Genomic DNA, 237,433 nt, shown 5'->3' on the forward strand with positions numbered 1-237,433 from the left:
ACACTTCAGTGTCTTCCACATGCACCAAACTTAGCAGTTTTATTCAAATCTACATGCTGAAGGTTATTAAAGAGGGATTTGTTCATATATTACTACAAACATGAAAAAATGTTATTTTGTTTAATGTTGTTGACAGTATCCGAAATCTGTAAAAACATTTGGCTCTAATCCGTCCAAAAAAGAAACAATCATTGAGAGAAGCTTCATACAATTTCCAGCTTGTTCTCTATGTAAATTATTGCATTTACAGCAGATAATGCCTCATTTACAAATTTAAAAGAAAATTATGAAATCTTGTAAAAGAAAAATTAACGTCTTTATGTCAACTGAAGGTATTTCATTGTGGTTAAACATTTTCGCATTCTACAGAAAGTAGCATTTCGCCCAAAGATAAGTAACTGATTGCTGTAATGATTGATTGATTCATGAATTTATTCCTAAAAAGGTCCTAGTAGATTTGTGCAAACGGCACAAGACGGATGATTTAAAGTTTTAGTTTTGACACCTGATGGCATGACTATACTCAGGTATATCAAAACAGCAGCTTCTGCATCATCCTCCTCCGGAGCTGCACTGAGCATGGTTGTGTTTGGGGTTAGAACAACAGAAATCCCTCCCAGTGAGTAAAGGTGAGGCCTCTAGGACAGACCGTGGACTTCCCTCACAAACACTCAGCCTCTGAGGATGTCCGTTTGTCCACCCTGTTTTTCCATGAAAAGATCTGACAGCACAGTCACTAACTGTCATCCCGACTCTCTTCTTTCTGTTGCCTCCCATCTATTTTTAGCCTCTTGTTTTTGTCAAGTTATTGTGGGACTTGCAGCGACTCTATGAGAACACATACTGACGCTCTACTGGGTCTCATCTACAGTGTTTGAATCTGCTGCTCATTTTGATTAAAATAATATAATTGAATAACACAAAAATTCAAATAGTAAATTAAAAGCGGCTGAATATCATATCGGCCATGCAAACAACTCTGAGAGGCAGCAATGATATAGTCTATGACAGTGGAAACTACTTAGTGGTGCAACGTAACTACGTACATTTCATTTAAGTTCTGTACTTATGTACAATATTGAGAATGACTTTTAATCAAGTCATTCTATTTACTTTATATCTCTTCTCTATCTTTTTACCTCACTAGATATATTTGAAAGCTTCAGTCACTTTAACACAACTAAATTTCAGATTTTAAATACAGGTAATACATTTTCATGTATTGTTTTAGATTCAAACAACCAGCAGTAGTTAAAAAAAATATGAGATTCAAATCTTTAAGTGATACAAACATGTGCATCAATAATTATTGTCAAGTAATAATGTACATTAATATATTAAATATTATCTAAACATATATTCTAGCGAAAGGAGCCATTCTGAATAATGAGTACCTTTACTTTTGGTTAAACTTTATTTTGTGATCATAACCTGTACTTTTCTTATTGAATGCAAGACTTAGTAAAGGAGCCTTCTGCTCCCGCTCTGTAAACTGTGTGTATTTCCTGAGGATCTTCTCTTTCTGAGGAAACGTGCACTGAAGTTTGCGTCTGTTTTGGACACAAAATTATATTATAATCATAGTTTTCAATTTAATTCACCAAAAAGTATCCACTTGCTGTTGATACTAAATTTAACAGTGTCAGTTCTGTCAGGCTTCATGTCAGAGGATCAGCAGAGTCAGCAGCCTTCATCTACACAGACTGATTACATGACTGTGCACATACCATTGATTGACCAAGACTGACCATCACAGCCCTCAACATGACGTGTGCATGGCTAATGAGGCAAACTGATGGTTTTCTAAGAGCATCACGGTCTGGAGGTTTTCCATCTTGTTTACTGCTGTATCACTGTTCGATTGTCACTGACGCTGAGTGTCCTGCAGTAATAAGGCCAGGTCTGAAAGGCCAGGGGATGTCCTCACATAAATACAGACATTCAGGAGCAACAAAGTCACCCCCTCTGTTTTTCTCACTATTATATGGATGTCAAAATAGTATAAACAAAGGAAAATAAATAACTCTGCAGGTTGGGATGTTTACAGGGTAAGTGGCATCAGGCCAGCACAGATCTGAGCAAAAATATTTATATCAATGCATCCACCCACAACTGTTATCACAAATCAAATACAGCAGAATTTAAAGGAATATAACCTGACGCGTGTGCATGTTTTGTTGGCCCATTTTAAGACAGAGAAATGATTCAAGATATTGTCAAAGTTTATTTTAGATTGCAGTCCCCTGTTTAAACAAAGGTGAACTTCCCCTGCTCCGTCTGTGGCCAAGGCCTGAGAACGCTGATTTAATGTCACGGCTGATAACAAACAGGGTGGCGTGTCTGCTCCATCTGACCCGGAGTGTGAGCGGGCACCAGCAGGCAGGGCCGTGCACCTCCTCATCGCTAAATAAAGATGCACTCGATGGATATGCTGGGATAACATAAATCAGGATATCCCATCAGGAGTGACAAAGAGCGCCATTGTTTTGGTTCAAGTGGGCAGCCATCCTGACAGACAGCGTACACTGGACATGGGAGAGGACAGGAGGTTCTCCCTGTTCACTCTTGCCCTGATCAGTCATGTCAGAACAGGCTGTTTATGTGTGGCTACGCAATGTGTTGCTTGTCAGGACCACACCTCAACTAAACCCGGACAAAGTGTGAGAGGCCAAGCTGCCACCTCTCCGACCGACACACAGTTTGACAAAGTGATGTTTACCACTGAATCAAGGTTAGGCTTCTAATGACATTTTCCACCATGACTGTACATGATCCAGTAAGTAGGCTATATCACCTTAGATGTCCCCTCAACTCAGACTGATGTTGTCAGAACAGGATGCACCTTTTAAATAGAATGAGCTGCAAACCTTCCCCTTTGCTAGAGCCATTTATAAAATAGTTGTAAATGTATTTTTTGACATGTTTGATGTGCTAAACATAAATAGCTCCATAACTAAATTGCAGCTTATGGCTTTTTTTGGACCAATTAGCACTGCATTCAATGCTGGCTTCTGATTGGTTGAATGCTATATAATATGATGCTTTTACTTTTTAGTAGATAATTTAGTTGTAGCTACAGAGCTTGATACCCTTACTGTACATACTATGCTTGTGTATTTTGAAAAGTAAGTACCTGGACTACAACGTTTTCTTGGAAGCACACGTCAGCGATATTACGATGCATTTAGATTAAATGCATCTTAATATCGCTGACTAGTGTACATTCTTAAGAAATAGACAGAGCCAAACTAACACCCTTGATGATTTAAAATGTTCCTGTCATCCGAAGTTTTTTTTCATCTTTTTTTTACTGTTGTGATTTAGTCCTTCTTGTGTTGCATGTATTTGCTGATTGTGAACGTCTCCTGTTCTCAGGTCTATCTTCTTAAATTAAAATCAAACTGCCCGATTAAATGATGATTCAATAAATGTGATAGAAGAAGCTGAGGATGAAAGTCTGACCAGAGTCTCTGTTGCATAATTTGAGCACATTTGGATAATTTATTTCTGTTTTATGTATAAATCGTGTTCATTGTAACTGTGTGAAGGAGAATGACTGTAAAAAATAATGAATAAAAGTATATTGAGTAATCCTTTAAAAGTGTATTTTGACAGTTTGGAGTTCGCTTCTTGACTAGACTTATGTGAGAGGATTAATGCCAGCGTCAAAACTTTGATTTGAATATTTGTTTAATTTGTACAAGATGACATTTGTGGTTTGACGTGGGAGTTACCTGTGTAGGAAAATCTTTTTTTCCCCACACACTTCCTGACAAACACACAGTGAAGGCAAAATTCTTCAGGAAGTCGCTGGGCTAGACCAAGAAATATTTTCAGCACATACCTCCCTCTTAGACAAGAGGTTTTCATTGTTGCGTGACTTTTTGTTTACACATTAAATAGTTAGGCCGTAATAAGGTAATAAGGTTCTATTAGGAAGAGGAATTTCTCACCTTTGACCTGAGTCGGGATGTCTCCTCCTAACTTCACAGGTAAAGAAATGACCAATGCCCTCTCGTGATCTCAAATACATGACAGCAAATAAGTGCCAAGTGTTTGCTACTTATTACCAGTTTCACATCTTTCCATGTATTTCAGTTCAGAGCCACTTGCGCCAAAGCTGCACCTTGTAGATGCTAAAGCCTCTCCACCTCTTTGTGAGTGGTTTATGAGAATGTGTTACATTTTCAGTGGAAGTTGTGTCCGTACTACTGCCATGCAATAATTGGGGGTAAAGAGCAAGAGCCATTTTGAAAACTCAACTGAAAAAAAAAAATGAATTAATGAGCGGTAGGAGATTTTAAGTCAGTCAAACACAGCAGACAAGCAAAAATGAAAGAGTATCTTGTCTATTGAATATTCTACGTTCCGAATATTTGTCCGGAAAAAAAGAGATACTTGGAGCATGCACAGGGGTAGTCGTTTAAAGCCGTGTAAACCATTGTAGCCCAGGTTTTATTGATTGTTATGTATTGCCATTAATGCGTCCACCTTTGCTTTAAAGCTGGTGGAGCAGACCAGCCGAGACTAAAACCAAGCGCTTAAACCTGGTGTGTAAGGTATGCCCCTCTTAGCTACCACACAATGTCTTAATTGAGTACTTTTAAATATTCAACCTTCTGTATGACGAGCAAACACCCCAAAGAGAGAGCAAACATGAAAAGTACATGACAGTGTGAACAAAGACAGGGCTCGGCTTGCTTCCGAAAACAAACAGCGAATACAACCAGCTGGATTTTCCATTGCAGAGCTGTGTTAATGAGAGGAAGCAGGGGAGTGCTTCCCAGGGATTGCATTGTGATACTGTGGACGTTCCACCTTCAGCAGCTTGATCGAGGGAAACCTCCAGGAGTTTGGCCCTGGTTCCTACTTGCACTCCTCGGTCAGAGATGGTAATCCCCGCCTGGGAATACCTGGAAAACAGCCATGCATCAGCCGCCTCCAGCCTGCTATATGAGAGGATGTCTGATAATCCTCTCCATCTACATATGACTCAGAAGCCACGCTGCCAAACTTAACATTTACTCAATGCCAACTACACTTATTGGTCTTCCTGTTCTGTCCCACGAATTCGTGGAACTTATTGTTTTAAAAATAAAAACAAGAGCGCTATGCACTCCCAGGTCAAAGTTATCTAAGGGCTATTGTTGGTACCAGGTAAACAGATGAAGAAATACTGAAGAGGGTTTCTTTTATTTTTTACACATATATGTTTCCTTCCCTTGTTGTGTCAAGAGTGCATACTGATTGTTTTAGCCATAAATCAGTCACGTCAAAAACAGGAAAGCTCTGCCGGACAGAAAATGACAGACGGTCAGAAATGGTTGACTTATAAGTGCAGCAAAGCAATGGTTAGCACTAATGCACAACTCTTCCATCATGACTTTCAAGTAATCTGGAGAAAAAATGGGACAGAAATAGTCCACATACACACATCTGCATAGAATCTCTATTATGCACAATTTACTCTCAGTACAAAAATAAGCATGACTACCCATGCAAATATTTATCAAAATCTACAGTATCTACTAAAGCTGGCAAGAAGAGAAAACCACAGTTAAAGTGGTCATATAACTAAGATTTTGATAGAATAGAAAATAATAGAATAGAATATCATAGAAGATCATATCATAAAAATGTTCAGATCCTTAATAATGTTACACTGTCTATTCTATTTTCATTATAATGCATATGGGAGCACAGTGGTGCATGGACGGAGGGATGGATGATAGGATGGATAAATTGAATGGACGGATGGATGGATGAATGTCCGAATTGTACATTTTCATCAACAATTGGAAAAAAATGAAAATGAAAGTATAAATATGAGAGAAATAAAAACACATTAGTTGTTCCCCTCCACTCCAAACTGTCTTACTGTGACTTAAAGGGGGCATATTATGAAAATTCCACTTTTGTAGTGCTTCTACACGTTAATTTGGGTATCTGGCATGTCATGACAATCTGAGGAGGGCTGTTTTAGACAGGCTAAACAGGGTGCTGTTTTAAATTATCCTTGTGGTATTTTGACCAAAATATGTTACAGACATTCCATTAAGACCCCAAGGAACCATATCAATTGTGGTAAAATGGGCATACGATGGGTTCCTTAATGTCATGTATGTGCACAAATGAACACGAGTGTAGTGACATAATGACAGAAAGGCAGGATTTATGAGTTTGGTCGCCTTCATTGATCAAGATAGAAACTTGTGCAAGTTTGAGTTTCACCTAGTAGGGGAGAGCGGGGTAATGTGAGATTTTTTTTTTACATTTGCTCCCCTCTAGGCGAGCCAAAATGATATATCAGTAAAATTTACACATTTCCCATTAATTCAGGATGTTTCATAGCAATGGAAATGATCAGAATGTCTTCAGGACAAGGGCAGTGAAAATATGATTGTTTTTTAAAAAGTGGTCTTGTGTCTCACTTTACACCAGCTACGGGGTAAAGTGGTCCACTTACTATTTTCACTTTAAAACTACCATAACAACACATGTTGTAATAGTTAAAATCCTGACAGCTAGATTGACAACCACACATTCCAAAACTAATATCGGACTATTAACAGAATCATGGGGATTGGTCAATTAAGCACATTTATGATTATTATGATTCATGTGATCTCTTGCTTACCCTAGCTTACCTGCAAATTGTTTCTCTTTCCAATTGCCAGGGACAGGGATATTGTTTTTCTCTGCGTATTCAAATGCCAGTTCACAGCACTTAACTGGAACAAGGCCATGGAACTGGTCAGCTAGTTGTTTCAAGTGTTTGGCAAGCTCCTCCTCCATCTCATCTGTGAATATTCTCTTTGCCTCAGCTACTGCACCCCAGGCTACTGATTTTACTTTCCCTTACTCTTTTTTCTTTATGAATCTTTTGAGGGTTGTCTTATCAATATTTCTATCCCTTCCAGCTTTTCTTAAGGACTTCTTTCCTTGCATGACCTCAGCGGCTGCACTCTCCATCTCTGCGAGGGGTGTTTGGCCCTAGGTTGTCTTCCTGGTGTATAGTTTCTTGGCATGATGGCTTTTCTACAATGTTTATGACATTCAAAATAAAATATATATAATGTAATATTATATTACACTAAAATATGTTTAAGACTAAACTTAACTTGTGCTTCATGGTTGGGTAAAGTGAGACAATGTTCCACTTTACCCCACAGCCAACATTTTAGAAAAAACACCATCTCTTAGCAATTCAGGCTAATCTTCAGCTAGCATCAATCACATGGTTTTATATGTTCACCAACATGTATGATATAAGTTTTCTACCTGAATCAATTTGTTTTGACACAACATTTGATTAAGTTCAAAGCAAGAAAATTTACTTTTACATGCAAAAAACACATTTTTGTGAAAAAACATACTTTCCACAGCACCAGCACCAACTTCTCCTTCATGGCAAGGGGGGAATGGGAGGGGCTTGAAAACACAATGGTCACATGACCACAAATGTGTACCATTGCCTCGATGCAGGGGGTCTCACATTACTCAATGTCTCACATCACCCCGCTCTCCCCTACAGACTTTTGTGTTCAGTAGTTATAATCCTGAAAATAATCAATATTTGCCCAGGAGATAGAACGAGGGCAGATGAGTCTTTCACCAATGTGCTGAAGTGTCCTAGGGCAAAAAACGGAACCCCAAATGGTCCCCGATTGTTTTGCTGGCAGTGAGTGAGTGATATGTGATAGAGAAAGTGCTGCAAGTAGATGTCTTGTATGATTGTAATCGTGATTGGCAAAAAAAGCCTGTACTGTAGAACACTTTGAGTGGCCATCCGGACCAGAAAACAACCATATAATTACAAACCATTTACCATTCATAGATTCTGGATTTATAAATAAAGAAGAAAAAGAAATTATAACTGTAAAGACATTGTGTTACCATGTGCATATGGTGATTTTTTTTGTGACACAAGAAATATCAGGAGTGAAATCAACACTCAACTCCATGGCTGGTCCAACCCCCTGCGGTAAATTCCCAGTAGGTGACAACGAACCTCTTGAGTTATTATGACATTTCAAAGCGACCAGCAGGTGATTTAGTTTCCGATATAGACCCACATACTCAGTGTGCACAGTGGCCCCAGCTGAGGCTGGCGGAGTTTGTTTTGAGAAGCCCACGAGCAGCTCGGACTTGAAAAAGCTTCGTGGCTGCTGCACCTTCGCTCTGAGCAGCAAAAGGGAAGTCCCCTCCTAGTGCATAACGTAAACTTGGCTCCAATAAAAGCATCCGTTGGCACCTCAGTGGACAACAGGAAATCTTTGTTTATCGAAAAACATCCCGTTGTTGACCTCAGGGTGCGTGACCCCTCTGGTTTGACGGCAGAGTGCCATGTAGTAGCCATGGTGGAGCCTGATATTTCAGGATCTCAAGTTTACTGAACAAAGCTTCCGTATCCTTAAGATAAACAACAAAGGCATAAAGTATGTGTGTGTATATATACTGACAGCATCAGTCCTACGTCAGACCCTCTGGCCCATATCTGTTTGGTATGTATTGTTTAACATAGCTCCAGACTTATTGTCTGACATGCCCACGTTCAAGGACAAAACACCTAAAGTTAGAACTAAAATAAAACAAATCCATTCTGAGACTTGACAGAGCTGTGACAAGATGCCGACAAACACGTTTCCATTTTTTTTTTCAGCTGAAACTCAGTATACAGTATTAACAGAGTATTAAAAGTCCCAATAATAGAGCTGCTGAGTCTGTTTAATCCACCCAGTCAATGGGTTTTATTATGGTTCCAGGAACAGATCCATATCATTCACAGTGACAGTTCGACACATATACATTTCCATACACTATTTCCTCACATACATATGTACTATATACCAGAGAATGGGTATATATGTTTGAGTAAATACATGTTAAATAGCAAACATCCTACATCATATTGCATTGCATCTGCTAGCAGTTGTTTCTGCAGTTGTTTGCAGGAATGAAAGGCGAAGTGGAGAGGTTACATTTTGAGGTTATTTTATGTCACTTATTTTATTTCTGTATTTGTCTGGATCAAAATGAAACAACTGCAAATGATAATGAGCTATAACGTTTCACTATTCCACTAAAAATGCACAAGTGTCAGTAAGTAAGTGAGCGTGTACAGTACAGGCAGTACCTGAGGTCAAGTTTCTTAAATGGCTGTTAACAATATTTGGTACAGTTTTTGGTCAAGGTGCATGCACATCTCATCATCTCATCAGAATCGTCACAGCCCATCTGTGACTGCTATCCTAACACAACACACCAACAGCTAGTCTTCTCTGTGAAGCTTATTTGTGTCTTCCACATTCTCCGAGGGTTGAGGTGCTGCGTTCCTCACACTTATCCTGCGGTTTCGCCTCAGACGGTGCTCAGAGAACCAGTTGGAGACGGTCATGGCGAGCCGGAGGAGGCCCAAGCTGATGCAGTGCACCTCTGAGGTGATGGGGATGTCAGAGAAGAGGGCGTGGTCACGGCACATGAGGGCGCTCGTGCACTCAAAGTCTTTGACGATGTTGAGGATCTCCTGGCGTTCCGCCTGCCGCATCATCCCCCGTACGTTCAGCAGGGTGGAGACGTGCTTCTTCCTGTGCAGAGGAAGGATATGAGGAGGATGAGGAGGGGAAGGGAGGTAGACGGGTGTTAATGAAATCTCAGCCTGTTAGCTGTCATCAAATGATTATGAGAAACAGTCACATCTGTATGAGTCACAGCATTTGTTCCTGGAACAGAATATTTGGTGTCACTTTCCAAATAAGAACCATTTCATAAGAAGTTGTAGCTACATTCAAGGTCCAGTGTTTCGGGATATCTGTCAGCAGAACTGGATCATAACATTGATAGTAATTTTTTCAATTGTTTCATGTATTGAAACTAAGAATCGTTGTGCTACAATCTACAGGGGAAGAATATCATAGAAAGAAAAAAAATCTCAGTCAGCTCTTATTTGTGTTTTTTTGTGATTTTTGAGGCATAAATTGAGAAGTCTGTCTGTCTGTCTGTCTGTCTGCCTGTCTGCCTGTCTGCCTGTCTGCCTGTCTGGCTGCGGATTTGTCTGGCTGGCTGCCGGTTTGCCTGTCTGCCTGTCTGCATGTTTGTGTGCCTGTTTGCCTGTCTGACTGTCTGTCAGTCTGTCGGGCTGCCGGTTTGTCTGTCTGTCTGTCTGTCTGTCTGTCTGTCTGTCTGTCTGTCTGTCTGTCTGTCTATCTGTCTGTCTGCCTGTCTGTCTGTCTGCCTGTCTGTCTGTCTGCCTGTCTGTCTGTCTGCCTGTCTGTCTGGCTGCCTGTCTGTCTGGCTGCGGGTTTGTCTGCCTGTCTGCCTGTTTGCCTGTTTGCCTGTTTGCCTGTCTGACTGTCTGCCTGCCTGTCTGTCTGTCTGTCTGTCAGTCTGTCTGGCTGCCGGTTTGCCTACCTGTCTGTCTGTCTGTCTGTCTGTCTGTCTGGCTGGCTGGCTGGCTGCGGGTTTGTCTGCCTGTCTGCCTGTTTGCCTGTCTGACTGTCTGTCTGCCTGTCTGTCTGTCTGTCTGTCTGTCTGTCTGTCTGTCTGTCAGTCTGTCTGGCTGCCGGTTTGCCTGTCTGTCTGTCTGTCTGTCTGTCTGTCTGTCTGTCTGTCTGTCTGTCTGTCTGTCTGCATGTTTGCCTGTTTGCCTGTCTGACTGTCTGCCTGTGTGCCTGCCGGTTTGCCTGTCTGCCTGTTTGTCAGTCTGTATTTCTTGACAGCAGCTCATAATTGATTTGCTTTCTGAAGTGTTTCTCTAGAAAACTGACAGACTGACAGACATAGATTCCTCCCTTTATTTCACAATGTAAACTGCACTTCCTGTTATCATTGTAACGGTATTTGAGACGCAACCCCAAAGGTCACACTCCAGCTTGACGGACACGGCCCTCTGTGAGATGACTAAATACGGAGGAAAGAGTGGAAGGAGGTTGGAAGGACTGACATGTATTCCCAGGTGTAGTCACAGTCTATGAATGGACTGTGCTGGAGTTAAATGAAGCACCCAGAAATCTCAAGGAAGAGCGGCAGCCTCTGATCTCCCAAAATACCAGCAGGGGATGCCATAAAGTAAACAAAAGGGATGAGTCAAGCGGTGAGTTAGCATGTCTCCATGTCTGCACTGCTGTGTTTTGTTCTTCTCTTCCACACCTCTCTCTCTTTGATTCACGAGTTTTCACAAGTGTGGCACCAGTCTGTCTCCTGCAGGGTGGCAGGAACAGGAAGTACTCGGCAGCAGCTTCCTGTCTGTTCCGCAGAGGGCTATGCGTCACACACGGCCGTAGGTTGCCAACCGTCACCTGAGTCTTAATCTGTGCACAAACAGCCCCCCGCTCCCCCATCCTCCCCGAGGCCTCTCAGCCTCATCCATTCTCAAAACAGCCCCTCGCTCCTCTCCGAAAATAGCAAAGTTAATGTAGATATGTTTCCGTGCTCCTTTTCCTTGTTTTGATCCATTGTGACACACACACACAAAAACATCCATCGTTTTACAGTTTCTCTGGTTTGGCTACGAGCCAACAACAGCAATCTGAATGTGAAGCCGTAAGCATAAAAGAGTATATGACCTTTTGGGGTTCAGAGACACTTCCTGGTTGCAACAGAAACATTCCAACACTGCTAATTTATTTAAGAGCCTCACCGTATATCTGGGAACTCTTTCACCAGGACAGCCACCTCCATCTGGATGGAGGGAGTGTCCTCCAGGAGAATGATGTCAGCTAGGTGGCAGATGATGCTGTCCAACCAAGATGAGCTTGAATCCTGAAGCAGAGAGAAGACACATTAAGTTCGATTAAAAACATGTGACAGAGTTTATTACCATTTTTTTAAATGATGGAATTTATATTCTCATTTGACTTCCTTTTGGAAATTTGCCTGACTAAATGTGAAGTTCACTGCACTTTTTATTTGGTATCCCTGTTTATCCAGATGGCTTCTTCTGCCAATTATAAATGTGTTTTGAAGAGGACGAAACAAAGATTAATACCTCCGAAGGTGAGAGGCCAAACATTTAGGTGATATCCTGAGAGAATAACAAAACTCCACCTCTGTTTTTCCAGGTCCTTTTTTCCGTCAAACACTCAGGAAAAAGAAAGCAGAATTCTTTGACTTGGCATTCACTAAAAATAATGTCTGTTTCGGATGGCCATTAAAAACGATCTACCCCCAATGCCAAGTTCCCAGTTTCCACAGATACTTCATCTCACTCCTCCGCAAAAAAGGCCATCAAGGCCATCCCTGAGCCACATCAAAGCTGGCCAGCTGACAGGAACAGGAAGTTCCTCCTGAGCACAGCGGCTTCCTGTTGTCAGCCGAGGTGATGGACACTTGTTTGAACTCACACACACAAAGGGGGCAAATGCCACAATGACAGGCCAAGTTGTTTTATACTCCCCCCGCCCCCCAGGCAAGTGCTAACGTAAGCCTGGTTCATCCATCTCCATCTCAATGACGGCAGCCATTTTTTAGAGCTCACTCCTGTATCAACACTGTCTGAGTTATTCCTGACCTAGGAAGTTTGAGGGTCAGGCTCCATTCAGAGCCACCACACTCTGCATTCGCCTTCGCCAGCTCTGTTCACTGTTTTGAACAATAAGCATTTTGGAATCACTTATCATAGGTGGGGTCAGAATCAGGTTTATGGCCTCACCTGATTCAGTTTAATAAAGATAATGTTTGTGAATCGTGTGAGGACCAGACTCACCAGATCTTTAAAAAGTCCTTTCAGCTGTTTGGCCTCATCTTGCAGACGGAATGCCATCCTCTTCCTCATCTTGGAAGATGTGCAGATTACCCGTCCACGCATGATGGCTCTGACATACTCTACCATGACCCGCCTGTGCACCTCACCCACCAGCGTCTGTCAGTCAATCATAACATTAGTCCCTCACTGGCGACATATGACCTTCAAGCAAATACTGCATTTACGTCTACATGTTAAACTTCATGTGATCTCACAGGTGTTACCTGATATGGTGGACAGTCCATTCGTCTGAATTTCTTAAAGTGTTGTTTAATGCTGGCTTCAATGGCTTCAAATGCCTCTGTGTTATTCAGCCATTTTCTCTTCATCAGTTTGTCAAAGAAAGGCTGCAACGACAGACCAAGATCTGATTAGTTAGATTAAAGTACATATAAGGAAGTGCTCTACTTGAGTACAATTTTGAGGTACTTGTGCTTACATGTATTGTTCCAGCACTATATACTTGTGCACCATTACATTTTTAGAGGAAGATATTTTACTTTTTACTGCAGTACATTTACTGCATACACTAGTTATTTGTCAAACTTAAGTTTTGCATGCAAAACATATGACTTTCTTGACAATTTGGTGACATTTTCCGATAAATATTATGTTAGCAGTTTTAAGCTGCAATTTAGTTTTTAATGGTTCAATTATATAATTAAATATCAAATATTCATCAATAAAACATGAACATCATCCATCTGTACAATTTCTCTATATTACTCTATGCTCTTTTTTGTATCACTTGTAATGGAGTATATTTACCTAAACACTGCAGAATTTCTACTTTTACTTGAGTAAAAGATTCGTAGATTTGTTCACTTGCCCTGATATAGAGTAACAAAGGCTGAAATACTCATTTATGAATATGAAAATATATCTTACTAGGCAAATACACAACGTAATAACATGTTAGGGGACCACTGAGCAGTCTGCTGCCTGCTAGTCTAACACGCATCTGTACAGGAAAAGGTGACAATAGAAATTATCTGCACAGTCATCGGGGTCTAGTTAAAGGGAAACAAGCTTTACAGACTGAGATGAGACGTGATCATGTCTTACTCACCCTGATGTGCTCAAACAGTCGATCAGTCAGCATCCTGACTGACTGGTTGATGATCTTGTCCAGAGACGAGTTGGCTCTCTGCGCTGACTCCTCGCCGCCCTGTGGGTCACACTGCCTGCAGCGCTCCACAAATGATCTGGAGAACATAAAGGAGGTGTGAAGCAGTGGGTTCAGCTACTGTGGTGCTCCCCACACCAAAGAATAAAATTACATCTATTGAATGGTGATTTTTTTATAATTGTTACCTCAGAGGAGGGCAGCAGTTGACTAGAGCTATGGTCCTGGAAACATATCCGTCCCCTCGGTCTCCAAATTCCGCCTGAGTGTTATGAAACATCTCCACCTTCCTGTTGAAACTAACACAAACAAGTTGTATGAAAATGTTAATACAAAACAATAATCATCCTGTCTTTTTAATAGACTGTGGCATTCAAGATATCCTCAGGCTATATACAAAAATTAAAGCTCAATCAATTCAATTACCTTGCATTTCTATAGCGCCACAAATCAAGGCCCTTTACATAATTAAGTCTGATAATATTGCAGAAAGGAAGCATATATAAAGTTTAAAGCAATGGCCCCAATACATAACCTTGTGGAACTCCATGACTAACTTTTGTATGTCATAGACATGAACAAATTGTAATCCTCCAGTATGACTTAAACCAGCCTAGTGCTGGTTTTGTGATCCCTGCATGTTGTTCTAGTCTCTGTTCTAGTGATCTTTAGCATCAACAAAATGAAGCTCTGTGTTGACGAAATAGAGAATACTATTCCAATATCATTATTACTCTACTATATACCTGCTGAAGTTTATTTAGTTTTTGCCATCTGAAATGTTGCAAGTTAAATCATGTTTGCTACTTTCACAAAGTTGAGTAATAACTTAACTCTCAGTCTTTGATTGAATGTTTCTCTGATTTGATACTTTTTTGTTCGCATGTACTCACTTGTAGAGGAAGTCAGCCAATCCAGTTAGACTACAGCGAGCCACTCTTGCCCCAAGAAACTGGTTCACTGATGTGGATCTGTCCAAATCCACTTTTAGCCTCTGGAATTCAGTGATAAGAAAGCAGTGTCTTAGAAAAATGGTTTAAATCATTCCAAGGTTTCTTTCACAGCAAAAATAGCATATGACGATGTACCTGGATGACAGAGCGTGCAAGGTGTGACTGATACTCCTCTATGTGCAGCGTCTGGGCCCATCGCCGCTCCTCTTCATCCAGAACCTGAATAAGCTCTGTTGTCACCTTGTCCTGAAAATCAGACCAAGAAAATTAAAATCTCTCAGTTGTTCAGATTTTCTAAGAAACAGAGAAGCAAAAACAAGATGTCATACCCTGACAATACTGATACAGTCCTGCTCCAGTCTGTCCACTGTGTCTTGGGGCAGAATTGTTTCCAGAGGGCTGTAGTTGATAGGTGTGGTTGTGCCAATGGTTCCTAAGACGTCCCTGGTGGAATGCAGTGAAATATTACTTAGTACTTCAGCTTTCTGAGCACCCAGGTTCGGTAACTAATTAGGTACCCTACCTGTTGTAGATGTTGTAGAACCAGTCCAGCAGGGAATAGACATCTGATATCTGCAGCGGCCCACTGGTGATAGTGCGAAGACGTTTGGCCACAGCTCGATGGTAGCTCTCCAAGTACACCTGGAATGCAGAAAACTCCTCTGGGTAGATGGACACTGCATTCCTCCTCGCTGCATCAAGGTCATCCACCATTCTGCTCCTCAGACGCTCCAGGTACGAGGACAGTTGTCCTGCCTGTGTATCCACCTGATGTGGCAGGCTCCAGTCTGCAGCCTCCGCCACAGCCTGTCTCCACTTCATCTTCAATCGCCGGGGACGCTGGCTGGTGTTGATTTGAGGGGTGTCTTCCTCAGGCTTTGTCTCCCCTCTCAGAGCCCACGTAGCATCCGCATGCTCCTCCTGTTGAATCACTAGCACCACAAGCCCAAGGTTTGGACCAGCGCTGGGCTGGCGGAGGGACTCCCTCACTACGTCCCACATTTCCCTCTGCAGGGCCTCATACAAGAGCTCCACGTCTTTCACCTTCCGCCGGCCCGAGTCCAGCGTTGCGTTGGAGCTGAGGGAGTCATCGAGGGATGAGGATGAGAAGGGGATCATGCTGAGGGGAGTGCTGGGACATAGCGTGGGAGTAGATGGGGTCGCCAGATGAGACAGCAGCTCACACTCTCGCTCCAACTCCTGCATGTGTGTGTCGGCCAGTAGAAGGTCCCTGTGGTTGACCAACTGCAGGATCTCCAACACTTTGGAGACCAAGAAGAGGAAAATAGATCTGTTTATTTGCAACCTTCAGAAAATGGAGGATTAACCAAACATCCCGACTCTGTTCATTCATCATTATTAAGCAGCTGCGCGTGTGCCTGACTGACAAATTGGGTTATTTGTTGCTCATTCTGCACACTGTTCTATTCAGAGTGGGGTTCCCTGTGGAGTCTGTGAACAGTAGCCTGGTTGAACATATATCTAGAGGAACCTGGAATAGGAGGAAGTGTGCTCATTTCCTGATTTCACAGTCTGCTGGTGATTGAACCCAGTGACTCTGGGATCTGGGGACCTCTCAAACTCATCAGAGAGTTTACTCAGATTGTCAAGTACAACTTAGACTAAACCAGGGACAGAAAAGTTCTCAAATATGAGGGACGCTACTCTTAAAAAATTATTCTTTGAGGTCTTAATATGTAAGTAGGCGAATGTGATCAGGGTTTTATTACCTGAGAGGGGCTCTCTGGTTTTAACCACCGGCTCCTCCTCCATCGTTTCCTCCTCGTCCTCTTGGGAGGCCTTGTCGGACATGGATTCCCTCTTCAGCTTGCCCAAATTGACCATCCTGAGGAAGGAGGGCCGCCTGGAAGCCTCCGCCTCGATGTCTGTGCTCAGGTCCCCACAGGGCAGGCTCTCTCTTCGCTCCTCCTTACGTCGATCTCTGAAGCTGCACAACATCCACAGCAGCAGCAAAGAACGTGAATGACTGTGGCTGCAAGGGCTTGAATATGACTCACATTGATTGTATGCAGTACAGTACACAGTATGAATGGTAATAAGGAGACTTGAGGTTTGTATTGTAGTGTGCGTGCCAAGTAGCAGCTACAATCACACATCAACCCTGACTGCCTCTGTTAAAAATAGCTCAATTCAGTAAGCAAGTACACATGTCACTGGAAAACAAAGGAGGTTCCGTCGATAGGTTGTTATGGCACATTGCATAACTCCACATAAAGTAAACACACTATATGTTCGGCTATTACTGACAAGCAAAGGTAACATGATTTGCCATTTTTCTGTGTCATCTCTGGGACTCAGAGACTAATACATCACACTCTGAGAACTCAGCTGCTCAAAAGGCCTTGACTCTGATTTGTCTCCGTTTTTTTTCTAGGGAATCCTTTGAATTAATTTGACCCCTGTTAATGTTATGGGATGTTATTTGCTTTTAATACCTGAAAATGTGTTCAATAAAGAAGATAAACGTGTTATCTTTAATACAAAATCAATCAAAATTTTGTTTTACTTAATTTATGCAGGGATTGGTGCATCCATCAAATGGTGCCACTCTCCTTTTAATAAAAACACACTTAATCCTTTCTATTTTTAAATAAAAAAAATCATGTGGTTCATGGGTTTACACATCATGTGCTGTAGATTTGTACAGCAGGGGTAAATATTATACATTGCATAAGCTAAGATATCATACTTAAAATAACTCTACAATACCTAAAACATTTCAACAAAACCTTTTTACTCTTCATATTAGAAATCCAAATAGAGATTAAATTAGATTAATTTAGTCTCCTTCCTCCACACGCTCCTCACCCGAGTAGGCTCATAATTCCCTCTGAGCCTCTGCGCAGCCCTTTCTTTTTCTCCCTCTCTGGCGGGAGTGTATTTGAGTCTCCAGGGCTGTAGTGGGGGTAGTTGTTCCCCCACACGTTGCGTCCCGATATGCGGAGCCCCTTCCCCAATTTGCCAAGGGTTTTGAGGGGTGAAACTCCACAGATCCGCTCCAGGGTCCCCCTGAGAGGTTTCCCTTTAGGGTTCCCTGTCCCGTGCCTCTCTGAGTTCAACTCATTCTCCTCCTCTTCTCCATCACGGGAGGTCCTGAGCTGGTGGTTACCCCTGACCTTCCCCATGATAAGCCCCATGTCACCTCCATTCCTCGCATCCTCATCCAGGTCCACATCCTCAAAGGGGTTCAGGTTTTTGTTCAGATCCTTCAGGTCATTCAGATCTTTCAGATCATTGAGTTCCCTGAGGTCTAGGTCCAGCCGAGGCAGAATCAGTTCACCGTTCACTCTGGGGAACTCGTGGCAGCTCTTTGAGCTTCCCGGGAGCGTCTTCAGAATGGGCATGGTTGCAAATTAGATTCTTGAAAAACTGAAAGACAGGAACAATGTGTGAGTCTCAGAATGGCAGAAAGGATTATGCTTTATGTAGCGCAATCATTTATTATGAATGAGTCTCCCAGAACAGATCAGACAAGTGAAATGTGATTGTCACATTAACTTTAATATGATTTAGTGTATTTGACACTATCTGACACTACATATTTGATACTATCTGGTGCTTCATTTCTATTTGGGATAAACATGACTTGTAGCAGTCTACTTATATTCTATTGTCTTAGAGAAAACAACAAGTTGTGTGACTGAAAGATCAAATCATGAGACGTGGGAAACTGTGTGTCGGTCACCAGACAGTTTATATAAGCAGAATCAAAAACATTCTTCCACATGCTGGTTATGTGATGCTCTTCAATAAGCAAATAGGAAATATGTATTCATAATATTGCTGCATTTACGTGTGCTGCACTGCGGCCTTACATAAATATAACAGCATTCATCAACAAGCACTCATGTGGACCTGGTCAGGAAAGGTCGACCTGCAGCTTGTTGAGACTAACCAACATATGATTGACAGGAGTGGTGTATACAGTATAGGATTCACTGTGGTAGGACTATTTTAGACAGTTTTCAGATCTCTTTTATTTATCAGTCATTACTTAAATGTAATAAAGATCTGGTCCCTTGATTGAAATGTATTGATTTTATTTTCTGCTGTGAGTTTAGTGAATCAGTCTAACATAAAACTAAATCATGTTATTTCTGTCATATTGAGTTTCTGTTTTTGTCAGAACACTGTACTGATTTCTGTTTTTAGTCACAAAGGATAATTGATCATGTTGTGATTAATTGGAAGACACAATGTAAAAGAGGTTGGTATGTTGGTTTATTTACCGGAGGCTGTCAAACCAGCCTGTTGTTTTTAGTGTACAGTAATGAAATAAAACTGAATTACATCAAAATGATATTGTTATTGACCTGTAACATTGGGTTTACACTCTCATTTCAGGTGGGGCTGATACAGGAGGCGGAGCCCTTGTTCTGTGTAATTCTTAAAGTTAAGGCTTCAGCAAAGCTACGCAAATTAATTAGATATTTCCAAAAGTGAGTCATATTATAAAATTCCATCTTTGTGTCACTATCCTTCCTATTCAGCTTAGCAAGGAAACTCTATCTGCGGAAACATAATTAATTAAGGATTTTTTTTATTAAAAACACTGTAACCTTAGAATATTTGGATATCTCAGGGGCTGAAGCCTCATAAGCTTTAACTCTACCTTTGACTGTTTCTTTTTCTCTCTTGTATCCAATGACATCTAATTAGGAAGAAATCTTTTTACACTGTCTCAGTGAACAGAAGGGTGATGTTAGTATTGTTTTAACAAACTCTAACATAGCTGTTTGACACTTTTTTACCTCAAAGCAGAAGCATTAAAATAAGCCATCACTATATGGTTTCTATTTATATAGCTTTTCTAGTTTTGATGACAACTCAAAGCACTATACAGTACAGTTGTATAATTCACCCAAACACACATTAATACAGTTCATCTATATGCAGCTCTTTTTCACACATCTTTTTCACACATCTCTCACACACATATGCCTCACGCAAAGTTGCGTGAGGCATATTTGGGGCTCAGTGTCTTGCCCAAGGACACTTTGGCACTCGTCATGGAGGAGCCAGTGATCAAACCAGCGACATTCTGATTAGTGGAGGCTCTATCTCCTGAACCACAAGGTATTCACCCCTCAGCACTTCAATAATACACTTACACCTGGAAACTCTATTATGAAACCAACATCCTCTGCAGACATTTTTTCTTGTGAACATAAAGTTACAATTATCGGATCTCAAGCTGACTTCTATGCTGAAATCATGGTTGTAATTCATGTATTTGGGTCATCTACATCCATTTTGTCAGCTTTTGTTGAATTTGCTCTGGTATCATGCATTTCATTTTATTTTTTAATGTCTGAACATAGTCTTCAAACATTATATGTGATGCTGAAACAATTTGATAACCTTTGATTATCTATTCCTATACTTATGTATTGTTTATTGGCCTGTCCCAGAGGTGGGGGCCAGGCAAACACTTGTAAAGAGGTTTAAAGCCTCTAAAGGAAAACTGTCTTGTGAAAACAAAAGGTGAAATAAAAACCTCCGACATTAATAAAGGATTTTGATGGATATGCAATAGTTGTATCTGCTGTGCTGTGAACTTAAGTCTAGATTAGAACCTCCGTCACTACAATATCACAAAAAGCAGAGAGGGTCAGCACACAAGACAATCAGGTTTTTTATACTTTCCATACCAGAGTAAGTGACAGTTTCAAACCTTCAGTATGTCAACAACACAAAAGGATGAGCAGCTATCATAGATTAGGCAACAACTAGTAAAACCTCAACAGAGAAACACAACAATATGGACACTGATAGGAATCAGGTCTGTGAGTACAGAGGATGAGGACCTACCTGATATGATGGCTTTGCAGTGTTTTAGTACAATCTCATCCTGGAGTGTGTGGCTGTGCGTGCTGCCAGGCTGTGAAGTGTGTGGATGTGTGTGTGCGACTGACAAGTGTGAGAGCGTGTCTGAAAGTACTCGGTGGCTCAAGAGAGCAATGTGGCTGCCTGTGGTTTCCTGACGGGCCCTATTGTGGTGGAAGGTGATATGTTTTCCTGAGGAAAGGCCCGTCCCGTCCTTTCGCCCCCCTCCTAAGCCAAAGACCCTCTGTCCCCACCCCTACACCCGCACCCCAGGGACCTTTCTAATTACAGTAATTACATTAACTGTACAGCGAAGGAAAATAGAGTTGGACAGAGGATTCCTCTGCAGTGCTTTATGATTTTCAGCTTGTGTGTTTGAGTGCATGTGATCTTATACGTGTGTGTGCGTGCCCTGACTGATTTCTAGTTTACTAAAGCACAGAATGAGGATGATTAAGCGTCAACGGCCTTGAGTCCAAATTCCATTCATACACCATCTGCTGAGTATTCATCCTCAGAGGAAGACCTTAAGTGGACAGATCTGAACTGAAGTGAGAATCAACATTCTACCGCTGCCACATTGTCTTTGGTCAAATGCAGCCTCAAGGTCACTGCAGCCACGGCACGGCTCTAATGTCACACACAGACCAGAGCTGTAAGATGAAACAGTTGAAGGATATATGCTATTTGTGTGTGTCTGTGTGTGTGTGTGTGTGTGTGTGTATGTGTGTGTGCGTGTGTGTATGTGTGTGTGCTTTTGCGTGTGTGTGCGTGTGTGTGTGCACGTGTGTGTGCGTGTGTGCATGTGTGTGTGTGTGTGTGTTTATGTGTGTGTGTTGCACTTAAAAAAGTAACCAAGCAAAGCAACATGTTAACAAGGTGGGACGCCTCTAATGTTCTGTGCTCATTGTGGCTCCCTACTGCCACACAGTGTACACTTTGGTGTAGGACAGGATATAAAGTCTAGTACAGACATGACCTCATTGGACATTTACCAATGAATGAATCGGATAACTTATTAAATATCTATGCATCATGTGCTGTGTATACCATTCAGTCATCAAGCTTCTGTAAACTCACCAGCCCTCAGTTCCACACCTTGAATATCACGTCCTATTTCTCTATGCTTCTTAACCTGCACTTTTATACATGTGTGCTGAGAACAATGTTGGACTTAAATGTGTTACACAATAAAATAAGTTCAATTTATCACTTTTTTCTATCTTTAGATTTAGCTGCAGATGGTTTTAAGGGTAAGAAAAATAGAAATATGTATGTTATTAAATGGTCTATATTTCTATGGTGCTTATAGTCTTATAGATCGCTCTTTACACCACAAGTCACATTCACCAATACAGCGCTACTATATGCTGCGACTTTCTATCACACACCATTCATTCAGGAGCTATTTCAGGTTCGGTAACTTGCCCAAGGACACTTCAGAAAGCAGACTGGAGCAGCCAGGGATCAAACCGCCAACCTTCTGCTTAGTGGACAACCCACTCTATCTCCTGAGTCACAGCAGCCCTTATATTAATTCACATATTAAGATTTCATGGGAGCTCCACTGATGAGTATCCCTTTAAATATTTACCATTTACTGTATAAGTATAATATACGAACAATGTCACATATATCTGTGCCGTCAACAAGAATGTAAATGCAAATATATAGATATATATATATACGTATATGTCTTCGAGTATGCTTGAGTATAGAGAGTAATAATGTGCGAAACAAATGTATGTATGTCATTAGTCTTGAGGAGGAATTATACAGCTGTACTTACTAAACTGGTATTTCTGGTATATAGTCTGCCAAACTGTGACAGCGCTCAAATATTGTACAAAAAAAAAAACACCCATAGTGAAAGAAATGGTTTAATTAGAAACTCAAAGCTCTTTACAGAATCAAAGTTAAGTGAAAAACTGAAAATGAAGTAATAACTCAGTAGCAGTAAAGTGTCATTAAAAACTACAGTGTAAACAGGATTACTGCCAGTGTAACATTTTACTGTACATGTAGATATATAAGTAGACATGACAATAAATAACTTTTATAATTTAACATAAGTTATATATGCATCTAATTGAGCTGTGTTAAAGTTGTGTAACGTGTGTTGAGTGAAAGGTGAAACATACTGTAAGTGTGCCACAGTGCAGCTCAGTGTAACATTGTTACATACATTGATATAAAATGATGCGTGATATTAGATATGTATAAGGATGTTATGTGAAAAAGAAGAACTGTACATTCTCTTTTTCCATCCCTTCATCTACTCTCAGTCAAGTGAACATGTGAGTCGCATGTTTCAGTGCTGGAAATAAATCCTGGTCTTCAGGGAAATAATGTCAGAAAAGAGATGCATGATGTGATCACTGACTTATTATCGACACATGGTAATGTGCAATCTTTTTTTTAAATAAATGCTTAAAGGAATTGTTAAATCCGCTTTCTTACCAAGACTTTAATGAAAAGCTTGATACTCCTTGAATATCTGTTCATTAAATATAGGCTGCAATAAGCTTAGCATTAAGGACTGACAAACAGGGTGAAGCAGCCTGTCTGGAGAGAGGAAAGAAAACTGTTCAAACAGCTCCTCTGAGTTCACTAATTGTTCAATCCTCACAAAAATGAAGAGTAAGAACTGCAACCTGTGGGTGTACTGGCGATATTGGCCAAACTATTGCTCGGCTGATAGCAGGGACTTCATGGAGTCCTGTTATCAATGTGAGGATGCTAGAAGACCAGTGAGTACATTACTTGCATGCAAAATAACAAAACGGGGATCTACACGTCAACACAACGGGACATAGTGCTGCTAAACTCCTCAGGTGATCTTTATTGGTGGTATAGATCTTCTCATCTGTGGGTGTTTTGGTCGGGGTCTTGTCAGAGGGTTTGGTTTTGGCCTCGAGTTTGGTGGTATTGCTGCTGTGAGTTGTTGAAGTGGTAGGGCTCGTGGCGGTAGTGGCTGTGACAGATGACCGGATGCTCGATGCCTTCGCTCTGCAGCTCGTCCTGCTTCTGAACGCCCCCCAGCTTTCCCACCATCTCCTGGATGAAAGTCTGCAGAAGATCAAAAGCGTCACAGGGAGCAGAGGCAACAGCTTTCTAATAAGCCTATTTGGCAGATACTCTGTGTATAATTATGACTCATGTTGAGTAAATAAGATCAACACTGAGGGTGTCCTACAATTGTGATATAGTCTTTTATAACCATGAACGTGCACACTAGTTTATTTTGAGTCAATGTCCGTCTTGCTGAAACTCGCTAAAAATAGTTCACACTCCAGCATGGGCAATTGTTAGCTAAAATCCTACTGTATTACTAAAGCCCACATTTACAAATCAAAGTTTGGGTCATAGGGCTTAAAAATCTGTGAGTGAGTAAAAACTGCCAAAAAATAATAAACACAGAAACCTCAGGACAGACCGATGCCTCGTGTAGCAGGGCACATCAACAAAAAAAACGATAAATACAACAATCATGAGAAGAAACTGTGTCTAACATAAATGTTGTATTGAGTTGTATCAATGTTTAATAGATCTATACAGAATAAAATGTCTGAAAGAGATGAAGGGAGAGGCAGAGTCTGGCATATTTAGGAGATTATTTTTAACAGTTTTGGCCAATGAAGCCTTTTTTCTCTCTTTCTTCTCTTTCACCACCAGTCTCAATTCAACACAGCAATTGAGTTTAGCTTCAATTAAAATATATTCTCTAACTTCAACCAAGACAGTTCCGTTTGTACTTACTAAAAGTAACTGAGTAAACAACTGGAAAAGGCGTTCATAAACATGATAATGTAGATTGACAGTTTCTGCAATATGCATGTTAGATGTTGACATGCTCCAATGCATCTATGACTTTTATAATATATGTATGAATAGATAATTCTGACCATTAAACACATGGTAAATTTACAATATATAATATACAGAAATGAAGCTGCGTTTTCTTTTTTTAAAGAATGTTGTTGTTGCAGAGGAGGCACATGGACATTTTCCGAGGAAGTATTTCAGTTTTGTGCTCATACTTTATATGGAAACATCTGGAAGCATCTGGATCACTGGCCACTGACTGTAAGCCCTGTGTCACTCTTGCCTGTTGGCACTACTAATTAAACCACAAACCACAAAAACACAAATGTGTAAAGCAACATTCATAGAGCCGTTATCAGAGCAGTTACAATGTGGAAGTTATTTTCAACCCTGTTGTTTTGAAGGACTTTGAGTGATATTATGTCCATAGATGGAAGAAGGCTGAGGAGAGCAGCTGGCTCCCAGGAGGAAGCCTTCAGGCCAAGTAGAGGAAGTTCCTATTTTATGTTGTGATCTAATTGTTGTAAATGCTCATAATTCCTCATGAACACAATCAAATAAAGTCACAGTGTATTAGTTTCTATGTACACACCACACAACACTTTATAAACATCCCCTTTGGTTCACATCTATTAGTGCTGTCTGTGTTTCGTGGGGAGATTTTTCCGCCTGATAAAAAATGCAGCATGCAGATGAGCAGTGTTATGTCAACAGTACGAGAAGCAATGGCCAAAACAATCAGCCAAATACTGACAAGTATTTGTTCCGCCCTGGAATCGCTTGGTTCTGTTTTCCTTCGAGAAACATTCATCTGGGGTAATAAAGTTAAGCGTTGTCTTGGCTGCGGCCGTTCATGTTGACACTAATTTAATGTCTGTACATGTCTTTAGGAGCGAACTTTAGTCACATGATGTCGATTTCTCTCAAAGGACAAGCTCAGAGTTGATCAATTCTGTTTGAGAAAAATTCTCTTATTCCCATATGAACAGTGAAACAAGTTCTATTGTCTGTAATCCCTTGTCGTCGCTGGATATTAATATATCCCTTTTCTAATGTCTTTCCAATGTAAGTAAAGGGAGACATTTGCCTTCAGCCAGAGAGACTTTACACTATTTTCGATTTTAAGCCAAACCAAGATATTTCCCTAAACCAAACCAAGTAGTAGTTTTGTTGCCCTAAAGTGTGACGGAAAACTGTCGCCAGAAATTCCTGAAGTCAAACTTCTTTCATTGCAAAAATACAATCCAAGGGTTATCTGAAGTGTAAATAAGGCTACAGTTATTTGACGCTCAGCACAGAAACTGTTAAGATGCAAACATAGTTTGACTAACTCTGTTTCCTGAGGCCTCATTAACTTCTGATAAACTCTGGAATAAACGTTTAACCAGAACAAACTGTTTCAGTGTTTATATAGACTGGGTCCGGCCACATTACTTTGGAATCCAGGAAGCTAATGAAAACAACTTATATGGCAGTTAAAACTATTAAAACTGCACTTCTTGTTCTGCACGTGTCTGTAGCTGAAGTGATCTGTTCTTTTCCCCTGCCACAAGATGGAGCACTTGACAACAAAGCTCTTGTTACATGCACATTTCTCATTAATAAACATCAGTAGTTCTCATGAAAAAATGTATTTGCCATAAAGCTAACCAACATATGATACATTAATAAGCCTTGACAAATTAAATTGATCTGGGCTGATTGTAGTAAATTATTATTTAAATTATTATGTAATCATGATGTAATCTATTGCTACCCAAACCTGCATATATATGTGTGAGTGCTGCTTAACAACAGACTTCAGAATGTGCAACCATACTTTAATGATGCACCTTATCATAGTGTCTGAGATAGCAGCATCTTCCCTGGGCCTCCCTGCTAACCTAACCCTAACCCTCCTGTGTGATGAGGAGTAAGGTGCTGCAGCTTCATCTTCCCGCTCTGTGTGTGTATACTATACATGCAGATTATCATTTGTGTCTTGGCTTGGAAACGTACCTCCGTGTTGTTACTGCACTTTTGAAGAACCTCCTGTTCAAAAAAAAAGGACACGTAAGAAATCAGCAACACAAATACATATTTATTTATCAATATTCTCCAATAAAACACATATTGTCACTTCAGCAGTCAGTGCTGTATAAAATATCAGTTTCAAACATGATTGAGTGACTCTCTGAATAAAATTGGTGCTGAAACCTGAAGAAACCCAATGTTAGATCTGTGTGGCTGAAGACTTAACATTTAACAATGTTGGATCATTAAGAATATCTTCTATCACACAATCAGCACCGTCTCATACTTTTTGAATGACCTCGTTCGTTTTACCTGTAACTTTTTCACTCTGTCCTCGAGGTTCGGCAGATCGATCAACTCGTCAATGTTTACCTCCTCTGGTATATCACCCTCCTGAATTAAACACAAGATCAACACACACGTCACCATAGAAGAAGAATGTTCTGAACCAACATTTCCCCACTGCCACTTGAGTCTGTAAACATTCTTCATGCAGTTTCCTCATTTATTCCCACGTATTCAAAACGTGACGAATGCTTGGGGCATGTTATACTTTTACTAACTGAAATGTTTAAACCCACAGGAGCTGCATCAACACATGAAATGGAAAACTATAGATGTTAAATGTATCATAAAGCTTTCAAGTATATTTCAGTATATTTCAATATTATTTAAAGCAAATATTCAAGTTAGAGTTGTGGGTAATGAAAGTAACAGGTCCTGTAACAATAGAATTGTTGTTACTAGTTCATGCCATAAGTCTTACGATACAAATTGTTATTTGTCAATATGGGCTATACAAATGAAATGTGATTGATTGATTGATGTTGGGGGACCGTCTTGTGTGGTACAAAGACCAAGAGTGATGAGTACTTAGAGCTGAATTTACTGTGAAGACTGACAGAGTTAAATAAGGTCACAAGTAAAGTGAAACAAGACAAGTGATTACATCGCCCATTCTGTATGATTAGTGGGAACGGAACAGAATGAAACAGGTCTTGACAGGGAGGAATGTGTGATATGCATAAAAAGAATATAATTGGTTGTGCTGCCCTCATGTGTCTGACACTCTGAGCAGCTTTATAGGTCATTCAGTTGCCTAGAAATCACTAAGTCTCACAAATCCTGTGAATATCAGGAATACGAGATGCTTGAGAAGATGAATAAATAGAAAGATAAAAGCACAAAGAGAACCTATGCATGTGTTTCATGCTGAACCTGTGTAACCAGGTTAGAAAAATGTTAGAACTTCCTCAAAAATTTAGCAAACATGATGTCCTCTTCGGTTCAGCCTACACCCTCTTCATGTCAATCATTTGTGTTGTTAGGCTCTGGAGGCTGAATAGCAACAATGTTGACGCAGTACAGTAACAGGGGCCTGCTATGTGTGAACAAACAGCCTTTGTACCAGCTGAGTGAAGGGACAGTCTCACCCAGTCTTCCACACCACTGCACTGTTCTGCCTGTGGAATCAGGCATTAGCCCATAAGATTGTAACTGAAAAAATGATCATTCATCAATGAAATTTTGTATCATACACACCCTTCTACCAGGGGAACAACGCAGAGAGCTCAGAGGACGGAGAGAAAATGTCTTACAGAGATGAGGGGGGTCATGTAAGACAGAGCAGTAATGGGAGGGACTTTTCAGTTTCATAACATGACTGTGGCATGCAGTAGAGTCCCTGAAGGCTTAACAGTCCCCTTACGACACCACATTCAAATTCACCACATCCTGATTTTTATTTAGATCAGCAACAAATTGCACACACTCATAACTATCCACGCCTGATTAGTTTAATGGAATATTCTCTGTTTGAAAAAACGTTGTAGCTTGCAATGATAAACATAGGAATTAAAAACATTCCTGGATCTGCCCCCTGATGAGGATTCACACTGAAAGTTGAATGGGTTCATGTTAGGCCCACAACCAATCCATCCACTATTCTTGGAAATCTGTCCATTTGATTTTGTGTAATCTTGCTTAAAAACAAGCATAACCAACAAACAGACAGGGGTAAAAACTTAACCTCCTTCACAGAGGTAATAATTATGCAAGTCTGACTCATTATTTTATGTACTAAGGCTGTTTTACAACTAAAAAGACAGATTAAAAAACAATGAGGAATATATTCTAAAAAGACCATTAGCGAATTCAAATAAAATAAGTGTTTTGAGTAAGAGGACGATGTGAATAAATCACTGGTTTATAAGAGGAAATTTGTTTAGTCCTTATTTCTCACAGTGCTTCCTTATTGTGATCATCTGATGTCTTGTTTAATACTAAAATCAACATTAACACAATCCTGCTTTAACGTCCAAAAAGGAACTCTTCTCCCCCATGACTGCCCCCTGAAAGATCCCACTCCCCCAGCAGCTGCCTCAGCAGCCACATGCACAGTGTCCACCTACTCCTGGGACATATACATACTGCTCTCATCCGCCATAACCTTCTCCTTGTCCCTTTTCTTCATCATTCACACTCATCTCAGCTCCACACTGTCCATGTAAGGCCTGCAGAAACCCCCAAAGACAGACACATGGACCCAGAGAAGAAGGGGACAGCTTTGGAGTGCGCATCTGCACCAGCCCAGGCCTTGTAAGGAGAACCACCCTCTGCTCTGAGGTAAACACTTCATATATCACAGTAGGCCTCAGCCTCAACACTGTCAGCTCACTGTGGCACAAACAATTTCAATTCACTGTCTTTTCTCATGAATTTTGTAAATGTTATTTTCTTGATGTGCTCTGCTCAATGCACGCTCTGTCCGTCCTGGGAGAGGGATCCCTCACATGTAGCTCTCTGCGTTGTTCCCCTGGTAGAAGGTGTTTTGTAGTTGTTTCCTCTCTCTAGTGGGTTACGGGCTGAGGATTTTGCACCTTGTTAAGCCCTATGAGGCAAATTGTGGTTTATGAATATGGGCTACACAAACATTATTTGATTGAATGAATGATTCTTTTTTCAGTTACAGTCTTGTGGGCCACCTCATGCCTGACTCCTTGAACCTATTCTGATGAATGTTATTTGCTGATTAGATGATACTACAGCAGCAGCCTAAGCAGCTCTCCCCCCCTGCCCGCGGACACGCACCTGACCCACGTACAGCCGGTCCAGGCTCTCGTCGATCCACTTCTCCAGGTCCAGCCGCCTCTGTAGCTCCTTCCTGTTGTACTTCACCGTGACCCGTGCGTGTCTCTTCGGGATACTACACCCCTGGTCCTGGTGCGACTCCGGGTCCGATGGCGATACTTCGTCACCCGCCAAAGGCGTCGTGGTGGTCCGGTCCTCTGCCATGTCTTCTGGGGACTGGTCTGACTGGTTCCTCGTGTCTTTCTTTGAGGAGGGGAGAGAACTGGGAGGCGGCGACAGCTCAGACAGGCTGACTGACTACTGCTGCTGCTGTTTGTTCACAGAGCATCATCACAATTACTGAGGGCCTATTTATACATCAGATCACATTATCTCCATAAATCATGTAACAAATTGTAATATATTATTATCATTAGTAGTATTAGTAGTAATATGTTATGATTATTATCATTAGTAGTATTAGTAGTAATAAGTTATGATTATGATTTTGATTATGATTGTTGCTTTATTATTCTATAATCAACTGTTGTTGCTATCTTACAAATTACATCTACAAATATTTCTCTCTTATTCGTTATAATAAGTCTGACAGCTGCAATATAATGGTAACACGACTGTTTTCACCCCTTATTTCTAACTTATCTGTAAACCTAAAATGTATTCAACCACAACAGTTATTATTATTATCATTATTATTATTATTATTATTATTATTATTATTATTATTATTGTTGTTGTTATAATTATTATTGCTGTTTCTAGTATTATGTGCTGCTGTCATTGATATCATCATTATATTTAAAGGCTTAATATCACCTATTATTTTAATTGTAACAACTATTCTGACAGAAGTGTTACACAACTATTCTTGGTCTTCCCTTCTCTCTCTCCACTCTTTTCCATCCACCCCTCCTCTCTTCCCCATTTTTCCCAGCTCACCCCACCGGTGGAGGCAGATGGCCGCCAACAATGAGTCTGGTGTCTGGAGGTTTCTTTCTGTTAAAAACATTCCTCTCCGCAGTCACCAAAGAGGGAACTTTTGTGTTTCTCTATAATATTCTAAAGTACCTTGAGATACACAAATAAAATTGATTTGAACTGAAATGTTGTCTCTGGTGCTCTTTTGTGAGACTATCTATTCTCTATCATTTTGTCAGCTCTCAACCTAACTATGTAAAGTGCCTTGAGATAATGTATATTGTTATTTGGCGCTATACTAAAAAATTCCAATGCCATGTACATTATGTAATCCTATATCTGACACAACAACTTCCCATCTTCATGTGAGCACTTACAGACTCGGACAACTTTTAAATAATAAGCTTCCCTATTTCTAACTCATCTGTAAACCCGAGGAAAGAAAGAAAAAAGGGCAGGAAATCCCAGCAGATTATGTGGGTGTGTCAGCTCAGTGCTCAGCTGCATCAGATCAGTTGATAATGTGACAGAACCTAAACTGTTTGTTAGACAGAACATCAACACATGCCAACAGCACCCAGTGACCTCAGCACCAAGTACACAACTTGACTTCTTTAGAAGCTTTTAAGTCACAGTTGGAAGAGGGTTTCTATCTCCTCCGAGAAATACTTTTAGTAGAACAACTAGGAAATACAACTTTTTAATTCGGTCAGTTATTATTGTCGGCAGATAAATGTTTTTTTGTTATTTCCAGCTTTACTCCAGATTTCAAATTAATCTCAACAGGAAGTTTCCTGAGATCACTAAGATTAGGGATTCTCAAAGTGGGGACCGATGACCACCGAGGAGCCCTGAGGGGTTCCAGGGGTCCCCTGGCTCAAAAGGAAATTAGTTATTTTCACTATAATTTTATCCATTAGTCCACAAGACTGTTGTGGTCCTGCATTCCATACACTATCTGAAATTTAAAAAAAAAAACATCTTGCTGATCCGGGGTTTGTGATCTAGTCTGTTTAAGTATGAGGGGTCAGTAAAGAACGAAAGTTTGAGAACCCCTGACTTAAATATTTATACTTATATATGTTGATAATGATGATAAATGTTTATGCACAGAGCTGTTCATGCCCCTTGAGTGTTCGGTTTGATTTATATATCCTAGTGCTTTTCTAGTCTTGATGACCACTCAAAGTACATCACAGTACAGTTTTGCCATATTCACTCATCACACTGCAGTTCCTTAGATGTTGTTCTTGGGTCTTTTATGACCTCCTGGAGGAGTCGTCGATGCACTCTTGGAGTAATTTTGGTAGGCCGGCCACTCCTGGGAAGGTTCACCATTGTTCCAAGTCTTCTCCATTTGTGGATAATGGCTCTCACCGTGGTTCACTGAAGTCCCTAAGCCTTAGAAATGGCTTTGAAACCCTTTCCAGACTGACACATGTCAATTACCTTGTTTTCCATCTGTTTTGGAATTTCTTTTAGATCGCTTTAGATGTGTTGCTTTTTGAGATCTTTAAGCCTACTTCACTTTGTCAGACAGGTTATATTTAAGTGATTTCTTTATTCAACAGGTCTGGCAGTAATCAGGCCTGGGTGTGGCTAGTGAAATTGAATTCAGCTTTCCAAAAAATTTTGTTAATCACCATTCATTCATGATTTGTCATGGGGGGGCGACTATTTTTTCACACAGGGCCAAGTAGGTTGGGATAGCTTTTTTCCCTTAATAAATGAAATCATCATTTAAAAACTGCATTTTATATTTACTTGGGTTTTTCTTTGTCTAATATAAAAATTGGTTTAATGATCTGAAACATGAAAGTGTGACAAATATGCAAAAACATAAGAAACAAGGAAGGGGGGAAATACTTTTTCACAGCACTGTACGTTGGAAATGTGCCGCACTGTCTCTATGACATATTGTCACACACTTCAGATTTGGATTCGGGATTCAATATCTTCGCAAAGACACTTTGGCACATGGAATGAGATAGACTGGGATCGAGCAGCCAACTTCTGGTTAGAGGACAACCCGCTTTACTTCCTGAACCACAGCTGCCCCAAACAAATAAATTCAGTATTGACTCCCAAGATAAAAGGATGAGTTCATGGTGAAGACATTTTCTTTTCGTTTTCTTCCATTATGTGAAACAGAAACTTAAATCCAGGATCACTTCAAAGCGAATCTTTTATTCCAGATCACAACCACCACACAATGAAATTAAATAATGTGAATGAAAACATGGAACATAACACAAACTTTGGCATGAAATCAAAATGGCACATGAAAGAGCAATGTGATCAGTAGTATATATAAGCTATATATATTTAAATTAAAGTAATGGCTGTCTCTTGTGTGGTAAATCACATTCTCCTTTATATCCCTGCTCTGAATATCTTTGGGATATTTCACACCAGCCTGCACAGCTCATAGAACAGTTGACATACAACAACATCAAGCATCGGTATTCATTCAGCATCATATAAATATATATCTCTACATCTGTGACAATCAAAGTGAAGTAATAAACGCAAGGTTTCAAATAAATAAATAATATAAAAGTTAAAAAATGATGGTACGCACAATAAGGAAAAAATGGGGGATTGAAAGGAAGATTGAAAAGTGAAACAAAACATTCTCTTTTTAAAAAACAACAACAATTATACAAAGTGAACATATTAAAGACAATAACCCATTAAAACATTCTTTTTGGGCAGATTTTCCAAAGGTGTGACTTCCTGTATTTGGTTTGTGTTGTAGGTCCTATGAAAAGTGGGATGTGTTATTTGTCTCTTTGGGTCTTAAACATGGAAGAGCTTTGCCCTGTATAATTTTATAATCTTTGTAAAACAAACATATCAGAATAGTTCATTCGTCAATATTTTGCCTCTTCTTACATTTTTAAGGTATATTATCTCCGGCACGACCAGAGCAGTATTCAGATAATGAATCACGCTCACGTCATGTGCTCATGGTGCACAAAGAGAGAGGCGTAACAAGTGCTAATCTTCTCCTTCCCCTGTTTCCATGTCCATGTTTACTCTCTGCTTTATCTCAGTCCTGCTCCAGAGCCCAGGCCGGCCTCGTCCCTCCACATGAAGTCCGGACGCTCACCTCTGGCCATGCTGCTCTCCACGGGGCTGGGCCTGTACCCAGGTCTGCCGTCTGGGCAGAGTGAGAGGCTGAGGCGAGCTGTGCTGTTACTTATCTTAAACATGCCGTTTGGTCCCAGGAAGGCCTCTCTCTCGCTTCCTGCCACATTGTTGACCGTCTCCAGATCATTGTAAACTGCACTGTCGTTCAGCTGCTTCCTCCCTTGCAGTCTCCTCCTCCTCCTCAAGAAGATAATGCCTGCCACCAGAACCAGCACCAGAACAGCCAGAATGCAGGAGATGGTGAGGGTGGCGGAGGATGGCTGGGAGGCTTGGCGCAAAGCTGGCTTGAAACTGGGCTGAAGCGTGAACTCACAACTTGGACCCATGAAGCCCTTAGGACACTGACATACTGGTCCCGTGAAATGGGTAAAGCAAGTGCCACCATTCTGGCACGGACGGGCGCCACAGGCGTCTGAGCGTACACTGCAGTTCTTGCCAGTGTACCCCAGGGTGCAGGAGCAGGTGTAGTCGTTCACACCATCTTGGCAAGTTCCAGCATTCTGACAGGGGCTTGAGGCGCAATCGTCGATGTTGATCTGGCAGTTGGCGCCGGTGAAGGCTGCCTGACAGCGGCACAAGATGCTCTGACCAAGATCCAGACAATCGCCTCCTGCAGAACAGAGAAATACTGACGTCAGCATCCAAGCGGTCAAAGACAACCATTCAGTTTACCTCAGAAGGTGTTTTAACAAAATACCATTTAATACTGTCTTTGTAGTTTTGATATTGGCACATATTCACTAAAACAATTTCATATAAACCGGACTCAGAAGGCTTGCATGCTTCCACAGTTACTGCACTACAGCAGAGGCACACTCAACATTTCATCTATATATTATAGTATTTGTATATTTATATCTTACCTTTGTAATATTTCGCATTTTGTAATATTATTGTGTGCTATTTTTATATTGTGTCTTTTATTTTACTATCTTAAAGCTGGATGCGGGCACAATAACAAATTTCACTACACATTGTACCATGTATAATTGTGTACGTATTATCTTATCTTAAACAGTTATGTGCAATCTATTCACTGTACATATTATGACACTTAATATATTTTGTTACACTGTATATACCAGTTTAGTTACATTTAAATTTGTTCTATATATTCCTGTATATTTCTATTTCTTTATATTCTTTCACCCAAGTACTGCATGCTGCTTATGTTATGCAAATTTCCCCATGAAGGACTAATAAAGGACTTCTTAATCTTAATCTTATTTTATATTGAGCCAAAAGAAAACGACTGTTTTGCTGTTAGGCCACAAGGGGTCGCCAGAGAGGGCCACTCACCATTCAGACAGGGCCTGTTGCTGCAGCGGTCCAGCTTCTTCTCACAGTTGGAGCCGGTGTAACTGGGGGGGCAGCGGCAGGTGTAGCCTCCGGTCATCGTCTCCACACAGGTGCCACCGTTGAAGCAGGGACCATCTGCACACGTCATGGCGATGATCTCACAGTTCTTTCCATAGAAGCCCTGAGGGCAGGTGCATGAGTAGTCATTCTCCAGGTCCTGAGGGGGGATGGAAGAAAAACCTACATGTTAATGAGAAGTATATAAAGTTTTAACTGTTTTACGTTTTTTAGACTGTGAGGTTAGATAGCAACTGCTCCGTTTGTGTTGAGTTGTGAGAGAAAAGAGAAAGTTTTGCTCTGTGTTGCCCAGCTGAGGCCTACCATAACTACTGGGATGTAAGTCAGTCACACTGCCTGCTGTAACCCTTAACATTGTTGTTTGGGCATGAATTACTTTTGAGGTTTATCTCTCTTTGTATCTGTTCTTGTGCTTCTGAATGGGATCGGATAACTTGATCTTATCTTGTCCTAAGGGACTCCTCTCATTCTTTTTTTGTACAATGGAACCTTATCTTAAACTTACATTGCAGCTGCCTCCGTTCTTGCAGGGGTTGCTGTCACACTCATTGGTTTCCAGCTCACAGTTGGTGCCTCCGAAGCCAGGCCTGCAGGTGCAGGTGTAGCTGCCCTGTCCTGTGTTGGTGCAGGTGGCACCATTGGCGCAGGGCTTGTGGTTGGTGCAGTAGTTGAGGTCCTGGTCACAGAAGAGGCCCCCCCAGCCCTCCTGACAGTTGCACTGCCACGGCTGGTTGCACGTCCCGTGGAGGCAGCCTGGATAGCGGACGCATTCGGTGCAGGAGGGGCCCTGCCAGCCCATGCGACACGTACAGCCCCCTGGGGCCTCGCAGTAGCCGTGCTTCTCATTGCAGTCAGCCGAGCAGATGGCTGTGGAGAAGAGGGAGGGTGTGTGATTACAATGGGCACGCCTTCTCTTACAAACACACTACTGGCCCCCCTGTCTGACCCCACTCCTGTTCCAGACTTCACTGTTGGTTAAGTATTAAGCCAAGCAGCTGGTAGGCACACTGCCGGAGAGAAATGCTTTCTTTTATCTCCTTCCCGTTACACACACACGCACACACAAAGACACCCAGATCACCTTGGAAAATGAATGTGTATATCTGATGGGGCCACAGCTCTTTCTCTCATTGTAATAGAGAACAAAAGGCAGATGGGACACTGAAGAGTCTCTTTTTTAAGAATAAAACACAACACTACAGGATATTACTCAGGGAAAGGAATGACTCTATATACTCTGAAAACATCCCAGCTCTAAGTGTCAGTGTAGCACCTCAAATATAGTATCTGAGCAGTAAGATAAACACACACACACTTTGTATCTGATTATGCTTTGATAAATCCTTAGTTGGATTTTTGAATTTATGGGACGAGGAAACATTGGGATTTTCCATTTGTGTTAATATTTTGTGATCTGACTTGTTGGCTTCATTATTTTAAGGCTCTCAATTCCTTTATGTGGAAGTATATGTCATTTTAAGAAAATATTTTAGCTACACTGTTTTTATACTCAATATAGAGAGCTGTCACAGTTCTTAGAAGGATACCTGTTATTTTACTCTATTCATCCTTTTTAGTGTTGCTTATCATATTCTTTCATATTCACACTGTGTATATTTATTTACCTGATTATGTCTAACTGTAGTGCTGAGTTGTTGTTTTTTCCCAATAGTAACGCTGTTTTAAAGGGTGTGATCTGAACAGAGATAATTATTGTATTTATGAAAGTATCAATAACACAGGTTTACTAAATCTATGCAATTTACAGTTTGTGAAGATTAAAAATAAAGTTAAATTATAAAAAATATTTTTAAAGGATTAAGAGGTAAGCTTTTAAATTATATAGTGGATGTTTAAATTATATTGTAGATGTCCAAATCTACTTGTATGTGTGTGGATGAATCTAGTGTTTTATTTCTAACTTGCTCCCTCCACAGGTCAGGCCAGTCAGTGGACCACTGGTACAGCATCTGAGTGCCTTGCTCGAGGGAACTCCAAAAACACTTACGCTCAGAGCAGTAGTTTCCCTTCCAGCCCTCCAGGCAGATGCGGTTGCCCTCCTCGTCGCAGGTGTAGTGACCCAGCGTGTCGTCCCTCGGTCTGCAGTATTCTGCGCAGCCGTCTCCGAAGTAGTACTCATCGCAGAAGACGTGGTAAGAGTAGCGCAACTCGCTCTGCTCGCCAAAGTGCACGTCCTGGGACCAGTCCTCCCCGATGGCCAGTCTCCTCTTGGTCGCCAGGCGGCTCACGAGATTGTTTTGGTTGTCTGTGGGGAAAAGCTAGTTTTTAGAACAGTTGCATCTTGCAAATAAGCCCGTGCGTAATAGGGTAACTATATTAAATACGGTCCAACTACTAAGAGTAGGGACAACAGCACCACCTACCTGTGTATTCAGTGGGGGATTCTGCGTTCCAAGCTTCAATGATCAACGAAAATGTTCCCTGGAACCGAAAGAAATAATCATTTATCCAACATGAATCGATTCAACAGGAGACTAACCCTGGTTTGTATAGACGGTCTTTAAAAACAACAATAAGCCATTTTAAATAAAAACACTTTTAGACATGCGTAACAAAGATGTTCCATTTACCGGCCACTTGAAGTGGAAAGGCACGCGGATGGGTGCGCTGCTGGAGATGGAGGTGTGGTCGGCCCTGATAACGTTGGTGTGTCCGGTGCCAAAGGTGCAAGGAGGCTCTGCGGAGATCACATCCTCCGGGTGTTTTAGGCAAATCCTGAAAAATATATGGCAGTCCCTGTGTCTCCTGCAGATGCGCTGCGCCGTGTTGAATGAATGGATCTTCAACTCAAACACACCAGAGGAACATACCTGCAGTGACAAAGAGCTGATGTCAGACACGTGTACTGACAGACATCGTGAGGTTAATTTAGGAGAAACAGAAAACAACTTACTGTGTGCACTAAGGCCAGAGCCAGGAGGTATCTGATGTGTAGATTTGCCATTTCTGTTTAAGTGAATGTCCACATTCGTTGTTTGCAACGGTATTCCCAAAAGTTACAGAGGAAAAAATTCACAGTAGAGGACAAATCCCCACAAAAAGAAAAAAGTTTAAACAATGGGCTATATGATCCTCTTGATATCCCTTAAATCCTCCTTCTTCTTCAGTTCCTCCGTCCTATTGCTGGCCCTACACTTGTTTTGGTCCTGGTGCGTAAAGGCGCACTGTGGATTTATACCCAGCGATGCTGCGCGTCACGGACAAAGAGGTGGAGCCGGGGCAGACCTCAGGGGAGCAGCCTGGCACAGGAGGCCTGTCGGGGGATTTAGGCAACCTACAGTACATCTGGACACAGTTAGGAATATGCATTAGAAGCTGGCGTAGGGCAAATATGTGGAGAATTAGATGAATTTTAATTAACTATGGGCCTGGTGTGGGGGATGGACCAGCTTGAAGAGTCATATTGAAGAACGTGTTTAATAGTAGCCCGATCTTGTGGTTGGAGTGAGATTCTACCAAAATAAAGATGAAAACGTTTCATCAAAGAGACAACAACATTAGTCAAACATCGGGGTGAACTTAATGAGCATGCCACAATGTTTATGAAGCCCTCCTGCATCCCGCAGCTATTTAGATCATTGTTTACAAAAGTGTTTTTCACTTTGGGTCTTGCCTACACTCTAAAGAAAGATCAGAAGGAAGCAGGGAAGAATGGCACATCGCCTTCCTTTCTTTACATCCAACATTATAATTGCTCTGACGCGTGTGCGATGGTGGAGAATTGGAAGGTCCACATTGTGCGTCTATAGCGAATACTGATAGAAGGGCCTCTTCTGTTGTCCTCTTGAGTCTGAAGAAGGGGGGGGGGGCAAGAAAGTGTGTGTGTCTGTGTGTGAGTGTGTATGTGTGTGTGGGGGGGAGGGTAGAGGGGGTTGCGGGGTTTGGACTATCATGTTGCTTTTGTCTGGACCTCATAGGAACAGCTGTATGGTAATCAACGGCACATGGTCGCCCCTGTGGGGCTCCAACCCCAGCTATTGTCTCCGCAAAGCGTCTAAACCCCCCCCCCCCCCCCCCCCCCCCCCCCCCCCCCCCCCCCACATAAGCACGCGCGCACACAAACTCCACCATAACTCCTTATTGATTTAGGAAGAAGTGCGGTCGGCTGTCGGTTCCAGCACCTGTCGCCTGCAGCAGGGGTGATTTGGTTCAGAGTAAACACACCTAAACTGTTATTTAAACAGAAGAGCTGATCCAAACCACCACGACTCATATCTGGACTAATATAAGACTATGTGTCCTATAACTGAACAGAACAATAAGCCACTTCACAATTCATGTTGTATGAGTTTTTAAGAGTCCTATAATACAGAATTGATTACATTGGTTTGTATGTATATGATGACGGCCACCTAAAGGTTTAGTTTAACCACTTTTACAACCCAACACATGCTGCCTGTTGACATGGTTGTGAGTTTGATCCAGATTTTCTGAATCCAGAGGACTCCTCGAGTGAACAAAAAAATGGGACACATCAGACATGTCAAGATCGCACCAGTTTATTTATAGCAACTACTATTTATTCATCTCACACACAACAGGCATGTGTGATGTGTGATTATGTGCATATATATGGATGTGATGGCAGCAGGGTGGAGGATGGGAGGTGGGGCCTATTGATATTAAAATGAGTTAGAGGGACGCGTGCCTGCAGTGGCCCCCCGTATATCCTGACACGCTTCCCTGCACGGCAACGTGGACAAAGGAGGGAGGAAACACACAGTTGTATGTAAACTAAGCAAAGTGTTGTCAGAGAAGACTCACAGCTCTGTCGGTTATTAATGGTCAATAATCGTGTATGTCAAACCTTACAAGTCCTGAGCAGTTTCTACAAGTGGAACCAAATACTTCCAATGAGGAAGTCCAGACAAAATGAGAATACTTGTTTTTTAGTTTGCCCATATAATCGGCTTGCAATTCCTCCTAATCAACCACACAAGAATGAAATATGTGATCCATGATCTATTTACTCATTGATTATTGTATGATTATCAGTTTACAGTAAACTAATATCCAACCTAATGTTGATTTGTGGTTTTATGGCATGGAAACTACTCTGCTATTGTTTCTTAGAGTCAAATCAAACATTCTTTAATATTCCCTTGACTTTGACTTATTTTTTATATCCTCCTCTTAATATAACAAAATAATATATAGACAGGACACATGACACAATGGTGAAAATAGGCCTCTGGATAAGTGGGTACAAGCACCAGCTATATGACTGCAAATAATCCTCCATCTTCCCAAATTATAAACTATAATATTTTATATTATAAAATTTCAGAAATCCTCAGCAGAATTTTACTCACCAAGGTTTTTTTTAATTATCTATTTATTTATTAGAACCTATATCAGAATTTGAATATTGTATATGAGGAAAGTGTTGTGATTAGAGTGGACAGATTATATCATTGGGTTGAGAATGATTTGAATGAACTATCAACTGAGCCTGATCCTCATATCTGGTTTGTCTTTGAATGTGTGGGGGATCAAAACTAAGCAGAAATTAAATTTCCGGTCTTTGTTCGCACATCAAATCATGTCTACATGCTGAAAGAGCATTTTAAAACTTGTCAATATATGAATTGTAGTTCCGTGTGTTTGTGTGTAAATCTTTCTATACATCTCCTGTCACACACATAACCCATCATCCCCCTCTATTCCATTCTGAGAGGTGCACCCAAATGTGAGTCCTGCCTCCATCTACACCTGCTACCTGCTGCATCTCTCTGTGAAGGAGGGTGTGTATGTGTGTGCCTTTGTGTCAGGGGAGCAGATGGACAGTGCACCCTCACTGGTCATCATCTGTATTAACTTGCAGGAGTGTGACATGAGCGTGCCACGGGGCATGGGAACCGAAAAGGAGTCATGTCATCCCCCTCGGACCTCCCATTAGCCTGAGTGGCCGGCATCTGCCTCATCTCCAGCCCACAGCAGCTTGAGGATCCGTCTTCTCCCCAAGGACATTTGGAAACAGAGAGGTGGTGGGGGTGCAAATCTGACCCAAGCAGGCCCTCGAGGGAGATGTTTGGGCTGTTGTGGCAGCTTCTGAAGCCCAGCCTCCTGTCTGAATGTGGGACAATGGAAGGTGTGGAATGGATGTGTGGTGGGTTCTGTTTGTCTGTGTGTGTGTGTGTGTGTGTGTGTGTGTGTGTGTGTGTGTGTGTGTATATGCAGCCTCAAATGTATGCATGTCATTTGCTTGATTAGTTGATCTCATTAATATGCTGGATGCAGAAACACTGTCGGGTACCAAACAATGCACCGGCCTGGCACCTCCCCACTGAGCAGATTTACAGAAGTGAAAGGAGGCCCAAGGAGTCTAGAGTCGCATTCAAGCAAATCACTGGCTAATTATAATACAGACAGAAATACTGTGTCTTATGACTTTACTGTCCCTGCTCACAGGTCACAAAATCAGTGTTTTGAAACCTTTTAGGCCGTTGACCTCTCGTTTCCTCTGGCCATCTGTGCTGACTTCGGCAATTTACTGTTCCTTTATCCTTCCTCCAGACTTTAGAGACAGTCGGCTTATACAGGAAGATATATTGTACTTTCCTTTGACGACCCATATGTCCCAGTATTTTAACCATTTAAGGCCTGTTAATCTTTTTTCACTCAATATGTGCCCATACACAATGAAATATTTATGGTTCATATTCATCAAATTCATATCCTACCAAACACTGAAGTCTCCTTCATTCCCCATTGCCACAACCCAAATAGACCATTTAGCCGACTACTTACAAATAGACATTTAGAGATTGACCGAGCTGTCAATTTATTTGACAAATGACCAAGATGCTTTTCAGGGAAGAAAATATATAATTAGATTAGAACAAGTAGATACATAAATAGTGGGGTGAGTGTTTGTGGTAGAGGCAACATACTAAACATAAAAAAATGTGATCAAAGATCTTTGACTGACACTGACTAGCAGCTTTCATTCACTGTGACATCAGGCTCATCAGAACAAGATAATGCAATAATTGCAAAGTTGTGGAAGTTGTTTTTTAGTTGACAACCATTTAAAAATATGATTTCTCCAATAAGATTGTTTTCTTACAGTTTTATCCTTTTAGCTTTGAAGAAATCAATTAATTCACAACAAAATTGTTCTTCTATTAACTTGTTTTTATTTTGATCTTCAGTTATGTACTAAACTCAAGTCAATCAATGAAGTTCAATCAAATTATATTTGTATAGCCCATATTCACAAATCACAATTTGTCTCAAAGGGCTTTAACAAGGTGTAAATGTAAAAGTCAACTCAACATATCAAAATAGTGTTTTGAGATTTGGAAGTTTGGCTCTGGTGTCAGTCCAATGAGCTCAAGGAACAGTTTCTGAGACACAAAGTATATAGATTAAGTTCCTCTGGTTCCCTCAACCACGATGGTTGCTGTCTTGTGGGGAGATCCAGGGCTTAACTGCTGATCATCGATGATGGCATATTTCATCACATGCCTACCAAGGCTTGCCTCAAACTCTTCCGTGTACTGGAAAGCAAATGAAAACATACGTTAGCATGTTCAAGATAATGAGCTGGATGATTACTGCAGACTTTTTACACTGTCACGCTTAGTGATTTCAGTTGATCAATAGATACATTATTTATTCTATTTGTACCCTTTTACAAACACACATAAAAAAATATTCTATCACTGAAAAATAACAGATGCTTCTTTTTTGTTGTTTTATCACCAAATTTAAGCGGCATGTTATATGACCAAATTGGCCCACTAAAACTTCACCGAAAAATGTTACTTCACTCATTATCTCCTCAGCACTATGCCGATGGAGGGCTGGCGAAGTGTTGGAGTCCACAAAACACTTTTGGAGTCTCAGGGGTAAACAGTGTTGCAGCCAAATCCGATACAATTGAAGTGTAGAAAATTTCAAACGTAATTTAACAGAAAAAAACATAACATGCCTCCATACTGCTCGTGTGGTGTCATCAAGGTTCCAAGCCCCGACATTCATATTCAACTCGAATCGGCATTATGTACACTATGTTTTAGACTAAAAGTTCCCAACCGGAAGACGCGATGCTAGCAGGTATAGCGATCCTAACGTACACCCTGTGTGTGCCCTTGGACGAGAGCTTGTCTGCAGTGTGTGTGCGTGTGAACGTTAATGCGGCTCCAGAGAAAGATATGGTATGGTAAAACATGGTGTAAATGATGCCGACATAAATAAAATGTAGTAAAACGGCTAACAAACAACAAATATCACTGTTTTAAATTAAAAATACATAGACTTATATTACAAACAAACTAACCTGAGTTATATCAACTAATGCAGGGCATCACTCAATAAAGTCTTTGATTGCATGAGCCTCATATATGATTTCTTGCCTACAAAGAGAGAACGTTGTGGCCATTTCTTGGCAACCATTTGGGATTTTCCCCTTTTTGTCTCTTCACAAGAGGTTCGCTCTCTTTTTGTCCAACGTTATCAATCCAATACAATTAATATAAATGCCTAAATACATCAGTTTTTTTTTGTATTTTCTTGTAAATGTAATGAAACTTGCCTTGAATGTCCTCATCCGGTTTTTTAGCTTTGAGTGCTAAGTTGATCTGCCACGATGCTATTAGCTTTGTCCTTCAAAGCGCTTGAGATTTCTAGTTATTCTGTGGGTGAATTTCAATAGTTTAGAGTGTCTTCTCTAGTCCATTGCAAACCAGAAGTCCCTACCCAGGCACGTTTAGGGGACTTAAAATCCTAAACTAAGTTGAGGAAAAATTAAGTTGTCTGGCCAGTTTTATGAAGTTACTACAATTTAAAGTTAATTTCAAATCAATAAATGCAGAAATTTGATCTCAAATTACAAACAATATTAAGTTGATTTAATTATCAACAACATATTATTTCATCATAACTCAACAAAATGATGCTTATTTAAATCAATACATTTGAATATTGAATTTTGCAGTCATGCATTTAATTTAGTGGTTCTAACAGGTCCCCTGAATCACGTTTTAGACAGTGCACCTGTGTGCAGCACTTTTTCTACAATCACCGGCGAGCACAGCTGTCAGGTGCAATTTGGTGTTCCGCTTTTTCTCCTGAACTACAGCGACCTGCTACAGTGATAACGTTGACGTTTTTGTCTCTCCACTAACTCTATCATTAAGTAGCAATATTACATCTATACAATATGCCTACTCACATATTCTGCCACAAATAAAGCTTCGATTACAAATGTCATTGCTTCTCCCTTCATCTAACCCTAACCCTAACCCTAACCGACATTTTTTCTTAAATACTTTAAACATTGACACACTTTTCCATTATCTTAAAAACTGTTTCTTCCAATCAATGTTGTAAATATTGTAATGTTGTTGATGTGTTCAGTTACACGTGGAATCTATTGCACGTCTGGGCGTCCTGGGAGTGGGACCCTTCACACGTGGCTCTCTTTGAGGCTTCTATCATTTTTTTCCCTGTTTAAGTTTTTCTAGGGGTAGTTTTTCTTACACTTGTTGAGGGTTAAGAGCAGAAGATGCACCATTTTAAGCCCCATTAGATAAATTATTTGCGATTATGGACTTTACAAATTGGACTGTATAAAATTGGATTGACTGGTTGATTGATTTGATATACACATTAGCCCATTTGTGCCACATATTACTTAATATATATTAACTAGGGTTATCAACTCTTAACCCCATGATCAATATTCAATTTGAGAACATGACATCTACTACTGTAGAAGGGCACTCAGTAGAACTCATACCTCCGCCATGGCCCAACAGTCCCCTTAAATTCAATCAAGATATCAGTTCTCTAAATATGCCAGATTGAAAGTCATCAGGATCCATAAATAATTCCCTAGGAAAAAGGTAAAATGTTGAATGATGGCCTTGCAATGTTTAGGAAAACAAAGTCCTGGATCTGCCCCAGATCTGGATCCACACCCTGATTTACTGGGTTTTACCCTGATCCTTACCGCATCCCTCCACCAAGATTCATGCTCTGCGGTGTCTTTTTGTGCAATGATGCTTAGAAGCCAACAATAGGGGTGAAAACCTGACCTTGGTTGAGATAATAACGTCATAATTGGTAAATGGTCTGTATTTATTTAGAGTGTGACCGCTCAAAGTGCTTTACAGTACGGTTGTTTTTTCCATTCACACACACATTCATACTGTGCATCTGCTGGCAGCACATTTTCTATGTGAATGGCACAGCTGTCAGGGCCAATTTGGGGTTCAGTATCTTGCCCATGGACACTTCGGTATGTTGAATGGGGAAGACTGGCAGTAAACTTCCTACCTTCTGGTTAGAGGGTGACCCGCTTTACTTCCTGAGCCGCAATAGGCAATGTGAGGTATGTGGCATATTTGATTTCTTAACCAAGTCTGTACCTATAAAAGCCCTGCTTCTAATAAACAATGTTAAACTTCCTAGGAACAGTGACAAATTGTGTGACAGGGGATAGGGTTACAGTAACCAAAACAATCCTTTAGAAGAGCACGAGTCTCTGGTTGTAACAACCAACTGAAGTGTTTTCTACCTTTAGCTATAAAATACACAATGCAAATGCAGTTTAATGTGTGATGATGTGTTTTCTTGGTTTCTTTGTGTATCTCCACAGAACCAGTCAATAAGGTACCATACATACACAAGGATCACAAACACTCTCTGCAATGGTGGTTGTTTAGGGGCTGGTGGATTAATACAAATTTCATAAGGATAAAAAAAAAAACATATCTTAACATATAGAACAAATAAAATCATATGACGTTAATCGAACTGTTTGGATTAGCAGCAGATGTGTAATTACTCTTTTTGTTGGGGCACAAATGTGGCCATGACAATAATTTAATCTCATCCAAGCAGCGAGACAGATCTGCCGTCCTTCAGTGCAACCTTTCCTCCGCAAGCCCCGACTCCTGCAGCAGCTTCAGTGGCAGATGGGAGATGAAAGAGGGAGCTGGGAGGAACAAGGGAATGAGAACAGGTGGGGGTTAAAACTGAAGAAAAGGAAAGGGCACAGGGGTCAACTGGGGCAATAGAAAGGGGGAGGAGCCCCACATTTAGATTTGCACTGGGACAGATCGATGGATAGATTTTTTCAACGTTTTATTGTCGTTTTCAATCCGTCTCATTTTGCCAGATGTCAACTTACTACTGTGACAAGTGGACATTTTCTATAGGTTGAGTTTTGGAGAAAGATGAAAAATCTAGAAACAATTCTAGAAATACAATTAGAAATATTTTGTTAAATCAAAACTGTTAACTGTAACAGTATCTAGTCAAACATGTAACTCATTTTATTGTAGTGTATATTGAATCCTAAACATTTGCTATTTTTGTGGATTCAAACAAGCGTGGAATAGTACCATCAAATTTCTGTTAAGGCATTTATTCAGTGAATTAAATCAGTTACACTTTTAGCGTAAATATTCCCTTTCTAAGTACAATAGACAAAGTCGTATTTTATTCCAAAGAGATGGAAGAGAGTAAGAAGTGAGTAGAATACAGTTTTATAGGCATTCAAAGTGAATAATGCTCTTTCAGAAAGGCTTAAGTCTCAGGTTTAAGGGCTCCATAAAGAACCAAAGGTAAAAAGACTGGCACACAATGTGAATACAGCTGCCTATTCAGGACCCCAGCCCCCCCAGCCAGACACTAATGCTGCCCCCTGCCTTCCAGCTATGGAGGAAGCCCCAGAAGACTGTTGAACTCCTGCTGCATCCCGCCCCTGCACCCCTCCCTGCTGCAGCAGGCCAGACCTGCCCCAGCAGCTGTTTAACCAACTGAGGCTGCAGAGCAGAGGGTGCTGCGGCAGAACAATGCAGTTTGAGTTAACTCTCCCTCTCTCTGTGTTTGTGTGTATGTGTGTGTGTGTATGTGTGTACTTGCACCAGTATATAATTAAGAATGCAGTCTACAGATCAGTAACCCCACATCCTTAGATGCATTGTTACATTAAAAGATGGAGCGGGATGTTTTAAAATTTCGACGATTTGTGATAAATATCCAAATGAATACTGTACCTACTGTAATAGCACATTTAACTGCTGAATTCACACAAAATCTGGGAAAATGTGAAATTTGAATAAATATGTTCTGCCTTTTTAATGTTCTAAAGTTTGAATGAGCAGTAGCCCTGGATGCATGCATTACTAATAAACTGTTATTTCATACAGTTGGGAAAAGTGTTTTTTTCCAAGCCGAGGGTCAGGTGCAGGTAAAATGTTAGCAATGATCTTGCAGTTTAAAAACCTGAAATATAAGAATGAAAGTTACACCCCACGATCATGTGGGGCTATGAGCCGAATAACATGTAAGATCACTGTCACAAATCAACACCAAGCCTTTAAAAACAGCCCAAACCGTGGGATTTATTACCATCAAACAACAGAATAAACTCAACGTTTAAAATCCCAAGCTGAGGCCCAGAAGCACCAGCAGTCCCCACACTGCAAGCTTCTCTTCTGATCTTGGCACATTAGTAGCCATACAAGTGGATTCCACTACCACTTGACACAAAATGGCTACCACCATGAGGTTAACTAATATTACTTCATATACATTAAACGATATTTACACAGGTGACTAATACAAAAGTGGAGTGCAACAGCCACAAACAAAAAGGGGCACAACTAGGCCACCTAGAAAGTTGCTGCCATTCACAAACAGAACAGAGACCCAACAAGGGTGAGCTGTCACTTCCACAAGCCAAAATGGACACCCAGTGGCCCTCAACCACATCCACACTCACTCAGCTACAAATCATTTGAATGTCTGGTTCTTAGTCTTCCACGCCAATCCAGGAAACACCAACAGCCAATCATATTTGCTGTAGTTTACCGTGCTCCCAGAGTTTTTATCAAACTTAGTCCTAAAGACCGATAAAATTATTATTGTTGGTGACTTTAATATACATGTTGACAATAAGAAAGATTGCCGTAGCGTAGCATTTAGTTCAATACTAGATTCATTTGGTTTCAGTCAGTGTGTACACCAACCTACTCATTGTTGTAACCACACACTTGACCTTATATTATCGTACGGTGTCGGAATTCAACATTTAACAGTACTTCCGCGCAATCCAGCTCTATCAGACCATAATTTAATAACTTTCTATTTTTCAATAACTGAATATACCACTAATAAAAAACTAATTTTCTAGATGTCTACCTGATAGTGCTGTAGCTAAATTTAAGGAAATAATTCCAATTACATTTAAACCCGTATTATCCGTAGATATAAAGAACAAATTCTTTAAAAACCCGAGCTCCATTGAGATCGACCACCTCGTCGTTAGCTCTGCAGACTCATTACGATTAACATTAGATTCAATAGCCCCTCTAAAAAAGAAAAATGTCAAACATAGTAAATTAGCTCCGTGGTATAATTCCCAGACAAATGAATTAAAACAATTATCAAGAAAACTAGAAAGGAAGTGGCGCTTGTCAGGCGTGTTGGTTTACCCTAAATATGAGAAGAGTCGGACTGGTCCAATTTAAGTATTTATTGAGATGCAATGAAATGAACAACATAGCTATGGACAATTATCACAGCCTAGGCTAAATCCGTTAGCAATAGGTAGTTAATAATGGCCCCAAACAAAAGGGGTTTGATATAATTATAACAGTAGATTTAATGTGATTGGTTATGAAAGATTGAAGGGGAGTCACCGCAAATCAATTTGGTTCTCCCTTATTGGTACACAGCTGTAGTCCCCCGCCTCTTGTCAAGGAATCCAGGAAGTGACAAGAAGCCACTCTCCGTGACGCTACTACTACTCTGATAGTTGCTAAGCAAAATGTTCTCTTCATGAAAGGCCTTGACACAGCTGATGCCATGTGGGCCATTGGAGAAAGGAATATAATGTTCCTGCTATATCCAAACAATGTCCTGTTGATGTAAACATTAGGATCCTCGAAACCAAAACAACTAAACAAAACAATGTCAACAAAGTCACTCTGTCCGACCTCCAGAATTTATCAGACAGCTGCATGAAATATATGTGATCTGAATTGATCTAAGGGAATAATGGTTTAATACCAAAAGTTAGAATTCAGAACAATTATAAGATTCATTATTAACACTATGCAGCAAGGGTTATTTATAAATCATTTGTATAAAGGCCTTATATCTGGCCCAACCTGCTCAAGGCCCCCCCTCCTGCCTTTATTGAAAATAGTACAGTCAGACCCACACAACAGCTAAAATATTGAATTCTCACACGCTCCAGCAACCATGTTGAAAACCTCATAGACTAGAAGAATAGTGTTAAAGAATATAAAAAGGCTCTCCACAAAGCAAGAGCCGCCTACTATTCAAAACTAATAGGAGAGAATAGAAACAACCCCAGGTTTCTCTTCAGCACTGTAGCCAGGCTGACAGAGAGTCACACCTCCACCGAACCCAGTATTCCTCGATCCCTAAATAGCTACATCTTTATCACCTTTTTTAATGATAAAATTCTATCTATTAGAAATAAAATCAACCAAATCAACATCAATTGGCACTAATACCCTCCCAACAACAGAGATCTCAGAAACGGCTGAGAATCCTACCCATTACTTAGACAGCTTCTCTCTGATCACCTGTGATCAGCTTACCAAAATAATCTCGGGTTCTAAACCAACCATTCCTACAAAATTACTTAAAGAAATTCTGCCCCTAATTGATAGTTCGTTACTTAATACAATTAATCTGTCATTATCATCAGGTTATGTACCACAGTCTTTTAAAATAGCAGTAATCAAACCCCTTCTCAAAAAAAACACTCTGGACCCAGAGGTTTTAGCCAATTACAGACCAATATCTAATCTCCCCTTCATATCTAAAATCTTAGAAAAAGTGGTAGCCAATCAGCTGTGTGAGTTTCTCCAGGAAAATAATATATATGAAAACTTTCAGTCGGGGTTTAGAGCCAATCACAGTACAGAGACAGCCTTGGCAAAGTCACTAATGACCTTTTAATAGCCTCAGATCAGGTACTTGTGTCTGTCCTCGTTCTGTTAGATCTCAGTGCAGCATTCGACACAATTGACCATCAAATTCTATTACAAAGACTCAAACAGTTAATTAACATTAATGGAACCGCCCTTAACTGGTTTAAATCGTACTTTTCTGATCGCTCCCAATTCGTGCAAATTAATGATGAGTCATCTGTGCGCACCAAAGTTAACCATGGTGTTCCACAGGGCTCTGTGATCGGCCCAATTTTATTCTCATTATATATGCTTCCACTAGGAAACATTATCAGGACACACTCTGTAAATTTCCACTGCTATGCGGATGACACCCAGTTATACTTATCAATAAAACCTGAACAAAGTAATCAATTAACTAAACTTCAAGCATGTCTCAAGGACATAAAAACCTGGATGACCCGCAATTTTCTCTTATTAAACTCAGACAAAACAGAGGTTATAATACTTGGCCCCAAACACCTTAGAGATACATTATCTAATGATATAGCTGCGCTAGATGACATTGCCCATGCTTCCAACAAAACAGTCAGGAACTTGGGAGTGATCTTCGATCCTGATTTATCCTTTAATTCTCACTTAAAACAAATTTCTAGAACCGCCTTTTTCCACTTGCGTAATATCTCAAAAATCAGACATGTCCTTTCGCAAAAAGATGCAGAAAAACTAGTCCACGCCTTTGTTACATCGAGACTGGACTATTGTAATTCATTACTATCAGGCTCCAGAAGTAAGTCGTTAAAGACTCTACAGCTTGTCCAAAATGCTGCAGCACGTGTCCTGATGAGAACAAAGAGAAGAGAGCACATTTCTCCAGTATTAGCATCGCTACACTGGCTTCCAGTTAAATCTAGAATAGAATTTAAAATTCTCCTCCTCACCTTCAAGGCCCTTAATAATATAGCGCCTTTTTACCTTAAAGAGCTGTTAGTACCTTATAAACCCACTAGAGCACTCCGCTCCCAGAATTTAGGCCTACTTGTCGTCCCTAAAGTCTCTAAAAGTAGAGTAGGAGCCAGAGCTTTTAGCCATCATGCTCCTCTGCTGTGGAATAAACTACCACTTTCAGTTCGGGAGGTAGACACCATCTGTTTGTTTAAGAGTAGGCTCAAAACCTTCCTTTTTGATAAAGCTTATAGTAAGAGCTAATTAGTGCGGCAGAACGTTACTTGTTCTATTTTATGACACACGGAGCTTTTTTTTTTTTCCAGCTTCTCCTTCCTCTTCTCCATCCCTATCCCCCTTCCCCGGAATCCCTTTGCTTTATCACCCGCAGATCCAGGGCCTCTGTGGCCGCACCATGTATTGCGGTTTGTTGATCGCGCACCGGGGGTCGTGGTGGTGGACCCAGTGTGGCGGATTCTGTGTCGTGTGGGCTGATCGTGGTGGTGGACCCTGTGTCGCGTTGGCATCGGATACGGGCATTGGACAAGGACCGCGGCGGCGGCTCGTGGTGGGTGGCGGTGGACGTTGACTGAGGACTGGAGTGGCGTTCTGGTCTGGATGGTGGATCGTAGTCCTGCTGGTTGCTGACCATGGACTGTGATTGCAGCGGAACTGCTTGGCATGTCATGTTGGGGTTGTCCTTCGGGATGATTACCCTCATCAAATGCTGCTAGAGACTTTAATCTTTAATCTTGAAGACTTTAATCGTGATGATGTTTTCCTGCACCAGGCATCTATTGCACTTCTGTCCGTCCTGGGAGAGGGATCCCTCACATCTGGCTCTCTCTGAGGTTTCTACGTATTTTTACCCTGTTAAAAGGGTTTTTAGTAGTTTTTCCTTACTCTTGCTGAGGGTTAAGGACAGAGGATGTCACACCCTGTTAAAGCTCTATGAGACGAATTGTAATTTGTGAATATGGGCTATACAAATAAAATTTGATTGATTGATTGATATGAAGTAAACCGGCAACATACAGACTTCACAAACTTGGAGGTCACACCCACCACACTAAGATCTGTGGAGTGATGACACCCAGTCGAACGGGTCAGACCAATGGCTGCACTTCAACATATGCAGAGAGCAGTTACTACAACACAAACGGTCACATATGCAAGATACTGGAATCAGAGACATTGTTCACAGCTCCACAAGAGTGACCACGCAAAATGGAGTCATTGCACAAGAGATCACAACCCAGGTGCTCTGCTGCGGGGTCTCAAACCCCATCTGCCTAATGAGATGGCTAACTAGCCTAGCTAGTCTTCAGTGGATCCCCAGGGGCCAGTTTTTCAAAAGTTTTAATCTGGATCAAACTGATCCAGATTTGGAAATCTCTTTTTCTGCTATCCAGGATCACGTAATCCATTTTATTTTTATGCTGGTTTTTCAAAGCAATGTGGGATTGGATTACTCTGATCCGGATTCAAACTTTTCAGGATTACCAAATCTGGATTACCTGTGGTCTAAATGGGACTTTCACAATGTAGCTATGTAAAGAACAACAGGTAGAATAGTGTGGGGTCACTCGAATATGCTTTATTTGAACAGAAAATAGGACTGAACGGAACAGCAAACAAACAATATAAACATCCCCCTCCATTGTCCATTTCTTGGAAACAGGCAGTCCACTCATCTGAGACCTACAACAAATAAATAAAAAAATACATACTTTACTCACAAATACATTATGGATGTTTCGAACAGGTTTCAAAGAAAGATTTATTGAATTGAACTGGATAAAAAAAGGCTTAAATGTCCAATACTTAACAAAATAAATTACTTCTTAGTTCTTGTTATGAGTAGTTCTTCTTATGAGTTCTCCTTCTTCTTCATCATCATCTTCTGCTTCGTCTGCTGTGGAGAGACCAGCTTGTCCAAGCTTGGCCTTTAGGAGGCGGATCTCAAGTCTGGCCTTGGTTTGCTGCAGTCGGGCAAGAATAAGCTGTTCCTCTGCTAGATGGATCTGTACTTCTGCCCTTTCAGTCTCTTTTTGCAGAAGTACCTTATAGGCGTCATCTTTCTTTGGGTGCTTTGAGCCTCTCTCTGGGGGTCCTGTGGGAACTAGGCCTTCTGGCTCCACCTGTGATTGACCTTCTCCCTCGATTACAGGGCTGAGATTAAGAATAAATGTTTCTGAAGAAGGCTCACTTTCTGCTGTCATCACAGGCTCACCATCCTCTGCAACATCTTGGATCCCATGCAGAGCTTCCGACTTTTCACCTCCAATAATATCAAGGACTATGTCTGTGTATTCACCCTCTTATATGTGTTGTTGCCTGTTTGGCTGTTCTTGGCTTCAGCGTGGTCTTTTGTTGCCCTGGCCTTAAGATTCTTCCACCGAAATCTTAGTTGCTCTGTTGTCCTCTTCTGGCCAAACCCCATGGCATTCACATGTTGTGTGATTTCAGCCCAAATTTCCTTCTTCATTTTACTGCTCACTTCACCACCCTTGGCAGAACTAAAAGATCCTACCAATGACCTATAATGGCACCTAACACCCTCCAGTAGGGCGTGGGTTTCAGCAGCAGAGAAATTCGGGCTTTTTGAGTCCATGGTTCCACCGCTTTGATGTAGCAAGCATCATTTTACAGGCCTTGGGTATGATTCCATTAATTGAACACAAGCCAAAGCAATTAAGCTAACAGGTGTGTTTGGGAAGACCAATTTACACAGCCATATGTATATTCAGCCTTTCTCAGAGGACTTAGAGAGAAGGTCACAGAGAGGCAGTGACATGGCAGGTGTTGTCCATCGCCACCACAGGAGAAGATACCGTCAAAGGGGGTATGTTGAGCGTATAGATCCACTGCAGAAATATACTAATGAGGAGCTGTATGCTCGGTTTCGCTTCGGAAGAGCTGATATTTAGTATATTGTGGACCTGCTCAGGCCCAACCTCCAACGCAGAACCCAAAGGAGTCATGGTCTGTCTGTGGAGGAACAGGTCCTCATTGCTCTTCGCTTCTATGCGTGTGGGACTTTCTACCAAGTTGTGGGTGACTACATGGGTGTGAAAAAATCAACTGTTTGTGATGTTCTGAAAAGTGTGTCAACTGCATTGGCCAGCCTGATTAATGAATTTGTTTCATTTTCGAAGGATGACCAGATCATCCAGGCCAAGCAGAATTTTTTTCTTTTGGGGAATATGCCCAATACTATTGGAGCAATCGACTGCACCCATGTGCACATACAAGCACCTCGTGGGAATGAGTGGGAGTTTGTAAACCGAAAGGGGAGACACAGCATCAACGTTCAACTTGTGGGCAACGCTGAGCTCCTCATCACAAACTGCGTTGTGAAGTGGCCTGGGTCTGTCCATGATGCGCGCATCCTGAGGGAGAGCGCTCTATATAGAGAGCTCCAAACCAACCGACCAAATGGTATCATATTAGGAGACAGTGCCTACCCTCTTCTACCATGGCTGATGCCCCCTTTTCTGGCTGCAAACACGCCTGAGCAGGCATGCTTCAACACTGCTCATTGCAAAACAAGATGCACCATTGAGCGCTTAAATGGAGTTCTGAAGAGGCGCTTTGCATGCCTTAACTACTTGAGAGTGGAACCACAGAAAGCATGCAACATAATACTTGCTTGCATTGTCCTACACAACAGCGCGACCAAGTGCAAAGTCCCTCTCTGTGATGACGTCCCGATTGCACCTGAGCCCATTGGAGACACTGACCAACCTCCAGCATTCTGTCAGAATGAGGGCCCGACTGGACGACCAATAAGAGATGCAATTGTTAGATACTATTTTTGATAAGTCCATGACTGATGATTGTGTCAGTGTGATTAATGTTTAATGAACAAGGACAGAATTTATTATTTGAGTTCAATATTGACAGCTGTTTGGGGGATTATTTTATGGGGCCGAAATATTTATAATTTATAATTTGCTGTACTGAAAGGTTGCTAGCCTACATAGCCTACCTACTTTATGTACTTCCTGTTGAACAATTCAAGTGAAATTGATGAATAAATATAAATACTGTAAAATGCATGATAGAAATGTTGTATTATTTAACTAACCAATTTTAGTAACCTAGTTTTATTACTGATATCCACCATGAATCCACCCTCCTGCTGGGATCAGTTTAATCCTGATTTTTGGGATCAAAATGATCCCAAAATTTTGTATTTTGTTTAATAGTTCTCAGACACACTGTACAGCAGAGCCCCCTACTGCACATTTCGTGTACCTGCAGAAGTGGCTGTACTCCAACTAATAACATCAGTAGGAGTTTCAGTTAAGGATGGTTAATGAAGCTGTGATATTGCATGTCCTCACCTCATGAAGGACAATACCTTTAGGACAAATCTGGTGGGTTTACATTTTTCTATCCTTCAGCAGATCCCAAGACGACCAAAGCCAATGTATTGCCTCTCAACTTTCAGACCTCCCTAACCCTTCCTGTAGCTTTCAGCCCCAAGACCACCACTGTTCCCCTAGCTCAATGTTTGAAACTGGATCACAAATATTATAGTCTTAATTAAAATGTCCTTTAGTTTCCTTAATCAGCTGGAAAATGCTTCTGAAAGGATAGTACACACTTGTTGGGGTTTATTTTCAGCAGCGGATTTATACACACTTGGTGCTGCAGTGAATATTTACAGCAGCAGGATCAACTAAAACTACACAGCTTATATTCATCATTGTAAAAGAACATGTTGCCCAGGGCTACTAGTTTTTGGTCTTTCAATGGTATTTGATGACAATGAAAACCCATCGAATAGCATTTGATTTTTCCTTTGAGGTACAGCTGTATTTTTTTTTAAACTTTATTAAGGTTCCTCTCATGGGTTTATTTAAACAACCAGTCTGTGAAGCAATCCATATTTTTTTTCATTTCCAATGTACAATCTTCAATTGAGCTTGACATTTTTATGGTCAACCATTCAAGGGCATTTGTATCGATGAGGTTATATCTGAATTATGTCGGAATTCTGGTCTGTTTAAATGAATGAGTAGTTTATTCCATGACTTAAAAGAATTATTGAAACTTTCATATTCAAGTGTTCATGTTCGTAATGTAAGAAAAACCTAAATCAGACAGACATAAAGTATTCACTTACAGGTATTTTCCAACTGTTTAACACACCTTATTTAGCCTTTTGAGAAATGGACCATATAATGGTCAGGTGTAGAAATCCACTTACCATTACAGTACATGTGATTATCTCCAGACACTGATGCAAGAGAAAGCTACAACTTATACAAGGAAACACATGTGGATTTAACTGACTTTTTAAAATTAGATTCATCCTTTGAATCTCAAAATTAAAACAATGTAAAGGCTTTAAAAGTGGTGTAGGCTTAATAAAAAATGTTTTACAATGCAAGTGGAAGGAGTCTCACTTTCAGTAGCAAAAAAAAAAATCCTCCATACGATCTTTCTTTATAACGAACACTATATCCTTTTCATGAAACCACGGAGATGCCATCGATACATTTCGATGAATTCCGTTTTAAAATATAGCCGGGGAGAATCTGTTGAGGATTATCAAAAACTACAGTAACCAGCAATGGAGTCCAGAGGAACTTAAAAAAAATCCTGTGCCTGAAGGCCATGTATGAAGTCAGTGATACAACTTTACAACTGTGATGCTTTATTGCTATAATGCTGGCCGTCCGTTCAGTTTGTCATGCATTAGCGCAATGGCTCCACCCGTGAAGTCTCTGAGAACCTGCACCGTCTCCCTCTGGAGCTGCAGCGACTCCCGCACAAACTCCTGCTGAGTCTCCGCCAGCTGCTGCACCGACTCAGACAGGAGTTCCAGGGAGCGGGAAACCGTCTCCAGCAGGATGTTGGTGGCGTGCTGCTCCTGAAGGCTCAGCGATGCACTATGCAGGATGCTGTCCCTCATGTTCTGTGAGGGCTGACCTGGCAGCGAAGGCGTGGCTGTTGAGGTTGAAGGTCCGGAGGGCGTCTGAGGTCGTCCTTGTTTCTGGATGCCGTTGTTTCCTAAATGGTCCTCTGTTAGTTTTGATGCCTGAGTGGACGGAAGTGCGTCATCCCGTAGGTCATCGTCTGAGTCTGCAAATGCAGCATCAGCATCTTGCGTGACAGAAAAAGGGTTCATCAGTAATTTGTCATTAGTAAAACATGTTCACTGACTTCATATGTATCCAAAAGTTGACATCTCACCTTCCGTGGCAGGTACCTCATACTGCACATCGAAGGAAGGTTGTGATGAGTCTCCTACAACATTCAAAGCATTCAAATAAAACATCCTGAATGCATTTCTCCTCAATAAGCAATTAAAACAGCAGTTAAAATGAATAGTTATTCTAAATCTGTCACCCACAGCAGGTACTTTCAAAAGAAAGGTGAAAAATTCTTTGTTATTAAGTAGACATATCAAACTTCAGTGGTATTTAGCCTTTTGACAAAATGGTCCGTTTAGGTTGAACTATTCCTTTAAGCACTCATGAATTGATTTTCTTTGCTACCTGCAAGTCCACCAATGGAGTAAGAGGTTGGTGGAGGCATAGATGACATGTCCAACCCGCCGTTAGGAGAATTCTGCATTCCCATCATATCCTCCTCTTCCATTTCTTCCTCGTCATCGGGCACATCGTCATCATCTCCCAGAGGGCCGAAGTCACTCATGTTCTGGTGGTCATTGCCCATCTCCAGGATCTGAAGCACTATTTTCTCTGTCTGGTTAAGGTCTCGGGAAAGACGTGAGTTGAGGCCCCTATTGGGCACTGTCCCTGACCGCATGGCAGCCACTTTGCGCTTGGTGTCGCACTTGAGGTCCGACCATTTCTTGATGACCTCAATGACTTCACGTTGACACTCTCCGATCTCATTGACACGTGCAGTAATCTCTGCCCATGTGTGCTTCTTCACATCTGTTGGTACACCACGATTGAATTTGCCTTTGGAGGGAAAAGATCAAAATCAATAAGACTTAAAAGTGCTTGCTTTTGAATCTCATTAGGTCAATGGTTGGGCCAATTTCAACATTTTATCATTAAAAACGTCACTGTATCTTTCAGTATACAGTTGTGTGCCAAACTTTTATATATTCAGACACAAAACCTTGAGGCACCATCTCTACTTTTAGAAGATGAATAAAGTCATTGGGCAGCTAACGACACATACCCACAACAACCATTCGATGCTTCCTCACTTCATCCAACAGTATGTGGACTTCGCTGAATGAGAACCGGGCTTTTCTCTTCTTGAAGCGAGTGACACTGTCTTGGTTGAAGAATAATGATGATGATGATGGAGAAGACATCCTCCACACTCACAGTCAGCAGCTGCTTTGTAGTCTCCTCTGAGCTCTGCCGTAACCCCTCCAGCTGCGTGGCAGGGCTCAGGAGTCTGATTAACAGCACAGTTAAAAGAAATTTCAATCAATTAAACTATGCAGTTGATCTTTGGGACTGAGAAGCTGGGGTAAGTATCTTTAATGCTGTGAAACACTCGATCAGCATCAGCAGCTGAGCAATACACGTGTGACAGTCAAATTGGATTATTAACTAAATATTAATCAAATCAATATTTTCAATAGGTTATTTGTAAGGCCGTTACTTGTACATGCCCAAGGGTTCTCCTACAGTTCAGCAGATACATAGCGCGGGTTAAGTGTGAATAAAACACTGTTTGCACTGGCACCGATGACTGAATGAACAATGGACGATGCTATAGTTATTACTACACATTCGAGAGCCTGATAGCTAGCTGTATCTGGAGAGCATTCGTACTTATACTGAATGGATGCTATTCCCAGCGTTGTCCTGGTTATTTTAACATGAAGCGGCCATTTAAATATTCTCATATACAGCAACATACGTGTATTACGCTGTGTTAAATGTAACTGGACATTACAGCTAACAGAGGGTTAGCTCTCCCTGCAGCAGGACGCTAGCTAACGCTACATACCAGTCAGAAATGGCTAATGAAGGGGCTAGTCCACGTAACCTCGCTGGAAAAGGGTGTACGGTAATGGCAAATATGTCTAACGAGATGGTGAACATACCACAGGACAGAGAAGTTGGGATTTCGTCCAAAAAACGTGAAGATTAACTTCCTTATCGCCGGGATAGCCACCGTCAAGCTAACCAGCGTGAAGCTAACGCTAAGCAAAATATGTCCGGTTAGCTTTAGTAAGGTAGCATGTTTTACTTGAGTGCGTAGCTCAAATATTGCCGACTAACATAACATTAATGTGACACCAGCTACTATATGACGTTTAATTATTGGTTTGACGTGTAACTTACACATCAAAGACCCCGATGATCGAGTCATTTTACTAATTAAGTAGCCGTGTTTGTCTTATATTATCACTCTAATATGTGGTTTTATTTTGAAGGAGCAAATCTAACTTCCGGTACAGTTGACAGCTGACATTACCAAAACACACACAGAAACAGATAGGAGTGTTGGTATTTATCACTATACAGCATTAGCCGTTTGTACGCTGTTGCTGTACAAGTCATGCAGATCTGATTTTATTTCAGGTTTTTCAGAGCACCATCACATTTTCTTTTGCTGTTTTTCTTTCTAATCAAGGTTTACTACTAGTGCACAAGTAGTCTGACTCTAGTTCTCTAGACAAGTATATAGAGATCACAAAGGGAGAATGTGATTTGGTTGTTTTTGAAACATCATCACATACAAGTTCTAAGTTGGATCCAATTTTAAGTAAAAAATAGCCACAGAAGCACATTTACGTTACAATTTATTTCAAATATGGCACATATATGTATTTTGCCAAATATTTTCAGTAACAGTTAAATGACCACGGCTTCAACTGCATGGTTTAAAAAAACGTTTGCAATCCATCCTTTCAATTGGCTGCATGCATTTGTGGCATACACATCTGTTATATATGATAAATTCACACACAGTGCTGACACTATCTGGCGCAGGCACAGTAAACAGTGAGAAGTGATAATGTGATCAGGAAGCGAAGACAAACAGAAGGCTATTGCAAAGTTGCACTGCTAGAATCAATATTAAAAAGCTAAGTATCAGCCTGCCCAAATACAACATTGTCTCATTAATATTAGAAAGATATAGATGTGGGTAAACTGAAATATATATATTAGCATACAGTCTCTAATATAAGGTGACTTTAAAGAGAATTTGGGATTTTTTGTTTTGATTTTTTGTTGTCTTTGTTAAAATGGTCTACTGTAGAAAGCATCAGTATCACTGTCCACTATGCATTTATTATACCGATGTAACTGTTGCACAATAAACATGTGTACAAATAATCCAACAAAGATCTGTGTGACAGGCTGTGGTGCAAACAAACCATAACCCATCCCCTTCTTCACTTAAATTATATTAGCGGACTCGAAGGTTTTAGTGAACTATCTCTCATTCAGTACTATTGGGCCCGGTATCACAGAGACTTAATAGTAACAGAGTTTAACTCAAAGTAAGACAGACAATTTATATATATATGTAATTTGACATGGCTGTCGCTTAACTATTCTAGTCAGAGTGGATGGACCACAGGGACTTTCACAGAGACTGGTCAAAATCAACACAGCCATGTAAAACTATACATGAAACAACTGTCAGTACATGGGATTTGGTGACCTCACGTAATTCTCACAATAGTGTCACCCAACTTCAGCTTCTACAGAACACTACCTCATGCACAATACCTGTAAACACCTCTGGTGATAGCTACTTAATCTACAAAACATGGCCGACCAAGCTTGCAGCTACATACCGGATCTTCCATCGGAGGTAACCTCGAGTGTGAGATTTTTTACAGTGATGAGTGTCGTAGCTTTTCCTGTATTTCAGCAACAGACACAGCGTTGACGGAGGATGTGAATGTTCCTTAACCCAACAGTGTAAAACCAGCCCCAGCTACATTAGAATGAGAGATTCCTGCTTTCACATTAGATTTTCAAATTTTGCTCGTTATAAGGCATCTTGATGTTGGCCTTTCTGATTTTGACTTGTGGAAAGAAGCAAATCAAAAGGCTGAACAAAAACCAATTCAACATGCTACCATATTTTAATTGAATTATATAGGCTTCAAACTCGTCCTGAGTATTCAGCTAGGGGTCATTTTATAGGTGTAGGTTTGTACCTTTTTCTGGCAAGTGCTACAGAACAGTGTCCCCCAACACTTATTGCATTAATATTCCAAACAAGCATGCACAAGGGATTTGCTGATTATCACAGGAAGTTGTAAGGAAAGTTGATAAAGTATTGTACTGTGTAGACAAATAAAGTGGTTCCGTATAACAAGCAGGAGAGACGTCGTCTGGACTCAAGAGTACATGGTCAACTGAAGCCACTGAAAAGAAACAAGAGCAGAGAAGATGACTATTTGAAAACAGCTACTTATTCCCAAAAAAAAGAGCCACTGCTTTAGAAAATCTGAATTCAAGTCAAAACTCAATAAAGTTGCAAATATCTGAGAGGACTTTACCTCCTGGACATTGACTTTGATAGTCCCATTGTTATCTTTATCCAGGGTTTTGAAGGAACCTAAAAACAGAACAGATATTAAGCCTACTATACCTTAAGGTCATGAGATTTAATCCCAGGTCATTCATTGTTGTCACAGAGATAAAGCTGACCTACTAATAAAGAGATCAATTGATTTTAGGACTGGTCTTTGAAACTTACGGCACATGGCATCCAGCCTCACAAGGCAGCCAATATAGTTATCAAAATCCATGTTCCCATTTTCATCGCTGTATCTGCGAATTATCATCTTGAACAGCTGGTCATTGAGGGGGAAACCTGATAAAGAGATGAACATGCAAATATATTCAAACAACGGGTATAATATTCAAAATATTAGCCCTTTATACAGCCTCTCAAAACCATTTGACTGCCCATGTCTGTCAAGGTGTATACATAACTATGTGATGAGAAAACACACACATTTGATAGTTTTAAGTAGTTTTCTGGCTTATGAAACTACTTAAATCCAATATATTCTTTGTTGAAAACATGCACAGACTAATAGATAAGATCCCAACTGCGTTTAAGTTTGTTCAGACTCATCTTTACAGCAGTTGGGCAAAAATTTGAATATCAGTTCAAAAAAGAGGCTCACCTGCAGCTCGGAAAGCATTGGGCAGCTCATCTTCACTGATGATGCCAGATCCATCTCTGTCGTGAGACTTATACACTCCCTAAATAAGAAAAATATAAGAATTTAAAACATCATTGACATCTGAAACATTTTCCTTTTAAGCTGCGTTACTGCCTAGAAAGACTACAAGTAGAAAAGTAAACTAACAGTTACTTTTCAACAAAGCAAATAGTTGCCAATATGGCTGTAGCAACTGAATAATCAAAAATTATAATAAATTCATCATCTAACTCAATTTCAATAACATTTCAGTCATATCACTGACAGATAAGTTTAACAGGAAATAAAATGTCCTGCAATGTAGCCAGTTCAATGTGTGGCCATCAGTTAACAGATTCAAGTGAACATAAAACATGGCAGTTCCTTTAATAAGGGGAAAAATTAGATGCTAATCCGAGTTATTTTTAACCAGATCAATAGCTGATATGTATACACTTCACTGCAGCTTCATCTGTGTTCACTGTTACACAAGACAATTGACCCACAGGAGTGTCACTGAGCAACTGCTGTGTAAACCCCCTCCCCCCCAAAAAAACAAATTCAAAATGGTTGCGCTTTACTTGCCTGCCATTTCTTTATGTTGTTCCAGAGGTGTTTGAACTCATGAAAGCCGAGTTTCCCTGTGCTGTCACTCTGAAGAAGCATTAAGGACAACACAACAATCACTGTTCCTTCTTCCGCTTTGATCAGCTACTGCATCACACGTGGGCATGCTGTATTTGCCCAAGGAGTATTTTTATATGCCTTCGTTGTGACGTTCCCTCCCTCACAGCAGGGAATGTATGTCAAAGTTTTCATCTAACCTGTTCTTACACTACATATGACAGGGATAACATAACAGCCATTTAGTTTCACAGTTTTCAATATACTATTCATGTTTGTTACAATTACGAAAAATGTATAAAAGACTTTACTTCAAGCTTACAATAAAGAGCATTCTACAAAAACATGATGGCAGAGCTCTTTAATAGCACGGCCCCTTGCTTAAAGTGCAGTAAGCCAGAGGAGATCTACTCATTAACCCGCACACAAGGTCATTAAACCTGACTATACAGGTACAACAGGCACAAATGAACGCAGGCTTAGCCCAACTTTTAGTCTGTCAGTTACTCCCTCAACTATCAATGCATGTTCTCAGCCTTAATGAGCTGTGGGGTGTGATGGAATGTGGTGAGTCAACACAGCTCTTTCCCCCCCCAACCAAATGCTGATGTATTTGTTCTGTGTATTTAATATCTTCACTTGTATAGCACTTTTCTAAACATGGTTACAAAGTAGGGCTGCTCGATTAATCGAAATTTAATCGTGATTACAATTATGGGGTCAAACGATCTCCAAACTACTATAATCGAGTTGAAACGATTATTAGGCATTTTTTTCGAAAGAGACGCACATGCGCAATTCAGACCTTCCCCCAAAGCATTCAGCGGCCCAGCTGACTGGCTCTCACTCTCAAGCAGCCGAGGCGAATTGTGTGTGTGGTGATCGTCGGTGAAAAAAACAGCGCGAGTGGAAAGCAGCAGCAGACCATGTAGCGGCCGCACCGCGAACCGCTATTCTCAAGCTCGCTCCCGCCAGGCTGATCAGTCCGGTCAGACCGGACCCGCATTTCTCCGCGCCGGTCAGTCGGTCAGAGAGTCTTAGGGTTGCCATCATTAAGGGTTTGAATAACCGGAGGAATAAGACACGCAGCCGTCATCGGCGTTTACCGGAACCGGAAGTGATTAAAAAAATTAAGCATAGACTTCGGAATAAGGGCACATATTAATAATCGTTTAATTAATCGTGATTTTGATATTCTCCAAAATAATCGTGATTATGATTTTTTCCATAATCGAGCAGCCCTATTACAAAGTGCTTCACATAATACATTGCGAAAAAACTAAATCAATAAACTGTATTCAATTTAATTTTAAGCACCATATAACGTATTATGCTCTGCTTTTTACTCTGCTGTCAACTGTCAGCAGCTTACTGTCCACCATACAATTCAACATATAGAACCTAATTATGATAGAAAGGATACATCCATGACTGCCACCATGCTCCTGCAAGACTCAATGCTGAAACCATCTGTCTTCAGATCTCCATCTGAAATATGATAATATAGACATACAATGAGATCATATAATGCGGCAGATAAGTAAATCATTTAAGGACTGAATCACGATAGAGAAAGACAGACTACACAGGAGTATAAGAACTACACACAGTTTTGTTAAGAGAAATGCAAATATGTCTTACGCTTTCCAATGATTTTATTCAGGATGTCCTTGAGCTCATTTGGGCTCACTTCCATGTCCTGTATGACAAATATGATTATAACAGTTAGGACATCATAAAGCTGTACAGACACCCAACTGCATTTTTTTATAATTCAAATTACAGATCTTCTTTAGTTAATTTAATGGAGTAAAGGGTGTGGTTACTGCAAAGTACAGCAGTAAATCCAAAGAACAGGTAGACTCACGTCTCCAGCGAGCTGCTGGAAGACTCTGCGGAACTGTTTCTCCTCATCATTCTCATGCTGCTCTGCATATGCAAGTGGTCTACGTGGAGGAGGCTGGTGGACAGAGACATTGGCAAATATAAATTAAAACTTATCAGTTGCAGTGCAGTGTTGGGAAGATAGAGCTGGCAATGTAATGTGTCACTCACAGGGTCAGAAGGCACAAACTGGGCTGGGTCGATGTTGCTAAAAAGACAGGATGATGACAAGTGAGATGAAAAGTCAAAACACAAGCCACAACTCTTGGTTTGAGCTGCTACTTCAGGCAGATCTTACCTCACAACATCGACGACGCCTTTGAAGAGTGTTTTGACAAAAAACATCTTCTACCAACTGTGAAAGTGCAACATAAGTCGGAAGAAATTATTTACACAACAAATTTAGATTCTTGAACATGCTAGATACCAGGCAACATTATAATCTACTTCTATAAAGGAACAGTAAGAGTTTAAAAGCAGGAGTAAATGGCATGTAACATATGAATTGAACACGGACAATGCAAAGAAAACATGAATGTCAACCTTCACAAATAGGAACTGGATTCAATGTCATTGATTAGTATGTAGCTACCATGCTGATGCAATGTTAGCACCTTTAGTGTTTGTCTAGCTAGCTACAGCCGCACTGGTTGAGCTTGTTATAGATCAAGCAATGGCATGCCTTGTTATGTGGTATGAATAACACTGTCCCATTAGAGGCGGAGGCACACCCACTAGCCCCTCTCACAGTGTTTTCTGTTATGGAAACACTTAAAGCACAACAAAGACTGGACATAAATGACACTGGAAGGTTGTGTCAGTGTGTTATCAGCTGTTTCGTTAACATCTTAGAAGTTTTAAATACCTAGTAGTTCATAAAAAATATCCTACTTGAACGTCACTGCCAAATCCATTTACTGCCAAGTTTGGGTGAGCTCGCAACGAGCTCTACACACGACGGCGCTAACGATGCAGTTTTAACGACACATTGTGTTGTGGTTACTAAAACCAGCTGCTTAATGTCACTAGACACAGTGAGACAGTGGCGCTTCAAGCTAGCACGGAGTGGCCTTAGCTTGTAGCTTTGAGCTCATAACTAAACTTCAGCGTTAGCTAAGCTAACATCGAGCTAACGGACATGGTTAGGTGCGATACCTTAGGTGCGTCAAAGTGCGCAACACTCAGAACAAGCGTTGTGAGCAGATATCTAATCCCACAGGCGAGGTTCGTCTTTACATCTGACATTTATATTTACCGTGAGGCGACGGCAGCCAGGGAAGTAGTGGGAGGATTCGGGCTGAGCAAGTTCCACTAAACTACAGCGAGAGAACAGGAGGCTCCGTCAACAGCGACACACCCCGAGACGGACGCTACGAACAGGAAGTGAGGAGCCGGAGAGGAGCTCGCCTCTTTATATACAGTCTATATCTTTATTTACAGTCTGTATCTTGATAAACAATGTATAACTTCATATACAGTCTGTATCTTCAAATACATGTTTAACTTCATATACAGTCTATATCTTTATATGCAGTATTTATCTTTATATACAGTCTGTATCTTTATATACAGTCTATATCTTCATATAGAGGATATATCTTTATATACAGTCTATATCTTCATATACAGGATATATTTGTATATACAGTATATATCTGTATATGCAGTCTGTATCTTTATATACATTCTATATCGTTGTATACAGTCTATATCTTTGTGAAAGTGGGAGGGATGAAAACACTAGGGAAAAACAATAGAGAACAAACAGTTATTTCAAGGCTAAGAATAAGAGACACAGGACTAAATAAACAATGCACTTAATAGGGAAACATCCATCAGGACAAAGTGAATGGGGTTTAGGGGAAGAGACTGTGGAGCATGTCATCGCCACACAGATCATGTTCAAATACCTTCATATGTGTAGACCAATTTTGTTTGGCAGAGACCCTAGCCTAGAATGAATATCAAGAGGCAGTGATCCCGCTGTTTACCTGTTTGTACATTCAAGTGCATGAATGAATGTGGAGACAAAAACATGGATGTGCTGTATTTATATGTTTGGAGCATTGCACCTGTCAGGATTTCAATATTTTAGCTATATTCTGTGTCTGACTGAACTCTAAATAAATAAAGATAGAAGCATTTCAAATTATAGCTGTACTGTTAACAATAATGATAGAAGCAGTTTGAGCCAGATAAGGCCTTCACGCAAATGATTAATAATAACCTTTTCCTTCCTACTGTTTAATCTTGAAATTAGAATGTGTGAGCGCCAGAATGTGTTTCGTTGTTTTGGTTAAATTGTTTTGAATGTCTGTACAAACAGAACATTGTTTTGATATAGCAAGAACACAATAATCTTTTCCAATACCAAGAGGATGGCCTACGCCTGCGCACTTTCGAGGAGGAAGAATCAAGATCTACTGTTATAAAATAGACAGGCGCCGGCTGTTTGATGCGTTCTGATGGGTCTCGTGTTCTGATGCGACTTGTTGGATGCCCATTGCTTTGCTGATTGTTACCTTTCATTGCTTTCTAAATAAATACTTGATTGAACAAACCGAGTTCGGCTCATCTTCTCATATTTAGGATAAACCAACACGCCTGACACACCCCATGTTTATACATTGCAACGAAGAGCAGAGAACGTGGTCGTAGGCTAAAAGGTGATGTTAAGTGCTTTTGAGTTAGGGTCAGTTTGCAACTATCAAAAGTGTAACATATTATACCAGTTTGGGAAAATATTTTTCTGATTCTTGCGACACCATTGAATGCATCATCATTGATTTCGCTCAGCGTATGTGAACTGGTGCAAAGCGTGTTCCTGCCACCATGTGGTTTGGAGTGCCATCGACCTTGCTACGGTAGTTAGCTGCAGTAGATTTCTTATACCGCTTTCCAGCATTTACTACAAAAATGATTTTATTATATTTCTCTCCTCTCGGTCCTCTGTGTGTACTGAGCCAAAAACCTATTTATTGACATACTGTTTACAGAGGCTCTAAGTGAACATAGCAGTCCTCAGTATGAACATATGGCTGCAGTATATATGTAGACATTTGTTTTGTGCTGTGATAACAGTAGTCTGGGCACAAAGTTGGCCATCTACAGTCAGTTATAAAATAGTCTAAAGGGAAATTATTACCAGGGATCTGACAGAAACAGCATTTCCATCCCAGCTACGTCATACTGTACATATGGCACAATTGACAATAAAGTTGACTTTGACTTAGCAAATATAAATTCATATGTATATGTCTATGTGAAATGTATGGTCTATGTCTACTGCAGGTGTACGGCAGAGAGTGAGTGCTCTGGTCAGGGAGGTCATTATCTCACCCAGCAAACCATCTCTGAATGCTGATATAGCACAATCACTCTGATCTGCAGTTAAACCGAGACCCTCAGGGACCCACTTGGAGAACCCAGGTGGGTCCTATAGTTTGACAACCACCGTATTGAACGATTGAGGCCCCATTAGAGCGACGGCAGGGCCTTGCATCCAGGCATGTGGCTATTTCCTCCCATAAACCATTCAATTTCACTCTGCTGTATCCATAAATGAAAGATTTCTTTAGAGAAGCATATTTAATGGCAGTTAAACAATTTCACAGAGAAAATGGAGCACTGTTTAGAAGCCTAACAATCCCTCAGAAGATTTGCCAGTGGACTTGGGACATGTTTAAAATTGATAGCACAGCACACTGAATAATTAAACACAGTTTAATGAGAAGGGAGAGAAATTTGTGTTGTCATTTATTTTGACAAAATCCTATTCTCTGATAATTGGATCTCATAAGTACCATTACCCCAGACTCAGACATGAGTGTGCCAAACTGACATGAGAAGTGTTTTTACCTTGTTGTTGTCTTGTTTTTAGAAATAGAGACGAGCCTGATGTATTCACAGATACGTCTGCTAAGTCATAGGGTCTGAGGTGCAGACCGTGTTCCCTATGTCTGTCCTGTCATTTTCAGTTATCCCTCTCAAATACCTCAATAATAAAGAGAGAGAAAATAAACACAAGCAATACATTTTCGTAAAAAGTTTTCATTCAATTTACAGGAAGATAAATCAGGCCGCAGTTGATTAATTGCAACCTTTACAGGATTATGTATCAGAGACCAAACCTTGTAAGCTGTTTTCTATTTTTAAGCTTTTACAGAACATGTTACTAAAATTACTGATTTGGCATGAAAATGTTTGAGTGGGAATAATCTGAATATTGGCACCAGGAACAAATGTTGGCTCTCATCACCTGTCTCTCCTGCCACAGCTCTGCAGAGGCTACAGAACAGCTCCTCCCTTAAAGTGATCTGGCTCAATATGGGATTGAACACGAGTTGAAAAGATTAGAAATATGAACAGCCTATTTATCACTCTTTTAGCACAGCCATTCACAGGTAATAGTAGACGATCTTTGAACATGCAGATCGTTGAACATGCAGTTTCAATTGATTTGATGGTGATATATGTGTAGCGTCAGTGCTGAATAAATCCAGCAGGTGGAGACAGAGAGCATTTGATCGAGCTGAGATGGAACAAACAGAAGCAATCCTCTGTGTTCACCGTGCAAATAACTGAGGTCCAATCCAAATAGATAAATGTAAACATGTCCACAATAATATAAATATGATTATATTATTATTATTTGGCTGCCGTTAATCTCTCTGTCTGCAATGCTACATTTATTCTGAGGTCTATTTGATAAATTATAATATAAATATATGATCCACAAATGATAATTTTGAATAAAACAAGGATTCTAATCGATGACTGTTTAGAAATAAATAAATTCTCATGAGGGTATAAATACACCCGGGTCTGGAACAATCGGGTAAACATGACTGAGAAGCAAGACCATGAATAGGTCTTATGAATCTGTTTAAATTTGTCTAACATTTAAAATTGATTGAAAAAATTCGCCAGGTCAAATGAACCACTGTCTATTTCCAATGATTTGGTCCAGATCTATGACAGTAGCTGTTGAGGAGGTGTAGTTATCAAGGGTAGTGTTCTGAATCTCTGATACTGACAATGGAATCTCTTGTTTCTTGACTTTAAGGAACTGGCTGAGCTTGTCTCAGTGCTGCTCTGTTTTTATCATAGCTACATCTCCTCTTAATCCCCTGTGGCCTGTACTATCATGGTTGCCTTGACAGTGCCGACACTTCCACTGCTCTACCCTCAACAGAAAAAGTCTCTGTACTACTATCCTGAACTCTCAACTCACACAGTCAAGTCACACAGAAATGGGATTCGTAAATGCAACAGCATCAAATTATCTCATTGCTGCTGATGCTGTCATTTGCATTTCAGTTTGAAAACACATCTTTGGGTTCCTTCCACAGTAGAATCACCTTCTCTACAATTTTCTTAGTTTACTGACATATAATCTGCAAAACCATGGGCTTGATTGGCACAGCTGCTGTTTGCCAGGTTACAAAATGATATAAACTGTACTGTCGGGCATGGCATCACAGACACCTGCTCGGATTCTGTGAATGTTCCTTTGTTCCAGCAAACAAAAACATCCCCAATGTCAGTGGTTAACTGTCCTGAGCATTACACTAAGGGATGTCTTATTATCACACCATACCATACTGTATATACTGCATTTATACTGTTGAATGCACTTATTGTAAGTGGCTTTGGATAAAAGCGTCTGCTAAATTAATTGTAATGTAATGTAATACTGCATCTGAAAAACAAGATTTTAACAGTAAGACTAAATGCATCAGTAACCTGCTATTTAAGATGCATTAATATATGATGTGCACTGCAGAAACAGTGATATCTGTCCTTCAGGTCCCACTCCAGCTAAAATTACTCCATCCACGAAATAGAGGTATCCATGGTTACATCAGGAGCCATGTTAAAGGGTGCCTCAGTATCTCTGTTCTCTGGCAGTCCCCACCCTTTTCCTCATTCATCATTTGAAAGAAATCACGGTGCCACCTCAAGGTATCCAACAGCTATAATTTGGTTTGGCAAATGAGATTTGCAGTGAATAATTTTAATAATATTGATGAAGATAGACTGGCTATTAAATATCTCTGAATTATGAATGCAAACCGTATTACATCTGCAGTTACCTGCTCGACTTGGAGGGAGTGAAACACAGAGCTCGTGTCGAGGCTGCAGGTTGAAATATTGTATAGCAGCATCCCCAATACCACATATTTGCAGTCTTCAGAACAACCTGTTACCTTGACAACGCAATTTTATCATTCAAGCCCATTGCTACCCTCTCTCACAACAGGAATCGAATGTGTCTTAAATGTATAGTACTGCAGGGTTCTACACCTCGATTCAAGGTCGAAATGAGACATGTGATGGGCTGAGAACATTTTCAATTATGATTTCATTCAGATGCTTGACAATTGTCTATGTCAGATGATTTCTTACCTTTGCTTTTAGGAATGTGCTTTTGGTCTGTAGTGCTTAACAAAACGCATATTGGATGATTAGGGCAAGTGAAAGGAACGGTTTTAAGATTATAAAGACAGATATTGATCATGCATTTCATACAGAGATATGTTTCACATTCCAAATGCTTTTGTTATGGCATGCTATTAAGGGGATACATTGCAAAGGATTACATAGAAGAGTTAATTCATTCAAATTGGAAGCAAATAGTTCCCCAAATACCAGTGACCTCCGGGTGGTTGCTATTTCCAGATATTTACTTATGCAGGTATATGCTTAATTATTGGGGCATATGTGCAAGTTAGTTATTCGGATCATTGTTATTCAAGCTACGTGCGAGCTTTCCATAAGGCAAGCCCATCTGCTTCACTGAATTCCACAAGCATCCATGGTATTCAATTGTTTTTCCAATGGTATCTAAATCAAATTAGCAATAAACTTCTATCTCTGGGCTCTGGAAACTAACTCAGAGCAGAGGGAGAAAAGTATTCAGATATGACTGAATGCTACAGTATAAAACCGGGTGTTATCTAGAATTTTTATAAATACGGAGATCGTGGGATCCTTTTGTTTTTTCATTTGAAAGCATCAGTTCCCGAAATGCCCTGATGTCTAAATGTTCTCCTCCCCGAACCCTCTTCAAACCTCAAAACTGCCAGAAATAGCAGTCTTGTTATAGAAGCTACTGAATACCTTCATTGTTATCTCTTCCTCTAGGTCCACATAGATCGTATTAAACATACAGAGCCTAATATAATACAGAAACAAGCCTGTAAGACTCCACCAGTACCAGTTGTTTTAACTGCAACATATGCACTGCATTACAGGTGGCTCTCATACAGCTACAGTTCTGTATATGTGATGTCACCTTCGCTGCTTGTGTAGTTGAGCTCAGAAGATTAGGCATGTATTTCCTGGATAATGAACAAGGTCAATCAATGTAGGAGGGACGGCTGTGTGCCCGGCGGCTCATGTAAGTCATTACATAAAAGTCACGTCAGTCTGACATGTTCAGGAACTTTGATTTGTACCCACTGACGTCAAATTATTTTTTATTTCTCTTTTTAGGTGCAAACTTAGCTGTAGTCCTATAAGGGAGAGATCGTGCTCATAGCGTTTAACGTTTACACTGCATTTTCATTGGATATATAGCAGTGCACAGATCAGGGAGAGTCGTGCTGGATTAAAATGTATCCGTCAGTTTAATATGTTGGACCAACACTGGCTTGCACTTTATATCGACATTCTGTAATTATATCCACTGCTGATGTATTTATTATCTGACCATATAATTAACTCCCGAATGAAATTTCCTTCTTTCACCTTGTTGCTGTGCTTTGAATGGTGTAGTGCTTTCACTCTGCCATACGGTGCTTTAAACAGTGAAAGGTTTTCACTACCCTGCATAACATCATAGGGTTGAATGTGCATTAATGGTCTAAATGCTCACTCAGAGGAAAATGCAAGGGAAAACAATAATTACGTCTTTTTAGCCGTGCTACGAGCTCGACTGTGTAGATTGCAATGTAAGTCTGTTAGCTGATCCACCGCTTTGGCTGATACTAAAAAATGTGAGCATCCAAATAGATTTCCATTAAGTTTAGTGGAAATATTCATGATCCAGAGAGACTGACTCCGTCTAATCTCGCTTTACTTTTCAACCTGTGCCACCAGCAGGTCAAGGTTAACCACCATCCATTGAAACATCTATTGGATGGAATGGCATTACACATTCATGGTTCCCAGACGATGACATTGGCGAGCCCCTGATGTTTCTATCAGTGTTCTCCTCAGTAAAGTCTCATAAACTATTGGATGGATGAGCATGAGGTCTGGCACAGATGTGTATATCCCCCTCATTTGACATCTGTTGTCATCATCAGTAGAAATGTCATTTTGTCCAGAACTTTGTTTCATCACCAAACACATGTGTAACTAATGATATTCACATCACCCTGAACTGGATTTAGTGTAGTTTAGCATACTATCGCCCTTAAACAACATTGTGAAGGTAGAGAACATTGGACATTGTGATCCCAAGCTGATGTTAACTTTAAGATTAGGGTACACTGCTGAAGGTGCAGTGAGTCTTCACGAATATTGCTTATTAGCTAATTCACAAATGTTAGTATGTACACACTCAAAAATATAATGGTCGTTGTGAGCCTAGCACACACACACACGATTCCAAGGTTATTACATTGACTTACAATGATTTCCTGGAGATTAATCTAACCATAACAATAGTTAACACCCGCTTAACCATAACCCTCAAACTAAACCTGAATTTCCCTCGGGATTAATAAAGTATCCATCTATCTATCTATCTATTACCCAGATTTAGGTCCCAGCAACATACAATGTATGATAATAAGTAGACCACACACCACGGTGGCTGAGGGGTAGAGTGGTCGTCCTCCAACCTGAAGGTCGGCAGTTCGATCCCCAGTCTGACCCATCTGCATGCCGAAGTGTCCTTGGGCAAGATGCTGAACCCCGAATGGCCCCCCATAGAATAACTAAGTGCTGCGAATAGATGCACTGTATGAATGTGTGTGTGAATGGGTGAATGTAAAACTGTACTGTAAAGCGCTTTGAGTGGTCATCAAGACTAGAAAAAGTGCTCTATAAATACAAAACCATAACCATTTACACAAAAAACAGGTGACAGTTACATGACTTCACTAGATCTCCTCTGGGGGTGTGTGTGTATGTGTGTAGACGTTGTGTTTGCTAGGGTGAAACAACACCTTTATATCCCCTTTATTCAAGTAACTCCTTGCATTGCTGCAGCCCTTTAATCAGATACCTGCTAACCAGATCTGTGCTCGCGATTATCCCTAAAAATAGGGGAGCGGCCTCAGCCTGTAAAGCCCTATAATTCTTCAGTTTACTTTGTCTATGTTCAAACCGTGATCACAGAGGAGACAAAAGTTGGTAGCTATCCCTCACATGCTTTAAGAAATGAAACAAAATGTTCATGTTTGCAGATGGGCTGTGGCCAATGTCACAGCTGCTCTGGTGCAACTAAACAAGCTTTTTAAGCTGAACAACATGATGAGCTATGCAGTATCACCCTGCTATCGGTGCACAAGTCCAACCACCAAACAAAAGCAGGCATGAATTTATACTGCTTTTCAACACTTCACTACTACACCTAAATTGGATTCCTCATTATATGGGGATTATGTGCATGTAAACAGAGACGTGATTCCCATTTAATATGTGCTCAGATTAAACACTCCAGAAATCAATCTGGTCATAAACATGTTGGATGTAACCCTATAAACTCTTGAGTATAGAGGGATGAGGTGGAGAATAAAAGCAACAGAAGGCAAGTGATGTTAAAATGAACATTTATAATGACTCTTTGTTGCCGTCGCAAAAATAATCTTTAAAAAACAATTCAATTATTAACACTGAAATGCTGACTTCACTGGTAGTCCACGAGTCATAAAACACAACTCACTGAATTTCTTTTACAAACACAGTACTACAGTTACATTAAATAGTCATTACCGTTAAATCTATTAATGAATAATGTTCAAATAAATGAATAATAAAAACAATGACACTTTTAAAATCCTCTCATTCCCACTCGCCATAGTAGCTGCTGTCTTTTTATCAACAGTGTATCGTTTAGAAAATATACTGCTTCTGAGACGTATCTCTGACAAAAGCAGAAAACAGACTGGCAGCATAACAATAATAGTACATGAGCTCAAACGTCGTACAATTAGGGTGATGTCTTTCAAGGGGAGTGGAGACAGGATGTAAGCATTCCTGTGATCTAACATTTACTTATGTAGGCTGGTAGCCTTTTGGCTCAGTATGGAATTATTTGGCACACTTGCTGACAAATATTTGCCATTTAAAAGTTTTCACTTTTTCTAAAATGGCACAAGAAGGCATTTTCCTCTCATTTCTGAACATATCCAGAGGAAGTTTTCATTTTAAAAGACATAAATGCTGTCCTAGAAAGCCCTTTTTAGTAGTTAACACTGTGGACTTTCACAGATTCCCCTATAACAAACTAACCACTGTCATTAATATCCAAGAGAGATGTACCCAATTAACAAAACATCACTTTGCTTAGGTCGGAATATATGATCTTATGCTGTCAGTCCATTTTTTTCTGAGATGGAAAGAACAGAGGTTAAACGAAGTAAAATCGATCCTAAAGAAAATCGACAATGTCATGAAAATGTTTGCAAGGTACTGGCATGCTTTCTTCAGTTTACACTTGAGCAAGCGTTCAGCCCTGCACAATTGTCCAGATAACGAAAACAACAGCCTCACAGACTTTGACAGTAAAAGTGGTGTAAAATCCAACACGTACATGAGTTTTCTGGGATGGAGAAGGTCAACTATATGTTCATGGGAGGTTCAGAGGGTCAAAGACAAAAACGGCCTCATGTCTGGTTGGCAAGAATCCTGTATTTTCTCAGACGAAAGGGCTCAGAAATACCTTAATCCATTTCAACAGTGGACACGGTAGCGGGTGCTCATTGTAATGAAACACAAATTGTGATATTGTGTAGGCTGAGAGTGTGACGCTCAGGTAGAAGAGGTTTTAAGAGAGGAGCAAGCAGCCTTATAGCCAGTTTGTAGCGGTTAAAACCAGTCGGAGCCTTCCTGTGAAAGGGCTCCGTTGGGGTCCGAGGTGGTGGTGGATGAACGTCCGGAATACATTTGGAGTGGAAATAAAAACAAACGTGACAACTTTTGGAATGATGTTGTAGTTCGTTTGGCATTCAGGTGTGAAGCAGTAAATGCAACAACAGGGCTTTGTAACATAAAGTAATGGGAAAGAAATATCATTCACGTCACTAGGCTTTTCCAAGTCTAGTAGGTTTCCTCTGTGGTTTTCATTATGTTGAGGTGGCAGAGGCAATCTTCATTTTGCTGGTGCCAATTATGTTTCTCCGATCTGACAGTGTATATCAGCCAGATGTCCAGCCTGCATCCCTCAGTACATCCACCCCAGTGCTTCCATCCCACCTCACTGGAGAAATGAAAACCACTTTAAATAAAAAAAAAAAAGTTTAAGTAAAAAGACAAAGTAAAAAGGACAAAAGTATACACATCCCTCATGGTTTCACCTATTGGTTCAAAATACAGCACTCAGTGATTGACATAAACCTCTGCTGAAGGGAATGTGAAGGAGAAGCCTTCAAGTGGGGGAACAGGTGCAACTTTTCTATTTTGTCTGAGACTCCAGCCCTTTCCATCATTCATGAGACCCAACGGGATCAGGGAATAAATAAATTAAAGTAACATTAGTGTAACAGCAAATAATGGCAGGATAAAACAAAAAAGATCAACTGTTGAAAGACAAAATGGTTTGCTTCATTTCACAGCCAATATGACCACTGATCAGTAAAGTGCATTTATGCAACACCAAACAAACAAGATAATGTTGACAGCGAATCGGAAGTTGTGTTAAAACATATCTGGTTCATGACTATGGCCATTGGAGGCCTACCTGACTATAGCTGAAATCTGTTATTGACATAGATATTAACTCTACATGTATTTGACATTCCTGCCCTGAATTAACATTGAAGACCATTAACATTCGACAGAAATAAAATAAAAAATTGTAAATGGGTACATTCATAGATTAGATCTGGGCTTTCAAGCTGTGACATAAAAAAAAATCTACAAATATCATGGGACAGGTTATATGAGGTTCAACCTGTTAGTAAAACAAACGCTTGTCTGGTATCTCTCAAAAAACACACAAAAAAAACCACAAGGAGCCAATGCACTGAATAACATTTTCACGTTTGCTTGTCTCACATTTGTAATACTTCCCACTGTATCTAAAATTGAAAATATCTTTTCTGATGATGTAGAGAGATGAACTCGATGAACCGATGAGAATTTAATCTGAGATGTGTGTGTGTGTGTGTGTGTGTCTGTGTGTGTTTCTGTGTCTTTTTTTCGGGCCAACATGACAATAATGAGCTCCCTCCCAACTCACAACATTAAAAAAAATCTACTTTTTTTTTTTTTTAACATGAGGCGAGAAAAACTTAAGTGCCTTACATTTGACTTCATGCAGTGTTATGTCTCTGAATGTTGCGAGAACACCTCGCAAATTTTTGTAATTTTTTTCCTCCATAATTTACTTTGATACCATGCAATAGAAGACGTGCAAAAAGATAACACCTAACTCCACAAACACATTTTTGATTGTTAATGTTATGTTATGAATGCTTATAACATGTTATGCTTAGTCCATGCTGGCCTATAGAGACATTTGTGAGAAAACAGCAGTACTTAAGCCACAGGTCAAACAAACACACAAGGGATGCATGGAGTGTAAAACAACATGGATCCATAAAAATCACAATCTTTAACTCTTAGTCTATGTACCTATGGGATAAAACAATGCACAAAAAGTTCTTTGTCCTTTGTTTTCTTAAGTAATGTATTTGATTATCTTTTCTTAACTTAAAAGACAGTGTTTGATTGGCACTTGATCAGCACTTCTAAACAAGTTATTGATATCTAACATTTGATCGCACATCTACAATTTCAGAAGCTGCAGAGGTCTAGTTTGGCACAGGTTTTACTATGGAGTCTATTATTACTTTTACTATCTTACCAATACTGTATAGTATTCTATACACCTCGTTTTATGCTCCAGCCTTGTGGAGCATGTTTCTACACAGACCAGACATTTTTTCAACTAAAATATTTTTGTATAGTTTACTTATCAAATAGCAGCATTTTCATAACTTACAAAAAGTACATGTAAACCTATTCATTCAAAATCTTAGTAATTTCAAAGGTTCATACAACAGACATAAAACACAAAACAGGACAACATGCTACTATATTGCTTCCAATATTCTTTACATTTTCTTACTGTCAAACTAAATCATCAATGACAGAAATATGGACACCACCGACTGATGATGAGTCATCATAATGCACAAACAAATCGCGAAGCTAATCTTAATCAGGCTTAGTTGGCACTCTCATCATCCACACAAATATAACATAGTTCACATTGTATAGACAACGCTGGACTGCATTTGGACTACAAACTAGAATAGCTACAATAAAGTACATATAGATCATATGACATGACATATTGTATTCCACAGAAATGAATTCAGTCATTTTCAGATAAGAGGATATGCATAAAGGATGTCATTGTTTCGGCTTGAGGTCACAAACGGGTTCCCACCTTATACTCGCTATCTTATGCATTCTGTTCGTTCTATGCTTTGTTTTGAGGCTGAGGCTTGAGCTCAGTTTGTTCAGCCAACATATGAATATTTATTCAACCAAGATTTGCCTTCTTCTGGAAAAAAAACAACACTTTCTCTTTCCTTAAAAGGCCATAGTTCACAGTCTAAACCTTTCTAAACCCTACTTGTTCTTCTTATAGAGGGAATTTGATACTTTGAGCTAATGTTGCTGGTTGGTTTGGTGGGTGTCACAGTTTTGGAGGCAGGTGTTTTCTGTGCATTTTAGCCTTGTGAACTCCTGCGGCCTGGGAAAATATTTTGATACCCTTATAACCTATAGTGCATAACTCCCACCAGCAGCACACCCGACACACCACCCATGAGAAGACAAGACAGGAGGAAGGAGAAAGAGGGGGAGAGCACGGCGTAGGAAGAAACACAGAGAGGGATTAGGACACAGGAGGAATTTTCAGAACGGCGAGAAACGGCAACATGCAGGGGAATAAAATGTCGAGAGAAAGAGGAAAGCTAATGAGGCGCAGAGAGAAATTGTATTTGGCACAACGTATTGATCAGTATTGATCAGGCAAGCAGTCCAGTTGCATTGATAAAACACCCCCTTGTTTTGTGCTTGTATCCTATTATATGCTTAAAATCTTGGGCAGTAAAAGGTTATCTTACGCTAAGATTTCACTAGTGGCCACATTGTAGTTATGGATGACTGTGAAGCCTTTTGGACATGTAGTGAAAGGAACGATTTCAGTTAGGAAGAAAGGCTTACTGTTGCAATTGGCACGCACAATGTTCAGACACAAAGAGTTGTTTCAAACACTTGAAAATCCATTTACTTTCAAACATGAATTGTGATAATGAAAAAAGACAAGGCTATTCATTAAATTTCCCCAAAAATGGGAGTGGTTCAGATTTTCTTGGAAACTACTCAGCACCAACCCTCACAGCTGTGTTCTCAGGAAGCTGATCATAGAGCTTGGGTTGATGAGGAGAATTGAAAGATGTCTTGATACAGTGTTGGAAGTGGACGCAATAGGGCAGGAGAATAACAGTGCAAGAAAATGTGGTTGGGGGATAATTTGTGGTTCTCTGACCAGAAAAATGTCCGCTAATTTAAATGCAGTGCATTAGTACTAGTAAACAAAAACATCACAAGACGCTGGAGTGAGAATGCTCTTGTGGTGATATCCCTTTTGTCAGTATTGGTACGTCTTGTGTATGTGACACAGATGTGCACATTAAAATATACTCACATCCCATGCAGGGACAGACACGCTTTACATTGTGTTTGTAATGTCTCACAGTGCAGTCTTCAGAGACCCAGTGTACTCAGGATGAACACCATGGATAGCAGCACAGAAGGAAGCCAAGGTAATCTTTGCGTGCTTGTAAATGCTCTAGATAATTTGCCTCCCTGCATTTGACAAACAATTGCCCGTAACAGACAATGATGCCAAAACATTTTGCTATGTTTTAATATGTGCGCCGCATGAAGTTAGTGAGCGATAACAGGCGTGAACTACAGAGTCGTAGTTTTTTTATGTATTGATGCAAATTGGGAAGGATGGCTCAAAGAAAAAATGAGCCCAAACCTTCTTTTCAAGTGTCAGTCTACTTCCCTTTCATTAGTTTATGTCTTTTGACTATTTGGTACCCTTAATGTAAAGGCAATCGCTTCTTTGTTCACAGATATTGGTTCATACAGCTTTTCTTCACAACATGATTTTGTAGTGCTTTGTTCCCTTTGTGAACTAAACTGGTTAGACACTGCATCAAGGTAGACTGAGCTTTAAGTTATTCCTCTTGGGGTTACAAATGTGCGACTGAGGCAAAAACACTGTCGGGTAAAATCTAGAGAATTTTTGGAAAAAAGTAATTCCTGCATTGGGAGTTTAGATGGAGACTGGATTGCTTTCCATCACGAAACGCTGAAATCAGTTATTTTTCATTAGGGGAGAGGCTGGGTCAGATCCAATGGGCTACTAATGGTTGGATGATACATCAGCTTATTTGTCTAATCAAGTAACGAGATTGGTCGCCAGAGAGATTTTGATTTCATGTTTAAGGAGATATGAACCTAATCCTATAGCACCAGAAAGTGTTAAACAACAAACATATTTCTGTGTTTGTAGCTGTGGCTGAATATGCAAATATGTTTCAGTGTTTGTGCATTTGTGGGAGCATTATCTATGTAAGTTCATGTAAAATATATTTATACATTCCTGTGTGTCTCCTCTATCCTCTCACATTGATTATTTAACCCCTGAACTATTCTTGCAGACAGCAACAGTGAAGTTCAGCCTGGGTTTGAGTTTTACATTTCTTTCACTGCAACACAATGTTTGATCCCTGTAAATAAAAAATAGCATCAGGCTAATATTGTTTTTACATTCAGATCAACCTGCATTAGCAGGTTTAAATAATCTATTTGTGTTTGAATGAGACCATAATCAATAAATAAAGGATGAAAATATAAAATACCCAAATTTAGAAACGTCAATCATGATATGAGCCAAAATTCAACTTATGTGAAAGTAGACATGAATATACTCAGATTGCTTCCCCATAGATTGAGATGACCTCAGTTGCATGTTCTAAAACCTGTCCCCTGTTAACAATGCCTTCTGCATTGTATACAAAGAGCAAGGTTTGTAGAACTGCTCTATTAGCTGGAACTTCATCTGTTCCGCTCAACTCGCCGGGAGCTGAGGTTTGCAACTGAAATTAAAACCAACAAAACCAAACAAAAAATGGAAAATAAAACAGCTATGAGGTTTTGGAGAAGTGTGAAACCCTGCGGCCTCACTCTTGAATCTGCAGCTTGGCAGTGGACCAGTTCAGCTTACTCTGATCACCATCATCAAAAGGACTCGACACAAACTTTTAAAAAACATCAGGACGTCAGTCCTTAAAACACATTCACAAATCACACACACTTATCTTGGTTGTCTCCCCCACCTCCTCCTTTGTGATTCTCTCATTTGTTACTGAAATATTGAACAGATATTTGGACATTTCTTTTTTCTATTCATTGTGGCCCTCTCAATTCCCTTCTATCTCTGTCTTCATCCTTTCCTTCTTTCCTCTTCTTTTTCCTTTTAGCCCACCTTTTGTGGGTTGGTAGCACGCACACCTTGCTCGTACGTGATCCTCTGGCTGATCAGATACTGCGCTGCTTGTGTAGCGGCTGGCGACCCTGTTATGGTAACTTTACGGTTCCGAGTACCAGGAATGAACTCTCCCTTTTTGGAGATCTGGATTCGGGCTCCTGTTAGCTCCTGGTACTCGACGAGCGTTTTCCCTCCTTTCCCCAAAATGGCACCAACCAGATTTTCAGGAACAGCAATCTCAACCACGTCCTTGGCCCCATCTCCCAGCTTCTCTGCTGCCAGTAGAGAGGAGGCCATCAGCGGGGATGAAGCATTTAGGTAACCATTGGAAGCCCCTGTAGCAGCTGCTAGAGAACCCAGGGAGAACCCACCAAGGCCCGCAGCATGGTGGCCAGCGCTGCCGGAGGCATCGCTAGCATAGGAGGCCAGCAGGTTAGCTGCAGCAGCAGCAGCTGGGTTAGCGCTAGCTGCTACTGCAGCAAGAACCCCGGATGCAGCTGCAGGGTTGAGGCCAAGGCCAAGGGTGTTAGTGTTGTAGCCATAGCTGGCCAATGTATTGAGGGCTGAGGTGATGGCCAACAGATCATTGCCAGAGAAGCTAGACATGGCGGTGGGGAAGGCACCCATTCCCGTCAAGCCGGCCTGACCCAGAAGGCTAGAGGCAGTGGCAGCTGCTGCGGCCGCGTTGGGCATGACCTCAGCCGTGTTGGCGTAGGGGGAGCCAGTGGGGTTGGAGTTGGCCACTGGACCCGAGACGTTAGAATAGCTGATGTTGAGACAGCTGCTGCTCTGAGGGTCCTCCTGGATCTTCTGCACTATGATCTCCACAGCCTTGCGGTTCTGTTCAGGCTCCCCACTGATGGTTACCACGCGCTCCTGGAGGTTGATGCCCTCTGGTTTCTGGGAGAGTTGCACCCAAGCCCCTGACTGCTCCATCACTGCCTTCACTGTGGCTCCACCCTTGCCAATGATCAGTCCAGCCGTGCTATTGGGCACGATCAATTTGGCCTGTGGAGAAATAGAAAGATTGAAGTAGCAATAAAATGTAATAAGAGACAGATTTAACGGCAATAAATGGCCGACAGAGTGATATCTTACACTGAGTCAGAGCACTATACCAGCCCCTGCTTTACTCAGCGGTTTGTTAATCCCAGGGGTTTATGCTGCAGCTGCCACACAGCTCTGTCTAGCTATGAAAGATCGTAGGTAAAAATAACCACATACCCTCACATTTTCCTGACCCTACCAGACTCTGGGTCATGGCCCAGAGAACAAATAAGACAAATAAACAAGGTCTCCTGGAAGTGACCTGTTCCTACCACACAGTGACCACACACCCTCAGACCCACTGACTGTACATTATCTCACCTGTTTGACCCGGTCAGGGTTGACGGTGGTCTGTGGCTGCAGTATGCTGACAGGTTCGGGTTTCTGAGCGCTCTGAGGCATCTCACGGACTTTCTCCGCAATGAAGTTGTGAACACCATTGAGAGCTTCGACTGTCCCCTGTATCAGACAGACGCGTTCTGTTGTTCCTGTGATGACAGAGGAGGAAGAGGTCAAACATATGTCTGTTACATCGGTTATTATAATACTCTCTGAGTGCATACTTGACAAGCAGATTTGAAGGATTGGCTCAGGCTGGACCGGAATCTATTTATGTTAAGATGTCTTGGCATGAAACATTTCACAAAGAGGAACCAAATACTAATCGTTTCCTCGCTACTTTCATTTACACAATCAACAGAGAAACATCCCAAAAAAGAACCATGCTTAGTTTGGGAGCCATGGGGTTGGGATGGTTGGGAAGGGGGTGCAGCGAAGGGGCAGTTAATTCCTCTTCAATGATGTAACTCTTTCAGTGGTGTAATGCTGAGCCTTGCCCAGCAGCTTTAACAGACCAAACACACACATTTGTTCCTCCTCTAGGCTTCTCTCTACACCCACATTGACAATCCAACTGGCATTCCGTTACCATGGTAAAGGGGCTGATTTGTGGAAACAGGTGATGCAACAGCTAGTCTTTATACTTCCTAACAAGACATTTTAAATGCTCCCCCTTTGGTATCAACCTTCCTGCCTCGCTCTCTGTAACATTTGACCGTTCTTTGGCTGATTTTCTCAGATGACTTAAGAATGTCGTAAATCTGTATGATTTAGTGAGAGTAAAGAGTCGCATCTTTCACATTGATCAGTTATATTTGCAAATGGCAAAAGCAAGCTAATGAGGTAAACGCGTGTCGGAGCAGCGCTGCTCTACTGCATCGCTCAAATTTTCATCTGTAATTCAATAAAATCTCAAAGGCACACATCTGTTCACTGGGCATTTATCAGGAAATCACTCAGGAAATTAATGAATTAATTCAAAGAAATCAGTCAAAGTCAGACTGGATTGGCTTAATGCCATTTGCAGGTCTAATAATGGATTTAAACAATCAATAGGTCAGTTTAAGCCTATCAGGAGAAGCAGTAGAAAACTGTAATAGGGTAAAATGGTGGACAGGCATCTGACCTGAAACTGATTTTAATTTCTTAGTTACCCTGAATATTCTATAATAGCCATATGGTACTACATGTTGCACTATAACTTTAAATAACACTGCTTGAGACAGTAGTCCTGCACATGTTTCCAAATTTCTGACTGTCAACTTGGGAGACCAAAATACATCAAAATGAATTCCTACTGAAAAATATACGAACTGGCTATACATGAAGAAGAGTTTCAGGGAGAACCACAGTTGGCTCCTTTTTGTGTTGCTGTGCTTCACCTGCCTTCCATTCTTAACTCTGACGAAGTAATTACCTGTTTAGGATTTTTAAGCACATTATATTATTATGACATTATTTCCAAAGTGATAATGCAATTAAGTACTTTAATCACATGCACGGACATTTCAATGAACTAGTTACAGTGGATATTTAAAAAGTCACATATTTGTCAGTCGCAAGTGTTAAAAATGAATCAGACATTTAAAACAGTGGTTGTTGTTTCCTTTTACTCTCATTTTCAATGATTTATGTTAATGTGAAGTGTGATCTTGTGTATGCAGCCATGGATACAAACAACAGACACCGATTATAAAGTATGAAAAAGTAACAAACCAAGATGTGATCACAGTGATGACTGACTTAATCGAAGTGCTTGCTCTACCCAGATGCAACAAACGTGGCTATATTGCTGTGGATAATCTATGATATATCTTACATCATGATGAGGATATCCATTTGCTTTGGTTGGCACCGAAACCTCAAGTTAAACATCTCTGAATCATCTAGACTGGTCTTCACACAGTGACAGTACAGCTCCCAGGTCAGAGGGAGAGTTTGATGCATGTACCATGTACCATGATGAGTGACTACAACCTTTGTCAGTGGCATGAAACCTTGAAAAGGACAAACTATCTAAATTTCAAGTTTTATTCTCCACCCTTTTCACTTCCTGAATTGCTTGCATCAGCTTTTGCCTTCTGTCTTTCTTTGAGGATGATGAATTGCACAATAAAATCTCTGGGCTTTGAGTTGCACGTCCGCTTGTTGGCAGGTAGGGGAGAGAAATGTGTCACTACCCCAGAGAGCACACATCTCAGCCTTCAGCTTTCTCCCAAGAGACCAATGAATCCCAGGTCTTCTATCTTGATCCTGAAGTAAGAGAGTTTCAACACAACTCCTGTTGCTGGAGCTTTCCTGCGATTTCAATCTGGCTCTGGGTTATTCTCATTATTCCGACACATAATGTATCACTGTCATCACATCAGCAGATTTTTAAAGTAATTGTTCACACTACTAATCGAGCCTGAATGTTTTTGTTGGAATTCCCACCGCTGAATATATTAATGGCGTCACAGTGATCTCATGTGGCACTTGGCAAAATGTAAGCACAGATTTTAAATCCTGGGATCTTTTGTAACATGCCATTTTTATCCACTAAATCAGATAGTCAATTGGAAAACTTTTACATCAGATCACCAAAATTCAACAGTAGTTCCAAACAATATGTGCTGTTTTTTTTTTAAACTATGATTTTTACAACAGAGCAATAAGCCATTAAACTTAAGACTGATTTGTTTCATATACCTGATTCTAAAAAGCTTAAGACGGACAAATGAACAGTAAATTGTAAATGGGTGAAGAAACATAATACTATGGGACTCTTTAGAATACTAGATAGCATCAAGAGGATTTGGGATGCTGTAATGGAGGATCTGTGTTACATTAAAACAGGGATTTTACTACTAGAAGGAGTACAGACACAAAGTGCAGAGTTTCAGGCTCGGATAGATCAGAGCTAAACGGCTGCAGCTGTTTGTAATCTTTGGTCATTTCATGGGTTTTAAAGGTTATGGTTGGTGATGGTCTGTATTCTTCCTTAAGGTCAAAAAATCTCATATCAAGACAAAACCAACAAAGCATTAGTCAACAGCTTGACACCTCAGTGCCTTGTCTGTTTGTGCTTCTCAGCCCCTAGCCCACTGGTTTCTACTAAAGACTTACAGTACATCTCCAAACACAGGTCACAAATACATGCAGTAGTTTCTCTTTTAATATAAAACAGGTGACTACTGTTGTTTTTAAGCATATATGACTTGAACAGCACGTAATACAGCGGTTTTTAGGACAAATTTTAGCAATGGATTAATAAACGTTTGGTACCGAGTACTTACAGCAGCAGGGCGGTGATGGTGATCTCAATGAGGGAATGACTCAGAAATAAATTACAGTGCCCATTTTTTGGGAAATGAGGTAACATGTCAAACAGTGTGGCTCACTGTTAGTGGCTCACTGTTTTTAAAAGTCTTGTGTAGAACAATGGAGCTCTATGGCACAATTAAGAGATATCTGACCCTGAATACACTGACAGTAGATTTGAGTTGAGTTTAATCATTGTTGGTTTTGTCCTTTTCCGTCGTTGAAATTTGAAACGTGCAGACTATCACCAAACTTAACTCCTTTATCAAATAGTGTATAGTGAATGTCAGAAATACACAATTTGCAGAGTAAATGAGCGATCTTGTTGAATGTGGTAATGATGGACACCGTATACCAAAATGCAACATGCAACATAAATAAAGGAGCTGCACAAAACTGATTAACATGTACACAAGCTGTGGAGGATGGTGTGATGGCTCCAGGGACATTTTGCGAAACAAAGAAACAGATTGAAAAAACTGTCTTACTCGCAAACGTCTGAAATGTGGCATTGACTGTAGAGTGGTGAATATCTTGTTTTTCGTTGCTATTAGTACCAAATGATAAAGTCATTTTGTGATGGAAGTGATGGAATCCTGCACCCGTGTAAATGGGGCCATTTGCAAGACAGCGAGGTGAGAGACCGCTTTAGTGTGCTTGTGATGTCAAACATGGCGCACTGGGGATTTGAGGAAAAGGAAAACCTTCTACTGGCAATGGGAAAGGAGTTAATCGTTAATAAATTTTGGTGTAAAAGAGGTATAACATTGGAGACCCTAGCCTTGTTTCCTCAAACTGTTCCACAACCTTAACAGTGTGTATACTATTGTAACCATGCCGACAAAGGTTATCTAAGTGTAGGGAAGTACCTATTATGACCTAAACCATAATCTTTTCCAAAACCGATCCAAAGCATCACGTCTAGTCAGCGTTGATATTATAATAAAATCATGACGAAGAAGGTCAAGTACACTCTGCATATTTAATATTTTAACATGAAAAAGGAGGTTGGATACCTAGGAGCGATAGTCCAAGAGATGCTGCAACCGGTTGACCAGGAGGATAGGATCAAATCCCGTATATGATGTTTCCAGTTTGTTAGGTTGGACACTAGCGGGCGGTGGGAACTCAATTGGTGTCTGCCTTTTCTGTGAGCTCTGAAAAATGTGTTTCAAATTCAAAATGATCCTATAAAAATAAAAAAAATGATCTCTAAGATTACTAAAAATGACCCTAACCCTAAAATGAATTCCTAAATGAATTTAGGAGTTCATTAATAGAAGAATCAAATCACTTTGTTTGCATATAGCGAACAATTTATTGTACATTATTGTTTCCTGAGTTGTAGTCTCTAAAGGTGGCTAGCATAGCTGTTGAAGTCAGTAGAGACAGTATGGGGAGTTTTTGATTGTTTAAAGAGCTATTTTGGAAATTTAGAATTGCACTAAGTAGACCTAAATTGGATGGCTACTTTTGAAGCACTGGCTCCAGCTCCCCCCTGAATCCTCAGAGAATAAGCGGTGTAGATAATGGATGGATGGATAGATGGAACTTTTGAAGTAGCTTGAGCCAAGTATTTTAGTCTTCTCAGTCAAGTCAAAAACACTGGATAGCATTGTGTAGACCCTTCCTGCTAAATGCCAAAATCCTGTTAACACCACACCTCCAGTTTTGTAACACAGGCTTTTTGTTAATAATTTAGAGTGACCAAGCCCAGCCGATATATATAAGTGATGTCATCATGGTTATTTTGCCAGATTTTTGAAAGCTCGCTCTGGAGCCACTGAAGAGATTACTCAACTGTTCACAAGTATTCCTCATGACAAACTTTGAGTATAACATTGATTGAGTGCCCATTTAATTAACTCATATTTCCCAATCAAAAGAATGTCTGCAGCTGTTCTGATGTTGTGCATTCAGATGCTCTGATGACACTATGGTTGTGTCTTAAAGCAGAGATATGTTGGAATTCTGCAGTATAACAATTTACACTGTCACCAGGAAGAGCTGTTGTTCACTGGAGAAACAAAAGGCTGCAGTTTCCATTTGTTTGAAATCTCCGCCCATGACGTCAACCTAGACAAAGGTGATAATGTCCTATATGGAACATGAATGAGTGACTGTACACCACATAGGGAACATGTTGAAAAACAACAGTTCCTGTGCTGCAGTTTCATTGTGTCTTCTTTTAAAAAAAAAAAAGGAACTACATCAGCTTACTCGGAGGAATAATGTGTTTTAAAGCATGAGGTCACATATTGGGACAAATATTTTAATGATCTGATAATGGAAAACATACTCCCTGTGTTTCTGTGACATCATAACACCCTAATCTGTTCGTGCTCTACAAAGTAACTCAATACACGCACTTGGCTGGAGGGCAGATTGCACAAAGCAAAGGGTTTGAAGTTTTGTTTCTAAGTTTATGTTCAAATCGTGGACTCCCACGGCTCGCTCCCTCTCAGCTGCATAAATATGAGGATGTGTGTAAGTAGGTGTTAGTGGGTGTGTATGCGCTGAATGCACGTTGTGAGTGGGTGAATGTTTAGCATGCTGCATTTACAGAGGCTCAAGACATTCCGCCAATACACGCATCAGATGGGTTCACACTAAATGATGAAGATTAAAAAGTCAGCTCCGATGAATTAGGAGGAAAGCATGCAAACAACTTTTTAAGAGAACAGTGATGTAATCGTATCTGGCCTGAACTCTCCCAACTACCAGGAACCAAATCAGAGAGAAATAGTGAGTGGGGAGGAGGAAAGAGGAAACTTGGCGTGTGTTGGAGCAGCTTGAGTACAGCTGGGAGAGGGGTCATGTCCATAGAGAGGGATTGAAAGAGGCTATTTCTAGGCCTGCCCCCCTGTCCCCTCGCTCACATACAATCATGCATCATACACGAACTTCACTATCTCTGCTCATCCATCTCAGTCCGCCACATCAGGGCCCAAGTGCACAGTTCCAATCAAGACCTTCGAATTCACGGTTTCATGTCTTACACTGACGGATGGAAGACGTGAGGTGGGTGGGAGTCTCAGACTGAGCCATCAAAGAGAGGATTGCAGAAGAAAATGGCTGCATAGGTTGTTGTCCCTTGATTTCTCTAGTGTGTGATTGTGCTGTGTTCGGAGTGTGCTCAGGTTGCCGCAGGATGAGAGATGGGGGTATGAACTGTGTGTAACGGTATTAGCATGCTACGTTAGCCCAAATCGAACCTGCTTCACCACTGAAGGAGGGTAAAACATTTGTGACCGATAAACATGTCATATTTAATTGCTTGTCTCTAAAATCCGAGACCATTTTATTATTTTCGTTGTAGCTGCTGTTACAAGCTTCACAGAGTTGATCATTCTCAGAATAGCAGTTTTATAAAGGGCTACCCTCTTCTGATTTCTCAGGAAGTAGCACTCATCTACTGGGAAGTTTACAGTAGCAGTCGTTTCATTTTACTTGTGTGGGCCAGAACAACCATCCAATCAAATCCTTGCCAGCACCCTCTCCCTGAACTCCTCTTCTCACTCATCACCATAATGAGTAGGGGGATGGGCAAAGCAGGTGGTGGCCTATGAACGCATCTGCAATCCAAAGAGCGAAGTGAAGATACCCGTCACTGCTTTCATTTGTTCTGATGCTAGTGAAGTAGCCACTCCCTCAAACGTAGCGGGCCAAGCATGTGGAGAATTACGATCAAAGCCCTCTGAACAGGCGTCATTTCATCGCCACTATAGGAAACATGGTGGGGGGGGGGGGGGGAGTATGAGGGGGGAAATTGCAAATCCTTCTCTTTCTTTCCCCCAGCATACCACGGTTCAGTCTGTCTATTATATCAACTATAACTCCGAACTGGACAGGTCAATATCAAACATGAGATGATGTTTGTAGTGCGACATGTTGCCTTCTACATCAGAGTAAACCAAGGACTCTTTTTCAGCTATAACCACAGAGGAGGTGTCCAATAATCACTGTAGCCATTAGGATGGAAAATGAAGTCATGGCAATCAGGCAGACAGTAAAACGTATACTACTACTAGTACAGGGGGATTATTTTCTGGCATGTGTTATCAGAAAAAACATCTGGACCTAATAAGCAGCGAAACGCTCAGCACCTGTTATTTTTTACTGGGTTGAAGAATCCACTGAGGCATGAAGGACAAACACCCAGACTCCTCTACAACTCAGGCATTTGTGTTTGGAGGATAAGATGGCTCAGCTCTGACCTCCATGTGATAGGGGTCACCAAGCTGCTCGAGCATCCTTCTCCTGTTGACATTTTTGAGTGAGACTCTCCCGGATGATTAATGCTACTGATGTACGCTACATGTCTTCTGCATGACATAATTTGCACTTGATTTCGATGGGGATAAAATGGCAGCACTGCACAATTCTTCCGACTTTACTCGAGAAAAGCGAGCCATTTCTTGTTTTGCAACTACATGGTACCATGAACAATGCAAAAAAAACAACCCTGCACTGAAGGGTGCAACCTGCTAGAGAGGCCATTTAATTTAAATTGAAAATGCCTGCAGACCTGAATGCAGCTTCTAACAGCAGTAACATCGGCATGCATTTTTAGTCCTTCAAGGACACAAGGATAATCACGCTCAAAGTGTTCATGATTGGTGTGTTGTTAAAATGTAATGCAGCTATTTGTGGAAAGCCAAATGAAGAGCTCTCTTACACCAAACCATCACTCCTTCAGCTGGGTGATGAGACAAACTCGTCCTCTCATATATTTATAGATTGATAGATTGGTTTTAACTAATGACAGTTCATTCTTACCTGGGTAGAAGTCTTTGGATTTGGACAGCTTAATGGTGGCACCCGTCTCTTTCTGCAGTTGTACGATGGTCTGGCCGCCCTTGCCAATTATAGAGCCGGCTGCATAGCTGGGGATCAGCACCTTCAGGAAGTACTCGCCCTCCTCTGGGGGGGAGACACACAAAGTGGCAAAGGGTCACATAATGTAAAATAGCTCAGTACAGCATTACATACACCATACTGGTACCCAGCCCCCGAAACCCTGAACAAGCAAAAACCCACAATGGGAGCACACAGCTTTGACAAATATATATGACTTAGGGGGGAAATGTAATAACATTATGATGTGTCTGAATTCTTCTGGCTAAAGGAAGGCATCTGGAAGACGATTTTACCCTTTGAATTCTTTATAGTTTTCAGCACATTCACATTTTATTGGAGATTGGTGGCATGTTCTGTGTCCTGTCCCAGATTTCTTATGGAGTAAATGATGACCTCCTTTCCAGTTTGCAGAGGTCTAATTTTAACTGTTTTCAAGGAGTTTTAGCAACCTCCGGCTAAATACACAGCTAAGTCCAGTGTTACTTATCACTGTCCACACATGAATAAAGGGAATGTACAATTAATACTTCAGTCCGAATGTAAAATCGATCCTGTTTTCCTGGAAGATAAAGTTACAAAGGACTATATGCAAACACATGAAGTCATTATCCATGCAGTTTATTAAAGCCAATCCAAAATGATCCTTCTTAATTAACAGACGTAAGAAGAACATATGGGAACCAATCCCACAGATTTGTTCAGAGGGTATACTGCCAAGATGGTCTAAATCTCCTCCATTTTGGAAGGGGGCTTCTGTAGCTTACAGCGGCTTGTAGAATTCAAACTGATGTGATTGACAGCACATCAGTTTGAAGAATTCGCAGCTTTCAAGCTTCACCCTTTCAATAGGGAAAGATCCTTTTTCCAACAGTTTCTAATTAAGAATTAATCAGCACCAAAGTGGGAGAAGTGTCTGTCCAGGAAAATCCTGAACACACTAAGTGCAACTAATCTAGTAAAACGCAATCAACCACCTATTGAGCTAAGACCCAAATATAATCAAAGAACCTGCCAACAAGACATCAAAAATATTACATTTATCGATGTTGAGCGTCCGTGACTCTCCTGTGCATTCATATATCATATCGATGATGTCATGGTAAATACTTGGTACAGGTGCTTACTATCAACACTAACGCACTGATACAAATAATGTCCTCTGCATGCTGATTTCGATGCAATGACGTCATGTTCAATTCTTTTCAGTTGCCTCAAGGGTGACGCCACTGAAGCGGGCAGAGATGCAAAAAGGAACTGTCCACCTTTGGATGACGAGATTTCTCGTGCATTTCCAAGTGATAAATCCCTCCGTTTTCTGATCGTGGGCCACAAGGTCTGTCACCATGTCGCTGACTCCTGTGGGTTGTGGAGGGTGTCGAATGTTAGGGCTTGACCGGCATGGTGGGGAGGAAAGATGGATGGATGGAGGTGTACCACCCTGCATTCAAACAGACCTGTTGCCTCTATAATGCACTCATTAGATTCAGATGTGAATTAACATGGCACTGTGACATAAGGAATTTCACAGCCTACAAGTGAGCTCCTCTCCTTATTGCATTAATATGCTCCTCATGTACCATTCAGACACAGGCTTGTTTTCGTGCACATCGCACATAACCAATGGTTCTGACAATTATTCAGACAATGACATAATTGTTAATAGATTCCCCTTTTCATTTTGATTAATTAGCCATGGTTGTGGAGAAAATCCCAAATCCCAGACCTTATTATATCCACATTTAAGTGACAGCACAAAATTTACTCCCCCACTGAAAGCTTGTATATACTGTACGTCAGGTGCTGGTCGATTTTTCTGTGATCGTCCTAACAATAGAAATGCGAGATAAACCTTAACATGGACGTCACACAAGCAGCTCTAATCATCTCCGGCCATTGTTCCATCTTTACATCTTTATACTATATTGCAGTCAGCTCTCTGTTTTTCTCCAAACGACTAACAATAAAATGACCTTGGTGAAAAAATAAAGATCATGCATGACTGATATGGTCGCCATAAAGCTTTTGAGCCCTCCCTCCAACACAAGATATCTGATGCCGTTGCCACACAAAGAATTTAATTTGAATGATACTGATTGCAAACATCCAAAGACCTGTTGTTGACAGACAAGCCCAAACCCACTGCGTAACTTTCTGCTCATCTTCAACGAGAGTAAAGCCACCAGGGGAGGAAGCCAGTAAGAATCCCTCCATTACCCTCACAGTCACGTTAGCTGTCATTACTCAATAATTAATTCCGTCCTAGTGTCTGAGATCACAGTAACAGGTTTTAATGGCGTCATGTGGTAGAGTAAACATGGCAATCTGTTGCTGCAGTCCGCCAGGGAACGGGAGCAGTGGGGCACGTTGGGAAGCTGAGCCAGTGGGGTGTTAGTTCAAACCCCTGCTTCCAATACTGGAAGGATGGCTCGGAGGAGAGACACAGACGCTGAGCCAAATGTGTTTAGTTAAGTCACTCAAGGGGGGTGGGTCAGGAGGAAATGCCTTGTGACCGTCCTCCCTCCTCCTTACTACCCTTCCAAGTATCCATTCTGCATGTCAATGGACTAACCGGCTGCTGACAGACAGCAAGGACGGTGGTGCAAAAATGAGCAATAATGGACAAATGAGCTTGAGGTGTATGAAAAAGCATGTAATCTAGCATGATGAATAAATTCAACAAGTCAGACAAAAGAGAGTTCGAGGCTTACCCATTCTGAGATCTGCTGCTTCTCAAGTCCTCTGTCAGATCGCCATCAATGCCGGTACACAATCTCTAAAGGGGATCTTAACATTAGCCTAGGCATAGGTGCAATGGTCGTGTTGAGGAATGCGGCCGGTCGACCTTTTTCACCGAGGTTTAATTCATCAGTGGGTGCAGAAAAAGAGATTTCACCGCAGCATCCGAGCCATGTCTGCAGCTGGCCAGAGCCTCAATTGTCTGAGAAAATGCTAATGCAGGCTCTCAGTGTTTTCAGTGAAAGACGGCACGCATTGTTCGAGCCTGCATCGGTTTGAAGGGGGGGGTCTTCCCTGCCGCATCACCCTTTTCACTGCTCTCATCCATATTCATCGAGTGGCCTGTCCGTCTGCAGCAGCACGCAGGACTGACACCTCGCTCGGCCAATGGGTGGCCTCCTCCCTCCAGCACGTCATGTCCCCACCTCCCGATGCCGGTCCCAAAAAAATTGAATTTTCTCCTCTACTCCGCCTCTTTTGACGCAGCACTATAAAGTATCGCAGTCCATTCACTCGCTTTTTTTAGTGAAAAGTGACAAAGGTGAAGTGGCTGAGTGAGCGGGCTTCAGCGGTGAATGGGGAAGCATGTAGAGTGACCTTCAACAGTGGCTGAAGAGGTGTATGGTTAACATAAGCAGATGATGAAGGAGGTGGAGGAGGAGTGATCTGAGGCAGCGTGCCTTACGCCACCCACCCTCCTTTCCTCTTTTCCCCCACCCCCAATCCCTTAGACGGCCATGTTTGAGAGGGCGGAGGGGCTCATCAACCATTGCAAATGGCAGTGCCGCAGAATGGTGGAGGGGGGGTGATGAAGCCAATCACTACGCCTATAAATCTTACGCGGCGAGGTATCTTAAGTGTGTAAAAACTGCAATGTGCATGTGTGTTACTGTCTGTGCATGGACACGGCGGTGGGGGTTCAACTTCATTTAACAGTGCCTTCCAGGGAACCTGTAAAGAAGGAACTCCTTTTTTTCCTGGCTGCTTACTGCTTTCATCCACAAATCAAACCCTAACACTGTGGCCCGTTTTGTTTGGTAGCGAATGCCTTCCAGAAAATTCTACCGGTCACATTCACTGAGAGATGCTCCGGAATATAGACACAGCCTCCCTGTAGACTCCACTCCCTCTCACGGTCTATCCATCTCTCCTTTTCTCTCCATTCTTCTCATTCTCTCTTTCACTGCCACCTGGCAAATTCACAGTCCGCTCACGTCACATCACTCTGCAAGGGCACCTGTGTCCTTCCAACCAAAAAAAAAAAGAAAAAAAGAAATACAGCTCACATTCCTGTGCCAACCTTTCCATTAGCTACATTACGAGATCATACCTAATCCCTCAGCTACACAACCTTTTTGAAGGTGCATGCTTGCCAGCAACATGGGCTCAGAGTATGGGTAATTAGACAGAGAAATGAATGAAAGATGCTCACTCTGAGGCGAGAGGGGCAATGCTGATAAAAGAAGAGTAATTTCCCTCATTCAGTGTCCACAGCTCTTAATGCATAATGAGGGGATCGGCACTGAAAGAGCAGGCACTTTCTTCTCTTTGTTGTAACTGCCAGTCATGTTAATGATCAGTTCGGTAGGAATAACGTGATCAATATGAGTCGTAGTCAAGGGGTTGGTGATTACAGGGACAGCTAAGGATTATCAGGCTCTCTACCACTGCTAGCAGACAGGATGTGGGTCTGCACCATTACATATAATACATGAAGATCACATAAAATGGGAGGTGATCCTAACACACATTACATAAAGCCTTGGATGACGAGATATATATAAAACATCTGTTTTGTGGAGGCATCATTAGAAATGATCTAAATGTGCATTTCATGTGAACATTAACAGAGCGTCTCTGTTCCTGAGCTCGGTCTGTGGAACAAAGAGTCACCCTTTTACATTGGTATCATGTCAGCAGTGGATTGACTGCAATTTCACTTCTATAAATCACATTTTGGTGAGCTACTGCATATGATAACACTTTTCAAGAAGTCTAAGCTAATTTGTACAACCGAAATGTCAATAATGCCTTATATATGTTTGCAGAGCAATGTAGAGCTCCAAGACTATCATCACATGATACATGTAATCATGTGTTTAACCACTCAGGTCAAGCAATTTAATGTAAATCCCACCTTTTTTACACAATACTAAAGGTTAATAATCTGTGCTTCTCAAACCAGTTACCATGGACTTGGAAGTGTTCGTGTCACTATAAGATTTTAAAGGGAAATAAGGCAGCAGTTTTATTCATTTTTGGCACCATCAGGTCAGCATTTCAAATCAAAACAAATTCATAAACTGAGGCCGGACACACCTAGATATGCTTTAATATATCCAGATCAATCAATTCCTGACATTTCCTGACATATATTCAAGATGATGTGGTGACAAAACGTATATTATATATTATATACTGCACCTCATTATTATTTGCAATAGGAATGTGCCTGAATATGAAAAAATAAGACTCGTTGAAGTTATTTATTAGTTGAAATATCTTTTTTCATTGGCACAATGAATCTCCTGATTATAAAAGTCTGGCAGTCAGTGATGCAGAGATGTCTTCAAAGAAGATGGAGTCAGGCTGGTAAAATGATGTGTGATGACATTATAGAAATGACAGCTCTAAAAATTGTGTGTGAATTATGACTTTTTGGTATTTTCTGTTACGAGTTTCCAACTGCAATTTCACACTATCTAGCCATTCATATCACCCTGATATTGGATGAGAAGAACACCATGCGGCTTTCCTGTTCGAAAGTGGTTTTCGGAGCACTAACGGTGGACATATGGAGGCTCTAAAATACTGTCTGCTGGCACAGGGGTCTTTATGTGTCCTGCTGAAATAACAATTCTGAGGTGCAGTGAGGTGTGGCAAAGATGCACTTGTGCTTTTCGAAACAGGATATAATGGTGCTGTCACAGAATGGCAGCGTGTGTGTGTGGGGGGGGCATAGAGACAAATTTCTGCAACATATGGTGAAGAAACTGGTTTGTCTCTGTGGACGACTAATTAACATTAAGTTGTTGGATAAGTGGTCCCTGTGAGCTGTGCACGCCATAACAGTCACAAGCTGAAATAAGACTTAACAGTACTGGCATATTGAATCAGCCGTCATCCTCACCGACATCTCGCCGATGACTAACAAAGCAAGTGTGCACACATTGTTTCACTATTTGCCACCATAATTTCTCCTCCACAAAATGAAACCAGAGGCAATTTGCTAAAATGGTGCAGCAGTGTTTCTGTAGTTTCCTCCTTCCGCACCCACCAAGTAGTTCTCACTATTCCCTGATATTCCATTTAATTTTCCAATCTGCTAATATCAATTAATTTAAATGATTGTTTTCATTTTTCATGCAGGGAGGAATGAAACCAACCCTCCCAAGAAAACTCCTAATTTGACACTAGCTACACCGCCCAGCTCTGCATGCGGAGCTCGAACATGTTTTTAATAAGCATTCTATCATTTCAGTATTATAATTTTTGCTTTTGTAGTGTGCTACAGTGGAGGCTTTCTAAAAGCTGGTAAGTCAAACATCAGAACGGGGGGAACGAATATACCAAACAGATGCAGAGATTTGGCTCATCTCACAACCTATAAATAACCTGTGTTTGATAGGGATCCTGGCTTCAAGTGCTGTGGCTTGTGTACCCTGCTAGTTGTTCAGGGTTGTGTGAGTTTCACCTGTTGGTTTTCTTCCTCAAACTGTACTTCAAATGCACATTTAGCGCTGGCATTGTTAATTTGCCAGCTCTAAATCAGCATATTTTCCACCCTGAAGCAGAAAGAATATCCTTTAAGTCTCCCAGATAACTCACAGTAAATCTACTAAAATCCTGCATACATCTCATCTCAAAAGACCACAGGACCCCCTGCTGTTACTTGTTTACAAATCAACACTGAGGCCAGTTCCCTTTTAGATTGAAGAGCCACTGTCCTCTGGGCTATTAATTTATCATAAAGCCAAGGTTTACTATTTCAGTGGGAGATCCATTTGTACAGAGAGTGGATCCCACTCCCAAGGATCCAGGAGTCACAGAGGAGCATGGCAAGATGTTTGACTTGACTACCAGTGTGGCCTCTGCACAATACAGTATCGGGGGATCCCTATGTGTATGAGGACAGCCACAAAACTGATGGACTGAGGGTGAGTGTAAACACCTCTCTTTTGTAATATGAAAGTCTCTACATACAAATCACACTGAATCAGAGTCTTCCCAGCAGAGCTCCAGATGTGGAGCAGGCAGGTGATCGGGTTCATTTGGAAAGCTGACCTGAGCTGAGGAGTTCACAGGCTCAGTCGGACTGTCTGCTCTCCCTGCAGGGGGATGGAGCTGAGTATGAAGACTCAAACACAAGTCAGGCTTTCAAAGTGCACAGGTGCTGCAGGATACTGCGGCCCAGATCTGGTCCTATATACTGTGAGTGGCTCCTTTGCATACAGCTACGTGTAAAGGCTTCTACAACAACACACTGGCTGCTGTGTACGTCTCTTACCTCCGGTGTTGGTCCGCTTGGTGCAGCCGGCCTCCTCCGCCGGAGTTTCCAGCGGTCGTTTGCGGGAGTCCGGGTTATCGGGCTCCATGAGGGGCTGCTGGAGGCTGTGGAGGTCGGCGTAAATCCCGTTATGGTCCACGGCTGCTCCGCCGCCACTGGCCATCATCATCATCTTTCTCCCCTTTTGGAGCTGGAGAGAAATTTGCGCAATTCTTTTTTCTAACACACACACACGCGCACACGCACACAACCTGATAACGCACAGCGCGGTATGAACGCCAAGTTTTGGGGTCTGGAGACGCAGAGAAAAAGGTTCAAAATGTTGGCCACCAGTGGGATCGGGGGTCTCCTCTCCCCGCTGCCCCGCTGCTCCTCCAGCGCGTCCCTTACCGAGCTAAATATAAAAATCCAACTGAGTGAAATGCGCTCATTTCAAACGCGTCGCTCCAACAGCGTGCTCCTTATTGTTGACGCGCAGAAATGACACCAGCCAACAACCCCGCGCCTTAACATAAAGCTGCACAACAGACTGACAACAGACGAGCCTGGAACAAGTGCAACAGCTTCAGGGGCTGCAGGGATTGAGTGAGAGAGGAGCGGGAGAAACACCGCTCTCTTTCTTTCTGAGTGTTTCTGTGTCAAGTCCTCAGTGTGATAAGTGCAGCTGTTGTTATTGTTGCCTTTGTAACGCAACACGGACCCGATGAAAAAGAGAGGACCACAGTGCCACTGACCGGCCAAAACACGCCCCCCCACACACACACACACACTCCATCATCCCCATCGTGGAATCACTTCACTGCCAAAGTACAAATACCTGACACCTCTTATAGTAGACCTCGATGGTTGGGACGCTACTTTTTGTTTGTTTTCACATCAGAGCAACTTCAATTCAGTTCAAGACAATTTTATTTATTAAGTCAGTTAAAGACCTTACAATATTATTTTGGCAAACACTTTGGTGACTGCCTTGACCAGTAAGGGTTGAGAGGAAAAAGGGGAGAAAAGTTAGATAAATATTTTTTTTATTAACTTTAGCACTTTCTTAGTGATACTTAGAAGGGGAGGGGGAGGGGGGGGGGGGGGTGGGCCCTTTATGATTATGTAATAGGGTCTATGAATAGGGTCTGTAAATATCACGTTTGGTCTCAAGTCTTCAAATCTACATCATCAAAACTCACTGACTCATGTAATAGACAAGATAGTAAATTTAATAGATAAAATATCATTGTGAATTGACTACTGTTGGTCAGACAAAAAATAATATCCAAACACGTTAACCTGGGCTTTCAGAACATGACATTTTTGACATTGACAGAGCAAATGGAGAACACAGTAGAGAAGTCAGTGCCCATTCAGTGGTCCAAAAGTAATGGGACACTTGGCAAATGAATGTTTCTATGGAACCCGAGTGTCCTGAGAGTATTTCATGCATTTCATGCAGGAGCACACCGGTGTTTCTGAGCTTACTGAGACATCAGAGCCGACATTTATATTGAGCAGTAGATGTTTGAGAAGTGAAGAGGTGAAAGTAATAATGAGTCTCAAAGAAGAAAACTATTCTGTGCTCACATTGAGACAAATGCATCCAATGTCATTCCATCTGACAACATTTTATCACTCAGCAGGGCATTGATCTAAAGCAACCAGATCTTTGAAGGATGAAGAGGTGGAAAATCTTCAACTGGCAGAGTCACGAGTCAACTGATCTGATCCGATTGAGCTGCAGCCCACCTGCTGAAGAGATGAGTGAAGACAGAGAGACTCCACAACAAGCAAGAGAACATAGTCACTGAATGCAAAGGATTTTACATTAAATATTAAAATCATTAGAACTCCTAAACTTGGGCATAATGTGTTAAAAGGGCCACAACAGTTCTTTCGAATAGTAACTGCAGCTGTCATCTAAAACTTGCTTTGAGCCATCACCTCTGAGTGGTCAGTGTCAAATTTAAAGACTGTTTGAGGAACGTCAAGAAGTGTGGAGGAGGCTCAGTGAGAACCTCCAGGTGAACCAGGGAGAGGGAATTGACACAGCTTGGAGTAGTTGGCCAATCAACTCTCCCTAGATTCAAAAGGCATGGAGCTGACACAGAGGGAGAGAGAGAGACACATGAGTAGGGATACAGAAAGATGCACACGAGTGAAGCTGATGAAACAGAGACTGAACTGAACTGAACTGAGCTGAAAAGCTAGACGTCAGCTGAAATAGCGGGCAAATTATCTTTTTGTGAGTTTATGTTTGTTCTCGTGATTTAATAAAGTATGTTGAAAAGCAACACGTTTGTCTCTGGCTGTGAGTGAAGACCTCGGTGGCATCGGAGATTGTCACAGTCTGTTTTCATTTATTTTTGTTTTAGGTACTTCCACAACCTGCAGAGAGAGGTGAACGTCACCTACAGCTTTTAAACCACTTGGAGGACTGAGGCGAAGACACAGCCAAAACAGAGCGAGGCTGCTGAGAAAGACGAGCAAATCAAGAACCAGGAGCTGAACGGCTCAGTCAGAATCAACCTCTGAAGCCTGACACCTGCAACATTGGAAGCTGCACTGACTCGATGCATTGTCACAGCTGAAAGAACTTCCTGTGGACACAGAGGAGCATGTGAGAGAAGTTGTGGAAGTCGTCTTTGAGACAAACCTCTGCAGGTCTCTATGCCAACATCTGCTGCTGCCTCTCATCAACACGTAATGAGCGTTTGACAAGAGGCTACTTTCATCTTTTTCTTATTACTTAACTAAGCATCCTACCAATGTTGCCATGTTCTGACCTCGATTTGCTCAACTTATGAGTTTCCAAAGGAACTTAAATTAGCACACACTGATCACCATTGAGAGAAATCAGTGATCAGAATTATTTAGCACTGAACCGCATTCATTATTATTTATTTTGATTTACTGATCAACTGAAGAGGCAGCTGGAAGAGGCCAAACCTCAATGTTGCTTAGTCAGCACTATAAGGCTCATTGGGGATCACTTCAAAACACATATAATGAATAAATATTATGCACAGCTGCCTCCGAAGACTCCTAAACAACCAGGATGCACTCTCTGAGTGTATGTGTGTGCTCTTCCAAATCATCTACCAGCATCTGGAGAAGGTCACAGCATAGGAAGTCCTGTGCTGGAGAAAACATCACACAGGATTTCTCTCCTGCTGAGAAAAGCAGTGGACTTGAGGAAGGGGCGCATCCTCAGGACCAACCAACGGCAGAGCTCCTCCGACAGAGGGTGCAACCTGAACACACGTATCTGAACAGTGGCAGCTTGGAAGACACCATGCACAAGCTCTTTGGAGCAGCAGAGAGGCTCCTCTGTCCTCCACGTTTTTGTCAGGTCCTCGGTAGACTTGATATTCAACTGCAACAGTGACTGTTGGAGGAAGATGGGCCTTTTGCTCCTCAAACCAGAAACCCTCACAGCAGATAAGGTAGTTTAAAGGCTGCAAGACATCATTGAAACAGCTGTTTACATTACTATTGAACATCTGGCTTTTCCTCGCTTCTTCCTCAGCCCCTTCCCTCATGCGGTGTCTCCATTGATTAAACTGAAGAGTCTGGTACCTCCTCAACAGGCAACAGTGTGTGGACTTAGTCCAAACCCCACCTCTGCCATCCCTTCGGTTTGACTCCCAACTAACCCAACCCCTTTTTTTCACTTGTGAACCCAACATCTAAGGAACACCTTGAAGGAATTTGGTACAAATGTTAACCTGGACTGGATTTCAGTTTGGATTTCAAATTAATAACAATAATAATAAAAAAAAGATAGAAATGAGAAGAAACACAGATGGTAGAGCTCATTTGCAAATACACATCCCCTAAACCTTTTTGGGAGAAGTTTGGATGGAAATTGAGGATGGGTTTTGAAGAGGCAGCCGGACACGATAGCAAATACACAAACCACTCGCCACTTATAGAAGTAGGAAGGATAGGATACTAATGTAAACCTTCTCAAATTCAAGCTGAGACTTACATTAATGAAGTAAGCATTATTTTTATTCCAGTCGTCTCAGAGCCTGAAGAACAGAATGTGTTCCTGTGTGGACTATAATTGTTCACTGTGTAGGTGTTAAGTGCTAACCTGTTCACTTCTTACTAGGGTGGTATTATTTGATTCTAGATGTTTTTAGTAACACGTGTCACTACGCTACACTACGTGACTCCAGTCCAAGCATGAAATGATCCAACTTCACTGGCATCTGTTTGGACAGTCTGGAATTAAATAATAAATCAAATATTAGTACACGAGATAAATACCCGACAAAAAGTGCATGGATCCAAACGTGTCCTTTATTATCAGCAAATTACTGTACACTATCTACAGCACATCTTTCTATTATATGATTACATACAGTTACAGTGAACTCTATAAATTCTTCTTGAATCCATTATGAAACCGATAAGTAGACTTTCACCATTTTGAAAGGTGTTTGTGATTTGGTTCTCAGAGTGTCTGCCCTCACAGCTAAGTTTAACTTTTCACACACGCACGGCTGCCAATACAAGGCACATACTTCAGTCTGAACCACGGAGGCTATACACATGACACATGGAAATAACTGCTTTGTTCTGCTTATTCTGATGGTGAGTGAGCCGCACACTCTTCATCCTTAGCTGGATCATCTCTCTCCTCGATGTCTGGAGCTTGGGCTGACTCCAGCTCAGAGCCAGCTCTCAGTGCCGACACCCTCTGGCTGAGCCGCTCCAGGACCAAATCAGCAGTGCAGGCAAGACTATGCTGAAGAGACGGAGAGAAGTCCAATAATACAACTTAAAATCAGAGATATAGTAGGTGGTGGAGATTTGAGGAGGTCTGTTGGTTGTGAATACAGAGGGTGACAAAGCTCAGATCTTTAGTTCAATAGGAGATTGTGGTGACTTCTTTTTCTTTGGAGATTGATGGTTAAGTTTAGCACCTCATTGATAAAGAATGATGCAAAAAGATGCATCAGACAACTGCTTAAAATCCTCATTGATACAGAAAATGAGAATGTATGGCTTTAGCCAATTACAGGCCATCTCAGAGCGTAAATGACTTAACCAATTAGATCAAATCTGCTGGTGACCAGTAGGAGTCAGCAATTTATCTATAATTGCTTCAGTTCACCTCTTCAGTAGAAACAACATATTTTCTCCAGTCTACATGTTTGTGTTTACAATGGAAGCAGATGACCTATCTGCTATACTGCTGCTCTTCAGCATCATGGATCTCTGCTTTCTGCTACACACCTGTAAGATATGCAGCCCCTTTAGTGTTAGGACAGCCAGCTCTTTCAGACCGTCCCCGGTCAAGTCTAAGTAGATGATGGACAGCAAAGGACTCTTGAAGCTCCGCCGCCACAGCAGCTGAAACTCTCTGCTCCCCACCGGATGAAATTTGTAGCACAGAAGTTCCTGCAGGGCCGACAGGTGGATAACACCATCATCATTAAGCTCTCACCACGGCAGCCGGCAGAGAAGCATGTCTGTCACATTCCATCATTTTTAATACTTCTGGACCTACTGCATTCATGATCTTATTTCAATGCTGAGGCTGGCTTGAATCTATACAGTTTCTATTGTCAACAAGTTCCATGAAAAAAACGAAACAACCAACAAGTATTAATTCTCTGAGCCACAGAGACACAGAGAAAGTACTGAGAGAGAGATGGACTAACACATTCTGTTTGGTCTTTTCATGACTTTTTAATGAGATAAAAAAACTGAATATCACCACTTTAATTCTTTAAAGTAATATTAATGAAGTCCATTAGTACAGAGAAGCTCTGACCTGTCCGTATGTTCCCAACAGCACCTCCTTCTGCCCGTCAAAATCCAGGTCAATGACTAGAGCGCAGACCACTGCGTCCCACTGGTCACTTTCTGAGAGACACGTGGAGCGAGATAAACCAAACTCGTGGACATCTCTAAAAGAACATAGACCCACGAGTAAAACACCAAATTCAAGTTAACCTGCACAAAAGAAAGCGAGTATTCCACTGAAACCTTTATAAGTCTTTTCTGCTTCTGACCTGTAGACAACTGCCATCTCAATGGTACTGGTTACCAGAAGGTTGTAGCCCTTCATTTCCACACCTGAAGAAGAAATAACAACAGTGGTGAGGATTACTGCAGATTCAAACTAGAGGCAGAGGCTAACTACAGCACAGCAGTGACATACTTGTCTCTCCGCTGGCGTGGCTGGGCTCAGTTTGGCATCTCAAAGGAAACAGCAGCACTGTAGAGATCGGACTGTCAAACTGGACCCGCCAGCTCTGCAAAACCTCTGTTGGAAAAACACACAATATGATTTAAAACACTCAAAGGAATAGTCCTAGGGTACATTAATGATTTCGGCCACTTTAACTTAATTGTACAAATAATAAATAACCAACGAAGACAATGACCGCAGTCATAAATAATCATTACAGCTTCCTTCAGTCAAACATTTAGGACCAGTTTTCATGCTCAGACTTAACAACATGAAAAATATGATCTTCGCTGTCAACATTTATTTCTCTACAGTGTCCACTGCAGTTTAAAGTGACACACTGCTGTTGACTTTGTATTAAAAATTCATACAGCACAGATACAACAATGTAAATAGAATTCTTCCCATAGTAGATTAGTGCACAGATGTGATCCAACTGTGTACTGTATGAAATGAATGCGGTTCAGTGCAAAACATGAATCCTTAACACAATATTACATGTACTGTAACTAAGATTTTAGCTTTTCACTTTTAAAGGCTGCGAGGCACCAACACACATGATTAAACTCTAATCTGAAACTATTCTCTATGCACTTTATGGTGCACTAAATGTACTGTTCCCCATTTTATTGTACGGATGAGTGTAATGTATGCAGTATATACCTCCAAAAATCCCACAGTGGAATGAATCTAGTCTTGTCCATGGCTTGTACTTTCTTTTAGTGACCACAGAGTTTTATTGAGCCTGTGTCTTAAATCGACTCCTTCATTCACTCATTCCGTAATCTCTATATAATTAGTTCTTTACTTTCGAGTAAGCAGTTTATTGAGATTTTGGACACTTAATAATCAGTGTCATGCTGCATTCACGTTATATCTCTCACAAGCAACTGAGGGGGAAAAAACATTCACGACAGAAACCGAGTCCCAGATAACAAGAGTTACTGACACTGATCATCTCCCCATGAGAACTACACACCTGCGACAAACTGGTGTCTCAAAGAAATAACACCACAACTGATCCAGCTTATTTTACATGAGCTATACACTGTTTGTTTAGTGTTTGTATCTACTTTCACTTGGTATTAAACTGCTATTCATATGTAACACAACAAAAGAAGCTGTTTAGCGGCAGCAACAGCAAGGTTATTAGCATCAGGGCTAACTGCCTTGAAATAATGTATGAATATTCACAAGTCAGAATATGAGTGATTCCTGTTCCTCTCATTCGGCTGACATTGCATGAACACAGCATAATTTTGCATCACTGGGACTGGTGTATTGCACTGTGGGATTGTTTAGAGAAAATATATTGCATGGACACAACTGTTTCTGTTGCATTGTGCAAAGTTTTGAGGACACTATACAGTGCACGTGAAATAGTCATCAGTAAAAACTGTGCACGATTCAGTAAACAGGGAGTGAGCTATTATATTAATAATGGGCCTTCTTCACTGGAGATATGCTGACATGTCATAGCAATAACAGCAATGTGAAATAAAACTGGTTGCTGGACTTGTGCAAGCAGAGTTATGGCTGACTGGGACATTTGCAAACACAAAGCCACCATTGATGTTATCACGGATTTTCCTTCTATGACAAGTGAAATTATCTGCTGTCAAAACAGGTCTGTAGTGACTGAGTGAAGAACAGGGAAACATGTTGTTATTGTGACCTTGAAGATCATTTCAAGATGGCTACACCCACTGCTAAAAAGCCAAAATTCTAATTGCTGTTGTGTATTTGTGGCAATTCTTTTTAAAAGTAAAACAAGACACAAACAATGAATGGCTCCTTTTAAGTCAGATGAATTAACTGTATTAGTTTTAATATTGGATTTAATTTGAAACAGAGTGATGGAGCCTTTGCAGTCACAGGTTCGATGTTACTTCTGAGCGTGGAAGATTCTGTAGCTGTCAGACATGACTGAAATGATACCTACATGGCTGATATGTATTTTTCTGATTTGACTGTAACCATGATGATAGCGATGAAACATGAAGGCAGGAACACCCCTCCTCTTAGATCTGTGTGTGTGTGTGTGTGTGTGTGTGTGTGTGTGTGTGTGTGTGTGTGTGTGTGTGTGTGTGTGTGTGTGTACAGATGTTTGTTGCAGCTGTGAGTGCAGCACTAATGACACCTTTATCATCCTAATGAGTCGTGTGACCTTACAGGATTCCCAAGATACATGAACTCTTCACACATTTAACGTGAACAGCACACTAATCTGTCACAAAGTGTGTGCAAACATACTGCACTCTCCATACGCCATAACAACTTCAACTTGGGAGGCTGGTCAAAGACACAAAAATGTGACCGAGTAGAACATCATTAATTGTCTACTCTTTGAGTTTATTCCTCACCTGGCCCAGTCTGATTCACCAGAGCCAGTCCAACGCAGCCGTTCTGACAGCCGAACGCTGAGATCCTCCTGTTGCCAGCTATCCCCAGCATGTCTAACCACAGCACACTGCAGGGAGGGGAGAGAATCACAACAGGAGGGTTAGGACGAATCATTTATACACTGAATTGTATGTAAGACTGATAACTGTCAATGTCCTGCTGCTACAACGAAACATTTACATATTAAATACTTTCTTTACTGTTATGAAAAGTTTTTTAACAAGGTTATACACATTTTAACTTTACTAACGCTTCAAACAACATGCAATTAACATTAACATTTTCTTGCAACTTTCAACAGAACATGTAACACGGGTCTATCCTAAACAGATAGTATGGTTCGGTACTATTTCTAATTAGAACAATAGTGATGGGTATGGCCTGGTATTTTCAGGCAGTTCCAGAACAGTATATGTGTATGGTCACGGACTAACTACAGTTTCTCTGTTGGTGTAGTTGTTTTTTAAGATAAAAACTGTCAATTGGGTCATACAGAATCTCAATTTGGCTTTCCAGTTAAATTCCAATCCCCTTGCGGCATCTTGAGTAAATGTTTTCCCAGTTATCATTATACACTATTATAGTCAGCTGCAGTTCCCATTGTCCCTTAATATGAAAGGTGCAATCAGATGTGTCCAGCGTGTACTTTTCCTACCTAGGAGATGTATATTTTGTATCAAATAAGCTTTGACATTGGTTGGTACTCTTCTATTCATGTCCCACTACACATCTTTTACAACGAGATATTTCTCATGGTATTAATGACACAGTTAAATACGAAATATAAAATCTTTTCATTTTCAACCATTTCTTGTTAAAACAACAAATTAATTTCTATTTGTGTCACACATTGTACATAACTATATGATAAAAATTGTTTGATATGTTATAGATAAAAGGATCTGTTCATCATCATACAGTATAGCATTGCAGGTAATAAACAGCCTTACCAGTGCATATAGTGTTGGCTACCAGACCATAGACAAATGTTGTGAGTCAGATTAAAACACAGAAGAGAGAGAGACTTACAAGTTCCAGATGTTCTCAGTCACTCAAACCCTCACCACACACCTCCAACCAAACAGCCACATGCACAGCTAACACACGTGCACACAGACTAACTTGCTGGGCAGTCTTTGTAGTTCAGGGAAGAGCCTCTCCACTGGCTGCTCTTCAAACTGGTGGAGGGAGGCGTTCTGTTGGAAACAAAAAGTGTCAGGCTGATTGATGCTCTGATATTTACATGATGAATCACTATTTGTTATTTATAAGATATTATTCAAAGGCTTTAAACAGACACAAATTACATAAAACTAATGTTCAGTTTTTTGGAAATTTACAGAAAAAAAGGACCATTTGATTTTAAATAAATGTAATGAAAGGACAAAAATGTGCTACGATAAAATACACAATTAGAATAAATACATAAAACTGTGACATTTTTATAAATATCTTGTGCAAAACCTCATCACAAACACACACACACACAAAGCGAGACAGAAGTCTGTGGCCTGACCTCCTTGTACAGGTGGATCCTCTGGTCATGGCCACTGAGCAGAAACACCGTCTCGCTGCTGCCATCTTCACACTGCACTCTGACAGAGAGAGAGGGAGAGAGGGAGAGAGAGCGGTTGCTGACATTTATCATGCAGAAAGATACTGTCTAAAAACAGCTGCCAGACGGGAACCCACTGATAACACTAATATTCATTCATGAATACTTGCAAACAGTCTCATTAAAATGTCGCCATTTATGAGCCATTCATGCAAAACTATTGGCTCTGAAGTTCATATAGGATAACACAGTGATGGCAGTTGAGACACAAGTAATAACCGTAGTAACTATTATGGTAAATTAGTATTGAAACCTCATATCACGTAATGTTAAAGAGAGTGAAAAAATCCTAAATCCGCCCCCTGATCCGGATCCTCACCAAAAGTAAATGAGTTCTTCCCTGAGCCATTCTACATCCTTACACTAAGTCTTGCAGAAATCCGTATAGTTGTTTATGTTTAATCTAGCTTACAAAGAAATATACAAACCAACAAACTAACGGATGAGCTGAAAACATAACCTCTTATGAGGAGGTTACAAATTCTAGAAACAGATCCACAGCAGTATATTAACTGAGATAAGATAAACTATCTATTATATAAGACTCAAGCCAGGGTTGACATTTAACTTGCTGAGTAGCTGGAATAGTAATGAAGCTGCTCTTGATTCTCTTAAATCTTTTATGATTATTAATTTCACACAGTGATGTTAAGATCTGCAGATAGTCCAGATGTGTTAAAGAAAACAAGGCTTTACAATGTACCTATTGATAAAGGTATGTATGTTTATTTTTCAATAATTGAGTCGCTGCATATTTAATTGTAGATTCTACTTATCATTGACACTACTACAAACTTTCTACGATATGCAACTCTCTCTATATACGTAGTTCAAAATTTATAACCATAGTGAACTCTAACTGGATTGTAAGCATTAATTATATTTCCAGTTGGACAGATGAATTATATCTCGCTGGTTTGTAATGATGTCGCTCTTCTTTGTTGTACTTTCACTGTTCAGTCCTGTAGAAACCTCCATCTTTCTGGGATTGAAAAGCCAGGGCTCACCACAAAGTTAGCTATGAGATGCTTCTGCGTTTCGCACTAATGTTGTGTATCGTTTCACACTGTCACAGCTCAAACTTACTCTGTGTGGTACAGCTGGAAGGGCGTGAACTGCAGCTCCAGATTCAGACAACTTTCTGTTCAGAGAGGCACACCAACAATCAGCAAGAGACACATCTGTGAGAGTGATGAGGGCCGTACACATCTGGACACTGCTTCACTCACGTGCAATGGAATCCAAGTTGAACTCTGAGCCGGGCTCATAGTCACAGTAGATATTCAGGAACGGAGTGGCTTTGTCCCCAGAGTCCTGCAGGAGATCAGTCATAGGTCACAACTCTGCTGTCGTTGTAGAAAGAGTTTACAACACTTCATTATACACATGCTGGGTTTATTAACATGGAAATACCTTTATAAACGTGATGCCCACCACCAGGCCTCTGTTGGGTGGAGACTTGGTGAAGGCGTCAATTGATACAATTTCTGCATCAACTACAAAAAAGAAGGCAGGATGAAATGTTTGACAAAATTACTGACAATAACTGCATTGCTACAAGAAAGGCTCACTCCATGTCATACCATCACTCTTCTAGGCTGCCCCATCTTGATAAAATGTTTCATGCTTTATGATAAAAACCCATGGAAACTCAATTTCAGGTGTCTGGGATCCTAATCAAGGGTCTGACCAAGTTTGAACTCTGTGACTTTGACTTGTCATATCTCCTTAATTATAGGCCACAGAGAAATGGTTATCACGTCATTTTTAAGCTCTGTTCCATATTTTCAATAACTCCATAACTTCTCCATAACTCAAGATAACGCTATCCCTAATATACAAATAAGAGTATTATGAGTTATAAAAGGTTAATTTATAAAGTCATGGAGACATCCTGAAAGTTAGGTGTTCGGTTTTTGAGTTTTTGCTGAGATATATCGTTACTCATCCAAAGTGGCATCACATTTATAATGTTGTTGAACTGCAGTCAGCGATCAGTGCAGGATCAGACACATGCAAAGTATTAATAAACATGTTGATGAGCTCCCAGGTCACTGGATATTGTCCTCAGAGAAATACAACATGTTTGAAACATTTTTTTTTTTCTGAATGTTAATTAGATTTATTGCAAACTGCACTAACAGAGTTTGATTGTTGAGGTGATAATGAACCTCTAAGAAGTGGCCATTCTTCATTTGGGCTTTTTCAGAGTCTTTGATGCAGTTGCTGTGTCTTTGCTTCACTTTGTTTGTCCTGTCACAGCTTCAACTTCAACCTGGTGTATCACTAGCTCATCAGGGAGGCATGAGAATATGAATGATGGAGATGATCCAGGAGGAAGCAGAAAGTGACTTTGCCACCATCAACTGTTACGCTGTGGCTGTATATGTTAATAGCTGGTGTCTGGGGTGTGTTGAGGATACTATGCCCAGCACTGGAAAACTGAGAATCACCTTTCTGCATCATTGTGGAATATTTCCATCCTAAATACTCCCATACTGCCCTGATGTCCCAGTGGCAGTTAAACCTGTGACATGATACACATACACAATGTTGAGTAAAGACACAAATACTGACTCTGAAGAAGCAGAAATGAAGAATGGCCTCATTATTTGAGAGGTTCATTATCACCTGAACAATCAAACAGTCATATAAGTGTAGTTTTCAGAGACCTGGGAGCCATGAACAAAGCAGTACACTGGTATTTTGTATGTGTCTGACCAGATCACTAACTGGTGTGCAACAGCCTTGCAAAAACTAATAGTGATGGTGATACTTCAGATAAGTCATGATGATTTAAGGTTTGTGTGTGTTTTGTGTGCGTTTGTGTGTAAGCGTGTACCTGGTATGTATGTGAACTGCACCTCTTTGGCCACAGGTCTGCCTTTGAGCTGCAGCTCCTGGTATCTGAAACACACCACCTTCCCTTTGAGTGTGGCCGTCAGCAGCTGCTGCTCCCCGGCTTGACACAGCCCGTAGATGTTGCTCTGCGACGGGAAGCGGCTGAAACTGTCCTCCACGAAGGGGAACATCTCCCGGAGCCTCCTGCGGGTGGAGGTCGACTCACTGGTTGGAGCTGAAGGGACAATGAGAATCTAAAGTTTTCATGCTGGTTTAGAGGCGCCTCTGCTTTCTGTCTGTGGTCACTGCATCGTCAAGCTAGCGAAAACGAGAAAAGGAAGTGTGGATAATTCATTTCAAAATACAGCGTCTCCATTCGGTTTACTCGGTGTTCTAATGGCTTAATATTTAATATGGATTCTTTTATTTTGAAAACAAACTTCCTTATTTTCGTTTTGTGGCTATTAAAGAAAGCTTGACATCAAAAGGAGGGAGCAAAACATCCGGGTTTGCGTGGAGCTGCGTTCATGGCCATCGGATAAACTTAGTCGGTGATTCCAAACGATTCAACGAAGTAGAAAATACATTATTTTCATGACAAGAAGTTACATGAGATTTAAAGAATGGGTTAGGATTAGGGTGAAATGTTCTTTCGTTTTTTTTTTAATCTAATTATGATTGTAATACCACCAAAAGTATAAATAACAATAAAATAATAATTTGCATGGCTGATATCTTAAGTATTTCACTATGAGTTAACTCCTTTATATATCAAATCTAAGCAAATCACCTTGTGACTGTGGCAAAGTGATTTTATTTTGAGGTCACTAACTTTATGACTTATTTTCCATTCAAAATACATAGTCACAAAGGCTCTGGAAGGCAGCGCACGGGCTCTTTTCTTCATGTGGTAAATGTATGACGTAGTTGACACATCACATGCACACTGCTATCACCTAGCGGTCATTGTTTTTATTTCAATAATTGTGTGATTCTTCCGTCAATGAGTTTTTCCTTTGAGTCTTTCCTGTTCTCATCGGTCTCTGTTCCACTAACTCTCTTCTTTTGTGCATTTTTTTCACAGTCATGACTCAAACAGATAATTCTTCAAAACCAAATCTCTCCATGTTTTTTCTATTTATTAGAGTGATTACAGCTCAATAAATAACATGCACTGTTGTGCTAGTTAGATTCATCATAAACTCATATTCCACTGGCATATAACTTTATTTTCAAGTTTGTGTAATCGTTAGGGCTGGCTAACATTTTTACAACTTCAATCTATCTTGTCATAACAAGACATGTCCAGCAGGTGTCATTAGCAGCTCACTCATCAAGCTCTACTAACCATAGAACAGTGGGATGTCACTCGAGTCATTCGCTGCGGGACAGCTTTACTCCTCATGTGTACAGTTAAGCAAAAACACGTTTTTATTTCCCTTTTAAATTAACTACTAATAGCTAAATTATAACCACAGTATCCTTGATAAAAGTCAAAGTCCAACTATTATCTCTCTTTCCAATATCTCTCTCTATCTTTTTTTTTGTATATCAACCTGTTTTTAGTGGTAAAAAACCTAATGTCTTAAAAGTTTTTAAGAAACATTCTGTATGATTGTTTCCATAAAGGACCCTCAAATTCTCATCCTCACATAACCCCTCACAATTCATATAACATACAGGACTGGACAACCATGGAGAGAAACGCCTGAAGGATCATTTGAAATGTAGGTGCAAACTGAACTTTATTCCACTGGATCCATCACTAACCTTTATCAGAAATAGATATTTGTGACACCAAATAAACCAAAGAGCTCCTGACAACACGCAGAGTGCAGGCCTGGCTCTCTGACAAATCAGTCATCAATAAATGACTACTTGAGGCATAGGGGATTTGATCTTCACCAATACAAAGCAAAGAGACAAGTTATATCTATGTATAAGGACATATAATTGATTGTAATATAATTTTATTATATATTTTTTCATAATATATTCTGTATATTTTGCAGCAGCATTAGTAAGCTGCAGGAAAAGATCGCTGTCTGATTACGTAGTGTGAATGATCAACACTAACTAATATCAGATCTGTTTAGCAGAAACTAAACTTTACATGTTTTTATTTAGTAAATGGACATTAGTATAGACTGAGGGAGGTTTTTTGCTTTGTAGGTCCAAACACTGACCACACTGAACTCAACTGAAGGTTACAGTTTAGTGTCTGCACCTTCTCTAACATACGGATAAGGGGGGGGGGGGGGGTGTTCCTATAGTGGGTAACTTAATGTCTGAAACCCGTCCATACATTATATATTTTATACCTGTTACTATTGGAGTAGATGCATAATGTAAAGAGTTCTTCAGGGTCAGGTAAGATTACTGTATACGTTTTTTAACTCCTAACAAAATTATTGAATCACTATCAAAACAAGTCTTTTCATATTTAGGTTCTATGAAGAGCAACAGCATTTAAAGTATAATACACATTACAAAGTCACAGTCGTTGATTACAACTCTATGTCTGTTTGAATTTGTTTGAAAAGTGATTTAATGAGACAACTGGACAAGAAATGATTATAATAAGTTAATTTATATAGCCCTTTTGAAACAGGGTTGGCAAAATCCTTTGACAGACAGAGCAGACACAGAAAACTGTATTTGAAACTATTAATAAATGAAAGCAGTAAGAAGACTGCATCACATTAAAGCAGTAAATGCAAACAAAAGAATAGGAACAATAAAAAGAAGATGGCATTACATAAAAGCAAATATTTACTAAATAAATAGTTGCTAAAATATAAAAGATAAAAAGGGCCATATTTAATATTACTGGCTCATTTATTTATTATTATGAGGCAGGTTAAATTTGAGTTTTGCACCTACACATCAGAAGTGAAAGGACAACATGGCAGAAGGATGTCATCACCAGCAGAAGAATAACATCCGACACTTGATTATTGTGTTGTAACTTCAATTTAAAAATGTCTTTTCACAAAACTTTCGCCAAAATGATCAGCCAAAAAAAGAGTGACGATCATCAAACTTAAAATCAATCATGCTCTGTGGCGATTTTGACCCTAAAACAGCATCAGATATGAACACAGTAGTAATATTAACCTCATCTTCGATCACTGTTGTTGTGTGGGCATTCCACAGTGTGTGTTAGGATGTCCAGCATGTATTACTGAGGTGAAGCTGTAGGAGGTGAGGCCCTGAGACCTGCCGCTGCCCCTGCTGCCGCTGCCGCTGCTGCATGTTGGGACAGTTCAGAGGCCGCACTGTGCTACACCCCCACTTCTCCTACTAATACCATCTGCTAATCCATCTGCAGGATTACTGTCCACTGTAATCACTCATCCTCCACACTGGCACACCTCACCTCACTCTGCAACTCCTGACTCACTGCACGCTCACACACACACACACACACAAATGTATCTTGCATAAGAAGTTTATTGTGGTTGTAGTGTAACATCAGGTTCGCCATCACTGTGCAGTTATTAGTTATTACCTTTGTTGAGATGTAACCATCACTAAAATAGAGTTAACAAAAATGTATTGGTGGTTATTTCATTTAATAAATAATTTTTCTTTTAAGTTGCCATCAACATCATTTTATTGTATTTTATTCTACATAACATTTCTTCTCCACCATATCTCAGGGAGAACTGTTTTCAGTGACCAACATGATGAGCTTATTAATGACACCACGTTCCTTGTAGTTATGACCTGTTATGAAAGAGCAGCATCTGGTTTGGGACCTGGCTGTAAATGGCAGTTCACACCAGCTCAACCATGAATAATATACATCCTCAGTCTGATAATGTGATATGAAGTTGTATTTATATCACAGGTGCTCATTTACTGCAAAACCAGTACTTTTATATCTGATACTTATTTTAGTGTCACATCTATTTACATACTAGATTCAGGATTTTGCTCAGGTGACTCGTCGGAACAGTTCCACAGCTGGATTTTGCTGTTCTAAGAAGAAACATCCACCCACTCTCTCAGCTGAGGGGGACTGACTGTTGTAACTGTTTTAATACATGTATCACGTTTTGAATTGTGTCTTTACTTCCATGCTTTTACTGTAAAGCACCTTTTAACTGTGTTCTGAGAGGTGCTCTATAAACAACATTCTTATTACTATCATTATGTTATCGGTATGGCTGCCTTGACCATGTTTTACAATACAGTCTTTAGTAGCGGTATGATGTGGATAGACTCCTCCGCATAAACTAAAACGGCATTATAGAGATTTGTTCACCTGCTAAATATTACTGAGACAAAAGGATAAAAAACACCTGCTCCCTTCCTTCATGCTGGAAGCGGAAACTATCTTTATTTCATACAGTTTGTGACAAACTTTTAAAGTAGATAGAACAAATACAAGATATTTCTCCCTCCTCTTGGTGGTTAGGCTCAGGTTATGGTAAGGGAAAGTAACTTATTCCATGGCTAACATGCATTGGTCAAAAACGCAAAGTCTCATTGTGAAAAATCTTCACACAGTCAGCGAAACAAATGTATCTAGTGACATTTTCCAAAATCGATGAACTCTTTTCTCTTTCACACTATTTCACACGTTTTTCAAATGATATCACGCTGTTTTCCAAACGTTTAAAGACACATTCTAAGTGATGGTAAATTTCATCCATTTCTTCAGAAACCATATTGAAAAATATTTGAAATCTTTGCGGAATATTTACATTACAATAAAACAATAATCATTCCAACGCTGATTGCAACTTCAGCTGATGAAGATTTTTGTCAAAGTGTCCTCAGAAACGTTGCAAATTGTGGAATATGTGTATAAAGAGCTCCTGTTCCCACACTGTTCTTTCTCTTCTGACCTAAACCTATCAATTAACTATAAAGCTGAGACTCAGCACTTTCATGTTGTGTGCAATATTTCATTACAAGTTCAGCTCATAATCTGAAGAACTGTCAAAGTACTAACATTCTGGAGCATCCTAACTTGACAGATTTGTTTATTACCAATATTTCATTCTTTTTAATTGTAAAGAAAATTAGCAGACACAAATTCTGCATTTTAAATACGATACTGGAGACAGGCGATGCTTGGTTTAGCTGAGCATAGAGACCAGAAGTAAAGGGAAATAGCTCTGTTCTAATGTGACCAGAATCCATCCACCAGCACCTGTACAACTCAAACATCCACACTTTCCTGTCGGTTTGATATAAGATCCAAAGTCTAAAATCAAGTTTGTGGTTTTAATGAGTTGTTGAGCAAATTCCCACCCAGGAGATAAGAGTCTCCAAATCTGCATGGGTGTATTTTATCCAGGCTTTGGTTATTGCTATCAGTTTTGACAGATATAGCTGAGAGGATATCAGTGGAATCACATGTTTTCTCCAGTGCAGGTGAAGAAGCCTTATCTCTCAAAGTCACACAACCACGAGCTAAACATGTTTACAGGTTGATCTGCACCTTCCGCCCTCACACAGTCACATTCATCGACTGGGGACATACCAAGGTCATACTCGGCTTTATGATGACTCAGCAATCTGAAGGTACCAACTCGGTCTCATCTTGTAGCAGTGTCTCCGTCTGCAGACGGTCTCATAAATGAATATGGTAGCTCTGCCAGTGTGTGTGTGTCTGTTTGTTTGTGTGTGCATGTGTCCAGTGTGACAGTATCAACCTAACTGGACTGGAAGGGGGTTGCTGGGGTGGTTAGTGTCGGTCTGTGCTGAGCTGCTGGTGGCACCTGGTTTGCACAGAGGGGATTAAGACTGTGTGTGTGTGTATGTTTGTGTGTTTGTATATGTGTGTATGTGTGTGTGTGTGTGTGTGTGTGTGTGTGTGTGTGTGTGTGTGTGTGTGTGTGTGTGTGTGTGTGTGTGTGTGTGTGTGTGTGTTGGTGAGTGATTGGTGTTGACAGCAGCCTCTGTACTGCTGGCCGGCCTGCAGATTTAGCCGACCTGTTTTAGACACTGTAATCTGGATTAAGCGCAGCAGTGTGTCAGTGGGGAGGGGGAATGGAACCTCCCCCACCCGCTGCCCCTTCACCTGCTTCACCCTGCCCCTCCTGCTCACATCCCCTCCCTCTGTCTAAATTGCCTCCCCCCTCTCTCTTCCTCCCCCTCTGTCCACCTGACGTCCATACGTGTTGTCCTCCTTGAGTCCACATCCTCCTGGCCTCCAGGTCAGCCTCCAGTGTGTTGAACACAGACTGTTCCATCTTAAAATAAAACGCCTGCTTGCATCATTCTGATTGCGTCTGAGGACAGATTTAGGGGGAAGGGCAGTCGGGCAGGGATTATATCAGCTCAGTCCTCTTCCCTACTTCCCTATTTACTGATGCAGCTGCAGGACGAGCTGTTCCACTGTTGGAAGAAGACTGGATCCCCATCATCAAAATCAAGTTGACAGTGTTTGCATAACAGTTATCACCTTTATTTGTTAGATTAAATAACTCACCAAAAAAAAAAGGTATTTCTTGTGCATGATTTTGTGTCAAATAAGATTGACACTAAATGTGTGTGATTTTTATTATATCACACACTATTGCTACTTGAATATCATAGCAATAATTGAATAAAGCAGATTGTGTGTAAAATAATAGTCAATAATACTTGTTAAAAAGTGAAGAAAACAAATTTTGAGACAACCAAAATCATATTAAAATATCTAATGGGTTAGAAAAGGTTTGTCAAAAGTTTACAGAGCATAATTTAAGAATATATGCACAATATTGCATATACATTTACAGAGTTCTCTCTTGGTCACATCACGTTCCCGTAGTGTAGTCCAGGAGTCGTACGTTCTCCATGTGTAAATGTGCAGCTCCTGTGTCTCCATGCTCTCCTCAATCCTCTGCCCACGTCCCTTCCATCTTAGATTCGTCCTGTCGCCCCATTCTCTCTCTTCTGCCTCCTCGTCTTTCTTTTTCCCAGTCCTCACACCAACTCGTCCAATTCCCACTGTGTGAGGCTGTCGTCCTCTCCAGCCTCCTTTCCTGCAGCACCACTGAACGGATTGCTCTGTCTTTCCTCCCTTTATCTGGAGATAAGATACTTACTTTTCAGATAAAGCATATTACGATAAATCAAATGAGCTTTGTCGGTTTTGTGCATCTGGGTGTTTGTGTGTGTGTGTGTGTGTGTGTGTGTGTGTGTGTGTGTGTGTGTGTGTGTTGGTGTGATTGCAGCATGTGTATATGCATCTGTTTTGCAGATAAATGTAATCTGTTAATAATGTGTGAATGAATGTATGACAGCAGATGTGCAGCAAGTAGAATGGAATAAGGGGGAAAGGATAGCAGGATGAGAACTGAAAGGAAAGTTACCATTTCAAAAAGCATCCAGAATAAAAATTCTTGATGCTTCCTTATTGAAATATTAAAAAACATAAGTTCTGTTGAAGGTTTATAACACTGGTATTAAAAATGGCAGGTAAACAAACTCAACATCCAAAACTTGTTTAGTCTTGAATGATATTAGTAGACTGTACTTTGAAATAACTTCATGTGAACAAATGCATAAATTGTATTTATTCAAACTGAATATCTATATATTATTTATTTTAACATTGTATATACTGTTAACCCCAACTTTCCACTCATATCAGAAGTGATCAATTACAACATGGAGAAAAAAACCGTTTGTTACGAGCCTGTTGCTTTTTCTCCCTAGGTGCGTGTGCGCGGGCGCGTGTGGTGGGAGGGGTTTAGTGGAGCCACTTGTTTCCTCTAATTAGCTGCGTGTGCCGGTGAAGAATCTCAGTAGAGAGACCTCCCCAAGGCGCACAGGCATCCAGGGGCCACTTCACCTGTGTGAGGACTCCTGAGTGAAGAAGAGCGGCTTGGAGCCGGAGGAGCCGGAGGAGCTGCAGACCTGAAGCTCAGTGCGCTCTGTCCCGTCTGCTGCTGCGACACAGACACAAGCTGAAGCCGCGGCGTTCAAAAAGAACATAAAAAAAGTCTTAAACTTTTCTCCTGCAGACCCGCTCCGGTCTGCACCGCTCCTCCGTGGCGCAGCTTCTCTCTGGCACTGCTGAGCTCGGAGGGGCCCTCGGCTGCTGTGTTGCGTGTCCGACCTACAAGTCAGCGCCGGGACTTAAAAGCCCGCTGTAAGGATGATGTCCTACATAAAGCAACCCCATTACACCATGAACGGGTTAAATCTGCCTGGTCCCGGAATGGATGTGCTTCACACAACCGTCGCTTATCCATGTAAGTATATATACCAGGATATCTTACCGATATATCGATCATATATCGTCTTGTACTTATACTTTCTGACTTTTGTGTATTTTCGGACGCCTTTGTCTCTTTCCGTGTATTGTAATGAATAAAGTCCGCTGCAGCCAAACGAAGAGTAAATTAGAATATGAACAAATACATTCATAAAGGTTTGTGTGATGATTGTGTATGTTGTATAATAATAGATTAAATGGTAAAATATCGCCTATGTTAAAATCGCGTATGTTGCGTTGATGTGAGATAAAGAAAACAGAATTTCAGAGTATTATCGTATTATTGGTTTCCTTATGATTTGATGAAAAGTTGTTAATTTCCATATGATTTATTAATAACTCCGGAAGATGTCGTTTATTAATAAAAAGTGCAGACCGGCACATACGCAGATTGTAGGTTCAGACAAGAGGCAGATATATTCAACCTATTGAAATGTAGATAATCTGCCCTTCATCTGGTGTTCAGCATCAGGAAAGACATATTTGTTTATGTCTTTTATGTGTTTATCATTTCCCAACAGTTAACAGGTCCCACGTTGACACATGACACATTAAGGTTCACAGTAGATGGAAACACTTGATACGCTTAATGCCTAATGTGACTAAATCGAATAATTGCTCACTATACTAGTTCTGAAACAAACACACCAAGGCAGAGTGTAGACATATGAAACTGTACAAACCTTTTTAAAACGAATAGAATGTAACTGTATCCCCCTTCTTTGGGGAAATGTGACTATATAAAGAAACAGTGACTGTTTTGATGATTTATTATCATGAGCAAATATAGTCTGATCCCCTTCCCAAGCAGAAATTCAGGATCACAAACAGTATAAGTGTCCATCAGTATATGCATTTGTGTGTCATCCTTACAAAGCTGAGCAACAACACAACTCATGCAAATGAGCACTTTTCAAACTGCCTTTGAGTTGTGCTCATACTTCACACCATCGCTCCATCACCACCAGTATAATAACCCTCTTTCTCCCCTCTCTGTGTCACTTGGGTTCGCAGCCACTCCCCGGAAGCAGCGCAGGGAGCGCACCACCTTCACCCGGACACAGCTGGACATCCTGGAGGCGCTGTTCTCCAAGACCCGCTACCCAGACATCTTCATGAGGGAGGAGGTGGCCCTCAAGATCAACCTGCCGGAGTCACGTGTGCAGGTACAGCAGAAGTAGGCTATAGCCTCATGATACTGTTCAGTGTTTGTGGTTTACAGCCATAAAGTTGCTTGAAGGTAACAAGCTGCACAGTCACTTATGGTGCATCACTTCAGATATATAAGTCACACTTGTCATTTCTCTCCTCTGTACCTCCCTCATAACGTGCTGACATGTGTATCGCCGTCTGTGCTTCTCCAGGTTTGGTTTAAAAACCGCCGTGCCAAGTGCCGCCAGCAGCAGCAGCAGAGCAGTGGCCAGTCCAAGCCGCGCCCTCCCAAGAAGAAGGCCTCTCCAGTGCAGGAGCCCGACGCCACTGGTCCTGTCCCCAACCAGTCTAGCTCCTACAGCCCCTCCTCTGGCCAGTCAGGGTCCAGCCTGGCACCCAGCTCCAGCACTGGAAACGCAGCTGTGTCCATCTGGAGCCCGGCCATGTCACCCCTGCCTGACCCCCTGGCTTCCTCAGCCCAGTGCATGCAGCGGCCCTCACCTTACCCCATGAGCTACGGCCAGCCATCAGCTTACACCCAAGGCTACGCCAGCACCACCTCCTACTTCACTGGCTTGGACTGCAGTGCCTACCTGTCCCCCATGCACTCGCAGCTGTCGGGCACAGGGGGCGCTCTCAGCCCCATCACCGTGCCCTCAATGGGGGGCTCCTTAAGCCAGTCCCCGGCCTCTCTGTCCTCACAGGGCTACAGCACAGCCTCCTCCCTGGGCTTCACCTCCGTTGACTGCCTGGACTACAAGGACCAGCAGGCCTGGAAACTGGGCTTCACCACAATGGACTGTCTGGACCACAAAGACCAAAACTCCTGGAAGTTCCAGGTGCTCTAGAAAGCGAGGGAGAACTTGTTAAAGTGTTTCAAACATGTGCCGAACATGTCATGTGTGTCAGTGAGTTCTGTTTGAGATAGTTTGAGGCATGTTCTGCCCGAGGACTTGTTATCCTTGATTCTCAGTTTCTTGTTTGTAAGGTTTTGTTTGATTTTCTAAAGTTGATCTCTGTAGAGATGCATTTCATGATGAGAGGACAGTGACTGTCACTAACGCAGCCTGACTGCAAACCATGTCTCCTCTTCATGTTCCGTTAACCAAGACAATGAAAGCCTTGAAAGCGTTTTCAGGAGAAGACCAGCGGAGACACCGATCCATCTCTCCCTGTGTGACATGACCGGGAAACTCAGCGACATGAACTCTACACTTGTTCGTTTTGTTTTAAACCTACGTTATCATTTAGTGCAAGATACTTTAACATGAAGGGGCTCTCGAGTCCTTTAGGTCACTTCCTCTTTCAGGGTCAATTTATTTTAAGCTAATTATTATTATGTTATCCTACCCTTACATATGTAACTGGTTGCGTTTAGATCTTTTTGACTATTTGTGTTGCGTGTTACAGTGTTAGTTTCATCATTCTGATCTGTTCAGTGAAAAGTTAGATCTTCTGTTCTAGTTGTGTGACATATTAAAGCAATTCAGTCCATGTCTGTGCCGTGATGATCATTGAGACTCTGGGCTTTGAAGTGAGTGATAGTTTGGCTATTGATGCTGCTGCAGGAGACAGTGGTGAGGGGGGGCAGAGTGAGGGGTCAGGGTGGAGAGTGGCTGTGTCCGTGTTGTCAGCTCGTCATGTTCGTCATGTGGCCTGCATGTCTTGGTTATTTTAGTTGTTCTGATTCTGGGACTGTCTCAATCCTCTTAACCTCCCTTCAGCAATGCCCTAAGTGAATTAGTTAGGATTATTGCCCTTCCTCCCTCTGTCTCTCACCCATCTCCCCCACCTTAGCCACACCTCCTCCCCCTCACCTTTTCCGGACTCTCCCCTCACTTTTTTCCCCTCTCCGTCTTTTCTATCTTTGTCCACTTGTCGTCCCTCTGCAGTATGTCTTCTTTCTACCTCTCATCAGTCAATCAATCAAATTTGATTTGTGTAGCTCATATTCACAAATCACAATTTGTCTCATAGGGCTGTAACAAGGTGTGACATCCTCTGTCCTTAACCCTCAACATGAGTAAGGAAAAACCTTAACAGGGTAAAAAAGAACGTAGAAGAAGAAGCCACATGTGAGGGATCCCTCTCCAGGACGGACAGAAGTGCAAGATGTCAAGTGTAAAGAAGAACATAATCAGGATGAAGGTTTTTTTCTACCTCTACCTGCTTTCTCTTCTCAGGACCCCTCATTCATATCCCACTCACCAGCTGCTCCCCAAAAATATAACGTCCCAAATATGTAGGTCGTCGACAACAGAGAAGTTTATTGAAGCCTTTTCACGACACTTGTTTTCTCACACGTGTCCATCAGCTCAGTGGTTCCCCCGTGTTTCAACCCCTGCTGCCCCCCCAACCACCACCACTGCACCAATCTCCCCAAACTCCTCTGACAACCTGGTAATCCTAACATGACCTGATTACTGTCATGCAAACTTAACCATCACATCAACCGTGTGAAAATATTTTGACTGAAGCGTGTGTATTCTGAGAGTTTGTGTTGAAGGAGCAGAGGCACACAGAGGATTTCTCATCAGTTACTTAAGAAATGCGACTTTTCCAACACAACAGAGACATTTGACCACACTCATGATTTCATGACATTTCTTTTATCATGTTTCAAAGCTGAGGAGAATTGTTTTTTCTCTGAGCTCAGTCATAAAATGTTTAATACATTTTGAATTTAGTTTTAGTTTATTTTCAACGTGTAAATGTTTCTTAAAAGCTAAATGAATATAAAAGAGTTAATAATGACTACACTGCTCTACTGATACTTGAGAAGAGAACAAATATTTGTTGCCATGTAAATCATATCTGATCTGCATGCTCACATGTTTTTAGCATAACTTGAGATCTGTTGCATAAAGTGGAGTAACCGGGTGGCCAGAGACATTTCAAAGCATTTCCCTGCACTCAACACTGACCTAATCCCACTCTGTGCGGGTTTAATCCCTCCGCCCTCCCTCCCCGTGGTGTGATTGGTTAATCCCTGCGTCTGTGCGCCCTGGTTGGTTAACCCCTCTTGGAGGGTGCAGTGCACTTGTAATCTTCCCCCTCAGCACTGAGAGTTTCAGACAGACATTTGTGCTGTAATCCCAGGGAGCAGCAGATGTGATGGGGGATGGACAGCACAGAGCAGACCTTGAGGAAGGTGAACGCAGGAAGAGAAAAACACGGCACGGTCTGAGAAACAAACACGCAGGCCCCTGTTTACTTTTAAACTTAAAAATATGTTAAAAAAGCTGAAACTTTGGTTGCTACTGGCTGTAAAAACAGAGCTTTGATAACAGCTTGATTTTATTTCAAAGCAGTGCTCCTCATCATCATGTGGGGCCAGGCAAAGTAGAGTGATTACATCTACCTGGATGGGTCTTCATCCACCTGTAGAGTATATGCACAGTATATGTACAAGCTGGACTGTCTCTCTTGGGGAAGCACACACTTCACCAGAGGCCCCACTTACAGGGTAGGATCATCGGTGGTGCACTGAGCCTTTATGGGGGGGTTAAAGGGGTTCAGAGTTGTGATAGCAAAATGTGTCAGTATGCCAGACATTTTAAATATTGTGGTGCTTAAAACACCCTGTTGTGCTGATGCCTCTGCTGGGGGGTTATAACCTCTGTGTGTACAGTGAATCACCCAGCTATCTCTTACATATTGACTAAGTTGTCTTTAAAACGTGTTCTCACCCTGAAACACCTCTGCAGCCGTAACTCATACCTGGCGTTAAGTTTCATTTGAGAAATAAAGACAGTGTGAGGTATGTGCTGATCCTCATTATTACAACCATAACCAGGTATGAATAAATAAATATAAAGCAAGAAAGTTATTAAGATAGTGTAGTGAAATGCAGTAGGTCCAGAGGTGGACACAGGATTGGGCAAAAGTTGCTCAGGAGGTACAGTGGATCATTCACTAACCAGAGGGTCAGTGGTACAAACCCGGCTCCTTGGGCAACTAACTGAGCCCCAAACAATTGTTGGACACTGTGTGATATAACAAGTTCTGTAGTAGACAGTAACCCTGCATGAATGTGTGAATGAATTGTAGTGTGAAGTGCTTTGAGTGGTGGCTAAGAAAAAAAGAATAAAGACTTGTCTATTTTCCACTGGATTCCAACTGAGTGGAAATCATCTACCATAACTTCATCTGTACATGTACTAATGTTTTCATTCTTTGAACATCATCTCAGAAACATATGGCATAATGCAGTTAATGCTCTAAGCACCCCAGTGACCCTGCTCCATCCTTACTGTGAGCTGGACACTTGCCATGTTCTCAGCAGCAGACATACTGTCCTCCTTTGTGTCTTTTCTCTGACCCGAGGTGGGTGAAGACCTCCCTCAACTTTACCTCTGATAGGCTTGTAGTTATTTGCTTGGGTTGGTTTGGTAAAGGCTTGAAGAGTGATGATTTGATAGGGTAAGTATGTAATATAATAAATACAATATAATAACATGAGGCAGGCTCTGGTCTCCCCCCAACTTAGATGGGAGATAACAAATAATAGTCAAGGTATAACATGTATTAACATATCAACCTGTTCTATAAATTGTTAATGCTGGTGTCAACATAAACCCCAAAGCAAAACTTCAATATATAGCATATTCATCATAATAAAAAGGCCCCAAAACCATGACAATATTGCCTGTGGAATGTTTATCAGCTCATGCTCGGTTCATGTTTTCCTTGCTCTTGCACATAAGAGGTTGATTTGATGACTGTTGCATTCATTGGTAACATTAATGTTGAGATGCTCCATTTAAGTAGAAGTATCCTATCCAAAAGTTAAAAATATAAATATCAACATGCATGAAAGTTTCTCATACATTTTTTATGCTATTTGCTGGTGAAATAATCCATTTAACAATATGTTGGAATTTACTGTATTTGCTCATTATAATGTAATATTTTAACTGTAGCTGCAACTATACAAAAACTTGTAGTGGAATGAAAAGTCCTGTATTTCTCTCTGAAATATAGTGGAGTAGAAATACAAACCAGTATATTAAAGGCTCAAGTATAGTACAAGTACCTATTTTCTTTTTAAATCACATTGCTCAGGATGTGAAGTCTGTTCTGAAAAATATGCCTCCACTAGAGGGCGCTGACACTTCTCTCAAGGCGTTGGATCATCAATACACTCGAAAAGAAAGTGACTGTGCTTTACTTTGGTCAGATATATATTTCAACTATACTAAAAATGAGAGATTTGATGTTTTAAGATATAATGCAAAAATTACCTTTGAAACGCTTCAAAGAGACGGAGATCAAATCTTGCTGGTGCACTGATTCACATAATATAATCCTGAAGATGCATTTATCCTGGTGAACTATGTGTCACAACGTGTGAATAAACAGTCTACATGCTACAGGCCTCAATGAAATATCATAAGTTAGGTATATATTTATTTGTAATGATGTTTCCCCACTTTCAGATCATTCCGACTGGAGTTGACCTCTGAACGTGAGACAAGTGATCAGTGACTCTAACATAATTGATCTGTGAGAATCTGAGTGCTGGCTGTTAAAGTCACTCTCATTGAGGCGGGTGGAGCTGAATTATGCATGTAAAAACTGAGTTGAATCATATTCAACTCAGTTGAATTGGAAGAGGAGACGTTAAACCTTGCCAGCTACAGACACAAGATACTGACTTAAAGAAACGTGTGCTGTGTTCGTTTAGATGATCAGTTCAACACCAATAGATTGACACTAACACAGAACAAAACCTGATTCAAATATGCCAGGTTATTTTCCTTTTCAACATTATTATCCAGTTAGTACAGACTGTTGCCTGTGTGGTATGTTGTTAAAGGGTGCCCCCGTGTGGCCGCTCCAACCTTTCTTTTGGAAAGTCCCAGAAACACATCATAGTCCCCCACGATCTATCTAAAGTAAATACATCACACGTGCTGCCATCACTTTATTCTAACATATATTTATTAACACCATAATATGAGAAATTTGAAAAATACAAAGATCAGCTCAATTATACTTCTGAAAATCTTGAGGAATAAGAAATATATAAAAGAAAACATATATGAGGTTATATTGTGTATCACACATTTTGAGAAAGAACAGATTATATATGCTCAGATCTACAGAGTGCAGGAGACGCAGACCCTAAACATGCAGTGTAGCTTTCACCATGATTCTATTCATAGTGTTTTGACAAGTCTAACATCTATTTGATAAACATGGAGAGAAAGAAGCCTATAACTGATCTACAGAGAACAATTGATTGGAAGAGGAGACAGTAAACCATTGCCCCCTTGTGGCTGCCATTAGGATAGAGGTTGCCTTGGAAAACAAAGAAGACCTTCCGGATTTTCTACATTACATCAGATCACTGTTAAAAAAAAAAGAAACTGACAACCATGCTGACAATATCAATATCGATTTGTTTACTCTTATTTTTGAAGTGGTTAAGGAAGAGATGCTCATCCTCGATGTATATGCATAGAAACAGAATAGACACAAAACAAAAACTATGAGAGACATGACTTCAACATATTTCTATCACTTCATAATAGGGTTACGCTAAAGTCTACTGAGAAGCTGGGTACGGCTGGGTAGAGAGAGGGGTGTGGGGTGGAGGCAGGTGGGTGGGGTGGGGTGGAGAGGCAGGTGGGTGGGGTGGGTGGGGTGGAGGCAGGTGGGTGGGGTTGAACAAAGGAAGGAGGGCAGGGACAGGTAGGGAAAAACAGGAACATTAGTGAGGCCGACTTCCACGGATGCGGTATGCCAGCTGGATGTCTTTTGGCATGACGGTGACGCGCTTGGCAGAGAAGGCACACAGGTTAGTGTCCTCAAACAGTTCCAGCAGGAACGCCTCGCTGGCCTCCTGCAGGGAGAGGGGACGACACATGTTAGCAGGAGAGTTGTGTCAGTTTAAGAGTTGTGTTATATCTTTCGTAACCCATTTAGATCGATGCAACATATGTGCATATAGCTTTAAGACTTGGAGCTCTGTTTGTGTGCGTCTTATCCAAGATGTCATAGTTTTCAATATGTGTGACTAAAGAAATACATTGTGATTCACTGAACAGTAGAGTTTCGGACAATGGCTGATGATCTAAGCGAGAGAAGCAATATTAAAGCAGGTAACAGCACAGTCTTAACGATGAAGAAGCTTTAGAAACAGAGTATTTTTCTGCTGACCTGCTGTCTTTATTCTTTAAAAAGATAAAAGTTTATACGGAAAAGTCTATGCTTTACACTGAATTCCGTCGGCTCTTCCGATAACAGGCTGGTTTAAAAACATGTTAATTTGTTAAAGATTGTTTGTATTGGCCGTCTTAGGTTTTAATGGGTTGATATACTTTGTGTACAGACATACCTGCAGGGCGTCGATGGCAGCGCACTGGAAACGCAGGTCAGTCTTGAAGTCCTGAGCAATCTCCCTCACCAGGCGCTGGAACGGCAGTTTACGGATCACCAGCTCAGTGGACCTCTGGTACCGACGGATCTCTTTTAGAGCTACGTTGCTGGGCCTGAAACACACAACCATGATCTAGATCTGAGGACGTGCTGCAGTACACGGAGAAGTGAACAGCTGTCAGTGTGCATTCACCGTATATTTGATTCATCAGGTAGATATTATTCTCCCCCAAAAAATATTATTATTCTATCATGTGATGTTTAGTTTGTCATTTAAAGAAAATGATTTGTTGTATATTTAAAAAAAGGCAGCAGCCAGTCAGCTGACTATAGACGAGTCGGACAAATGGAAGTCTGCACACAATAGTGAGCAAAACATAAACTCAGGTATTGAATTCAAGTCTGATGGACGCACTATGTCTGCAGATGTACTCTTTCTTGATGCTTTGTTGATCCAGGACCAATGAAAAGATTGAGTTTCATTGGATGTGTGCGTTACTCCCATTTATGACAAGTGGATGTTATTACCTGTAACGATGGGGTTTCTTCACTCCGCCGGTGGAGGGGGCGCTCTTTCGGGCAGCCTTGGTGGTAGGCGGCTTACGTGGAGCTCTTCCTCCAGTGGATTTACGAGCGGTTAGCTTGATACGAGCCATTATGTCAAAGTATCACTTGAATGGGAGACAAGAAGACTCCTACAAATAATTACAAATAATGTAGTTCATGTTATTTCGCCCTGTAAAACGGCTTTATATAGAAGAACACTTCAAAGGATTCATTAGTTGTCAGTTTGCTTTAATGTCACAGTGTCAGTGGTGTTAGATTCCTTTAATGTCTTAGATGCTGTTAAAGTACCATTATAGAGAACGCTCTTCTCCTTGTTTTATGGTAGCAGTATTGCCCGTTTATTAGAGGTGTTACGGTTTCTGTGTATGACGTATGTTGTCAGTTCCCCTGTTACCTGTGCATGAGACGGATGAATAGAGCCGGTGCACATGAGATTAAACTACTTAAACAAACGCTACTACGCTCATACTTTTTACCCCATGTTACACTGCGCGAGTCAAGATAACTTAACAGATGCAAAGGTCAAAGATTTATACGATCTGAAGAGAGAAAAGAGTGTTTTTGACCTGAAAAGATCTATAAGTCTGAATACATCCAAGTGTATGGCACTTTTATCACATGCAAAAAAACAGGGGGGGGGGGGGGGGGGCGGCTGTGATTTTAAGACATGATTTCTGTGATGTCATCAGGTCGTCATTTAGATCGAGGTTGTTCGTGGGATGTGATGACTGAAATTCAAGACAATAAAGATCGATACTTCATTGAAAAATGTCTTTTAATACACTTTGCTGCATATTATTGTACTATTGATACAAAAACAAAGAAAAATCCAGTTTTGGTTCATTTAAAACCAAGGAGAGGCAAAGAAAAAAAAAATTTAATTAAAGTTTTCCTTTTTCCTACCAAGAACAGGCCAAGTGCTGATACTAAAAATAATTTTAAAATCACGTATCAATTTTTTTCTGTTAAAAAAAGGACAAGGAAAGTATCAGCAATAAAAACATCAACAAACGAAACTACAGTCTTCTTTGGACTGCATAATTGTAATTAAAAAATACTTTCGTCAGGCAATAGGATAACATTACGCTTTTAAACTCGTAAAAAAAAAGTTAAACCGTATTTTTGTAATGGATTATAGAATCCTGTATACAGGTATATACGTTTATATAGCAAGCTAGATAACAGGCTATCTTACCGAGGCTAGTCTGCATCGTCTACTTTATGATGTTAAACGTGCCTCCTCTTCAAATGCTTGTGTCCTGCTTCCATGGAAAACAAGGTCATCCTTTCAAATATTGCAGGTAGTTTTTTTCCGTGCTGTTTTTTTTTTTGTCTGTTCATGATACACCTGGGCAATGATTTTTGTGAAGATCGGTGAAAGCTAACTGAGGGGCTTTTCCTGAGATGGCGCTGTTGAGCCATTTTGCCACGCCCATTTCAACGTGGCAGAATCCATTTCACAATATGTTGGAATTTACTGTATTTGCTCATTATAATGTAATATTTTAAAACGCTTCAAAGAGACGGAGATCAAATCCGGTTGGTGAACTGATTCACGTAATATAATCCTGAACATGCATTTATCCTGCTGAACTATGTGTCACGTGTGAATAAACAGTCTACATGCTAGAGGCCTCAATGAAATATCATAAGTATATATTTATTTGTAAACATGTTTCCCCAGTTTCAGATCATTGTGTTCGTTTAGATGATCAGTTCAACACCAACAGATGGACACTAACAAAGAACAAAACCTGATTCAAATATGCCAGGTTATTGTCCTTTTCAACATTATTATCCAGTTAGTACAGACTGTTGCCTGTGTGGTATGTTGTTAAAGGGTGCCCCCGTGTGGCCGCTCAAACCTTTCTTTTGGAAAGTCCCAGAAACACATCAGAGTCCCTCCGATCTGCTAATGTAAATAAATCACACCTGCTGGCATCACTTTATTCTAACACCTATTTATTACCACCATAAAATGAGAAACTTGGAAAATACAAAGATCAGCTCATTTATACTTCTGAAAATCTTGAGGAATAAGAAAAATATAAAAGAAAACATATATGAGGTTATATTGTGTATCACAAATTTTGAGAAAGAACAGATTATATATGCTCAGATCTACAGAGTGCAGGAGACGCAGACCCTAAACATGCAGTGTAGCTTTCACCATGATTCTATTCATAGTGTTTTGTCAAGTCTAACATCTATTTGATAAACATGGAGAGAAAGAAGCCTATAACTGATCTACAGAGAACAATTGATTGGAAGAGGAGACGTTAAACCATCGCCCCCTTGTGGCTGCCCTTAGGCTAGAGGTTGCCTTGGAAAACAAAGAAGCCCTTCCGGATTTTCTACAATACATCGGATCACTGTTAAAAAAAAAAAAAAAATGACAACCATGCTGACAATATCAATATCGATTAATTTTCTCTTATTTTGGAAGTGGTAAAGGAAGAGATGCTCATCCTCGATGTATATGCATAGAAAAAGAATAGACACCATATCCACAACGATAATCAATATTCTCAAGCAACCAAGAGATTCTTGTTTGTTGCACACAAGTGGCTTTGAAGATCAGAGCTCACACATCCACACAAACGCACCAACAGACCAGCATCCCCTCCCACTACAGATCACTGAGGTGAAGGAGGTGCAGTGAGCTGAGTTGAGAGGGACGGACTGAGTGGAGAGGGGAGGAGGGTGTTCAGATGGACAAGGGCCTGGGGACTAGTTTTAATAGCACCCTGCTGTGGAAGTTGCAGCTCCGCTTAAGCAGACTAGCCCCTCGGTCAAGTCCCTCTGATTTACCTGTGTGCCACACAAAATGCACCTACCTGTCCACCACTGTAGAAAAATCCAGGTGAGCTCAAGGGTGGGATTCATGTTTTGTAGTACCACCCAAACCCTGTGATGCCTGATTTACCATGTGTGCACAGTGAGTCTGATCTGCTAAACCTTTTACATGCACAAAAAAGGTACCCTAAAACATTTGGTGAGAACAAAAAAAAACAACTATGAGAGACATGACTTCAACATATTTCTATCTCTTCATATTAGGGTTACGCTAAAGTCTACTGAGAAGCTGGGCCGGCTGGGTAGAGAGAGGGAGGTTGGGTGGAGGCAGGTGGGTAGGGTGGAATTAAGGAAGGAGGGCAGGGACAGGTAGAGAAAAACAGGAACATTAGTGAGGCTGACTAAGCGCGCTCTCCACGGATGCGGCGTGCCAGCTGGATGTCTTTGGGCATGATGGTGACGCGCTTGGCATGGATGGCACACAGGTTAGTGTCCTCAAACAGACCCACCAGGTACGCCTCGCTGGCCTCCTGCAGGGAAAGGGGACGACACATGTTAGCAGGAGAGTTGTGTCAGTTTATGAGTTGTGTTATATCAGGGATGCCCACACTTTATAGGCTGGTGAGCTACTCTTGAAATTACCAGCTCAACAAGACCTATGGAAAAGTCTATGCTTTACACTGAATTCCATCGGCTCTTCCGATAACAGGCTGGTTTCAAACGATGTGTAGGTGTTAAAGTGTGTTTGTATTGGCCGTCTTAGGTCTTAATGGGTTGATATACTTTGTGTACAGACATACCTGCAGGGCGCCGATGGCAGCGCTCTGGAAACGCAGGTCAGTCTTGAAGTCCTGAGCAATCTCCCTCACCAGGCGCTGGAACGGCAGCTTACGAATCAGCAGCTCAGTGGACTTCTGGTACCGACGGATCTCTCTCAGAGCCACTGTGCCGGGCCTGAAACACACAACCATGATCTAGATCTGAGGACGTGCTGAGGTACACAGAGAAGTGAACAGCTGTCAGTGTGCATTCACTGTATATTTGATTAATTCTCCCCAAAAATGTTTTATTATTCTATCATGTGATGTTTAGTTTGTCATTTAAAGAAAATGATTTGTTGTATATTTAAAAAAAGGCAGCAGCCAGTCAGCTGACTATAGACGAGTCGGACAAATGGAAGTCAGCACACAATAGTGAGCAAAACATAAACTCAGGTATTGAAAACAAGTCTGATGGGAGCCTTACGTCTGCAGATGTACTCTTTCTTGATGTTTTGTCGATCAAGGACCCATGAAAAGATTGAGTTTCATTGGATGTGTGCGTTACTCCCATTTTTGACAAGTTGAAGTGGATGGTATTACCTGTAACGATGGGGCTTCTTCACTCCGCCGGTGGAGGGGGCGCTCTTTCGGGCAGCCTTGGTGGCGAGCTGCTTACGAGGAGCTTTTCCTCCAGTGGATTTACGAGCGGTTTGTTTGGTACGAGCCATTATGTCAAAAAATTACCTGAATGGGAGACAAGAGGACTCCTATACATTACAGTTTCTAATGTAGTTCATGTTATATAGCTTTATATAAAAAAACACTTCATAGGATTCATTAAGCAAGTAATTATTTGTTGTCAGTTTGCTTTTGTCACAGTGTCAGTGGTGTTAGATTCCTCTGATGTCTTTAAGACATGCATAAACAAGACATTGCATGTTGCCACCAGGGGGCGCTGTGAACTTAAGTCATGATTCTGTGTCGATGTCATCGGGCCAGGACTCTTGTGTCGCATGTCTAATTTGGATTCGATTGCCCCATGTATGTTCGAGATACACAACCTCGTGTTTTGATGGTGTGTAATCAAACTTTGACACCACGCCACGGTCACACCGTGTGACGAAAACGCAAAATTCGAGGTACAAGATGGAGATAAAAGGTCTCCATCTTGTTGAGATGACACTCACTCTCCATATGAAGTTGATCTAATGCATTGGTTCCCAAACTGGGGTACGTGTACCCCAAGGGGTACGCAAAGTGGTTCAGGGGGTACGCAGGAAAATATTTTATGTGCGTTTTGCATAGCTCACCATCTTTCATGTCCTATCGCACGCGCTGCAGGAGGTACTTAGCTGGAGATCGAATGTCTGAAGGGGTACGGGACTATAAAAAGTTTGGGATCCACTGATCTAATGAAAGCCCTAGGACAAGTACATTGAAGTAAAAATATAGCAAACGACCAAAATGGTCACTAAATCCAAAATGGCGGGCTTCCTTTTGTGTTTTTCCAATTGCACCTCTATACTTTTTTTTTGTCTGATCATGATAGACCTGGGCTACGATTTTTGTGAAGATCGGTGAAAGGTGAACTGAGGGGCTTTTCCTTAGGTGGCGCTGTTGAGCCATTTCGCCACGCACATTTCAAATTACTCCAGAATACAATTACTTTTGTTTTTTTTTAAATTCCGTCAAACTTTGGTAAGACTTTGAGCATCTCTAGGCCCTGAAAAGCCCCAAAGGGCCATAGAAATTCTTCGAGCACCGTCAGGCTAAATCTGATATGTTCAGTGTTGTTGTTGCTCTGGCACAGACACACACAGCACGCTGAGCCAATCCCGACACTGCGGCCTGCTAAACCACACCAATCACAGAGCTAGCCAGGCCCGTCACTCTACAGCGCACCAATCAGCAGCGTCCCTCTCGTATTCAACGACCAATACAGTTTAAGTCTGTCGGGCTTTGAGGCGGGAGGATCAGCCGTAACCCCGCCTCCTACCGCAACATTATGGCCGCAGAGCCAAACGAAGCTTTAGCTCTGTCACACACACATACACACACAAAGTTTGACATTTTCTCCTAAAAACACGAACCGTGCGCACACGAGACAACACAAACCAAAGGAGACACGCGTGGCTGAGAGCAAAGCTCCAGCGGCCGGACAGGAGACGTCGGGTTGACGCAGAGCAGAGGCTCAAGTGGAGAGCAGACATGAGCGCAGAGGAAGAAGAAGTGAACCCAAACCCCGAGTCTGATGCTGCTTTTCTCCACAGCGTCGAAATAACCGCTCATTCCCGCTCTAAACTACTTGTTCCGAACACTGTCCTGTACACCGCACTTTAAACTGCTCCGTGGTGGAGACAGGAGCGAGAACGTGTCACTTACCGGCGGTGAATTTAACGCTGCTTCTTCGCTACGGTACGAGAGTGTTGTGCTTGTCTGGCAGAGTCGAATATTTACTATCTCACACAATGGAAGCGGAGCGGGAGCAAAATGGCGGCGGTGTCAATCACCCGTCTCCCACAATGCAACTGTCAACATTTGTAAACACGAACTTTTACTATCAAATACTTTAAAACACAGTGTTACATAATCGAGTTGATGACAAACACCACCTTAGCTTTACTGGTATTTTGTTGTTGCAGTTTTTTAAAGACAGAAAGAAAAATACAAAATAAAATGCAAATCAATACGATGACAATTTGTAATATGCTATTTATTCTCTCGAAAAGCGACATTGTCAAGATCAAGTAAAATTTACCAGGATTATCCAAAGTAAACTATCTTATATTTTAAACCCAAAGAAAATTCAACAAGTCTTTTCAATCAAAAAAAGTACCTCAGTTCTCCATTATATTTTAAAGACAAAATATAATCAACAGAAAAACTGTCATATTAAATTAAAGTGCCCATTGTTATTTTCCATTTGGTCCAGCTATACATTGAAGTGATGTCCTCAATAGTTTATTGCTAATTACTAAAAACATTGATTTGAACATGAAGTATTTTTACCTAAACTCTAGTATATTTATAATGCTCCCTCGCCATTGTTTTTAATGTGACTTTTCAGTATTCTGTACTAATATTTTAGACAAAACATACGTGATAGTGAATTAATGAAGTTAAAAACATCCAGCAAGATAGATAACACTGTTACTATGTAAATATGAAAAGCTTTTTAAATTTAAACAAAGTTTATCTTGTCATAAGATATATGTGAATGTGTGTGCAAAAAAACGCAGTCCACATTTCTCAACCAAAATTAAAGTAAATGGATCCATGATCTCAAACTTACATTTTTATTAAACATTTTTAAACAGTATTTTCTTGATTAATTCATTAACTACCATAGTGGACTGCTTGACCTTTGCAGATACCTTTTTTATATTGGTTGTTGTGTCTTTTCGTTGTGTCCCATGAACAAATATAACTAGAACACATGCCCATGTTTTGGTTTGAACTATACAAAATATGGTTACTTGGCTTATTTAACAGATTCTATTAGCTTTAAATAAAAATAAATTTTTGTAATCTTCTTTGTAGTCTTGTATTTTTATGGATTCGTGTTTGTTAGAAATTAGTCCTCAGTGTTGATGTCACAAGGATATCTCAGAATAACTCTTAACGAATCTATTTGAGCACTTTATTCTGAATTAAGTGCTAAACATTAGTAACAAATAAGTATAGAAAACTAATCCCAGAGGGAATGTTTTACTTAAGCCTGTATGAGTATACAGATAAAAAACAACTCATGATTATCACGGCATGAGAGAGCAGAGAAAATCTAAATATTCAGCTGCAGCTCATGAGCTCGGGCCTGTGGTGTCAAAGCTGTGATCAGCTTAATCACTGATGCTGAAAAACGGCTTTGATTCATAACCAACTTTCATGTTTTAATGGAGGTTTGACACCTAGGCCAATAGATGTGATCAAAAATGATCACATCTATTGGCCTTTTCTTCAATGCCTTAATTTAGCATATTATTGAAAATACATGTAGAAATCTATTTGGTCAGGTGAACATATATCACAAGTATTCCTTTAATTCTACTGGTATCTTTTATCTCTTGGCTTGAGTGTTTTATCTTCCAGTATAACAACATCTGTTCCAGCAGATGTTGTTCCTACGCCTCTTTTTAATAAAATGAAGAAGTCGGAGTCTGAAACTCCAACCGAGACTGACTGGATGGGTAAAACGAATGAAGTTCAAACCAATTGCCTTTTTGCTAAATCTATGAATTGTTGAAATATTTGAAGAAATGAATTGTGTATGTTTCCGACCTTGATGATCACTCATCTTTCATTGTATTGTTGACACGTCAGTATATTGTCTATAGGATTACATAGGTGACCAACTGTTCTTCTGTGTTGTTAAAAAAATGTATGTATGAACAGAAAGATGTATCAGCGTACCTGAAAAAAAGACAGACTTGGCCGATGATCTTCAAGTTACCACCAATGCAGTGGCATCATGCCACTACTGTGAAAAGTATTTATTTAAAATATACTGTGTTCTGGTTAAAAAAGACAAACATTTGAAGTTGATAGAGAGCCCTTTACACGCACGTGCGTACGTAGCTGTGCACGCACACACACAATGCGCTTTTAATGGTCATCAATACTAGAAAAGCCTATATAAATACAGACCATTTACTATAAACAAACACATTCCCATTTCTTGAGGACATTACATTACTTAACGTAAGTTACTACTGGCTTAACCCCTAACCTTAAAATAAGTCTCCACCTTCAGATCTAATGCTTTACATTGTTTACCTCGCTTTATGTCCTCCTAAGGAAGATAATTCCCCACAATGTGACTGTAAACACATTTAGGTCCCCACAACATGAGCAATTCTTTGTAATCCTTTCCCAGCTAGGCTTGATGACTGCGATGAGTTTGTGTCCCGTCGTAGATTTAACGTGATTCTGAACCAACCACAAGTGTATTAGAGACATCATGCACAAAATAACACACATGGATTACAGTTATTCCTGACCACTTTTATTTATTTCATCTCTAACTTTAGATACCTCTAGTTTGAGACAAGAGTGTTTTCACATTCAAGTACACAGTGCCTTACTTTTACACCCCATCTGAAAAGGAAGAGGCTTTAGATAAGGCAAGAGGAGCAAAACCTGCAAGCAATATAGAAGTAAAACGGTTACAGAGTACAACCTGGATTTAGACAGTTGAACATATTATAGTGTTTACATTATGATGAACCAAAAGGTCATGTAGTATAATACCAGATGAATGTACTATACATTAGTATCCAGCTTGAAAAAAGTGGCCCCAGATATCTTAAAAAAAACTTTCCATCCCCCAGTGTTTTAAACTCAGGACCAGTGAGGCGATACAAAACTGAATAACCACAGCAGGTCACCTGCAAACCCTGAACTGCCAAGAATCCCCAAGAGTGATCTGAATTCTATCACATTGTTTGTGCATTATGACAATGGGCTTGTATGACAATGACAGTAAACAAAATCACGTCTGTAGGAACAAAATTTAAGGCTCGTCACCAAGTTGTTTTCTTTGCACAAAGCAGCGGCAACATGTTCCTTGCCACGTTGTTTGAGAGGCTGTCATTTTCAGATTTGTTCAGTTAGTCCAGTTCATGAGAGTACTTTGATTGTGATGACAAAATAAAAACGACTTCTGACACACCTGGGTACAAATCTAAAGCTATGACACACTTCCCCACTTTATGTGCAACAACTGCCCCGAGTCTTTTGGTCCCTCTTCTATGTGAGAACAGACAAGTACCAAAACATTCCTTCAGAAGAAATCAAATCTATTTATAGCAAAGTTATGTAAAAATGGCACAGTCACAGAGAAAATGAGAGATTGATAAGCTTTATATTAACTGAAAGAAACCCACTGCAGCTCCTTATTAAAAATTCACTCTCAGCTGGATTCTTCAAGAAAAACATGGATACACCTTGCCGCCGACTTGAGTACATATTAGCAGAGTGGGGGCGTCATGACCTACATGTTTCCTCCTTCAATAACTTGTGCTGTAACATCCAGAAAGAACGCAATGGATAGTGAACTACACAGAACTGTTCTGTAAGAGATAGAGTGCATGCATTTCTAAAATGCAAACCGTAATCCCAGTTGATGCTCATACCCACGCGCCACGCCTAAAAAAAATACAACTAAAAATCCCTTTTTACTAGCAATTCTAAATTCATATATATATATATATATAGTCTATATATATATATATTTTAAATTTTTGTAGTTCCTGTTGAAAGTACCTAACGTCTTTCATATCATATACATTTTTGACTGGGTACTGTCTCAATCAATCACAATAACATGACCTCTTGAACAGTAATTTCAGGTACATTCAAGACTTTCTGTCAAAAGTCATACAATTTTCTTTACAATTCATTAAAAATACAAAGGAGCAAAAATATCGGTGATGCGACAGTCCACTGTCCTGCAGAGGCTGCTCAACCTTAGCTCATTAGTCTTTCTTCAACACAGCTAAAGATAATTTCACATGTTTCCTCCCTAAATGCTTCATTCTGTACGGATCTCTGTATCTGCCCTCTGCATGGCCAGCTCAGTCTGGATATAGCCTCCCTGGCCCAGTGCTGTGGAGTACGCTCTGTTGCTCGCTGAGAATCCAGGGGCGGGAAAGGAGCCGGGCCCTCCACGTTTTTGGACCGGAGCCTGAGGTTGAGGTACTGGGTGGTAATCGTCCAAGTTATCATAGTGGGACTGTGGCGGTTTCGTGCCATGTTTCTGATATGAGTAGTCTCTGTCCACATCGGCTATGCCCTGGTTGTAGTGCTGCTGCTCTCGGACGCTGTGCGATCGCTCCAATTTGGAGCGGGCAACTTGTTCCCTTGGAGCTGAGGGAGGGTCTTCCGCACTGTGGTAGCCACTTGACGGTTTCACTTTACTCTGGTGGTGGTCAGAATCAGGACACTCGTATCGTGGTTGGAAGTTCCTCTGGTTGGGATACTCTTGCTGCCAGTGTTTCAACCTGCCGCTGTCTCCACACAGCTGGTCGTCTCCAGTCTCGTACTTGGCCTCGTGTCGGCCACTCTCCTGCTGATGGGATAGACTGTGGCTCAGAGTAGCAGGAAGGGAGTGAGAGGATTGGCATTTTTTGGAACTGCTTTGCTTGGTATGTCCATCCGACTTGTCACCCACTACACTGCCATGGACGTGCTTGTCAGTCTCCATGTACATGAGGACGTCAGGGTCTGACACCATGTGTCTGGGGAGGTAGCGGCCATCTTTGCATTCGGCTACAAGCAGCACAGCTTTACCTGGGTCAGATTTACTGCGCAGGTGTAGGGTTTCATAACCTGATATATCTGGTGGTGTGAACAAGCCGACGTTGTCATACTGAGAGAGGACGGGGCCTTTAATCCTCTGTCTGGCCCGGCTCTCCCTGCGGATGGAGTGCATGCGAAGCCTTTCTGACTCCTCGGGGTCCCAAGAGAGGTAAGAAGCAGTTTCCTTTGTCCCATGGCTGGGGGGCATGTCCCTGCTCACAAAGCTGTGCTCCTTCCCTGGTGGGATAACATGGTGAGCAAGGTAGTGGTAGCCAGTCGACTTTCCACCTGGTCGGCCAGCAGCAGCTCCAGGATCTCGGCTGCCATAGGAGTGGATGTGCCGGATTCGGATGGTGCCATAAGGGTCGATGTCATAGTAAGGAGCCTCCAGGGGGCTTGAACCAGAGTACGGACTATAGCGATACTGGACCCGCCCATTCTCAAAGTAAGGCTGCAGCTGAGTAACATGGTAGTCCGCTTGTGAAGACTGCTGTGAGGACTGCTGTGAGGACTGCTGTGAAGACTGCTGCGGGGGCGGCTGCTGGGCCTGCTGTGGGGTCTGCTGGTAGGCTTTGCACTTATACATGGGCCTGTGGTAGACGAACATGTCATCTTCTGGAGGAACCTCAGTCCTTTGGATGGGCGCTGAGCGGACAGCGGAAGGAACATGGAGTGAGTGCACTCTACGGATGGTGGGATAGCCTTGGTTTCGGTCGTGGCTATAACCCTGATGCCCTGGGCCCGGAGACACAAACACACTGCGGGGGTTTCCTCTGGACTTAATGGAGTGGTGGTATGACCTTGGGCCTAAAGTGCTGTATCTGTTGTCTACTCTGGCACTGTAAGGTATCTGAGGCTCAGACTTGGACACATAGGAGAGGTGTGGGGGGACACTGTCAGGCCGGTAGTGGTGTGGCATGGTCTGCGGGCCCAGAGGAACAGGCCTCTGGTGGTAGTATGCATTTCCTGGAGGTTCAATTAAAACAGCCTCTTCTTTACCGTGATACAAGTAGGCTGGCTGGTGCATGGAAGATTTATGAGGAGAAAGAGGATGGTGAGGCAGAGCATCTTCATGGTGGCCAGGTGCAGGGCTCTCATCCATGATGTGATAGGAGGCTTCACTTTGGCTAAGCGCTGCAGTGGCCAGCTTGCTCTCGATGGTGCGGACAGGAGGGGCAGGAGGTTTTGGTCCATAAGAGTCATGATACTTTGCAGAATCTGTGCAGGGCTGTACTGGCCTAATGGCCTCCCAAGGCTTCTCAAAAGGCTCAGCAGAGGTGGGGGCCACTCTTGCACTGGCCTTTGAGAGATTCGGAGGCTGGGAATGGACTTGTGTCTGAGGCTGCGTCTGAGGTTGAGGCGGTGTAGGGAGATGAGTCTGTCTCTGGGCTTGTTTCTGATGCTGCGGCGAGGGCTGCTTTTTGGGCTTTTGAGCAATCGGAGGCGGCTGTTCTGAAGGTTTTGGAAGGATTGCTGGTGGTGCAGTTCCCTCTGATTTAACCTGATTAAAACACAACAAAACAGATGCTTATTTACTGAGAAAAAGTATTATTTCAATAATTATTTCTGGTTACTGAGCTGTTTCATCGCAGAAGCAGCAGCAGAAGGTCATCTTTTTTTAGTTCTTTAACCTGTTTTAGATTTTCATGCTCCTCTTTTTCCCTCCGAGAGTGAAGCCATATGTTTAAGGCATATTTGGCTTGTTTGATTTAAAATACAAGGCAGCACTGAGTATTAAACAGCTCCTTAGTGTTATATATTCATATTAGAACAAACAGATATGTGTGGATCTTCTAATGTTGCTTTTAGCATGAGAGAGAATAAACATATTTCCCAAAGTGTTGACTCAATGACGTTATCCAGTATATGTGAATAATCTTGATACTAATATTGATTATTTTTGACCATAATAGTATAATTATCAATCTACATGATGAAGCTAAAAGGATTTGACACTTACCTCAGGACCAGGTTGTGGTAAGACTCCTCTGTCTTTACAGCTGCCACTGGGGGTGGAGGCTAGGGTGGAAGTGGATGAGCTGGTATGGACTGGGACCTGTCCTGCAACAGCCTGCTGTCTTTCTGGACTTCTCCTGGTTGGAGAAGTCGGGCTTACTGAACTAGGGAGTGGCGCGAACTTGTAAAGAGGAGTGTCTGGTGGGGTGGGGTCTTTAGGTGGCTGTGGTCCAGGTGGACCTCTTGAGGACTTGGCACTGTCTGATGGCTTGGTGATCGTGCCAGTAAACTCAAGCGGCTGCTGTTTGATTGGAGGACTGGGAGCAGAGGGATAAGATGAGACTGTGGTGAAAGCTGCAGCAGTGCCGTTTGGTGGTGGGGAACTTTCCCTTTCAGCTCTCTCCTCAGAGGAACTCTGGAAATCTGGGTCCAGTTGATGCGGCGAATCCTGGAAGTCAAAGGCATCATGCGACTGCAGAGGGGACACTGGTGTTGCGGGATCAGAGGACCATGACTGATACTGGATGGAGACCTGCTGGGCAGACTCAGCGAGGGCAAGGGCCAACATGCGGGCAGCATTTTTAGGAGGGGGAGGAGGAGGAGGGGCAGAGGGGGGAGCTGTGGAGCTGAGGGAATGAGGGGTGAGGTCCTTTGAAGAGTCCGGGGCTGAGGCTAAAACTCCTATCAGGGACACAAAAACACAAGGGATCTATAGTTGAAACAATAATCAAGAGAGCAGTAGGTGAAGTAAAGAAGTGAAAGCAGGCAGGCAGGTTTCAAGGTGCTTCAAGAGTGGGAGGGAGAGGAAACATTAAGCGTGGAGCTCAATAATCATGTAAAAACATTTACGTAAATGATGAAATCCATGCAAACCTCTGAAAATATATCAAGAAAACAATCATTTAGATAGAAGATTACATCATTCATCTCATTATTTTAATCTATATTGTGAAAATAAAACTATAAGTCAGAAACATGCCAAAGACTACACTTAAAATAAAAAGGTCATCCACTGCTTCTTACCTTGGTGATTTGGGCTGCTGGCTGATGGTGCCTGCTGAACACTGTCCTCTCCCTTCACTTCTCGACTGTATATGTTGTCAAATGCTGCCAGCTTCGTGTGCAGCTCCATTTGGAAAGCTTCACCCAGGGACAGCTCAGCTGCCCTCAGCAGCACGCTGCCCATCAGGGGAGGAGAGTCCTTGGGTATTACAGGAAGAGGTAATGGTTGTGGATATTGAGCCTGTCCAGCTACATCTGTGTCAGGCATCTCTGTAGAGAAAATCTGTGAAGTGGTAAAAGGACTCATGCTAATGGACTTTCCAGATTTAATAGGCGACACAGCCTGTGTGGGTTTATCAGTATAAGAATAGGAAGTGGTCAATCTCTTGCTTTCCATGTTCTCTCCAGCAACACCACTGAAGTCTGTGGGAAACAAGGGGGTAGACAAGCAGCCCAGGAAGGCAGCAGAGATGTCGGAGCCATTGGTCTTGCCACAGATGCTGCCGGGGCTCCTCTTTAATGTGGAGGCCTCAGCCCCGGCTGGTGAGTCATCTCGGGGGAAGGCATAGGAGGTGTCTGGGAGACTGCACTGGAAAGACATGGGGTCAAAGTCCAAGGAGGCCATGCCAATGTCTGGTGGGCTGAGGTCCACATCTTCGCCTGCTGAGCGGGGAGGTGAGATGAGAGCAGGCACACAGATGGGCCCGTCGTCTCCGTCGCTGTCCTCTGTGCCGTCAAGGTTGTCATAGGAGTTGCAGAGCTGCCGGCTGTCCAGCAGCTCGCCGTTAAAGGAGGCTGACAGGGCATCGCTGCTTGAGCGTGGCCTCCGAGGACGGTACACCTTGGACTCTCCTGAAGAAGGAAAAATATCTAATCAGAAATAACTTATAAAAGTCAAAGTGAAATGAAAGACACAAAACATTTACCTTCCACATTATGCAGGGAACTCAGTGACTCTTCACTTTTGGCTGATCTTAACGTTGCTGTGTCTCCTCTGCCTCCTGAAAAATAATGGTTAACAGGTATCAATATTTTTAAACTCTTCATTAAGTAAGACTAAAAAAATCCCTTGTAGAGGAAAGACTCACCAGCGAGAGCCATTGCTTTCAGTTCATTTGGTTCACTGGGATTGCGGTGAAGCTTGCGCTTGGACATGGAGGAAGACTTGCCCAGGTTGAAGAAAGAACGCCAACTACCCACAGGGGACTTCTTGGATTTAATAGGCGGCCTCTTCCTGTGATTAAAATTTGGTTGAGAACAGACAGGGGGCAGTTAATTTCATTAAGATATGATCAGCTACATTAATAAATCTTGATTTTTAAGATAACTGCCCAAGTCTGAAACTAGAAATAGCCAGGTGTGCGGCCAGAACTGGAAAACTGTGAAGGAACAAAATGAGTCTGCCTGCGGTCTTACCAGCAACCAGCATAGGGAGACACATTATAGAATGAGTTGAATTTTCAAATATCATTAAAAGGCATAGTATTGCAACTGACCCCAAAGACAGTTTCTGTGAAATATCTATGTCTCCATCTATGTGTCTAAATTAACATTGGTCTCATGATGCTCGGTTTTCAGGAGGAGGAGTCAACAAACCTCTCGGTGGGAAACTCGATGACGGTGTGGAACTTGCCCTGCAGGGCAGCTGGACCTTCGCCCACCTCAATGTACTTGCTGTCTTCAGTGACCGGAGAGTTGATCTGAGCCTGAGTCCTGGCCTGGGCCTCCTCCAGAGTCAATAGTTTTGTGGAGGGTGATGAAACCAGCAGGGACTTCGGCCGTGACAACGAGTTGTGACCTGGGGAAGTGGATGCAGCCAGGAAAGTAGTATTGAAAGGTAAAACTTAAGTAGCATCAAGTATTGGAGTGACTATTTGTGCAAGGGTGTAATCTATGTTAATGTGTGTACCTGCTCCCTCTCGTATAAGTGTGCTGAGTTTAGTGCTAAAGAGAACGTCCACATGGTTGAGGATGAACTCCACCACCACAGACTGGATTCTGACTTCCATGAAGGCCGCAGTCCCACTGAAGCACGCAGATTCAATCTGTTTAGACCTGAGACAAACACATAAAACATCAACGCTAAATTTTATAGATTTATGCCATCGACTGAAGAACAATCTGCAATTTCAAGGTACTGAATCTAATTCTGCCTATCTAATTATGTTTAAGTGGTCAGATTTGAATCACTTGTATACAATGACTTCCAGCTTTTGATGCTGCATGTGCACTTTAATCATTGCACTCAGACAGAGTGACTCATTTAAAAGATACTTTGTGCTGCACAGAGCCCATTATAACAGCCGAATCAAGTCTGAGAAATCAAGTAGAATGGGAAACACCCACAAAACAGAACTACATATGCGACCATCAGAGTTACTGCAGGTCAATAACAGGGAATAAAAAAAAGATTCTACAGAGCAGGATGGCATCTTACCTCAGCAGGTTGGGGGCCCAGACAATAGCCAGGTTCTTGCTGTGCATGTTGGTGATGTAGCTGAATGTTGCCAGGTGAGAGAGGTGTCTCATGAGGAACTCCAGAGTCCTAGGAATCAAATAATAATATTAATTCGGATGTGCTTACTAATGGCCATGATAGAACATTTTCCCCTCTGTAATCAAATCTGTGTCCAGTGTCACTTAGAAATTTGCATTTATATGCTTTCACTAAGAACAGAAAAAATGAATTCATCAGCACCAATGTAAAAAAATCTTCTGGGACTTTTTAAATTATTTCTGTCTATGCAGCATGGCACCACAAAAAAAATCTGAATTTTAACACTCAAAGAAACACTCTCACATGCACAACACATCCTTAATCTGGCAGTGACTAGGTTTGCCTGCAGGGGGCAGCATGGCTCCACACTGACCTGTAATGCGGTGGAGGAAGCTGCTGGATGACGTCATGGATTTTGATGAGCCTCTCTTCATCCGTTGCTGCTGATACGGCATCCTTCAGAGTCAAAACAAAGCAAGTGATGGTGAGAGAGTGAGAGAGTGAGAGAGTGAGAGATTTATCACTGCATCAACCTTAAACTCCATCACTTTATTCCCAGATTCACACGGCTACATGGATCATGGAGTGGACATCTGTCCCCCCGCCTCTCCTCCCCCCAGCTGCCATAACAACCAGCAAACATTTACTTCAACCTCAGGGACAGATCTGTTGTGTTTGGAGAAGGGTTTTTATTCCAAGTCACACTGAGAGTGGTTTGATGCATTCGTAATGACAGGGTGTGTCAAGTACAAAGCTATTACTTCAGGGGTGTCAGCGGCTCAGAACATTCATACAAAGTATTTCTCAAAGATAAATGTGAGGAATTCACTTTTTTCACTTAAGAGCACAATTTTGCAAATAACAGCCAGTCACGGTTAAATCAGGGTCCTTTGAGGAAATGTGAGCCTAAAAAAGTAATGTGCTTTTCACAGTTTCTTTAAATTGGTGTGTGTCAGTTCTGCCGAGGCTTTGCTTACAGAGAACTTCTCGTAGAGTTGGTAGGTGAGCAGGGGGTTGGGCAGCTCTCTGAAGTAGAGCTTGCACAGCGAGCTAACGCAGTGGATGTCCTGGATGTAAACATCTTTGGTCAGGTCGGGGATCTGCTCAGAGTCAAACTCGTGCCTGATAAAAGAGGGAGAGGGGCGAGTCAGCACACTCACCTTCACTAACTCTGAAGAAAGGTTAACATCAGCGAGTGGCTGCTGTCGTGGAATGGATACGAGACCCAAGCAAAGTCGAGCTGCATTTCACTTACAATATTTATCTGTGACTACGCAATTTTCACATTTCTTTTAACAGCTCAAACAAACCAACATTAACAATAAAAGGCTCTGCAATATAAAGAAAATGGTGTCTGTGTCTTCCCAAGTCCAACAAAGCAACAGGAAACATCAATGTGAGGGAACACTAATAACTGTAGGTGACCAAGAAAGAGATAATCAGTTACACTAAACCATGAGAATTAATACCATTGCATTTGGTTGTGTTAATATAAGCAAACACAATACTATTCCATCCAAAACACGGACATGTAAACCTTATATTACATTTCAAAACACTACATAGTAAAACCTAAAAGTCCTCACGTTTTTTTACAGGTGCAATAATCTTACATGGAATTTATCTTATCAGCTGTAAGGTGAAGGTTATAGTGAGACACAGAAAAACATCCTGATAAACACTTGAATCAGATCCTGTACCGAGTGTGTGTCTCCTACCGCAGTTTCTGGATATTTGAGGCGATCCCAGAGAGGCGGTAGATGCCGTCCGTCACACCATGTTTCTCGAGGAACTCGGTGCAGCTCTTGAGGACCTGGGGCACTGTCGAGAGAAAACGTGTCGTCACACAACTTGTCTTTCAGCCAATATGTTCCCAGACTTCACTGAACGCTACAGGGTCAAGAATAGGAGGCTTTTATTTTTCAAGTGTGCACGTAGCGAGGTTAGGCTATAGGTCAGGGGCTTTTTGGTGATGGGGCTTCAAGCTGTTAAGTGTGAATACATTTTTTTTGGTGCTTTCGGAAGGAAATGCACTTTTTAAGATGAGGTTGGAAACATTTGAACCTTGTTAAGTGGAAAGGAATATATCCTGAAGAGAAGGCTAACCTATTTTCTACACTGACACAGTTTTAGGCATGAAGCGAAACGGCGAAACAGCTTGATGTTGTTCTGTGTGAGTGAGGCAGATAGCCAGATACAGGCAGCTTCAGATATAAAGCCAGTGATTGTGTTCGAGATGGAGAAACCTCCTCAGAAAAACACAGAACTTCTTCAATCTTCTCCAGCAAACATAAATCATGGAGGCATGTTATTTATCTGTGTGTGTGTGTGTTAGACAGAGAGAGATAAGGATGGCGGGTATGTGTCTAAGGAGGTTCCCAGGCCTCCCACAGCTTACACATCATTCAGATCATGACAGAGAGTGGGACACTCGCCGAAGCAGCTGTTCAGATACATTCCAGGCAAGGACCTTAAGGATGGATAAATCCACCCAATGATCTTCACACAGAAAGGTTTTGTTTTGAGGTTCTCTTATCACAAGCATTCACAGCATGTATTTGAGTGTAGAATTTTGTTTTCATCACACTACAAGATTCATCTTCTTTAAAACCACAGCTTTCACAACAGCTGGTTTAGTGATTTTAAACAGATTCAGTGTAGGAAGAAATAAGAATCTTTTGGCACCATCTCTAGATTTATCTGCCTCCCAATGGCAGCAGAGAGGTCAAGGCTTCTGATGAATGTAGCATGTAACACTGTGGAAGTTCCAAACCTCTATAGTCTAAAACTGTTGATGAATCAAGCTTTGGGGAAACACACAGGAATTTCAGCCAGAAAATCTTGTACCAAGCAAAAGATATATGGGGTGGCGCTCACCAGCGGCCCAAAGTGGACTGATCACTGGATGTTTGGAGGTCACTTATCAGCATGACTGATACGTGAGGATTTACTGGACATTTTTTAAAGTAACATTCATTTCATGGAGCATTTCCTTGTGGTTTTTGCTTTTCCAAAAGAAGTCAATTAGTGGCTGAAAGTGAAGACTAATTTGACTATCTTAAGTAAGTTTATAATTTTACAGGTTAAGTGAAATTCTTCAGGTATTTTATTACAGTGTTAAATGCTGGTTTACAAGTCAAGTGCCACTACAGCTCGTCTGCTTCTGCCTTCAACTCTGAGTAAGAGTTTCTCTAGTCTACTCATTAACTACAAATTGTATTATTAACAGTGTTTCCCTCAACTTCACAAGTTCATAGGTTTGTTTCATCTCTTGAGTCACTGCAGGGGTCGGAACACCTTGACTCTTTGACCCTGCAAAGTTTGACAGAGTGGTTTATCACTCTATGCGAAAGGTAAGACAGGATTATCACAGGTTCTGGATAGACTGTAGCAACTGTCACGTGTTACCACAAGCTTGTCAAACAGAGAGTACCTCCACTCCTACCTGTGACCCCTCTGAGTTAACACCCTGGTAAGATCAGAGTCACGTCTAGACACAGAATAAGATCCATAAACATGCATTAAGTTTTCAAGCTGGAGTCAGCAAGAATTCAAATTGAGTTATTGATGAATGCTCACTGCCCTGGTTGTAGCTAATGATACAGAGTAATCAGGACCACAACTCTCGCCGAAACCATCACATCAGCTCACCTGCCAGACATAGTGCTGCTGAGAGATCAGAAAATCAATGTGGCTAGAGCAGGTGATTGTAGACCTCAGCTCTGCAATTATTTTCAACCAGAACGAGCTGCTGTTTACATAGAGTATGAGCTGAATATCCGCTTTGAGGTTCACAATGAATTTCAGCTGAAAACAACGTATCAGTTTCACAGCAGGTTAGTAGGTGTGTAAGAGGTGAACATCGCGAAGCCCATGATGTCACTGGTATATGTTTGACTCAAATTTGAATTTGAGCCTAGATGACAATTAACCTGACAAACTGCAGCACTTATAAAAAAGTGCAGCTGGTGTTTCACAGAATAAACACGTGTTATTACAGACAGGGGGACTATTTCTTGTCCACGTGTCGCCACTTCCTTGAGCCTTATCAACTGAGTTTGCTAGGCAACCAGACTCCAGGAAGCCACTGCACACAGCCATTAAATAGTCTATAACCTAAAACTCTATAAAGCTATAAAACAGAGCCAGGCTGAAGTGTTTCCCACCGTTTCTCGTTTCAACGCTTAGCTCACCTGTTCATGTACAGCTATAGCTCTAGAGATAAAGTTATCTAACTGAACATATATTGTTCTGCAAGTAAGTAAATAAATATAATTGTCAAACAGTCCATTTAAAGTGATGAGCATCCAGTAATATTTTTAATGTGAAATATCTTTTGAAACTTTTCAGGTACGACTGGAAAGGGTACTGTGGAAATTATTTATCGAGACAACAGGTAAACACAGAGGAGGTTTTGAGTTTGCATTAACCAAGAAACTGTCGAAAATTATGAATCAAAGCCTGTTGCCAATAAAAACACTGTAATTCAAGTATTTGAAAATTTAGGGTAAGAAGAAAAAAAGCATAAATGGATCCGGGAAGTACTACTACTGACAGGTGTGTCTGCATACAAGTATTTCTCACCATCGTATCCTGAGTTCAGGAGGTGTTCTCCGAGGTCGCATCCGAACACCCTCTCCCGGAGAATGCCCCTCTGCTTCAGCTTCTGCTTGGTGGGCCGGGACTTCATGAAGGAGCGCAAGAAGGTGATCAGCTTCCCGTGCTTCTTAGACACTGACGGGCGAAGGATGGAAGGAAGGACACATATTACACACATGTTTAGTACACTACAGTGAGTGTGGGTTTGACACTGGCTCAGCTTTCACACAAGCTCTGTCCATGCACTAGAATGAAACCCCATACAAGGTGCTCAACGTTGTCCCATTGTGTATTTCAGCTTCTTTCTAATGCAAACCCTTCTTTTATGCATGTCTAGTTTCCTTGAAGCGAAAGCTTCATTCTTAAATACCACCTCCCAGGCAACTACAAAGGAATCTTCCACATCCAACACCTGTATCCTCAGTTCTTTCTCAGAACGAGACAAAAAAAGGAGCAGACCTACTTAGAAAACCCAACCCGCATTAATCAGAAACTTTTCCTGGGAAAGGGTCGTAAGCTTCTTAAACTACACACCAGATATTTTCTCTGCCTCAGAGAGATGGGGAAAGGCTATCAAGTGAATCAAACAATCTGCAGGGAGGAACAATGGAGCTGGCCTCCACTCCAGGCATTTGTTCAGAAAACCCTCAGTGAAAATCACATACTGGCAGACACTGGTCAGATGACAGTAGCAGTGAGAGTGTTTTTCCACTCCGGGATCATTTAACTGAATTCAGCTGGTGCAGATGAAATGAACTCGTCTCTTGAAAGAATCAATTTTCCTTGAACTGAACATTTAAGAGTGTGGTGCATCCCTTGTCTCACATTGCTGAAAGAGCAGATTATAAACAAGTTACACATCATAGTGCATCTCACACGGTTTCTAATGTCAGTAGATTCACTGATGCCTTTCAGTTAAATGACTGGTATGATATTAGATGTTATATTATATAACAAGGTTAGATATTACATACGGTAGAAATACTGCTGCTCTCAAACCAGTTATTTTACTACCTTAACTTTTAATTTACCAAATTATATTTTTTGAAGTATAATCCCATTAAGAAGAGTCCCACGAATCATCACATTTACGTCACATCTTCTCCAGATGAGCTCTTTTAAACCTTATGCCTCACTGCACTGTTAGGCTTTTGACTTGGACCATATGTCAAATATGTCTTTCCTCTCTCAGTTACAAGCCACCCCCAGCTCCTGTCACTGATTCAGGGGATACATTCTCATCTTAGATCTCACCCTTTTCCTACGTCTCGTTGATCCTCAACATAAGGTTATACTCAACCTCATATTTGACTTACCTGCTGCGAGCTCCAGACCAAAAGAGGAACACATTTAAGATTCAATCGGAAAAATAACTAATCTTTTTTGGGGGAAATGATTGGAATACAACTACATGTAGGTCATTGCTTGATAAACCGAAGCTGAGATAAAGAAAGATACAGCTGCATTGTGGTTGTCATTGCAACAATATAATCAAGTCTTTACCTACTGCTTTTAGTGATCATACTAAGATGAATTGAACTTAAAGAAGTACATAATGAAGTGCACATGTGCTGTTATAAATGTTAGTACTGCTATTATTCCAAAACTGCCACAGTTCAAGTCTCAGCCCCTTGGGCAAAGACTATTAGGTAAGAATGAAAGAGCAGCTGCCTGCTCTGCATGATAAATTCACTCCATGGAGGTAAACTACATGCAGTAGACTCAATTGAGCGTTTGAGCACATTTTGAATAAAAACATGAAGACTGCAGTCAAACTAATAAGCTGAATGGATTGCAACATTGCTTTACTTAAATTTAATTTCTCATCGACCCTTTTCCACCCACTTAGATCTGGTTCTTGAACCAGTTCAGTTAAAGATTGTTGAATCAAGGATGTGTTGTTAACACAGGGTGTTGCACAGTGCACAATGAAAGTAAACAGTGATTTAATGTGGATGTTTGTACTGTTTTTAAATTACCACTGCATGCCAAGAATTTCTCACATGCCTTCTAAATTCTCTCTACCCAACAGGTAGAATATTACATTCCTATTGATATTGTTAAGGTTCACTCTGCTATTTTTTCGGTTCCAATTTATTATTGGTTGAAAAGCTCTGAATAGTTCAAAATAAAGTGAATGTATGAGAATATAACCTGTTACGGGTTTTTGGAAAAGGATTATCTGTTTGGCCATATACTAACAAAATAAACTGTATGCACACAGTGAGAGTGCATGAGAATATGTTACAGAAAAATGCTGCCACTGTGACACTCATTACTTTCCATTCAGGAGCAGTAGATACTGTAACGAAGATAAATCTCAAGTTTCGGGGGAAAAGAGTTAGAAAAAAGGAACGGTTTAGATTAACATCCAATTCAATGTTACAAAAATAGCTGAAGACTTGAAGGCAGTTTAATATGCCAAACTTACCATAAACCACCCCACAAGATCCTTTATTAATACTATGTGATCCAGAGTTTGGGTTTTCTCAAGTTCAATTCCTATGTCTAATGATCAAAACACACACAATTGTGTCTCAAAATAAACCCATGACAGATTTATAACCGCCTCACTCCTCACAGTAAATAAATAACATTTGAATCCAGAGTCTCTGTGGCCATTTAAATGAAGCAGCACAATCAATTCTGAATCAACAGGCGGCCCCTGAGCCAGCATCTGTAAACAAGACGCAGTGTTTCATTTCAGGAAGAAGTGGAGCTGCACTTCACCCCTCCAGGAGGAATTCCTTCTGTGCTGCTGTACCCAGAGACAAAACCACTGAGGCAGCTTTGTTTACTCACTGTTTAGGCATAAAAAAGGGGCCTTCAGTATCACGTAGGGAGAGACGTGTAGAAGAGGAGTGCAATGACTAGCACTACTCTCCAGAGCCCGGACAGAGACTCCCTTCTGCCTTCCGTCGCGCAGATGACAGCCTGAGGGCTATAGTAGCTATTCAAGCATGCTCAGCACTGTTGCTGATGCTGACACACTCACTGCTGTGCTCCAGCTGGGTAAAAGGCATTTCATTTAAGAAAAGTGGGACTGATAGAGGCGCCTCCCTGTGACATTAATTATAAGATTTACCACTTTAGACTACAGCTGTTTGGTTTCACAAAGTCTGAAGACTAGAATAACACATTTCAAAACTAGAGATTGAATGAAATGCAGAGGGACTGAGTTATCCTGACATGCCTATATTGATGTATTAGTATGGGACAAGCACCTAAGAGAAAGAAAAAAATTGCATTTCCCACGATGCAATTGGATACAGTCTTTAATTAGACCCTCGCAGGCTGGTGAACACTCACAGCTTTTGAATGCCACACCTAGAGTTTGGCTTTATTTTATCTATTCCTAGTCCCAAGCTCGGAACCCTGTTCACATCACTATGACATCACATGGGTTGGTTTTTCCCAGACTGAGTGGGACTAACAATGGCAGCTAATTCATAAATGATAATAATCAATAAATGATATTCATGAGTAAAACTAGTGATGCCCTTTTACACAAAACACGGTTCTCTTTTTTTACAAGTCATAAACCCAGATGATATGAATTTGATATGTGGCACTCTAAGGGCTGAGATATTCACAGTGAGGCAAATGCGATCAAACAGATCAAATCCAGCCGGAACACAGTTGAGCACAGAGAATGCTGGTTTCTGCCTGATGAACACTGACAGGTTTCAGATGAAGCCCTTAACTGACTGTGCTTGTGTGACGAGCCTTTTCCTTCCGAGAGCCCAGTGAGAGGCCGGGATATGACAAGCCGGGGGGTGAGGAGAAACAAGGCCAAGCATTACAGCAGGAACAATTACAGGCGTAATGGCAAACATCATGCTCTCTTTCCCCTTTCCAGCCTCAGACCGACCACCTCATTCCGCTCAGCCAGCGAGGAGCTTTTCAGAGCACGCAGACTGGAGGAAAATTCCAACTTCATGACAACACAGCAACGTCCTAAAGTGGGAACGGTGACACCATAGAGCCAATCAGCCTGAGATATTTGATACAACTACTCGTCAGTGTTCCCTGAATACACATGCACCATAAGGCGTGACCGTGGCTCATGGGGTTTCACAATGCTCCCATCACGGCTAAGCTCTGAACCGTTCACTTCAGGCAGCACCCCCTCGAGAAGTAGAAGCCACACACACACACTCACCCACAACCATGAAGGCGGCAGAGCGGGAAATTCAAACTGCCCTCCTCTTTGCTCTTGTAGTCTCAAGTTACCCCTGTGAGGACAGGTTAGACATGATGACATCGTCAGTCTAAGGTGTCTACATGCTGCGGGAGCACGAGTTGTGGCTGGAATGTCTTCTGTGAATTAGTCATGGGCTTTAAAAAATAAAATCGTATGTCTTTTTACTGTGATGGGAATTTAAATTAGGTGTTTCTTGATAATTACATCAATTAATATTGAGAATTCTGAAACTTTTCCCAAATTTGCCAGGTCACCAATCATCAAAACTACTGCATAGACTGAACATCTAAATAAAAAGTTGACTTGCCAAAAAACGTCCATTACATTCCATTTTCCTGAGAAGTTTATGTTTTACTGCCAGTTAAGGAACTCATCAAGCCAACAACTTCATCACCTTCATTACAATCACATTTCCTGATCACTGCCAATGACAAAGGTCCATTTACAGGCAACTAACACAAAGATGTTTGCACGCTCATCCAACTAACACAACTTAACACTGGGAGACTGTGTGTGCTTTATGCCCATGACACATCTCCTCTATGTGTGTGTGCATTGTCATTCAGAGTAAACAGAGCCGTCTGCCTAAAGACAGCTGTGGGTATCCTCAGATTGGATTCACAAGCCTAACTGTGCAAAAGATAATATGAGCAAAAAGCCTGATTGTTCCGTCTCATTGAACCAGTGAACTTAAATTCATCAGAGAGACGTGAGGACAGAGGGGGAACTGTCGGCCAACGCTTGGCTCCGCTTTCTGAGGAAGTTGACTGAGGACACTTACGTCAGGGGAAACTTTATTATACACGTATGATGATTGAGATCTTTCACAGCTGTACACTGTGTAAATATACAGATCATACGTTTTCATTGTTAACTAAAGTCTAGAATCGTCAAGTTTGACAGCCTACGATTTTCTAATACAGTGGGATATTATAAATAAAATGAGAGTGGGGGTGAATATTATACTTAACTGGAGAACTAGAAAAGACCTCGAGTCGTAGGAGGAAAGAGAATTGTTTTCCACACTTCTGGTGTGTAAATGTATTCAAGCACAGCCTCTAGTTACAGTCTTAATATAACAGTTTGCATTGCTCTACAAATCCCTGAGGTATATGGAGAATATGTATAACAACACTCTATTTCATGTCATTTTCTTTTCAATCTCACTTCCTTTAGCTTAATGTCTGCATTTAAGTTTTATAGTTGTCTACATTGTGTGCTCCGTTTTATGTAGAGCCTATGAATGACACATTTTGTGGTTCAGTTTATACTTGAATAAGAAAAAATACAAAATATACCTTTTTTTTCCCGACCAAAACAGGAACCCATTCCTCCCATCATTCAAAGTGATTCTCTTCACTGGTTATGACTCATGAAACACGATCCATGCCACACAGGGTTCATGTGGACTAAGTTCAGAGTTATTTAAGGTAAATACAAATAATTAAAGACAAGTCACCAGGTCGCACAGTGGGGAGCGAGCCGAGGACATTAACGCCACTCGATACAAACGTGTTTTCTTACCTTTGATCCATAGCGCTGGACTCGCCTTTATGACAGGAACTTTAAAAGGAAAGAAAAAAGGTCCAAACTACAAAGAGACACTAATCTTGGTCTGTGGCTAGAAGCTCACAAGACGCGATGAGAGTTCATCAGAAAGCAGAGCGGAGGGTGATCAAGGTTTGAATCTAGGATCGAGCCGACTGACCCCTGCTCTGTCTCTGCGGAGGGTTTGCAACCAGCCCTGTGCTGCGTTCAGGGGCTACGGGACAAATGGAAACTCTACTCTAAAGACGCTGTGGCTACTATGAAAACTAATTTAATTTAATCAATATGAGGCACTGGGTTCGTCGGAAAAACAACTTTGAACTGATGTATTAAAAAAAAAAGCCCATTTCAGACAGCACACACCTCCAGACTCGCATTACTGGCTTGTCAATGTTCCCGATAGAATCTGAAAGAGGCACAAGACTATAGCATCCAAGAGGCAAGCTGGTTGGTTTAGCACAGTGGAAAAAGTTCCTTCAGACTGAACACACACAAGCTCCTAACAAGCAGCATATGACATATAGGATGACCTAGCATTGAGTAGGAATCAGCTCTCCCCTCTGAAGGGCCCCGTGGCCCCCTGAAAGCATTATCTCATTAATTCTTTAACTAGCTCTGTCCCTGAGCTGACATGTTGAGTCATAATAAAGTCAGAGTAATTTGTTGTTGATCGTGAATCAGAATCACAAGACTGCAGTCAGACTATGCATGTGATAGCTTTAACTTGACATGCGTTTCACACACAGCACAGGGACATTTCTCTGGACTGCAGGAGATTTACTACTATACAATGTATGTCCAATTTAAGCTACTTTATACTTCTATAAAGTATACTATAAACCCCTCCACTAAAAGTCTGTAATGTAAAGTTATCCAACACGATTTTATCAGAAAGCTGCATAATAAACAGAACTTTCTGCAGCTGTACTTAGTTCTTTCGTCTTTTCTCTAACATTGACCATGTAATGGTTCTCCAAAAGATCCACTGGACTAAACTTCCTGACTGTATCCGAAAAAGTAGAATCAGTGAAATGTTACTTACACACTACTGTCACATCATGTCAGTTATATGGACCACTGTTCTGCAGGTCTTCTCCCATTTTATACTTTTAAGTTTTACAGATAATACTATGCCTTTTACTAAGAAAAGACTCTTGATACAAGACCAAGAAGCAAGCTGAAATAATAAAAGGTGAAAAGTACAGAGTGAAAGCAACAGTGTTACCATTGAGTCCCTGAAATAATCATGAGGAGCTGTAATAGACGGCATGGGGCTGAGTAAACAAGATACTGTGTGAGAGGAGTTCTCTTACTTTAAATACATTTGTCTATTTATATACCATATTCAGTGTTGTTTTTAATTACTTTGGCAAATGTCTTTAAATTGGATGATAGTTAGAACTGTGGTTGTCAGTGACACAGTTCAGACAGTAAAGCAGGAGGTTGACGTCGCCTTGGGACAAAAAGACTAGTCACCTAATGAGGAAGGACTGAACTTCAGCCCTGATGTCATATAACATGTAAGAGCATGAGAGGCAGCTTCATGTTGGATGAAGTTATCATACTGTTGCTGTTTTGCATGGATCTACATGATCTATTCGACTCCTGGGACGTGGAATGGATGAGAAAGAGTATTCTAAAGCTGCATGCAAAGTTCAATGTACAGGAGCAGAGCCTTGGATTCCCTTCTGCTGGTTAAACGGCTGGAAGCTGTACAATAAAACATATATATATATATATATATATATATGTTAATCATATATAATATATGATCAAGATACCCAAAAGGAATGGATTACAATAAAGAGGCCACTGCGGAAAGGCCTCTGAAGGGAGCAAAGGTGTAAACGTTACCTTTGTGCTTTACATATCAACTCAGTTTATAACACAGTGGTTAACAGGTAGGTAAACGCAGCCCCAAATACAAGTGCAATCTACAAAAACAGTCTCTTATTGAAGCTCCAGAGAAACACGTTACACAAGGGACCTTGCATAGTTTCACAGCACCAGGAAATGACTGGAGATCCTCGGGAACAGGAGGACAAATCTTACTCTGTCTCACACATTCTCTCCACATTTCCCTTCCCCTCTCCTTCACATAACCAGCTGTCTTGGCTCATATATGCTCACAGCTGCCCAAATCTCTTGTCTGCAGAAATGACGAAGGCCTGCACCAAGGAGGGGAATGGGGGGGGCAGAACATCTGGGTCAGTATCTGGTAAGTCGACTGGGCCGTCTGAAGAGGGAAGAAGTCTGACTGACGTTTTTTTATCCAAAGCTAATTATTTTCCTAATTGATGTTAGCCAAAGAGTATTTTTACTGTGCAGAGAGTAGACTCTGTTCCCAAGACAACACAAGAACGTGGATCGAAGGCCTGATCACTCCTGCTTGCTTTTGCAGGAGCACTGCAGCATGTTAACAATTTCCATGGTTTTACTGAGAAAGCAGCAAAGGTTAGTGGTGAGCAGAGTGGATCTGTGCAGAGCAAGGATATTTTCCAATGCTGTGTGGCTCACTGCAGGAATGTGCTCTCTCAGTCACCATGGAGAGGGAGACAGAGATTCTTACTGTTGCAGGACAAAGCTTAACGCTCAATGGATGGGTTTACAGGCCCCCCCTCATTGTAAAAGGATTAAATAAATCAAGGCCGGTCGAGACCTAGCACAGCGGTACCCCCGCCGTGGCCTTTTCGGCTTCAACCAAACAGACACACACAAACACAGCTGGCCCTCGTCCAGACACAGGATACATTCAGCTGCTTTGAGAAATGCTGTAGTAACCTGGCTCACCCCTGAACTCATTTGCATCCACCTTGAGGGGCCACAACAAGAAACAGAACAGGGGGCTGAAGGGATATGCTTGCTGTTTTGAAAGCGAGCTTTGAAAAAGCACTACGCCCCCCAACAATCACAAAACACGTTTTTCATATTGTTTTATACAAAATGGACTCAGGGTCAAACAGGGAGTTGACAAATCTGAAATATAGCCATTATACAGCAGTGTGATGAGAAATCTAAATTCGACTTGCTGAAGAAATTTAGGAAAACATCACCATTTGCATCAGACATTTTACAGCAATTCAAGTGAAGCACACACACACACACACACACACGCACGCACACCCGCACGCACGCACACACTTTTCCCATAGCGTGTCATACATGTTCTATTATTACTACATAACATAATTTGCAGTCTTCAAGGTTTACTGGATTGTAGACATAATGTGTACAAGTGTGTTAAAGGTCACAGACAATTTATTTGCTTTGTTAGAGGTTCTCTTTTTATCATAGAAAAATATATTTTCGAGAGGAGTAAAGCTAATAACCTAGTTACACTAGTAATATTAGAGTCACACAGTGCACATACATCTCTCGGTAGGTGGAGTTAGTTTTTGGGGGGTGATAGTACAACACACGTAGGGGGCTTTTGTCTACCTGAGCTTATGCTGTAGTGGTTTAGCGGGTCGGCCACCCATGCATTGTCCTGTATTACACTCTCCATCTCCAAGTCTGCATGGACCAACAGACAGATGAATGGATGGATGACATGGAGATATGAGAGAATCAGCAGAAGGAGAGAAGCACTTTAAGTTAGAAAGAAAGCAACAGTGCACTTTGGGACTGATGTCAGAGGCATTTCATAGAAATGATACTTTGATGCTGAACACATTAAGTGCTTTGTGAGACAATGTACAGATACAAATGTGGAAATGTAGCATACCCAATTATCGATACATTACAGTCATCAGTAAAACAACTCTTTTTAAATCAGACAAGTTTTAAGTTATAATCCTTAGGATTTTAAAACCCCATATTTGTGACTATAGTCTAAATTTTTGTATCAATAGTCATTCAGTACTTTTACATTCTGTAATTACTTCTAAATATAGTAGTGTACATTCTTAGCGGCACACTCTGTTATTCCCTTGTGGATTTCAAATTGCCTCTGTATGAAGATTGACAGGGTATGATAGAGGATAATCCTGTGTTTCTAATTGTATCTCCTTGTGTGCTTCTTTATGCCATCAGAGCTGTGAGTAGTAACTGCTACCGCTAACGCGACATTTCCTACAAACCACTAGCTCACATTTAAAGCTTTCAAATGTCAAACACAGGGTGGCAGAGCAGTCACAGTAAAAACCAAACATTGCCTGCTCATCAAAAACCCATCTATGAAACAGGACAATGGTCATTATGGCCTGTTTTAAGTATTTCAGAGGGGTAAATGGTGTAAGATGCAGCAAATAACAGGCTGCATAAATCCAGTGTTGCAGCTCAGGAAGTTGGAATACTTCTTCTTGAACTGTAGGGAGCATGAAATTAGACGACAGTTGCTTATAGTGCCATGGAAAATGGCCAATCATCAATGTGCTTCTTTGTTCAAACAACACATCTTTTTTAAAACAGCTGCTATTCAGTTTATAACAAATTAACTGCTCAATGAGTGTTTGCTGTCGTCTAAATTCTGGGACCTGCAGTAAATATAACCACACTAACAGCAGTTACGACCAGCTTCCAGGACTAAAATCAAAAGGATTATAACCATCAAAACTCAGATGTACAAAAATTTGATAGGTGTTTGTGTGTGCGTGAGTAGAGGTGGGGGTGAGTGGGCATGGTGGATGAAGAGTGTATACCAACACGCACAGGGGGGGAAGAGGCTCCAAGAAGCGGGCGGCGGGCCAGAGGAGGGGGTGGCTGAGGTAGAGGAGTCACAGTCAAATGCAACAAATCAAGACACATGCTAACACAACTGTACATCCCTGTGCAGTGAAACAACAACAGTGTTAGAGATGCATTCAGGCAGTGGAGCACAAGCAGACACAGGCAGGTTTAAACAGCATGACACTTATTATTTATTCTGCCACGGATAATGAAAAACAGGATGTTACTATCACGTAAATCTGACTGATGACAGCAATTAGGTTGTCACTATGTGAAATATAAGCATTGACTTGTGTAAATTGATAAATGGATCGAGTACAGCTGATTAGAATGAATAATGATGACATCTAACCATTATCTGTATATTTCCATGGTAATCAGAGATTACATACGAGTAGTTGTAGTGGGTAGTGTAGCATTTCTTCTTGACATCACAAATAAAATATGTTTTTTTAAAACACAGTTGATGTCATTCAAACTTGTGGCATCTACAGGAGCATATAACAGCGCCTCACAATCTCGTAGTTTGTGGTAAGACTGGATGATACAATATTACTGCTGATAATAAAAATCAATTTTTTTTGTGTGTGGGATATTTACTTGTTATACACTCTGCATAAAAAAAAAAGGATGATGCCAAATAAAAGCATGCAAAAAGCAAACAAAAAGACAGCAGCATTGCAGGGGTGGATGGAGGGTGGTCAGGCAGATTAAGTAAAGCCTTGGACAGTGGAGTGCATTGTGCGTATACTGCAACAGTTAACTGTATGCCGCAAGATGCATTTCTGATCAGTCACAGAGTCTGAAGGCTTAAAAACTTGGGCACGGCATATAATCTGGGCGTCCAAAAGCAACTGAAACCCTGCGCGTATAATGATACCCCCCTCCCCCATAATTGTAGAGCTTGTGTCATCTCCTTATCGAGATCCTGGAAGCATTTCACTGGTTCACGCGGCTCCCCCCAAAGTCAGAGGGTTGTGACAGTGAGTCATGTTGGTTCAATCGGTCTCTGGTTTGGACAATGTGGCAAGGATTTTTACAAGATATGGAGGTTTGATCTAAAGAGCCATAGCAACATGATGTGCGCTGCTAATTTCAACGGCAGCTACAGTGAGTGAAGGAGAAGTTCAAGCTTGGCTCGAGTCTGCACCACAGCCCAATGTTGTGAAGTGCTCTGTTAGATTGCATGAGGGTTTATTTGTTGTACATTTGTGTTTGACACTCAAGGGAGCGTGCTAAAGAGCTTTACTGTTTGCAATGGACAGCAATAGATTAGATTAGCACACTTATTTTAGGCGGATTTGCATAGCGCTGAGTCAATATAGCATGATCACTGGGTCATTTCAGGGGCTGGTGTATTAGAATTATGGGTCTTCTTTCACTGTAACATGCTCATACATTGAATTGATGCTATCTTTACACTGCTATTCATCTTAATCCAGGTCTAAGAGAGATGGAGATCTATAACAGGGCTCTGTGTTGAACTAGGGGTCAGGATATAAGAAAAAGAAAAAAGAAAAAACGTACACACACACCAATATCAGTGAGGCATTAAAGACTTCCTTCCAACACATTTCCTGTGAATTGGTTAAGAGGAGGACAAGTACCTGGTTTTGGCACCGAATTGGTCATGGACTGCGGCACCTTATCATTTATGAGCTCCACACACTCGCTGGGAAAGAAGCCAACCTGGACAGAGAGCAGCAGTGAGACAGGCGGGTGAGGTGGGAGGAAGTACAATCGGATTAAGATTATAAAATTGTGTGTGAAACAGAAGACATAGTATCAACACTGAGCTTTACACATCACATTAGTCATGTGATTTTAGACACAGAGACAGAAGGACATTTACTCATCCAGGAGAATGACGTGTGTGTGGTTCCTCCTCTAATACTGGACCAAAAAGGACCACAGACAGGGCTTACTCTGCTGTAACACTTCCAGACAATCTTATTTGTATTAACCATTTTATTATTTTTTTCTCATATGATTCCTTAACCTTAGATTTATTCTGTCTCTTTGCTTTGGCGAAATGCTATTTTTGCAGTTGGTTTGGTCAACTATCATTAGGGATGTCAAGATACCAAAAATATAGTAGTTGATAACAAAACCAGGACATTTCCACTATTCTAAATATACAATTCGAAAACCATGGCAAAAAATAAAAACAACTGTGGCAATGTAGCCTTCGAGTAATGAATAAAAAGAAGATAATATTAACACCATGAATCAGAACAGCGGCATGTAGGCAAATTATGAGACTTCAGTTATCAGGTATAGCTCAAATGAAATGTAAGAAAACAGTTGAGGCTGCACACACAATGTATTAATACACCCATCCACCCATTTTCTTAAATTAAATTATTAATTTGTACTTGGTAGAGATGAGGATAAAATCTTAAAATTACATTACAGTCCATAAGAACCTGTGCTCCTGCCCCAGTCTGTTTTGCCTTTAAAGGTTTAAGATTAAAGTCTTTATTGTACAGCATACTGACACACACACTTCTGACATCACTGACTGACTACCTCCTTTTGGAGAGAGTTGGCACAGTAGGTTTTTTGTGTCACTGTACTCTGCATTAACTGGTCATCGATTGGTTCCTCAACACACAACCTGTTTGAGCTTCAGTCTGCATTTAGCTTGATGTACAAAGTGTGGATCCGATTTAAGAGTCAGATGTCTAAGCTGCAGGCAACAAGGTCAATATTTATAAGTGTATAACAGCCTTTCCAGCCTCCGACATTGTTTCTGAATTATAACTGATGCCTGCTGGCTGCTACACTGGCTGAGAGCCTGAATGGTAGGATGACTTCCTATAGGAACAGAGCCAAAACACAGAAGAGCAGAGAGGGCAGCAGGTCAGAGGAAGATCAGCAAGACATAAGCTACAAAACCTGGCTTCAGTTGATGAACTGGAAAAAAAGGAAGGAATCTGCAGTAATATTAAAGTTTTTCAAAGGAAAATGTCTTTCTACAAATAACAGTATCTTATTTGTTTAACCACAATTAGTCATTAATATTTCCACTCAAACTTAACTGCTCAAAACACACAGGGCCAGATTTACAAAGAAAATTATGCAGCACTAATTTGCACTGCAGTTTCAAATTGAATTTGCGGCACAGATCTACATGTATTTAGGTCCCAATTTATTGAGGGAGTAGCTCATTATGCAGTCAGCTCCCAGGACGCCTGAGATTTGTATGAGATTTGTCTGAGATCATCGGGCTAAGGAAAGGAATGATTATGTAGGAAACATCAACTTTGTCTATTTTGGTTCAAATCCAGCTGATACTGTTAATGTCACAAAATATCACTCTTAAAAGTACAATACTACATTGACAAATGTACTACGACTCACAGGTGACATAAAGACAGAGGCTTGACAGCACTGTCCTCTAAGACATTATTTCTTTGTTAGGCTGCTGTGGAAGGATAACAAAACGTGATGAATTTATATTCTTAAAATGCAGTTATTTTGGACTGTATCATTTTGATTTGATTGACTAAGCTGGTATGTCATATAAACTTGGGATGTTTTTTGCAAAGGATTTTGTTGTAGGAATGGGAGGATGATTACAACAAGCAAAACCTATTTTACTGTCCAATGTGGGTAAGCAGGTACTGTTTTAAGAAAACGTTCACCTTTCCTTAAATGCATGCAAACCACAACATCTCATTCGCTCTCACAATAATCAGATATTGTGCATTATCTCTGTGAAAACATTTGATCCTCTCATGAATTTGAAGGGTCTGGTGTTGTAACAGGGATGTCAATGCAGAGGACTCCAGCAAACAACAAGACAAAAAGAAAAGTGGTCATAGTGTTAAAAGCTGAATGCTGACTCATAGTTTTTCCATTGTTTACCTCATGATCGCTGGGATTGAGGATAAAATTGTTGCGGGCTTCCAGAGTTGTAAAATCCTTTCTGTGACTATATTATAAACCTTCTGGCATGTGATAAGCCTTTAAAAGCATTAATCTGTTTCCCCAACTGAACATTCAGCTCTATATTTCATTGCCTCACAGGTACCTTAAACAACACAGTGCAGCTCCCTGTGATGTTTTAATTCTGAGATGTTTTCTGTCCCGCTTAGTAAATCTGGCCAATATTATTTTTAACACATTAGTTTTGGTGATGCCTACACACATATAATATTTACACAGTTTTACTCAATTTTTATTAACCCCTGTTTCAAAATTACTTGAAATACAATTATATCATTCAAATTTATAATTTTCTATATTGTTTCAGTTAGGAGTGAAATGAGGAATATCAGAAACAACAAACATCAGCATTGAGAGCGGAAACTGAGAATTTAGTCGGATTGTTTCATAATGTTACAGTATGGTACTGAAGACTGTCTAGGAATATGAATTGTTCCAGCATTACAGTGGGAGGCACACACCCTGTAATCTGCTCAAAAGCGGCACAAGAGAATCTGTATGTTGCTCAGACTCTCGGCAAACTCTGAGCCTTTGAAAAACGCTACACAAAGCAGCGCTCTCTCCTAGTCCTTGAAATACCTCAAGTACAGCCTGATCAAAAGTTTACAGCCAGAGGAAAAGATGGAGGGAGGGAGAGAGAGAGAGAGAGAGAGAGAGAGAGAGAGAGAGAGAGAGAGAGAAATGTGTGTTTCTTCCACCAAACTGCAGAAGGGTTTTGTGAGCTGCATACCTGAAAGCCATGCTTGCCCCTCCACCATGTGGTGTCTTCTTTAGGAGGCATGTCAATAACTGACACGATGTCGCCAACCTGCAGAAAACAACAGAGAGGGGAAAGAGAGAAGATTAAAGATTGTCTTTGTATTTCTTGTGATAGAAAACATCAGTGCTTGTTAAAAAAGAACATGAATTCAGTCAGTACTGTTGGGAGCAATGGGATTTGTCCAGACATTGATTAAAAAACTTCTACCTGTACAACTTGTGCACATTTGTACCACAAAAGACAGCTTTATTGCCCCTTCTGTTCTTTTTCTCCTGTTGTTTCTCATTGACTTGTCAAGTTCAATGATAAAAACACTTTATGCAGCAAGCAACAGATGAGGAAAATCATGTGAGGAATTCTAATGGACCCTCAGTATATCCAGAGGGAGAGCATGTTGATATTGTCACCTCGAAGGACAGCTCGTCTGAGGCCTGAGCGATGTAGCGCTTGATGACGTGGGCGGCAGCGATAGCTGGCACGTTGATGGACGACTCTTCATGGACCAACAGATGATTCCCCTTATTGTCAACCTTGTCGTACACACACAGGAATCACAATTCATTACAACAGTGGCAGACTGGCCCATTATGATCAAGGTAAAAATAAATACAGAACAGTGACAAGATAATGAATTTGCATAATCATTCTGCAATTAAAAGGCAATGCTGGTGAATAATGGACATGATATTCTGGTTTTATTGAGGCTGTAAGATAGAAATTAGTATATTATGATTATAAACTATACAGTCATTTCTGTGGGTGTTTTAAGTGCTGTTTAATGAATACATGAATGACACCAGGTCATAAACCAGAGTCAACCTGTGTTTATCCTATTATACAAGACACAGATAAACACTGGCTCAGGATGACTCACACACACAAGTCACATCATTGTTGAACTACTGAATGATGTTAGACGTCGTATTAACATGTGTGCTGTGTTCAGTTATTCAAAGTGGGCTGCTGCTCGGTGGATTCAAAATGGTCCAAAAAAGTGTCCAAATTGGAAATGAAACGTGATGAATGGAGCACCAGCAGGATTCTTTGGTCACATAATGAAAAATTATAAATTTGGCAGAATTCTTTCCCATCAGCTACTTTAGGTATTTTTGCGAGAATAATGATAAAATTTTTATATGGCACAGAAATAGTGACATTATCTAATATAGGCTTCTGTTAATTCTAGAGCATCACTATAGTATTATTGTGCAACACTTCTAGTCAACCTGTAACTAACAGGAACAGATATTAATTTGTGGTAAAGTAGAACAACTGTATGGCCCCTAGTCTTTGTTTTATTTTTCAAGTTTTGCAGTTTGCAATATGCCGTCAGGCTTTTTTAATGTCTGTTTTATCTAGATGGTAAAACTATTCTAAGTGAAACTACAGACAAACAGGCGTTCAGATCCCCCCATTAAAGCATCTTCATAGTAAGTGAGCTCTTCAAACACAGAGGACATGCAGCCTTACCTCCATCCATGTGAGGGCAGGCCCACAGTTGATCTTGTTGTCAGCAATGGCTGAGAGCCGGGAGAGGTACGCTAACAACATCTGGGAAACTGACTAACGTGGAACAAAACACACACACATACACGCCAGTAAGTCATTACACTGACTCAAGATTTAGTATCTATTATTATGGTATTATTATATCAACCATTTAGTACCTTTACCATCCACTACTTATGCACTGTAAATAAACTATGCTGTTGTTTCAATTCAAGATTTGGTACTTGTTCCGGATAAAGGTCTCTTGTTCCTACTTTTATGAGTTTGTTTGGGGATAAGTGCAGATAATTAGGCAGCTTAAGAGTGTTACATGGCAGGGAACCACTAGAAATTATGGTGAGGCGAGGACACATCACAAGGGAAATTTAGTTTTACAGGTTTTGTGCCGTACAAATGCACATTTAAGCGAATGCTGACACTGAAGCCTTACTGAGCAGTAGAACTTGGATGTTGCTTTTGTCTAAATCTGAGGTTGCGTCACTTTCAATAAAATGTCTATCACAAATCTAAATCAGACAGTGAAGCATATAAAAACAGGTACTGGTGAAAGTAACATTTTGAACTATGGGTAGTTTGTACAACTATCTCAGTGAGGACAATCATTGGCATAAAGTGAAGACCACGCAAAAGGTCCACACTTCGTAGGTTGTAAACTTAAACTGGTCCTCACGAAAATAGTTGTACAAAAGCACACACACCATCCCTCAGTAATTAACTGGTTTTCCCAGTGAGATGAGATAAGATAGCTCTGCATTCTTGTTTGCGCCTCAATCTGACCGTTAAGGTTTCACCTGGCTCAGAAAACCTTTCACTGGCAGACTGAAAAGGAAAAAAAACTGGCAAAATATCAAATGGTGAATTCCTGAGAAATAAGCCCTGTTGATCACACTGAGTGAGATTTAAGCAAAGCAAGGTTACCCAAACCTAAAAAGAAACAATAATACTGAATACTAAACATCTTTGAACAAGCTCATGTGGTCAAGGTTTATATCGAGTTCAAATGTTAGTTCTGTTAAAGTTTCATATCTATTGGATTTCGCTCACAGGCCTGGAAGCTTCAGTTTGCATTTAACAACGAGTGTGTGTGTGTCTGTGTGTGTGTACAGCTGTGTGTTTTCGTGTGTGTATAGCCGTGTGTTTTCAGTGCTTACCTCTGACTGATCAGTCAGACTGTCCAATCGAGGCAGCTCAGGCAGCTGTGAAAAGCGTCGGTCATAGATGCAGAGATGTAGATGCTTGTCCAGGACACGGAAATCCTCATAGCTGCGCTTCACAATCCAGCTTCGACCCTTCAGAACAACAACAAAAAATGTGAGCCTAACCAGTGAGGAGACAAAGACCGGACACACTGGTCGATTAAAGAGCTCAATGTGAGCAATGTTTTCATTCAACTGTAGCTAAACTAATTGTTTATGGTTTGTCAGTAAGTGTCTATGAAGTCTAATGTGCAATCTGCAGATGTCTAGATATATGAAATCACACAAATCTTTAAAAATTCACAACATCAACTTTAAAGTCTAATGTGTCTACAGCTTGTTTCTGCCGCCCTGAAGGGTTCCAAAATTCACTTTCTGCAGGATTAATTACTTCAAATGCTGATCGTTCCCTTAGTTTGAATGATGATAAAACTCGGGTAAAAATACATGGACAAAACATTTCTACCACCCAGTAACAATACAGCAGACTGCTTGTTATCGGCAATGATGTTCTTCAAATCTTCAAATTACCCTGGTAGATTGCTGATTTACATGCTTACATTTTTTAACCCAATAATCAAATAAACAATACCACCGGATGAATTCCAATTTGCCTACAGCCTTAAGTGATCTACAGAGGAACAATATCCTCCACACTCTAAACAGCACTCACTCAATTGGACAACAAAGCCACCAATGCTAGAATGCTGTACATAGTTTTCAGTTCGGCTTTCAATAGCCTGCTATTATCCCACAGAGACTAGTGGAGAAAGTTTCTCTGCTTGCCCTTAATGCCTCTACCTGTTACTAGATTCTGGTTTCCTGACTGACAGACCGCAGTCAGTTTGTGTTGGCAGTAGAACCTGAGGATCTGTCACATCATGCTGAGCACTGAAACTCACACAAGCCTGTTTGATCAGCTCACCGCTGTTTACTCTGCTAACATGCAACTGTTCAGCCTGATTTACTGCTAACCAATTTGTGCTTGGTTCAACAGTAGAACTGACGAAACATCTTACAAAATATATGTTGGACAATAGTCTGATGATCAGCGTCAACCACACTAAGGAGATGATCGTCATCGTCAGAAGATCATCCACCTCAGGATCAGTGGCTCCACAGTGGAGAATAGAGAGTAGCAAGTTCGTTTAGAGTACTGATCTCAAACGTACTGATCTCAAACAAACTCATCTGGCACATAACCTTACACACCAAGTGGTTTGGTACCATGAACCAAACTGGGGAGGCTACATTGGAAAGTATTTTGAAAATAGCAAGAACCATTCTGTCTCAGTTGCCGGCGCCAGCTGGGTAAGGAGGGACATTTTTCCATGGAGAAAAGGCTTCATTGTCGTTCTTTACTCTCAGTTAATCAGGCTAACTTCTCCAGATCTGGTGAATCTGATGCTAAAGCAGCATCTTTGCTAACCTCCTTAGGAGCCGCTATTGTTCTTAACTAATAAAGCCACAGGTAAAGAAAAACACTAACATCCAGCTTCTGTCTGCAATTGGACTAAATTCAATCATTCACTCCCACTTCAAATGACTGCAGTAGACACAGGTTTAAAACTGCTCCGGCTCTGATCAGCAGTGATGGAAGCGAGATAAGACAGCATCTATTATGACACATCTGGGGGGAAACAGAAAGACAACTCCTCTACTGGCCATTTTAAATGGGTTTACCTACATTTGAAAAAAGTGTATATACCTGCCAATTTTGGTGCAAAAGAGGTAAAACGGTGACTTGTCACTGTCGTCACACCTATGATACAGCCATATCTGCCAGTAGTTCTTTCTTAATAGGATGCTGATTGGTATGAACCACGGTGGGTTAGTCATAAGCAAAGTAGCCTTTCACTTAAGAGAAATCTAGGTTCCTCACAGGGTTAGGAAAAACCCTTTGATTGTCAAATGGGCCCAGCAGATTTGTGAAGCACTGAGGCAAGAAAAGAATCTGCTCTAACATTCTCACAAGCTTTTATAGGTGCACAGTTGAGCATGTGCTGATATATCCTCCCATATATCCTCCCACAGGTTATCAGGATACTTAATAGCTGATCCATCTCACTCTGACTGGCTGTATAACTACATGAAGACTTAATTAACTCTTATTTATTTCTAGTTGCCTGTACTTGACACTTTCATTCATTTCATTCACAAAAGACAAAATATGAATACAGATAAACTCAAGCGATACAATTATCGATATTCTGGCAACCAATACACTTCAGCAGTTTACGACTATTTTACATTGAATTGATGGCAATTTTGGACCCTTAGTTTTCAATACAGCTGGAATTCCCATAGTAACTCCAAATTTATCATATTACTATTTTGTTTATAGCATATTTTATTTGTTATCTTCTATAAAATGTAATCATTTATTTAAACCAAAACTGGTAAATCCTAGGGATGTGTGACTCAGAAAGTGTGTTATATAAAATGTTAGTATGAATAAAGAGTCTTGATTAATAAATAAATATATATATATATATATGTAGTTCCCTGCTTAATGTTTTTTTATCTTGGTCTCAGAGACATTTTCTCTTTCCACATAATGAAAACAAACTTGATTTCATTGATTTTGTTTAACTTAGTGGATAAAGATCAAGTCTATAAAAAGCCTTAGGCCTCTGTCAGCACACACACACTGTCTCACTGAAATCTTTCTCAAACCTCACTGCTGGGACTTTCCTCTGGTATTGTCTGTATTTTTTGTCCCCGCAGACTGTTTTTCTAATGTCTCTAATACAACGGCAGTGCTTCAACAACTGAAAAATAAAATAGGAGTCAAGTCTGCCATGCGCTTCTATACTTTGATATTGGACATGTGTGGCTTACTCAGCCCTTCCTAGTGAAATGCAGTGATTACATGCCAACAGTGCAAGTGCAAACCAAGAGATTTTTGCCCTCAAGCTACCACATTAAATGTAGCTTTGCTTTTTTAGAAAAAAGTGATGCCATGGACTTGTTGTTTCTTTTAGTTCCAGTGAGAAAGGACTCCAAACCCCAAAACCCCACTGAGAGAGACTAGTGGTGGAAAAAGTCTTCGCTTTGATTTGGCCTGGAAAGATTTGTCTGTACAGGGGCCAGGGCTTGTGCGACTGGGACTGCAGTGCACCACTGATTCTAGTGCTGTTTGAAAAGTGCTGGCTGGGAGAGACGCCGCTGGAAGGGCTCTGTGGGCTTGGGGAAGTCTTTATGGTTTCCTGTCCCACTTTGGTGCTTCTAGTCAACCCCCCTTCTCTGGGTTTGTGGAGCTGAACCAGTCTCCCGGTGCTGTGCTACTTTCTCAGTTTAAAGCTCCAAGCGCAAAGCTCAAAGACAACTTATAGCCAGTTTATTTATTTTTTGCCCTTTTCCAAAGAGAACTGGTGTAGATGTAGCAGTTTTTCGATGGCTGTGAAGAGTTGGAATTTCCAAGTGCATGGTTGCATACTTATGTGGCATTGCCAAGGTTGTGAATATGGAGTATGATCTGTTGAGGGATATGCATGAAACCAGAATCCAAAATGTCACTGGAGGAGGCCGGGGCAAAGCTTCTGCTCGTGTGTGTTCTACTTAAAGGCTTTGCCCAAATTTGGGTAAATCTAATTTCTTGCAAATCTTTGTATATGTTTTAATCATAAATAATTTGGCTGATACTTTACTCTTACATCCCTCCTTCAAAAGGAATTTTGGGGAAAACTAAGCCAACTTTTTCCACTTTCACAATAACTAAATAACATGCCTCCATACTGCTCGTGTGGTGTGTGTGTCCGCAAGTCCCCAACATTCATATTCAACTCAAAACGGCATTATTTACACTGAGTTTAGGCCTAAAAGTAGCGATGCTAGCGGACTCGGTCATACACCCAACGTTCCATCGGCATTGTGGTGAGTGGATAATCAGTGAATTTCAATTTTTCGTTGAACTATCCCTTTAAGCACTTTCTATCCGACATTCTTCTGAATCGCTCACCCATCCTGGCACACATCCACAAATCTTTTCAATCCAGATCCAAATTCCCACATAACTTGGATGTTTGAAACAATAAGTTAGGTGTTTCAGCAATGTCTGAATTTGAGCCCCGGATCTGCTCACAGGGAGGAACGCTAATAATGTCCACAGGTTGTACCGAGACATCACTCGTTGTTTAAAAATCACTTTGGACAAGTTTTAATAGAAAAGTAGAAAGCAGAAAAACTGTTTTACAAATGTGTGGCAGTGGGTGTTTTTCAGTGAAGTGGAGCCTAAGTGGGAGTGCATATATAATTACGTTTAAGTATACACATGCATGTGAGTGGTCGGGTATGTATCTGCATTCTGGTATGAGTGCACCATTAAATGCAGTGGGTCTGCTGTCTTACCTGGCAGTAAATATTAACTAAATACACCAGCTCCTTAGAGTCATAGCCGTTCCTTGTGACTTCACACTGTTCATCCCCGAGGGACAACTGAAAGACACAGAGAGAGAACAAGGTTAGAGCCTTAAACAAGCATTTTCTAAGAAAAGATACAGAGTCAGACAGTGTTGACGAAGAAAACAGTTCATTATAGTAATATTAAGCCTTCAGGGCACACAAGAGAGAAAAAAAAACATCATCTAAAATATAGTGCAATGAGAGACAGTCGAATCTGACCTCCACATCTTGAGCCTTCAACAGGCCTATTATTACAGACTCATGGGCGGACAACACTACAGCCTGCATGAAACCTTCACTTAAAAATTCTATTCATCATCCCATCTTTACCAAACATGTCAGGTAGAGTGGGCATAAAATGAAGCAAGCTAATAAAAATAAAAGATTTCTTTCCATTTAATTTAATGAAGACATGATTGTGTCAATCAGAAGTTTCTTAACTTTGAAGAAATATTGGGAATATTATGGTTCACATTACGAACTTTCCATCCTTACATCAATTTCAAGCCCACAGGTTCACAGGGAGGGTGAGAAGTAGCTTTAATTAAGGCACTCATTTGTTTTAGATGAGAATAACCAACACAAAAAAAATCTGAAAGAAAATGGATCCACTGCTACTGAACATGGGTTGATCATGTACAAGATAACTATTATGCTCAGGATATCCAAGAGACTTTACCATTTTGATGAAATATAGATTAGGAAAATACAAGCAGCTTTAAAATCATGAATACATTTATTTACATCTTAATCATAACTTTATTGTGTTTATTCTCTCAAAAACATTATCTGCATACAATCCAGGAGCACAAGGAAACCTGTTTAAAGGTGTGTCAGAAACAACATGACTTCATTCCATCATCTGTTATAATTCAGACTTTTCCTAAATAACAATCTCAGATTATGTTATTCTAATAGATAAATCCAACCAGTCTGGACTAATATTTTCCTGTTTATAAATTAAATCACTAAATTTACAGCGGTTTCTTTGGCTTACAAATCGGCAGGTCTCATCAAGCATTCCCACGATTCAGAAATACCACCTTTGCGTCCTTCACATTTGAGATAAGTTGAGCCTTGATTTGTTGTTTTGTTAAATCTTCCTACAAATCCTTTTTACCACATAAGCAGATACTAACACTTATTTTAAGTGTAATCACAAAGCGTTTTGGAACTTTTCAATGTAGCCTGCATTAAAATCAGGCGATTAAAAATAATTCTCAGTCTCCATGAACAGGTTCTCAAAACATGAATTAAAAAAGGAAAACTCCTTTAACACATTGAGGTCTGCTCAGGAAGTGATGCTCAATTTGAATTTCAAGTACGGTAAAGAAATAGAACAGAGACACCTTCGCAAAGCAACAATCATCAAAATTTAAAATGCAGGAGGCATTTAGACAGGTACTGTGTTTTTCAATATTCTTCAGAATACCATACATGCATTTAGCTGACTTTTTATGAATATATCAGTGAAAATTGTTGTGTTGGAAAATATGCCATTACTTTAATTACATATCTCAGTGAAGCTGTCCTGTGGTCTCTCTTTACTCCAATCTGTCAACGTCCTACTGTGTGTGGGGGCATTTAATTAATTTACACATAATGCTGTTTCAAAGCATAATGAGACAAGTTCAATGCCATACATTGCATCTCTCATTGTGTCTCTGTTTGTCAAAGCTCTACATGTTCATTACATCTCAATCTGTCAAAAGACACTTTTTACCTTCACAACAAGCATTAAACTGCCTGAAGGTGATCGCAATCTGACGGTCCACTAAACACAGTTTCTAATGTCACAGGGGAAGAAACACATGGAAGTGTTTTTGTTCCCATTAAAGCCGGCGTGATTTAAAGAATGTTGTTAATGGCGGGGCATGGGCAAATGGAGCCTCCACAGAACAACAGCAATCTTTTCTGCGACTGTGGCTCCTTTCAAAGACACAAACTCGGATGACACCAAATGACCTAATTACCTCTCTGTTGTTCAGAATGTGCACTGAGCAACCCAGAAATGTTTGGCACTCAACGCACTAGCCAAAGCCATTCTCTTGACAGGGCAGCCAGCAAAAGCTATAAAAACAAACGTTAGAAGTGAACCAAAAGAGGAGCATAAAAAACTTTCTCCCATTTCATTGCATTGGTTTATGGGTTTGAACCCACACGTTAGTTTAGGAAACAGAACAGCTGCCCAGTGACCAACTGTAACCTAAGAGACAAGAGTAATTGTTTGGATTGACTGGGATCACTGCAGTTGCAATATACTACGATATCAGAGAGGGTAACAAAGCATTTCATTTTTAATATACTGTAGAGATTTTCAAAACTGTGCTATAACACAGCTAAGACATCCTTATTCTATGCAATGGGATGATATACCTCTTATTTAAGTTACCACTTCATCTCGAAGGTAGGAATGATTGCAGTTGACTGAGTTTGCCTTACGTCAGTCCTAGTTGACATGACAGAGGATCACCAGAATTATGGATTCATCCAGAGGGAAAAATGAGTGAACCAAATTTCTGGGCCAAAAAAAAGCAAGTCAGAAATACAAAAACATAAAGCAGTACACCAACATGTCCTCTTCTGGCTATATGCCTGTCATGTCATGAATGAAACACAGACATAGCTGTTTCTTAATCTCTGACATCATCATGGCAACTGTCAGGAAAAGAAAAATAGAAGTGGGATGTTATGTTTTCCAAAAGAAACGGACAAACAATTATTTTGTTGTTGGCCTAAAACATACGCCAGTGTGTCCAGTTTGAACGGATGTGGTCACAGTGATGAAAATGTTTTATCTCGGCATCATTAAAGCTAGAAACATGAGCGATAACGGTTTGTACTGCAAGGATAAATACACCTGGATAAAGTTAACGCTCTTTGCTGGGCCTTTGGTGTCCGACAAGCGACTCTCACAAGACCCCATTCTGTCAGAGAAAGTATCACAAGTTTTCTGGTGAGCAGACTGCTAAGAAGGTGGACCATCACTCAATAGGTCAATTTGTGAAGGAGCCTTGTTGGTGTTGCAGAGCTGCTAGAAGTTTAGTCACTAAGAACTATCAAGCAAAGCACTGCTACGGAGTAAGGTATAAAAAACTAAGGGAGAAAGTAGTGTATTTAAAAGCCAAGAATGTTCTTGCGAAAGGAGAGGATTTGCTTAAACTCGTTTTCGCTAAAACCAGCTGTGAGTGGCAGCATCTTCATCACTACCATCTGACTCATCGCCAAAGAGAAGCGGTTCATCACATTTCACACGTTAGTGTGATATATGTGTTCAATAATTTAGTATAGCCCTCAAAGGATGTTATTAAAATTGAAGTAATCCTTGACAGGAAAAAGGTTATCAACCGCTGCTTTACACAGTGACTTTAATTCCCTTCGACCTGGAGGATTCATCTTCCTAAAAGTGGCATCAGGTCATACATCATCATATCTTTTTTTGTAACATTTGCCCTATCTAAGCATCTGTTTAAGTCACCGTTTTTATCAGAGTCAGTGGTTATTATTACTCACTGTTGTAGTGAAGCCAAATACAAAAACGTTACTCTCCCTTTAGAGATGTGGCCTGTTCATTGTGTATGTGTGTTTTAAGATTTGATGTATTACAGTGGTGATTGTCGGTATTCTGTTGAGTTAATATGACATATGGAAAGGGAGCATCGGGAAAACCATTTTCACACCTATAAATAATCTGGAAATGTTTCATGTTGACGTTATGTGCCTAATAAAAGCATTTAGTCAATATTGTGGAAGAGACAATTTCTCAATATTTGTGCAATAACTGAGTCTTCCTCTGTGACACAAGCTGCAACAGGAGTCCAGCTCAAAAAAGTTTGAGCTGTTTCTGTAAGTTGTCATGTGGATAATGAAGCCACATTGAACAAAAGAGTGTGCAGCTTCAGTCCATTTTTCTGTGGTGAGGTTTAGTTCTGACAACTGACAGTAAAGTTAAAAAGTAGCTACATTATCTTATCTGACTCTATTGAAAAAAAAAACATGAAAACAGTGACTCCCCCATCAGACACCATGAACATAACATCTGGCTTCTCAGCAGGACATTTGGGATCACCGTCAGCAGAGTGATGAAGATAGACAGTAGCTTATAATATTGTTGGAGAAACCACTAACACCACTTGGAAAGACAAGACAGCAATTGCATGGATTTACTGTGTGACAGGGGTTTATAACGAACAGAGCACTGATTTAGCACCGCAATTCCTATAACACTGCAAGAATCGTGATGGACAGTAAAAATATCAAATGCAAATGTGGAGATGCAGGAAAGGGCATGAATGGTCAAATGTACTATTATATTTGCATGTTTTTCTTGTGAGAAAAAAAATGAAAACAAATTGGCCTTCCTGGCACAATGAAGAACATCCACATGTTCTTCACTCTTGTCAAAAACTGGTGCCAGGCTGGTCAGTTCTATAATGCTAGTAACAGCTTACATAGCAAGTAGCCTCTAACTAGCAGCAGTGATGAAACACAAATTTTGAAAGTAAGTTGCAACTCCACACTCAGTTTTCTTTAACTTGTACCTGTAGTCTTCAGAGCCACCTGACACGGCCTCAACTGACACCACTTTAAAGACATTTATCAAACTTGACTCAGCTCGAGACTTGTTAATTCATCAAGGGGCCTTCAGGTTGGTGGGGAAAACAGTGCTTTGGTACAAGTGTCTTGGATATCTGTGATATTTAACCATTGGCACTACTTTTTCAAGAAACCTAAAACAAATAAGTGTGACAAACATCACACCGAATTTACAGAAATGTACCGATACAGTAAAACAGTTGAGTAAAAACTGTGAGTACTGTCAAGTCATCTCGCTCTGCCATTCTTAACACACCACTCCAAAATAAACTTTCAACACAACCTCCAGAAGGTGGCATGACAATAATAAAAACCGCTTAGAGTGATCATCAAGACTAGAAAAGCTCTATATAAATACTGACAGTTGGACTATTTACAACTTCTGTATGAATAATTTATTATCTCAGAAGTTTACAAAAATAAAATTCCCAAAGAACTAAATGAACCAATATGCACACTTCTACTCTTTTGCAGAAAGACACGTGTCATATTGGGGGCATACAAAATAACTAAGCCAGTGAGTATGTGTACTGCAGGTTGGCTCCATGTTGAATAATAAAACTAAAATATTTTTTTCCCCTATTATAACTATTTTTAAGTTAATACTTGGAGAAACATTTTTACCCACCAACCAATGCCTGCTCAAAGCAACAAAACACTAATTTCAGCAAGTGCTTCTACTTTTATCCAAATTACAATGTATGACAAGATCCAGAGCCCAGACCAAATCCTCTCCACCCAGATGATTGGCATGCTAGACTGGTCCTCTACCATTCTACCAGGCCCTTTTTCTGCAATACTTGCAAACCTACCACATTATAATTTGATTTCAATCCAACCTGAGCTGCACTTGCACATACTGTCCCCTGTGGCCCCAGCAAAGCTCAACAGCACAGGTGAAAGCAATCTTTCCAGTTCTGTGCACACTGGATTCTCGAAATCATAAGATCCAAAATAATTATTTGAGGGCAAGACGTCTGTAACAAAACGTAATGCCAAATCTTGAAATATTATTCAACATGTTCTGGGTGCAAGTCCATACTATACATTTCACTAACAATAGACCAATGTATCAGACAACTATGACACGTAGAAAAACACAACCTTCTACCTGATCTTCATTTTCTATGGTGATAGAAACAAATACACCTATAAGTAGTCTTCCTTTCTTCTTCATATAATTTTTCCTTCTTCTTTGTCTAAATCATTGGAAGAGCAGGCTAACAAAATCAACAGCAAGCACCATAAATGGCAGTCATCTTCCAAAGAGAACAGGTCAGTGTTGCACTGTTCTAACAAAGGTTTCTGCAGAAGATAAATCTATCTAACCATGTTTTGGACACAAGCATTTTCCTGCATGAGCACAAAGACCAGCAGGAAGCGCAACTGCAAATCAGCTTAAGAAAAACAAGGAATTGTACTCACAGCAGTTTAACTCTGGTTTTCCCACGTCCCTTGTTTTAGCTCCTACACTTTTCTTCCCGTCGTGTCGTGGGGCTTCATGCTCAGAGTTTGCCCCTCCTCAACTCCCAAACACCTGTCCCTGGTCTCTAATTCTCTGAGCGAGTGTGCGTTTCTAGAGTGTGAGAATTTACATCCCGTCTCGCAGGGTCCTGTTTCGCGTGTCCGGAGCACAATTCCCCTCAGTGGGACGTAAATGTCAGCTCTCCACTTTCTTTCACATGCAGTGTAAGCTCTCCTAGTGTGGGATTCAGAGACAGGGGGAGGCAACAAAATTACCAGCAGCACTAGCAGCAGCAGTAGTAGTGTTGGAGCACGAGAGGTGGTGGCGGTAGTTTGGTGGATTCCTCAATGGGATAGGTTAAATCTCCTCCATTTTGCACCCTCTTCCATCATCACCATACTATCGTGATTCCCCAGCCTTCTTTTTGTTGTTTGCTCCCACTCACCACAACTTTTACACCAATCTGTTGGGTAAGAGGAAATGATGGAAGGATGCAACCAGAATAAAAAACAAAAAAAAAACAAAGCCGGTTTCCTTCAGTTTTTCTCCTGCCGATCTCACTGTCTGATTTCTCTGTCCCTCTGCCACATGCTATTCTCTCCCCTTTCCCTCTTCTCCCCCCTGTCTGACATGCTGGATCACCCCTCCCCCTTCTCTCCTCCTCTATTCCCTCTCTGGTTGGTACGTTCCTGGGACAAAGAGCAGGGATGGAGGGAGGGAGGGGAAGGAGAGAGAGAGAGAGAGAGAGAGAGAGAGAGAGAGAGAGAGAGAGAGAGAGAGAGAGAGAGAGAGAGAGAGAGAGAGAGAGAGAGCAAAGAAGAGGGCAAGAGGCAATAGAGAAAAAAGGAGTGGGGGTGCACTTGCATGTGCAGACCTCTATGTGCTGTCCTCTTGCACAGTGGAAAAGCACTGAGTTGAGGAAATGTGCAGTTCTTGTATAGTAACAAAAAGACAATTTAAAGGTCAAAGGACATTCCGACATAACACCTCAATATATGTTAGTAGCTGATGGTTTGCAAATGAAGCAAATTATGTGAAGCCCTTCCAGTGCCAAGCAACCAAACCCTGCATTTAAATATTCACCCCACAGTAAATAACCATCCAGGGTGGTAGCTCACGTTCTACCACACTTCAGTAGTAGGAATAGAGTCACCAAAAATACAACCTTAACCTCTGCTAAACACAGTGCTCTCAGGTTGCAGCAAAAAAGCAAAGAAAAAACACAGGAAGGAAAGAAATCAGCTGTAAAGACTTCATACAGGCCATCCACACATCAGATGGATTAACAAGATGTACTGCTGCAAAGGAGAGAGGAAATCGAGGCAAACTGTCATTAGTGCATGAAACATGCAGAGCTAAATTTTTTTTATATAAGTCTAAATGCAATGTGTGTTTGTGTGAGTGTGTGTGTGTGTGCGCGAGTGTGCTTGTGTTTGCACAAGAAAAAGAAATCTGACGGACAAAATGAAAATCATAAATCCACATTGCTCAATTAAACGTCAAAGTTCAAAAAAAAATTTACTGTCATTGTTGAAACCTTCATTCCTGAAATGACCTTTCCTCTTATAACACCTGCCACCAAATATTCAACACTCAATAACACTGCAGTGTGACACCACTGAAATACCATTAGTGTTCCTGAAAAAGCATGGTTGAAGGTGAGCTATTCCTCTCACTTAGCTTTGAAGCGTGGTACGACCGGCTGCCGAAGCAAAGCATCAACTCATTCTCTACTACAACTCTGCTTATGAATATCAAATGATAATCCATAGATGACCCAGTTCATACAGCTCTCTGCTCTGCCACTGACAGGTTAGACTGATTTATCACAGACGAAAGGCACAGAGGTCAGATGTTGTCCAGGAAATCCAGCCTCATCAAAAGTTCCAGAAATATTTAATGACAATGCACCAGGAAAGAAATATTAAATATTAGAGCCAAAACAAACACACAAAGGCAAGTTGCAGGAGATATAAGTCTCCTTTCGCACTGCACAGATTTAGACATAGTATTATTGTTTTTGCCATCTTATGAAACAGATTTTTTCCTGCTTCATTTTGAGATTTCCAACAAACAGCTGTGATTGTACATCACTCATGTCTGTTGCAATTCTACAACTCGCACTTAGAACCATGATGAACTCAAATCTAAAATCTGGGGACACCTGACTTAACCCCGACAGTTTAATATTTCCAATGCACTGGTTAGTGGATGACCCACTCTATCTCCTCTACCGTTTGCTCAAATTATGTCAGTCTTGGTGGGAGCTGATTGAAACAAATTCAACGAGTAAATGGTGATGTTCAGGAATCACTTGACTATAATTAGACTCAAGTGAAGGGAATAAAAATGGCGGCAGATAAAAACAATCAGGATTATGTTGACCAATGAGGAGACTTAAACATTCCTTGAACTAATACAAGTTGTTACAAAGCTTTCCTCCCATTAATATATTCATTGTTTTCCTTAGTATGAGCTTCAAATGGTGTATATTTACATGATCTTATTACTCACTCTTCTACTGCCATACTAAACTACCAAAATACCAAACAACTACAGCGTGGCTCGATCCAAATCCTTTGATCACATAACATAAGTGGACTCAAATGCACCTTCTCTTTTGCTGATTTTACGAAAACGCATGCTCTTCCTGTGACAAACCAGCATCCGACCATGACTTCTGGCTGGATGGCACGATTTGTAGATTGTTTAAGTGGGCCAACCATTTATAAACATCACTGCTAGACAGTTCACAGTGCTCCTCTGTCCTCAATACATTTCCCATGAGTCTCTATTTTATCTGCTAAAACTATAGCATTACAGTGATGCTCAGAACTGAATTCTACACCAAAGACACAGAGCTGTATGTGCTAACTATTGAGCATGAGAACATCTTTTGACTTCGTGCAAATTCCTCAGAGTTGGTGGCTCATGGAGATGTCTCGGTGTTCGTCAGCCACAACAGAGCATTGATCCAAATTTCTTCTATTTCTGCACAGAGAGACTCACAAGAAGGCTGCGAGAAGGCCTTCAACAAAAAAAGTAAAAGACAGGCTCTGACAGAATGACTTCTCTGTTTAATAACTGTGCATACTGTGTATTTGTTAAAGAAGCACAACTCGATTTGTTGATCAGAGTCCAGCTTGTCTGAGAAAAAATATTGCTGTGAAGATTTTGAGGCCAAGACCAAAAGTACAAAGCAAACGTCAACAATCTTGCATTACGATACAGGGCAAAGGAAACACAGTACCACAACTATCCCCAACCCACTTCCTGCAGCCTGTTCAGATCTCGATATACTAAAACACATGTAGATTACATAAATTACTCTATTTAAAGTTTGGGTAAACAATTTATTCCAACTGACATTAAATAAGTTATGAAATGTGGATTATTAGCGGAATGGTTACACCCCTCTTGAGGAGTTTGCTGATAGAACACTATTTATAAATAGACACTAAATCAGGTGAAGCAGCTCATTAATGTGTTATTTAAAAATAAATGTGGGGATAGAATTATGCAGAAAATCTCAGAGTGAAGTGATTTAGTTAAAAATAATCACACTTCTCCCATGATATTATTTTCACCCAGTAGTATTTTGATCAGAACCTCGAACCGGGAGGGGTTTCAAGCACAGAGCTGCCTGTGGGGCTCAGTGTCTCATAGCTGAAGTAATATGTGTGATGGGGCAACATCTAAAATCATTACTAAAGCTATAAAAATGGATATACTGAGGTACTGAAGGGAGCAATAGGATTTAAACAGAGAGAGAGAGATTGCTGTAAGAGAATGAGATCATGACTTGGAGAAGGTTCACTAAGCAAATCTCATTATGGAGGAAATTTTTTTTACTGTTGTGTACAAGCATTCACACAGTCTGTATACATACACATGCATGAATTCAAGAGCAACGACCTATGCAGACTAACAGTCAGATGAAAGGGCACAGAGTGGGGCTAAAAATGGATTTTCCACCTTACTGCAGCGTGAATAAGGTCAATATGTGGATCCTGTTAATTCAGGCCATTCTGCTCACTGCTACTAGTTCACCTTGCTGTTAGTTGTAGGTCCTATTCCGCCCATGTAGGGCTACACGAAAAAGCAAAACAATTTAACCTCAATTATTTTCAGTGTGATAATTCATGATTTTATTCTTTGGTCTTTCTGTCTACACAAACTAGAGACAAAATAAGATTTTAAAAAATGGATCCTTTATCAAAACTATACCTCTCAACTATGAGCAAAAATTGTAAATGGTAATTGGACCAGCTTCCTAAAGCACTTTTATAACTCAACCTCTCTAAAGGGCATTCAAAAGCAGGTCACATTCACACACATATTCACAGTGATGATGCAGGATTGGGGGCAGTAAGGGGCTCAGTGTCGTCCTTAAAGACACTTTGCGATTTTGTATTCTCCGTTCCAACTTATTTTTCATGAGGCCAGAAAAGGGGGAAGACGTTCCATCAATGTTTTTAGTTCTTTTTCAGTATTCCAGCAGCACAGCAGCAGTTAAAATGTTCCCACGTCCAGGCATTTCCCCCCCTGGAGGCCTCCCAGGTCAGGTAGGAGAGGAGAGGACAGTTTGTCAAGTGTGAAGGAGGAAACAGAAATAAATCAGTCTAGTCGTGCTGCAACAACACGGCAAGAGTGTATATTAAATAGAATCAGGGCCAACAACACCTTTATTGCTGAGTGGACAAATCCAAAACAGTGAAGGGGAAGGTGAGAATCTCTCTAGGAATGTGAGTATACAATAGTATACAGACCTTGTGAATTTGCTTTAAGACATATTGATGTTTTCTACATGGCTCCATGGGCAGTTATCACATTTGCTGACCTAAACATATGGTGCTGGGCAGGACTTTCTCTGAAAACTCTGTGCCGCACAGGTTGTGATGTGTTTTATGTTTTCAGATTAGTTGAAGGTCTATGATGCACGACGGGAGAGTGAACATTCAACCGAAACCTTGTAAAATTTGCAATTAAGTTGTGGGAAATACCAAGGACAAAACTAAGTGGTTGTAAAATGAAAGGCGGGGGAAAAGAAAACATTTCCGCCACATAAATTTGCAACCTGGTCTATGCCTGAAATGTTTTTGCTTTTTTTGTCTATCAAATTTATATTTTGTGAGGCTGGAAATAACTAATGCCAATTTTAAAACCTCAATAGCATCCAAACAATGACTGAAACAGTAGGAAATATAAAGGTTACAATTACAGCGAATGGAATATCTGAAAATGTTGGCTAGTATTTTAGCTGTATAAAATAATAACTCCTTGTAACATAAGCAGTAACATGGACCAAGAAACCTGCTTTCTAAGAGTGGATGAGCTACAGCAGCTAGCAGTAGTAGTAGTGTTTTTTCTATAGGCACAATTCTATGAGACATAAAAATCTTACCACAAAAAGCATTTGGGAAATCTTTCTGAATGATTTTTATATTATGCTGAAGTATAATACTCTACTGCTAGCTTAACATTTTACAGTAGTTCAGTTTCTCTATATTTTTGACCAAATGGAACATCTTGAACTAATAATGTGTGACAATTACAACAACATTCAACTAAGAGCTAAGATATGATTTAATCATGACACACTGTAACTGAGCTGCTTCTCTTGAACCACAACAGTCAGTCGGATTTTCTACCACTGACTTCACAGACAATCACGTGTCTAACCAGACCCTCCAATAGTATGGTCCTCTGAACACGACCATGGTAGACAAAGAGAGAGAGGTTGTGTGAGTGTGTGTGTGTGTGTGTGTGTGTGTGTGTGTGTGTGTGTGTGTGTGTGTGTATCTGGCTCGTCTTTTGTTTCCTCTAACAAGGGCAATGAGTCTAAGAGTTACATCATCCTCCGCTCACAAGGAGTGGAGAGGTCCTCTGAATGAACATGTGATGGAGGGTTTGACATCATCTCTTTTCAGGGCATGGCCTAGTACTCATACTCAGCTTGCTTTGTCCACAGCAGAATTAGAGAGTGAAGCTAAAAACCAACCTCAAGTCTAAGAGCAAGCTCCTTATGCAATAATGCTGATTATTGTCATGAATACTCTCTGGATCCTGCCGTTAGTAAGTCCTGTGCCTTTATGTAATGCCCGGTTCTGTCTTCAGGGTAGTGCTGCAGTTGATGGATTGGGTCCCACTTGGGGGGAGGAAATTCATCGCTATGCATCCTATCGGGGTCCTTTGTGAGTGTGTGTGTGTGTGTGTGTGTGTGTGTGTGTGTGTGTGTGTGTGTGTGTGTGTGTGTGTGTGTGTGTGTGTGTTGGGGGGAGTGGGCAGTGGGAGCATATTGTGCCACGATGCTCAGCTAGCAGGGTGGATGAAGGCAGAGAAATGATTGAGGGATGGATTGATTGAAGGGTGGATGGAAGGGCATAGACAAAATGACCCCACTCCAGACTGTAAAGTCAGAAGGAAGAAACAGCTGAGACACATCAGCCATACAGCAGCACACAGTGAGCTGGCCTTAAGAATGTGCAAGAGGGGTGTCAGACTGCATCACATGCACGGCCACACACATGCATTCAGCCCATTGCTGTCATTCACCCATACACAAAGATCACACCCTCTATAACTGCATGCAGGGTTCTTGGGATGAGAGAGCAGACACTCCTTCACAGCTGTTAAACTCAGATTGATCGCCACATTTATGTCGGAGGCTGCATACACCGCCCCTCTCCGTCTTTGTCTCCGTATTCTCTACAAACACACACACACGCACACAATGTCTCGAGCCACTTATCACCCTCCCAAGTTCATTATGAATTCATGTCCTAAAACACCCAACATCCAGAATGCATTTGAATCATGCTTCAAAAATCTTGCAAATTTTTGTATATTATTCATATCATCTTTGGTGCATCAGGTTTCCTGCGCACAAAGCCAGTAAATGTCTGACCTCTGGGTGTGTGTACGAGAAGGGAGAAAGCATTAGTGTTGAAGGGCCGTTTCTCTGGCTGTGACCTTACAGCACTACAGCAAATACAACAAGCCCTGAAAACAAACACATGGCAAGAAGGAGGGTGGGTGTCAGGAAGATGATACACTGAGCTGCACTGGGGGAGACGAAAACATTTAAGTTACTTTTGTGAGCAGCAATATTTTAACTCACAATAAAATTATTTACATGAAGGATCTAATCAATATATTTATTCCACAAGTTCATCATCTTTGTCATTACCTGGCACCTTCACTTCCCACAATGCAATACCAATAACAACAATTAAATGAGAAGCTGGCTACAGAGGTGAAGTCAGTTCACTCCTTTCTAGCGCCAAACCACCTGTTTTTCTTCATACCTGATGTCGACTAAAGTTACATCCTCTGAGGGCAGAAATCAGACTCCCTCTCGGTTCATGCAACCTTTTCTATACATATTCCGTAGTACTACGCAACACCTGAAAAATACTGGGATCTGTAAAATCTGTGTAAAATCTATGATTAACCCCAAAGGTGGGACTGATCTTTAAATATCCCCCACAGCCATACTTTGAGATAAATAGAAATATGCAACTTCTTGCCCAAAATATTTAAATTACCTTATTGAAAATTCATAAAATTCCAACAAAATCATTCTCTCATTGAATGTATGAATATGGAAATAATGTTCCTTTAAAAAGTTGAACTTCTGGACACAGGATGCTTTGCTCCCCTCCAGTTGAAACAAACACTTCTTTGTTATTTTGGTGACTGGCACTTATTTCCATTAAACATGCCTTCAACATGCCGTCAGAATTAGAGAAATTAAATTATAAAAATCATGAAATGAGACCGGTTAATAGAGGATTTTCATGGAGATAAAAAATCCCTTAAACTCATCAGAAAATATAGCTTCCAAAATTCAGCAACAGGATGCCAAATTCACATCTTAGCTTTTAACATTCACTGAAAGCAAACTTAAGTGTCAAGCACATATCAATCGCAGTTAATATCGATCAGGAGTTAGTATCAATCAGGAAAAAAAATACAAAAAAACTTGTAAGATAATCAATTTCATCTTTCACTTAAACAGTGATTAGCTTAAGCCACTGCTTCAAATCCAACAGGTCCTCTGACCTTTGTGACAAATGTGCGCACAACGTGTCACACCAATAAAACCCCCACCTCACAGTAACTTGATTAGTTCCGCTGTGGCGATATAAGATAAGCGCAAGTATATGTGGGCGGCTGTGGCTGAGGGGTAGAATGGTCGTCCTCCAATCTGAAGGTCGGCAGTTCGATCCCCAGTCTGACCCATCTGCATGCCGAAGTGTCCTTGGGCAAGATGCTGAACCCCGAATGGCCCCCCATAGAATAACTAAGTGCTGCGAATAGATGCACTGTATGAATGTGTGTGTGAATGGGTGAATATAAAACTGTACTGTAAAACACTTTGAGTGGTCATCAAGACTAGAAATGTGCTATATAAATACAAAACCAAACCATATGTCACTGCGAAGTGCCAGTGCACCAGAGGCCTCAAGTTTGTACATCACATATGTTCAAGTTGCAATTGATTGGCTCCAAACTGGTTGTCATGTCCTGAATCCTGCTTATTTGTCCACATGTTGAACTGAGATTTAAAATTAGCTGAGATACTTTTCTCTTTCACAAAAGAAAAAAATGCTTCTTGTGTCAAGCTCTGCGCACACACGTCATTCTGCAGAGTGAAACTCAACTACAAAGTGTCTTTGGACAGGACCGGCTCATGTGGCTTTGAACTCTCCATTAATAAAAAAAAATGTCATAGACATCACTGGTCTTTGTGTGACAAGATGGGACAAAATGGCAGGTTGTAGATAAACCATATGGAAGATCAGGGCCCACTGGTACAGTGTGAGAGGAGAGCTGAAGTCAATAAAGTTATTTTCCTGATGTCTGGCTACAGACTGAATCATGTAGTCACAGGCCTACAGGGCTGGGATAGGGCTGTGGGGAACGCAGTGGAAAAAAGGAAGCTGGAGGACATTCAACAAAGACATCAAGGAGGATGTGAGCCACGGGTAGTTAGGCTAGAAGTTGCCTTGAGGATAACAGCAATAGAATACAACAAAAAAAAAACTCCAGTTAAAAAGGAAGAATACGTGAGGTTCCAACAAAGTGGCTCCTTTATTAGATACACATGCTTGTTAAAGACAACGGTCGTCTCATTTCAACAACAAACTGTGCGGCTACAGCTCAATCTAAACAGCATGTGGACGGGGTCAACCAGTTCACTCACTGCTAACGTAGACATTACAATGAACCACTTGATTATATGTTGCCAGATGTAGCAGTTCCATCACAACGCATTGGCCCTCTGGCATCTTTTATTCAATGCAGACAAAGACGTATGTGTAAAAAGTATCTGTATAGTGTGAGAGGCTTAAGGTGGAGACAGAGTTAAAGAGAAACAAACTGCTGATGCTTGTGTGGCTGCTCAATGCCACAGTGTACCTAAGCTTTATTTATGACCAACAATTAATCAGTGTTATTCCTTGTTTTGACATTTTAAAGCACAAACTGTGTTTTGAAATAAAAGTAATTTGTCTTATTATCTGCGACCAGTCAACCTTTGTGGAAAGAATACTAACAGAAATATGGGAAAATATTATCTTGTTCAGAAACCTCCACCAGCAATAACTTTTAATAAAATTTAACAACGTTCACAGCAAAAGTTTGGACATTCAACTGATTCTTAGACAGCTTGACCAATAATATTGAGCCAAAATTAATCAAAGCTTCCATAACCAATTTTGTCGAGCACAAAGCTGTTTCAAAAGCAACTTATGTCTTGTAATTTGAAATATTTGTCTATAAATGATTCACTATTCTGTGAGCTGCCAATGTATGATGCCCTACAGCTTTGGATGGGCTGTCTGGTTGGTCTAATCAAGATCCATAAAACAGCCGGGAGCTGCTTGGCCAAAAGAAAGGCAGACTAGTTTGCGCTGATGAGAGCTGCAGAGCTGGTGCATCATCAGAGTCCTCGAATAAGAGCCAAGTTATTTTCACATATATGGTCATTAATCACTTTCTTCTTCAAAACAATGACAAAACAGGCCCGGATTATTCCTTACAATTTACAAATTTGCTGTGTTTGAGAATTTATGTTATGGTGTATTATGGGTAAAACAAACCCCAAATTAGATGTACGCAAGCCTTAATTCTACTGTGTTTGCCATGCATTTTTTCTGCAGTAGTTCACTATGTGTTAAGAAAGACATCTAGAATGGCATTCTGTAGAGTACCTCCAAGGCCCAACCAAGGCCAAACAGTTCCCTTAAATTCCAAACCAAATCTGGCACATTTGTTTGGACCATTGAAGACACATATAGTAATAATAATTTTCAAATACACATTTTTTGTGGCTGCAGTTTTGTAGCCTTATTTGTTACTGTATAGCAGCTGGAAAAAACTATCCCCCATATGAAACCACATTTAAAATTCAATAGATCCAGCTTTTTATTTGGAACTGCACCAAAATATTCACATTTCACATAGATGGAAAAAAATCTACCAACCAATAATAAAACAAATGGACAGTGGTGAAACTATAACCGCCTTGTCAAAGGTCACAATTTATTTGAGAGGAACTTAAACCAATGATGCCACCATTTAATTTTGTATCTTACATCACTGTGGACCTAGGATTCCATGTAACAGATGCAGTGCATGTCAAAGACATTCCGTTTTGTTAACTTCAACTATTACCATTTATTTAATTAAGCCAGTTAAATTCACTGACTATGGTCTAGTTGATTTCTATATTGAACTACAAAGTAAACTGATAGGGATAAAGCCTGTTCCTGAATGGAAAAATGCAACTCTGTATTGGTGCTTGGTAACGAGACATTGGCCACATCGCATCACTCCCAGTCTACCTGCATTAACCCACTGTATAAAGACAAATAAACCCTAACCCAAAGTGAAGGACTGTTCAACCTGTTGACAAACAGATCGATGGCTCGATGTTTCAGACTACAGCCCCATACTATACAATTCTTCCTCTGAAGTGATTGGATTTGACTGTGTACTCAAACACTCAAATGTGCATACATGTGATGGATGTAGATGTGGTGACTCATTCACACTTCACAGGGAGTGAAATTATCATAAAATAACATTTCTGCATCCACAGTCATTTGACTCCATATGGAGTCAACAGTAACACATACACACATCCAACCAAAGCCTATGTTCAAACTGAGCTCAGAGACCCATCTCAAATCACCATTACGGCTGGCTTGTCAGATTACATAACACTTGTTCATCAGCAACAGGTAGGTTGTTCACTCAAATGACAAAGAAATCATCACATTCCAATTTGTTGACCTCTTTCTCAGCTATTCACAGAATGTGAAACACTTGATAATGATGAATAATAATAAAATTGGAAAGTTATGAAAATTATTTCAGTTCATATCAGTGTCAAAGAATGAAAGCACTGACAAAACAACATCTTTTGCCAAAAGAACTCACCAGTTACAGTCAAATATTATCTAAAATACCAGTGTTATGAGACAAACCTGCCACAAGAGTGCTCTTTTTTTGGCCCTCTGTGACTATGAGATCCAAATGTTTCCACAACAAAACCTTGCCTGACTCAACTTCTCCTTTGGCAAGAGATTTTATTATGGAAATGAAATAATTTGTCTTCCAGCAGAAAGCCTGATCTGATCTCAAGTTTTAACCTCGTCTCAGTCCAGTACACTGCACACACAACCTGTGAAGGCTGAGTGGAAGAACTACAGGTGAATTTTAAATACAGAAAAATATTCCTTAACTTTACTGGTGCAGCTGTGAGAGATGAGAAATGACACTGCTACAGAGTATATTTCACAGTGAATGTGTATGAGCTGTCTGAATATGTCACACACATAAAAAATACATCACAAAATGAATATAGTACTTGTGCAACTTGACAGACACATCACTCTAATAACCACAGCGATAAATATACTAATTTAATTTGTGGAGACACTCTGAATGCAGAACTCAGCAGCCATGTCTTTTATTCATCAGTTCATCAAGTATTTATATAATGTTGGAATCGTTTGGACCAAATAAAAAGAATACACTTGTGACCAATTCATTAAACAAGCAAACATGTTCGGCTGAGCAAAGATGATGCATTAATTATACTGACTGACAGGTGGAACAATACAGATTAATGCATCCTCTAATAAACTAAGAAAGTGTGAGTTTCTGTTGAAGTTCAGGCAGGAGCTACACTGAATACTAAAACCAGACAGCGGCAAAAAAAGAAAAACAAAGAGGCAGGGCTGCTGTAAAGCAACAAGAAACCCACAGTGGGTGAGACAGTCATGCCGCCCTGTCACAGTAGGAGCAGGCAGCACACCCAGCTGGGACAACAAAAGAAGAACCAGTCGATTGACTGCACACAATTCATATTTGCTCAAGAGTTTCTATTATGCATGCAGTGAATGGACATTAGATTGTGTGGTGTAACCTGATATATCATCAAATACCCTGAGGTGAGGCAGATGTAACCTGTTCACAAACTCATTCTGTATTCCAGACAGTAATATAGACTCAGCTGACTGCTGACCTCTACTGGTTTCTCAACATAATGGCAAAGTCTGGGAAAGTGATCCTCTGATACAGTCTCTGTAGTGATGAGATGCCAAAATTCTGATAGAAAATTATCATCAAACTCAAATGTGGCTTTTTGTTTGAAATAAAAACTCTTCAACAATTTCAAAATGCCCATATTTACAGTCTCTACACCTGCTTGTTCTTAGCGGCCTTTTACATATGCACTCAATCCCAGTTTAGTGAAAGCTACAGAGCAATAACTAATTTATAACAACTAAACCATTTCATCCTTACATCTTTTATGATGTCACACGAGAGTCAACAAAACTGTGAATTTTAAACTAAATTCTATCCAATGCTAGGGAGTAGGCTACTACAGTGATTTAGAATTGTACTTACTGAGAGGTTTCTGGAGTCACAAGAGACAGATTTGAGTAAACACTGATCAAAACTGAAGCAGCAATATTAGATCCTAGAAAGAGACATGGTCTCACAATTCCCATAATGCAACTCAGAAGTATGTTTCATCAAATCCTCCTTAAAGGTCATTTCTTTCAAAACTCATCCCTTCAGTTGGTAAAGAGGGTTTTTTGATAAATGCTATCATTCTCCGGCTCAGGCCAATATGACCCTGATGACATAACCATCATGATTTTAAACTTTAACTCCAGATCCACAAAAGACACTATTCTATTGTTTTCATAGGCTGAGGAACACACTTGCTAAATGAGTTTCCGTGTAGGATCAATTTTGAGGTATAGCTTAAACCCCCAGCTCTTTTTTTGTTTAAATACATCACCACAAATTACTAACTCCACCAGAGAGCAGGAAAAATTTGAAACGGCATAACAGTATTTTCAGATCTATAGACTAGACACATATGTTGGCTATGAAAATACCAGGTTTGGAATTAATACGGTTTTCAGTACTTGATTATACTTTGAGTGGTGGTTGTGAGCAGTCATCCTCCTGAGAGAATATCTTAGCTTATAACACAAATCAGGAGAATAACTATTACATTTAAGTGAAATGTCAGGGGAAATATGAATCTCACATAGCATAACAAGTACAAGATATATTTAATAAGTATGTCTATAGATGGGGAAAAACTTAGACCTACAGAAGTGGCTGGATCAAATGAAATATTAGACATAAGGTAGTTCAATGTCCATAGGTGCTAGCTTTGTTTTGCTCACAATTATCAAGGCATTGATTTTATATCTTTTGAATTTTTACTGTATGATTAGAGTACCTCTGATGAGGGGAGTTAGATGTAAGGAAAAAGTTGTATTCAAGTTCCTAGTAGCTAATAGAGGTATTTTGATGGCAAGGAAATAAGATTAAAAGATCAAATGAAACAAAAAAATGCAAAAAGGATCTACACAAAAAAAGCTGCTGGGTAAAGTGACGTGGGCTTAAGGTGAAGTGAAACTGTTATCTAGCTTGTGTGTGGCTGTAATGGACAGGCTGCAGCAGCTACACAAGAGAGCAGCACTCAGACCAGTGCTGAGTAACTTTGACCAATTCTGAGACGTGTAAAGCTGAAACAAATGAGGTCATGCTATAGCCGATGGGGACACGAGGATATCAAACAAATGCAAATCATCAACCATCTCCAACGAAACCAACAGCTAAATTAAATCTGCTTGTTATCAACTTGAGGAGACGTGTGAGTCATATTTCTGTCTGTATGAAAATCATCTTCCAATTTCTTACCCAACACCAAAGGGGGATAACGAGAGCAGGAAATAAAATTCTATGCCACGTCTGCACCATGACTGACATCTATAGTCATCTATACTCACTGGTGAAACACACGCGCACACACACACACTTCAGGGCCATCAGCCCTGCCCGAGGTGGAATTCTTCATCATCTGGGATACATGTTAGCTCCAACATTTATTAAGTAGAAAAGCTTTGATGTCTTTACCTGAATTGTGCCAAAGTCCACGTTTTCATAGTGGAAGTGAGCGCACTCTGCCAGTTTTGGGAAGTGGCCCTTGGTAAAGCAAAGTCTGGAAACATAACGCACACATATTCAGTTTGGTTAGCACTTCATCCTCTTAGCACAGCAACACCTTGGAGTGTGTATGACTGGTATAAGGAGGAGAGTGCAGTGTAAACAGAGGGAGTGAAAGGAGGAGGAAGAGACAGAAATAGACCCAAGGAAGGGAAGCAACTCAACCAGGAAACACAGGAGATCAACAGCCAGTAAGGAGCAATAAATAGAGACGAACAGAGGGAGGGAGATATGTGAGAAAGGTTGATCACACAGGCACAGGTGTGTGTGCATTTGCGTGTGTTTATATGTTTGTGTCTCATCTACTCACTTCTTGACATTCTTGACCTTCATGCTGGCCGTGCTGCTGCTGCACGAACGCATGAGGGGCTCAGCTCGCAGCTCAGGGATCTCTGCACTCCTTGCCTACAGTGCACAAACACACACACACACACGCAAACATTATAGTGACGCGGCTTACGTATACATATATATCTCTGCCACTGTTCTACTGCTTGACAATTTTCCAGTTACGTTTTGCTTTGCTGCACCATTCAAATGAGCAACAGACCTTGAACTTTCAAGCAGATTCAAGTTCACTGATTGTAAACTTCACTGACTGCTCAATGTAAAATCCTCTGCCATCTATAATCTATTGTGGTGTTTTGTGAAAAGCCCTTGGAACCTCAGCACGAGACATTCATGGTAGACAAACCTTATATATGAACAGTGACTGAATCAGGCTGGTCGGCATATCAAGAGGTGAATTTCATAATCAACATGTTTGTCATTTCATGACTACAAAAAAAGAATCCCTCAGTTTGTTTACAACTGTAAATCCATTGAGTGAGTTAAGCATGAGTCTACTGAAGATGAATGGTGGATTTAAAATCTCTCATGACTGACTTATGTAGAGCATCCTATGGTTTCATTAAATTTAAGATACGAGTTGGGTCATCTCATGTTGTTGTAAGTAACAAATAAAAGAGATAGTTCACCGAAAAATGAAAATTCCCTCATTAATTACTCACCACTATGCTGAAGGAGGTGTGGGTGAAGTTTGAGTCCACAGGGGTAAACAGTGTAGCAGCAGAATCCACTAAAATTGAAGTCATGGTGAGTACACTGTGTTTTAAGCCTTAATGTCCTCGGATATCTCATACGAGGTGCATTCAGGGACCCTCAGACACAACATTGTGTCGCTATGGCCGCTAGCTTAGTCACTTCCTGTGGACTTTTAGGCTAAAAACGCGGGGCAAATGACCTCGTTTTGAGAGGAATATGAAAGCCGGGACTTGTGGACACTTAGATGACACCACACAACGATTTTAAATAAAGGAGCATTTGGATTTGGTGGCATGCTTAATATTTCTAGTATTTATCAGATAGCAGAAACCCTGGATCTTATAATAGCACTCTACACTTCTACGATCTTCTGATTGGTCGATGTGATTGTCAGAAACCTGATCCAGTTGTTTGTATGGGTGCCCCCTATTGCAAGGTTTTTCCATTCCATGCTTAAAAACAATCAGACTTCAGCTCTGGTGTATAGATTGTTGCTTTTAACACATAAACCACTTCCCATAATGGATAGTTATCACTGGCTCAAATGTCACTTTGTGCTGAGACATCAAATGATGAAACCTATATTTTAGTTCATTACAGTCTTTGGGCAAGCTCCAGACAAAGATGGATGAATGATTGGATCAGTCCCAGTTTGTTATAAAATGATTATTTTACCAAGACACTCGCTTGCTTCCTTTGGCTCAAATTAAACCTGCAGAAGTACAGCTGTGGTCAAAACAACACAAACAGAGCCTGGGGAAACTATTTTGGTGAGGGCAGATTTTATCGGTTAATGTATTTACTTTGTTTTTATTTTAGTAAACTGACAACAGGTTGTTGGAAGCAAACTGGGAGACAAGATAACATAAAAAAATAAAGGTGAGGAAAAAATAAAAACATTTATGAGATGGTAATCTATGTGTAAGAAAACTGCACCAAAGAGCTGCTGGCCATGTGAGGTGTGGAAGAGACAAAGTCAGAGCTGTGAAGCGACAACCAGACGGTCAGTGACAGTGAAGGTGGCATTTAGATGAGGTCAGCCGAGACAGTCCACCTCTGTGCAAGGTGTTAACTGGACATGTCTGACAGAGGTGGACAGCAACTGTTTAAAACACAGCAGTCATTTGAAATTGTTCATACATAGTAAAGCTGCAATTATGAATCGATTAGTTGGCATAAAAAAATTAAATCGGCAGCTATATTTTTAATTGCCATCTATTAAACGTTAAAGGATTAAATATTCTCTAGTTTTCGCAGAGGCTTTGCTGGATTTTTCTGTTTTTAGTTTATTGCTAAATCTTTGGGTTTTGGTCAGTTAAATGAATCACCTTTTTTCACACATTTCTGACATCTCACACGTGCATGCGTCTGTATATATCTAAATGTTTTAAGACTTTTTTAATAACACTTGAAATGATATTTAAGACTATCGAAATACACCTCAAATGTGAAAATATACTAAATAAATAAATGTATGTCCATTAGAATCCAGTACCTTGATCCACATTGACCAAATTTTGAAAGAGTTATGACAATGAGCTCAGTTTGCTTCCTAAGCACTTCAAAACACGGCTTTAACTGCCACCACGAGTAATCATCATTCTCAAGCCACTCCTCGTTGTACCTGCATTACCCTGTGTTCATAAAAAAGTTAGCAAGCTGTCTAGAAAGGAGTAATTTATTGCATAAACTTAACCAAAAAATGGACTAATAATGTGGTGCATACCAGCACTACGAATTATTCTTCCTCAGGCTGGAAGAGTAGAGAATGTTTTTTGTTTATTTTTTTCTATTGATGGTGACATGCCAAAATAATTTAGTATCATTCTATCTGAATTATAGACAATTAAATAATTTTTAAAAGCCTTTGTAAATTTTGTCAAATCTAATTTATGACAAATTTAGGCTTTTTAAGAGCCTGCCGCCAATCCTGTGTGTGTGTGTGTGGTTTCTGCATTATGAGGACGCTTTGAAGGATTGTTTCAGAGTCAACACTTGTTTTACGTTAGCATTAGGTTAAGCGTTAAGTTAAGATAAATGTGCATATGTAAAACACAAAAATAGCAAATTTCAGTTGTGTTTTTTTCTGACTGTATGATTCAGATAATCGTTGAAAAAGATTTTACTGTTAATTTTATCTTCCCATTGCAGGGATGTGGAAATGTTTTGTTCCATTATGCTTCTCTCCACAGTTATACAGAATACATATCCTACACAGGGGCGTTGGTGTGAAAGCTTTCCCTAAGATGCTTAGTGCTTCTTATCACCTCCTGAAACCACATAACAACATACATAATGCAAACTATTCCAGTATAGACTCCCTCTTGTATCAAATATTAAACAAAAAAAAGCAGACGTGCAGTATTAATTGCTCCGCCTCGGTTATCAATATTCATTGGACTGCTGAGATTGTTGTTTCTCTTTCTCTCCACTACCCGATTGAAGTAAGCACTTGCGATAGGGCTCCAACCACGCGCCGACCACGGGTGGCTCTGCATGTTACCATGGAGACGGCCTCATTTTCAGCGTACTGTTGATGCAAAAAGCAAGACCCAAACCAAAGATGGAAGGAAAGGAAATAATGAATGATGCGGTTTGGTGAATGGAGAGGTGGCCTGAATGACAGAGGAGAACACAGATGGCAGGTAGATGACTATCTATGCAAAGAGTGTGGAGTAGAGTAGCTTCAGGACGCCAACAGTCCTCTGCATTAATCATGAATGTGTGATAGTGTTTCAGGAGCAGAGGAGACGCGGTTTCAATAGCAGAGAAAGACACAGCTAATCAATCCGCTGGGTTAAAAACAGATAAGGAAGTGACAGGCAGCAAACAAGCGTATCAGTGTGGTGTAATCAGAAGATCTGACACGCCACTTACGTCACTTCAACTGACCTGTGATGAGAACTGGACAGTGATAAATGCACTGTATGTTATCAAAACAGTGACCATCTCAAACCTTAGCAAATGTTTGTGTTCATGCAAAAAAAAGAACACGGCAGTGAGTGTGTGTCTGTGTCTCTCACCATGGCACTGATGGTCTCCTCCCAGTCAGGTCTCTCTCTGGGATGGATGTGGGCCAGTTCCGGCACGATATCGTCCTCCTCTGGGTGACGCCCAGGCCTCAGACCACTGTAACACAAACCCACACAAATACACAAACTTAGAACTAAACTTGCAATAATTTTACTTTGCTGATATTAAGCAAGCCTGCAGCTAACAATTAGTTTCATGTTGGATTACTGAAAGAAAAGGCTTGAAATGAAAACGGTGTAGGGACATTGCTTTGTTTTGGATTAGTAGTATTTTTCTAGAATTGTGAAATAGAGCTGCAATGATAAGCAATTTTCTTTTATTTTTAAGTTTGCCGCTTTTCACTTGTCATTATATCACTGTAAATTGAGTATCTGTAAGATTTCAGTCGAAACAAACAATGCGACTTGTCTGCAGGGAAAAGTGATGCCGATTTGTCCAAATTTTTTCACATTTAGTTGATTAATCAAGAAAATACATGAAGTTATCAGATTAATTAATATGACAATACTCTTTAGTCGTAGCCTGACCATGAAAGACAAAGCTCTGAAGTGATCAGGGCTTTGATCATAAGCCTTGTAGGTGAAGAAAAGTATTTTGCAAGGAAAAGTTAAATGTGTCCAGTAGCAAAATTCTGGTCAATTCTGGTTCGATAGGAGCTTAAACTATGAATTCAGTATAATGGTGCAGTCTGATGTTAAGCCAGTTTGAATATTTTCACACAGGCCAAACCAGTAGCTGCATGGCCCAGTTCAAGACATTTTGAATGAGTTCAGCATCCACAGAACAACAAAGGAAATGTCACAGAACCCAGGCATCGGATAATATGATGAAGATAAATTTGGGGCTGGCACTGCCGTCACAGAAAGACTTAAAGTTGATGAGATGTCTGCCTATACAGTCAGCTCATCTACTTCAAAGACTGCCCTTGTTTCCGTAGAAGCTGAGAGGAGAAGAGAGTGGGGATGGAAATGAAACAGATTTACACAGCAGCATTTCACAAAGTGACGGGTGATGCACACAGAGTGCACATACACTATGCATCCTGAATTCAGCAGTGAGTCTAATAAACTAGAGCAGACACACCATAGATTTGTTTTTGTGGGAGATGAAACAGTCTGGAGCAGCTACAATGGCACTCAGCAAACACTGAAACAACATCTCTGCATTTAGATAATTGGACCTCAGTGCCGAGCACTCCTGGTAGAGACGCAGAGAAGTGAAGTTTAGTCACATCTCTGTACTCCCCGCTCTCTAGCACTCATACAACCTCTGATGCAACCTACTTTATCATTCACTCAAATGATGCCACTTTTACTCAGCCTGACAATTTCGTATTAGCCTTTTTATCTCAATATACAAGGACTTAAAGGGATGGTTCACCGTAAAATGAAAATTCACTCATTAGCTACTCACCACTATGCCAATAGAGGGGTGAGTGAATTGTATCGAGTCTCAGGGGTAAAAAGCGTGGCAGCAAAATCAAATAAAATTGAAGTAACTGGTGACCCATACTTCAGAAGTAATAAAACAGAATAAAAAATATAAAATGCCTCCATACTGCTCATATGGTGTCATCTAAGTGTCCGTTTGCTCCGACATTTAAAAACTCTTTTCAGCCTAAAAGTCCACAACCTGAAGTAGCCATGCCAGCATTTGTAGGAATGCTAACGCACACACGGTGCGCGCCCTTGAGCGAGTGCTTGTGTGCAGTGTGTGGGTATGAACGTGAACAAGGCTCCAGAGGAGGATACCAGAGCAAAATTAGGCATTAAACATGGTATTTCGAGGCAAATTTGAATGGTTAATTGGCTGATACCACAGGAGCAGTATGGTGGCATGTTATGGTTTTGAGTAGATGAGTGAATTTTCAGTTTTCGGTTAACTATCCCTTTTAAAGATACACTTAGATCCAACATGACACACAGCATTAAAGATTCAGTAAGTGTTTCTATGGTACGGAATGGATTATAAGCCGTAGTGACGATATTACCATAAACATAATCCTAAAAATTAACCATATTTTGCGTTTACATTAGCATCACGAAGAAATTAAATTTGCGCTCAAAAATCCACCTGAAGAATTTGAGTGTGTAGCCACATAAATTATTGTATTTATTCATTATTTGAAAAGGGACAATGTATATTGATTGACATTGATATATATTGTAAATGCCACAGAGTTAGCTGACTGGTACAATTGGAACAATATAAAAATGTAACAACTTAAAATTAAAGCGGATATAACAGTAGCAGATTGAAACTTGCCACTTCTGGTAAATTCAGTAAGAATGTGATCTACATGTGGATGGAAACCTAGCTATTTTAAAACTAAGCTGGAATAAGTGTGTGTGTGTGAGTGGACAGAGCAGAGATGATGAAAGATTAAAGGGCACATATTTTAAACCTTTCTGGGGTTTATATTGAGGTATTGGTACTCCTAAGATGATTTATCGGTATATACATATATAAAGTCAAAAAAACTGCAACAATGTGTATTTCCATGTCCTCTCTTCTGCGCCTCTCTGGAGCAGCAGACAGAACAGGCTTTTTGCATGCCTCTTGAGCCCCTTCTCTGATTGGCCTTCTGCACTTTGAGTGACACCGACCAGGCCTATCACCGATCTCATTCTGGCACATTTACGATCTCTCTGGTAAACACAGCTGTAAGTCCCGTTATGTTTGCCGCTATTGAAGACCTGCCACATATTTACAGCTAGTTACAACAGGATGTTTCTGAACTGTAAGTTACACCATTCTCATGTTTGCATGACAGTCGGCCAGTGTAGGAGTAACGTCCCGATCTACAGTATGGATTTATACAATGGAGTTCCGTAGTGAGCACAGCGACACAGAAAGTCAGAAGAAATAAAGCCTAACCGCTGGTCTCGAACAGTAACGTTCTTAGGAGGAATGAGCACGGACACTGACAGTGTTTCTTCAGTGTTGTTTGTTGTGGTTAGCCTGTGGTAGCTAACAAGATGCTAGCTCAGCTAAATGTCTGCATGGTGTCGAGTTTGGTGTGGAGGGGAGCTGTTTTCATACTTTGAGGGTACCTACTGACCCCTTCAAGTTATTACAGATAGTAAAAGCCCAGAAAATGTATTTGAAACAATATGGGCCCTTTAGAGAGCAACAGTAAGTGTTTATGTGCATAGATTTAGAGGGGAAATGCGCATAACGGAATCAGAAGAACAGGTTATTAGTGCATGCATATGTGGATGACAGAATTATTGTTTTTTTCCAAATGAAAATGTTCAAGGTTATTTATATTTAAATCTAATAAATATGCTTGCAAGTAATGCAGGGCCACATTTTATACATTTTATATAGATTATTTGAAGATAGCGGTTTATCCAAAACATAAGGAACCAGTAATCTTCAAAACTGTAGATTCTCAGTCATGCAGTGATGAGAAATAACTTAGTGACACTCCTTCACAGCTGCCACCCTAATGACATGCTTTAGGCACCACTTTCCAGGGAGACTCCACAACTACTGTCAGTGTGAAGCTCTTTCAGACACACTGCGTAAAGGCCAAGCTTCAGCAGTGCATTTCACTTGCCAAGTATCACTTTCTCTGTTCACAAGTGCAGTGCACTCCAGAATTCCCAGCATTCCTTGGTGAGAAGGCACGGCAGGAGAAAGGAGCTGCTCCTTCCAGCACCTGTTCCAAACACCCGGCAGCAATAAAAGTGTGCTTTAAACTGGTTTTAAACGGCAATCCTGCCTGTTTCCAGCCCACACTCCGTCCTTCTTGAAAACCAGGCAAGAGCAGTGAGAGCGAAGACAAATGTGTCTCTCTGCAGCTCTGTAAGGAACGAGAGGATACATTTAATGTGGTGTGAATGTCTCAATCTTGAATGTTTTCCAAACATATCCAGCAGACACTCAATTTTGATGAATTTCAGCAACAGCCGCTCTATTTCTGCTCTGAAAGATATAAATGCCTCACTGCATTTATCCTCAGCCAACCAGTCTCTCCTGTCTCTGCTATTAAGCTTCCTTGTAACTGAATGTCTGACTCAACATGTACCCAGCCCCAAACAGAAATCCTGTGGGTAATATGCTCCATATATTACAATATTTCAACACAGTTGTCACAGCCAGTTTAGCACAGGTCTTTCTTCCTCACATAAGCTAACAGCTATGAGGGAGGATGAGATAAACCACTGTCGCAGTCACCAGCGGACAACTCACGACTGCACCACAGCACTCATACAGCTGCTTGTCTGTTTAAAACAAGTAGAGTATATTATATTAAAACTGAAATTTGAAGTTTAAACAAAAGTAATGGGCACACAGAGTAACATTAAAGTATATCAATAATTATTTGGAAAATTGTTTAAAGTGAACATGCAACAGCCAGGTTGTGCAGAGACCTATGTACAAAATTATTTTCATGATCAATTTATCAGCACATTTTCTGTAATAGATCAACCTCTCTATTATATGAAATATCGCATATAAAATGTCACAAATTAATTGAATAAGCTCATCAGAGTCACAAGTGATCGATTGCTTCCCTTTGATCAACCAACAGAACAAAAACCAAAGAGCTTTACTTTACTATCACAAAAGAATACAAAGTATTAAAGTTAGTGCTCATAACTGATGATAAATCAAGGTAATAGTTAGCATTTCAATAATTCAAACAACCAATTTTTCTGCAGCCTCCACCACAAGATACAGGCTATGGGTCCTAACTGATACATTTTAGCGACACAGTAGTTATGTCTATGCCTGGCTTCCGTGCATGTGGTGTAGATAAAGATGAATTCTGATAAGGTCCTAAAATATGTGTCACTCTGGACAGACAGACAAAAAATAACATTAGGTTGAATTTATAAAAGGTCTGTTATCAGAGTCCATTCGGTTTAGCTTGTTGTTCCATATACACTACTGAGCGGACATAAATAAATGTATAAAATGCTTATCTATCTCCATCACATTGACCATCTCTATAAACTCTTTTGGGATGGTTGGTAACCGAGCTTACTAAGGGCTTTCTAGCACATGGCAGGTTGATAGTGTTTTCATATATTATGTGTTTCTGTTGACAGATCAGTAATCAATGACAACAGCAGACACAGAATGAGCCCAGAATGGCAGATGAGAGCAAAGATGATTCCTCCCTCCCCCCACACACTTAAAATCATCATATGTGAGAAACACAGATGTCATCTTACGAGCTTCAAGCTGCAACTCACATTCAGTCCGTTTTAAACCTAATAAACAGCACAGATCCATTCAAGAGACCAGACATGAATAAAAGCAGCCAGACGAAGGCAACAAGTTCTGCCAGCTTGGGTGGCTGTGATGAAGAGCAACTCTTAAGAAGAGCATAGCATGTTTTCTGTACTGGACTGAACACATGGATACGGAGCACCTTTAGAACTGCCAATAATGCCCACCAGAGAATATTATGGCACTGGTCTGATGACAGCGATATCTGGTTAGTGGAGACGGAAGAGTGAGGAAGAGGAGCGCCTCATGCTCCACTCCACTATAAAAGGCTCAGTTGAAAGTGTTATTTGTAGTAAATAATTTATTCACACGGCCTAAACTACTGAAGCAAACTATGAATTGGCTGTCTGAATAATAAAAGTGTTCACGTTTTCAAGTGCAATTCCACACAACATAAAACATCTGGCATGAGTCATTCATGTATGTATTGTTTAGTACAGTGATAATTGTTAAACCTGACATTGAAACCAGTTTCTTCTTATGACAGTGTGTCAGATATGTTTCATCATAGCTTATTTTGACAATAGTGATCTTTGAGTACTTTAGTTGAGTGACACAATGGCATAAAAAGGCTAACTCCTCTACTGGCAAAGGGAGCCAAGAGCCTTTTTTTGCGGGTTTACCTGCATATATTCGCTTGGTGTACAAAAGGTGTAACTAGGCTTTTAATTAGGTATAAGATGTACCTTAATAACCAATAACAATTTGCTTAGCATCTTTACTAAAGAAGCTCCAAAAAATCCCTGCTTGATAACAGTTGCTACTGGCAGATTCTGGCTGAGGCAGTGACAGAATATCTGAGGGTGAGATTCAAGCTTGGTTTTCGTGGTGACTAAAGACATTCAATCAATGTCAAAAAGGTTGTGCTGTCCTGCAGAAAACCACAGCAGGGAAGCATGAGTTTAAGCTTTCTGCCTTCTAAGGCCTTTTTTGCACAAAATAAATTCAGTGTTTTTTAAGACTTTCAAGCCCTGCAGGTACCTTGACGCAAAGAGCAGAGACTCCTCTGGACTCCCAATGTCTGAATCCTCAAGGTCTCCCTTTGCTGGGTTATGAGCAAGATGGAGAAAAGGGAAAAGGCAGATATACTTGATAGCCTATCTAAACTGACCATGCAGAGCATGTCAGCAGCCCAAAAACAAGACCACTGTTAGTCTGCACTGGATTTGTGTTGCTGTTGCCTGGTTATTAGCTTCCACTTAGACTGCTGGTTTCTACATGTTGGTCAAAGCAGCTTTTGTAGAAACAGAGATTAAACTCTTTGAGGTTTGATATTATATTAGCATTTGAAACTCATCATGATGGGGTGTAACTGTACATGTATCTTAATTGAAAATCTCCGGTACGGGCCTTTCGGTTCACATGCACGTGTGCCGAAAGGATGCAGGGAGTCCAGGGACAACTTGAGCAAAGGACCGGCTGAGCGGTCGGCTCGTGGTCATAGCGACCGCAGACAAACAGGAGTGTGAAGACCCTCCCTCATAATTTAAGTCCGCTGTGTGGGAACACTTCAGTTTCCCAGTCAACTATAATGATGACAGACAAAAGACAAGTAGAAAAACGCTGTATGCCGACATTGCGCAACCGCTATCAGAAACGGCACCAAGAGAGTGATGTCCCACTAACATTAGAAACAACAATAACATTAGTGGGACACGGACAAAACTAGTTTATTGCAAATCGATCTCCCCGCGGGATTAAAGCTACCGCTTGCAAATAATTCAGACCGCTTCAAAGCAATAACGAGCGACATAGGTGTTTTTATAGCAGCGGAATGCGACCATTCTCTGATCTGCAGGGTTCAAACACACTAAATCGAACCCTGTCACGAAGTTCCCTCTCGTCCGCATTTCAGCCAGCAAGTCACACTAGCCCTTTATAAACCTCTGTCCCTAGAGTGAGAGTGTTCTCCACAGAGGAGACGTTGTTAGTACTACTCTCTGGACAAGTTCATTTTTTTGCATCCATAGTTAACCAGGTTGAATAGGGGAAATAAAGAAAAAATTGTTTGTTATCTGTTCCTTGTTTCTACTGAACCGAAAACGTGCCAAACTGTGACCTTAAAACCGAGGTACCTACCGAAACGTGATTTTTGTATACACCCCTGATGTTGACGTCCAAATAAGGGGCGGCTGTGGCTCAGGAGGTTTGGTCCATTAAGCAAGCAGTTGATGGTTTGATCCCCCGGCTCCTCCAGCCTGAATGTGACTTATGGTGTAAAGCACCTTGAGTGGTCAAGAAGAATGGAGAGTGCTTTATAAATAGTCCATCCACCAAATAGTTCTCTGTGATTGAGGGGATAAAATAAAATTAAGCCTAGCCAATCAAGAGTTATCTTGTCTGATTGTGTAGAAACATAAGAGGTTTGTAATAATGTTTACAGGTCAGGAAAAAGCTACATAATGTCTTCTAACCATTCAGCCCTACTGTTTACCTAAGGATACATGTGTTCAGGCTTATTGTCTTGAACACAATTTACAGTATAAATCTACTCTGGAAACTGCACACAAGTTGTTTCCACTGCAGATTCAAAGAGTTTTGGAAAGCATCAAGCGGCAATGAATAGAGAGAGATGAAAGAACATGGAGGGAGCTCTGCTATTAGTGGGCAATACAGAGGATTTCAACATTATGCATGCTTCTCTGGATCTCGTCCACTGTCTCTCCGGTCAGCCAGCAATTTAGGTCTTATTCCCCCGAGGCAGTTTATCTGTCCCCCATACGGGATCTCAGGCAAGACAAGGAGACCACTGTCTATCTAATTTTCCATTTTGATATACACCAGTGACTAAATGAATTGATGTCGACCTACACCGGGTCAATGAGAGTAATGTTTTTTTCCCCTCAGCAAGCTGAGGCATGGATCTAATGGACAGCTGTATTAGTAACCATTCACTGAACAGCAGCATTGCTGTTGTAAGGCATTGATTACAAGCGAAAAGGCATGGAAGCTATATGCATGCAACCGTTTGTTCTCCCTGGCACAAATGCAGTACATGATGTATCTGTGGAAAAGTGATGGAAATCTTATCGGCTTCACACTTTGCATGTGTATCATCAAGGGCCTAAGGAAGTGCAGTGTCAATTTTGGTGTGATTGGGGCATGCAACACGTTACACATTAATACAATTGAATAAACTGGCGAAGCGCTCTTTTCATCTCTCAATCACAGCAACAGGTTCACGACAAAAAGCTTATTCGGATCAGCTGCAACTACAACTGATTCTCCAGTTTGGGGTTATGCGTGATGAGTTAAGCTTCAGCAGACTTTAAATAAACCGGTGAACAGCTCTTTGTGCATTAGTGGTGGCTTCATGGTTCTGTGGACTGAGTCCCTCAGCTGGACTGTACTTGCCAAGTCTCAATTACTTCAGGTAACACTTTTACAGTTGTAGAAATAAATCTGCAACCAATATTACCACAGGCCAAGCAAACAACCCTTTACAAGCACACAGGTTTACAATGTTCACTACACTATTTTATTAAAAATAAGAAAAATAAATAATTTGTAATAACATTCAGACTGAGTCCATCTGTGGTAAAATGAATTGTGTAGACTGATATATATATATATATAACATTTAAAGTTGGAGACAGCAGAGTGATCTCCAGCAAAATATGCACTCAGTCTGTTCGGACGAAGACAGGAAACGAATCAACCAGTTTTCCCTTTTTCAACATTTGTAAAAAAGGTATTGTTACCATCCCCCCATCCCAGTAGACAGAAAGCCAAAGTCGGCACTTCCAAACTGCAGCATAAGCAGCAAAACCCACAAACAGGCCTCGTGGTAATGTTTCCTCAAACCCCTGCAACAGTCACTCCAATCTGCCTGTTCGGTCATTACCCCATATGATAAGAACTTAAAAAGAAGCAGGGACACAGAAATGCAGTTTCATATTTTACACTGAATGAAATGATACCAGTTAGAAATTGGGACAAAACCAGGTTTAAAAAGCCAATGAAAAAGATTGACTGTGGGTAGAAAGTGTTGTCTCAGCTTTATGAAGAATACAGGGGAAAAGTGGAAGAGCAGCTTTATACACTTTGCCACCACTACCGAACACAATAAATGTATATCTTGACATCCATATTAAAAGGTGCCCTGGAGCTTTCTTGTAAACAAATTACAATGAAGATTAAAACTGAATGTGTTTCCTTCCTCATTATCATGGTGTTAAATATATTTAACAGATCATTATTAAAAACCCATCATACACTTTGATGGTATTATTTTAGCCAGTTCAACAGAATACATACAAATTCTGTTTATGAGTTCCGTTTCAACATGTGTATCATTACATATTGTGATAAGTTCTCTTTTCGTCATTCATACGATGCTTTGTGTTCTTCCACCAAGATGCAGGCAAGATAACAACTTGATGGCAACACAAACAATAAATGAGAAACACTCTGACTGGGCAAAATAAAAACAAGGAGCATTTACCTCAGAGGGAATACTTCTGTAGCATGGACGTGGTTTGGGTATGACAAGTTTAAGACTGATCAAAAACCATACTTTGCCAAGTATGCCCCACAACAGACCATTAACCTCTTTTGCCACCTACATAATGTATAAAGAATGTCTACAGAGAGAGCCAAAAAGGTGCAGGGATGCTTTTGTCTGCGACACAATATAGAATCCTCAAGATGGAAGGAGACAACTGCTGCTGTTGCAACTTTCAACTGCAAAGACATGGACCCAATTTACTCAGTCAAGAAAAGATACGATCAACAAGAAACAATACTTATGTATGGTCATCTGGATATGAAACAATTTGGATAGAAGATAGATAGGTCTGAAGAAACCTCCACATTAAAAAGGCCACATACATTTTATGAACTCATTACAGGTTCTGAGAATACAGTGCGTGGCAACTCATTCTATAGAGGGATTTATCATCTAAATTATCCATTAGTGATGCTTAAAATGCTCAGAGTGACAATGAACAACAGTGCTACAGAGAGAATTTTACACCTCCACAGCCAAGTGAGACACAAGCAACTGTCATCACCCCAAATTAAATTACATTTCGCTGCGTAGAGCTTCTTTCGACTTTTAATCTATCAACTAAGTGATTCTGCGTGAATCAGTTCTCCAGTGATTGGGTATGGCACAGCCATCAAGGGACTTGCAAGAGATAGAATGGTTAAAGCATCACAGATGGAAATAATGTGTTTGTATGGATCAAACTCTATTAGATACTGTTCCTGCCAGATAAATAACCCAAATCTTTCAAACTCTCCCTTGTTTTTAATGCAAACCTGATGACGTCACTACAGCTGCTTTCAGACTTGCGCTGAACTCCGCAGCCTGTGCAAATCTGAAAGTAGGAGCTCCATGATCTACCTACTTCCATACTCATGGGATCTTAAATGCTGACATGGGCCTCCTCCTTAAGAGTACACTGTGCTGTTGTCTAATCCTCTGTCTTACTGAATTGGTGAAACACAAACTATACTTTTTTACAGCGTTTTCATTCTCTGATCTGTGTCACTTCCTGGGGACCCATGTCTCCTCTCTGCCCTCCTCAGTCCTGGCTGCTGATCCTCTTCCGTCCATCCCGATTGACAGGACAACTTATAATTGATTAACCCTGTCCAAACGCCAATGTCCATGTCCTCTCTGATTAAAGAAATACTCTACTGCAATGGGCAACGGACTGAGAATATACACATGCCTGTGTGTATTTACTGTACATGACATCATCAAGATGTTATGTAAAAAAAAAATTAAAAAAAATATTCCTCTTTGTTGTCATTTTTACTCCTCTCTTCTTTTCACTCATTTTCAATAGTAATGTTGGACTGCTGTCTAATGTATGCTAAGCTGCTGCTGCCATGGTAACCCGGGTGCAGAATTTAGACCCAGTTCAGGACTGGAGGGGCGGGTTGTGAGAGGGGGGGGCGGTGGGGCTGAGCAGCCTTAAATGTAACACACACACACAGAGACAGAGACAGACAGACAGACAGACAGACAGACAGACAGACAGACAGACAGACAGACACACACAGACACACACACACACACACACAGACACACACACAGAGAGATCTTTCGGCATATTTCAGAGAAGGATGGTGAAAATGTGTCCTCACCAGTGGGAGCATGAGTGGTGACTCACAGATATAGTAAGGAAATTACGTAATGAAGTAATTGAGTCACATCCTTAATTTTCTATGTCTAATTGTACTGTAATGTGTCAAAGGAGATCCCCGGAACATGTTGGAGATGAGTTAGACATCATTGGCATGGCATGTAGCAACTGACATATCAAGAAGATGAGTGATATCCCAAACTGCTAGCTGATGACAGAGCTTGACGTACACAGGTGAAAAATGTGGTGAAGCCCTTAACTACGAAGATTACGCGTTTCAGCGCTTCTCGTCTGCACATGTGACATTAATGTTTCCTCTAAAACATCCCTGTGAAGCATACATGTGTACCAGATACATCTTATCTTAGTGTGTTTCTGTGAATGCACATGCTCTAGGGTGTGTGTGTGTGTGTGTGTGTGCATGCACGTGTGTGTATGTGACAACAGTGCATGGGCATGTGGGTGTACAGCGGTAGCAATGACGTAACTGGCTGTAAGCTTATACACTCGGCCCCGCTGTGAAGGTATTGGTCGCTGGAGCTGGGAGATGCTGGACTCCGTAAGCAAAGGAAATCTGAATGAGGGGTTTCCAGCAGTGACAGCCAGTGATGGCAGTCACCCAGTTGCTATGGGTTGATGGGGTGTGGGTGGGGGTTAAATAGGGGGTGGGGTGGTGACTGTGCAAACTCATCCTATCGCCACAGCTATAGCTCAGGAACGTCTACCAATGTCTCCCCCTCCTCCTCTGCATGCGCATTCCCTGGTGTCATTTCTCCTTGAGGCATGGAGGAAGCCAAGTAACACCCCCCCCACACACTCACACACTTTCTATCATCAACACACACTTCAGGCAAATACACATAAACACGCACACTCTACACTGACATGGAGGCAACCCCAAACAGATTCTTCAACTGTCAAGACCGGAGCAGAGACTTCACATACAGTGAGTGTAAGGAAAGGGAGGAAGACACACACATGCAAAGACAGCATAAGAAGACTGGCTTGCTGTGTGGTACTGCAAACGCAATCAAAAACTCACACACACTCATATACTCTCCATGCCCCTACTATAACTATAAAACTAATAAGATTATCAAACCAGAACCTAAGGTGTGGTCCGTCGCTCCAAACATACACACTCCTCCCCTCCTCACTGATCGTAAACATTTGGGTCAGTCCATTCCTCAGGGTGTGCACCAGGCTTACCTGTCCAAGATGTCATGGCTGGATGTGGTTGTGGCTCCCAGCAGTCCTAGTGCTGCACTCCCAGCAGCTGCGGCAGCCCCGCTGCCTGCCTCCATGATACTGACTCACTGCAATGAGCAGCCTGCCAGAAAAGCAGAGAGGGAGGGGGAGGGAGAGTGTGAAGAGGTAGATCAGGAGGGAGAGAGACGAATGAGGTAAAACAAATCACATGTAGAGGCAAGAGGGAGGATGACGAGGGATAAAAGTGGAGAGAGGGGAATGGGGGGGAATAATGACAGATTAGACAAGACTGTGAAAAAAAGATGTGGGGTGAAAATAAGAATACAAATTTAGTAGCAAGATTGGAATGGGAAAAGAATGAGAGAAAGGGGTAGGGAGAGAGAGAGTGAAACAAAATCATTAATTGTGTCTTTGTAGCCTGTAGATCAAATAAGTCATGCTGATGGAGCTTTGCAAGGCAAGATTTCACTTCAGTGTGAACACATGGAGATTTTGGCACACACATTCCAGTGTGAATCAACCGTCACCAACACTGGCTGCTCTGCTGTGGTGGTTCTGGTCTCTCTATCCTCAACCCAGCCATTCAAAGGTCAATTTTTTCAGCCCATCCACATATTACTTCAAATACAAATGTATCGTATCTCCCACACACCAGCATAGTTTTCAGACATTAAATGAAACAGATGATAAAGGAAGTCAAGTTAAGCCCTTTCATTAGTGAGTCCTCCTCAAACAGTTCAACAATATTCTGTCACATTTATTATTATTTTTTTGCTATAATTTTGTTTATTGTTTTTTTAATAAACAGTCTTTGGTGCAGAGTGAAAACTCTGTGTTCATCCTACCTAGTTTATCTGCAATGTAGATTTTGTAGTAACTGTGTTTTTACTAAATTAGCTTTATTGCTGTTCACATCTGTGGCTTATATGTATATATTTCAGAAGTCTGTTAAACAACTGAATCAATCTTCAAACCCAAGCTCAGAAGTTTTCATTGAGCTCTATGTAAAGCATTGCTGCAACAGAACTAAAATAACTTTATTTTGAAGATAACCTGCTAAAGAGGAAATAATTGTGAATGTTGTTGCCGTGACGGAAATCAGCACCAGACTCCTGTGAATGTGTGCGGCTAAGGCCGATGTGGTGAAATAGAAATATTCAAATTATAAAAATGATCTGGCAACGATTTTAACCCATGGTTTGACCCAGTTACAAACCACTGCTGTACTTTATCCAAGGACATAGGAAACATTTTCAACTCTGTTCACAGACTGAAGTCAGCAAACTGCCCTGCCCCCACTGGCTGCATCAGAGCACTTTTGACCCATTTATTCAAATTGTTGTATTATTTAGAATAGCGTGTCAAAGTTGCACCAAATTGGACAATTTACAATAAACATACCAAATGTAAAACTGATGAACAGTTTGTGAGATACGCTTCCCACAGACGCAGATATTTTGGGAATTAGTAGGTAGAACCTTTCATTCAAGAAAAATATAGCATAGAAGGAGACCTTATTCCATTGTGGACAATTTTTACCTAGCCCCAAAAGTGCAATTTCTAATCTCTGTGCTCAGGCATAATTTATTCATTAACGACATTACCTAATTCCTCTCTCTTTAAAAACCAAAACTCATGAAGCCAAAAGACCAAAACATAATATTAACATTCAACGCAGCTTTCTTTTTCATCCATATGGAGCTACCGTATTGATTCAGTGTGGGTTAAAACACAGAGCTGGTTGTTTTTCTAAGGATTGGTCTGCATTTGCATCAGCATGTACTGTAGAAGTGCTTTAGGGCTGAAAGTAATGGTTAATTTAATTATTGATTAACCTGCTGCGCCTTGATTGTTCAACTAATTAGTCTGTATGAAATTTTAGAAAATGTTCTTTTAAATGCCAAATAATTTCCAACGATATATCAAATATCAATCAATAATTTTCTCTTGAATCAACTTATGATTATAGCCCTTAGGTGAAAAATGACATTAATGGCCAGTATTCTTAAACTGTGGTATAAATCAGTTGATACAAAGAGGTTTCTCCTAACAAGTAGGTCTTCTCAAGTTCTCAAACACACATGTTTCTGCATGAACACTGCTTTCCACACGATAGGTACATCGGTATTTGTTGTTCAAAACTTGCTTTGGTATCTGTGATTAAAGTTACTTTGGGATGATCAACAGTGCTCATCTCCAACCCACTGAATAATTACTGTCCCGGTAGTCACAGCAGAGAACGCCCTCTTGGGTATTATTGCTATTACGCGACAAACTGCAGGACAACCTCCCAATGAAATCCAAATGTCGCGTTTGTGAGCAGACGAGAATTGATGACAGGAACACACTGGCAACGACCCAATAAAGTAGTGGAGGAGAGAAAAGTCAGTGTAGCCTGCTTTCTGTGGCAGTTGACGGCTATGAGCTGTAATCCCAGGAGGATGATGCAAAGAGCAGAGAGATGGAGGGAAGGTGGGAGTGCAACGCAGGAGGAGAAAGCGTAGGAGGACAGGATCCTCACAGGCCACACTGAAGCAGCTGGATCTACCTCTGAGGAAAATTACTGATCCCCGGAGCTTCATTTGGTGTGCAATTTAGTCAAGAAAGAATCATAGGTAATGACAGACATAGACGTGAGGGGTTTCATAACGAAACATGCAATCATCTATTTTGAAAATTCAGATATTTTAATGTACCAGGGATTCCTCTAAAATGCAAATGTTACATCTTTAAGAAAAATGTACGTCAAAGTGATTCAGGGATCTTTGTAACAAAAATAACAAGGCAATGGATTGAATCATGTGTGATTAAGCCTGGCTCTGGACCAAATAGAAACTAATGAGTCACCTTCTTTTGACCCGAGATTGTCTGCAGCATAAGAACATCCAGACATCCCAGCTGTCCAAGAGTCTGGAGGGAAAGATTATCAACTTCTGTGGCTCTATATGAGCTCAGTACAAGAGTTCATCGATTTATACCAACACGATATTGACCAGACAATGACAGCACATGGTGATATCGACTGCTATGAGTGTGTGTGCGAGTTTCTGTGCCATAAGCTTGAAGGCTGGGAGAGTTGTGGACACAGGCACAGGCTGCGTGTTGAAATTCATCTCATGTCCTGGGCGACTGTAAACTCTTGCTCTTAAATCAACAACAAACACACAAATAATCACACAAATATATATATACACACACACACACACACACACTCAACTGATCTTACTTAATGTGTGTGTTTTTATGTACCATCACCTGCACGTATATGTTGTTGGTGTGAAAACACATATCTTATTGGTTATTTTTGAGTAGAGAGGAATGACGTGTGGGTTACTTAAACCAGGAAGTGTGTGGGTGTGTGTGTGTGTGTCCCGGGCAGGCAGACAAGACAAAGCAGGCTGAGCTTCCCACAAATACCTGATGCAGCACAAACCCATGAAATGGCCGACCTTGACGGAACAGAGAATTTCAGCTTAGAGAAGATTAAAAATCTGAAGTTAATCGTCTCTACACTTGGATAAAATATCTTTCATTCTCATCAGGGTGGCAGCATCACTGAAGACGAGCAAAACAAAAGTCAGGACATGTTCTTATCCAGCGTATGACAGAGGCAATATGCCATTACATTTTTCTAAATTCATTTTATGAGATGACATGTCTGTTGGCAGTTTCCCCTCTGTTCTGTAATATTTATGTCAGTGTGCTGTAGTATAAGCACTGGACAGACAGATCAATTGGCTACTTTTTTATTTGTTCATATAAGAAGTGTTAATTTTTTCAGCAAAACCTATGCTCCCGTTAACGAAAGTGCAAAAAAATCTGGATCCGCTCCAGCAAGGAATTGGTTCCTTGGGTCATGTCCCTTCCCCCGGGAAACTTCATGGAAATCAGTTAAGCAGTTTTTGAGTAATCCTTCTGACAGGCGGACAGATGGGCAGACAGAAAACATCACCTCCTAGCGAAGATAAAAGTATTCATTACCACACTAAAAACTGGATGACTTTTTAAAAATATGTCATTTGAAAAATTAAACAAAAAATGTACTACATTTTATCAACAATTACAAACTAAATTTTGGAGTGAAAGATGGGTGAATGGACAAATGAGTTATTGAACCTACATAAAAGTGTGGAATCACTTATTGAAACCTATTGATCCCGTTAGGTATCGTCTGACGCCTAGAAGTAACTCACACAGAAACCAATTCATCAGCTTAACCTGCTGCACTCATTTCATTACATTATCTCTCAGTCGGAAATGTTAGCTAACATATAAGTGACAGATTATTGGACTAAATTCATCTACAGTAGCACAAAATAAATCAACAACAAAACAGCTGGCATAATGTAGAAAACCAGGTTAGAAGGACCGAGAGGGAGAAGCTCCTTCTGCATAGAATCATGACTTGCCAGTGCCATTACCTCTTAAAAAATGGTTGGTCACTGAAACCCAAATGAATCCTATGATAGGTTGAGACTGGAAAGATCCACACGCTGGATCCTTTCTTTCTCAGGAATAGAAGCACACATTAGTGGGAAGTATTTGAAAGAGCCTTTGAAAGGAGACCGCCTAGTCGCGTCACTATGATGGAATCGGTCTTCATGTGCCGCCTCCAAAGGATGCAGCCCCTGAATTGAGACACATCTTATGACTAGTATCAATCAGAAAACTGCCACTTTTCAGTGAACCTCAAAATAGTGAAGGCCTTCTATCACCATGGTACCAGAATCCACAGCAAAAAAAAATGGAAATAGACTTCATGATGAAAGTGAGACTAAAATATATCGGTTTTGTTAACAGCCCTTAAAGCATGCTAAATAAACTCAATCATTTGTGACAATAGACGAAAAGTCAAACTAAATTAGATGCTATACTCAAATTAATACTGCAAATAAACATACTAACATAAGAGATTAGATTTCATATCATCTCTATCTCCCAGTAAATTAAGCCTCATACTTATTAACTGCATAGCTTTGAATTACTGCAGGAAACCATGTTAATGCACAAAGGTTATTCTACATGAAATCACTACTAGGAAGGCAACGTTCATGCACATGACCTCTTCCACTATAAGACAGTGCAGCTACACCTTATAAATTAATAGTTACATATTTCAGGTTTGAATCCCTGATGACTGAGGGAAAAGTAATTTGACATTTCACTTGACCCAAACAACAGATTGTGTGTAACAACAGTTAATTATATTTCTAAATCATTACCCTCAGTCTAAATGCCGGCCTTCTAATGGTACTGGTCAAATTATCACTACACCGCTCCAACACAATTATCATAAATTATTAATTTACCAATTTAATTCAGTGTGACAGTTGAGTCGCACAGGACTGGTGTTTTCATTATCTGTTAATAAGCCAATTATTTTCTTTATAGTAAGTACAACTTATTTGATTTGATTGCCCAAATCCAAATAGAATTTTGCAATCAGATGTGACAAGAAGAAACAATTCAGCACATTTCAGAGACTTTAACCATTTAATATATTTAGAACTTTTGTTTGCATAAAAGGCATAACAGATTAATCAATTCTTAAAATAGTTGCAGACTAATCAACTTATTAAACGACTGATGATTGAGTTTGCTGCCATACTTTTCCATCACTGTTGACACGTCGGGGACTTTCCTGCTACACTACTTAATGTCCATTCAGTTTAACTGAGGATTTAATCCTAAAAACACAATAAGAAAAATGATAAACCAAACCTATAAGTTCATGTGCTGCCTAAACAGTCCAGCTATTAGCAATTTGTAGAACTGGCTTATCAAATATAAAGCTGTGTGTCTACTACAATCATTCAGCTGTGGCAGCTTGCCAGGCCAATAATCCTCTGTGCTTCATGCTGCACTATTTATCAATGTAATGTCTATGCACTATACTTTACCAGCACTGAAATTTCACTGCAATCCTACAGTTTTTTTTTTTTGGTTGCATTTACTGCAGTAAACTAATGTTGGGTAATGCTACTGATAGCAACTTAATCCTTCAAGGTTAGTGGTTATATATTACATAATAAATACATTTAAATAGTAATAAGTAACAATATCTTCCCTGAGACTTACGGCGCATTCACAAATACAGTTGGCAGTATCTGGCCTGTGATGACTTTGTAATTCTGTGGGTGTGCCACCACATACACCGTTCCCAACTTTTAGTCTGTATTCAAATCCTTCCAATCACATTTACAAGGCTTGGCTTTCACAAGCATTGACAGTGACAGCAGCTATTCATTGTGAATGAGACCTGGCTTTGCAGCGCTGCGTCCCCTGCTGAGCTCGGCTAAATCAAATAGCACCCAGCTCCACTACAGGGGAACGTTGACTTTACTACTCCACTGCCTTAAGCAAAGAAATTTAAAGCAAAATGGACGTCCCAGTTCTCTACATTGTTGGTTTCAGTAGAGCGTACGTGCAAATTGACAGGAGACATGGGTCATTCCAAACTTTTACAGCAGACACAACAACGCTTTGTGAATATTTTTTGAAAGCTTTGCTCTGAGAACTGAGCTGTCAGCGCTCTTTGTGCAATGCCAAGTTTGTGCATGATTATAAAGTCCTGTTAGCCATAGAAGCTGGTTTAATACACTGGCATGTGGTTGGGTCTCAGTAGATAAAGCAGAGGGTTTGGTGAACGAGACTACATTTGGGTTAGCATCAGGAAAGCTAATCTCACAGGCAGCAGAACATGTGAAGCCGCTGCCAGAGTATTGAGTTAAACCACTTGACGTCAGTACTTGTGTATAGGATGGTGACTAAATTTTCTTGGTTTTGACTGTTGTAACAGTTTTTATTATTGAAGAGGAAAGAGAGAAAGCTATGCCGAGAGAAGAGAGCTGCTAAAATCCACCAGAGTGGAATATGCTTTATTCATCCAAACTGAGGCGAATATCCTCACTCGAATTGTGATATACATCGCACCACTGTGATGTATCACTCTACTAATCTACAACTATCCACTAATCTTTATGTGTGTGTGTCTATTTGTGTGTCTTTCTGTATGTCTGTCGAATGCATAACTCTTTAAATCAATAAGGTTATAATGGAGGTGTAGTGTCAAATATGTTTTTTGGACACGTGATATGCATACATACACTTTGGCCAAGTAATAGTTCATTAAAATACAATTTTATATGTCGCGTATCCTTCAACCCACCTAAACCCTAAATCCCGTACCATCCCCGAGAAAACGAGATATGAGTCACTTGGCCTTTTAGAAATGAAATCAAGTATTCGAGTGAACACAATCTAATGCACTAAACAGGCAAAGTAGAAACAAGAGATGAATGACCTTGGAGCTGATTCAAAAGCTCTTGAGTAGAGCTGAGCACTAAAACTTGTCTTGATAATTAGCAGGCAAAAATCTGATAAGGTACACACTCACACCCGCGCCCCACGGGGCAACACGCTTAGTGAATTAGAGGAGAAGATAACACAATTGAAGGTGAGATGTGGATCTAAATTACCCTGTTGAAAAATTAGCTTGTTGGAGAGGCAGCAACGACAGCAACATGCACCCTAATGATGCAGATATAACCACAGTATGGTAATAATTTGATCGTCTTTTAAACATGTTCATATAATCTGAAAAAGCACAAAAATACCAGAACTAGGTTGGTTGCTAGTCTTTTAAAGTACTCTAGCTACATGGGTTGGGTAACAAATGTGGTACCGTTATGTACCGAATGCTGATTCCCTTTAAATTGAATGGTGCCAAATTTTGGGTGAGAGAGTAACAGAGCTTACATGAAAAGAGAGAGCGCGCCAGTCTAACTTGAGTCCACACTAGAGATCAGTCACAGTGGCAGTGATGCACCAAAAGCCTTAGAGGAAACTAATGCCACAACACAGTAAGGGCAATGGTGAGCTCATAGTGGTCACAAGTAGATAAGTACAAAAAAGGCTCACTGCAATAGTTGTGATGTGAAACAGGTGTCAGATCCTTGACCACAAGTCCACTCTCTGGCAACACAGCAGCTGTAGGCTAAAGTTAAATTGCATAAGATCTTGCTATCAGCTAAAACATTATGTGAGAATTTTTGGTTTGTCTAAAACCGTAGTATGAATACAATAGAATTACACACTATTAGAGGGAAATGTTATTGGATGCACCACTGCCAACAATATGCAAGAAACGGCTACAAACTGAAGTACTGAAAAAGGTACCACAGGGCACAGGAACAGAATTCCATTTCGTTTCAAATGTGAATGATAACTAACATCACATGCCCCGTGCAATCCTGTCTCCACTGCTTCTGTTTCTCTCATGCACACAGTCACATGATAAACATGATGATTCAGCTGTGAAGTAATGTTTTGAAAAAGTAGCTTGGCAAGTAGAGGTGGAAAGATTAAACATGTTTTGCCGCCAACAGCTAAACCTTCTTCATAGTAAAACAAATAACAGATAACAGGATATTAATTCAAAAGGTTGGTGAAACCATAGAGAGAGAAAAATGGGTCAACAAAACCTGTTTGCCACACCTTAACCCGGGCAGCTATGAAAAAACTTAGGTTAACTGAAATGTTAGGTTACTGCAAACTGTGTAAATGCCTTGACTGAGCCGATACCATGACCTGGGAATTGGCAGTTTTTTATGTGTGTCTCAGATGACTAAAAGGTGCATGACAGTGATCAAGGAGAGGCACTAGCGACACACCACCTATTTATAAGATGATAATTATCTGGCTAGCTCACGTGAGACAAACTATAGAGCAACACTCGATGTAAAATATGCTGACACTCAGCTGACACAAGTGCAATAACCCGTAGAAGACCCTGTTTACTGTAAACTGCTGTGAGCAGCCTCCTCTTGCAAGGGAATATAAAATCGCAGTGGAAATGAGCTCTAAAGGATTGAGGCTTGATCTGAATGTTACTTAAAACTCAAATAGAGCATTTCTGAATATAACAAATTGCTTTATATCGTTACACTCATTACACTAATGTGCAAATCTACACTGTTATGGTATTTGTCATTCGGCCACATGGCGAATGTCACTGAAAGATGCAGATTGTACATCAGCACAGCTAAGAGGATTTCCTCGGTGCTGTTCCATTTTTGGGCCATTCTGGACAATCCTCTTGGCAGAATTTCAAAAATTTTTAACATTTTCCTCTCAAATACAGTCCACAGTGTCCCGAGTTACTATTTGACCATGCGTCCAGTCAAATAAGGAATATACTTGCTCAGGGATAGGCATGTACATTTATTGGGGTCTAGATAGGGAAGTTACAGTTGCAGCAACATTATGCAACTATTTATATCACCTTAACGGATTCAAAATCATTGTGATGGTAAACACTGACTTTTAAAAGGGAGATTGGTGCCTCTTTCATTCCCAGCTTGTGTCCTGATCACCTGTTCTTGCACTATATAATTTTAGCTGCTTTCAGAGATGCACTCCACTTCGAATATCTCCTGAAACTAACCAAATGGACTGCATGCGAGTATCCGAGTGAGCCCATGTGAGAATGTAGCAATTTTATTATCAGTAGGATTTATTGCGAGGGAGGGGAAGGACGAGGATTTTACGATTAAGCAACAGATGCAAATCTGAGGCGATATACATGTAGAAGAGTCCGAAGACCTCAACTTGAAACAACCCAAGTTTCGATTGTTTTTGGTGCAACGCTGGCACTGTTGTTGATGTGCTTTTAACAAAAGACTGGCGACTTCATACATTATGTTCTGCCTCCTGCAGACTCTGCTCATGTGCCATTCCTTGCCTCTGGTGATGTTCCTGTTGTGAATGAGTCTGGTTCGGGAGAATCCCCTCCTGCCTTTTCTATTATGCGAAAGGCAAACTCTGGAAAATGCCCAGACAACTGGGTTCATGTCTGAAAACAGCTTTTGGTGAGTGGGTACAATCTCACAGTGTCCAACTGAAGGAAAGCCACAGGCAGCAGTTTCAGCTGCCGGAATCAGGTCCAGCATGTTAACAAAGAAATGCTGAACCATAAATCAGTAAAAAAAACTATTAATGAGGGGGAAAGCTATACAGAAATCAGCACTACAAAGCAAACATTACATATTATAACTCTATGTTAACAAATCATTAGTTGTTTTTTTACAATGTTGCTTAATGGTTGTAAGCCTAATCAAGTTGAACAATAAAAATATACCAGAGCTGTGTTTCTAAACTGCACTTTTAATTATTCCGGCAGACTTATCATCCTACATCCACTCCACGGCTTTACTGAAAACTGTTATTTTAATTGCTATGTTGACTTGGCAGCAGCTGTACATTCTAATTACTTGGCACTCTGAAAACAAATAAGACAGTGACAGAAGAGTGCTAACCTCAGTCAGCCAGGGGTTCCTTATTTGCATTTTTAATGGCCTCTGCAGAGCATTTGTGCAATGGCCAGCCATAGAGCAATTCTGCCTGAGTGAGAGATGTGTTGCTGAGGTGTGTCGCCACCACTGAGTATAGAGAAGAGGGACATGAGTGCCAGCAATACCCTACCTACAGCAAGGCATGCTGACTCACTGTAACAAACACTGATAAATAAGTCATTTATCAGGGATCCTTCCACGGATAACTCCTGGAAAGATGTAGTGGAAATGCTGGTGGATTCAGCTGAAACTAATCCTCTGACTAAGTGCAGCATCTCTCCTGTCAATTATCTTTGACGCCGTTTGCAACAAGCAGACATGCCAACACAAACCAATGGCTGAACGCTTCCCTGCATATCTTGTCTTCATTACCTTCCCTCCTGCTCTGATTAATGAGGCTGGGTTGGCTCACCAGTGCTTCTCGCTCAGTAAAAGTGAAACGGACTTTCACTGCAGAAACTATTAAATACAGCACGCCAGGTACATTTTTAGTCCATTAATCACACACAGTTCATTGCATAGATTTACTAAAGACATTAACAATAAACATCACATAAAGTAGCTTAGTCAATCTTAACTTGTCATGTCAAATGACACATTTTCATATAAAAGCTAGTGGAGATTTAAGACTTGTTTGCCCTATAAAATACAGTATATGTGTCCATGTTTCACATATTACTCCAGTGTGGGCGGGTATGTACCTGAAGCTGGTTCATGACAAAAACAGCAGAGGAAGAACCAGTGCAGTTTGTCAGTTTAGTTATGCCCATAAAATGTGGCGACACCCGGCCAAGATGAGAGGGTGAGAGAAGGCTGGATTTGTATTGTTACTGATGACCACTGGCATACTGCATGTGTAAATCTCCAAGGATTCATTGGACATACTTTGTGGATTGGTTTCTGAAATAATTGACATGAGGCTCATCTGATAGATTCTGTGCATAAGTAAAACTTCTTTTTAGTAAATGCTCGATTTGATAGATTTGGAGGTAACTCCATTTCGAGTTCTTTCCAAATGATCTATGTGCTGAGTGTAGCCACCCAAAGCTCTGACCTTGTGAAAGTGAAAAAAGTCCACAAAAGAGCTTTGTTCAGTATGAATAGCAAAAAACTCTTCTTATGCAAAATACATGCACACCGAAGTGTGAGACTGCAGGAGTTGTGATTTCCAGTTCTTGACAAGGAGCATTTCCAAAATAGAGACAAGTGTGAAATATGCTTGCAGATACAGCACAACCAAATTAGCATCATTAAACCAGGTGTGATTTACAGGCATTATTGTGCACTACTCAAGTCACAATGCAAACGCCTGTGTCATCTTTCCATTTGTTTGTGACGTCTTTGTAAGGACAGCACACTTTCCCATTCAAGTTGTCATGTAATGATTATTGAAGCTTTAAACCGTAGAACATTTCCCTTTTTGTATTCAGCAGGTCCTCAAGGAGCCAATTTGAACAAGAGGAGCTATCATGTTCACAAGACGTTTTTTGAGGTCAATGATATTGACCACCGAATTCTAAATCAACTCATGCTTCTTGCAATTTGAAAAGTGATGGTCATAAAGGCATTAATATGTATTTTCATCACAAGTTGTGCTGTTTAGACTAGGATGTCTCATTAAAAAGGAACTGACCTCCATTTTTCCTCATCTCCTTCATATCATGCGTTCAGCACCTGTTTAGATTTAATGGGATGTGCACATCTACTACATTTTCAGAGTCACAGAAAAAATCATGCACCCGTTTCACAGGCTGCACAGGTGGTACCTTCTTGTGATAAGTAAAGCTCAACTTGATGTATCAGATTAGTAGAGTGCCTCTATAAATTTCATGTCCACATTTCATGATTATAGATCTTACTACTGGTGCTTATAGTGATGTAACGTATACTTATACTAGAAGAACATAAACCAGCTTGCACCAACGAACTCTGCAGTGTTGCTCTGAAGATTTCCCGTTGCTGCTGCGCATGCAAACCAAACCAGCATGAGATTGATCGGCCTGACAAGCAACGATGACCCTAATTCCTCCAGTAGTGCATATTCATAAGGTAATTTGGAGCTTTACAGGAATTAGGCCATGACTAGGCAGTCTGTTCAGTATCCCTGAGTGACATTAGCGCCTTTTGTTGTTGCCTTCAGCTCATGACAAGCACAACAAACTTGCCGCACCATGGATTTCAATTTCGGCCAAATGCAAAGGAAATATTGGTGTTGACAATATAAAAAATTAACTGGAATGACAGCTCGCAATCTGTTGGTTCACTCTCTCAATTCATTTCTCAGCTGTTAATTCATCTGCTAAATGAACCAAGATAATTATAAAATGGCATTTCAGAGCGGGTCATTAGGGCCAGTATCCCACATTGTTATCCACATGTCCACCCCATCCGCCAGGTGGTAGTTAGCTGTCCCAGGACACACTCGAGGCCAAAAAAACAACATGTGACAGCTCCTTTAAAACTCCTTTTCCACATTGTGTATTTATCTGACTCCTTAGGCCTGTCATCTGATGCCGTCTCCTGTCTTCGGCCTCAGGAGACTGGATGTCAGGAGAGGGACCTTGTTCATTCAAATCACCTTTGTAAGATGAATACAAAGTCTCTCTGCCAAAGGACGGTGTTTGGTATCAGATCCAGTTGCTTTATATACAACTCAACAGCTTTGTGCGTCAGGGTTGGAGTGTGAAACACCAGCTGAGTTTCTGTGTGTCGTTCAGTAATGAAAATGCCCTAAAGCAAAAAATGTATTAACACTGAAACTATGATAAAAAAAATGTACTCCATGCAATGTGAAAGTGTTGTAGTACAGTTGATCTCACTAAGGATCGACACCTTAGTCTGCAGCTCTATACAGCTTTCAGCCAGTTTCATTTCAGCTTTTTGTAAAACTGCAAGGGTGAGATAGAGGATAACATTCCCCTGTAGTCATTCAGAAAAGGGCAATAGCAGCCATAGCTCTATTGCATTATTAAAAAAATTATCTGTTGATTCTGGTGTTAATGGCTTTCTTAAATTGACTGGACAAATGTGCCTTTCACGACAAAAAGTTTGTGCTGCCATGATGACACATTTGCTAGTCATGTACTCATACTTGACAAACTGGATCATCCTCAGGATCACCCGTTAAGGGCCGTCTCTCAGTAATGGTGAATGCAACTTTTCTCATTTTCACTCGTCCGGGTTTTCTCTGGGTTTCTGGAGAAATTATAAGAAATGTGAATTGTACAAATCCTTCGACCACTATTGTTTGACTATTTACAAAAAACCATAGCACGTTTCTCACAGCCCACTCAGACATTATCAAGTGTGTTCACAGATGAGGTGAGCACTATGTCCTGAAGTAGGCCTTCACATTTTTGTGACTAATCGCAGTGTGTGCCACACAGGAAAGAAAACTCTGTTAAAACAAAGCTTAGTGAATGGATTTGGACTCTTTGACAGTTTGGCTTCTTACCAAAAACAGTCGGTAGGCAGATCCCTTATTTTAATTAAGTGGAACCAGTTGCCAGCTGACTGAGTTACTGTAGCTGTAGTTATTTCCTCTCTCACTGTCATTCCTCTGCGAGAATCACTGACTATGTTTACATGCTAACAAGTTAGTCCATCCATTTTTCAAGTATCTAATTTCTGCGTTGAAGCATATAAATGTCATATCCCTATTTCAGTATTTTTTGTAAGCACTTTTCCCTAACCTTAGAAACCAACTTTACTACCGTGGTATTAATGTATTAATTATTCAGGAAGAAGAAAAAACGTTAACAAGTCTAAACAAAAACATTAAAGGGAAAACTAACCATGAAAGGCTCATGCTTAGGCTAAGCTTAGTATTATGCAACCTCACATAGCCCATAAAGCAACACTCCGACAATATGATAAACTTGGACTTGTAATTTCTTGTAATATTTGATGAATATGGTGCTCTGTGTCCAAGTCTTATAATGTTAGGATAAACCCTGGATGTGGATTGAACTGTACAACTTGTCTATCATAACTTTCACAGCCTTCTATTCTTAATCTCAAACTTAAAAAATACCAATGAACATATTTTCCAAGCCTTCCAAGTGTCAAAGAGGAGGTGCAGATTGTTTTATTGAGTAAGTCAGTGGAAACAACATCAAGGACACATTCTGACACGCTTGGAATCCAAAACTATCTCTCAATTCAGAAAAGTATCAGAATCTGTTGACAAAAAAACTGAAAGTATATTCACAGACTTTTAAATCTTAAAAGGGATACTTCACCCAGAATTGATAATTCACTCATTATCTACTCCCCACTATGCCGATGGAGGGGTTGGTGAAGTGTTTGAGTCCACAAAAAAACACACTTTTGGAGTTTCAGGGGTAAATAGTGTACATTTCTCCATGCTGCTAGAGTGGCGACATTAATAGTTGACTTGAAGCGAGGTCATTTCCACCATTTTTTTGAATTTCCACTGTCCCTGAATGCACCTTCTCGGAAGATATTAGATGTCATTTTGGCTAAAACCTTGGTGTAAATGAGGCCGTATCGAGCAGGATTTGAATGTAGGGGCTTCCGAACACTCGTATGACACCACACAAGCATTTCTTTGAAATTCTAATGTGATAATCATTTTTATTGTTTAATTGCACTCTTTGTTGTCATGTTTCTGACTGTGAATATGGGGAGATCTTTAGCTTGTACAAATAAGATACTGACAGGAGTCTTGTTACAACACGAGAGTTGAATTTGACCTTAATGCACCAAGACAACATGACACCCTTCAACCTAATTAGTGGAATGAGGAAAGAAGAGCGGGGGGGGCAGGTTGAAAGTGGGTGGCCAACTAACGCTCTCAGTGAACACACAATCCTGACCCACTAGACAACTCTGCTTTAGGGGAGGTTTTGCCTCACTGGGCCTTTGGTGTCTGACGCCGCCCCTGAGGCTTTAGAGCGTCCTGGAGCTCAAGAGCTTGTCCTGGAAAAAATGAAATCAGGCTACAGAGTGAACAAAACAAGAAGAACTAAATACAGACAGGATGGAAAGATGACATGACAAGGACACTGGGAGTAAACTGTCGACTAAATCTCCTTAATGAACTTGGTCTAGATATGACTCTTGCAAAATAATGAATAAATGCACTCAAGTTCAGGACACGCTTGTTAGTCTTAACCTGACAATCCTATCCTTTCAAGGTACATATAACCAATACACACGGGTTAAAGTTTAACTCAGGAGCTATTTTACGCGTATCTTTATCCTTGTCGCTATGAAAATCTCCAGCATAGGTGTGCTCCCTGAAAAGGTTGCGTCATGCTCTCATGTGATGTATTCATGCTATGAGAGAAAGAAACTTTAAGGTTTATATGTTTACCATTTAAACTCTGAAAGGGGCTTTTTGTACTCTAACCTGTAACACTTTCCTTAATTGTTCCTGTTTAGCATTTATATGCATGAACATTTAATGAATTATTTGTTATTTTTATTAACGTTTTAACATATCCTTGCCATTATCGGTCTTGTCAAGCCAATAGGAATATCTCCTATTGGACAGACAAGCTGGGTAAGGCCTGTCTTCCGCCGCTTGTTGGGGAGATGCAGCTGTAACAGCAGTAGAAAGCTGCTTGTGCTCTGGCCAGAACTAGCTTCCCTGCCATTAGCAGCAGAAAAGCCTGCATCCTCGCCACTGTGGCCAGATTGTGTGCATTTGGAGAATGCTGACATGTTGCCTAACTTTCAAACATTTGGGGTCGACATCTGTCGGTCTTTGGTTTTAGAAGTTTGGTTTATAACGCTCCTTTAAAAGCTTTTTATTGGGCTTCTAAACGAGCTGTCAACACGTCGCTGCTCTGTGTGAGTGGGCAGAGAAACGGAGAGCAGTGGACAGAAATGACAGCAAAACAGGACAGACTCACACTGAGCGGAAATAAAACAAGTGCACATTAATTAGGTACAACATAAAGTATTTTGGGCTGTTTCTTTGTTTTCTGGGGGGTTTGGCAGTAATGCTGGTCCTACTGTGGTTACTAGGCTTGTTAGCCAGATATGCTAATGTATGCAGTCTACAATGGAGCAATCAAACACACTTGGGATTTTGCTTGTGCATTTTGGTTTAACAAACAGCAGTTAAAATGGCAGAGAAGAGCTTTTCATAAAGGGGGTTTGAGCTTTTCACATTGTTGGGATTTGTTTGAGAGGCCTGGTGTTCGGTTACAGGGTTTAAATGGTGAATTAGACAAATATCTGAATGTGAACAGCGCGATTCCTTTTAATAATATTGACCAGATGTCACATCTTGATTCGTTAATATATGAAATTTAGGTCCATGACATGTTTTATTGTTAATTAAAAAAGGGGGATCTTCAGGTGTGGGTCCTTATTATTCTTCTTATTGTTGCATTTCTTGAAAACATGATGGAGGCCATTTTATGTTACAGGCACGTTGTTCCTTTAAATGTCAGAAATACGTTTGAACAGGCTTTAATTACTGAGCTGCTTCTTCTTACAAATCCCTGGCCAATCAACTTCCAAACTCGACAAATATTTCTCTTTTGGCTTCGTTCTGTGCTGCATGACCCAATGTCCCCTTGAGGATCAATCCAATTTCTGTTTATCCAAGTTCAGGCAGACTTTCACTCTGGCTAAAATAACACAGCCCTTCTCAGACATTAGCATTGATACACAGTGGGGGCAGCATCAAGCGTGGTCGTGCAAAACTATGCAGCGTCATGCAGTAAAAAATGTTGACTCCTGTTTAACTTCTTCATCAAATCCAAAAATGATGTCATCCAGCAATGAGGTGCGTTGGCCAGTAACATGCACGTGTGCTTTCCTCTGAAACATGAACGGAGTATTGATGATTCTCTAGAGCTGTGGAGAATCAAACACATAAATCTGTTCCTCCAAATGGACTGCCCAGATCATGTTGCAATGTCTCATTGGTAAATGAAAAAACATGCCCCCACCACTGCAGCCCCCTTGCATTGTTCTAACACAGGGCAAAAATGTGAACACAGTCAAAGACTTGAAACTGATGCAACACAAATGCACAGCGACACAGTTTCATCATCATCGCTCAAGCAACTCCAGGTCAAAATACTGACAAAAAACATCAGAGACTAACTCAGGGCTCAGGTACAAGTAGCTCTGACAGCTTCCAGTGTTCACTGGATGCTTTTGGGACCTTGTCACAATAATCTGTTGAAATTCCGGACTTTTGGTTAGGCAGCAAGCTAAACTCCCAGCTACATGGCTCCTCTAAACACTTCCAAGTAGTTCCACACAACCTGCTGCCAACAAAGTCCTGAATGAAAACTCCCATTTTGTCAATCTGTTCTCATTGTGAGAATACCCTGGCAACTCACTAATCAGCAGCTATGTCAATGCCAGGATTGTTTATGGGGGATTGGAATCTCTTTTGGGAATGTCACGGCATCGTCGGAGGCCTGCGACTGTGCACCGAGCTTAGAGCAAGATGCTTTTTCACACTAAGAATGGAGAGTGAGTGGCTCTATGAATGTGTGGGACAAGGCATGAGGATAGCAGCGTATGCATTATGCATAATTAATGAACATGCAGAAGGGCCTCACAGTGGCTGCTCACCCCCGCACAATGCGTCAGTATCCAGGTCTGGGGGTCAGAGGTCACGTCTGGCTTTGTGCGTAGCCGGCGAGAACGGAGACAAACAAGGAGACCTTTGAAAGTGCAGGAGGTTTCATGTACACAACAAGAAAACAAAAGAAAGCAGTTGGTTGCGTAACAGGAGAAAGAGAGTGGTCAGTTAGCACACCGTTTTGAATTTAAATGCACACTTATGAATTCATTACTGTCAGCTAAACTAGTCTATAAGGGTTCTTTTAGACAAGTACTTCTATTCATTTAAATATTTCTTTGGAAAAACAAATTCACTGTTATCATTGTATCGCTGATGTAAATAACTGTTCATAAACATCTACAGATGTAGCAAATCAAGACTTAGCTTTATTATAAGTACTACATCGTACTACATCCGATTTTATAACAGGATGTAGTACATCCTGTTATAAAATCAAAGTATCTGTACTGTATAACTTATCATTACTTGATGCACAAGCATCTGATGCAATGGCCAAAAAACTGCTGTAGGAAAAATCGAATATGGTTATATTTTTCTTTGTCGAGCAACCCGGGGGGGCAACATTGGGTACTTGAGCCGTGGACCATGACTCTGGCCTCACTAGATCACATCATGGCCGGCAAAACCCAGGAATAAAGTAAGCATTGACAATAACTTCATACCAATTATAGTTCCTTAGCTCAACTTCTGGCATCTGACTTTTCTAATGGGAGTTTTCAAAGAGGTTACGTCACGTACTGTACATGCATGCTGAGGCAGCATGAGATTTACCAAACATCCTGTTTCTCAGGTCCTTATGACACTGTCCTCAGACTGCTATGTTTCCACATAGTCCGTACTTTTCTATTAGTAACTCACATTAGTCATATTTTGTGCAAATCAATATGTACTATATATATATATATATATACTCTCGGTCAATCATCTCTTACTAACAAATTCCATAAATATGAAAAACTTAGTTAAAATGTACGTATGTCAAATACGTATGAGCCTAAAGCTAACACAAAAATGCTACTCACATCAACAATGGTAACAAGCCGATATCATGTTTACAATGTTCACCATCTTAGTTAAGCCCGTTATCATGCTAGCATTTCCTAGTTATTACTAAAGATCAGCTAAAGCTAAAGCTGATGGGAATGCCATTGGTTTTGCCGAAAGTTGATCAAAAACCAGAGTAGAGTAACAATTGGTTTATCAAGTATTTTGATAATCAATTAATCCAATTATTCCCTCGATCGGCTCCTAGTTCTGTTATGTGGAATTACTGTTTTCCTTTGTTGTTTAATAGACAAAACTATAAAATAAACTGCCAGAATTAATAAACAGATACTGAATTATGAACGGTGAATGCCTGGACTGCATTTCACAGCAATCCAACCAACAATTTCATCCTTCAAAAAGTTAAAGTGACCTTAGGTCTGTTCAGACCACTGTTTCACCACAGGCTGCTTCTCTCCTGCTCTTCATCTTCTTACTTCTGCTGCTTCGTCCTTTATCATACGTTTGCTTTATTTGTCCTCTGGTTCTGAACCTGGGCTCGGACTCCAATGAAGAGCTTAGCTTGTGTGACAAATGTGCAGCGGCCTCCAAGATTTACAACTACAAATACTTGTCCCCTCTATCTGTTGAGATATGGCTAATCCTGAAGTTACCATGGCAGTAAATCTGAAATGGTTGTAGTCTTATCTGTTGTAGCACAGAGTTGGTTGTTTTTTCAGCTGTGGTTGCTCTGTCCAAACTTGTAACAGCAGCATTAGTTTTGCTCATTTGCTCCCATCTAGTACCATACCTCTGAGATGGTTCCAGTCTTGTTAGGAAAACGGTTAGAAATTCACAAATAAAATTATATTTCAAATACTCTGTCATTGCACTAGTTTAGAGAGGACTTATGTGGCCCTTCTCATTCTGAACAGATCTGGTGGATACACTCAACGTAACAAATTAAATTGAGGTCTCCTCCTATCAAAAATAAAAAGACTTGTTGATTAAAAGTGGTAAAAACACTGAATAAGTGTAAGAGTAAAACTCTGCATTTCTTCAATGCTTTTTGGAAGATCTGGGACGTCCCAGAGGGTCGGCCTGTCACTAAACAGACCATTACCGTGACTAAATGCACGCATTCCTATACGTGTTTTTTTGTAGGTAAATTGCTGTAAACATTTAAATAATGTAACAGCAATTCAACAAAATACAAATAAAAGCTTTTTGCTTTTGAGACATATGATACCTTTGAAGCTGGTCGCAGTTGTTTGCTTTAACAAGTGTTGAGTACCAAGAGTAGAAGAGCTGGTTTGCCTGCAGTTATCCCCAGGAACACTAAGCTGTATAAACTGGAAGATGTGGCAGCATTAAATTACTGTCACTTATTCAAGTGGTAAAATATAAATGCTACAGTGGTGTACAATAGGTGAAGGCAGTGTTGAGTCAGAATTTTTTTTTTCCACTATGTGTCATTTGATGAGTAATTTGTGATTAATGGGATCTTAATTTGATCTTTTCAACAGTAAAAATAATCCTAAATTGGAAAACAGAACAATGACTATCAATCATCTGACTTTTATGCTCAGCTAAGAACACAAGAATTATCAGAACTGAAATTACAGCCTGTTTGTGTGTGAATGATGGCATTAATGATCAAGTAAAAGTCATTATTCTAAAGCTTGAACAGGAGAATTACTAATTGAAAGAAGCGAATGCAAGTCTCTCACCACAAATTACCTCTCCGCAAAACTCATGGCATGGAAACTCGCCCACTGACACATGGTCTGCTCTTTATAGAGTCAACACAAACTGGTCTTATATTCAGAATGATCAATGTCCTATTTGGCCTCAGGACTCCACATTGTACCATCAGATTTCCTTCAAAGAATAGTGTGTTTCAGCTGCTATAGAAAATATGAGTCTGTACAGGGCTCCTTTTGACCACTCGAATTGTAAATCACTCCCCAGATCGAAAATGTATATACAGCACCACTTCGCTCTGTGGGTGTATATCCTTGACCAAAATGACAGGTGTTGTAAACAAGTGTATAATGATGAGGCCTTTTGATGAAGTAGTTTTAAAAAAGCATGTGCAGAGTTATTTCTCCCCGGAAGGAACTATATCAAACTGGAGAAGGTTGCAGGCTGAAATCAAGCAGCATGCAGGGGAGGCTAGCAAAGTTGTGCAAATGCAGATGAGATGTTAGAATCTGTTTCCACAAAAACACACAGAAAAGGAAAAGGAAAAACAAATCCACCTGGTGCAGATATGCGTTTCGCCCGCTGCACTGACAACATGCAGCACTGAACTGTGACCCTGACAGCAAAACACGTAACGAACCATGACTTGTAAAAGGTTCCACCCCAATCAAGTTGCAGCAGCAATGTAATAGCTCTAAGAGGCCTTTTGCCGAATGATTGGTTATGCTGTCCAGAAAATGTTGTATAAGACAACTTGAAAACACTCAGTCTCCCGGAGAAAACAATGCTCAAAGTGCCGTTGAGCAAACCCACATGTGTCACTGAAGCTGCTCAGTGATGTAGCACCGTTGGAGCTGGGTTGAGAATTTGCATATGCATGGCGTGTATAAGCCCGTTTGTAGCCAGTTGGATAGTTAAATAAGGATTAAAGGCTTCCGAGCATTTCTGATACAAATCATCATCTAATGCAGGGAACAAGGCAACCGAGAACCACTGCTACTGCAGATCAAGTAACGTGAGGGAAACTCCCACACTGTGGATCACACCTCACTTGTGATTAACATTTCAAATTAAATCATTTTTAAAAAGAGAGAGAATAGAGAGTAGAAATATGACTATATGTTAACAATCAGGTTGAAAAGATCAGTGTGTTTGAAAAAACGGTGGCATTAGAATTAACCACAGGAACCAAGTTTTGTTTCCTCTGGGGGTCGTGCCCCAGAAATGGTTTCTCCATATTCTTGTGGCAGCTTTAAGCTTCTTTAAATCTGAGCCATTAAGTTTAAATGGCTTCCGTGGATACTGTTTTACTATATTCATCTTGCTTTCTAAATTTGTGGATACAGACCAGTCAGAAAACCACCTCATGATTTTTGCAACCTTCAGTACACCTGTATAGGCTTGAAGATAGCGTTTCTACTTTTTTTTTAATAGACTGGATGCTAATGGAATTGTTATTTAGTAAACATTGGTTAACAGTGGTTTTCCTATTTGGCACCGTTGTTATTGAAATTAAATGGCCCTGATCTAGTCTATGTCTGGTCCTGTGGAAGCAGAGGCAGTCTGAAACGTGTTTCAGTGAAGCTGCAGATGATGTGAGATTTTTAATAAGACAATACCACAAATGAACAGTTTGATACAGAGCCAGGCAGACGTAATACTCACATCAGCTTTTCGACCCTCACGTGTGCACTTTTCATCACCACAAACCAAAGTCTTTTCGAAGATGAAGCACTTTAATGTTTTATGCATTTGATGGTCAGCGTTTATGGCGAAAAAGCCCACTATAATAACCTTTTATGACTCATTGCGGGTTCAAAGTGAATGCGGCATCCTCTGATTCACCATGCGGCGTATGGATAGATAATACCTCCATTAAACCCCCAGTAATGAGAAGAGTTCACCGGTTCGGTTGTTTGGTTGTAGTTGGATGTACAACAACAGGATATTCAACGTTACTGGGAGACTAGGCAGGGTTAAATTGCCCTATTTCTCAATGGGATTCTGCAGATAATTCTCTCACTACGGGGGATTAGCGATGACTAGCTGGAGAGATGTACCCTCGCTTTGGCAAATACCCCCCCTCACACACACACAATACAAACACACGATTACACACACATGCGCGCTGTCTCACTTTAGACAATTCACACGGTCTGGCCACTAAACAGTCTCCAGCTCTGCCCCAGCAAAGTGAAGGGACAGCGGTTAAAACATACACACGACGAACAGGGAGAGCTCCAGTCAAGTACCTGTGTTTCAGCGGCGGAGGCTGCGGTCTCTGGGCACCCGGCGGCGGCTGGGACGAGCTTAGCTTCCTCTGTCCCCGTCTGGAGCTTCACCGCTGGTTAACTCTCTCCTCATCACGGCTTAACCCAGCAGACTCACGCCCGTCGGGCACAGAGTGTCCGGGGACATTTCTCAGTCCCTCTCCCGGCTGGAGGAAAAGGCGCCAGCGGTTGTTAGCTGTGTGTTAACCCAGAACAAAAAGAGGCTCCCCACGGGACAACGCCGCTCACAGGCAGCCGTTACTCTTCTAACAGGGGGGTGGGGGGGGGGGACCGCTGTCTCCCAAAAAGATTCACTCACTTTCTACCCTTGAGTGTGACTGCAGGCCCTTTCCTCCGGGGTCCCGGTGGATATTTCCAGGATGAAACTAGTGAAGCGGCTTCTCCTCCATGTGCTGCCCGGTGGAGAGCTCTCACTGACTGGAGCCTGGCCGGAGCGCCGCTGCCTTGGTGCCGCCTTCACGTGCTTCCGGAAATGTTGCACACCAGCGAGACAAGCGCCCGAGAGGGGGGGATTCACATCACCGTCACACTGAGCTTACCGTGTCTCACTGTGACATTCAGTAGAGGGGTGTTTCTAAACGCGACGTAAGCTGGTTGCCGAGGTGTTGAACTGTACGTGCGAACGCAAACGTCCGAGTGAGAGCATCCGGACTTTCTCTGGAGTTCCCAAAGACTGAAAAAACACTCACACACAAACAAACAAACAAACAAACAAAGCTCCAAGTGCCGCTGAGCAAGGCCCTATACCCACATGTGTCACTGGAGCTACTCAGTGGTGCAGCACTGCTGGAGCTGGTTTGAGCAATTTGCATATGCATGGCGTGTATAAGCCCGTTTGTAGCCAGTTTGCCAAGTTAAATAAGGATTAAAGGCCTCCGAGCATTTTCTGATTCAAATCATCATCTAATGCAGGGAACGAGGCAACAGGGAACCACTGCTACTGCAGATCAAGTAACGTGAGGGAAACTCCCACACTGTGGATCACACCTCACTTGTGATTAACATTTCAAATTAAATCATTTTAAAAAGCGGGAGAATATAGAGTAGAAATATGACTATATGTTATCAGGTTGAAAAGATCAGTGTAACTGGAGTTTCCTCCCTCATGACAACTCCGGGGTAATGTCCAAATGAGCCGCTGTTAGGACACAGCAGAAGACCCTCCGTAGAATTCACTACATGCCAGTGGGTGTTAGGGACGTTTCCATGGCGCAAAAATAGGAAAAGATATAATACTATAATATCACAGGCGCAGAAGACACAAACAAAGATGTCAAGAAAGCATTTGGTGATAATTGCTGACGCCGGAGTCAATGTGTTGTAAACAAAAAACACGTGCTCGCCACAGCTGAATTTATACAGACACATTTGTATGGACAAACCTCCGAGTTCATAGCGTTAGTTTATAACCAGTGTTGGGAGTAACGCGGTACAAAGTAACGCGTTACTGTAATTCCACTACTTTTAGCGGTAATGAGCATGTAACGAAGTATTTTTTTTAAATCAAGTAACGCAGTTACAATTACTGAAATATAAATGAGGTCGTTACTCGCGTTACTCTCTTTTTCAGGGGTGCCCAATACGTCGATCGCGATCTACCGGTCGATCGCGAAGGTAGTGTGGGTCGATTGCGGACAAAAGGCAGTCATGAAGACGCTCCGGTGCGTACCAGCTCTTTTTCTTTTTTTCGCAAGCACACACATCCTGCCATCCTGGGAGACGCACATCCTAAATAAAAAAAATAATAATTAAATTAAATCAAATTAATAAAAAAACTGGGCGCGCAGATCCTGCAGCGCACATCCTGCGGCGCACATTCTGCGGCGCATATACATAAAAAATATATTTAAAAATAATATATATATTTTTAATTAAATCAAATTAATAAAAAAACTGTGCACACATCCTGCGGGCACATCCTGCGGGTGGCACACATCCTGTGGGCGGCGCACATCCTGCGGGCGGCGCACATCCTGGGCAGCTCACATCATAAATAATTTTTTTTTAAATAAAATTATATCAAATTAATAAAAAAGCTGTGCGAACACATCCTGCGGCGCACATCATGCGGAGCACATCCTGCGGCGCACATAAATAATATATATATATATATATATATATATATATTTTTAAATTAAATTAAATTAATAAAAAAAACTGCGCGCGCACATCCGCCGGCTCTGCGGCTACTGTATTGTTTTACATTGCATGTGTCACGTCATGATAAATCAGTCTCTTGTGCCGCCCTCTCGGCATTTTTCGCCCTAGGCAACCGCCTATGTCGCCTGTACCAGGAGCCGCCCCTGGCCCTGATACGATGATGATAAAAAATGAACGTGGACGTGGCGTTCACTTACATTCATCATATGGAAACTGATCTGTTAAGTTCACCGTTCGCGAAAAATATGCGAAACATGCACCACACTGTACAGGGAGCCACTGCAGAGGAGCTGCACACTGACAGCATTGGCGTGTCTATTCAATCTGTCCGCTCCGTGAGAGCAACAGGCATTTACGCAAGGTGAGCCTGATTTTCTCTCCAAAGAGGAAATAGGCTCTCAGATCATAAGTTTGAGAAGCTTCTCCTCTTGAGGTATAACTGGTTTGAGAGCTAGCAATGTTGTGGCTACTGGTCAGAGGTGAGAGATGAGACTTGTTAGCCCATTTTAACGTTTGTTGAGAATCTCATCTCTTATCTCTATTTAGCTCTGCTTTATGAGGCATGTTTGTTAAACCATTTTGTTAACCTTTTGTTAAATCACATATTTATTTATATGCAGCACCTCAAGGCACCTTTGTTTTCTCTTTTAATTAGTGTTAATACTGTAGGCCAATCACTTTTATTTCATTGGCCCTAATGTGGTAAAAAAAACACTGCTAAATGACTGAGACTGTTATTTTGTATTAAGTTAAGTATTAAAAGGGGTTTTTGAACTACTGCCTGATTTGATGGCCTGTTGCCCTGTTGATTACAAAAAAATGTGTTTATTGTGTTTAACTGTTCTATTCATATTCATTACATTTAAAAAGCAAACATAAAAGTAACTTAAAAGTTACTTTCCCTAGTAACTAATTACTTTTGATATACAGTAACTTACCCAACACTTTTTATAACTAACACTATGAAATATGCTGCAAAGCTCAGCTGAAGCGTTTTAACTCTATTCGTGTTATATTCTAACAAAAACTATCTCAGGAGTACTAACAACACTTGTAAATATCAAGTACATACTTTTTTCCAATGAGGGTCAGTTTTGATATTGCCATTTAAAACCAAGAATATCAAATGACATTGCCGAAAAAGCTGCTACGTGTGCATTATGCAAATCTGCACCGTGACATCACAGTGATGCAGAAGTATTGTCTGGACTACTGACGTTTACTGAGGCCTTACAGGAGCTAAAACATTACCAGTGCTATGGAAGCAATCTGTCTTTGGTCTTTAGTGAAATATAACACAAGTTTAAAAGGTGAAACTCCTCTTGAGATGTGACGGTCAAGAACCCAGACACAGAACAGACAGGAAGAGTGTGTAGTCATTGTTGCATGATGGCTTGTTTTACAGGTATGTAAAAGCAGCTGATGAAGATATATATATATATATACATAACTCCATTCCCCATAAAAGTTTTTATTGGACATCGGGGTCGACACTGTTTGCGTGTTGCTGAAGTGTGAGAGGATTTCTTAGCTGCCGCAGTCACATGCACGCACATAGATGCTGCTCAGAGGCAGAGTGACCTCTGAGGGCAATGTGCTTCAGTGGATTCAAAGTCCTGAACACAGCTGCACCAGTGTCTCATAGGATGGTCTTTCTTCAAGCCAGTAAACAGAAGTTGACCCCTGGCTTACATTCTTCGGAACAAAGTGTTGTTTTTTGGCTATATTGTTATATTTGGAGGTAAATTTACAAAAAAAAGGGCTTGAAATGAGAGTTTATTATTTTTGAATTTTTGCAGGTCTGGTTTGGTACAAGCAAGTTGTTTTTTATTGTATTTGTACAGTATTTTTGTGAAATCCAATAAGCAAATTGTAAGTGAATCTATAGGGTGTTTACCAGATACAATAGTGGTAATCAGTGGTTTGATGTGGTGGACCACGATCGAGGTGGCAGCTGATGGTGGACCCTTATGGCGGCAGTGGACAATGACTGTGGACTATGGCATCCGATCTTGATGGTGGAATATGATCGTGGTGGCTGCTGACCATAGACTATGATTGCAGCCGGACTGCTCGACCATTACTGACAATAATCCATCAATTCTTTGCCCTTCAGTTATGCTTCAAAATGTTTATTCTTATCAATGCTGCTAAAACCTTGATCTTGCTGATGCTGTCCTTTACACTTGACATCTATTGCACTTCTGACCGTCTTTGGAGAGGGATCCCTCACATGTGGCTCTCTCTGAGGTTTCTACGTTCTTTTTATCCTGTTAAAAGGGTTTTTAGTAGTTTTTCCTTACTCTTGTTGAGGGTTAAGGGCAGAGGATGTCACACCTCGTTAAAGCCCTATGAGACAAATTATGAGTTGTGAATATGGGCTATACAAATAAAATTTGATTGATTTGATTTATTGATTGATCCTGACATTCTTTTTTACGTCTTTTGAAGGAGAAGCAAGGTGGACTTTTCTGCTCAGCCAGTCTCATCTCAAATACTGTGAAGCACAGGTTTTCTGCAACTGTAATGTGCATGACTTCAGTCACCAGCACATGATTAACATTCAACAAAACACTGTAATTTTTCATTCAGCTGCATCACAAACATGTTCTTTCTCATAATACCACAACACAGCACATTGTTGCACTTACAGAATGCATGTTAAAGTATTTATGCACATATAAAGTTTCAGTCAGTCACATGTTGTGATGGCAGAAGTCATAAGCTACACGACAAGAATAGTTTAGACAGAGCTAAGATTCAGCGGCCTGTTTTGATATCTTCCATTAAGTTACAGTCTTTAGAGAACAAGTTTCTCTCTTAAATGTCCGATTCCTTACACTTCGGGGGGAAAGATTCTTCTTCAGCTGATAAAGTGAATCTGTTCAAATCCGGGGTTGGTATTGGGTGCATCTTTCCCATGAACATGCTTGAACATGTTGTTATTGTCCATCTGTACTTGCACCACCACTCCAGATGAAGCCTATTGAGCACGTTGGGACCTTCACTCTGGATTTATTCAGGACCGGTTGAAGTGTTTCCTTTGCATGGCAGACATTCTCCCTAGATATTAACAAAGCACAGTCACCACATAACACGCCACAATATCGTCCCTACTTAATGTATTTAGCTGCTGGAGCTTCACTCCCTGTTTAAGATGATGAATGATTCATTCGGAGCAGTTGTATCTGTCTGCTCTCCACATAAAGACAAGGGATTTGTCTCAGGAGTGACACTTTTCTTCTCTTTTTTTTCTGAGACAAAAAAACAACCTTCACTCGGAAGCTTTGCAGGGCTGATCTACACTGGGATTTTCTTTAAGACCTAAATTACAGATGTGGAGTGTGACAGCAGCAATAACTGCAGGTTATCATTTGGAGCTAATGTCTAGACAACCGCTCTTAACTCATGATCCATGATGCTTATAGTCATGTCATTTAACAATGGCTCTAAGTTATACCAATTAGTTTGTGATTTGCCATTAAGAAATCTGGTTCACACAGAAATCTGA

General features: G+C 40.8%; 11 protein-coding genes across 17 annotated transcripts; 1 reads left to right on the plus strand and 10 right to left on the minus strand.

The window, feature by feature from the left end:
* Positions 1-8,722: 8,722 nt before the first annotated feature.
* On the minus strand, positions 8,723-20,846 carry exoc3l2a (exocyst complex component 3-like 2a). The gene is made up of 13 exons (XM_053441434.1): positions 20,654-20,846; positions 17,651-18,211; positions 16,552-16,769; positions 15,345-16,083; positions 15,151-15,265; positions 14,957-15,067; positions 14,762-14,862; positions 14,057-14,167; positions 13,812-13,947; positions 12,967-13,089; positions 12,704-12,859; positions 11,639-11,760; positions 8,723-9,587 (listed from the first exon to the last, which is right to left on the minus strand). Exons 2-13 carry the CDS (start codon positions 18,184-18,186, stop codon positions 9,272-9,274), a joined length of 2,784 nt encoding a protein of 927 aa, XP_053297409.1. The 5' UTR covers positions 18,187-18,211; positions 20,654-20,846; the 3' UTR covers positions 8,723-9,271.
* Positions 20,847-22,532: 1,686 nt separating this feature from the next.
* ppp1r14aa (protein phosphatase 1, regulatory (inhibitor) subunit 14Aa) lies at positions 22,533-29,911 on the minus strand. Its single transcript, XM_053442184.1, has 3 exons — positions 29,597-29,911; positions 26,819-26,899; positions 22,533-26,524 (listed from the first exon to the last, which is right to left on the minus strand). Exons 1-3 carry the CDS (start codon positions 29,798-29,800, stop codon positions 26,372-26,374), a joined length of 438 nt encoding a protein of 145 aa, XP_053298159.1. The 5' UTR covers positions 29,801-29,911; the 3' UTR covers positions 22,533-26,371.
* A 3,650-nt stretch (positions 29,912-33,561) lies between these two features.
* dlb (deltaB) lies at positions 33,562-38,190 on the minus strand. The gene is made up of 7 exons (XM_053441701.1): positions 37,959-38,190; positions 37,636-37,875; positions 37,429-37,486; positions 37,053-37,310; positions 35,550-35,911; positions 34,967-35,183; positions 33,562-34,277 (listed from the first exon to the last, which is right to left on the minus strand). Exons 1-7 carry the CDS (start codon positions 38,007-38,009, stop codon positions 33,562-33,564), a joined length of 1,902 nt encoding a protein of 633 aa, XP_053297676.1. The 5' UTR covers positions 38,010-38,190.
* A 17,525-nt stretch (positions 38,191-55,715) lies between these two features.
* On the minus strand, positions 55,716-60,080 carry zgc:153990 (uncharacterized protein LOC768125 homolog). Its single transcript, XM_053441200.1, has 5 exons — positions 58,967-60,080; positions 58,084-58,308; positions 57,426-57,857; positions 57,121-57,174; positions 55,716-57,030 (listed from the first exon to the last, which is right to left on the minus strand). The coding sequence occupies exons 2-5, from the start codon at positions 58,220-58,222 to the stop codon at positions 56,588-56,590; spliced, it is 1,068 nt and encodes a 355-aa protein (XP_053297175.1). The 5' UTR covers positions 58,223-58,308; positions 58,967-60,080; the 3' UTR covers positions 55,716-56,587.
* Positions 60,081-60,141: 61 nt separating this feature from the next.
* On the minus strand, positions 60,142-65,937 carry capns1a (calpain, small subunit 1 a). Of its 3 annotated transcripts, none has more exons than XM_053441201.1 (11): positions 65,805-65,937; positions 64,848-64,904; positions 64,721-64,757; positions 64,533-64,625; positions 64,307-64,364; positions 64,089-64,153; positions 62,627-62,695; positions 62,024-62,102; positions 61,588-61,704; positions 61,388-61,446; positions 60,142-61,252 (listed from the first exon to the last, which is right to left on the minus strand). In XM_053441201.1, the coding sequence occupies exons 2-11, from the start codon at positions 64,892-64,894 to the stop codon at positions 61,226-61,228; spliced, it is 651 nt and encodes a 216-aa protein (XP_053297176.1). In that variant the 5' UTR covers positions 64,895-64,904; positions 65,805-65,937; the 3' UTR covers positions 60,142-61,225. The 3 variants fall into 3 exon arrangements, with proteins under 3 accessions (XP_053297176.1, XP_053297177.1, XP_053297178.1); XM_053441202.1 differs by having other exon boundaries at positions 62,024-62,098; positions 62,623-62,695; XM_053441203.1 differs by having other exon boundaries at positions 65,705-65,833.
* A 15,356-nt stretch (positions 65,938-81,293) lies between these two features.
* On the minus strand, positions 81,294-98,263 carry LOC128457440 (RNA-binding protein Nova-1-like). Its single transcript, XM_053442122.1, has 4 exons — positions 98,095-98,263; positions 90,771-90,914; positions 82,674-82,840; positions 81,294-82,313 (listed from the first exon to the last, which is right to left on the minus strand). Exons 1-4 carry the CDS (start codon positions 98,261-98,263, stop codon positions 81,294-81,296), a joined length of 1,500 nt encoding a protein of 499 aa, XP_053298097.1.
* Positions 98,264-102,365: 4,102 nt separating this feature from the next.
* kptn (kaptin (actin binding protein)) lies at positions 102,366-111,583 on the minus strand. Its single transcript, XM_053442309.1, has 12 exons — positions 111,148-111,583; positions 109,719-109,801; positions 109,535-109,619; positions 109,392-109,446; positions 108,207-108,285; positions 107,813-107,886; positions 106,651-106,757; positions 104,258-104,362; positions 104,109-104,172; positions 103,868-104,003; positions 103,327-103,491; positions 102,366-102,835 (listed from the first exon to the last, which is right to left on the minus strand). Exons 1-12 carry the CDS (start codon positions 111,335-111,337, stop codon positions 102,671-102,673), a joined length of 1,308 nt encoding a protein of 435 aa, XP_053298284.1. The 5' UTR covers positions 111,338-111,583; the 3' UTR covers positions 102,366-102,670.
* A 7,667-nt stretch (positions 111,584-119,250) lies between these two features.
* crx (cone-rod homeobox) lies at positions 119,251-121,370 on the plus strand. Of its 2 annotated transcripts, XM_053441705.1 has the most exons (4): positions 119,251-119,345; positions 119,747-119,767; positions 120,380-120,536; positions 120,735-121,370. In XM_053441705.1, exons 1-4 carry the CDS (start codon positions 119,251-119,253, stop codon positions 121,368-121,370), a joined length of 909 nt encoding a protein of 302 aa, XP_053297680.1. The 2 variants fall into 2 exon arrangements, with proteins under 2 accessions (XP_053297680.1, XP_053297681.1); XM_053441706.1 differs by lacking the exon at positions 119,747-119,767 and having other exon boundaries at positions 119,251-119,347; positions 120,385-120,536.
* Positions 121,371-127,237: 5,867 nt separating this feature from the next.
* LOC128456652 (uncharacterized) lies at positions 127,238-128,232 on the minus strand. The gene is made up of 2 exons (XM_053440908.1): positions 127,865-128,232; positions 127,238-127,369 (listed from the first exon to the last, which is right to left on the minus strand). Exons 1-2 carry the CDS (start codon positions 128,033-128,035, stop codon positions 127,238-127,240), a joined length of 303 nt encoding a protein of 100 aa, XP_053296883.1. The 5' UTR covers positions 128,036-128,232.
* A 2,185-nt stretch (positions 128,233-130,417) lies between these two features.
* On the minus strand, positions 130,418-134,568 carry LOC128456637 (histone H3.3A). Its single transcript, XM_053440890.1, has 4 exons — positions 134,412-134,568; positions 132,630-132,773; positions 132,069-132,222; positions 130,418-131,798 (listed from the first exon to the last, which is right to left on the minus strand). The coding sequence occupies exons 2-4, from the start codon at positions 132,755-132,757 to the stop codon at positions 131,670-131,672; spliced, it is 411 nt and encodes a 136-aa protein (XP_053296865.1). The 5' UTR covers positions 132,758-132,773; positions 134,412-134,568; the 3' UTR covers positions 130,418-131,669.
* Positions 134,569-137,009: 2,441 nt separating this feature from the next.
* Positions 137,010-232,192, minus strand: arhgap32b (Rho GTPase activating protein 32b). Of its 4 annotated transcripts, XM_053440886.1 has the most exons (25): positions 232,061-232,192; positions 208,853-208,973; positions 196,295-196,400; positions 192,538-192,632; positions 192,138-192,222; positions 171,566-171,652; positions 167,171-167,308; positions 165,981-166,073; positions 164,918-165,040; positions 164,481-164,558; positions 161,407-161,488; positions 159,782-159,832; positions 158,570-158,644; positions 149,365-149,514; positions 146,499-146,601; positions 145,758-145,902; positions 145,154-145,236; positions 144,721-144,828; positions 144,193-144,338; positions 143,880-144,081; positions 143,372-143,517; positions 143,210-143,284; positions 142,305-143,135; positions 141,286-141,962; positions 137,010-140,826 (listed from the first exon to the last, which is right to left on the minus strand). In XM_053440886.1, exons 2-25 carry the CDS (start codon positions 208,945-208,947, stop codon positions 138,559-138,561), a joined length of 6,042 nt encoding a protein of 2,013 aa, XP_053296861.1. In that variant the 5' UTR covers positions 208,948-208,973; positions 232,061-232,192; the 3' UTR covers positions 137,010-138,558. The 4 variants fall into 4 exon arrangements, with proteins under 4 accessions (XP_053296861.1, XP_053296863.1, XP_053296862.1 ...); XM_053440888.1 differs by lacking the exons at positions 158,570-158,644; positions 159,782-159,832; XM_053440887.1 differs by lacking the exons at positions 196,295-196,400; positions 208,853-208,973; positions 232,061-232,192 and adding an exon at positions 193,238-193,354.
* Positions 232,193-237,433: the final 5,241 nt, after the last annotated feature.

This window comes from Pleuronectes platessa, chromosome 15 (assembly GCF_947347685.1).
Source record: "Pleuronectes platessa chromosome 15, fPlePla1.1, whole genome shotgun sequence".
Taxonomy (NCBI): Eukaryota; Metazoa; Chordata; class Actinopteri; order Pleuronectiformes; family Pleuronectidae; genus Pleuronectes; species Pleuronectes platessa.

Coding starts and splice junctions, on each gene's coding strand:
- kptn (XM_053442309.1), bottom strand. CDS start 111,337: ATGTTCCCCTTCGTGGAGGACAGTTTCAGCCGCTTCCCGTCGCAGAGC. Junction 104,363..106,650: donor GGTGAATCAGACTGGGCCAG/GTGAGGAATAAA, acceptor TTTTTCCAACAG/AGGTTTTGCAGAGCTGGCGG. Junction 104,173..104,257: donor CCACGCCAGCGGAGAGACAA/GTATGTCACTGC, acceptor TTTCTTCTTCAG/GTGTGGAAATGAAGGGCTAC.
- capns1a (XM_053441201.1), bottom strand. CDS start 64,894: ATGTTTTTTGTCAAAACACTCTTCAAAGGCGTCGTCGATGTTGTGAG. Junction 64,154..64,306: donor GAATAAAATCATTGGAAAGC/GTAAGACATATT, acceptor ATCATATTTCAG/ATGGAGATCTGAAGACAGAT. Junction 61,705..62,023: donor CAATGCTTTCCGAGCTGCAG/GTGAGCCTCTTT, acceptor TCTCTTTATCAG/GTTTCCCCCTCAATGACCAG.
- LOC128456652 (XM_053440908.1), bottom strand. CDS start 128,035: ATGGTTGTGTGTTTCAGGCCCAGCAACGTAGCTCTAAAAGAGATCCGT. Junction 127,370..127,864: donor CTGCCATCGACGCCCTGCAG/GTATGTCTGTAC, acceptor CTCTCCCTGCAG/GAGGCCAGCGAGGCGTTCCT.
- LOC128456637 (XM_053440890.1), bottom strand. CDS start 132,757: ATGGCTCGTACCAAACAAACCGCTCGTAAATCCACTGGAGGAAAAGCT. Junction 132,223..132,629: donor AAGAAGCCCCATCGTTACAG/GTAATACCATCC, acceptor TGTGTGTTTCAG/GCCCGGCACAGTGGCTCTGA. Junction 131,799..132,068: donor CTGCCATCGGCGCCCTGCAG/GTATGTCTGTAC, acceptor CTTTCCCTGCAG/GAGGCCAGCGAGGCGTACCT.
- LOC128457440 (XM_053442122.1), bottom strand. CDS start 98,263: ATGATGATGGCCAGTGGCGGCGGAGCAGCCGTGGACCATAACGGGATT. Junction 90,915..98,094: donor CAAGCGGACCAACACCGGAG/GTAAGAGACGTA, acceptor TCTCCCCCCCAG/AGGAGGGCGAGTACTTCCTG. Junction 82,841..90,770: donor ATCCAAAGACTTCTACCCAG/GTAAGAATGAAC, acceptor CTGTCATCACAG/GAACAACAGAACGCGTCTGT.
- ppp1r14aa (XM_053442184.1), bottom strand. CDS start 29,800: ATGGCAGAGGACCGGACCACCACGACGCCTTTGGCGGGTGACGAAGTA. Junction 26,900..29,596: donor ACCGGCTGTACGTGGGTCAG/GTGCGTGTCCGC, acceptor TGTTTAATTCAG/GAGGGTGATATACCAGAGGA. Junction 26,525..26,818: donor ACAGAGTGAAAAAGTTACAG/GTAAAACGAACG, acceptor TTTTTTGAACAG/GAGGTTCTTCAAAAGTGCAG.
- zgc:153990 (XM_053441200.1), bottom strand. CDS start 58,222: ATGTCTTCTCCATCATCATCATCATTATTCTTCAACCAAGACAGTGTC. Junction 57,175..57,425: donor CTCCATTGGTGGACTTGCAG/GTAGCAAAGAAA, acceptor TGAATGTTGTAG/GAGACTCATCACAACCTTCC. Junction 57,031..57,120: donor TGAGGTACCTGCCACGGAAG/GTGAGATGTCAA, acceptor CTGTCACGCAAG/ATGCTGATGCTGCATTTGCA.
- exoc3l2a (XM_053441434.1), bottom strand. CDS start 18,186: ATGCCCATTCTGAAGACGCTCCCGGGAAGCTCAAAGAGCTGCCACGAG. Junction 13,948..14,056: donor AACTGCTGCCCTCCTCTGAG/GTAACAATTATA, acceptor TATGTTCTCCAG/ATCATTTGTGGAGCGCTGCA. Junction 12,860..12,966: donor TGGACTGTCCACCATATCAG/GTAACACCTGTG, acceptor ATTGACTGACAG/ACGCTGGTGGGTGAGGTGCA.
- arhgap32b (XM_053440886.1), bottom strand. CDS start 208,947: ATGGAGGCAGGCAGCGGGGCTGCCGCAGCTGCTGGGAGTGCAGCACTA. Junction 144,339..144,720: donor TGGGCCCCCAACCTGCTGAG/GTAAGATGCCAT, acceptor TGTTTGTCTCAG/GTCTAAACAGATTGAATCTG. Junction 140,827..141,285: donor TACCACAACCTGGTCCTGAG/GTAAGTGTCAAA, acceptor TGTTTTAATCAG/GTTAAATCAGAGGGAACTGC.
- dlb (XM_053441701.1), bottom strand. CDS start 38,009: ATGGCAAATCTACACATCAGATACCTCCTGGCTCTGGCCTTAGTGCAC. Junction 37,876..37,958: donor CTCTGGCCTTAGTGCACACA/GTAAGTTGTTTT, acceptor TTGTCACTGCAG/GTATGTTCCTCTGGTGTGTT. Junction 35,184..35,549: donor AGAACGGAGGCAGCTGCAAT/GTAAGTTTAAGA, acceptor ATCCCCCCTCAG/GACCTGGAGAATGACTACTC.
- crx (XM_053441705.1), top strand. CDS start 119,251: ATGATGTCCTACATAAAGCAACCCCATTACACCATGAACGGGTTAAAT. Junction 119,768..120,379: donor GGCACATACGCAGATTGTAG/GTTCAGACAAGA, acceptor GTCACTTGGGTT/CGCAGCCACTCCCCGGAAGC. Junction 120,537..120,734: donor TGCCGGAGTCACGTGTGCAG/GTACAGCAGAAG, acceptor GTGCTTCTCCAG/GTTTGGTTTAAAAACCGCCG.